The 249929-nt window shown below is 49.8% G+C and overlaps 82 protein-coding genes across 82 annotated transcripts; 40 read left to right on the top strand and 42 right to left on the bottom strand.

Annotated features, from left to right (window-relative positions):
* Positions 1-3498: 3498 nt before the first annotated feature.
* Positions 3499-7293, bottom strand: N7496_007725 (DUF2461 domain-containing protein; the record flags this gene model as incomplete). The annotated part of the gene is made up of 9 exons (XM_056700644.1): positions 3499-3537; positions 3922-4062; positions 4976-5178; positions 5342-5412; positions 5473-5492; positions 5639-5692; positions 5760-5875; positions 5970-6543; positions 7276-7293. The coding sequence occupies 9 exons, from the start codon at positions 7291-7293 to the stop codon at positions 3499-3501; spliced, it is 1236 nt and encodes a 411-aa protein (XP_056552707.1).
* Positions 7294-8232: 939 nt separating this feature from the next.
* On the bottom strand, positions 8233-10694 carry N7496_007724 (uncharacterized protein; the record flags this gene model as incomplete). The annotated part of the gene is made up of 6 exons (XM_056700643.1): positions 8233-8817; positions 8884-9195; positions 9281-9343; positions 9408-9821; positions 9890-10440; positions 10550-10694. 6 exons carry the CDS (start codon positions 10692-10694, stop codon positions 8233-8235), a joined length of 2070 nt encoding a protein of 689 aa, XP_056552706.1.
* Positions 10695-11652: 958 nt separating this feature from the next.
* N7496_007723 (actin-related protein 2/3 complex subunit 4 family protein) lies at positions 11653-12805 on the bottom strand (the record flags this gene model as incomplete). Its single annotated transcript, XM_056700642.1, has 11 exons — positions 11653-11661; positions 11715-11759; positions 11820-11839; positions 11904-11926; positions 11993-12075; positions 12204-12245; positions 12301-12392; positions 12451-12548; positions 12607-12640; positions 12693-12753; positions 12803-12805. The coding sequence occupies 11 exons, from the start codon at positions 12803-12805 to the stop codon at positions 11653-11655; spliced, it is 510 nt and encodes a 169-aa protein (XP_056552705.1).
* Positions 12806-13142: 337 nt separating this feature from the next.
* N7496_007722 (ubiquitin-specific protease UBP6) lies at positions 13143-15015 on the top strand (the record flags this gene model as incomplete). The annotated part of the gene is given in 4 exon segments (XM_056700641.1): positions 13143-13158; positions 13218-13743; positions 13758-14890; positions 14951-15015. 4 exon segments carry the CDS (start codon positions 13143-13145, stop codon positions 15013-15015), a joined length of 1740 nt encoding a protein of 579 aa, XP_056552704.1.
* A 346-nt stretch (positions 15016-15361) lies between these two features.
* N7496_007721 (PaaI family thioesterase) lies at positions 15362-16332 on the top strand (the record flags this gene model as incomplete). The annotated part of the gene is made up of 2 exons (XM_056700640.1): positions 15362-15799; positions 15955-16332. 2 exons carry the CDS (start codon positions 15362-15364, stop codon positions 16330-16332), a joined length of 816 nt encoding a protein of 271 aa, XP_056552703.1.
* Positions 16333-17521: 1189 nt separating this feature from the next.
* On the top strand, positions 17522-19593 carry N7496_007720 (putative MFS drug efflux pump; the record flags this gene model as incomplete). The annotated part of the gene is made up of 7 exons (XM_056700639.1): positions 17522-17662; positions 17723-17801; positions 17858-17916; positions 17975-18131; positions 18186-18565; positions 18623-18995; positions 19052-19593. 7 exons carry the CDS (start codon positions 17522-17524, stop codon positions 19591-19593), a joined length of 1731 nt encoding a protein of 576 aa, XP_056552702.1.
* Positions 19594-19908: 315 nt separating this feature from the next.
* N7496_007719 (ribonuclease P/MRP protein subunit POP1) lies at positions 19909-22580 on the top strand (the record flags this gene model as incomplete). The annotated part of the gene is made up of 2 exons (XM_056700638.1): positions 19909-20244; positions 20310-22580. The coding sequence occupies 2 exons, from the start codon at positions 19909-19911 to the stop codon at positions 22578-22580; spliced, it is 2607 nt and encodes an 868-aa protein (XP_056552701.1).
* Positions 22581-22855: 275 nt separating this feature from the next.
* Positions 22856-23783, bottom strand: N7496_007718 (Mic19 family protein; the record flags this gene model as incomplete). Its single annotated transcript, XM_056700637.1, has 3 exons — positions 22856-23401; positions 23480-23537; positions 23725-23783. The coding sequence occupies 3 exons, from the start codon at positions 23781-23783 to the stop codon at positions 22856-22858; spliced, it is 663 nt and encodes a 220-aa protein (XP_056552700.1).
* Positions 23784-24461: 678 nt separating this feature from the next.
* On the bottom strand, positions 24462-25346 carry N7496_007717 (uncharacterized protein; the record flags this gene model as incomplete). Its single annotated transcript, XM_056700636.1, has 3 exons — positions 24462-24603; positions 24657-24734; positions 24790-25346. The coding sequence occupies 3 exons, from the start codon at positions 25344-25346 to the stop codon at positions 24462-24464; spliced, it is 777 nt and encodes a 258-aa protein (XP_056552699.1).
* An 880-nt stretch (positions 25347-26226) lies between these two features.
* N7496_007716 (putative dynamin GTPase) lies at positions 26227-28553 on the top strand (the record flags this gene model as incomplete). Its single annotated transcript, XM_056700635.1, has 3 exons — positions 26227-27708; positions 27754-28281; positions 28332-28553. The coding sequence occupies 3 exons, from the start codon at positions 26227-26229 to the stop codon at positions 28551-28553; spliced, it is 2232 nt and encodes a 743-aa protein (XP_056552698.1).
* A 1644-nt stretch (positions 28554-30197) lies between these two features.
* glkA (glucokinase glkA) lies at positions 30198-31760 on the top strand (the record flags this gene model as incomplete). The annotated part of the gene is made up of 2 exons (XM_056700634.1): positions 30198-30380; positions 30450-31760. The coding sequence occupies 2 exons, from the start codon at positions 30198-30200 to the stop codon at positions 31758-31760; spliced, it is 1494 nt and encodes a 497-aa protein (XP_056552697.1).
* Positions 31761-32433: 673 nt separating this feature from the next.
* N7496_007714 (putative aryl-alcohol dehydrogenase Aad14) lies at positions 32434-33596 on the bottom strand (the record flags this gene model as incomplete). Its single annotated transcript, XM_056700633.1, is given in 2 exon segments — positions 32434-33498; positions 33513-33596. 2 exon segments carry the CDS (start codon positions 33594-33596, stop codon positions 32434-32436), a joined length of 1149 nt encoding a protein of 382 aa, XP_056552696.1.
* Positions 33597-35535: 1939 nt separating this feature from the next.
* N7496_007713 (MDR family MFS transporter) lies at positions 35536-37677 on the top strand (the record flags this gene model as incomplete). The annotated part of the gene is made up of 4 exons (XM_056700632.1): positions 35536-36009; positions 36079-36458; positions 36547-36973; positions 37030-37677. The coding sequence occupies 4 exons, from the start codon at positions 35536-35538 to the stop codon at positions 37675-37677; spliced, it is 1929 nt and encodes a 642-aa protein (XP_056552695.1).
* Positions 37678-38335: 658 nt separating this feature from the next.
* N7496_007712 (Mpv17/PMP22 family protein) lies at positions 38336-39219 on the bottom strand (the record flags this gene model as incomplete). Its single annotated transcript, XM_056700631.1, has 4 exons — positions 38336-38488; positions 38581-38691; positions 38745-39032; positions 39124-39219. The coding sequence occupies 4 exons, from the start codon at positions 39217-39219 to the stop codon at positions 38336-38338; spliced, it is 648 nt and encodes a 215-aa protein (XP_056552694.1).
* Positions 39220-39546: 327 nt separating this feature from the next.
* Positions 39547-41284, bottom strand: N7496_007711 (cytochrome P450; the record flags this gene model as incomplete). Its single annotated transcript, XM_056700630.1, has 4 exons — positions 39547-40446; positions 40513-40633; positions 40735-41120; positions 41207-41284. 4 exons carry the CDS (start codon positions 41282-41284, stop codon positions 39547-39549), a joined length of 1485 nt encoding a protein of 494 aa, XP_056552693.1.
* A 997-nt stretch (positions 41285-42281) lies between these two features.
* N7496_007710 (C2HC5-type zinc finger protein) lies at positions 42282-43796 on the bottom strand (the record flags this gene model as incomplete). The annotated part of the gene is made up of 1 exon (XM_056700629.1): positions 42282-43796. One exon carries the CDS (start codon positions 43794-43796, stop codon positions 42282-42284), a length of 1515 nt encoding a protein of 504 aa, XP_056552692.1.
* A 1173-nt stretch (positions 43797-44969) lies between these two features.
* Positions 44970-45940, bottom strand: N7496_007709 (uncharacterized protein; the record flags this gene model as incomplete). Its single annotated transcript, XM_056700628.1, has 2 exons — positions 44970-45806; positions 45878-45940. 2 exons carry the CDS (start codon positions 45938-45940, stop codon positions 44970-44972), a joined length of 900 nt encoding a protein of 299 aa, XP_056552691.1.
* A 606-nt stretch (positions 45941-46546) lies between these two features.
* On the top strand, positions 46547-47581 carry N7496_007708 (GNAT family N-acetyltransferase; the record flags this gene model as incomplete). Its single annotated transcript, XM_056700627.1, has 1 exon — positions 46547-47581. One exon carries the CDS (start codon positions 46547-46549, stop codon positions 47579-47581), a length of 1035 nt encoding a protein of 344 aa, XP_056552690.1.
* Positions 47582-49352: 1771 nt separating this feature from the next.
* Positions 49353-50258, bottom strand: N7496_007707 (EGFR-like transmembrane domain-containing protein; the record flags this gene model as incomplete). The annotated part of the gene is given in 5 exon segments (XM_056700626.1): positions 49353-49623; positions 49643-49687; positions 49724-49879; positions 50031-50096; positions 50146-50258. The coding sequence occupies 5 exon segments, from the start codon at positions 50256-50258 to the stop codon at positions 49353-49355; spliced, it is 651 nt and encodes a 216-aa protein (XP_056552689.1).
* A 1203-nt stretch (positions 50259-51461) lies between these two features.
* On the top strand, positions 51462-52788 carry N7496_007706 (NAD(P)/FAD-dependent oxidoreductase; the record flags this gene model as incomplete). Its single annotated transcript, XM_056700625.1, has 2 exons — positions 51462-52549; positions 52605-52788. 2 exons carry the CDS (start codon positions 51462-51464, stop codon positions 52786-52788), a joined length of 1272 nt encoding a protein of 423 aa, XP_056552688.1.
* Positions 52789-53461: 673 nt separating this feature from the next.
* Positions 53462-55147, bottom strand: N7496_007705 (uncharacterized protein; the record flags this gene model as incomplete). The annotated part of the gene is made up of 4 exons (XM_056700624.1): positions 53462-53551; positions 53599-54676; positions 54715-54849; positions 54948-55147. The coding sequence occupies 4 exons, from the start codon at positions 55145-55147 to the stop codon at positions 53462-53464; spliced, it is 1503 nt and encodes a 500-aa protein (XP_056552687.1).
* Positions 55148-56658: 1511 nt separating this feature from the next.
* Positions 56659-57221, top strand: N7496_007704 (uncharacterized protein; the record flags this gene model as incomplete). Its single annotated transcript, XM_056700623.1, has 3 exons — positions 56659-56818; positions 56880-57124; positions 57159-57221. The coding sequence occupies 3 exons, from the start codon at positions 56659-56661 to the stop codon at positions 57219-57221; spliced, it is 468 nt and encodes a 155-aa protein (XP_056552686.1).
* A 33-nt stretch (positions 57222-57254) lies between these two features.
* Positions 57255-59492, bottom strand: N7496_007703 (putative metalloreductase transmembrane component; the record flags this gene model as incomplete). Its single annotated transcript, XM_056700622.1, has 1 exon — positions 57255-59492. The coding sequence occupies one exon, from the start codon at positions 59490-59492 to the stop codon at positions 57255-57257; it is 2238 nt and encodes a 745-aa protein (XP_056552685.1).
* Positions 59493-59634: 142 nt separating this feature from the next.
* Positions 59635-59907, bottom strand: N7496_007702 (uncharacterized protein; the record flags this gene model as incomplete). The annotated part of the gene is made up of 1 exon (XM_056700621.1): positions 59635-59907. The coding sequence occupies one exon, from the start codon at positions 59905-59907 to the stop codon at positions 59635-59637; it is 273 nt and encodes a 90-aa protein (XP_056552684.1).
* A 1418-nt stretch (positions 59908-61325) lies between these two features.
* Positions 61326-62534, top strand: N7496_007701 (3' exoribonuclease family protein; the record flags this gene model as incomplete). Its single annotated transcript, XM_056700620.1, has 1 exon — positions 61326-62534. One exon carries the CDS (start codon positions 61326-61328, stop codon positions 62532-62534), a length of 1209 nt encoding a protein of 402 aa, XP_056552683.1.
* A 162-nt stretch (positions 62535-62696) lies between these two features.
* On the bottom strand, positions 62697-64601 carry N7496_007700 (aspartic endopeptidase; the record flags this gene model as incomplete). Its single annotated transcript, XM_056700619.1, has 1 exon — positions 62697-64601. One exon carries the CDS (start codon positions 64599-64601, stop codon positions 62697-62699), a length of 1905 nt encoding a protein of 634 aa, XP_056552682.1.
* Positions 64602-64904: 303 nt separating this feature from the next.
* Positions 64905-65505, top strand: cyp1 (putative peptidyl prolyl cis-trans isomerase (CypC); the record flags this gene model as incomplete). Its single annotated transcript, XM_056700618.1, has 3 exons — positions 64905-64937; positions 64992-65033; positions 65092-65505. 3 exons carry the CDS (start codon positions 64905-64907, stop codon positions 65503-65505), a joined length of 489 nt encoding a protein of 162 aa, XP_056552681.1.
* An 808-nt stretch (positions 65506-66313) lies between these two features.
* Positions 66314-66991, top strand: N7496_007698 (uncharacterized protein; the record flags this gene model as incomplete). Its single annotated transcript, XM_056700617.1, has 1 exon — positions 66314-66991. The coding sequence occupies one exon, from the start codon at positions 66314-66316 to the stop codon at positions 66989-66991; it is 678 nt and encodes a 225-aa protein (XP_056552680.1).
* Positions 66992-67669: 678 nt separating this feature from the next.
* On the top strand, positions 67670-69586 carry N7496_007697 (putative Rab geranylgeranyl transferase escort protein; the record flags this gene model as incomplete). Its single annotated transcript, XM_056700616.1, has 4 exons — positions 67670-67743; positions 67802-67920; positions 67982-69055; positions 69249-69586. 4 exons carry the CDS (start codon positions 67670-67672, stop codon positions 69584-69586), a joined length of 1605 nt encoding a protein of 534 aa, XP_056552679.1.
* Positions 69587-69933: 347 nt separating this feature from the next.
* Positions 69934-71621, bottom strand: N7496_007696 (Aldehyde dehydrogenase NAD(P)-dependent; the record flags this gene model as incomplete). The annotated part of the gene is made up of 3 exons (XM_056700615.1): positions 69934-70737; positions 70819-71529; positions 71589-71621. 3 exons carry the CDS (start codon positions 71619-71621, stop codon positions 69934-69936), a joined length of 1548 nt encoding a protein of 515 aa, XP_056552678.1.
* A 6165-nt stretch (positions 71622-77786) lies between these two features.
* Positions 77787-79373, top strand: gfsA (glycosyltransferase family 31 protein; the record flags this gene model as incomplete). The annotated part of the gene is made up of 1 exon (XM_056700614.1): positions 77787-79373. The coding sequence occupies one exon, from the start codon at positions 77787-77789 to the stop codon at positions 79371-79373; it is 1587 nt and encodes a 528-aa protein (XP_056552677.1).
* A 2753-nt stretch (positions 79374-82126) lies between these two features.
* Positions 82127-83066, top strand: N7496_007694 (Transcription factor of morphogenesis MCM1; the record flags this gene model as incomplete). The annotated part of the gene is made up of 3 exons (XM_056700613.1): positions 82127-82366; positions 82587-82721; positions 82794-83066. The coding sequence occupies 3 exons, from the start codon at positions 82127-82129 to the stop codon at positions 83064-83066; spliced, it is 648 nt and encodes a 215-aa protein (XP_056552676.1).
* A 1964-nt stretch (positions 83067-85030) lies between these two features.
* Positions 85031-87062, bottom strand: N7496_007693 (uncharacterized protein; the record flags this gene model as incomplete). Its single annotated transcript, XM_056700612.1, has 3 exons — positions 85031-86647; positions 86731-86961; positions 87021-87062. 3 exons carry the CDS (start codon positions 87060-87062, stop codon positions 85031-85033), a joined length of 1890 nt encoding a protein of 629 aa, XP_056552675.1.
* A 380-nt stretch (positions 87063-87442) lies between these two features.
* Positions 87443-88296, top strand: N7496_007692 (H(+)-transporting V1 sector ATPase subunit E; the record flags this gene model as incomplete). The annotated part of the gene is made up of 3 exons (XM_056700611.1): positions 87443-87475; positions 87569-88080; positions 88146-88296. 3 exons carry the CDS (start codon positions 87443-87445, stop codon positions 88294-88296), a joined length of 696 nt encoding a protein of 231 aa, XP_056552674.1.
* A 377-nt stretch (positions 88297-88673) lies between these two features.
* Positions 88674-91039, bottom strand: N7496_007691 (uncharacterized protein; the record flags this gene model as incomplete). Its single annotated transcript, XM_056700610.1, has 7 exons — positions 88674-89348; positions 89404-89548; positions 89605-89689; positions 89741-89867; positions 89921-89973; positions 90032-90133; positions 90190-91039. 7 exons carry the CDS (start codon positions 91037-91039, stop codon positions 88674-88676), a joined length of 2037 nt encoding a protein of 678 aa, XP_056552673.1.
* A 2938-nt stretch (positions 91040-93977) lies between these two features.
* On the top strand, positions 93978-98669 carry N7496_007690 (Phospholipid-transporting ATPase DNF1; the record flags this gene model as incomplete). The annotated part of the gene is made up of 3 exons (XM_056700609.1): positions 93978-94445; positions 94543-97715; positions 97772-98669. The coding sequence occupies 3 exons, from the start codon at positions 93978-93980 to the stop codon at positions 98667-98669; spliced, it is 4539 nt and encodes a 1512-aa protein (XP_056552672.1).
* Positions 98670-100214: 1545 nt separating this feature from the next.
* N7496_007689 (putative tRNA-splicing endonuclease) lies at positions 100215-106833 on the top strand (the record flags this gene model as incomplete). The annotated part of the gene is made up of 4 exons (XM_056700608.1): positions 100215-100237; positions 100299-106467; positions 106539-106661; positions 106735-106833. 4 exons carry the CDS (start codon positions 100215-100217, stop codon positions 106831-106833), a joined length of 6414 nt encoding a protein of 2137 aa, XP_056552671.1.
* A 2505-nt stretch (positions 106834-109338) lies between these two features.
* N7496_007688 (uncharacterized protein) lies at positions 109339-112239 on the top strand (the record flags this gene model as incomplete). Its single annotated transcript, XM_056700607.1, has 1 exon — positions 109339-112239. One exon carries the CDS (start codon positions 109339-109341, stop codon positions 112237-112239), a length of 2901 nt encoding a protein of 966 aa, XP_056552670.1.
* A 688-nt stretch (positions 112240-112927) lies between these two features.
* N7496_007687 (uncharacterized protein) lies at positions 112928-113446 on the top strand (the record flags this gene model as incomplete). The annotated part of the gene is made up of 1 exon (XM_056700606.1): positions 112928-113446. One exon carries the CDS (start codon positions 112928-112930, stop codon positions 113444-113446), a length of 519 nt encoding a protein of 172 aa, XP_056552669.1.
* An 810-nt stretch (positions 113447-114256) lies between these two features.
* On the top strand, positions 114257-115974 carry N7496_007686 (putative aminotransferase; the record flags this gene model as incomplete). The annotated part of the gene is made up of 7 exons (XM_056700605.1): positions 114257-114338; positions 114405-114435; positions 114499-114628; positions 114696-115016; positions 115102-115179; positions 115274-115781; positions 115919-115974. The coding sequence occupies 7 exons, from the start codon at positions 114257-114259 to the stop codon at positions 115972-115974; spliced, it is 1206 nt and encodes a 401-aa protein (XP_056552668.1).
* A 2647-nt stretch (positions 115975-118621) lies between these two features.
* Positions 118622-120755, top strand: N7496_007685 (putative G1/S-specific cyclin Pcl5; the record flags this gene model as incomplete). Its single annotated transcript, XM_056700604.1, has 2 exons — positions 118622-119042; positions 119149-120755. The coding sequence occupies 2 exons, from the start codon at positions 118622-118624 to the stop codon at positions 120753-120755; spliced, it is 2028 nt and encodes a 675-aa protein (XP_056552667.1).
* Positions 120756-123862: 3107 nt separating this feature from the next.
* N7496_007684 (uncharacterized protein) lies at positions 123863-124348 on the top strand (the record flags this gene model as incomplete). The annotated part of the gene is given in 2 exon segments (XM_056700603.1): positions 123863-124005; positions 124021-124348. Coding segments are annotated over 2 exon segments (471 nt in total), but the record flags the coding sequence as incomplete, so codon positions are not given.
* A 62-nt stretch (positions 124349-124410) lies between these two features.
* N7496_007683 (uncharacterized protein) lies at positions 124411-125035 on the top strand (the record flags this gene model as incomplete). Its single annotated transcript, XM_056700602.1, has 2 exons — positions 124411-124953; positions 125009-125035. Coding segments are annotated over 2 exons (570 nt in total), but the record flags the coding sequence as incomplete, so codon positions are not given.
* Positions 125036-125463: 428 nt separating this feature from the next.
* On the top strand, positions 125464-126306 carry N7496_007682 (uncharacterized protein; the record flags this gene model as incomplete). The annotated part of the gene is made up of 1 exon (XM_056700601.1): positions 125464-126306. One exon carries the CDS (start codon positions 125464-125466, stop codon positions 126304-126306), a length of 843 nt encoding a protein of 280 aa, XP_056552664.1.
* A 614-nt stretch (positions 126307-126920) lies between these two features.
* N7496_007681 (nucleobase cation symporter-1 family protein) lies at positions 126921-128730 on the top strand (the record flags this gene model as incomplete). Its single annotated transcript, XM_056700600.1, has 3 exons — positions 126921-127056; positions 127119-127759; positions 127834-128730. The coding sequence occupies 3 exons, from the start codon at positions 126921-126923 to the stop codon at positions 128728-128730; spliced, it is 1674 nt and encodes a 557-aa protein (XP_056552663.1).
* A 675-nt stretch (positions 128731-129405) lies between these two features.
* Positions 129406-130560, bottom strand: N7496_007680 (IPI1/TEX10 family protein; the record flags this gene model as incomplete). Its single annotated transcript, XM_056700599.1, has 3 exons — positions 129406-130319; positions 130388-130460; positions 130513-130560. 3 exons carry the CDS (start codon positions 130558-130560, stop codon positions 129406-129408), a joined length of 1035 nt encoding a protein of 344 aa, XP_056552662.1.
* Positions 130561-131231: 671 nt separating this feature from the next.
* N7496_007679 (uncharacterized protein) lies at positions 131232-131858 on the bottom strand (the record flags this gene model as incomplete). Its single annotated transcript, XM_056700598.1, has 5 exons — positions 131232-131242; positions 131305-131460; positions 131595-131705; positions 131777-131783; positions 131844-131858. The coding sequence occupies 5 exons, from the start codon at positions 131856-131858 to the stop codon at positions 131232-131234; spliced, it is 300 nt and encodes a 99-aa protein (XP_056552661.1).
* A 1234-nt stretch (positions 131859-133092) lies between these two features.
* Positions 133093-135847, bottom strand: N7496_007678 (Nitrogen regulatory protein nrfA; the record flags this gene model as incomplete). Its single annotated transcript, XM_056700597.1, has 2 exons — positions 133093-135334; positions 135438-135847. 2 exons carry the CDS (start codon positions 135845-135847, stop codon positions 133093-133095), a joined length of 2652 nt encoding a protein of 883 aa, XP_056552660.1.
* Positions 135848-142828: 6981 nt separating this feature from the next.
* On the bottom strand, positions 142829-144208 carry N7496_007677 (putative C6 finger domain protein; the record flags this gene model as incomplete). The annotated part of the gene is made up of 3 exons (XM_056700596.1): positions 142829-143469; positions 143558-143902; positions 144091-144208. 3 exons carry the CDS (start codon positions 144206-144208, stop codon positions 142829-142831), a joined length of 1104 nt encoding a protein of 367 aa, XP_056552659.1.
* A 7110-nt stretch (positions 144209-151318) lies between these two features.
* N7496_007676 (uncharacterized protein) lies at positions 151319-154478 on the bottom strand (the record flags this gene model as incomplete). Its single annotated transcript, XM_056700595.1, has 2 exons — positions 151319-154216; positions 154269-154478. 2 exons carry the CDS (start codon positions 154476-154478, stop codon positions 151319-151321), a joined length of 3108 nt encoding a protein of 1035 aa, XP_056552658.1.
* A 726-nt stretch (positions 154479-155204) lies between these two features.
* On the bottom strand, positions 155205-156117 carry N7496_007675 (dienelactone hydrolase family protein; the record flags this gene model as incomplete). The annotated part of the gene is made up of 3 exons (XM_056700594.1): positions 155205-155812; positions 155891-155938; positions 156018-156117. The coding sequence occupies 3 exons, from the start codon at positions 156115-156117 to the stop codon at positions 155205-155207; spliced, it is 756 nt and encodes a 251-aa protein (XP_056552657.1).
* Positions 156118-157531: 1414 nt separating this feature from the next.
* On the bottom strand, positions 157532-157750 carry N7496_007674 (uncharacterized protein; the record flags this gene model as incomplete). The annotated part of the gene is made up of 1 exon (XM_056700593.1): positions 157532-157750. The coding sequence occupies one exon, from the start codon at positions 157748-157750 to the stop codon at positions 157532-157534; it is 219 nt and encodes a 72-aa protein (XP_056552656.1).
* A 5571-nt stretch (positions 157751-163321) lies between these two features.
* N7496_007673 (putative C2H2 finger domain protein) lies at positions 163322-164679 on the top strand (the record flags this gene model as incomplete). Its single annotated transcript, XM_056700592.1, has 2 exons — positions 163322-164476; positions 164545-164679. The coding sequence occupies 2 exons, from the start codon at positions 163322-163324 to the stop codon at positions 164677-164679; spliced, it is 1290 nt and encodes a 429-aa protein (XP_056552655.1).
* Positions 164680-165848: 1169 nt separating this feature from the next.
* On the top strand, positions 165849-167265 carry N7496_007672 (uncharacterized protein; the record flags this gene model as incomplete). The annotated part of the gene is made up of 3 exons (XM_056700591.1): positions 165849-166478; positions 166548-166712; positions 166771-167265. The coding sequence occupies 3 exons, from the start codon at positions 165849-165851 to the stop codon at positions 167263-167265; spliced, it is 1290 nt and encodes a 429-aa protein (XP_056552654.1).
* A 433-nt stretch (positions 167266-167698) lies between these two features.
* On the bottom strand, positions 167699-169569 carry N7496_007671 (uncharacterized protein; the record flags this gene model as incomplete). The annotated part of the gene is made up of 2 exons (XM_056700590.1): positions 167699-169431; positions 169536-169569. 2 exons carry the CDS (start codon positions 169567-169569, stop codon positions 167699-167701), a joined length of 1767 nt encoding a protein of 588 aa, XP_056552653.1.
* A 3927-nt stretch (positions 169570-173496) lies between these two features.
* N7496_007670 (uncharacterized protein) lies at positions 173497-174968 on the top strand (the record flags this gene model as incomplete). The annotated part of the gene is made up of 6 exons (XM_056700589.1): positions 173497-173634; positions 173690-173916; positions 174011-174150; positions 174219-174313; positions 174374-174487; positions 174543-174968. 6 exons carry the CDS (start codon positions 173497-173499, stop codon positions 174966-174968), a joined length of 1140 nt encoding a protein of 379 aa, XP_056552652.1.
* A 690-nt stretch (positions 174969-175658) lies between these two features.
* N7496_007669 (uncharacterized protein) lies at positions 175659-177093 on the top strand (the record flags this gene model as incomplete). The annotated part of the gene is made up of 2 exons (XM_056700588.1): positions 175659-176221; positions 176286-177093. The coding sequence occupies 2 exons, from the start codon at positions 175659-175661 to the stop codon at positions 177091-177093; spliced, it is 1371 nt and encodes a 456-aa protein (XP_056552651.1).
* Positions 177094-177805: 712 nt separating this feature from the next.
* Positions 177806-180221, top strand: N7496_007668 (fungal specific transcription factor domain-containing protein; the record flags this gene model as incomplete). The annotated part of the gene is made up of 2 exons (XM_056700587.1): positions 177806-179131; positions 179223-180221. The coding sequence occupies 2 exons, from the start codon at positions 177806-177808 to the stop codon at positions 180219-180221; spliced, it is 2325 nt and encodes a 774-aa protein (XP_056552650.1).
* A 224-nt stretch (positions 180222-180445) lies between these two features.
* On the bottom strand, positions 180446-182121 carry N7496_007667 (MFS transporter; the record flags this gene model as incomplete). Its single annotated transcript, XM_056700586.1, has 4 exons — positions 180446-181097; positions 181159-181429; positions 181495-181877; positions 181949-182121. 4 exons carry the CDS (start codon positions 182119-182121, stop codon positions 180446-180448), a joined length of 1479 nt encoding a protein of 492 aa, XP_056552649.1.
* Positions 182122-182588: 467 nt separating this feature from the next.
* Positions 182589-184405, bottom strand: N7496_007666 (putative MFS transporter; the record flags this gene model as incomplete). The annotated part of the gene is made up of 6 exons (XM_056700585.1): positions 182589-182748; positions 182801-183268; positions 183348-183762; positions 183812-184097; positions 184155-184180; positions 184240-184405. The coding sequence occupies 6 exons, from the start codon at positions 184403-184405 to the stop codon at positions 182589-182591; spliced, it is 1521 nt and encodes a 506-aa protein (XP_056552648.1).
* Positions 184406-185452: 1047 nt separating this feature from the next.
* N7496_007665 (NAD(P)-dependent alcohol dehydrogenase) lies at positions 185453-186454 on the top strand (the record flags this gene model as incomplete). Its single annotated transcript, XM_056700584.1, has 1 exon — positions 185453-186454. The coding sequence occupies one exon, from the start codon at positions 185453-185455 to the stop codon at positions 186452-186454; it is 1002 nt and encodes a 333-aa protein (XP_056552647.1).
* A 390-nt stretch (positions 186455-186844) lies between these two features.
* Positions 186845-188592, bottom strand: N7496_007664 (uncharacterized protein; the record flags this gene model as incomplete). Its single annotated transcript, XM_056700583.1, has 6 exons — positions 186845-187106; positions 187168-187479; positions 187531-187654; positions 187711-188169; positions 188225-188382; positions 188441-188592. 6 exons carry the CDS (start codon positions 188590-188592, stop codon positions 186845-186847), a joined length of 1467 nt encoding a protein of 488 aa, XP_056552646.1.
* Positions 188593-189189: 597 nt separating this feature from the next.
* On the bottom strand, positions 189190-190320 carry N7496_007663 (sugar phosphate isomerase/epimerase family protein; the record flags this gene model as incomplete). Its single annotated transcript, XM_056700582.1, has 1 exon — positions 189190-190320. The coding sequence occupies one exon, from the start codon at positions 190318-190320 to the stop codon at positions 189190-189192; it is 1131 nt and encodes a 376-aa protein (XP_056552645.1).
* Positions 190321-191033: 713 nt separating this feature from the next.
* On the top strand, positions 191034-191838 carry N7496_007662 (peroxiredoxin family protein; the record flags this gene model as incomplete). The annotated part of the gene is made up of 5 exons (XM_056700581.1): positions 191034-191083; positions 191174-191286; positions 191375-191538; positions 191603-191749; positions 191803-191838. 5 exons carry the CDS (start codon positions 191034-191036, stop codon positions 191836-191838), a joined length of 510 nt encoding a protein of 169 aa, XP_056552644.1.
* A 310-nt stretch (positions 191839-192148) lies between these two features.
* Positions 192149-193576, bottom strand: N7496_007661 (uncharacterized protein; the record flags this gene model as incomplete). The annotated part of the gene is made up of 1 exon (XM_056700580.1): positions 192149-193576. One exon carries the CDS (start codon positions 193574-193576, stop codon positions 192149-192151), a length of 1428 nt encoding a protein of 475 aa, XP_056552643.1.
* A 1316-nt stretch (positions 193577-194892) lies between these two features.
* Positions 194893-196800, bottom strand: N7496_007660 (uncharacterized protein; the record flags this gene model as incomplete). The annotated part of the gene is made up of 5 exons (XM_056700579.1): positions 194893-195177; positions 195246-195385; positions 195472-195537; positions 195591-196556; positions 196620-196800. The coding sequence occupies 5 exons, from the start codon at positions 196798-196800 to the stop codon at positions 194893-194895; spliced, it is 1638 nt and encodes a 545-aa protein (XP_056552642.1).
* Positions 196801-197909: 1109 nt separating this feature from the next.
* Positions 197910-198731, bottom strand: N7496_007659 (uncharacterized protein; the record flags this gene model as incomplete). Its single annotated transcript, XM_056700578.1, has 1 exon — positions 197910-198731. One exon carries the CDS (start codon positions 198729-198731, stop codon positions 197910-197912), a length of 822 nt encoding a protein of 273 aa, XP_056552641.1.
* A 4563-nt stretch (positions 198732-203294) lies between these two features.
* N7496_007658 (sugar porter family MFS transporter) lies at positions 203295-205019 on the top strand (the record flags this gene model as incomplete). The annotated part of the gene is made up of 2 exons (XM_056700577.1): positions 203295-203389; positions 203498-205019. The coding sequence occupies 2 exons, from the start codon at positions 203295-203297 to the stop codon at positions 205017-205019; spliced, it is 1617 nt and encodes a 538-aa protein (XP_056552640.1).
* A 716-nt stretch (positions 205020-205735) lies between these two features.
* Positions 205736-207109, bottom strand: N7496_007657 (uncharacterized protein; the record flags this gene model as incomplete). Its single annotated transcript, XM_056700576.1, has 1 exon — positions 205736-207109. One exon carries the CDS (start codon positions 207107-207109, stop codon positions 205736-205738), a length of 1374 nt encoding a protein of 457 aa, XP_056552639.1.
* Positions 207110-208711: 1602 nt separating this feature from the next.
* Positions 208712-209323, top strand: N7496_007656 (GNAT family N-acetyltransferase; the record flags this gene model as incomplete). The annotated part of the gene is made up of 1 exon (XM_056700575.1): positions 208712-209323. The coding sequence occupies one exon, from the start codon at positions 208712-208714 to the stop codon at positions 209321-209323; it is 612 nt and encodes a 203-aa protein (XP_056552638.1).
* A 938-nt stretch (positions 209324-210261) lies between these two features.
* On the top strand, positions 210262-211101 carry N7496_007655 (uncharacterized protein; the record flags this gene model as incomplete). The annotated part of the gene is made up of 4 exons (XM_056700574.1): positions 210262-210336; positions 210529-210617; positions 210685-210791; positions 211013-211101. The coding sequence occupies 4 exons, from the start codon at positions 210262-210264 to the stop codon at positions 211099-211101; spliced, it is 360 nt and encodes a 119-aa protein (XP_056552637.1).
* Positions 211102-211634: 533 nt separating this feature from the next.
* Positions 211635-212900, bottom strand: N7496_007654 (NAD(P)/FAD-dependent oxidoreductase; the record flags this gene model as incomplete). The annotated part of the gene is made up of 1 exon (XM_056700573.1): positions 211635-212900. The coding sequence occupies one exon, from the start codon at positions 212898-212900 to the stop codon at positions 211635-211637; it is 1266 nt and encodes a 421-aa protein (XP_056552636.1).
* Positions 212901-213604: 704 nt separating this feature from the next.
* On the top strand, positions 213605-215864 carry N7496_007653 (uncharacterized protein; the record flags this gene model as incomplete). The annotated part of the gene is made up of 2 exons (XM_056700572.1): positions 213605-213686; positions 213751-215864. The coding sequence occupies 2 exons, from the start codon at positions 213605-213607 to the stop codon at positions 215862-215864; spliced, it is 2196 nt and encodes a 731-aa protein (XP_056552635.1).
* Positions 215865-218242: 2378 nt separating this feature from the next.
* Positions 218243-219293, top strand: N7496_007652 (SDR family NAD(P)-dependent oxidoreductase; the record flags this gene model as incomplete). The annotated part of the gene is made up of 4 exons (XM_056700571.1): positions 218243-218318; positions 218376-218479; positions 218548-219019; positions 219076-219293. The coding sequence occupies 4 exons, from the start codon at positions 218243-218245 to the stop codon at positions 219291-219293; spliced, it is 870 nt and encodes a 289-aa protein (XP_056552634.1).
* Positions 219294-221993: 2700 nt separating this feature from the next.
* N7496_007651 (uncharacterized protein) lies at positions 221994-222914 on the bottom strand (the record flags this gene model as incomplete). Its single annotated transcript, XM_056700570.1, has 2 exons — positions 221994-222279; positions 222349-222914. 2 exons carry the CDS (start codon positions 222912-222914, stop codon positions 221994-221996), a joined length of 852 nt encoding a protein of 283 aa, XP_056552633.1.
* A 1110-nt stretch (positions 222915-224024) lies between these two features.
* N7496_007650 (alpha/beta hydrolase) lies at positions 224025-224825 on the bottom strand (the record flags this gene model as incomplete). Its single annotated transcript, XM_056700569.1, has 2 exons — positions 224025-224278; positions 224468-224825. The coding sequence occupies 2 exons, from the start codon at positions 224823-224825 to the stop codon at positions 224025-224027; spliced, it is 612 nt and encodes a 203-aa protein (XP_056552632.1).
* A 1156-nt stretch (positions 224826-225981) lies between these two features.
* Positions 225982-226601, bottom strand: N7496_007649 (C6 zinc finger domain protein; the record flags this gene model as incomplete). The annotated part of the gene is made up of 3 exons (XM_056700568.1): positions 225982-226286; positions 226365-226485; positions 226560-226601. 3 exons carry the CDS (start codon positions 226599-226601, stop codon positions 225982-225984), a joined length of 468 nt encoding a protein of 155 aa, XP_056552631.1.
* A 1176-nt stretch (positions 226602-227777) lies between these two features.
* Positions 227778-228827, bottom strand: N7496_007648 (uncharacterized protein; the record flags this gene model as incomplete). The annotated part of the gene is made up of 1 exon (XM_056700567.1): positions 227778-228827. One exon carries the CDS (start codon positions 228825-228827, stop codon positions 227778-227780), a length of 1050 nt encoding a protein of 349 aa, XP_056552630.1.
* Positions 228828-230577: 1750 nt separating this feature from the next.
* N7496_007647 (uncharacterized protein) lies at positions 230578-230787 on the bottom strand (the record flags this gene model as incomplete). The annotated part of the gene is made up of 1 exon (XM_056700566.1): positions 230578-230787. The coding sequence occupies one exon, from the start codon at positions 230785-230787 to the stop codon at positions 230578-230580; it is 210 nt and encodes a 69-aa protein (XP_056552629.1).
* Positions 230788-232326: 1539 nt separating this feature from the next.
* N7496_007646 (Pro-apoptotic serine protease) lies at positions 232327-235516 on the bottom strand (the record flags this gene model as incomplete). The annotated part of the gene is made up of 4 exons (XM_056700565.1): positions 232327-232470; positions 232537-232734; positions 232821-235088; positions 235154-235516. Coding segments are annotated over 4 exons (2973 nt in total), but the record flags the coding sequence as incomplete, so codon positions are not given.
* Positions 235517-237476: 1960 nt separating this feature from the next.
* N7496_007645 (uncharacterized protein) lies at positions 237477-238040 on the bottom strand (the record flags this gene model as incomplete). The annotated part of the gene is made up of 2 exons (XM_056700564.1): positions 237477-237749; positions 237816-238040. The coding sequence occupies 2 exons, from the start codon at positions 238038-238040 to the stop codon at positions 237477-237479; spliced, it is 498 nt and encodes a 165-aa protein (XP_056552627.1).
* A 4962-nt stretch (positions 238041-243002) lies between these two features.
* Positions 243003-243750, top strand: N7496_007644 (DUF2841 domain-containing protein; the record flags this gene model as incomplete). The annotated part of the gene is made up of 2 exons (XM_056700563.1): positions 243003-243498; positions 243545-243750. 2 exons carry the CDS (start codon positions 243003-243005, stop codon positions 243748-243750), a joined length of 702 nt encoding a protein of 233 aa, XP_056552626.1.
* Between the last annotated feature and the right edge of the window lie 6179 nt (positions 243751-249929).

The raw sequence follows: 249929 nt of genomic DNA, 5'->3' as shown, positions 1-249929 counted from the left end.
ACCCACACGGGAGCGCGTCTATCAACAGGGATGGAGCCCGTCGGGCACTAATAGACGCTGCCATGCACTACCCGCATGGCTGAACGGTCACGGGAACACAATCAGGCCTATGAGAAGGCAGAACGGGTCCTGTTTGTCCTCGGAGGATCTGACGTGGCCGGAAACGCAAGGCGTACAGAGGGCCCTGTACGGGAAGTAGACAGGGTTGTAAAAGTGTGGTAGGTTTGTCCTGCCTGAGGGCAGTGCTGAAGCATGTCGTGTGATGGTGGCCTTATCCTCGAGGCCAGTCCTCTCTTCCATCGACTGGCGGTGACACATCGTTACGATTCCAGCTTTGTTCGGAGTGAAAGACTGGCTTGTGTTGTACAGAAGCGGGACGATCACGTTGCTTTTTTTATTTCTTGCTGCTGGTTGCCGGCGCACGAGTGATCTCTTTGCCTGGGCATCCATGCTCGTTGCGATGCCTCGTTCCGTAGCGTGCATCGTGGGGTTTGACGGGAGGTGACATCAGAGCGGGACTAGGATCTGAACTCGAAGGAATGGAAGGAATGTGACTGGAGTGCATTATGCAGTCGACGCGCAGAAGATCCGAGTCAGGAGATGTGTGATGGTGAGATCGAGGTTATAGAGGATGCGCTGTCATCGTCGACCCGTCATTGTCGACACCATTCCAGCACGTGGTGCTCTAAATAGGCAGGGACGACCAACAACCAAAATGCCCAAGATTTTCCAAGATTTTACAAAAACTTGGGCCGCAACAAAGTAGACTCAATTCATTGACATCAATATTCCTTTCTGTTACCCGGCACTGTCATCTGACTGCATTGTGACCAGATCCAATGTATCGACGGACACGACACGACTCCAAGGTCGCACAAAAGTGCGACCAAGTCATATCTAGATCACTGCCAATTCAGTATCACGACTCGATCATTGTTCTTTTTATCCCTGGCCTTGGTATAGGCTAGATATCCGCCAATAGAATATGGCTTTGCTGCCAGAGGATGTTCAGAGGTACGGAGCTCTATGCCTACGTATGTCCACTTATGGCGCACTCTATTCTGTTCCATTGTTGGAATTTTGTTCCTACAATCCTCAATAGACACATATAGCTGACATGTCTTGATAGGAATTGTTCCGGCTCCCACTGCCTAGGCCTACTATCACTTGAGGATAGCATATTGATACCTGACCCAGCTTTACATGGTCGACAATGCCGAGATTCGCTACAAGCGGCCGGTATTGCCCTTAGAAGGGATATGCCCAGGCACCTCGATTAGAAGGCCTGCTTGCTACTCAGCCAACGCAGAGATGGCCATGTGCACAACAACCCACTCTGTGGTTCAAGGACCACCTAGGAGGTCACTCCTCTAGGAACATCTCTACGCCTGCACTAAACTAACCGAAGCGAGTATATGCCCACTATCGCTACAGTAACCGAGTACCCAGAGCGGGATGTAGCGATAATCTAACCACACCATTTACCATTTCCAGTCTGCAGAGTCCCGGTCCACAATTTCACCACGTTTTTTTCGGAAAAGCCACTAATTGTGACCCTGGACAATTAATCAAAGCTTAATATAACTCGTGAAATGAATGTCAATGAGCAAATCCTCGGACTGTTTCCTTCTTTCTCGATAATCCCGTTTAGCCGCTCGAAGATACAATTCGTCGCTTGTCCCACTGCTAATAATGAGCCCGAGTACAGTACGAGAAGAAGTATCGTCCATCCTCTCGGGGGCACAATCACCACAATAACAGCCACCGTGCCGTAGATCAGCCCGCCCAACCACACGCTCAACCTTTTGTCTCGGACGACTTCCATAAACAACCACACAAACAATGGAAACGACATGACGAGGACCCTAGGGCAAGGTCTATCTTAGTGCTAGTCTATTAATCTCCTAGTTTCCGCCCTGCCATGCGCCCTCGCCCAAACAATGGGGTACACTTCAGTTCAATCCTCGACCCGTCCGGATCACAGAAAAGCGCTGAACCAAACGCGCTCTCCGTTTGGAACGCTGGACCCGAACCCGCTCCTTTCCAGAGCAGGAAGGTGCTTGGACCCGGGGGTTTTGTTTGGAATCCATTTCTAGCGTACCATAGAAGATGGACAAGTACGAAAAATGTATTGTACTGCTTCATCCTCGTTTCAGTAGGATCACACCGGAACCGCAAACCAAGGTCTCGATTGAGCCACAGAACCCGGAAATTCAAATGGAAAAGAGGACTCTGTAGAGCTGCTAGAAACTTGGGACAGGAGGCGGAGTCCCGCCCCGACCCAATCCAATCCACAATCGAGCTTCAATCCACTTGTTGGCTGATGGAGGCGCCCAAGGTTTTGCCCAGCGGGCGAGCCCGACAACGGGCCGAACGCGGCCGTTGCGGGCACTTGAGGTGGCGATTCATACTGAAGCACGGGAGTTATGGAGGGTATTATGTTTGGAAATAGTGTGTGATATGGATAGTTGTGTGTGTAGGGTGTATGGTATCTGAGTTTCATGAAAGTATAAAGAAATGCAATTGCATGCTGTACTGTCTGTGTATGGGGCTTATGGTTGCATCTACGGGTTTAACTCTATGGAGTACAGGTCTGCATGCATGATGGCTGAGCTCGATGGATGCCGTGAGAAATTTTTACTTTCTTTCTATCCACTTTCTCTTACTTTTCTTATTTCATTTCTGGGTGGGCTGCAGAATTGTGGTCCTGGGAATGGGTCTGTTTCTGGGTCTGGGTTTCTCGTTTTTGCTCTGGCCCCGGACAGACGGAGCACCCGGCATTGTAGTTACTAACTATACGATTTCGTCAATACAATATTTTGCTCTATTCTTGTTATAAAAAACACTTTCTTCTTATAAGATATCCAAGTATAAACTGTGATCGGTCGTAAGGAAAGTTCCAATCCCTGCGCCGCTACACTGCGGTATCACGTTAGGCCCGATCCGAAAGGGTATGGCTGCGGATGCGGATGATGTGAAGGGTGCATGAATGTAGAGTTAGAGCGAGTTGGTGCGGGCAAGGGCTCGGACTCGGACAAACATGAACTGATCGGGGGATTTATCCGAATGACGGGCCTTGATTTGGTTCCATTTGACCTCGCTGACCATGCAGCTAGGATGCAATGGACATGCAGCGCAGTGACACTTCATTGATTCTTTGTCTAGGTTGTCAGACAATATTCCTAGAGTGGCCGAGTGCAGGGTTGGGGCTGCGAGACGTCGTGGGGATGTTTTGTAGCGGTGGGACTTCTAGCCGGGGGCTTTACGTAGATGTGGAGGCTTTGATGAAGAGAAATGGAGATGATGATTACGAGAGTCCAGCAGAGATGAAAATAATAGTGTGTTCGAATCAATATCAAACATTGAAATGTGCAGAGACAAAATCAGATAGCATACATCAGTTCAAAGACCCCACCCATCGATCTTCCCGTGCCAAATGCTGAAAAAATGGCCCGACAATTAGCTTTGATCATCAAAGGAAAACTGATCAAAAGCACGCTACTGATCGGGCATCACCACGCTGTTGAGATACGTCACCTATGTCGAGCGAGAAGCGGTCAGTAAGGAAACACAAGACACCAGAAAGCTGCAGTGACTCCTCCCTCTCGCACAGTAAAAGTGTGACGGCTGTATTGCCCGTCGCCCACTTTACGCCGCTGATTCGACGGTGGGCGAACAGGGACGGCCAACCGGGTGCAAGTGGCTAGCTCAGAAGGGAAACGGGCTAGTCGAATGGGGGGCAAAATCGGCCGGGGAGAGTGGACAAGGAATGGCTAGGCGCCAGGGCAAGGCACAGGCCAGACGAGCCGAAGCAGATCAATCACTCTCTAGTCCTCTTTGTACAAAGTTCAAGAGAGGGGGTGAAAGAGGGGGTTTTTGGTGTGATTGTGATCGAATTGAGTTGGGGCGTAGACTACTTACAAAAGGCTCCATGACTTCGATGAGCGCGACGATCCGGTCCTGCGCATCCGCAGCCAGCATTTCTTCGTCCGAGACGGGCCGTCCGAGAGTGAAGCTCCGTAGACGGAGCAATTGAATGTTCTCGTTGTCTGCATTGTAGCCCTAGAAGTGATATCATGTTGTGTTAGGTGTATATATTCACGAAGTAATAATTCTGTTCCTCGTGGGTTTGAGGGGTCAAGGTTGATCCAAAATGGGTTGAGGCCCGTGGAGCCCCCGTAGTGAACCATGGAACCAGACGAGACGGCGCGAAAAAGCACCAACACGATTTCTGACCGAAAAAGATGAGCCATCAAATGGTGAATGCTCAATGCTGGACCATAGCCACACCCCTGGTCGGGCTTGGTCGGGCCTGGCTCTCGGAGAAATTGGTGACGTTCTTAGTTCCCAGATCTCATAGCTCATCGCCAGATTGAACCAAAACACGGGTTGCGTATCCCGCGCAGACACCCGTGCGCTTGGGGTCTCGTGTTTCCTGCCACTGCGCAATCCAGCCAGAAGGGCGATCATCATGAGCAATAGATTCTCAATTCGCTAAGCTCGTCCATCATGGTTGCTGGTTCCTGCTTGCTGGGCTGACCGGGCAGATTGTGATTCGTCCAGTCCCATATGGTACCGTATGAGCGGCCATCTAGCCTGGGACGCGTCGACCGCAAACTGGCCAGGCGCCTCTTCAACGGGCCTGCAGTGGTTCCCTCAACCTCCAGTTGATGCAATTGAAGCATTATAGCTTCGTTTGGAAACTGCTCTCTCCAGTTTGCAATGAATTGCAGAACAAATTGGATTCCCCAATGCCGGTCGGGGGATGGATGAAGCCCTCGATCGCACGGCGACCTCCCAACCACCCTCCCGAGCCTCCCTCCTCCCTCGGCGTCCTCCATTGAATAGAAACCCGAGATCATCGAAGTCCAATACGAATAAAGATGCCGGTGATAACACCAAGCATCTTTATAATGATGTTTCCACAGCTGGGAGGAGGACTAAAACAAGAAACAGAAAGAACTCTAATGCATACCTTAGGTTTAGTCTTCAGGGCCGATTCCCTGTTGGCATGAGCAAAAGCTTTTACGACCGCATCGTCGTCATCGGACGCTCCTTTCAGAAACTCGCGGCGCAGGGCCGGCGCCCGAAGAACTGCCTTCCAGCGATCTGCATTCACGTCGATGTCCTCTCGAAGTGTCCCCAATGGGTCAGCCTCTGGGTGCCAAAGGCCGCAGCCTATACGTTACAACGTGGAATGAGTCAGGATGGGCTGCACCAGTGGCTATAAAAGGAGGAGTAGCAGGGACAGAGCAGCAGGATTGCCTTGGAAGAAGCACAAAGGACGGAGCAAAAGGCCCTGAGAAGAAGGGAGGGATGTGCGTGATGATAAAGAACTCACCGACAAAACAAGCGCCAGGCTGGAAATGGACATAGTATGCTGCATAGGGGCCTTTCTTGCCCGTCCGAGACCTTTGTATTGATCAGTGGTTCATTTCCACCTTTCCACTCCTGGGAGTCGAGGGCACTTACCACGCAGCCGAGAAATGAATCTATTCGTCCGTCAGCAGGGGCACACGCACGCCGCTAATGAGCATCACAGTAACACAAGCATCTCCCCTGTCACGTCACCCGCGTCACCTGCCTTACCAGGGGTGATTTGGCGGAAGGAGATCCGATCCTGCAGGAGAAAACATACCTTGTACGGAAGTGGATTTTTGCTGAAGCGGATGTCGCGGTGAATGCGGAATACCTGGGCGATATTGGTCAGAGACAAGAAGAGGAAGTGAAACAGATCTCCTATGATTTGCTGGACGTACCAGATCTTTCACCGGCAGTTCAGGAATAGTGCCGTCCTTCTCTGTGATCTTGGTGGTCAAGGTCTCAACGAAGGTCTCAAAATCCTTCTTTGCCGCGCGGTAATCAGGGTCATGCGCTATGAGTGGAACTGTCAGCTTGTTCTTGCCTGCTAATCACTCTCAAACAAGCTCGCAGTGCGCAATGCAACCGCGATTACCGATCTAGCTTACCTTTGAGCCATTCGCGATCGTTATTCTTCGCCAGATCCTGCAGGAACAGCTTGGTGTTGGGGTGCAACACCTCATCCTGGTATGGCACGTTGCCGGGGTCTCGCGCCTTGGGCTTGGGGATAAACACCTCCTTTCCGGGTCCCAACCCAGTTCGCACGCCCTCGCGCCAGAGCTCTTTGCCCTTGAGAAGATCCTCGTCCGTGGCAGTGCTACGAGCCCGCTTCCCTTTCGGATGAGACTTTTTCGAGTCCTCTTCGCTGTCGCTGGCCTCTTCCGGCACCGAGTCGTCCTCGGACAACGCATCGGAGGCCTTGTCTTCTTCATAAGCAGAGTCCGACTCATCTCCACCGGATTCGCTGGACGGTGACTCTTCTTCCTCGGAGTTCCCGGTTTCAAAGTACTTGCTCTTCTTCGTCGTGGACTTGACGGGTTTCCCCGGCAAGGAGGCATTAGACTTGACCCTCTTGATCTCGGCCTGCGAAGCGAGACAACCTGGCTGAGGCGCGTCGCTTTGGCGCCGCCCCAGGCGCTTGCGGCGAGGCCGGAGCGGCCCGCGACGATCGGCGTGGCATAACTGGGGTCCAATAGAATATAATCAATAGAATTGACAAGATTGATCTGGTACAATCTGATTCTTGGTCGTAATGTGCTGGCTTCGTTGTTGGTTTGTCGTATGGAGCGGTAGAATAGTGGCCCAAGTAGGTATTTGTTGCTTTGTTTGTGACTCCCGCCGTATCTTCGAATGGCTCTTTGCAAACCAGCTCAAGCTGCGAAAACCAGCCTGCGCCTCGGCAGACACTCGATTGCGAATGAACTGTGGGGAGACTGCAAGATTGTAGATTCAATTCTTAGCGCCCGTGCAGAACCTCCGGCTTGAGAAAAAGAAAAACGCAACTCGACAAGCAAAGGGGCCGCTTGCCTATTAAAACCGGCTTTCGTTGTTTGTTACTGCGTAATACGAGCCGCGTGGTAGGTAAACTAAATGAGCAGTTAGTATTGTATTTAGCCTCTTTTAGTAATGTAAATTTGCTCCGCTTTCGCGGTTCCAAACCCTCTTTTTTTCCTTCTTCTTTTCTGCCCGCCTTATTCGCTGATAATCGAATTTTGACGATCGGCGATATCGAACCCTGCCTGACGCAATCCCGTCAGCCATAGTCCCCATAAAGTCCCCATTCCGTGTCTGCACCTCGCTAGGGGCATTCCAATATGCCTTTTAGACTCTTTATCTTTCCAGAAGAAAAGCTGCAGAGGCTTTGTATCCAAAAATGCTCGAGTCCTCCCAATCGCCTTAATACCTGACACGTACAGCATCGTCGCAGAGCATTGCAATGGAGAGGGGTCTGTCTGTCTCGAGCTTCTTAGCATAACCTCTAATATCTATACGCCGCCATATCTTGTAATCTGGAGCAGTCAGACATACCACAGTTCTCAAATACACAGTATGACATCCGTACCGCAACAGCCACGAGAGTCGTAGATACACCTTGTACCAACAGGGAAACTGAATCCATGGGATGACCGAATATTGGATGATCGCTTGTTGAATCCTGCTACGATCGTTTGAACCTGGAAATGCGATGGCTAGTCAGTCAATGGTAGAAGTCTCGATCGGGCGCGCTATGTAGTCAGTAGAATAGTTACTCTCATGGGGATACTGTGGGAGATATATGCCTTCAATGACCAACACCCTTGATCCCGCTCCACGGTCCAAGTTCTCTTGAAGTGGGTCATTCACAAATTTCTCATGCAATATGAAACAGAAGAGGAAGCTGGGTTCATATCAAAAGAAAAGATGCAATCTGTTTGGTTGAGATTGCTGTAGGAAAAAGGTTGGACAAGGGAATCAACATAGGGCTGAAGAAAGGCTAATGCAGTCGCGTTTGATGCATATCTGGCTACTAATTTAAGCATAAAACTACAGCACTTGCATGCAGGTCAAAGACAAGATACATCTTGTAAACACCCTACACATTTAGAAAGGAACATAAGTAGCAATGATGATGGTTAATTGGTGGTAATGGACTGGCTAGCTGACTAGGTTGCCCCTTCCCCCAAAGTAGGGGAAGTTTCCAACTGCCCGCGTATCCTAACCACTAATAACCAAAAAGAAAAGCAATCACAACGTAAGATCGTAAAAGCAAAAAACAAAGCAAAGCCGGAGACCACCATAAGAATATCCAGAAAAGCACCGGGTGGAAACCGCAAAGAACGCCATGTCAGATCAACGCTAGTAGATCAGGTCATTAAGGTCGTGAAAAATTCGTCACATCATCGCCATATCGGCCGCTAGATCATCTTCCACGAGATCCCAAAGGATAGGATCTTTCTCGTTGATCATGAGACTCAGGTGATGCCGAAGCATCCCTGGTCTCCTTCTCCCCGTGGGAGGCCCTACTGCGCGCGGCGGCCACCTCCAGAGGAGGAGCCACCACGCCAGTTGCCAGGGCCGTAAGGGCCACGGGAGGGAAGAGTACCGGGAGGACCCGGGGGACGGCGAGGGCCAGTGCCAGACGCAGGGGGAGGGCCGCGAGGCGGGGCGGGAGTAGGGGTCGCCGGGGCGGGGGCGCGGGCCGAAGGCCAGGAAGGGGTCCAGGTCGGACCAGCAGGGGGGGTTGGAGGGCCCCGGGGTCGTGCCATGCACGGCAGCAAAACCAGAGGTGAGCAGGCTTCGCAGGAGCTGCTTCTCCTCAGCGGCGGCCACAGAGAACAGCTTGTTGGCAGCTGGTTCGCTGAGCCACTCGAACCAGAAGTTGCCGAAGAGCTTTGGGACATCGTCCTCAAAGCAGAGACGCTTCATCCCCTCTGGGATTCTGTCGGGCTGGCCCCTTGCAATGAGCCCTGCGTAAAACTGATCATAACACATTAGTGATTTCTCACAGAAATGAAAGAAGGTTGTGAAAGCAGTGAGACTTACCTCCAACTTGATGGGGTTGTTGGGTGGCAACCACGTCAGAGTGTCGAAGGGGAACAATTGCAGCCACTGCATGTGCATCCGGCGAAGAATCCCCTGGTCTTCGCTGGCCTCTGCAAGCACGAACTTCATGCGGGGGTTGAATGCAGGGCATTCAAGACCGGCACGAAGCAGCTCGGTCACCAGGCGACCATCCAGTCCCATCGTCTGCGTGGCCTCCAGACGCTCCACGAGGACCTCGATCATGCTCTTCAGGGTGTAGAAGAGCTTGTTGCGAGCGTGGACGGTGTACATGTGCTTCACGTACCACGGGAACTAGAAGACCCAATGTTAGCACACAAGGAACAACGTGCAAGGCTCACCAGACCAAACATTGAAGAGGCAAATATGGCTTTCTTACCTTCCAGACGGTGCTGATAATCGACTCATAGGTGCGCTGGGGAACCTTGGTCGCATAGGCACTCTAAAAGAAAGTTGTGGTCAGTCTTGGGGTTTGTAAAACAACCATGGGGAGGGGAAGCACATACTCGATTCGGCTCGCGAGCATGGCGGGCCACACAGAACAGCTCTTCAGCGGTCAAAAATCCAGTAAATCCAGGTGCACCCTCGTCGTCTGCAGGCGGGGGAACTTGCACGGGACGACCGCTCACCCAGTCAATGCAGTTGGCTCGGGGGAACAAAGCCTTCATGAGGGCATTTTGACTGCTGACCACGACATCAACATAACGATTGCCCATCCGGGGACCCTGGTTAGAGTCGTGCTTTTGCTTGATGCGGTCCACAGCTCGCTGAGCATCGACAGGGTGGGCAAACTCCACATAGCAGGCCATGGTCTTGCCAGTGGACCGCTCCATGATGATATGGACAGGCCAGCCCGGAGCGAGGTTGGCATCACGCCCAAAGAACTGAACCACCTCCTGCCGGGTGACCGTGTAAGGAATCTGTATCAGAGAAGGGCCGTCAGAGGGAGAACGCGTCAAATGAAGGGTGAGATGTGAGGTAAACTTACGTTCTCGATGAGAACAACCGCGTTGTAAGGGCGAGCACGGAGATCAGCCTCGCTGCCAATCGGGCACTCACTTGGATCCAGCAGCCGTTGAAGCGGACGGGAGTGGTAATCCGCCATGTGCTGGTGGTACTGGGCGTAGAGTGCAGGGTTCGTCGGGAAGTGATACATGTTGAACGGTGTATCAAAGGGGATAGACTCTGGTCTTATGGAGGGGGTGTCGTGATGAATTTCGAAGGTTGAGGGTAAACGGCAGAGGTGGTAGGTGACAAGATATGAAGTGTGGGTAGCGCGAACCTGACGGTTGATTCTTCTCAGGCGAACGAGGAATTTCAAATTGTGGAATTCACGAAGAGAGGTGGGGGAGAGAGGACGAGGGGGAGAATCGAGAAGAGGGCAGGAAGCTGAGCGACGGAGGTTGCCGGTTGAGGATGAAGTCCAAAAATCAATCTCACTGTCTGCCTGGTCCTCGTGCATGTAGAGGGAAATCAGCGAGAGCTCTGCGTCCCCACCATCCCCATCGGCTGTTTTCTGAGGATTAGCCCTAGTTTGCTCTTCCGGAGAAGAACCAGATTGGTGATCTGTTTGTTGTAGGCACCGTCAATATCATCTGATAGTGGAGGGGTTTGGGCCAATGACTGGAATATTCAGGAGTCTTCTTACCAGCATCTTCTTGGTCACCAGGCAAACCCGTAGGCTGCAGAGGTCGCTCTTCGCTAGGGCCATCAACTTGATCACGATTCATACTTCTGATCGGGGCACGGACCATGCCAGTAAGGTCCACGGACTTGGCACGTGTGTGAACCATGTTGCATAGGGAGAGTGCGTGTCAAGAAGATGAATAAGTGCGTGCGAATAAGCGCAGTATGGAAAAAGAAAGATCATGCATCCGAAGCAGGTAGTTGAGGGGGTGAAGTTGGGGGGATCTGATAGTTTGTTGGGGGGGGGGAACAGATCGGCGTGCAGGGAAGAATAGTGAAGAAGATATGTTTTGGGGATCCTAGAGTTCGTGGAAAAAGGGGATCGGTCGTGTAGAGCAGGGAGTATTAGGGTCGTGGGGAAATATGGATCGGGTGTACGGTAAGAAGTGAAGTTTGGGTCTGATAGTTCGTGGTTGAAAAAAGAGCCGTCCTGTGGGATAATAGTTCGTGGAAGAGGGGGACCGGGGTGTGCAAAGAATGGAGTCGAAGACAGATGTAGTTCCAATGCCAAAGGGGCTTATTGAGACCAAGTGTGCGTCTAGAGAGCGTGCTCATTGACTCCAAAAGCGTGCCAGTAAGGGACTCGAGGTTGTCGTGATGATAACAGTCAAAATAGACCATCAGTGTACTTTCCCCAAAGAGAATGTAAACGAGACTCCCAATTTTGACCATACAATGCCCACGGAACTACCCCCACAGGATGCTAACATTGACGAATTTGGATGTGCCTAGCATCAGGTGGTCCTTCAAATCCATCATTGGAAGAAAACATAGCCATGAGCAGATGTGTAGAGATTTGAGCCACTCTATATTGTCGAGCTCTCGGCTGTTGCGGAAATCGTTCGAGTCTATGTGTATACATTCGGGTTGCCATCGTTATCGAGTCAATGAGTACCAAGCTAGATGAGAGGATAGATTATAGTGGAGTTGCTAAAGATGGAGAATGAATTGGACTCTTTGCATTGCGAGACAGTGCGGCCTGAATAACACAGGAATGGTGAAAGCACAGGGTCATATATCATGGAGTTGCTCTGCAACTATGGGATCGGGGAAAACGCTAGCAATTTAATCGAACTGTACGAATGTAAGCACAAATTCCCCAGGGGGATATTCAACGGGGTCCATACCGGAGTCAAGAAGGATTCGGCGACGAAACGAGCACGTGCATTCAGCTGGAAACAAATTAGTGAACAATGATAGGGATGACAATGATACAAGATCAGATAACTTACGAATAGTTTCATCTCCGAAACTTTTTGTAGAATCGAGTGTTAGGACTTTCTCGAGAAATCTGGATGGCGAGCATGAGTACTTACTTTCCTTATCAACTTCCTCCATACTATTTCCTCTGTTAGCACGCAAGTCTTCTCTTGGCGATGGGCCAGTGAATACGGCATGAACTCACAATTGAATAACAAAGTCGACAAGTTTATGCTTCAACATCGCTTCGGTGTGTGCATTGGTGATCAGGAACGAGATGTCATAGCCCTAGCAAATGTCAGAGTCATGGTGTGGTTGAAATGGCAACGAGGGTCGTGTCGAGGACAACGGAGCGCGTTCGCGGCAATGAGAACGGCATAAGTAGCTGAAAGGAATGAATTATGGAGGGTGCGTACCGGCATGGGCTTTCTTCGGAGGATAAAGAATGACTCCGCGCGCTAGTCGATTATGGTAAGTAAAGATCGAGGAGAACGGGACGTGTTGAACTCGTACCTGCGTGAGGAATCGTGTGAACTTGTGGACAAGGATGTGTTCAATTTCATCTGCCTGCTTGATCCGGATCGAGAAGCGGACAGAGTTGACACCTAGCTTTGGATTAGCATGTTAAGCCAAGGGTGTATTGGGGACCATGGATTCACTAACTGGGTTCAATAAGGACCTTCTCATGCTCATTACGGCTGATTGTGACCGGGTTCAAGATGAGCTCTGGAGAGCTTCCCGCTTCCACTTCTGGGACGTTGCTAGAAGGCCAATCAGTTCCTGTGTATGCCCTCGTGCTCGGACTCGATGTAATCATACTGGCGCTCGCTGGTTTGGGACGCGAAATTCGAGACTAATTGCATTAGCTTGAGTCCTGATGTGTCTGTATATAAGTGAAATCTTACCTGCCAAAGCAGCCGTGAGACTCACACGGACACACTGCAAATAGGGGCGGAGACTTTGCGACTAGTCGAGGTTCAGTACTTGGAACTGGGGCGCTGCGGATCACACGTACCATGCTGGGCGAACAGAGGTGTTTTTGCCTATTCAATAAGAGATGCGAGGAGAATTGACTGGTTTAGAAGCGTCTCCGGTCTTTGCAAAGACCGTGGTTCTTGGAAGACGTTGTTAAACAGTTGACAAACGTCAAGCTAGGCGACAGGAGATGGAGGGGGCCGTGGCGGAGGTTCCGCGCAACAGGCCGCAAGGCGGGAAGGCGGTGACGTAGCGTTTGTTTTCTGCCCCACGGCCCTTCGAGCACCTTCCCCGGAGCTCCAAGCTGTTAAACCCTCACCAACCATCTCATCACTCGTTGCGGCTTCAGTATCTGTCTCCATTCGGGCGAATCAAACAATATGTCGCTTATACCAAGTGAGTGTTAAAAAATGATACCTCGAGTCCTCTATTGCCATGACTAATCACTCTTCCAGTCATCGTGAAGCATGCGGGCAAACGCCACGAAGTCGAGCTCGATCCCGAAGCCAACGGCGAAACGTTGAAATATCAGCTATTCTCTCTGACTGGCGTTGAACCTGACCGGCAAAAGGTGTTGGTGAAAGGTGGCCAGCTCAAGGATGATACTCCCTTGTCCTCCCTCAAGGCCAAGCCAGGGCAGACATTCATGATGATGGGCACGCCATCCGGAGCTCAAGGTGCCGCCGATCTCGGTCGACCTAAAGAAGTCGTAAAGTTTTTGGAGGATATGACGGAGGCCGAAGTCGCACAGCAAGAGGGAGCGACTCCTGCTGGTCTACAAAACCTGGGAAACACCTGCTATCTGAACTCTACTCTACAAACCCTTCGAAGTGTCCCGGAGCTGCAGGAAGAGCTTCAGCGGTATCAATCAAGTGGCATTTCTGGCCGGCCCGGTCTTGCGGACCCTAGCATCTTTGGTCTGAGTGGCTTGGGTGGCTCAAATGATGTGACTGGTTCTCTTCGGGATCTGTTCAAGCAGATGTCTGAAACCCAAGAGGGCATCCCCCTTTTAAGTTTCTCAATGCCCTCCGAACCGCCTTCCCCCAGTTCGCTCAACAGGATCGCAATGGACAGGGCTACGCACAGCAGGATGCCGAAGAAGCATGGTCGCAGATTGTGAACCAGCTGCGCAACAAGCTGACTATCACTGACGGAAACGGAGATTCTACATCAAGTGTCTCTTTTGTCGACAAGTATATGGCCGGCAAATTCGACTCCGTTACCGAATGCGACGACCCCGCTGCTAAGGAAGTCGGCGAGGAACCTACCAAGTCCTCGGATGTTTTCTTCAAGTTGGATTGCCACATTGGAAAGGAAACCAACCACCTTCAAGATGGTATCCTGGCAGGCTTGGAAGAGCAGATCGAGAAGCAGTCCCCAACACTCGACCGCAACGCTCTGTATACGAAGCGATCGCGCATCTCTCGCTTGCCGAGATACCTCGCTGTGCATTTTGTGCGTTTCTTCTGGAAGCGCGAGACTCAGAAGAAGGCCAAGATCATGCGTAAGGTGACATTCCCAGCCGAGCTTGATATTGTGGAATTCTGTACCGAGGAGCTTAGGGAGCAACTGGTGCCTGTCCGCGACAAGGTTCGGGAGATCCGCAAGGACGAATTGGACGTCGAGCGGTCTCGTAAGCGCCAGAAGCTGAATAATAAGCGGGAGGGTGATCAGAAGGAGGAAGAGACTGGGCCCCAAGTTATCAAAGAGCCTGTGCAGAAGAAGAAGGAGGCTGCGGAGACCAAGGGCAAGGCGAACGACAAGGACGGTGATACCGCCATGGAAGAGACCTTCAAGACCGACGCCGAGTATGAGGCCGAAAAGATGGAAGAGATCAAGGCTGCCAAGAAAGAGCTCTATGACTTGATCAATCAGCACTCCTCTGCAGACAGCGGAAACAACCAGTCTGGTCTGTATGAGCTTCGTGGTGTGATCACCCACCAGGGTGCCAGTGCCGATAGTGGTCACTACACCGCGTACGTGAAAAAGCAGCCACGCAAATCGAATGGCTCCCAGCCCGGCGACAAGCGCCGTGAGGATGAGGAGGCCGACGGCAAGTGGTGGTGGTTCAACGATGACAAGGTGACCGAGGTGGAGGCTGAGAAGATCGAGACTCTCTCCGGCGGTGGTAAGTCTATACTCTACAGACGGTTGATGGTTAATCAATATCGCTAATACATTATTCTAGGCGAGTCCCACTCGGCTCTCATTCTTCTCTATCGGGCTATTGAACTTCCCACGTTGGAGCAGTGATCAACAAGACCAGTTATCTGGACGCTACGCTACATATTGATTGTATCTCCTTGTCTGCAACCAAGAGGGAAAGCCCTGATTTAGATGCATAGAAACGATGACCATGAGTCGATGCTGGTAGTTATTTTGGAATTATGGATTTGGATATCTAATGAAACATCTTGTTTCAACTAGTAGCTTCCACTCCGTTTTTAAATAATCCTTCTCGAGTAGTCAGTACTCCATTGCCTCCTCTGAATGGGTTGTCCCAGTATATCTAATCACGTGATACGGGCCTCGGCCATCTCACCCACTCCTATCCACTTTAGCTTCATCTCCTCTCCGGTGCGCTGGCAATGTGAGCGCAATGCATTCTCGCGGAATTCTCCAGCTACCACTCCGGGCGCATGCACCACGAGTGCATGTTACCCCCAGATTCCCTCTCGCGTCAAGGGTCTCCCTCCGAAACATCAGCAACACTGCCGCATCCCAGAACACCTCGGCCCAACCGTCGCGCTGGACGCGCCGATTAGTTTACGCTACAATCTTCGGAGCTCTCGGGGTCAGTGTTGGCAAATGGATGGACAAGAAGGTCGCTGCGCCACCAATTCCTGGGACACCAGAGGATAAGTTGCAGCTACAGGACATCCAGCAGGTCTTCGACACTGGGCTCCCGATAGTCCAAAGGCTACGTGGGAATCCCGACTTTGTGGAAATGGGCGTCTACGAGAACTATTCGGAAGAGAGCAAGACACATCGACTGACTTCGGGTGCTCTGGGTGGGAGCAGGGGCATTGCATTACAGGTGAGTGGCTACGACCTGTTCTCGGCTTGCATCTCTCGGCGGGCGCATTGAGCTCTCTGTCGCAGTTTTGTGCAGGGATTGACCAGCAAGTGCCGAGTGATGCAATTGCCGAACCTCGGGATCCCGCTTTCTGACCGAGATTCATATTCGAATAGAGGGCATTTTGGAATGAAAAGGAGCACCAGCTGATTAGCGTGGTGTTTATGGGATCTGGCATCGAAGGATGGCCAACCATGGTGCATGGCGGCGCTCTTGGCACTATAATTGACGAGAATCTCGGCCGTGCCGCCGTTCGACATTTCCCTGCACGGACGGGGATGACTGCCAACCTCAATATTAACTATCGTGCACCGGTGTACTCGGACAACTTCTACTCGATCCACTCGACCTTGGATCCGAAGCAGAGCACAGACCGCAAGGCGTATGTCAAGTGTGAGGTACGCGATATGACAGGACGAGTCTGTGTCGAGGCAACCGGTCTCTTTGTTGTCCCCAAAAAGCTAAAGCTCGTGAGACTGGGCGACACTTTCTGAAGCCCAACTTTTTGGAATCACGAACCCATGGGAGTGTGAAGCTCCCGGAAGTCTGGTGGCTCGACGAGTCAGTTCGTCTAATCTGGCCAGTCTGTCTAGTCCATCTAGTGGAGACAGCTCCAAAGTAGGATGGGCGTGCTTGACTCGTCAGCCACTTGGACCTGCTTACGTTTAGGGCCCCTCTGCGCCTACCCACCTACCAGAGACGAAGTAGCTATCGAGCCTTCAGGGGGAGGGGAAAGGGCTGGGGCCTTGAGAAATCCACTATGTACTATAGAGTTACAACTTTCTTTGTCTACTCCCGCTAAGGCCAGCTGCAGGATTCAGATATCGAACTACCAACGGAACTATTTTTTTTTGTTTTTTTACATGTACAAAAGTTGTTTCCACAATTAATTCTGGCACTCGTTTCTCATTTCCCAAAAAGGGGACTAGTCTAGACTGTAGTCTCCCTAGCTAACAGCAAGTGGGCAACCAACCAGCACAGACCGCGGCCGAGTGACCACTCGGTTAGTTCAGTTCTTGGAGAAAAGTCCTCGAGGGTTACAAGTTAACAGGTTAGCTATTGCCAGTTACAGTTTCGGGGCTGGATCCCATTGCGGCACTGCGCCCGCACTGGCGGGGATCGAGACCCGCAAGTCAATCAAGTCGATGATGGCAAGTCCACCTTCTCCACGTTTTCCCCCGCATTTTCCCTCCCGCCCACGGCCCAATTCGCCCCCCAAAGACGCCCAGGAAACTTCATTCCCTCCCAAGACCCCCCAAGAAACGCCTAAGCAATGCTAAGCGTACCTCGGTATTTTCTGGATTTTGAGCTCGCGACCCCGGCTATCGCTTATACTCTCTCCAACTTAATTGTGTCCGCCCTTTGATACATCCACCCTCCCTCGACTGATTGGCTAGTTGCCTTACGGACTGCTCCGACAAAAGATAGTAGTGGACCCCCTACTATTCCGGCGCGACGCGGTGCGATCTCACCGTTTCATGACTGCATGACTGGACTTGTCGCCGTTGACAAGATATATCTGCTCGTCTTCCCCACTCAAGTGGAGGGAGTCCTCAGACCGTGTTGTGTTGGGAATTGGCATCTCCCTTGCTAAAAGGTCCCTTTTTCTTTGTCTTCTTGCCCCGCGCGGCATTTTCTTTTCAACCCAAGCATCGTACTGCTGCTGTACATTACTTGCCCACTATGACTGGGTCTATTGACGTCCAGACTCCGCCGCAGACCGAGGAGAAGGGCGTTATGCAGCACCAGGAGAATATTCACAGGGGAGACGCTGATGGTAGCTCCAATGAAGCTGGGCTTCACGAGTCCGAGAAGGACATTCCCGTACGAGCTTCAATGTCTATGGTGTCAACCTTCAAAATTCATACTCATTACGATATCTAGATGACCTTCCGTCGATTCATGGGATTCACGGCCATGGCCTTCCTGTGGACTGGCAGTCAAATTCCTGTTTATCTGTTTGGTACAACACAGCCCCTGGCTCCTCGTTTCGGGTCAGTCACTGACATTTTAAACCAGGCGGTATTCCCCCTTATATCTATGGGTCGATTGGTGGAGCGGACCGTTGGATCTGGTTTGTAAGTAAATCGACCAGCCAGACCGCCAATTCATACACTAATTCTGGCGGTGCAACAGGTTCTTGGAAATCTGCTCGCTCTTGCGGGTGTTTGCCCATTCGTTGGATCTCTGTCGGACTTGATCGGTCGTCGCTATGTCGCCATTCTTGGTGCCTCTCTCATCTGCCTCGGTATGATCGTGAGTAGCACGGCGAATACGATGAACACCTTTATTGGTTAGTGTACTCCAGCCAACTGACCGTGCTTCGTATATTGATTGAATTCTCCAGCTGGTATGGCCATCGCCGGTGCTGGCGCTGGTGTCAATGAACTGACTGCGCTGGCCGCAACCTCGGAGATGGCCCCAACCCGCAAGCGTGGTGTCTACGTTGCCGTCCTCATCTTCACCATCGTACCTTTCTGCCCGTCCGTTCTGTGGGCTCAGCTTATCGCTGCACACAGTAACTGGCGCTACGTTGGTGCATTCTGCGGTGCCTGGAATGGCTTCGGTCTTTTGATCACTATTCTCTTCTACAAGCCTCCTCCTCGAGTCAACTCCCTCGGTATGAGTCGGAAGGAAGTCATCGGCCGAATCGACTTCGTCGGTGGCTTCTTGAGTATCACCGGTCTGATTCTGTTTATGGCTGGTATGCAATGGGGTGGTTATATGGTATGTGTAGGTCCCATGCTACTGCTCGTGGTCACTCTAACGCATCTCTCACTGTAGTACCCCTGGGGCTCTGCTCACGTCCTCGCTCCACTTATCCTCGGCTTCGTGATGCTGATTGCCTTTGCTTTCTGGGAGATCTACGGTGCTAAATACCCCATCTTCCCCACGCGTCTGAAGCAGGAGCCTCGCACCCTGGGCCTGACCCTGGTCATCACCTTCATCTCTGGCGCCAACTTCTTCTCTGTGCTCATGTTCTGGCCCACCGAGTCTTTTAATGTATACGGACATGATCCCGTTGATGTCGGCGTTCGCAGTCTTCCTGTTGGTTTTGGCATTCTAGCCGGTGCCTGTATCGTGCTGGTCCTCCTTAGTGTGTTCCGCGGACATAACAAGGAGCTCCTGATTGTGAGCAGTATTCTCATGACAGCTGGTAAGTAGCCTTGTGTACATCTGCAAGAAATCGAAAATGCTAACCAGTTCTGACAGGCTGTGGTGCTCTCGCGATCGGTCGCGTCGACAACATGTATCAGCTGTGGGGACTCCTCGTCCTTGCCGGTCTTGGAATTGGTGGAATCGTCGTTCCCGCATCGATCATCACCACCATTATTTGTCCCGATGATCTGATCGCCACTATCTCCGCTCTCACTCTCTCTATTCGTGTGGTGGGTGGCAGTGTCGGCTACACCATCTACTACAACGTCTTCATCTCCAAGTTTGTTCCGGCAGCAAAATATTATATCGGAGGTGTGATGATGACCGAGCTGAACATCACCAGCGTCGAGGCTATCACTGAAGCCATCGAGCTTACCGGTGCTTCTCTGTTGACTGAGATGAAGCAGATTCCCGGTATTGCTGGTAACGAGACCGCTTATGAGATGGTAGTTGCAGCGGGCCAGCTCGCGTATGCCGAGTCTTATAAGTGGGTGTACTATGTTAGTATTGCGTTTGGTGTTGTTTCGATCATCGCTGCTTGCTTCTTAGGCGATATCACCAAGTACATGGATGACCATGTTGCGGTCGTGATGTAAGTGGACCAGGTATATATCTTTCGGTATTGTGTATAACGTAGTTCAATGACGGTACTGGGATGCTCTTACTATAATTTGATAATTCTGATACGATGAATGAATTACTTATGCCTTTTATCTTGATTCCCTGGCTTGAAGCATACCAAGTTAAATTCAAAATTCTTCTAAGATAGGTAGTATTTACTGGACTGCCAGACGGAAGTAAATAAAGTGGAATGTCGTGGGGCCGCCGATCACCTGTAATGACGCGCCAAGCCCCGGCAACTTTTTTATCGCTCGACATTGCTCAACTCGACAACCCCGACAGCTGCCACCATGGCCTCCAATCCCGCCAAAAGGAAGCCATTCGGCGCATCCGGGCCTCATGGTGCGACCGGAGCCGCGAGGAAGCGTGCGAAAACCTTTGACGCACGTACGCTGGCCGTGCAGTCCACCGATGCTGCCCTCTCCGCAACAGGCGAGCTCGATGTCGCCGCATACGCTGCTGCCCGGGCATTCGAAATTCAAGCATTGGAGGAGGGCATGCAGCGCTCGAAAAATGCGCTGACGACACGTGCGTTTCAAAAGGTGCCTCGCTCGCTGCGACGTCGGACGGCGAGCCATAATGTGAAACGAGTTCCACGGAGGTTGCGGGCGCGGGCACAGCGAGAGGTAAGTTCTTCTGCACTGGTGGAGTTACGACTGAAATTATAGTAGCTGATGAACGAAAATGGTAGATGGTTGAGGACAATACTCCTACGGTCACCGCACGGCGTCGCAAACCAAGCCAGATAATGCGCATCCGCCTCGAAGCCGCTCGACGTCTCCAAAATCTCAATGCCAAATCTAAGAATCGACGGTTAGCAGCACGCACCAAACGAGACAAAGAGAACGAAACTACCGCCAAGGAAGAAGGAAGCCATACTTTCAACATTGCGCCTCGAGTGCCGAAGATCAAAAAGGGCAAGCTGTCACGCCCGCCACCCGCAGATGCGAAGTACCGCAAGCGCCAGCGATGCAAGACTTGGCTGCCGACGCACATGTTTCATGCGAAGCGTGCTCATATGGCTACCACCAAGGATCCGATCTGGCGGTTCGCTATTCCTATCTCGCCTACGGAGAAGAGTTATCGACCTACGCATCGAGCTCGCGGTGCCCGTGGTGCTGTGGCGTGGGATATGAGCTATATGTCTACCGTGCAGCTAGAAGGGACGGAGACTTGCATTGAAGCTGTCTTGCGAGCAGTTGGTGTCAATGGTGATGAGGCGTGGGGTACGAAGGGCAAGAAGTGGAGGGCTGGAACGAGGTCTTTGCAAGCTTGGGCATTTGAGAAAGAACAGCCAACCAGACCAATTGCACCCATCACGCTGATCTGGTGTGTGCAGCCCAAGGTTGAGGATGTTGAAATGATTGATGCGGACAAAGCTTCTACCACCGTGAAGATAAAGATACCACGGAGAAAGCTCTTTATCCGCGTCCACCCATCTGCATTCTTGCAGCTGTGGACCGATTTGCTTGAGATTTCCAAGCGACAGAACCCGCCCGTCATGGTCGAGGACTTGAGATTTGAGATTGGTAGCATCGAGATCACCGGTCCAGGATCTGCCGAGGCACTGTTGGCTACATTGCAGCCTGTCTTAGGCGCAGAAGGTCTCACGGCACAGAGTCCAGAAGCGACCTGGCTATCTTTACTCGGCGTATCAAACCCGTCATCACTGCCTCAGAATGCTCTTCTGTCTTTCCCTGTTTCTGATCCTCGCCTCCAATTTCCACCGCGCAGTCTCAAACTCCCGGACAACGAATCTCACATGAATGACCTGGCTGTCTTGCTCTCTACATGGTCACCCGACCAAACCCAGGGTCCATCCACGCTTTTTGACCGCCCAAGTCGCCTTGCTGCTATTCGACAGCTTCCAAGTCAAAAGGCTATTAACCGTCGTCGTGCTCTCGTCGGCCCTGGCAAATATCCTGCTGCACAAGCCACTGACCCACAAATTCCTGTTATGATAACAGCCAATCGTCCACAGACTCGGTCAAAACGGAATACTGCTCCAGGCTCCTGGACCGTACTTTTACCGTGGAAATGCGTGGCTCCAGTATGGTACTCGCTCATGTTCTACCCTCTATCAAGCGGTGGAAATCCACGTTTCGGTGGCTTGAAGGAGCAGCAGCAGCTTGCTTTTGAGGCGGGCGAGGGATGGTTCCCGGGCGATTTCCCTGGTACCCGAGCTGGCTGGGAGTGGAGCCAACGCGAGGCCGAGAAGTCTCGACGTCAATGGGAGCGACGACCTAAGGGACGCCGGGTTGAGTTTGACAGTCTCGTCCTGGGCGATGGCCATCCCAAGGGAGAGATTGGCCACGGCTGGACCTGTGACTGGCAGAGGCTCGTTGAAGGTCCGTCGAAGGATCAAGCCAGCCATGATACTGCTGAAAAGGACAATAACACAACTGATCCCAACATTCCACCCTCCAACATCCACAGCGTCCGCTATCCACCCAGTGAGACAAATCTTCTTCTGGACAAACTCAGCAAATCTCCCGTTGACTCTTCGGCTCTCGCTACAATCCATCTTACCCTCTCCAATCGCGGCACTCCCACATCCTGTGCCCGCGTCTATCGCCTTCCAACAAATCCAGTCCTGCGGCAAAAATGGCTTGATCTTGCTTCTCCATCAAATAAAAAGACCAATGAGCGGAAACACCCCCGTAAAACAAAATCCACTCCCTCCAGCGAAGAAGCCCAGCGCCAACTCGCTGAAGCATTGGCCACCACTGCGATCCCCGAAGATCCCGGATCTGAACACTTGCAAGTCCCTACTGAGGAAGACCTGATAGGCTTTGTGACCGCAGGAAACTTCAATCTCTCCGAGGGCAAGGGAACGGGTGTTGGATCGATTCTACTGTCGAAGGTTTTACTACCCGGTGTGAAACCATCTGAGAGGAAGATGTGCATTGTTAGGACTGCAGGAGAGAAGATAGGACGATTGGGAGTGTGGGAGCTCGTGTGATGGCATTATTGGTGTTTTGATACCCTATAACGTGGTTCTACTTGATACTTGATGAAATATGAATTGCCCATAGATGAGCCCATCCTCTTACATATCATGCGTAGTAGAACGTTCATGTAGGATCAATTCCATCCCATGCAGAATCATGGCAACTAAAAAATGAAGAGGAGGTAAAAAAAATAGCACAATCTATACATACAGTACAGCATCCCACGGTCAAGACATTAGAAACAAGGGGACTTTCATATCAAGCCGTGGTATAACCTCCCGCTAATCTAACCCACAATGCGATCCACAAAGGCAGCCTCCATCTTCGCAACCTCCTTCTTAAACGCATCAACCTCCTTCCAGCAATCCAATGGCCGTCGGTCATTCAACCGCAGACATCCAACAACGTCCGCCTTGGCCTTTTCAACACCCTCATCCAGCTCAACCAACTTTCTCCGCCCATCCAGACGGCTACGCAGCACGTCAATCTCGCTCATGACCGAGTCCCGCGAGATCTCGCGGTTGGCCACGGGCTGCTGCTGTGCGACGGGTTCCTGGGGCGCGGCGAAGACGGGCGCGGGATCGAACTCGCGGCCGGCGAAGGGGACGCGGGGAGCGTCCAGGTTCAAAGATCCGACGGGGTAGCCGGAGGGAGAGGCGGCGACGGGTGCGGTTGCAGCGCTCACGGGGATGGAGCCGGTGTCCTTGACTTCGGCGAGGCGCTTCTCGATCTCGGCGAGGGTTTGCTGCTCGCGCTCGCGGAGGCGCTGGAGTTCTTGGGCGACGCGGTTTTGGATCTCGAGCTCGAGGGCCTTGGCGCGGGAGGAATCCGTCTGTAGTTTTGGTGTGAGTTATGAGTTGCGTATCTTTTTGAGGGTTGTATAATGTTTGCCGTGAGGGATTCAACTGACCTCGGAGGTGGACTGGAGGGCCTCAACTAGGTTGGAGGAGAATTGGACGGGAGAGTTGCTGCGCGAGGAGATACGTTAGCAAACCCTGTCATATAGCCCATATCCAGTTAGACCGTGCTCGGTCAATGCCAATTGCTCAGTATCGCATCAATTGCGCTTGATCGATCGGGTCTCGTGGTTCCGGTTCCCGCCATGGAACGTCGGGTTTGTCGAGTTGGTGGATCAACATCGGGGAGTCAATTTACCTTGAAAAGACATGTTGGGAGTTACCCCCAGCCTCGGGCTTGGAACTGCCAGCGCCCATTGTTCCGATTGGAAGGTGTATATGCCGTCAAGTCAGTCAAACAGAAGGGCGGTTGTGAGAGACGCCCCAGTCCACCCGAAGCTCCGATACTTCGGTCACGTGGGGCTTGGTTAGTCAGCTCACCAGTTCGCTGACGTGTGTCCGCCTACAGGGCTGCGATCATTGTGCGTTACTAAACTTCATCTTCTACGAATGAAACTACGAATTGAGCCTTGTATCCTCATGACTCTAGTTCTTTGAAGTTGGAGCTTTTCTGATCACCATTAACAAAGTACCCACGGCACACCATCTAAGGCTATCATCATCTTCAGCCGTTGTCAGAGGACTACTGTCGGTCCCGAGTTTATCTTGATCATTACCTTGGCTCCTTGACAACTGCGTAGTAACCTGCTCACCGGCTAAATTTCCGAAGAATCTAGTTGAGGATCATTCAAAAGACAGCCTGAGAAATGATTATTAATGAAGAAGGTCTAAAACGCCTTGAAAAAAGTTCTCTAAAAAAAGCGGCAGTCACAGCGTATCTAGCTAGGTTCCTCTTTTCTAGTCGCTAGATTCGGACTTCAAGACGGAGAGGAAACCCAATCGAGTTGGATTTAGTTCGTCGTGGCAGTTACCAGATCCTCTATTTTATTGACTGATATTTCCGTCCAGTGATCCATTTCTGTGTTATTTCTCCGTTCACCAAGTCCATCCTGCGGGATCATTCTCACAGTCCATCGTCTTCGGAGATGGTTTGGCCAAACCAAACTGAACGTAGTACTTGTCATGCCACTCTTCACTTTTGTCAGTACGGCCTGCTCGTGCAAATCCTGAAAGATGCCTGTTTGTTGTCAGCGTATAGTGTTCACAACTCAACAGCAGATGGGAGCATACATATTCCCAGTGGCATTGTCGTAGATGATCTTCGACATAGTTGACCTGCGTGGCAGGTAGCCACACTTCTTCACCTTCCTGATTGGCATTGTCAATGGAGAGTACACCAGGCAGAGAGGCTCTGTAGACTTACGGAAAGACTTCGCGAAATCTTTCGCGGATCGCTTGGCGGGACTTCAGATCTAAAGCCCAGAATGCGTCTGCACTTAGAGGCTCCCCGGGAACTTTATCCCAGACCACAAAAGTGATATAACCGCACGGAATTATACAATCTTCACCTTGCTGTCCCTCTTGGTAGCCAAGAAGGTCAGGGACGACATCGCATCCTGATGTCTTGAGGGCTTTCAAGGTCGTCAACTCCATGTGCGGCTGTGGCTTAGCAGCCTGGTCTCGTCGAACCTGGTGGCTTTGGTATTGAGTACCGAGGATCGGAATCTGAAGATAAATCCGCATAAAGGCGTTCTTGCCAGGATTTCCCTTCCGATGGCAGAGGAACTTGGCAGCTGCGTATGGAAGCCCAAGGCCCTCGGAAACGTCCTGCTGTGTCAAGCAATGGAGTCGTTCGGAGAGCTTCCTATCAATCACCCAGGTTTGGCGGGCCAGACCGAGAGGCGGCTCGGATGGGGGATCAAGAGTGACATCTGTGCCTTCGAGGCCACGTAGGAACTCGGGGCTTTCGGGACAGTTCATGCTGGCTTAAGAAGTAATGGAAAGCCTGCGAAAGCTGGCGGTTGGATGGGGGTACGAGCTATTGTGGGAAAGATGATCGGTGGATAACGGAATTCCAATGCGTTGACCTCATAGAGAGGTAAGAGACATACATCTATTGAGCAAAATTATGAAAATTTTATGCTCTGGTTTCCTGGTAACGTATCAAAAATCAATGTTGGAGTCCAAGGATTGGCTCACCCAAATGAAGTTTATTTATCGGTTCAATGACTTTTGTTCTGTCATCATTCCTCATGAATTGCTTACTTAAGGGTTAGGTGGAATAATGTATTAGGTAGATTTCCATGTATCTCCTGCTTGGCTGCTACGGTTAATACACCTCCATAGTTTTCTAAATCAGCAGGGGAAATTGGGTGGCGATGCAGGACCACAGGCCGAAGAACCATGGTAGAGTGAGCTAGGTATAGCTAGGGGTAATAATGACCTGATTCGGTTTGTATACATGTAAGTAATCGGCTTCAATTCAACTTCTAAGAGACCCAGGGGGCTTTGATTGGTTAGAAGCCTTCAATATAGGACATCGCACTTACCTATTAGGTATGACCAAAAAGGATACCTGCCCATATGAATTAAGGCTCTACAGGCTTCATTATCTCAGTTGTTGAATATTATAAACGATAACAAAGGGCAACTTCCAGTAGACGCGTTGGACAAGAAATATGGAACTTACCCGAAATGGAAAGTACCATTGTTGGTTCGTTTGCTGGACCTTGCCAGAGCCCATAAAGCAAAGAAGGAAGGCACGCATTGAGAGATTCTTATTCCAAAATACAATCCTCCTCTTGACACCTCACCTTCTCGCAAATCTCCTCCTGACTCTCCCACTCTCCCCCGAGACACCATGGGGCTCTCAACTTTGCCCCACGAGGGCAAGGACAATTCCGATGACCTCCCCATCGACAAGATCAGCCGCGGATTGTCTTCTCTCAAAACCTCTCACCGACTCAACCAAATTGACCGGGTACGAGCCCTGGGGGTTGGCGATCACATTGCGCTGCCGCAACTCGTGGTATGTGGTGACCGGTCTGCAGGCAAGAGCTCCGTTCTCGAAGGAATTAGCGGATGCCCATTCCCACGTCAAGATGGCCTCTGCACTCGCTTCCCCAACGAGATCGTGCTTCGACACAACACCGCCATCAGCAGAAAGGCAGCCAGCCTCATACCCTCTCCCTCGCGTACTTCTCAAGAAAAAGACCTATTTGCTGCCTTTAGCCGCGAGTTTGAAGACTTCGACGAGTTGCCCGGTATTATTCAGGAAGCCTCTCGTTTGATGGGTGTCCGATGTAGTGAATTCTCAGATGCCCCCGCCTTTGCTACGGACGTCCTTCGACTGGAAGTGGTGGGAAATACCGGGCTACATCTGACATTGGTCGATCTTCCGGGGTTGATCTCCGTCTCGGAAAATCCCCAAGACATTGATATGGTGCGGAGGCTGGTCGACTCTTATCTTGAGAGCTCGCGTACCATTATTCTCGCCGTCATACCAGCTACCAGCGATGCTGAGACACAGACCATCATACAACGGGCGCGACACTTTGACAAGGATGGTATCAGGACCATTGGCGTTATTACAAAGCCTGACCTGATCAATAAAGGTACCGAGGAACGTGTTGCACGTCTAGCAAAGAATTTGGACCGCACCAAGCTACATCATGGGTTCTTTCTCATGAAGAATCCATCTCCAACAGAGTTGGAGATGGGTGTCACTTTCCAGCAACGTGCTCAAGCCGAGTTGGACTTTTTCTCAAGCGCATCTTGGAAGGCTCAAGGTCTCGATGGAACAAGAGTCGGCATTGAAAACCTTCGTCGATTCTTGCAAGAAATCTTGGACAGTCACATTGAGCGAGAGCTTCCAAAGGTGCGAGAAGAAGTGCATCTTCTTCTCAAAGGGCTTCGTAAAGAAATCGCCCATCTAGGACCCGAGAGATCCCAGCCAACTCAAATTCGCATGTTCCTTACTCGGGTCAGTACCGAGTTCCAATCGGTTGTGAAGAATGGTCTCGAGGGAAATTACGACGCCCGTGACGGAACATCCTCTCCAAAAGGCGATGTGAACACAGATTGCCATCTTCGTGCCGTAATCCACATCGCAAACGAAAATTTTGCCGACTTCATGAGGATGCATGGTCAGCAGCGCAAGGTTGTCCCCGACACGGACGAAGGCGACGATCCTTGTGACAAAGACTATGCAAGCGATGCTGCCAATGATTCCCCTAGCGATGTTGCTGAAGGTAATGGCGCTTCTCTTGGCAAAAAGGACGAAGCGACCCAAGGTGAAGAGGTGCTTGTGACAAAAAAGGAAATGTTGGCATGGGTGAAAAAAGTATGTCTCAACCCCACGTTCAAGATGCCACGCTAACTTCAACAGATGTACCTTGAAACCAGAGGCCGAGAGCTACCAGGCAACTACAACCATTCCCTATTGAAGGGATTGTTCCATGCCCAGTCTTATTCGTGGGGTAAAATTTCCCAATCCCACGTAGATAGCGTCGTGTTACTTGTGACTCAATACTTGAGCTCTGTGTTCAAGTCTGTCCTTGAGGACACCACAGTTCGTGAAAGGGTGTGGAAGAATGTGAAGATTGCCCTTGACAAGAATATTGAAGATTCTCATGAAGAACTCGGCAAACTCTTACAGGATGAGCAAGGGCATCCAATCACCTACAACCACTACTACACCGACAACATCCAGAAGGCGCGACATGAGAATACGAAAGAACATCTCGAAAGCGCGGTGAAAAATGCAATCCAGCCAACTTATCACGGCAGGTCAAATTCCGCTGGCACTCAAGTCGACATCAGCAGACTAGTTGATTCGCTACAAGCCCGGATTGAGGTCAACATGGTGGACCGGGCTTGCTCCGAGGCGCTGATAGATCTTGATGCCTACTACAAGGTATCTCCCCCACAACCGAAGATCTACAATTATACTGACATATCGCCTAGGTCGCCATGAAAACCTTTGTGGACAATGTATGCCGACAAGTGATTGAACGACACGTTCTCGCCCCCCTGCCAGGCGTGTTTGACCCGACTGTTGTCAGCGGCTACTCGGACGAAGACTTGTTGCGCTTGGCTGCAGAGTCACCGCAAACTAGTCATCGTCGTGTTGAGGCTATCAAATTGCAAAAGACTTTGAAGCAATGCCTCCAGGAGCTTTCGCTGTGAAGGGAATGGGATTGCACTGGATGGTTCTCTCAATGTAGCGTCTCTTCCAAGTCTTGCGGGACTTTTGAGGCGTGGACAAATGAGAAATGTTGTGATTTGCTGTTTGACTCTTGTCCTGAGGTATTGAATGCGGAAATGAACAATTTATGTGTTGGTTACGCCAAGAGTCGTATCTCAAGTTCTGTGTTAAAGTAACACTCCCGTTAACATATGGGCATAGTCTGACGTAATTTCACCTTGAAGAGCTATTTATGTATTCGCCTATTGTAGAGGATTGCGCACCCATGGATTGAATATATTCTAAGAACCTTCTAGTCAGAAAACCATTCTGAACAATTGGCTAAGAACTTCCTCTACTCCCCACTCTCCATAGTTATGGGACACGTTTAGTCATGGGAAATTGAATTGGGGATCGGGAATCCGAAGAATCGGGCCAGCCGAACTCCATTTTGTCTCGGGAGCCGAATTCTTAGTGGGAGAAGCCGATGGATCCCGAGAACTGAAACTTGCCCCAGGAACGCCCAACGTGGCATCTAGGAGGGATCGAGTTACTCGATGCATGGTGTATAGGATGTTATACTCAATATTCGATCTTTTGGGCAATATCAGGTCACTATTAAGAGTCTAAGATGCATGCTCTAGGAGCACTATACTCCGATGGTGCCCAATAGACTTAAGAATATGTCCATCGGATGCAATCTCCTTAATATCTCTCTTAGTCTCCCCGGCTGGGGTACTTTCCTTCCGTCTGTGCGCTGCATACGACGTTGTGTGTCTTGTGTCTCTTCCTTTTCTTCTCCCTATTTTCCCGTCCCCTGTTCCTTTCACGCCCCAACAACCCCGACTCCTCCGTCTCTCCGTGTGCGCCTAAGCCTCTGTTGCTCACCGGTGAAGTCGGGGGGCAAGACGTGTGCCATGGAGACACTGGAGAGAGCCCCAGCTATTGACCAGTCACAGCTGCTCCCCACAATTATCATCTCCGTAGTTTCAGGGAAAACATTCATGCCGTCATGACTGGGACAGGAAAAGTAGGCACAGTGTAATTTTGGTGGCTTGGGGTTTGTATTACTGTGGTGTAAGGGTGATGACGAAGTTTCCCCTTAGGGTGTACAGAGTTGGAATGCAGGGGGGTTCTTGTAGGGTGGCTGCATGCGGGTGTTCATGGGTTATGTAGAGTAACTACGGAGTCTTTAGACATCGAAGTAGTTCAAACAATGAATGAGATTGTCAATTCCTTCCCCATCGAAGACGAGATTCATACTTCCAACGAGTCCGGCTCCGGTGAAGCCGATACTTTTTCGAGTAATACAGGACCAATACTTGGCTTCATGTGTAGAAAAGTATGGATGGTGGAGATACCATACTTGTACCAAACGGGTACCATACCGTAATTCTGCCCGCGGACCTAAAAGAGGGAACTGACCTCATGGACCCCGCCGTCATCCCACTTGGCACGCGCTTTCTTTTTCTTCGTCTTTGCTCTGTCCGGACTTTCTTCATTCATTCCCTTCATCCTCTCCTCTCGCTCTTCCAATTTTTGGCCCTCCTTGACTTTCCGGCTGTAGTTCTATCCTCTTCCTGCGTTACGATCCCCTATACCAGCTCTCCGCAAACCGTCAATCTATCTTTACTACTAGCCCCACCATGTCGTCTGCGCTGCTGGACGAGGCCACGCGCATCGCGCGCGAGTTCGATTACCCTGCGGACCAGGTCCAGCGCGGTGTTGATGAGTATATCAAGCAATCAAATGAGGGTCTGGCAAAGGAAAACACCACATTGAGCCAAATTCCTACTTTCGTGACCGCGGTCCCCAATGGCACTGAAAAGGTACAGTCTTAGCCCCAATGACCCCGTCAGCAACGACATAGAACTCCTTTCGCTAACTATGAGAGATAGGGCCTTTACCTCGCAGTTGACCTGGGTGGTACCAACTTCCGTGTATGCTCCGTTCAGCTGCACGGCGACACCACCTTCTCCCTCACTCAGTCCAAGATCATGATCCCCCGGGAACTCATGGCCTCCGGTACCTCCAAGGATCTCTTCCTTTTCCTGGCCCGTCAAATTGAGGCCTTCCTGCGCATTCACCACAACGAGCACTTTGAGGCCCACCTGCGCCGGAGGCGCGATGGCAACCAGATGGAGGACCTCTTCGACTTGGGCTTCACCTTCAGTTTCCCCGTGCGCCAATTCGGTATTAACTCCGGAACTCTGATCCGTTGGACCAAGGGCTTCAACATCCCCGATGCCGTCGGTCACGACGTATGCGCTTTGCTTCAGTCTGCCATTGACGAGCTCCACCTGCCGGTCCGTGTGGCTGCGCTCGTCAACGATACCGTCGGCACCCTGATGGCTCGCTCGTACACTTCCCCCGGCGAGACTGGTACTCTGGTGGGTGCCATCTTTGGCACTGGAACAAACGGAGCCTACGTCGAGAAGCTCGACAAGGTGACCAAGCTGAAGGACATGAAGGACGCGAAATACGATACCTCCACGGGCGAGATGATTATCAACGCCGAGTGGGGCAGCTTCGACAACCATATGAGCGTGCTTCCAGACACCATCTACGACCAGCAGCTGGATGCTGACAGCAACAATCCCGGTGTGCAAATGTTCGAGAAGCGTGTCTCTGGTATGTTCCTGGGTGAGATCCTGCGCCGCGCTCTGCTGGCCATGCACAACAACCCCGACCTGGGGCTCTTCAAGGCCAGCAAGACCTCCAGCGTCTCCCTCCCCTCCGACTCTCTCTTCTACCGCCAATGGGGTTTGGACACCAGTCTGCTGAGCCAGGTCGAGGCCGATACCAGCAAGGACTTTGTCGAGGTGAAGGCTGCGCTCAAGGACCACCTGAAGATCGAGAACCCCAGCGATGCCGAGTGCGAGGCTGTCAAGATCGTCGTTCACGCCATCGGCAAGCGCGCCGCACGTCTCAGCGCTGTCCCCATGGCTGCCATTCTCATTCACACTGGCAAGCTCGAGACTGAGAGCATGGTCGATATCGGTGTCGATGGCAGCTTGGTGGAGTTCTACCCTAAGTTTGAGGAGTACATTCGTGAGGCTTTACGTGAGGTGCCCCAGGTTGGAGTTGCCGGTGACAAGAAGGTTCGCATCGGTATTTCCAAGGACGGTAGCGGCGTTGGTGCCGCTTTGATCGCTCTTGTGGCCAGCAAGGACGAGACTCTGAAGAGCCCCAACGCCAACGAGAAATGAATGTGAACCAGAGGTTTGTTTTCCACAGTTCACGAAAATTTTCACGTCTTATTACCCCCTTTTGGTCTTCCTTTCGCCGGGGCTGCTTGAAAGTACTGGCTGGGCCAGTATCTCGAAACTTGTTTGGTCTTGTCTGTTCTTTTTGGAATGCCATGGACAAGCACCCACTTAGCTTTCCACCCCGCTCTTCTTTTTGCATAGCCTGATCCCTTGGCCAAGGGTCGTTCGCTGAAACGAGAATTTCAAATGCGACGGACCTTGTCGGGAAATAAGCTAGAATTGCTTAGTTCTCAGGGCCCCACGACTCTCACGCGCCCGGGGTCACCATTTGGATGCTCTACTTTCATGATTCTGCGTCTGCCTGGTACACTCAGCAGGATGTATCATTAGATATATTTCTTTTCTTTGCTTATTGTTTGGTTATGGTCTCACGGAGTTGCACAGACATTGTCCTGGCGTGGAACGGTATCCATGGATCCGATATCCCTGCACATATTTGCATTTTGGCTTTGAATTCATCTGAATGAAATATCATTGAATATTTACTTTTATATTTGGTCTCGACTATTGCTTAAGTTGTTGCTTGCAAAGAAGATGATCTGATTCTGTTAAGAGTGGAATGATATACAGTGAACGATCAATACCTATCTACACGACTCATGACTTCCCCAGCTTAATGACCGGGCTCATATCCAATTGCCTTGGGAGCCATCACAAAGTCAATGTGACCACCAGTCTGGGCAAGCATGGCAGCCTTTCCAGTAGTAGTAGCCGGGTCCTGACCAATAAAGTTATTGGGGAACCCAACATCGAACACCGTCGCAGCCTCAAGGAACTGAATCTGCTTCTCCGTCAGACGGATCGACAGCGCCTGGATATTATCATGCAGATGCTCGATCTTGCGGCCGCCCACGATGGGGAAGACATTGGGACTTTTACACATCACATAAGCCAACGCAACAGCAGTGACGGACTCAATGCCATGCTCCGCAGCAACCGTCGCCAAGGCCTCTGAAATGCGTCGCTCATCCTCACTCTGCTCCGCGCCCATAACACTGCGCAGACCCTCGCCGCTTGCCTTGCGTGCCTCCAGTTGCTTGGCTGTCTGGAAATGTCCGCTGCCCAGGACATCCCACGGCGCCAACGCCATACCAAAGTGTCGCGCCATGGGGAGAATATCCCGCTCAAAGTCGCGGCGCATCACATTCCATCGACCCTGATACACGGAGAATGGCGTCTTGCCATGTGCGCGGGCATACGTGTTCGCCGCTGATACAACCCACGCGGGACTATCCGAGATACCGAGGTACATGACCTTGCCCTGCTCGACGAGGATATGCAACGAGTCCATAATCTCCTCGATGGAGGTAGTATGATCCCACCAATGCAGATACAACACATCGATATAATCGGTCTGCAGCTTGCGCAGCGAGTCGCGCACGCTGTTGAACATACTGCGCTTATGGTTTCCCACCGCGTTAGGCGCATTGCCCTTGCCCAATTCCCAGGTGCGATAGTCCGTGGTGAACTTTGTGGCCAGAACGATTTGATCGCGGTTCTTGCGGGCGGTCATCCATTCGCCGATCCAGGTCTCGGATTGCTCGTTTTGGTAGTTGTTGGCTGTGTCGATGAAGTTGCCGCCGGCGGCGACGAAGGCGTCCAGCAGTTTGAAGGATTGTTCTTTGTCCATGCTGCCCATGAATTGGGCCCAGGCGTCGCCGATGGACATGCCGCCTAGCTGGAGGGGGATACGCGGATACCCGCTGTGGAGGAGAGAACGCGGTAGCGGCCCAGAGCGGTGGCGGGTTCGGGGGGTGCTTTGAAGAGTTCGTCCATTGTGGTGGATGTTGTGATGATAGACGAGGAGACTGAGATGGTAAGGTCGATATGGTTGAGATGACTAGAGTCACTGATGATTTGAGTTGATGGATGAAATGTCAAGAATCAAGATATACCGTTCGTATTTATATTGCGTTTTTTGACGTCAACCTTGAGCGTTCCTTGGGCCACAAGCTGTCATCCGGAAATAAGAGTTGGATCCGATGGAGCAATTCCGTCGAATGGCTTGGCAAGTTGTATGACTGCTTGTTCATTATTGATGACTATGACTATGCAGTTTATGCTCTGTTTGATCAGCAAATATCCATTTATGTTATCATTTCGAATCCTGTTCAAGTTGTCGACGCTGTTGATCTATACTCGAATAATGATGTCACATAGTACACATAATCCGTTTTCACTACTATAATATCCTCGGAAACCCATTTCTGCTATAGAAACAAACCGGTAAATCAGTCCATAGATAAAGCACTTTCCAACTAATAATTATTGTATACATTTGCATTCTACTTTTCTCCCAGCTTCGAAGGATTCTTAGAGCCCCTACAAACAAACTTAACCCCAAAGTCCGCCGTTTGACGATATCCGTCCATATCCCCGGACCACGCTAAACCATTTTAGGACTTAGTGGCTGTCAGCAACGCTGAAGAATTTCAGGCTCCCAGGCATCAAGTCCCTCCTTGCGGGCGCTCGGACGATCTTCGTATCCGTCGGCGTTAGCCAGTCAGGCCAGTGAGTTTATCCCCTTAACTCCCTTAATTCCCGCAATGGTTCTTCGATCTGATCTCCCCGGATCACCCTGGCAAAGTCTCCGGTCGATCTGGGAATGTTAGGAGTCACGGATCCGTCGGGGACTGATTCTTCCCGTATCCGAGTCTGACTATCCGGACCGGTTGGTGACATTCGAGTATGAGTTCATATTTAGAGTAGGGATTAGCGATGGATTTATACTCTGAAAATCCCGTGGTTTGGCTTAGGTGTGCAGCTAGGGCTGAGAGAGGTATACATAACACATGTTCCCCAATATGAGGTCCTCTTTTCTCCCTTATTTCTCGTTCCTATACTCTCACACCTTTCTTCGCACATCCCTTTCTCTACTTATAATTATGTGCAACGATGCCTTCACCGTCATAACGGAGCAAGGGATCCTCACTATTTAATTGTTTACGTACAACAGTTTATTTCTCCAGCGGTGGCCAAGCGGGTCTCTCAAGGGCGCCAGGCCCAGACCTGCAGCCTCTAGCTCCGCGATCCTTGCGTGGTCTCCTAGGCCCCGGCCTGCGGCTGAGACGCGGTTTCACCTATGGCTGACGATTTGATACGCCAGTGTGTGCACTGCATGATCGACCCGATGATCGACTTGCTAGTGCCTTGACTAAAAGAAAGTTGGAAAACTTGAAGGAAATGCTGTCATCCTGCGAACTGCAAGCTTTGTACTCCATAGTCCGTATAGAGTGCCAAGTTCCAAGTCCAGACTGCAGACCGCTATATACCCCATGTATGTATCTGTCGAGTTCATGCAGAAACGCCATGGCCCCGGATTATTTCCACGTACCACATGGAAAATAAAGATTCAATAGTCACGGTGCGACCGGAGTCAAAGCCCCGGTCCTTGTTCTGATCCTTTTCTCCTGTACTCCAATTTCCCTTGGCCGAGTCCACAGTAGCACGGTCTGCCTGGCTGCATCGGCAAGGTCGCCCTGGTCTATGATGAGACCTGTACAAAGGGCCAGTTGAATTGTCAATGCCAATCCTGCGCTGCCTGCACACCTGCATGGATTGGATTTATTAGTCTCGTCTGCCCAACTGGTTTATTTTTCGTGTTCTATTCCTTCTTTTTTTTCTCCCTCTTCTTAATTTCCCCCTACAGTATCATACTCCCTAATACCCTGTTTGCTGGACGATGCTCTCCAGACTCCGTGCAAACGTGCCTATAATGTCTACATTCTTTAGTTCTTCCAGCTCGCCCAAAGACACAGGCACCGAATCGCCTGCTGATCTGAATAAGGGTGACACTACAACATCTGCCGCTCCTACGCTCGCTTCTCATAATGCCTTGCCATCCGATATGGAGGCCCAGTCCCAGAGAGAAAAGTCTCCCAAGCCATCCAGCGAGAAAGAGAGCACCCTCGTCAATGAGCCAATTCGGGATTCAGCCGTTTCTGAGGATACCAACAAAGAGACGACCCGAGACAATCAACCGCCAGAGGTAATTCCTAATGAGGACTCGAATAAAGAGCCTGTTGTGAAGAATGATACCGAGAAAGAGGCTGCCAAGGAAGAAGACAAGAATTCGAGTGATGACGATGCAGAGAATACAGCCAAAGAGCCTGAGCCAGAATACCCGACGGCATTCAAACTGCTCCTCATTACAATTGCCTTGTGTCTCTGCGTGTTTTGTGTGGCATTGGTATGTCGCCCATCACCAATCCGAAGATATCAGTCTTGACCCCGTTGCTTACAATCTTTCTCAATATAGGACAACACAATCATTGCAACAGCTATTCCAAAAATCACCGATCAATTCAACTCACTCGATGATGTTGGTTGGTATGGAAGTGCCTACTTGCTCACCACTTGCTCCGTCACCCTGATGTTTGGCAAATTCTACACCTTCTACTCCATCAAATGGATCTACTTAATCGCCCTTTCCATCTTCGAGATCGGCTCGCTGGTCTGCGCCGTCACCCCGAACTCGGTCGGTCTTATCTGCGGCCGTGCTATTGCTGGTCTGGGTGCTGCGGGTTTGTTCTCGGGTTCGATCTTGATTATCACTCAGAGTGTCCCGCTGGTTAAGAGACCTATGTATACGGGTCTTGTGGGTTCGATGTTTGGAATTGCTAGCGTTGCGGGCCCACTGTATGTTTTCATATACTTCCTACACTGTCCTTCATTTTCAATGATCGTTCGATCTATTTTTGAGAGGGGCCTTGCTAACATGTATCAGTATGGGAGGTGCTTTCACAGACAGACTCACCTGGCGTTGGTGCTTCTATATCAACCTGCCCATTGGCGCGGTTACTTTCTTTTTCATTCTATTCTTCTTTAAGAACCCCAAGTCGCTCAAGGATGCCAAGGGATGGAAGGAGCAGCTGGCTGAAATCGACCTCCTCGGCTCATTCTTCTTCTTGCCCGCCATCATCAGTCTGCTGCTTGCCCTGCAGTGGGGTGGTACCAAGTATCCCTGGAGCAGTGGACGCATCATTGCTCTGTTCGTGGTCTTTGGCGTATTGATTATCATTTTCATCGGTGTGCAATGGTGGGGTCAAGAACGTGCTACCGTTCCCCCGAGATTGATCAAGAACCGCAATGTCTGGGGTTCAGCCTGGTATGCGCTGGCTATTGGTGCGGCGTACTTTGTTTTGGTCTACTATGTCAGTTCACCCCCCTCCCACACACTGCATCTTGTTCAACTGCTAACGATGATCAGCTTCCCATCTGGTTCCAAGCTATCAAGGGCGCCTCGGCCGTGAAGTCGGGTATAATGAACCTCCCCATGATCATCACTGTCGTGCTCGTCTCAATTCTGGCTGGCGGTCTCGTCACGGCCTGCGGCTACTACACTCCTTTCATGATCGCCTCGTCCATCATCATGACCATTGGCGCTGGCCTGCTGTCCACCCTAGAGGTGGACTCGGGTCACCCAAAGTGGATCGGCTACCAGGCACTCTTCGGTATCGGCCTAGGCCTGGGCATGCAGCAACCCATGATCGTGGCACAGACTGCTCTCAGCGCCGGCGATGTCCCAAGTGGAACCGCCATCGTGATGTTCGCTCAAACTCTGGGTGGCTCGATCTTTATCTCCGTTGCCCAGAACATCTTCCAGAACCAGCTGGTCACAAACATTCGCGCCGACGCGCCAACTGCCAATGCCGCCGAGCTTGTGGCAGCTGGTGCGACGATGCTGCGGACTGTTGTTTCGGGACCCGTTCTGGAGCGTGTTTTGGTCGCTTACAATGATGCCATCACGCAGACGTTCTATGTGGCCGTCGCTATGGGTGCTTTGTCTCTCATTGGACCTATCTTTGTCGAGTGGCTCTCCGTTAAGGGGAAGAAGGTTGAGATGGCTGCGGTTTGAAGTAGTGGCATTTCTGAGACGCCAGGCAAAAGGTCTCTCTAACACAGAATGTCTTAATAAGTGAGGATGGGTTTACTTCGAAGTATAAATTCTGCTGAAAAGTTGAAAGTTCAAAAACTACAGCAACAGTTCTCTAGAGAAAATAATCTCCATCTCCATGAACGAACCCACGAGTTCTACGTCTCCATACAAACTCATTCCACGACATCCAAGACCTCATCATAATGCTTATACCCAACAAATTCCCCGTTTATCTATCCACCAGCGCCTTTAAATTTTAATTAAACGATACAAAATTATTCTCCTTATTCTTTTGGTTGCTCCTTATTCCCGCCGGGGCTCTAGACGTCTATTCCCTATCCGGTCATTCTCCATATATTTTCTCTTTGCTTCCAGCAGTCAGTCTGTAAGGTTGTGAACTCCGATATTCTAATTCACCGTGGCTCTAGGTTAATACTGTGGGGTAATGTAATTTAACGTGTATCTGGGGACGTAAATTTATCTTTTTGGTTGGTCATGCGGAAGAACACTGTGACAGAATGGGTATGCATGAATGCTTGCTCTATGCCCGCTAGATTAAATTTGGTAGAACAAGAGACGCCAGAATAGGACTCTATGAAAATTGCAAGGAAATGAAAGGAGAAAAACAAAATGCCAGTTATACCACGGCATACAGACTGAGATAAATGCCCCAGATCACCCCACAGGCGCTGCCAAAGACGACCCGCCTATCCATAGGGATGACGGTGTACATCAAAGTCGAGACCACGGGGCGATACTTCAAACGGGCGATCATGATGGGGCGGAAATCCTAGAAACATCAATAAGCACCATTCAAAAATTCCAATACTGGTGGGTAAACCCAGCAGCGTATGAATTAATGGTGGAGAAAACAAAACATACCACAAGAACCAACTCCCACACCTTCGCAAGACTCTCCCCCTTCAAAAAATTAATCAAAACAACAAACAGCACAATATTCATCGCCCCAGCCACAGTTAGATCAAACAAAAACTTCATTACAAAGCTATGCAATCCCGAACGCTGCGCCCTAGGCGCCCAGCGACCCCCGTCTCCTTCTGCTTCTCCTTTTCGCGATGCAGAGGCAGCGCAGTAGCATCGTCGTGAAGTCGCGGGGAAGCCTCGGATGAAATAGCAGAAGAGAAGAATGCCCGGAGAGCAGAGAATGAGAGAAGGGAGCGCCAGGAGCATAGGAGATTTGATATCTCGGCGCGTGAGGGAAAGCCTGGGTAACGCGCCTCCAGGGCGCGTTGCCAGTAGAAATTGATTGGCACGATTAGGATGCCATACGTGACGAATTGGAGGAGAGCGAGTGTGTTGAGTGTGAAAGGAGTCTAGTAGAATGTTAGTACTTGATAGTGATATTTTGTTTTATCTAGTTCTTGGGGTGGTCGTTTTTGATCAAGGGGTTCGTTCTGTGCTTACGGTGTTTTTGCGCTGGTCGATTAGCTGCGCCAGGAGGTTGGAAATGGCATTGAGGACGGTCGATTGCGCGAACGTCACAATTAAGGCGGAGGGCATAGCGGCATTGGGGCCATGAAGCGTCGAGAAATGCCAGAAATGTTGAATTGGACTTCTCGCGATACCTTTTGATATGTCCCCACTGGGTTTCTTTGGGGCTTGTGTTGAGGGGGGCGTTTTTTGGCGTTAAGGAGATTTGCCAAGAACGCGCAACCGTGTCCTATCGAGTCGAGACTCGAGCCTCAATTCAACACATACTTCGACTTTTAAATACTTCTACATTCAACAACATCCATTGAGAAAAGAAATAGATCTCATTCTATGTCATTATGGCTCATTCTGCTAATTGCTTGCATCTCATGTCATATCCATTGGAAAGTCCCTTTTTTATTTCACCGGCAACACTTTTTGAAACTCCACGTTAGGCCCATCCTTCGCGCTGGTAAAGTGGTCTACCAACGCCAAATGGCCATTTGCATCCTCGCCCTGGCGATCAGCTAGTGACATGTCAAAGAGGAAGATCAGTCGGGCTAGTGTCAGGCGCATCTCCATGAATGCCATGCTCTTGCCAATGCATCCACGGGGTCCGATGCTGAACGGGCAGAACGCCCGACGCGCCGTTTCAATGTCTTCTTTCGTGCTCGTCCAAGAGACGCCCGAAGCCTTGCATGTTGCGCCCTCGATCCAGCGCTCGGGGATATAAATCTCCGGTTCGCGGTAGTACTGTGCCTGTCGGTGGATTGAGTAGGTCGGTGTACCGCAGTCGGTGCCTGCGGGGAGGAAGACTCCATCCACGACAGCGCCACCCTGCATCACTTCGCGGGGAGGTGCGCCCGGTACGGCGGGAGCCAGACGGAGGGCCTCGTCGATGCAGGCCTTGAGGAAGGTGAGTTCGTTGAGATGGCTACCGCTGACGATGTCCTCGACGGCAGAGAAGGCGTCACGGACTTCCTTGGTCAGCTTGGCCAGGGTTTCCGGAGAGCGGACCAGGTAGAACAGTGTGGCGGCCAATGTGGTCGAGGTCGTGTCACTACCAGCAATCATGAGAACGTTGGCTTCTCCCCAGAGCTCGGGCGTGCTGAGACCCTTGCCGGTCTCGGGGTCCTTTGCGTTCAGCAGGTAGTAGAAGAAGTCCTTCTTGGCCTCACGGCCGGCCATGGCACGCTCCTGGGCGCGCTTATTGGCCTCCACACGCGAGTTCATGATAAAGTTCCAACGGTCCTGGGTAAGCTTGCGAATGAAGATCTGGTCAAGGTGCCAGCGGTCCAAAGGCATCCAAAGTCCACACTATAGACCATGTGTTAGAAAGACGCCAAAAGACACATGTCGTTTTCATGTCCAGCTCCAACTTACAACATAGTGTCGATTCGCAGCACGATCAACCAACCCGATCATATGCCTGCGACCCTCGGCAACGAGCATGTCAAAGCTCTTTCCAAAGCAGAGCTCACCCATCACATCATAGGAGAGATAACTAAACCAATTGCCCATATTCTTCACCACTCCCTTGCTATCCCCCTCTCATTGCCATTCGCGCCCGCCAGCACGGCGCAGAGCTGCCGCACGTGTAACAACATCACATCCTCCATGCCCTTGAGGGCAGCTTCTGAAAAGGCCTGGCTGAGCACACGTCTCTTGCGCCCATGCATAGTCTTATCGATCGCATTATGCGTGTTGTATACGCCCTTGATAGCGGGGAATGCGTTGTAGAAATCAGCCTTTTGGAGTCTCTTGCCATGGCCGTAGATATCGTGTAGACCGCGGTCGGTGTTTACGGAGACAAAATTCGGCGCCACACGGACGTGCGTGCCATACTGCTCGTGGAGTCGGTGTAGCCACAGATGGCGGTCACCTTTGAGGCCGTGGTAGAGTTGTACCCATGGTGTCACGGAGGCCCAGAAGGGGCCTGGGATACGGCGGAGTGGGTGGACGAGGCGGTTGTAGAGGACGTAGGCGACGGTCTGACCATGGTATTAGTGATGATTCATACAAATCTCACTTCTTCCTTTCGAGTGCTGCTTATCTGAAAGGGATAACAAAGACATACCAATACTCCCACCACGCCGAGTATATCCACAGTCACCCTCTGCAGGGTCATTTGCTTCAGCACCGGTTCAACGAACATCGTGAGAATTGGAGCTGGTCACAGCATGAAGTCAAATTTGGGCTGTACAATTGCTTTTAGCATTACTCACAATAATTCCCCAGCAGGTTTGGGTTATATACTTTCCGACATTCCCAAATGCGATTCCACCGAAGGTACCCGCGCCCAGCCGCGGCTACGACGAAACGATGACGAGAGATCCACCACAATCAGCGCCGGTCACCTGGTAAGCTTCGGTCTCGATCAATCGGAAGCACCTGATTAGGGAGTGGCGGCTACGTCCGGGTATTTGCAGCTGTTTGTGTGCCTGTTGAGATGGTGGTAATTGTATAATTCTTGTGACTTCATGTGGTGGAAGCTGAAAGCGGGAGTCTCCACGGGGCAAATTCTCGGAGACCCGGCCGAGTTATGCTTAATTGGAGGATTATGCGGGGGAGAATCAAAGTAACACGAGGGCACAGGGTACACTGGAAGAAATATTGAGCATTGAGAGATGGGGTTTCATGTCATGGTCATATATTTGTCTAAGGTCTATGGATTTTAGGGTCTAGCTGTAGGGCTTTAGGCTATACGAGCCATGCTATTACACCGCAAATGCACGTTTAAACCAGCCAAGAGCCTCCCTTGTTCAATCCACCTGGCCTTCGGTGGATCTTCGGTTTTAAATGGCTTCTTCTGGGGGCATACCCGCCAGTACCCGAAATCTTTCATATCTCATCGATTATCCGCCCCGCTGTGGAACGCGGCCGAGAGGAGGGGCAGCTGCAGCTGCAACTGCCTCGAAGGGTAATAATGATGGAGAAGTAGAGGACGGAATGTCTCTCAATAGGATAGTATGCCCGAAAGCAAATCCCCAAGCAGGAAGTTGTAATTGGGGTCATCCACCGTTGATATGATTCAAGTGCCCCAACCTAATATGGCCGAGGCCAGTAGTGCTTATCCAGCATATCCCGTAGTGCAACGCTCCTCCACGAATCAGAAAATGAACTCGGCGGCTTGTCGAACTGGACGTATCGGATCAAACCGTCTCATCATGTCCATGCAACCCACCATCTAAAATCCACTGCTCGTTATCGTCATTGTCATCCTGCACGCGACGCCACGTTTGTTTCCGCTCTGCCCGCTCTTCGGGGTTGGTCTCTTTGCCTTCGGGAGCGCGCCAGACTGGACGCATCAGTCCTCCCGCTGCAAGAAGGGGATTGTGACTGAACGCGTGCCCTCTCGATGATGTTCCTTCGGGCTCGACGACGTCGTCGGGCTCTGGCTCATTAACAACTGGGGTAGATTCAACGGCCGCGGATTGATACACTCTTCGGACCTTGCCACCCTTGATATCGAGGCTCATCACGGTCTTCTTCTTCTCCCATTCTGGACGAGCCTTCTCCTCTAATTCCCTTTGGATACGCTGCTGCTTTTTCAAGGCGAGCGCTCGCTGAGCGGGACTCATCCATAATGTGGACGCCACGTTTGGAGTCTCAAAGTCGGCAGCTTCGTCGACAACCTTGGTTCGACGGGCATTCTGTGCCTGGAACTGGAGCAGCTTATCCCGGTGAGCCCTTGCCGCATCCAACTTGCTTGGAGGGGCTGTTCCAGAGCCCGTTGGTCTTGGGCCACCTTCGTGGTGGACACTTTCATTATGAGCGCGCATCTTCTCTTGCCCACGCTCCACACGCAGTTCCTTGATCATACCCTGGATCTCCTCCGCTGAGAGAAGGGGTGTGCCACAGAACGAGCAGGGCTGGAGACCTTCCAGTGAACAGATAATTTTGCCGCAATTGACACAGTTGGGGGCCGGGTCAAATAGAGGGTGAATCGTAGCATAACAGTTGCATTTGCGCTTCTCTGAACCCAGAGTCGGGTTCGTCGAGACCTCCAGCATAGCAATCGCGGCCGTTAGATCCGAGATATTGTTGGTGGTCAGCGATCCACCTGACTTTGAAGAGCTTCCTGAATTACTCCCACCACCACCTCCTTGCCGACTCGGCTTGCTTGTTTTTGATCGCACATTTGGTAGCATATCCGACAGGACGGGGCCCGATGCTGATGGAGGCGGTTTCGAGGGTGCCGGGGGCTTTGGTGAATGAGCACGAGAAGAGGCGGAGGATCCGGGCGCAGACAGTACTGCTGCATGCGCTGTAGGTTTGCTGGCAGACATATAGTCCTCTCCCTGCTGGGACTTCATGTAGCCTCCACCCACATCACCATAGTTATCAGGGCGACGTGGGGGACCCGCACTGTGCAATGGCTTCTTCTCCTTTTTGCTTTTCCCCTTCGGTCGCTCTTGGGTATGTGTGGTTGCGGAAGTATAGCTCTGAGCGGGTGAGGCTGCGGGAGGTCCGTCGTTTCGACGCGCATTGAAGGAGGTGATAAATTCGAGAGCTGCGGGGGAGTCGCCGAGGAGGTTTTTCAGGTGATCGGCGCAAGCGTCTTTTGAGAGGGAGGCCGAATAGTCAACAATTTGCTTCAGCGACTCCTCATCGAGAGGAATCAGCTGGCTGAGCCGAGGGAGGGCCCAGGCTGAGAGGTCCGGCATGGCTATGGTGTTGTGAAGTTGGTGAGAAGCAAGAAGCAAGAAACAAGACGGTTCAGGTCAAGCAGCGGAAGTGGCGACGTGCCTGCGGAGCTCCCCACATTTGAACTATGCCCGATCTATACCCCGACAAGCTGACACAATTTAAGTCAGTAAAAAAGCAACTTGAGCTTTTGACCAATCATATGGTATTTACAACTCAGCGGAATCTATTACTTTTCTGTGCATCTTGTATGGTGACGTTCTATTGTTGGGAATGACAAACAAGTTCTCTACTAACCATCTCCGCGGCCTCAAGTGGAAGTTCGGGCCACTTTCAGCATAGCGAAGCCCAATATAGTTTAGTCAATCACCTACTTAAATCATTGGAAAGATTGATATAGCTCTTTCTCACTCTTTCTCGGTACTATGAGATATAGTGGACACTTGTGCTCTTCACTAACTATGATTTTGGCAAGTAAAGATCATAAGAGGTACATAAGTGCATTCAGAATAAGCACCTCAAACTAGAGTGCATACCTACAGTACACACTAATTTATATGAGCGCTTTCTCTCTGGCTTACTAGCAAAGGAGAACTTTGATCGAGAGATTAACCCTAGAACACAGATGTAGCCGGTTGAACGATACGTAAACACAAGGGTCTTAAAAAGCCCCGTCGTGATTTGCCAAGTTTAACCGTCTCGGTCATAGTCTAGAAACGTTCAAGTCCAATAGATACATAGTCTCCCTGACACACGCCTTGTAGGGGTGTTGTCACTTATACTTGTATGCAAGACTCGAATTTCATGGAGGCCCAAAAGGCAACCTCACTGTAAGCACATTTCCGGATACCTGCTCCGATGTCGGCTACGCGATATACAAAAGCGCTAGCACCATCATAAACCTCCGGGAAATCTCGGTGAATGATCACATTAAACCAGAAAGAAATGCCGTGCTAAGGCCCAGTGTATGGTATGAAGTAATGTACAATCCTATCCCACCCTCATCATCATCGTCATCTATGCAAATTCTTGTGTGGGTCAGACCAGACCCAGAGACGCCATAAGCACATTGAAACCATCAGTCAAACGCCGGGTACTCCCAGAAAGGAACAAAAAGCAACACGGAAAACGTGGAAACCACGAGAGGGAATATGGAAGGCCTCCAGGAGGGAAGCGTTCATCATAGGTCCCCTTCAGTCTGCGTTTTCACTCTTCACATCGTCGTCATTATCCTCCACCGTAAATGAGTTCTTAAGCTTGCTTGGCCCCGGCTTCGTACTTGAGGCCTTCTTGGACACGTTCAGCTTCTTCTTTTTGGTAGGACTGGGACTGCCCTCGTCTTCTTCATGTGGACGTTTGGGAGCAGATGAGGTCGGACTGCTAGCGCCACTAGCGCCGCTGTCGGTGGGTGTCTTATTACGGGTACTGCTGCCACGGCCGGAGATGTTCATGCAGCGATCCAAGTGCTGAGCTACTCGATTCATGACGAAATAGCGCGGGCAGATGGGGCACTTGCTGGTCGGAACTTCAGGGATAGTGCTGTCCTTGTCGGACTTTTTCTTTTTCGGGTTCGGCATCACGGCAAACATTTTCCCGTGAACGTCGTGGCCCGGCAGTGTAATCAATGGACCGTTCTGGCAGTATTCAGCGTTCGGATCGGGAGGAGGTCGGTAACCTGCACCGACTGGGGGATATGAGAGGCGTGGGAGACGGCAGTCAGGGCAGATGATTTCCTTGACGGTATGCATGGGATTCCCCTTCAGGAAGACTTTCCCATGGTCGAATGTAGCAGCATCGGTCTCGAGGTGTGTGCTTGCAAGTTTGGCCGCATCTATCACAACTTCTTTTGTTTTTCCATCGGCGGCGACTGACTTGCTGGGGGTTTCATCCGGGACGGTTGCCTCTTCCTCGGCTTTCTGGCGAGCGACGACCACCGCGGAGCGCATGCGCGCCACTTTTTCCTCGCGGTGGACCTTGGCGACGAGGTCATGGATGATGTTATGGAAGGTCTCATTCAAGATGTCGGTTGACTAGATTAATCCCGGGGTTAAGTAGAGTCCCAAATTCGAGGCCCAGCGTAGTGGTTGATCCGATGACATACCACTTTAGCAATTGTTCCGGCAGGGTAGGTCGGCCTGCGGCTCGCGGTGTTGGAGTCGGCCATGATTGAAGTCGTCCGGAGGTATCAACCCCCAATTGTATCCGTTCCTGGATGGCGGAAAGCTGAGAGCTGTATCTGCCGGCGACACAGTTCGGAACCCTTTTCGCGCCGCGGGTCACGATCTAGTTCTCCATGCGCCGGAAATCTATGCAGGAGATGCTAATCGAAGTAGAGAGGTCGGAGTCGGTCCGAGGTATCGCAGGGTATCAAGCATAAGTAGAGGGGAGCGAAGAGGTAAAACGAGTAGGTGAAAAAGAACGGCGTTGGATGTAATACCCTAGTGACTCGAAGACCCGGTTAGCTGAGGTTGAAAGAGCCTCGGGGTCCCGTGAATAATGGGCCGACCAACGTGATCGATTAGGGGGACATAGCAAGATGAATCAAGGCAGACAATAGATCCCTGCCTTGGACCGGATTCATCCAAGGCAACAAAGAGCAAGTAACTCACCGATTGAGGAGCCTACTGGCTGATCGTCGGAGGGAAGGAGATGAGGCGGACTGGCACGAATGAGGCTGGCAGGTTGTTCTCATCCGGGCTTATCTTATCGCCATCTCCGCATTCGCCCTCCCTCATCTTCTTGTTCCTGTCCCCTCGAGAGCCTCCTCCAAATGGCCTACCAATTCTTTGCCAAAAGCCCGGCGCGGTCCTCGAACCCGCCTGTATCTCCTCCTCCGGCTCGACAGGCTCAGCCGCCTATTCATCCGCTTCCACCTCAACCGCCGCGGTCCGCAGTCGCGAGCCCTCGACCGACCGCGAATGCCTCCAGCCAAGAGCCGTTTACGCCTTACCCGGGGGATCTCTCCGCGAGCCATGCAACCCCTCACTCGCATATCACGGTAGAAACGATTCGCACGGCTCATATTCCTTCCTTGACGAGGATAACGGGGTTACTGTTGCCTATCCGCTATCCAAGCTCGTTCTACACGACCACCATCACAGACCCCATCGTCGCGTCTCTATCACGCGTCGCGATCTACCATGACCACCCGGTTGCTGCTGCGCCGAACTTGAGCGCCTCGTCTGGATCAGATAAAGTGATTGGGGGTATTCGGTGTCGCCTGGAGAGACAAGATCCAGTTCAAGAAGTTCAAGGCCATGTTGCCACGAACCTCTATATCCAAACACTCCATCTGTTGTCACCTTACCGCGGCCATGGCGTGGCTGCCTCACTATTGAACTCCCTTCTTTATGCATCGCCACGAGATCCCAAGGATAAACTTCGATTATCCGATATCGTGAAGCACTACAATATCCGCTTCGTGACCGCGCATGTCCACGAAGCTAACGAGGATGGCTTGAGATGGTATATCGCTCGTGGATTCAAGGTGCAGGACGGTGTTGTGGAGGGATACTATCGTCGATTACAGCCTTCAGGAGCCAGAGTCGTGCGGTTAGACATACAATGGGACGAAGAGGACAATGGTCCAAGTCCAATCACTGAGAAGAAGGATGCCTCACAGAGTACAGTTCGAAGTGACCCCGACGATGAAGGGTGGGAGAAACTCGATGTTGAAGATAGCGAAGAGGATGATCACGGCGTGCAACTATTGGGCGAATCTCAAGTCCTGGAAAAGGATGAAATGACGCCCTCGAGGAAGCGCAAGGCAGAGGAGGAGAATGGAAATAAGCCTCAGCGGAGGTAGTCTGTGCATGTGTTGGAGCGACTTGCATGTTTGTTGTTAGATTTACTTTGGATACCCTATACATGATGACAAGTCTTTATCCAGTCACACAATGCTATTGCGCGGACATTTGTGATATATGAGATTCAACCTCGATACTTGGAAGAACTTTTCAATGATACTAGGTCGATGCACTTCTATGCGGTAAATGAAGGGGAAATACTCTAAACCAGTGATTCTTTCTCACATTATTAGGCGGAACATATGTTCATCCAACCCCTAAATTGAACCCGTAGGAAACCATCAACAGCATTAAAATTTTAATGCTCGGAGGAAATGTTGCTGCCCAAAAACCCCCATCTAGTTTAAATAATCATAGGGAACCAGACGACCGCTTCATCCAGCAGGACATCCCTAACAAAATGATTGATAACAATCTAAGATATTCGGAATTAGCATACGGTGGTAATGGGCGACTAGAGGTTGATTCTCAAAGTCTTACCCATCAATAACACTCAGTGCAAGATTAGCTACCCAAAAGGAGTGTGACCCCTTCACATAGCGCTTTTTATAGCAATGGTCACTTTTATAGCCCCCACAGCCACCTGAATGGCGATGGGCTAAGGTAGCTATTGTAGCAACCCAGAAAATGGCAGTAAAGGCATTTGCTGCAACGGAAATCCAAAATTTATAGGCATATTTGGCAATCAACGATCCGGTTGCGATGAAAACAGCAACAAAAATGGTAGCGACGGCCTATATGAAGTTAGGGATCCCACCAACTAAGTAGTTGAAGCAGCAAAAAGGATGCGAAGCCAGCTTACTGTGAAAATAGCTAGCCCATAGGCGCTAGATGCATACGACGACAGCTCTCCTGCAGAACAGCCGATCACCACGAGAGCGATTACAGACTGCAGAGCGTGAATAATGAGCTTCACAAGATTCGTAGTCTCCATATTTAGGCGATTCCGAAAACAAAAGTATCCTGTTGTTAAAGATATCTTTTCCCTCTCTCCCCAACAGCAATTGAGGAATATTGAACCTCTTTAAATAACTTCTCTATTTCAGACATCGACCGATGATCTACAGCGTGGCTACGCCACCCATTCCCACTTCTGAGGACTATCTAGCAACTTTTCCTTCCCATGTTATGTCAACGATCCACAAAAGCTCCAAAGGAACTAGGGTTCGGCTGGGAAAATGGCGGCTGCCTTCGGACCGTTCCCGCTCACGTGCGTTAGGTCCTCGGGTTGCCGACCACCGTATCGTTAACCGAAATGAAAGTCATAGCTGGGAATGGGAATGGTATGCCTGCTCTAGTGGTTCCGTGATTTTCACTTATACAAGGGTCGGAATCACCTACAGATTAGAAATAGACTATCTGGGTCGATTGTCTGTCCTCTTCAATCACGAAATATTCCAAACTTAGTTGAATATTGGACTTCACCAGAAATTGTCTGCCATTGGGATATAATCCCTGATAGGGATTTTAATCGACCTACTCGATGCGCCTCGTTTTCCTTACAAATTACTATCGAAGATGAATGGCCAATTAGTGCAACTCTATCAATAAATCACAATCTCAACTTCGTATCCCTATACAGAACTATACTTCGTCGGATAAAGTTAGCTAGAAATTGTCAATTTTTGAGAGTGGAATAGAGACAATTTCGTCAGGAAAAAAACGGTGAAATATAAGACACAGGAAGGTTTTTCTTTGCATCCGCGATATTGGGAAGTCCATATCTCTAATCCTCGATCTCATCTGCGATGGTTCCTCTTAAGAATCTAACTATGGCAATTCAAAGACAGCATTCGCCGCAGAAAGCTCCCCCGCAGGCTTTTTGGAAGAGGGGACAGTATCGGAAGGGGCCTCGAACACTTGGGCACCGTTGATCGGCAGTTCTGGCTTATCATGCCAAATTCCAGGCTGAGAGCCATTTTCATTATTTTTTGGTTGATACTTTCGTCGTCGATTATACCAGATCACGGCGAGCGCAATCAAGGTAATCGCAATCACGGCTCCAATAACAGGACCAGCAACCCATACTTTCGAAGATTGTCTATCTATCGGTGTGTTACCCTAATATGTGGCCGTGAGGCGATACCGTCGAGCTGACTCCTGTGCTAGTGGTGGTTCGCGTCGCAAAATCGGATGGTTACCAGCGAATGAAGATGGCCTTAGCATTAATGCCACCAGCGGTCCTCATACTAGATGTTATACCGGCTTTTGTGAATATCCATAGGTAGCTAGAGTCGCTATTATAGGAGGTGCACCGGTTCGCTGAGTACCAAACTATGCCATTTTCGGTTTGGGCGCTATAAACTCTAGTCACACAAATTATGGTCAATAACCAGTCAGAAGATATACACGGCTTGAGCTCACTTCGAACAGCAGGTTGCCCGAGTCTCGACATTACCGTTAATACAATCAACCGATTGGCTGGCTATCCAATAGCCTGATGGACACACGCCCGGCGAGAAGTAAGAGTTGGTGCTGGTCGCATATCCCGAGGGAAAAAGCAGCTGCTCTAGTCTGTAGGCCCCTGACTTAACCACCAACCAGAGTCGCTGGCATCGATTACGTGGTGTCGTAGTAATTAGTGCCAGACAGGTACTCAATGTACCAAGTGTCGGTAGTACATGCGGCCGGCAGCGAGAAGGTGGTGGTAAGTGGTACGGGTGTGGGGCTTGTCATGATGGTTGTTGAAGGTAGGATTATTGAAAACCCACGAGGAAAGGGGGCTCGCGATAGGCGACGGCCTTTTTTAAGACGGTTCGTCGTAAGTTTCATAGGCGAGACACTAGTGATAGCATGTCAACGCATCAAGTGGTATTTTACCACTAAGCCAGTGGTTGATTTCCCAGGGACCAAAATTTCTTTGTGTTTTGTATAGTAAACTGGTTCAATTAATAACCTTGGTGTAATTGTCTAGATTACAATTTGGATACATTCTTCCAACGAGAGGCACCTTTGAATGCTATACCGAAATTGGCCGTTGTGAACTTTATTCTGCTGCCTCGGTGGATGAAAAAAGTATCACCTTTCTCCAAAGTTGCGGTCTTCCCGGTCTCATCCTCGATTGTCAGTGTCCCTAGTGGTCGTATAAGCTTTTCAAGTTCGAGATTTTTAACACCCCGAGAGGATATGGATAGTATGTTACCTTTCAAAACTACACCGGTCTCATCGTAACTATAAGGCCGTAGCTCTTGACTATCGTCTGTGCTCTCGATATAGAATAACGACCCGGTTAATGGGTTTTGGGTCCCGGCAGCCAGGGGAGTTCCAAAGGTATCAACTGTTTCGAGTCAGGCTTATTTCCTTCACGAGCGACAATAGGTGGGACTTTTGACAAACCGAAATGTACATAAGATGGCGCCCCTTCCAGATGGGGGATTCGGTGGAGGCTTGAGCTGGACAAAGTCACGAAAGGCATAGCTGAAAAATATTGATTTGTTATTTCCAGGTCTTCGGATCCTCCACTTATCAAAAGGGAACATTTAATTAGTCAAATATATATGCATTGATAAAGAGATTATAGGGTGTAAATAACTCATATGACTAGATTAACACGGCCTTGCGTCCTTGAGGTAGGGACGGGGAGACTGCCATGGCCTTGGGGCGGCGCGCGGCAGTCCTCCGTCTCCACCGATTGAATCCCGGGCCTGTATCCGGGTGGCCCCGAGCGAGGACACGATTCGGCCATGCACTACTTCCCTTTTCGCGAGGAGGACCGTAAATCTGGGTTGATACTATAGTGATTTTAGTTATCAATACTGAGACTTATATTAATGAAGAGAACCCGCGTGGCACGACGAGAAGAATTTTCCCATTTAATTCCACATTTTCCTTGATACTTCAAATCCTTTCTCATTTCTAATCTACATCTGCACAGACAAAATGCCTACCCCTGTCATTTCAAAGTCCGAGCGTGTTACTATTGTTGGTGCTGGATTGTTTGGGCTGACGACAGCCTTGGAGCTTGCGCAACGGGGATACAACGTTTTGGTTCTGGATCGTGACCTTCCTCCTGTGCTTGATGGATCAAGCGTTGATATTTCAAGGGTCATTAGGCCTGACTATGCCGATGAATTCTACACCAAGATGGGATTGGAGGCTATGCAAGGATGGGAGGAGGAATTTGCTCCCTTTTTTCATCGAAGTGGTCTTCTTTGTGTCGCCCAGGATAATACCCACGCGTATCTCGAAGAATCTCGGGAGAATCTCGAGAAAATGGGGCTAAGGGTTGAGAGTTTGGAAGAAGAAGAAATTAAAAAGCGCTACCCCGCGGTGCAGGGGGATCTCAAGAGTATCAGAGGGTATATCAATCCCATTTCTGGCTGGGCGGACGCAAAGCAGAGCATCCAGGAAGTGGCCCGGAAATGCGTTTTGGCGGGAGTTTCTTTCGTTGTTGGAGCTGAAGGTACGGTTTCTTCTCTAATCAAAGATGGTGACAAAGTCATAGCTTTGAAAACCAGTACCGGAGCTTTTCTCAGGTCGCATGTTACCATCCTGGCTACAGGGGCGCGGACGCCTCATCTGATCGACATGGACAATGTCTCAATTTCAACCAGTCAACCGGTTGGGTTCATCCAATTGACAGAGAAAGAAGCCGAGGAACTGAAAAGCTGCCCGGTGATAATTAACCTTTCAACTGGATGGTTCATTTTCCCTCCAACCCCCAAAACCCATATTTTGAAAATGGCGCGACATGGCTACGGATATGAAGTATCTCAGCCATCGAGTTCGTTAAGACGACCGTTATCAGCACCGCGCTTGGGCCTCAGCAATATCAAATCCGCATTTCTCCCCGCAGATGCTGAACTAGCACTCAAGGACGGACTGTCTACTTTCTTCCCCCAGTTCAAAGATAAAGAGTTCTCAAATCGCCGGTTGTGTTGGTATTCAGACACCCCGAAGGGAGACTTTATTGTCGACTATCACTACGATTTCAAAAATCTCTTTATCGCGACTGGAGACAGCGGACAGTAAGCAAATTTGCTCCAAAACTCGCAAACGAAGTCAAACTAATGAGTACAACAGCGCGTTCAAGTTTCTTCCCGTGCTGGGTCGCTACGTGGCAGACAGCTTTGAAGGAAAGGCGTCTGAAACTCAGAAGAAAAAGTGGAAATTAGGACGATCATCGGCTCCTATTTCTCGTGGAGATGGTAGCAGAGGGGGTCCGCCTCGTCGAGCTTTGAATGCTGAGGAGCTGTCTAGGCTTTAGTGTCTTCATTTCGATTCAGAGGTGGACGTGGGATTCATATTTCAGGAGTTGCAAGTGTAAATTAAACCCTAATTGGAAAGTTTGAAAATTTCAGGCGACATGTTAAAATTCTTTTTACATCGTAATAACTGTAGCTTAATGTGAAGGACTCTGAATTAGAGGCGGCCCCAAGTTATGTGAACTAATGGTTCGCTGGACAATCTGCCTGGTGAATGAAAAGGCACGAATAGATGGGTGGTTTTGACTCTCAGTCAGTGAAAAAAGGAGAGAACTTGTACATCAAGCCACAGGGGCAATATCGGTGTTGTCTATGCTTAATTCTGTACAATGGCGAGGAAGTTGAATTCTACCCATGTTGGTGATTAGTATAGAGGTATGTAGGAGGGGATGGGTGATTTTCTTCACATTGGAGAACCGTTTTTATTGAAAGTTGGACCGGACCACCCTAGCCCTGGATGGGTAGGCAAAGTGGTCAGGGCCACTGGTAAGCTGATTCTCTGGTGATTCCAATCAAGATGATCATGGGAATGAAAGGGGTTAGGAGCAATGTCTAAACTGAAATGCCATCGTGTTTCCAGCAGTCTGCTCGAGTACTGTTTCCACAGAACAAAATTTCCAAGTCAGGAATAAGTAGTGCTCCCGTTAAATACACGTCAAACCGCCCCGGGAACTTTTATCTGTTGTCTGCACAAGAGAAGGCACCATGGGCATTCTTGGCGCTGATTGAAATTCCTTTCCCCGTTGCCCAAAGTCCCATCCCACACTGTTTCCGTCAGTCATCCGTATTAAAACTCAATAGATTCAACTTACCATTAAAACGCAAATAACAACAAGAAAAACGTTGAGAACCGCAAGAACAATCTTGCGCTTTGTGTCAAGCTTTCCTCGGTTCATATGCAGCCAAAACAAGCCCTCCAATCCAAATGAAAACCAGCTAGCAAATGCCGCGGCCAAAAGGCTCAGAAGATCATTGAAAACGGGGATAGCATTTGCGATGACCCAGGCAATCGTCCAGAGGAGTAAAACAATAAGCACCCAGGTGCCGTAAGACACCAAGGAACTTTCGTTCATTCTATTAGTGCCTCGAAACAATCGAACGTAAATTGTTTTGGCGCCGACATGGGCAATAATAACACCGGCAATAACGATCGTTCCGAGGGCAATTCCAAAGGCAACTTTCGCAACAGTAGTGCTGGTGCTGAGAAGCGCCGGACTTTTGACGTCCGCGCCAGCATAATAATAAATGACGACAGCTGCGACGAGGTATAGAGAAGTGTCAGTCACCTGAAGAGCAACTAATGCTTTCGTAAAGTCCCGAGGCTCTGCTAGCTCTGATTGGAAGCTAAAAAAGGCTAGATGGCCTGCAAAGGAGATGATGATATTAAGAGAAGCTGAGAAGCCAGAAAGCAGTGTTGGGTGGTTAACAGAATAGGCTTTGATATCGGGAGCTTCAATACCGACGGCAATGATGGTGACCGTAACAGAGATAAAAATGGATAATGAAGCTGGTATCTGGTCAGTCTGTGTATATAAGGAAGAACAAGAATCCCTTTTACATATGATCCCTAAATATGAAACGTCTTGTAGGCGCCTTGAAAGGGTCAGTACGAAGCAGATAATGGCTCCCACTAGACAAAATATTATCGTGCAAGCGCCATGATCGGTTAGAGTGTTCATCATGATTGAAAATGTCAATATATGAGCCCCCATCAAGAAGACGAAAAAGATGATCTGGGTCACAGTAACAATTTCGCGACCCCAGGTCCCGAACAGAATTTCCGCTGCGTCCGACATATTATGAATATGAGGATGGCGTAGTTTGAATTGCCCAAGCACATATCCGGTGTACGTTGTCAATGCCCCGATACCGAGAATTAGAATGCAGCCACTGAATATGGAGGCGTAAGTAAAAGGGCAAATATTTACGAGGTTTGCTTCAGGGTAGTTTTTTCAACATACGGAATAAAACCCAAGGTTGCCATTGACGATGGGAGAGAAAGAACTCCTAATGAAATTGACTGAGCGATCATCACTGAAATCTGCTTAGTGCCAAGTTCAGAGCTGTTGATATTTTCGTGAAAACCTACAAATGGCACAATGCCTTTCAAGGAGGTTAGGCGATATATTCATGCGTTCAACCGGGAAAGGAAGACACATACCACCACTTCATGATCCGATATTGTACTTGAGTGCCTTCTTCTCCCGAAAAAGGATCTTGCAAGATTGATGTTGGCATCTCGTCTTTGATGGGCTCCATGTCTTTTTGCTCCCGATGCTCGAGTTGGTATTGCGCCTGGGTAAGAATTGAAAAGTTCTCGGCAGTCTCGGACTGGTCAGCCTTTTTATCAGCTGTATCCATTTTCTCACGTGTGAGTTTGGAAGAAACGATAATTGGAAGAAAAGATAATTGCGAAGATAAGTGCAAAGATTGCAGTCAAAATAAGAGGGTACGCTGTTAATCAAAATGATAAGTGTGGAAACTCGTGCTGTATCTTGCAGGACTTGTGTAAGTGCTCTGCTATCATCTCAGTCACCGCAATATGAAATACTGATCTCTATTTATCTTATCCATTTTAAAGAGAGATTATGACCCCAGATTTGCTCCACTCTTCCCCGCAATCGCGTCCAGGTAAGATAAATACATCCATTCTGTGTGGTTCAGAGTGCTCCCTCAAGTGGGCACGGCGGGATACCGTCTCCGCATGCACCGCCTGGCTACCCAGCCGGTAAAAGCCGACTGAAACTACCACAGAAAGCAGTGTTAAAGACTAGAGTAACCTGGGCCGGCAGCCATACTCTGTGTAGGTGTTAAAAATTACCGTTCACGTGGGCGGATACGAGCCTACCTTCCACAACTAATAGTCATAGATTGCTGTTAGGTGCCCTTCAAGCTCGAGTGTCCGGCTCCGAATTTGACCTAAATCGGGAAGTCCCGATGATAAGAAGGACTGAGAGCTAACTCCCCTTTATCTGTGAGAATTACCAATTATTCGAGATAGACTATTCCTTGACTAGGGAATATAACAGTTGAAATAATACATGCAGTAACAACGCGAAGATATGTGAAACGCGATGCTATTACGATATGACTGGATTATAGGGATTGTATACTCTTCGCTAGGTCTGTGAGGAAGTTTCAACTAGTCATCTAGTAGATCAATCAATATCTCAAGCTTCTAATGGATGCTTCCAATATTATGTAATTGATTAATTAGTGGTATACCCGTGGTTTTGACCACCATCTCCCTTAGAATCAGCTGTCTAAGCTTTTAGTTTGAATAATGATCTATGCTCAAGCTCAACTTGATAGATGATATACCACGGCCATGCCCACATCGTGACAAAGGTAGGTTGCCTTCTGATATAACCGGGAAGTAGTCCATAATAATACCAAAGATTGTAGTGGAGAATCTCTAATTGTCTGAACTGCTGAATTCAACACGTAATTATTAGAATAGTGGTATCTTTTGTTCTCTCCACAATAGGCTGTAGACGATTTCACCATCGGGTGTGCTGATAGGCTCAGAGATCGCTATCACATCTTATGCACTTGATGTTGGTCTTGGTGAGCGAATGTCTTATGGGGTTCTCGTTTTCCTGAACCTTGGTGCAATATTTGGACGTTTCCTTCCCAGCCTGATTGCGGATCGCCTTGGTCGATTCAACGTAATGACGGTGAGCTGTTTGATGTGTTCCATCCTCACCCTCATTTTGTGACTTTCGGGTGATTTAGTCAATCCTCGAAATCTAGGAATAGTCATCAGTTATGCGGTAATTTTCGGATTCTTTTGCGGATCAGCAATTAGTATCGCGCCGGTCTGTATATCTCAGATCTGCGAAATAGAAGATTATGGGAAAAGAGTGGGAACTATGTGGACTTCGGTGAGCATCGGCACTCTCGTTGTCATTCCCATTGCAGGTGCTGCTCAGCAACTCAATGACGGGGCACACTTTGGATTGATTGTTTTTGGGGGAGCTCTTTATCCGTCCTCTACCATTGTTCTCGCTAGCTCCCGAGGAATCTGCAAAGGTTGGACGTTACGAACAAAGTTTTGACGATATCACATTCTTTTGTTTCCTATTTTAAATAGATTTCGGGCTAGTCGAGTTGATTCGATTGCCGATTTATGATGTAGTGAAAACGGTCGCTGAAGCCAGTCCCTGGGTGCAATCGTATTCACAATCAGACCAGCAGGGAGACGCTTCCACCAAGCTGGTAGAAATACGCATCCCCTTCAATAAGTTTTTGTCACTCGGTATCACCGAAAACGACGAGGGGTTTGATCATTCGAACGCCAAGGGACCGGTACCCAAATATTGCCAGAAAGAATCCAACGTATATATACTTTATTGAGATATACTAATTACAGGTAATGATCGAGCGTTCATTCGTCAAACAGGTGGTTTTGGCCAACTCCAAGGGTATCCAATGAACAAAGGCGCAGCAAACAAGGCAATGCACTAGATTAAATGTTATAGTTCTCCGCATGCAAGAAGATCTCATCTCTAGATGAATCTGTCATAACTTGCTGCTGGAGCTTGGCCACAGTATTGGCCACTTCCACACGCATGCTGGGCGGTCCACACACAAAGACACACGCTCGCCGTCCAAAGCTCTTCGAGAACTCTGTGAGCATCAGTGAGATGTCAGGACGGAAGTAATCTGTCCGCCAATTGTCTCGCCTCAATCCAGGTTGGAAGTAAGCATAGCGCGGTGTTGACGCCGGTTGTCTTTGTTGCATGGGTTGAGGACTGCCAAATCCAAAGTCGAACGGGACATTGTTATTCGACCCGTGTGGCCCAGCAGCAGCATACGGGTCCATTCCTGGCTGGTAATAGTGCCGGTTATTAGCGACGTGGGAAGCAGTGTACGCTCCAGGCAAAGCGGCGAGTCCGTCTTCGTTCTCGCGGCGTAGTTCCTTTTCTCTCTCGGCATCGCCTCCGGCTTCTTCGCGGATATATGCAGAGTTCCGCTTGTCAATGCCTTGTAGCATTCCGTAGATTTTCTCTTGCACGATATCTCGGTCCTTTTGCTCATCTTTGACGTCAGTCAAGAAGAAATGACAATGCAAAATACCAGCAGGTGCGTGGTCTTTGCAGATTCGAAGCTCTTCCTGGAACCACTCCATAGTCTCAGCGTTCTTTAGTGCCCATATGACCTTGACCGATTTAGTAATGGCTTTGCCATCTCGAATCTTCTTAATCAAGTCCAGAAGCTGACTGGCAATTGCGGTGATTCCACTACCACCAGCGAAGAAAATAACGTCGTCAAAGGCGGCCATCTCGCGCTGCATGCCACCATACGGTCCCTCCAAAAAGGCCGTGTACGTTCGGAAAGGACCATTCTCCAAAGCCTTGCGGAATACCTTTCGCGTAAATCCACGGGATGGCCGGAAGACAAGGGTACAGTCGCGGTACTCCTCGCCATATTCAGACGGGAAATCATCGCTGCACAAAGATGCAATAGTAAATGGGTGGCTCTCAAAGAAGGCGATACTCGGCATGCGTAAGTAGACGTACTGACCAGGGCGCCAACGCATTTGTGTTGGGACCGTCACTTTGATTGCGCCTTGGGGGAGGAGTGTCACTGCAGACTCTTCTCCTATCATGAAAGATGCTAAACGGAACGGATTCGTCCAGTTGAGATAGAACAACCGGATGACATATGTGACAATCCAGATCACAACGGTTGCCCAGAGATAACCCCATGATGAGAGGAAGTTCTTGGTATGCCAGAAAAGCATCGCTACGAATATCCAAGAAACGGGGATGTGGATGAAAACGAAGAGCTCGTACAGTTTATGCCGGAAGAAAGGGAGCGAGTGAACGCACAGGACGAATAGAGGGACGATGGCCGCGAGTCCATTACCGTACACGTACATATGGGGCAGTGTGATGAACTTGCGGTAGTTGATCATGGCTCCATCCTCCCAGATCGGAGTGATGTAGAAAGGTATCATGTGCACGAGGCTCAAGAATAGGCAAATGTAGGCGGACCACCGGTGCAGTCCATTCAAGCGTTCCGGGCCCAATCCTGTGAACATAGAGATGAAGTTGGCTTTCGTGCTAAGCGCCACAATCCACGGGACCATGGCGACTGAGAGCATGCCCGCTCGAATCGCCAAAGGTGGTGATCCGAGGGCAATCGTCCAGTAGTACAAGGGCTGGGGGAGGAAGCAGTACAGAGCCACAAAGATCAAGGCAGCCAACACGATGATCGTAACCGCTAGGGATGGGAAGACAAATTCCACACTTCCAATTCTGACCACCGGGATAGGTCGATAGAAGATCCAGCGCATCAATGCAATAACCCTCTGCAGCGGAATCATTCGTTGTACCAAGGATTCCCGACGCTTGATCTGAGGTATTTGGGTTGGCGCTGGGAAGAAATGCGCGCTCGAAGCATCCGTGCCAGCACTAGGGAGTTCGTACTCGTCGGGAGTCGAGACATTGTTCGGGGAGCTGCTGAAAATTGCTGATTGCTGCTCCTTGAACTTGGCAATGCGGATCTTGTCCCCCCATATATGATAGAATCGAATAAGAGATGTGGTGACCAGCAACACAACTGCAAAGTAGACGAAGCCGTAGCCATATTTGGCGGATTGCGACCACGGATCTCGATTCATTTCCGCCAACTCCTTCTGGGTCGTCGATGCCGACACGACGACATTGACGCGCTTTGCGAGGGACCTGAGGGAGTCCATATTGAGTTGTGTATAAGTAGGAGATTCGCTAGAGCCTGATCGCTATCGATCGCACCCTGTGCGACTAATCCTAATAGTAAGCCCCAGTGATTCTTCCATTTCGGCGAACGGCAGAGAAATCTTACCCTGGCTGTGTGAACTCTCAATGTATCTTGAGCAGGTAAAGACGCACCCTTCCAAAACCTATAGCTGCGCCTAGTTCATGACATCGCAGGTGGTCGGGTACGGAGGCATCAAACGGGTGGCAGGACGAAACGGCAACTTCGAGGGGCGATGTCAACTTGATGTATGGGAAGCACGAAGCGGGGGTTACACAAATAGCACTGCGCCGTCGCTCTTGTGACGAGAAGAAGTCCACTGCATCGACAAGTCCTGCAGGACTCGTCGCCGAGCCAATGGCAGGCGGCCGAGGCATGGCGAGTCATGGACCGAATAAACGGTGGCTCTCCGGGCGTCTCGCCAGAGTGCAGGTCTGCACATGGTGAGCTTTACTCCCAGTGAGATGTGATGGATTAGCGCTGTGATAGCCAATCAGGCTCGTTTAAAGGAGGTGATTCGAGTGATGGAAAGTGATCCGACCGCATTAGCGCGGCGGGGATGCCTCCAATCGGCAGCCGACTGAAGCTTGATGGTTTGTCGCTAACAGGGCAAACTGTTAACACTTGGGGATACTGCTATTATTATTATTATTATTATTATTATTATTATTTTAGTACGCCATTAGCTTAGCTTAATTTTGTTCTGTTATGAGCGCTTGGATTTCGTACCTAGCTCTCAATCGGCTATCTGAACCGAATCACTCCCAAGTGACGTGCATATCCGAGTAAAGCGACCGTGATAGATCTGAGAAAGTGTGATGAGATGCCATTTCTAAAAATAGGGAAATGACATACAGCTAGTATATAGGCTAAAGCGAAGAAAGTATATCTACAAATAGAACATCTAAAATTAAAAATCCCGTATAACAAGAGGAGAGAGGGAGAGAGGTGTTAAACATGTCATACCTCTAGTAGGTAACTATGGAGAAACCCCAGAAACATGCTTAGGGTAGGCAATATTTCGCGGCTGTTTCACAGTCTAAAGAGAACTCCTGCAGGGTATTGTAGCCAATTGTAGGGCTTTATGATTTTGGTCATCTTTAGGTGAACATTCGAGGTGCTAGTAGTTAGATTTGTACTAACTAGCCCTACATCATATATTCATACATTTTGATCTCACAGTCTAGTGAGAGATATCATTGACTTGTAGTATACAATTCATTGAGTGATCGACAACTTCTATCCTACAGCAAGCTTTTCAGGCTAATGCTCATGGAACACGGTCGTGCCTCAAGGAGGCCGTTTTGGGCCCTGGCTTCCTCTAGCTAAAATGCAGAGGAAGGAAACTCGAGCCCAAATTACACAAACCGAAAGATGGATAATTTTATTTCAGTATCCTAGATTGTATATGAATAATTGTCAAATATATAGTACACCGAAAAAGACTTCATTTTGTCCATGTTCGAGGTTCAAGTTAGCTTTCCATTACTACGATTTTAACAAGAGTAGGATCCAGGCATATTGCGGATGACAACCACCAATCTCTTCATCAAATAGACAATAAGAAGACTTAGACTTAACAACCTAAATTGACAGATTCCCTCAGTTTTCAACCATGTTTAACTGCGTAGAATAGTTGGTACTATGTAGTACAAGTTTTAGTTCCAGTTCATGCCTCAGGCTTAAGATGCACACCGCCTTTTATAGGAAAACATTCTGCCGCCCAGTGCTCGCTTTTTCGTCAAGTCTGTCGATCCGCAATCCTCTAGACATTTGGGTACCAAAGCTCTTTACCATGGCCGCCCCAGCAGCAACGGCTGCTCCTTCGGTTCCTCCATCACTCTCGCTCCCACCATCACAATTTGCCCGCATCCAGCCTCACGCCTACCTCCTTGCCCATCTTTCCCCTCCATCGGCGAGCAACCAACCTTCCATTCGCGCCAATGGCCGCGCTCCCTCGCAATTCCGAGTCACATCAGCCAACGCGGGCTCTCTGACCCATACAAATGGCAGCGCTGTAGTGCGCATCGGTGATACCGCAGCCGTATGCGGCGTCCGTGCAGAGCTCTTACACACCGAAGACATCGCCTCATGGAGCGTCTCGCAGGCCTCAAGTTCTAATAAGCGCCGGCGTCTCGCAGACCTTGGCGAGAAGCCAACCGAGGAAGACGAAGATGAAGATCCAGAGGATGACCGCGCCCATATTGAAGACCTCAACCTACTCGTTCCAAATATCTCCTTGAGCACCGGATGTGCGCCGGGCTTCATTCCGGGTGCGGCGCCGTCTGCGCTCGCCCAGTCACTCTCCCACCAAATCCTCTCTCTTCTACACAGCACACGACTAGTGCGCGCGGATGACCTGCGTGTCTGGTATCAACAGCCCAATCTTGGACCGGAGGAACCAGAACGACACAACGAGAATGAACAAATGGATGTGGATGCCGAGCAGAGTGCGACTATCGAGGACAAGCCCCGGGAAATTAAGGCTTTCTGGGTTCTTCACATTGATATCATGATAATCTCCCTCGCTGGTAACCCCTTCGACGCTGCTTGGGCTGCCGTGCTTGCCGCTCTTCGTGATACGAAGCTTCCTAAAGCTTGGTGGGATGTCGACAACGAGACTATCGTTTGCTCGGACAGCGTTTCAGATGCTCGCAAGCTTTCGCTGCGTGGTCTACCTGTGGCAAGCTCATTCGGTGTCTTTGAGGCGGATGCTGCGGCAGGATGGCGTGCAAACGTTATTCCTGATGCTACAGAGCAAACCCAAACGGGCAAGAAGGGCTCCCCGGAGAGGTGGATCCTTGCGGACCCAGATGGATATGAAGAGGGCTTGATTCAGGAGCGGGCTTGCATTGTTGTTGACAAGCAAAAAGATGGGAAGACGACCATTGTGAAGATGGAGAAGAATGGAGGCTGGACTGTGGACACCGAGGATCTTCGACAGCTGGTGGAGATCTCAGCCCAGAGATGGGATGAAATGAAACGGATACTAGACCAATGTTAATGGCCCAGAGATGAGCCTAAAAATCAAAAGATACCACTTTGAAGATCAATTGAAATAATAGATTCTGAATTCTAGAGCATAGGATATCATACATTGTATCGTTACACAAGTGAGCTTTCAATGTGAGAAAGCTTCGAATCATACCGGTTCAGTTGGTGGTAATCAATGCATCCCCGGCTTTCTGGGGGTTCCACGTCTCTTCTTCAGTGGAGGTTCATCATTCCAATCGCCAACATCGGGAATAGAGACCATGGAGTCTTCCGCAGCAGAGCGCCCTACAGAATCGGAGCTATTTTTGTTCCGAGTCTTTTCAGGGAAGGAGATCGAAAAGGAGATCAAGTCCAGGCTCCCTTCGCCCTTGGGGTCTTTGCCCGGCTTTTTCTTAGAATCAGATTCACTCGATTCCTTGCCCTCGGCAGCTCCTTCACGTTTATCCTCCTTGTCATCCTCACTCTGAGCTTTCTTCGGGGCAGATTCATTGGGGCTTGAAGTGAACACCTTGAGATCGCCGGAGAAGAGACGAGCGAAGAAGGTCTTCTGCTCCTTAGGGGCTGCATCGTCGCCCTTCTCATTCTCGGGGCGTTTCCCCTCGCTTTCGCCGTCACCCTCTTCATCCTCTTCCTCGGCATCAGAGAAATCCCACATGATGCTAGTCTCGCCACGGAAGAATGCTGTACCCCACAACGATATCAGGACACCAGGGACCAAATAGAGGAGTGCGGGCTGAGCATGGTTGGAGTATTGCATGGCGAGCAGGGTAGTGATCATTCCAACGACGTATCCAACAATGCTTGCTTTGAAGTACACCTTGGGGAAAGACCGCGCGTCCGAGTATGGTGGTTTGAACTCTGGCACTTGTGGTTTCACCGCCGGAGCCCAGAACCGCTCTCCCCATGCTCCAGTCGCCCGTTGATACTGAGGCTTGACATTTTGCTCGCTCAAGCCTTGCAGCTGTGCTTGTTGAATTCCCTTCCGGCGATAGTAAAGGAATAGGTCAAACCGTAGTGCTAGTCCGATCATCATGCCGGGAATAACAATATCTCCCAGGCCTAGCATGGCCAGTGACTGAACGTCTGGTTCTTCGCCAGGACTTGGTGGTCGAGGGAAAAGAAGTTTGATCGGAACATCCAGCTTGGTGGCAACGGTGACCATCAACGGGGTGAAGAAGACAAAGTAAATGTCATAAAAGAACAACGACCCTAAAATCAATGAACCCGTCCAGAAGGTGGAGGGTGACATGAACTGCAGCGCTCCATAGCTGAAGCTGAATCCCAAAAAGTTGGTCAGCCACCAAGGCTTTGTCACAAAGGCAAAGTACCCGACGGCAGCAAGAGCGAAGAGCCCACTGAGGAGATCGAGAAGGCCAACGAGGGGCTTGACGTCAAAAAGACCGCGAATATGGGCCCGTAGCCGTAAACGTTGATATAAAACGGTGCGAGAAGCCCACAGCAATGCAAGCACCGCTTTTGGGAGCGGGATTGCGCCGAATATTCCGGGAAGAGGTGAGTGTCGGGTATGTGTTGTGACTTCTGATTTGTTCACCGATTGAGCGACAAAGACACGCTCTGACTGTTTCGCATGCCATATCTTCCCACCAGAGAGATAGCGTCTCGGGAAAACGAACGACCGCACAATCAACAAGAAGTCCTTGAGAAACGCGATGGCGAAGAACACACCCATCCAAGAGAAGTAGAAGCTGAGAATCTTGTTGAGAACCGCGGGATCTTCCAGCCATTTGATGACCAGGTAGAGACCTCCTAGGGTAAGACCAGCAGTTAATGGGAACATGAGAGCATCGGATGGCTCAAGTCCCTCCATCTTCTGGACTGGACCCGCCTCATCGTCTGACTCGTCATTGTCGGTATCATTTCCATCCTTCTCGTCGGTTTTCTTGGGAGGTTTGGCGGCGGAGGATGGTCGAGAAAGGGAGGCGTGTGCGCCAATCCAGATAGGGAACAGGGATGCAACGAGCAAGTGTCCGTAGGTCGGTAGAAGAGGTTTGAGGCGTTCGAAATGGTAGATTGCGAGTCCAAGCAGCTCCGCAACGGGGCTGATCTCTTCGGACATGGTGTTCGGTTGCTCGAGTAATCACTCAAGAGAATGAAAGATATGGCTTCCTGAAGCCAGAATAACAAACGCAGTGGATGTTAAAAGAGCGACTTATTCCATGGCGGCCACGAGGTGCAAAACGAGAGGATGTTGAACAGTTGGTGAATCGGAGGTTCTGTGAGATGCCGCGCCAAGCTCCACCTTACGGTCCCGCAGCTCTTTCCACTTTCCTTCTTCTCGACTCTCTCATCCAACTCGAGTGCTACATACCAGCCTATTATAGATCCCCTCCCCTGAAGATACACGTTTCCGAGTTCAATCATGGCGACAGATGTGGTATTCGATACCTCAATGGTAATGATTGAAGGCCCTTACATTCTCCAGTACGAAAAACTAACACCTTGACAGGGCTCCTTCACCGTCGAGCTCTACAACACTCATGCGCCCAAGGTTGGTAAACCTCTAACTCATGCACAAGTGTATCTGGAACTGACATTCGAATGTCTAGACTTGCAAGAACTTCGCTACTCTTGCGCAGAGAGGCTACTACAACAACGTGATCTTCCACCGCATCATCCCCAACTTCATGGTTCAGACCGGCGATCCTACCGGCACCGGTCGAGGAGGTAGCTCGATCTACGGCGAGAAATTCGAGGACGAGATCCGTGATGACTTGAAGCATACCGGTGCAGGCATTTTGAGCATGGCGAACAGCGGGCCGAACACGAACGGTAGTCAGTTCTTTGTCACGCTTGCGCCGACGCCATGGTTGGATGGAAAGCACACTATCTTCGGCCGGGTCAAGAGCGGGATGCGGGTGATTCAACGCATGGGTTTGGTCAAGACAAAAGGCGAGGATCGGCCCATGGACGAAGTCAAGATCATTCGGGCTCACGTGGTGGAGGAAGGAGCTGAGGCGTGAAGAACGCAATCCAAGAGCATTACAGCCCCATTGCAGCTCAGCGCAGGGATATCTATCTCTGGGATACGGTTTTCCTTTTGGCAGCCACAAACACATGACCACCCTACATCGAGGACTGAGGCAGTCGCCCTTGGGCGCATGAGGTTCAACCTGCCTGGCAGCTCGAGCACCACCAGGCACGCGTTGAACTCGGAGATACTCTTGCTCGCGCCCATTGGGCATGGCATCGGGACTTGCGCCCATCTACGAAGCTACGAAATCCATCATATCGGAGGAGCCAACTCCTTCAACCCAATATAGTAGACGAATGAATGAATGTATCACTACAAAACGAACCGCTTCTGTCAAATGTCACCATCCAGAGCAGCAGATACAGAGTGAGAATCTTATCTGCCACCCCCACGACGAGCACCAGTGAAGGCATTCGTCATGAAGCCCGGGATTGTCATGTTATGGCAGCCGGGCTGTGCAAAGCACTGGGAGTGGCATGGGAGAAGAGAAGCTTCGGTAGCAGGAATTTTCATTTTAAGCGGGCGATCACGAGTGTGCTGAGTAATCATAGGTCACGTGTGGGTCTTGTATAGAGCAGCCTCGAGTTCAAAACAAATGCCAAAGTCAGTTACGAGTCGAGAAAGTCGTACTAATATGATGTTGTGTAGATACCCAGCACCAATGTGTTTTTCAGTCTGAAGGGGGTGGGTGACTGAAAAAAGTCGAGTCTAGTATGATCATAGTATTTTTGAAGGCTCAGCAGCTCCTGCTGTAGCACGCCTTTTCCAACCTACCCCACCATCGCAAGCAGGTTAACATGCCGATTACTACTCCAACGCCATCCACAGCTATCGCAAGCGCTATCGCTGAACGTCTCCCTGGTTTTACCTATACCCAAGGAGCCGATTTTATAATTCGTGATGCCCCACGGCTTGGTCAACCAGGCATCTATGAAGCGCGCAACGGCGAACTAGCACTGTCCACCGAAGGTACAACCCACGAGCAGCGCTCCTTTCTTGCAGACATTTTTCAAGGCCAATTTAGGCGATATACCGGACAACATGCTCTTTATTTCACAACACAATGTCCAACACTGCATATCCCAAGCTACCTCGCGACGTCCAGCGCAGTTGAGCATAAAGCTACATCGAAGCCATCCCTCGCCGATATTCCACGCCTTACCAGGCTGGCAGGGATAGTCCCAATACTCTCCCAGGGGAAGCCCTTTGCTACAGTGGAGTCATCAATTCTCCAAGCTATGGCCGGGTGGTGTAAACTTGGTTTCAACTGGGTCGCCTGGATCGAATCTGACGAAGCTACAAGACTTCGCGACCCTGATGGCCTAGATCAAGCCACTCCTGCACAGCTTGAAAAGCTCCTCACTGCCATGATACGATCAGACCGCTTCGCCGATGGCACCATTGAAGATGCTTACAGTTCCGGTTTAATCCGGCGTATTGCCCAACGAGCAGCGGCCATCGTTCAGCAATCATAGGATATGCCTCATGATCCCCGATGGAATGGCAACACTCCGAACAACTAGGATTTGACTCATCAGGGAATTGTGGTGTGGCTTTGTGTGGCCTTCTATTAATTAGTTTTCTCTAGGCTTAGCCTTTTTGTACTTCCATGTAGCTAACCGGGCAGTCTCAATGTATGGGGTTTTCCCTGCGGTGGCTTCGCTGCGGATATGGTTTCACTTTTATTCCACTTTGCTTCGATTTGCACACTCTGATGATATCGCAAAACAGTGACATCTCTGTCTATGAAGTATCCCTAATGGAACAAATCAAGGATCTGGAAACTAGACATGGCGTCCTTTAACCTTACCTTCCTTCTACATCACAATACAACAAATTGAACCTGAATAATGTATGGTCCATGGCCCCACTAAAGCCAACGCGGTATAGTTGGCAGTATAGCTCTGACCGCCTTCCCACACAAAAGCTCCGCGTGCCAAAAGTTTTTTTCTTCTCTTTCCCTTCTCTCTCTCCACTGGATACTCAAATCCATAGGCTAAACATTCTTGTTTCTAGCCTGTGGACTTCCAGAGATGCTCACATACTGTTTGAAGAGCCACCCAATGTGATGAGAGTTGGGCCTGCTTCTTGCTAAAGTACAACTCGTGCACTTACCTGCTACAGCTCAGACCTTGGCCCTGGTCGTTGCCAACATGGAGTCACTATCAGAGCATCCTTGGGATGTAATCATTGCAGGTACTGGGCTGGATCAATCTCTTCTGGCATTGTGAGTGTCTCTTGTGAAGCTGGGATCTCGTTCTCCCTCTAACCTCCTCCTTGTCCAGAGCTCTTTCGCGGTCGGGAAAGAAGGTGCTCCACCTAGATCAGAACTCATACTATGGTGGCTCAGAGGCCGCTTTCAGTCTGGACGAGGCTTCAGAGTGGATGAACAGTGTCAATCAACGTGGGTCGTCGCTGCGAGTGTCTTTCATCTCAGCTCATCGCTGATATGTCTCAACTGGCAGATCCAGGCCGGACTCCATTTGAAGATGCCAAGATTATCACCCACCAAGACTCATCAGAGTCTGCGCCCTCTAAAGCCGACTCCAACACTAGCGAGCGTACTCAGGGCACACCAGACGTCCGTCCGAAGCTAGCTGCCAGTCGCGCCTACACACTCTCTCTTTCCCCATACTTCCTCTACACCCGCTCAGAACTAATCTCCATCCTCATCTCTTCAAAGGTCTACCGCCAGCTAGAGTTCATGGCAGTCGGCAGTTGGTGGATCCACTCTCCGGAACACCCCAATGCTGATAGCCTTGAGCTTGGAGCTACGCGACTATTCCACCGTGTTCCTGGTAACCGGGAAGATGTCTTTGCCGATAGCAATATCAGCATGAAGTCCAAGAGGACGCTCATGCGATTCTTGCGACACATCAGCAAACCTCAGGATGGGGAAGAGCAGGACGAGGCAGAGGAAAATAAGGACCTGTCGATGCCCTTTGCGGACTATCTGTCCTCCAATTTCAGTGTCCCGCAGGATCTCCAAAATCCTCTGCTCTCGCTCTCTCTGTCACAGCTACCCCAGCGGGATACCTCTGCCAGCTATGCAGTCCCTCGCATCAAGAGACATCTGGCTTCCATCGGCGCCCTGGGACCCGGATTCGGGGCTGTCGTCTCCAAGTATGGTGGAGGCTCTGAGATCCTTCAGGTAGGATGCAGAGCTTCTGCTGTCGGAGGAGCTGTGTATGCCTTGGATACAGGTATTCAATCAATCACAGATGGCGAAGTCTCGGCAGAATCAGAACATCCTGTCGAGGTGTGTTTGTCGGACGGAGAGACCGTTCGGACTCGTGTCCTCATTGGTTCTGCCTGGGATCTTCCCAGTCTGGAGCAGCCACCTTGTACAAAGGTTGCAAGGTCGATTACTGTCGCTTCTTCAACCTTCACATCCCTCTTCCCCGTTACAGCTGAAGGTGCACCCGTGCCTGCCAGCACTGTTCTTATGTTCCCTGGCGAAACATTGGGCAGCCCTCAATCTCCGCCGGTGTACCTCCAAGTCCACTCGAGTGACACCGGCGATTGCCCACGACAGCAGAGTAAGTCCTTTCCACTCTATCAATTCCTTGCGCTATTCCCTCCTGCTCGTATGATGATTATCTTTTACTTATCTACATTGCCTGATTGCTTTGATGTAACCTAATCTATCAATACCTGATCACGAGCACCAACCCTCGATTGTGATTTCATTGGCATTATTCCAAATTCATGTGCTAATACGTGTCATCACAGGTATTATCTACGGAAGCGTCGCTCTCTCCGGTCCGGAAGGTCACACTCTCCTCGAGCGTGCCGTGGATCGACTCCTTCAGGCAGAAGGTCCCCAGGCCATTGCTCTGTGGTCCATGCGGTATAACCAGCTTGGCCGTCTTAGTAACAGCGGAACACCACCCACCATCCAGACCCATTCGCCTCATGTCTTCCGCTTCCCACCGCCTAGCCTTGATCTGGCGTTTGAGGATCAGACGGTCGATATGATCAAACAGGCGTGGGTCAACATCGTAGGAGATGAGGTGGCTCATGATGAGTTTATGATCTTTGAGGATCGCGAAGGCACCTCTGATGATTGATGTAGCATAGCTTCACGATTCATGCACCTGGTTAGCTAGACCGGTAGGTACTTGCACATAATATCAATACAACTGAACATACCCATGCACACCTATGATGCTAGAGTAGACTAGTACTTCTACACGGGAGGAGAGTCGAGCAGTGAAGTCAAGCCATTCAAACTGACTCAAGATAATGTGAATCAAATCGACTAACTTAAGTTTCAGTCACCAAGAGAACCAAATTTGTGTTCAATCCCATCTCCAGAAATCATTCCATTATCCCATATCCATCCTAATCAAATCGTTCAGATTCATAAAAGTCCAACAGAGACCTGATGTCCGACCTACCTACGCCTTCATTACCATTATTCCCGACTCACAAACCGCGCAACAAGCGCCTGAACCTGCTGTCGCGGCAACACAACAGCCACCGACAACACCAACGCCCCAAAACCAACAACCCACTTGGTCAACCCACGCGAAGTATCTCTTCCCTCACGGTCAAACGGCGCCTTCACAGCCGGCGCCATCTTATTTAATTTTTCGACCGAATACGGCGGATACCGCGCATCCATGAGCCACTCCATCCACGCCGGCATGGCATCCACATACGTCCTCAGATGAGAGAACTCACGCACACCGTACGGACCGTGATAATAGCCCTGACCGGAGTGACCGGTACCACCGAATGGTGCATCGCGCGCAGCGACATGCAGTGTGCAATCGTTAAAAGTCACGCCACCGGACTGAGTCTCGTCCAGGATGCGGGTTTTCTCAACCTGGCTGTCAGTGAAGGCGTAGATACCGAGGGGTCTATCACCGGCGCTGGTGTATTTAAGGGCAAAGTCGAAGTCTGCGTCCATGATTGGCAGGATTGGGCCAAAGAGTTCTTCGGAAAGAAGAATGTCATCTGGTTTTACGCCTGTGACGATGGTGGGCGCGAAGAAGCGGGTCTCGCGGTCGCGTTGGCCGCCGTAGACGATGTCACCGCGTGTTGAGACTAGGAGTCGGTCGAGTCGGTCGAAGTTGCGCTCGTTGATGATGTGTGTGTAGTACTCGGGTTTGGCGTCGCGGCCGCCCATGAAGGTGTCGAAGTGCTTGATCAGGCTGTTCACGAAGGCCTCGCGGATGTTGGGGTCGACTATGACGTGGTTGACATTAAGGCAGATCTGTATGAGGTTGGTTAGTGATCTCAAGCTCTTTGTTAAATACCCCGTCTAGGGGGCGCTAGTCAAGGAGGAAAGTCATACCTGGCCTGCATTAGCGAATTTGGTGGCAGCGATGTGCTTAGCTGACAAGTCGATATTGGCCTTCGAAGTGACAATAGCCGGAGCTTGCCCTCCCAACTCGAGTGTCACGGGAGTCATATGTTTGGCAGCCGCGGCATGCACGATTTTACCAATATTGCCTGATCCAGTGTAGAAGATATGATCGTAGCGTTGCTCGAGGATATGCGACATCTCATTTGGCCCAGCGCTGATGCAACGAATAGCACTGCGGTCCAGATACTGTGGGATGATCTCCATCAGGAGATCTTGTGCTGCGGGCGCCATATCGGATGGCTTCAGAATTATCGCGCAGCCCGCTGCAATCGCGGCAACCATTGGTTGAAGCAAGAGGAGGATGGGAAAGTTCCAGGCGCCGATGATGAGGGCAACGCCCTTGGGCTCCTTGCGCACTCGTGTGCCGCCCATAAAGTTCACCATATCCCATCGGGTGGGCTTCTCATCCTTGGTCCATTCATCCAGCTTCTCAAGTGTGCGTAGGGTGTCATTCTGCAGCATTGCAATGTCGCTCAGACCTGTTTCGTAGGTGTGTCGGTGGAGATCGGTGTAGAGGGCGGCGCAGATGCGATCCTTATTTTCCTCAATCATCCACCAAGTACGCTTGAGCTGCTGACGCCGCCATTCTTTGTTTTTGGTGACACCGGATCGGAACGCAACGTGTACATCGTGATAGGCCTGTCGGAGTCTAACGTTAGTGTTGTATATTTCGTGGCCCTAATCAACTATATGCGTACCTGGTCAAATTCGTCCACCGTGCTGAACACCATTTTGACCTTTGCGTCGTTGGATTCTGTAGAGACAAAAAAGAGATGATTATTTTTGCTCTCGGGTTACTGCGACGGCACCAAGGCCATAATGTAGCAAGGGATACTTCCAGAAGCCCCGCCCAGCTGGAGCATGCTGGCGAACTGCGCCGTGCGACCTTTCCACCTGGGGCAAATTGTGGGGAACAATAGGCCTCGGTAATCTGCGATCGAGCCAGATCCGTTCGGACCGAGCTCGAGTTCGTCATTAGCGCACGGTTTCAGCGCCCATATTGGCTCAAGCTTGGTCCTCGTGCAGGAAGACGAGTGTTAAACGAGGGGGGGGAACCGAGCGGATCGAGGAACTGATGCGAGTCAGCACGATGATGCGGTTTCAACAGATAGCAGTTCTCAGCTATTAGACCAGCTACCAGATGTCCTATAATCCGCTGCTCTGGAGGATCCAGCGCGACTGGCGAAAATGCTTTGGCCCTCACAATTTCCCACGCTTCGGTCCAAGTCTGGCAGTCTGGCGGCTTCAAGCGGGAACGGAGTGGGGACATGGAAGTCTTGGACGATGCGAGCTACAGATTGAGAAAAGGCGCTTGCCAATGTGAAGGGCGCCAGTCCGTCACCGGATTTAAATCACCCCCGTTCTCGATGCATTCGAGGGAACGTATCAGCGATGCTGATTTGCTGAGCTCGGTTGTTTCATCCCGTGCATGCAGCCAAAACTTTGATGCGAATAATCATAATGATGTCCGAGAGAGGGGCAGAAGACTAGGTACTTGCTGGTCCGAGTGTGCATCTTGCTTATACACAGTCTGCTAGAGTTTAGTTGTGTGCGATGAAAGATTATGGCCAAGGTCAAGGAGCTAATGATTGATGCTAGTGGTAATGGATGAGATATGCACTAATTATGCGTGGCCATGATCCCTGCCCCCTAATACTACCTACTTCTCGGACAGCCTGACTGATGCAGCAGTCCCTGCAGAATAAGCACCTTCCTGCGTTTTTTATGGTGGCCTGGAGAAGAACATTGTACTAAACTGAGCGCGCAGTCGTACTTGCTATTTACTGCACCAAGGAGCCCCGGTGGCCAGAATGCCAGATATAAGGTTGGACATGACAACTATGACCAGCATCCGTCGAACTTGACAGTATCATCTAACGATGCTCATTCCCACAGCTATCCCTTGTTGGAATACATATTTGAAAAGTGATCAATAAAAATTTAGAGATTATGCAGGAAATTACCCCATCATCCCCCGCTACGCATCCACACATGCACGCTGAGGCAATATGACATGGTGATGATACCCACGGAAAAGCTTCATCTCCGAACAGTTACACCTGTGGCCAGGTTTGAAAGGAAGATCCCCGTCGCCGACCGTGTGATACCCGGGTAACGTCAAGATATGAAGGATTAATTGGATATGTCACTTTTTGATCCTCGTGTGACTCCTGAAACCTTGGGGAAGGGTCCCAGAATGTAGATCTTGTTGTCGAAATGACTGTTAAAGAGATGATACATGACGACTTGCTCGTTTGCTACAGTATACTCGAGATGGGATAGGATCATGTACCGCCTGCGATTATCTGTCATAGAAGATATCTAGATCCTCCGCTGTACTGCTCCTGTATCGGGTCACTGCCTTCCGTGTTTCGTGTTTGTAGATCGCTTCATTGACAGCCAATCCTACCTCATTGGACCCCTGCTGAGATCCTGGGATGAGATGGGATTGTCATCCCGATAGTCCGCGACAACCACAGTATACATAGGCCAATCAGCTAAAGTGCGAGACTAGCAAGTCCAACGAGGGCAGGAGATCCACCAAGGCGTTTGAATACGAATACTGGAGTCCTTTGTCTGCAATTGATATATCGTATTAGATATAGGGATATATTTTATCACAGGACCCTGGCTGACGGTCCTTGATCAATCTCTTATTGCCGTATAGTACGGAGTAGACCATCACACAACTACCATAAGATTGAAGAAGCATTGGCACCTTCAGACTCTCATACTACTTGCGTCGTCATCCTTAACTCGCTAACATGGACACAAGCTTCTATACAGACGAATGGACGCACTATTTCGTCCATCGAGTAGAGGGCCCCATACCGACTTGAGGACATATGGGCAAACCCTTGGCATCACGCCCGGTCCACGATCCTGGGAATTTAATCCTTCTACTACTGTAGGTACAACTCAAGAGAACCTACCAGAGGCGAGCCGATGAGATATCCCACGAGCACCTGGCTGATAAAGTCATCGAAGCGGGCTAGCAGCCGAAAAGTGGACTATGCCAGAGCCTTTCAAGGTTGTTCGCTAATTAAGCACAGCCCGAATATACAGTACGATATTCCTTGCTCCACTGGAGTAGAGTGTGTTGTATTGTGATCCTCAAATCACGATGTCAGGAACATAGTTGAAGCAATCAGGATAGCTTGAGATAGATAGGACCAGGCTCGTTTGGGATAGGTGATTGGGACAAATAATGGTGATAGATTGCATCATTTGCCGGCCGCTGATCCACACTCGCTTTACATTGTACCACGGAGCACAAAGTTGGCCGTCAAACAAGCCCCCCCTTTTCCGCCGCCTCGAAAATAATAAAGCCCCTTACCCGTTTTCTCCCCTCTCCATCCAGATAACTGCCCACCTCTAGGCCTACCACAACCTTGATCATGTCTCTTGGCACACCCAATGATTACTTTCAATCCAGATTTTTTTTAACTACCGCAGTAAATGTCGAACGGAGGCTCCGAGCGTTCTCACCGGCCGTAAGGGGGGTTGGACTGGCGATCAGGGGCCCGGGCTCCACCGTGAACCTGACACGCTTTTTGAATTTTCAGGGTCCGTAAGATTACCGCGCCTGCGCCGCCCCCTTTTTATGGGCAATTTAACAATTTGCCCTCTGGTTTATCCTTTTTTTTCTCTTCTTTGGGCGCTGTGAAACCGATGCCAAGGCGGGCATTGACCCTTAGCGCAGGTTTGGGCCGAGTGTGCAGCTGTGCACGGATGGTGGTAACAGTTTTTGTTCTATGCGCCTTCGAGATGCGGACGCTAAAGTTGACCAGGATTTTGGTGATGATGCAAATGCTAATATGGAGTATATTTGACTAGTTAGTGGTAGACGTGGCTATTCATGGCTAGATTGGGAGATCTATAAAAGCGAAGATGAATAAGGTATTTAATGAGAATATCTCAACTTCAACTACCTTATTTAAACGTGCTAGCCTCTTGAAATCTATCATCGTTGTCAGGGAGTGTTAAGGTTAAAGTCGTGTCTAGCTGGCCTCGCTTCGACCCGCGGTCCCAGAAGAGAGTGCTAGTCAGAGTGGGTATACGGTTGATCGAAACTTGACACCGTTGCTAGCGCTAGGCAGTTCTTTTCTGCTTTTGATAACAGAGCAGACTCTATAGGGTGTATTGGAAGATGTACAGACTTTGCACAATAATGTCGAAGAATTTAAATGAATCCTCATCAAAGGAACCACGGGAGTAGTCCTTCCCACCCCCCACAGCGACAGCCCCAGTGACCCAGGCCATCGAGGCCACTGTGTGTGAAACCCGCCAACGGCTGACCTGTCGTGGATAAGATAATTACACATACTGTACTCCGTAAGTTAGTTACTCCGTAAGATGAATGCTTAATATAGATAGAACAAGCATGCGAAGCCCATGACGCAGCTGTCTCATCAACCATGATGACCAGCCACTGGAAAGAATTCTCGACTCTTACCAAATGATCATGAAATATCCGACCGATCAGCAAAAGCAGGGCGAAAGTCTGAATGGCTTTTCCAGGGTTGTCGATCTCGGCCCACTTGCTGTAGGCTGAACTTGAACGGGATGATTGCGAAAATGAGGCCTGTCGCCACTTTGCAACACCTACGATCTGCCGATAAGCTTTTCAGGGTCTGTTCACGAGTGAAAAGAGAATGGAAATACTTTATATCGCTAAATAATACTTGGTAGATATCTATCAAATTGAGGAGTCCATAATAATTCCCCCAAAGGCCAAATCTAGATCAGTCTCGACTCTCTATGTGGTGGTGGTGGTGTGGGCTGGGCCATGGGCGCTAGGCAGTTGCGTAGTTGCGTAGTTTAACCCGACGGCTGAACCTCAGTACAGATACTTTACTGGAGTCCTGCAGTCCTAGTTCAGCGGGAGGAGAAAGGACACGCGTCGGTGGGGGCCTCCAAGTGGCCACTCTTGCCCCCTCTGACGCTGACTGGGTCCTCCTCAACGGCCCTGACGGGTCTGTATTGCTTTTGACTGGTGGGCGCGGCTGGACGCCAGGGCGATCGACCTTCAGATCATTTCCTGATGTTTCTGCTCATGGAGACCGGACGATTTATTACAGACTCTAATAATAATGGCCAATATATCAGTTGATTCATTACATATTGTAGTTACTCTGTACTTACAATTGGTATATGTAGAACTACGGAGGGTGTCTTTTATGATTATTTACTGGTCATCTCATCTGGCACTAAACGGCTCTTCCGTCATACGGTACTTGATTGTTACCAAGTAGTATACTTCCATCAGGCTACACTTAACAAACCCATAGATTATCCAGGCTTTGGTCCGTTCTGTGTATTACATTTTTCCCCATCAATTCTATATATATTCAACAGATCTATATCCAATCTGCCCTAGCCTAGTCCCGTCTCAACGCTGATGCCCTATAGGTGACGTGATCTATACAAGATCATCTCAACACCCACGGCATCATCATGATGAGACCCCGGGGAATTTGATTGGAATGTTCCGGAAGTCTGACGGAATGTTTCTGATGCGGTCGCAATGACACCTTCGTACTGACCATCTATATGCCCATGAAGAGCAGGTGACAGTAAATACGGGGCGTTGTATAAGGAAGTTTGCAGAGTCGTATGCCGTTGATCCTGGGTAGGACCAACCGTCCGATTCACACCACCGGTGTTTCTTGAGATCCGGATCCTGCGATAGAAGTAACCTACCGGACGGTACTCCGACGGTCTTATAGATCTTGTCATTGAAAAATGTCAAACGATCTCCGATGGCAAGAATAAAAAGGGTCCCTTTTCTCGACCCGAATCCGGATCTGCTACGGAGCGATGATCTCGGAGGAGACCCTCTCTCGCCAATCCCCGAATCAGAATGGCTCAGTAGGCCAGGTAATGTGTAGACGAGGCCATGTTTGAGCGACATGAACGGACAGACCTAAGCGTGCCGATCACGTAGTCCCATGGGATACGATGGGGACGATCACTGCTGGCATTCTTGGACGAGAATCAACAAGACTCGAAGCGAGGAGCAGATGATCAGACAGATATAAATCGGAATGTTCAGAGGATTTTCCAAACAAAGGAAGATGCATGTTAAAACACGATTAAAAGAGATATATTGAAATATCGATAATTCTTCTCATCTATATAGAATACGCAAGAGTCGTCGATTATTTCTGCAAGTGGGAACCCGCCCAAAATTACGGTAATACGGTGACGCAGACATTCTCCCACGAGTCCAACCAACCAACCCCCCGATCCCCATCACCTGTCCTTGTCCCTTCTCACTCCACTACTTACTTCTACGCTCCTCCTCCCTTTTTTCCTCTTCACATCTTTCAACCTTTTACGATCTACTTCCTCCCTCCTCCTCCCTCCCTCCCCCAGCATCGATCTGCTTCTCGCTCCTGGACTCCTCTGTCCAGCCGCGTTGATCTCTCGTCTGCTTCCTCTTCCCTTTCCCCCCTCTCCCCTTCCTCCTGCAAAACGCCAAATCCACCACCCACGGCCAAACCAACCTCCGAAAAGACCGCCTCTCTTCTACACCCTTTGGACCGTGTCGCAGGTCCCGACGCTGCCAGCCTCTCGTTGATTTCGGCATTTGATCTGCCTGCCATTCCTTCACACCAGCCTCTGGTCACTTACATTCGCTTCGAGAATCTCCTTGTTCAGTGCTCTGCTCCTTTTGCCAGTTGCACGATTCTTCCCCGGGACCACGACATCCTCGTTTGATTCCAAACCCTACGCCAATCCAATCTGATAAGGGAAAGATTTTAATTCGACGAGAACGTGTCGCATTGTCAGGCACAAACATACCGCTCTCCCCCTCAAAATATCGCTTTTCCCCCCGATTCTCAAACTTGACGTACATGTTCGAAAAATCGACTCCCCACACTACCGTCAGGATGCCTCTTTTCCGGCTAAAGACGGTCTTTCCGTTGATCGCCCTGGTGTCGATCGGCATTTTCTTCTTCTGCATGGAACGCTATGATCGGTCGGCGTTCCTCCGCTTCAAGCACCCTATTGACCGTGTCAACATGGGTGGCAGCCAGACGTCATTAGGTAGCCCGGCTGAGGGATCTACCCCCTCGGCTAACACCTGTGAGGTTGACCCCAAGCTGGCTGCCCCTCTCCCCTTCTCCGAATGGCTCCCCCGCAAGAATTACACCCGTGCCTACTTCCGCCCTCGCATCGTCAGCCCCGACACCGAATTCCGCACTATGGAGGAGGTTGAGAAGCCCGTCCTCCCCCCCATGGTTCAGATGGAGCGTGGCATGGTTGTCTCTCCCAACAATGACGAGGAGAACTTTGTCTGCCCCGAGATCATCGATGTGGATGTGGCCGCCGATGACGATGTCGAGGAGACCTCCAAGCTCCTGTTCGGCCTGGCCACTACCGTCGACCGTCTCGACCGTCTCCTTCCCTCGCTCCTGTACACCTATGGTAACACCAAGGCTGGCCTGATTGTTCTGGTTCCCGAGTCCGATGACGATTTGGAGAAGCAGGAGACCTACTTCCGCAACCGCGGTTTGGATCTGACTCTCAAGGCCTCCCCCCTGGACTTCACTGCTCGTTACTTCGGTATGGTCGAGGCTTTCTCCGAGCACATCCGCAAGCACCGCCCTCACACCACCTGGGTTGGCTTCAGCGACGACGACACTTTCTTCCTGTCTCTGCCTACCATCGCCAAGGAATTGAAGTTGTTCGATGAGAAGAAGAAGCACTATATTGGATCTTTGTCCGAGGCCAGTTGGCAAGTCGAGACCTTTGGCCATATCGCTTTCGGTGGTGCCGGTGTCTTCGTCTCCAAGCCTCTGCTGGATGTGCTGATGAAGTACTATGATGAGTGCCAGTCCTGGGGTGAGCAGCCTGGTGACCAGAAGCTTGGCCAATGTATCCAGCGCTTCGGCGACACCGCTCTCACTCTCTGGCCCTCGCTTTACCAGATGGATATGACCGACCCTGTGGACGGTGTTTACGAATCTGGCCGCAGGATTGAATCTATGCACCACTGGAACTCCTGGTACACCAAGGACGTGGTGAAGATGACCACCGTGGCTGCGGCCGCCGGTCGGAAATCGGTTCTCCGCCGCTGGGTCTTCGACCAGGAGGAGACCATCAACAACGCAACTGGCGAGGCGGTCCGGCACTTCTGGGTCATGACCAACGGTTACTCCCTGGTCAAGTATACTTATGACTCCACCGTTGCCGATGATGCCATCAACTTTGATGCCGTTGAGAAGACCTGGCCCGAAGACCCCCGTGGTTTCGAGGAGCGTCTGGGTCCTCTTCGTCCTGCGGAGGACGAAGGTGTCACCAAGGACCGGTGGTTGTTGCACGATGCCTACGTCGTCGGTGATAATGTGCACCAGTTCTATGTGCGTGAGGAAGACGAGGGCCACAGTGTGATCGAGATCGTTTGGCTCGGTCCCAAGGGCGGCGGCGGCGGTGGTATCTCTGATCACTATATTCAGGGTACTTACCAGCAATGATTTCTCTTTTTTTCCCCCTTGCTCGTCACTGAAGAGGAAGAAAAAAAAATAAAGAACAACTCCGCAAGTGATTACAAGGCTGGTCCTTGAGGGTTTCCTATTCTTTTTTTTCTCTTTCCTTACTTCTCTCGGCCGTCGCACATCTTTACTTCACTGCACATGATTCATTCTCTCTTTATTCCTTTCGACTTCTCTTCCCACCCTTTTTTTTATTTTTCCATCATGACGCCAATCCCGTTTTGCATCAATACTTCTTCCGACCAACCTTTTTTATTTCCTTTGATCCCGGATGAGACTCGTGATCGTGACTTGAATACCGCGTCCTCCAGTTTCTCTGATTGTTCATTTTATCCGGCGTTAGCATTGGTGGAGTCCATTCCGGTGCAGGAACCAAAGGTGGTTTTATGTACTCCCTCTATATCCCGGCTGTTGATTGCCACACCACACTACACCCTCTACCCTTCTTAGCTGCCTACGGGACTGGGATTAAACCATCTTATCCCACCTCCAGTTCCCCTGGCTTGCTCTTTTGTCCTTGTTTTTTTTTGTCTTTCTCTCTTTCTTTTTCTTATTCGCTTCGTTATTTGGCTTTCTCTCATGAATCCCCCGTTGTGACTTGGTGGGAGTGAGAGAGGCAGAGGCTTCTGATCCATGCCCATGCATTGCTTTGTAAAAATAGACTTCAGAACCGAAGGCCGTGCTTGGGTCTCCGTTGGTGATTAGCGTTGAACTGTTCTTATGTGAAGAATATGATGAGTTCTGTCAACCTTCGTGTATAATTTTCTTAGATACCTGATAGTTCATACTTGATTCATTCAAACTGACGTGTACTTGGTACCACAAATGTTCCAACTATCAAACACGCTCGGACTCTGCTAGCCCGAGGTAGAGACTCTTTTTTGGAGGGATACCACTTGCCCATTGTATCAATCCCTCTCGGATCGGCCCGCCAACCAAGCATGATCGGATCTCGTGGATCTTCTGGGTTTAGGCTCAAGCATGATTCTGCCGGTACTTGGCAGGGATCGATGCATCGGTTCGGCAATTCGGATGTACCTTGTTGATCAGTAGTATGGTAGATTGGGGTTGTGTATTGGGCAGATGGACGAGAGATTGGAGACGAGGACCAGAACACCGCAGTTGCCTTGACTTTATGCATTTGGCTATAGACTACGCCCTTTTCCTAGAAAGCCTAGGCCTACCTGCCGGACGCCTGTGTACTATAATGTGATATAGTTAGATAAAGGAAAGGAGCAGAGAACCTGGAATGAGATCTGATTCAAATCGTGTCCGAATAGGGTTTGTGGGTAGTAGATAACCCCATTCTGTGGCGCATGCCTTAGTCTTTATGTTGAATGTGATGGTGATCTGGAGGCGGGTCTCGTCATCGGAGAGCAGGGGTTACCGAAAACAGACTCTTCAGCAGGTTTGTTGCAGAACGAGCAATTTTAGATGGGCTATCCAGTCAACCCTATTTTCACCAATTGAGGGAGAGGGCGGTGCTAGTACACCGCAGGTTTCCTTGTACGACTCCGTGTCTCCATTCCCCCCCCCCCGCGATCGCAGCGGAGCAAGGCTTATGTACCGTACTTTTGTCGTTATGGGTACAATACGGAGTACCATGGGTCCCACGGCCGAATGTGGCCAGCAGAAGAACGAGCTAGGAGGACGGGAGCTTACATTTTAATCTAGTAGCCATATCTACTTTCGTGGCTAGTCAATAATAATAATAGGAATCTATTTAGTGTGGGAAGATGAAAGATGAACAGGGGAAAAGGCGAGAATATTTCCACAGGAGTGGTCGATAGTACCAAGTTTGCTTATTTGTCTTAGAATTTCCCCGATCCAGAGCTGAGATCGGCAATCGTGTTTCACTGGGGGCCAAAAAGGTGCCAAACCCGTGAGCGGACCGGTATGTGGAATGCAGGAGCTGGAAAAGGTGTCGGGCTAAGTATAGAAACTCCACTGATGGAAGGTGAATTGTTACAGGGTAGTACGAAGGAGTAATAGGTATAGTGGTATACGACTATAGGATGGGATATAAGAGAATTTCCTTTTTGATCGTTGAAGAAGATAAAGTATGATTATGCATAAACGAGGGAAAAGGTGGGCGATGCTTTTCCCGTCCCCCTCCCTGCGACCAGCTATCTTCGAGTCCAGACCACCAGTGAAATTGGGTTTACGCTTTGCCTCGAAGCGGATGCAAGCGGAGGTCGTGGGGCGTTCAGTTCAGCGCGGTGAGTTGGCCCTCCCTTGAGGAGCCACCAATCAGAGGGAAGGAAACCGAGAGGGGGCAGGGTGATACCGTAATGAAACGAGGCGATATCGCCCCTGGGAAAGAGGGGGATACTTGGAGAGGTACATATCGAATACATAGTAGATACATATAAAATGTATGTAAAATGTATGTGTATTCCATGTATACTGTATTGTAAATATAAGTATCTCTCCCCCCAAATCAGACTCGCACTTAGCCCCACTTTCCGTATTGCCCGTCCGATACGGTACTCCACACGTGACTGACCGCCTGCCCCTTCGTCCGTCGCACTTTGCCTTCTTCGACTTCCCCCCTTCCTTTCCTTCTCCAACCCTGCGATCCCAAAACGCGTTACTCGATTGGGTATTCTTCAATTCCCTTCCCCTTTGGGCCATCCTTTTACTCTCCTCTATTGAAACCCTCTTCTCTACAACCTCTACCCCCCTCCCCACCTTCCCTTTTCTTCCAACCCTCTTATCTCTCCCTTTCCTCCATCATGGCCGACATGGCTGCCGTCGACGAGAAGCTCTCCCCGGGCCAGCACGATGACCTGCAACAGCCTGGTAACGGCGCCGACGCCCGTGGCACCAAGCGCAACCGCATGAGCGCCGAGGACGACGATGATGATGACGACAAGCCCGGCCGTGAGCGCCGCAAGATCGAGATCAAGTTTATCCAGGATAAGTCGCGTCGCCACATCACCTTCTCCAAGCGGAAGGCTGGTATCATGAAGAAGGTACGCGCTTCCCGTCGCGACACAACCCAACTCTACACTTTCCCTCCCACGTTCACCAACCCTCCCCTCTTCCATCGATGCACCCTCCTTCTCATTCATGTCGGAGACAAAAATATTAAACGCGTCGAAATCGCGATTCTGACACCGGTCGCTTGCAACGAAATCAAAACATTCACCCCATTTTATATACTTCGTATTGGCTAACTCGATCGGTTCATAGGCTTATGAGCTTTCCGTCCTCACCGGCACCCAAGTGCTGTTGCTCGTTGTCTCCGAGACCGGTCTCGTCTACACCTTCACCACCCCCAAGCTGCAGCCTCTCGTCACCAAGGCCGAGGGTAAGAACCTCATCCAGGTATGTCGACGCCAATCCAACTTTGTTACTGCCATCGCCACAGCAAATTTACTAACTATACACCCCGTCTAGGCCTGCTTGAACGCACCTGACCCTACCACCAACGAGAATGGCGTCGATGCTCCCGATGTCCCGGCCGAGACCCCCGAGGATGTCGGCCACAATGTCAATGCACCGCAGTCCAACATGCCTCGTCCTGGCATGCACCCCGGCTACATGACCAATGAGCAGCAGCAGCAGATGGCCTACTATCAGAACCTCCAGCAGCAACAGCAAGCAGGTGGCCAGTACCCCGGTATGCCTGTGGGCAACCGCATGCCCCCGCAGCACCAACCCACGGCGTAAATTAAACTCGATTCCTTATGTTTTCACGCGCCGCTGCGGACGGGGTCCTAAATATTGCGTCTTCCCTTCTGTTTTCTTCCCCTGCGCACCCAACTCTCTCGCGTTCATTTGATACCCGTCCATCCGTGCTGATCCCTCGTCCTTCCCCCCTCTCTTCCCTCTCTCTACCTCTCCCTCCGTCGTGGAGAATGGCACTATCGTTATGCTACCTTTGCCACTCCAACCTGTGAAGTGTACATGGTCAAACACTCTTACTGGATATAATTTCCAGTCTGTCTTTGATAACCGTAATCCGGTCTGTTATGGTACTATCTTGGAATTCCCTTGCAACAAGCCTGTTATCACACTCCTCCTTCGGGCGAAACTTGGCTTTTTTTTGAGCCATGACAAGAAAACATTGCGAAACGATCTTTCCGCAACAAAAAAAAAAGAAAAGAAAAAGAAGCGCAAGCACGTGAATCTGGACTTTTGAACGCTATCCTGGCTGGTTTCTGATTTTTCCCCTTGCCCCCTCTAGACCAAATGGCGGAGGCTGGTGGTGTTCGTGGTGCATTGATTTTTCGTCGGCGATGTGGAATTCTTTCCCCCTTGTCTTGTCTGTTTGCTACTTTCTCATACGACCATTATTGAATCTGCTATTTTTCCAAGTTCTCGTCTTATCTCCCTGTCCCTTTGGCTTTCCGAGTGTCTAATTTCAACACCCCGTGTTCTACCTCTCAATACTGGTGATCTCTACTTGCCCGCTCCACCTTCCACAAGCCTACAACCGGGTTTGTGGAGAAATGGTGTCTTGCTTGCACTCACGTATCGGAAATGGCTATGCCCTGATTGTCTTGCTCTGGTTTGGGCTCTTAGCACAAAGTCCTTGCGACTAGTATCTTTGTATCTCTCTCTTGTATCTGGTATGGTGATGATGTCTGGACGATTGTTCTTTTTGCCGTGGTGCCATCACTGGAGATTAAGCTGTACGGGATTAATGCTACTGTTTATGATCTGATTGTTTATCTTGTAGTCTGAGTCAAGTAAGTAGGAACTATGTAGTCTAGATTTTACTATCCGTGGTTGAAACCTCGGATTAGCTCCTATCATGATAGACTTGCCTTCAGGGATACAAATAAACCTAGTACTTGAAAAGTATAAGCTTCTGTACGAATCTTCCTTTTCATCCTTTTCAATCCTTTCAGTTGTGCATTACTCTTATTTTTATGCTTATTGCCAAATCTATAGACGTACATCACATCCCTGCACGGCCCCTTTCTTGTCCACGCCACCTGGGGGCCCCATGGCAAAGCTTGGCCCGCCATTGTGGGTATATTCCCCTTTTGGGAGATTGGGCTGTTGGAATGACTAATGCTGCTGTTTGTAGGTAACTAAGTAAACTAACCTTAGTAAAGTAACTGGACGGTTGGTTACGTTCATGTCCATGTTTCGGTGTTAGATTCTATCGAGGTCTATTCGGTGAATGGGCAGTACTCGGCATATATCTTCATAGCTTTCAGTTCTGTACCTACTCAAGTAAGAAAACGAGCAGACTTTTGGTACCAACCAGGAGGTACACCCTTGGACAAGCATTGTCTAGAAACCCACTGATTTACTAGTGGAGACTTCGAAAAACAGCGGGTGTAAGGCTTTGTATTTCCTATATATAGGCAGGCCCATGTTGCGCATTCACTGTTCATTGTTCATTCAAAGGTATATCAAGAAAACAAAAAAGGAAACAGAAAAGTGGTATCGTATCGTAGTATCTTGGACGGCTAATAACACACTAGGAAAAGCAGCAAGAGCATCTTCTCTAGTCCTTGTTGGTTGGTGGGGAGGCCATTGCTGGGTGAACATGCGTCCCTACTGTACAGGGTCGAAGATAGGACAAAAAACAGAAACAGAGGTCTTCCGGGTATATATCAAGAGCTGCAAAGGTGCAGAGCAACGGGATGTACAAGCAAGGGAAAATCGAGATCGAGTCTTTACAGGGATGACGGTGTGCCGGCTATTTGCTTGGGATGATGGTCGTCTATATCTCCAGCTTGTGGAATGCCGACTTCGGATCGTGGGAGTAATGGAGATGAAGCCCCGTCTCGGGCACCAGCACCAACACTGGGGTGGTGCTCTTGACTACCCGCCCGCGGGTTCGTCCATCGAGAGAGATATTGCCGTCCGGTTCGCCATGCACCCACCAGCGTCCTTCTCGAGCCTGCGAGAAGATTGAATGTTGATCTGGGCTGCGGTGTAGGTGATTCATCTCGACCGTGAAGCATATCATCATCTTCTTGTATGGTGCCGTAACCGGGGACTCCTTGCGATATTGGCGAGGCAGTTACAGGGCCCCAGGTACCGCGCCACCGGCGTGTTGTACCCATTAATCCTGCCAATGGAGCAGATGAGCGTCGTTGCCCGCCTTGTATTGACAGATTAGGCCGACGAGGTCCCCACGGGCGGTGATGCGGTATCGGGCCGATGGTCGAGTGTCGTGAGAGACCGCGTATAGAACTATTCAGGGCTGCACTGCCGCTGGAGCTTCGAGGCCGGTCAATAGAAGAGCGCCATTTGGGACCTGCAGTGTCATAATCCGAATCATCGAGTTCAGCCCAAATGGATGCGGCGTTGAGATCTGCAGCTTCGTGCCGATCCATAGGTGGTATGAGCGGGAGACTGGGCGCCCGGGCCCGTTGGTAGGATGAAAGGTGTCGTGGGCGAGAGGTCCCATGGAGTAAAGGCTCTCGTTCTCCAATATGTGATTCCTCGTCCTCCAGACGATCCAGCAGCCCGGATGAAAAAGTGTCATGTTCCTCAACAACTGCCATGCCTGGGCCGATGCCAGTTTGCGTCGGCCCGGCGACCGTGATAGCGGCATTGCTGTCAACATCTTCCAGCCGCCATGATAGGCACAGCACACCTCCAAGAAGAATGACCGTACCCAATGCGATCAGGCCGGCATGGAAACCGGCCAGTTGAGACGCCTGCCGGAAGTAGATCAGGCCATCGAGAATAGCGATAATGTTGTAGATGCAAAACACAAAAGGGTATAGCACACTAGTACTGCAGAGCTTCAAACCTCGATGCAAGTAGAAGAGTTGTGTAAGAGCCAGGGCGATCATCCCCAGTAGGATCACCCACGACTGCCAGCGGTTGAACTGGTTCACACGGTCGACCACGGTGCGAACCAGCAGCTCCACTGCAGACTTGGCCAGCAGCAGCGAATGGGCCGACAAAATTCCACTGACAGCACCATAGCACATACCCCGGAAGAGCTTCACCCGGCCCTGAACACGTTGTACATGCGGTGTGATTATCCCCGACGCCGTAGGTTTCGCCCGCGACCCCGGTATGCAGTATCTCGACAATTTCGAACCAACAAGAATAAGTCCTACAACGACCAAGGTCATGCCCATCCATATGAGGAAAGGACGTCGCATGAGAAGCTTTAACAACTGATTCAAGGTATGCGCCGGTTCCCCGATGGCGCCAAAGGTTGCAATCAATATGGCGCCAATGCAGACGAGAGCGGTACCGGCAAACGAATAGCGGGTGAAGGGCTCGCCGAGGATAAGAGTCGCAAAGATCGTGTTGAAAACTAGGCCGGACTGTTTTTCACACATTCTGGCTGTTAGCCAACCTGGATTCCTTGGGAAAATGGCAACCACTAAAGGCGATGACGATGACTGACCGCTTGAAGTGTAGAGAGAACTGGTAGTGGCAACGTGGTGATCTGGATCGTGCTTCCTACAATATTGGAGATCACAAACATGCCCATGCCCAACTGCCATCGCCGGCGCTTGTAGGGAGGTCGGCGGCCCTCATAAGGCGGTTTCTCATCTTCGAGAAGGTGGGACTTGCGCTGGAGTGTCAATCCGATGGCTTGTAGGCTGGTCGAGACGAGGCCCACGATCACTCCGACCTAAATGTATAAGAAATCAGCTAGCTAATCCTGCATAGCTTCGGTATATGCGTGCTCACCGCGATACTGCCCTGCGGCGACAAATCCCCGAGGTTGCCCATCGTCGTTTGTATCGTATGTCGGCCGCGGAACGGGGGTTCGCGTAGGAGCGCAAGAGCTGGGCCACTACCGAAGTGCAGATGCCATGATGTGAGGAGCGAGGACTCGAAGGGAGCGTTCGGGAAAGACGAGCGCCACAAGAAAAAGGAAAGGGTTGCAGGGCGAGAACACAAGGGACAAGGAGACCAGGAGAGAGTGCGGAGGCCTCTGGATGCGGATGGGACGCCAAGGCAAAAGCAGCTGGAGAGAAGCAGCGGCTCCCGAGCTTAGTTGGACACAACTCCCTTCCACCTCCCCACGTCATTCAACATTCCCCAAACTCCATCCACCAGACCACCCACCACGTCTCTTCCTCCTCATCTTCCTCTGAAACATCGCCATCATGTCGCAAAGTCATGCCCTCTCCGATGATCAGGTAAACTCGTCCTCCCGCCCCATTGAAACCCAACCCTGTACAACCCCCCTCTGCAGTCGACCCCCGGTGACTGACCATGTCCGATGCGAGTAGGTCGCGGGCGAGCTCCGCAAGATGACCGCGTTCATCCGGCAGGAGGCCCTCGAGAAAGCCCGTGAGATCCAGCTCAAGGCCGACGAGGAGTTCGCGATCGAGAAGTCCAAGCTTGTCCGCCAAGAGACTGCCGCCATCGACACCCTCTACGAGAAGAAGTTCAAGCAGGCCGCCATGTCCCAGCAGATCACCCGCTCGACTCTCGCCAACCGGACTCGTCTCCGTGTGCTCGGCGGTCGTCAAGAGCTCTTGGATGAGCTCTTCGAGAAAGCTCGGAAGAAGGTCTCGACCGTGGCTGCGGATGATAATAAGAAGTATCAGACCATGTTGGAGGGTCTGATCCTCGAGGGCTTTTACTACCTGAACGAGGAGAAGGTTGAGATTCGTGCGCGGAAGAAGGATGTCGATGCCGCGAAGAAGGCTATTGAGGAGGCCGCGAAGGAGTTCAAGAAGAACGTCGGCAAGGAGGTGACCGCGACTGTGGACGAGTCCGAGCCGCTGCCCGAGGGATCGTAAGTTGCTGCCATCTTCCCCTGAGTATTTTCGAGCTTTGGTACTAACAAGACTGCTTCTACAGTGCCGGTGGTGTGGTCATTGTTGGCGGCAAGGGCAAGATCGAGATCAACAACACCTTCGAGGAGCGTCTACGCCTCCTGGAGATTGACGCTCTCCCCGCCGTGCGAGAGACGTTGTTCGGCAAGAACGTCAACCGGCGCTTCTATGACTAGACAATATCTGCTCTGGGTTATTTCTGTATTTCTCCGCTGGTTACTTTGCCCCAAGTCCTGTCGGGTGTTTTCGTGTTTTATAGTTCGGGCTTCTAGCTATGCCTCATTTTGACCGTCTCCACATGCCCATAGAGAGGAGGGGGGCTTCCGTGTTCCTTTTCTTATTTTTTTTGCACATCCCATGTCTGACCTAGCATATGGTCTGTCTTTCCTGAGCGTTTGTCTAATTTTTCATCTACGATTTGCAGAAAGGTTCGGAAACAATGCATGTAAAAATGCCTCGCTCAATTGATACTCATCAATGCCGTCACGGTCGTAAATTATGTATACATATCACTAATACGGGAGACCCGCACCCACTCAACAGACTAAAATTGCTAATCATGTCGTCGAATGGGCATTGCCATGCCACCGGCACTTTCGGTATCTGCAGTATCGGTTGCTCCATCGGTGGTGTCTGTCGCAGTGTTCCCTCTCATGAACATATCTTTGAGGTTGTGATTTGTTTCCCTCCTGAAGTTTTTAAACAATGTCTTCTTGGGAGGAGCCTTGGAGCGAACCGAGTAAATCATCCGATAGTGCAGTGTCTCTAGTGCGTCCTTTGCCAGCATGCGCTGGAGATGGGATGCGCCGGTATCTTCAATGGAGGTGAAGATTTTCTTGATCTGCGCAGCCAGCTGGTCGATCGCTTTATTGAACTTTACCTCCGTGTCTGCCTGCCGATACTTTAAGTCGAAGAGGGCCGAGTTGATGCACACCTCGAGTTGCAAGGCGATAGCAATTAAATCACCGTAGTCGTAGTCGCTATTACCTCGGTGTTTCTTTACTTGGAATCGTTCGTCACGCACCAAGAGATCAGTGATACGCCGCAGACCAAGTACCACCTCTGGGGGCTCGGTTAAGGGGCTTGGGTCCTGCAGTAGAAATGAAACGGCGAGTCGATATCGGAGCAAGGACACCCATGTTGACGTTGGGAGAATTTGTTGTAATAGCCGGCTCTGAAACTGCGGATCTTTGATCGTTTCAAAAACGCTGGTGCAAATTTGATATTCCTGTCAGAGTCAGCGCCTGCTCATTGACCCCCAGAACACATTGACCAAAACATACAATTCTCTGCCTCGGCCCGAATTCCAGAAGGGAAGTCAACGTTCCCTGAAGTTCAGCACGTATGGCGCAGTCTGTAGTTAATGCTGTATCCAGCGACATTCGAAGTAGAATCTGAATCGCGTGCACCTGGGTATCATCGTCAAACCTGGAGAGATGTCAGCCTTCTCGGATTGGGATTATCTGTAAAGGGTTAGGACTAACAGCTCCGCTGCCGCGGTGTCTCGAATCAGATTTAAGACGGAAACCAAGGCCGGTCGCTCTCTAGTAGGTGGTGCGTGTAACGATGCTGCAAAGAGCAGTTAGAAAAGTTCAGAGAGTACTCGAGCGAAGAACTCACGTTCAGGAGGATCTGCGATAACTGGTTCACATAGAATCAACGCGTGTGGCCTAGCCCCCAGTTGACGGAAGAGTCCGTCTATAGTATCTTGGCGCATCAATGATCCCGTTTGCTCTTTAGGTGTTTGCTATGTATATACTCAGCGAGAGTGTCGTAGTGGAGGAGGTCTTTGAACCTTACCGTGAAAATCCGACAATAAGCCTTCCTCAACTCTTCTCGAGGTTCAAGGGGAACTTTATGACAAAGTTTTAGTGCGAAGAAGAGCAAATCCATGGAAGAAGATCAACATACTAGACCGGATGATCCACAAGAGGAAATCATCTGGCAAACGCTGCATTGACGCAGCGTACTCTAAAATACCGGACTGGAGGAGCCGGGCGCGAGAGTCAGGTTCTACCAAAAATAATCAGTGAATGTCTCATAAGCCTGCTGGGCGTGGTGCGAACAACCTCTCAGTCCTGCCAGAGGCGATTCTGGTGGGAACAATTCAATAGGAAAGTTTGGCGTGGCAGGTGGCAACTGGCTCTGATCGAAGAACCGCCAGTTACGACTTTGTTCGAGGGCCTCGGTTCTTCGAACGGCGTCCATGAGACGTTGGAGACCCGGCCCTTCATCGGAATCGCCGCCCAGAGCGGATGCCAACACGCCCTCGTTCAGTCCTTTCTTTGATCCCCCAGCACCATCTTGGACTCCATTTTGTTGTAATCGTGCCCTAGCCTTGGCGACGTTGGCTTCTATCTCATCATCATCTACCGCATCATGCACGAGAGAATCGAGGTTGAACCTGTACTTCTTTGGCGCAGAGAGCTGAGCAAGTAAGGCTTTGTTCGGTTGATATGGGTTTGGCGGGGGCGGGGCATCATTCTTGGGTTTGTTCATCGGGGCAAAGAGGACATCTGGATCTTCCAAAGAGGATATTGAGTCTGTATCATCCCCGTCGGAACTGATAACCACCTCTTTACCATCTTTGAGGATGCGTTGCGATGGATTGAAGCTGCTATTCAGTGACGAGGGCAGCGGGGTTGATCCAGTGAAGCTCTGATCTGGCGCAGATTGTTCCGGTCTCTTATCGGTGGTTGGTCGTGATTGCGATATATCAAGCTGAGCTGCTGTAGGGCTATCTTCCTCTATCTGCGCATTGTCATCCTGGGTGAGGTCTATCGTTATTGAAGATCGCGGGGCCTCTGAGGGTGGAGATGAAGCCGGCGCTTCATCCAAATTTTGAGCCTTGGTGCGGGTAGGTTGCGAAGGTATACTTGGATCAGGTACCCGGATGAAAAAGTCTCGGAGGGTGCGCATCGTGAGCGTTGTGATGTGCGCTGAACTGAGGTCAAAGAAGTGTCCCGCTATCGAGTCCGCGTCGCGTCGGCAGAGGCGCGGGATCACGTGATCAATTATTTCCCGATTGGGTAATTGGAGGTAGACCCCGTTTCTTCCTCGAGTTCCTTTGTCTGTACATGTTCAAAGGCCGAATCGGTGTCTTCTCGTTCTTTGCATTGAGATGATAGCTATTCATATTGATGATTGTAGAGACTGTTTACATCCCTCTCCACTCGGCTCATTTGATACGAGGCTAACGAACTCTCTGACCAGCCACTGTCGCAATGGCGCGGATCAGTGATGATCCCAACCTCGCGTTTGATCTACATGGTTTTACCAACCGCTGTCCACGCCAAGAGAGGAATGCTTGGCCTGTCAGGAGACACTAAACGCAACACTGGGAGTCAGGGGTCACGGAGTGTTTAACTTGTTAAGCGCAGTCCCATCAGTCTCAGACGCAGCCCGCAGATCCGATTTAGGTTTACGAATCTGGCTGGCAGTGCATCGTCCATCTCCACCGTGGTTCGTCGTCGATCGCGCGGGCTGACGACGCGCTGTCATGTTTTGATTGTGTCAGGCTGGATACCTGCTGCATTATGGATATATATTGTTCTGGGCGGTCTCCTGCAATCTCTCATACCCAAGCGACAGCGGACCCGCCATGGACGTTCGGTTCAAGGTGTCATAACCTCGCAGGAGATGGGACTAGGCAGCATTGACCGAAGACTGCACAGAAAAGCCAAAGAAGGTCTGGAGCCATCGGCAATTCCACTATGATCGTCCACGGGGTCCCGCCCAGAAGGGCCACTGGACGTATAGTGCGCTCTCCTGAAAGCCAAGAGTCTATCTTACCGCGGGCATCCGCGAAGAATGGAAAAAAAGGGGGTGGACAGATGATGCCAACAGTAATTGAGAAAGTGCTAGGCAAAAGGTCCTCTTTCGAAGGGCTTCATGGTGCTGCACGAGTTAGCCTGAGCAGTTAATCAATTTCTCTCCTGCGAGGCCTCTGGAGGAACGGAGTCCGCAGTGTATGGATTCTCGAATCATTTGAAGGATTTCAATCATCCGTGGAACCGACTGGAGCCCCCAGAAGCTGACTAAACGCCTGGGTGGAGACCGGACGCCCGTGCCGTGTCGCTGGTGGTTTCAGGCTCGATGCTCCGACCCCGAGATGGTTTTATTCCCTTTGGTTACAAACTTACAGTAATATACTACACTGCAACTTGGTAGTGCACCAAGCCACTAGTTCGCTATATACGCTGTGATCGGTCGCGAAAATCTCCGTCCTTACTCCGTACTCCGTCTCCACCGGACGGAGAAGATGATATTGAATACAGTAGTACGGAGTTAGAGCACTATAAAGGTACTATAGCCAGGTGGCCTCTGCGCCAGGAACTGAGGTCATCGTCAGCCCCCACGGAGACCGGCATCTTGAGGGGCCGTTTACACTAATTCGAGGACCCAGCATAAGGAGGAGTGCACTCGTTGTGCATGATTAATGCACCGAATCGAGTCTTTGCACTCCGAAGCCTTCTTAATTAGGTCTGAATGTAGCATGTGGAAGAGCCTTCTAGTGCCTTGGCTGTCTGTCTCTTTAGCTCCGCATAGTTCGGACATTATTGGAAATTGAACAAGCCACCTTTGATCAAAATGCATTGGAGGATTAGGCTATACGGTAGAACGATATCGGAGACATAACTCGAGGCATGGGGTATTATTATTGTATGGAAATCCAGTATGTTCATAGTCAATGTGTGGGGTATCGTGATATAGAATGAATTCCTTCATACTGGCGCCTATCCAATACAAAGAAAGGCTGTGTCGCTGCAGCACGAGGCCATGAGGGCTGGGGCCATAACTATTCCTGGAATAGACCTCGATAGTTCCCTCCAACGGCCGTACTCCAGAGTTGGTCAGAACTTAGGACATATCGAGTATAATGTTCCGACCGGGCGATGAACCATCAGCATGAATCAGAATCCATCAGAATTTATCATCAGTGCCAAAGGACCTGATTGCCACCATCAGAAATTTAGGTGAACCAAACAATGGGTTGGAAAGGGCGAGATGAGGCTGGGATGTATCGTGGTTTCAATACCGGACGTAAGATTTCTGTCCGAGCTGATGTACGAAGTATTCTTCGTATCTGTGTTGCTGCATTAGTCTGAAGTATGAGAGTAGTGAGCGGGATTGAGCCATCATGGAGGGTTGAAATGCATGATAGAAAGGTAGACTAATTTTCTCTCTAGAAATTGTCAAAATTAGAAGCCTCTCAAGATCAAAGCGTAAATAAACGACACGAAATTCTCTTCATCTACACTGCCAAGTAAACCCGCTGACCAAGCCGGCATGTAAGCAATCCAGTAAAGTCCACATAAGCAGGGCCGTACATCCGTGACCCGTAATTACGGACCTCCCTCCCGAGTCAATAGTCCCGTCCCCAAAGCTGTCCTCTCCAAGCGCATCTCATCTCTTCACCCTCGAAAAAAAAATACCCTTTGACTTACCTTCTCTTACCCCTTCCATCCGTTCTTCTCTTCCTTCCCCTCCCACCTTCCTCTCCCCCCCCAATCTTGCATGGCCCCTCGTGGGTGATACCGTGTCCTCGATTAACTCACCTCCCTCTCCCGGATAATACGACCCTTGTCTCCCCTCCGACCGTCAATACTGGGTCTCCCTCGATCCCGTCGTCATCCGCGCGCGCCGGCCTCGTCGCTGAGAATCGCAACTTCGAGTTTCCGCGCCTGATGAAACTGCGCTTAGTGATCTGTTCAAGTCCCCTGTGATCCCCGAATCATCACTTTTAAATCGCCACGCAAGGCGAATTCGGCTTGGACAACCTGGATGCTTGGTCGCCCTTATTTGCAACAGGTCCTCATTTCAGTTTTATGCCCTACTGGGCGCAACAGTAGCCTAGATGGCTTCCGTGCAATTTTCCGGAGACGATAATAATGAGGGTGGTCATGAGAACAACGAAGTTCAGGCGGTTAGCAGCAACATCTCCAAACCGACCAAACGCCAAAGATGGGCCACCACGCGCCATGCGGGCTCCGGTGGCGTGCGGAAACGTGTCTCCATCATCGATCGGTTTCACAAGCGCTCGGAAATGAGGGATGAGAAGCGCAGGTCTGCAACTCCGAGCACTCCGGCCGACACCGCGTCCACCAACGGCGACAGCCAGGCTTCGGGTATCAATCGAACGATCTATTTCAACATTCCAATCCCGGAAACCGAACGAGACGAGGATGGTCACCTTCTTCATACTTATCCTCGAAACAAGATTCGTACCGCCAAGTATACAGCGTTGACATTCGTCCCCAAGAACATTTGGCTACAGTTTCACAACATTGCGAACATTTACTTCTTGTTCGTCATTATTCTTAATGTATGCGCCACTCCCGAGACCTTGGTGGAGACCAGGAAGCGACCAGAATAACGAGACTTGAATTGAGCTCTTTCTAACCTCTCATCTCTCTCTTTAGTTTTTCTCGATTTTCGGTGCCAACAACCCCGGTTTGAACGCCGTTCCCCTGATCGTCATTATCGTTGTGACCGCAATCAAGGACGCTATCGAAGATTGGGGCCGAACTGTATCGGATAACCAAGTAAACAATTCCCCGGTTTATCGCCTTGTCGAATGGAATAATGTGAATTCGACCGAAGATAATATCTCATTATGGCGTCGGTTCAAGAAAGCGTGCACGCGGGGCGCCATTTCCACATACCACTGGGGCAAGAATGTTTTCACCAAGAAGAAGGACCAGGAGGGCGATCTCGACGACGGAGAACGACGTGACTCTTTCCTCACGACAGCGACCCCGCGGGCTTCGGTATATTCGCACCGCGACTCTCTTGCCGTCGATGCTGCTATTCCGATGACCGAGGTTCCTTCGCCTCAAGCTGAAGTCCGAGAAGACTGGCCTATCCAGAGCGTTCCCGAGAACAAGTACCTTTCCCCGAACAGCGCTCTTCGAGAAAGTGTCATGTCGCCCACTTCGCTTGACAAGAAAACCGGAAGCGTGTTAGACAAGACGAAGCAGACACCCGGAACCGCTCGATTCAAGCGGGACTATTGGAAGAGTATCCAGGTCGGTGACTTTGTCCGTCTCTACAACGAAGACCCAATTCCGGCCGATGTCGTGATTTTGTCCACCTCTGACCCCGATGGCGCCTGTTACGTTGAGACGAAGGGTCTGGACGGCGAGACCAACTTGAAGGTCCGTCAGGCGCTTCACTGCGGTCGCCAAGTTCGACATGCTCGCGACTGTGAGAAGGCTGAATTCACGATCGAAAGCGAAGCTCCTCACCCTAACCTGTATGCTTACAACGGTGCAATCCGTTGGGAACAGCGCGACCCGAACTTCCCGGATGCTCCCCGCAAGGAGATGGTCGAGCCCGTGACAATTAACAACATGCTGCTTCGTGGCTGTTCCCTGCGCAGTACCGAGTGGGTTCTTGGTGTCGTCGTCTTCACTGGTGGTGAGAGTAAGATTATGCTCAACTCTGGTGCAACTCCCGCCAAGCGCGCTCGCCTGGCCAAGGACTTGAACTGGAACGTCATCTACAACTTCATCATCCTGTTCATCATGTGCCTTGTTGCAGGTATCGTGAACGGTGTCGCATGGGGTTCTTCAGATAAATCATTGAACTTCTTCGACTATGGGTCTTACGGTGGCACGCCCCCCGTGACGGGTATTGTCACCTTCTGGACAGCTCTGATTCTGTTCCAGAACTTGGTTCCAATTTCACTCTACATCTCCCTGGAAATTGTCCGCACTATTCAGGCCGTCTTTATCCACAGCGATCTTTACATGTACTACGAAAAGCTTGGACTCTACTGTGTGCCCAAGTCGTGGAACATTTCAGATGACGTGGGACAGGTCGAGTACATCTTCTCTGACAAGACCGGTACTCTTACGCAGAACGTTATGGAATTCAAGAAAGCCACCATCAATGGCGTGGCCTACGGCGAGGCATACACCGAAGCTCAAATTGGCATGAGACGCCGTGAAGGCGCTAATGCTGATGAAGAAGCTGCCGTGGCTCGTGCACAGATTGCAGCGGATGGGAAAAAGATGCTGGAAATGCTGCGTCGTATCCATGACAACCCTTATCTGAAAGATGAGAACTTGACTTTCATTGCTCCCAATTTTGTCGCGGACGTCGAAGGGCAATCCGGTCAAACCCAAAAAGCAGCTGTGGAACATTTCATGCTCGCCCTGGCTCTGTGCCACTCTGTTATCACCGAACACACTCCGGGTGACCCTCCTCAGATTGAGTTCAAGGCGCAATCGCCCGATGAAGCTGCGTTGGTTAGCACTGCCCGTGACTGTGGCTTTACCGTCCTTGGTCGTGCCGGTGATGATCTTTTGTTGAACGTCATGGGCGAGGAACGCACTTATACTGTCTTGAACACCCTTGAATTCAACTCCTCGCGAAAGCGTATGAGTGCCATTATTCGCATGCCGGATGGCACTATCCGTCTCTTCTGCAAGGGTGCCGACAGTATCATCTACTCGCGCCTGGCCCGTGGCAAGCAGCAGGAGCTCCGACGCCAGACTGCCGAGCACCTCGAGGAATTCGCCAAAGAAGGACTACGAACTCTGTGCGTTGCTGACCGTCTTCTTAGCGAAGAGGAATACCAAACTTGGAACCGTGAACATGACATTGCCGCTGCTGCAATCACGGAGCGCGAAGAGAAAATGGAAGAGGTTGCAAGCAAGATTGAGCAGGAGTTGATGCTCATTGGTGGAACTGCCATTGAGGATCGTCTGCAAGATGGCGTGCCAGACACCATTCAACTGCTCGCAGATGCTGGTATCAAGCTGTGGGTTCTGACTGGCGACAAGGTCGAGACTGCAATCAACATTGGTTTCTCGTGCAATCTGCTCAACAACAATATGGATCTGATCGTCCTCAACGTCCCCGAGGGTCAGCATGAGCAAGCGGCTAAAGAGCTTGACAAGAATCTTCAAACTTTCGGCTTGACTGGTTCCGACGAAGAGCTTATCGCTGCTCGTGAGGATCACACCCCGCCGGAGCCCACCCACGCCGTTATTGTCGATGGTGAAACACTCAAGATGATGCTTGACGACGAGCTCAAGCAGAAGTTCCTCCTGCTTTGCAAGCAATGCAAGGCTGTTCTTTGCTGCCGTGTTAGTCCTTCCCAGAAGGCCGCCGTTGTGAACATGGTCCGCCACGGTCTGAACATCATGGGCCTGGCCATCGGTGATGGTGCCAACGACGTCGCCATGATCCAAGAGGCCGATGTTGGTGTCGGTATCGCCGGTGAGGAGGGTCGGCAAGCTGTCATGTCCTCGGACTATGCTATTGGACAGTTCCGCTTCCTCCAGCGCTTGCTCCTTGTTCACGGAAGATGGTCCTATCGTCGTTTAGGAGAGTGTACTGCCAACTTCTTCTACAAGAACTTGGTCTGGACCTTCGCTCTCTTCTGGTACTGTTGCTTCAACAACTTCGACGGCTCCTATCTCTTCGACTACACCTATATTGTCCTGGTCAACTTGGCCTTCACTTCGCTGCCGGTTATTTTCATGGGTATCTTTGACCAAGACGTCGACGACCGGGTCTCTCTTGCCGTGCCTCAACTGTATATGCGCGGTATTGAGCGCAAGGAGTGGTCACAGTTCAAGTTTTGGTTCGTTCCCTCTAATCCTTCTCTTATAAGTTTCTTTCGCTAACGAGAATTTCCAGGATGTACATGTTCGATGGCTTGTATCAGTCCGTGATCTGTTTCTTCATGCCCTATATGCTATACCAGGCAGCCAACTTTGCTACTGAGAATGGCCGAGACATTGCTGATCGAACCCGTATGGGTGTCCTGGTCGCCACTTGCGCCGTCATCGCCAGCAACGTCTACATCATGATGAATACTTACCGCTGGGACTGGTTCACCTGCCTGATCAATGCGATCAGCTCGCTCCTGATCTTCTTCTGGACTGGAATTTACTCGTCCTTCACAGCAGCTGGTCAGTTCTACGACGCGGCTGCTGAGGTCTATGGTGCTCTCACCTTCTGGATTGTGCTACTTGTGACCATCATGATTGCCTTGCTTCCCCGCTTCATGTACAACGCGATCCAGAAGGTGTTCTTCCCCCGGGATGTGGATATCATTCGTGAGCAGGTTACTCTCGGCAAGTTCAAGCACCTGGAACAGTTCGAAGATTACGTTCCTCCAAATGTGGGTGCCGCCGCGATCGTTGGCTCTGGTGATGCGTCCGCGACCTCCTCGGAGCTTGCTAAGCCGATTCAAACAACAGTGAAGCAGGACCAACCCGATCCCGAGGGAGCTCAACGCTACTACACACCCTCCCAGCACACCAACGGCCACAACCCTCGCAGCCAAAATGGTAGCAACGGCACCAACTACACGGAGAGCTTGGATCAATGTCCACGACCTCAGTCGGTAGACTATGTCCGTCGTTCCCACGACCGAACGAGGCACTCCTTTGAACGGATTCGGCACAGCTTTGAGCAGAGCAACGATTTCACCTCGGCAGCTCGGCTTCAACGGATGGAATCAAGCCATACGCAGGGTTCCAACCAAGATCCGTTCCGCTCTCCAGGCGAGCCCCCTGCACATATGATTTGAGGGTTTCCCCCAATGGCCTTGCATAAACTTAGCGTTGACGACCCGTCATTGACGACTTTCTCTCTCCCCTTTTCACTGGGCTAGTGCCACCTGCCCTGTGGATCTCTTTTTTTATTGCCCTCTACCCTTCCCATCTTCATGAGCAATATGTTGCGGTGTTTTTTTTTGTTGACTTGTCTCTTTTCTTTACATCTCTTCCCAGCCTTGATATTCCCCCTGATAGAAAGCAGGCGTTCGGTATACTACACTCGGTCGGAGGCTCGGCGCATTTCCTTACCCCCTTTTCTAACCCAAGCCTCGTTCTCTTTATACTACATGGGAGTCCCTCGGCAGCTGCCGTTCTCCTATCTGTTCACATGTTTCATAGTGTCTACTGGCCCTTTGTACAAAAGCGTTCCTTGTCTCCTTGCAATTATGCATGACAATTCGCATTTGATGGCTTCCCCGCTCTCTCTATTGTTTCCGTGATTCCCGCTTGCTGGGGTTATATTCCCGTTGGGATTTTTTTTTCCTTTACTCTTTTTTTCTTTTCTTTCCTAGTCCATGGTGTTTTATCTTGTTGCTTTTGCTGGGGCTGAGCAGGCATGGCCCGGGGATGATATTCATGTATTGTATTCCACGGCCTCCATGAAGGAAAGTTACTTAATGCGAATATTACATGAATGCCTTTCTTGCGCCTACTCCTCGTACTCCTGGAGCATTCAAACTCATAGATAGGCGAAGTACTTGTCTATAACTAGATGACCTCGTGATTGGTCATATTAACTAGAGCAGTAGTCGTCTTACACAATTTTGTAGGTCAAGGTGTCTACATGTGGGATAATCAGATAGTTCGAAAGTAAATGCTATTGAGTTACTTCTTTGTCTCTTAGATTTTCGAAGATAATGTCTCTAAATACTCCATAGGCAAACAATTGTATGTAGATTGTCATTTCAACCCACTTGGGTAAAAGTGAAGCGCGTCCAACGCGTTTGGGGTAGCCCACCGCCCTCGAGTTCTGCCAATCTCCGTCATTCTGCCGCGTTTTGTTTCTGGTGATTTTCCTTTCATTCAAGTTGAAGAGGCGCTTCGAGCGACAGACACCTCTCGGAGGCTGTTACATTTAGCTATTTCTATTAGCTCTTTCTCGGTAGATTGATTTGCCAAGGAAGCTATCCTCACTTGACCTTCCCCTCCTCCACATTGCCCATAGGTATGCCGGAAGTTGCCTTCCTCTCACTCAAGCTCGCATCGCCTTGAGTATTGCTGCGCTCTTACTTTTGAAACGAATCTGATGATTTGCCCCATAGTGCCGACTAGAAGTTTGCCTATCAGAGCACTTTCCCCCTCCACCTACGAAAAGGAACCCCCCGCCTAAAGCATCGTTGTCACCTCGCCCAGCTCCACCTTGAATCGGACATTCCCGTTCTCCGCAAACCTGCCGCCAAAGTCGCCCAAAGTCACTGGAAGGCAATGTGCTAGGTGAAATATTCTGGTGGAACAGGATATGCGCGGGGGATTTTGGGTTCAATCTTCAATATCCGTAATCCGTGAGATCTTGAATCATGGAATTTGTGGACGCGATTGGGTAAGTCGAACATGTCTCTCATCGATGGTTTACGGTTACTGACCAAAGTCCGTTCTGATAGGGAGCTGAAGGCCCTCCCCGAAGGCACCCACCTACTTTGCCCGAGACACAGTGAAGATGACTATGGACGCTATGACGACCCAAATCAAGTGAACGAACAAGGAAAGAGCACCAAGGACATCGTGGCAGAGGCCAAGGAGCGCAAGGAAAAGTTCCTCTTATCCATGCGTATTCTCGCCTACAATGCCGATGGTGTAGAGGAGCTACAGACTTGGGTCTTGAGCAGACTGGACGAGTCTTTGGAAAAATGCGACCTCTGCATCAAGCAATACTACACCGGCAAGGTCTGGCTTATGGACCAGCTCAAGGAGTCGTACCAAGATGAAGACATTGAGGAATTTTCCCAGCGAATGGATGAATGGGACATTAAGCGCATCACGAGAAATCTGGCTACAGCATCCGCACAGCTCAAAAATGTCCCTCCGCAAGAGATCAATCTAAGTGTCTTGGACCGTGCTGCATTGCTCTCCATTTTCGAGACGCTAAGCTGCGAGGCGATGCTGCGAAATGATCAACTTCTCCAGGAGCATTTTGATGAGCCATTCAAACTCATTCAATCAAAAAGGTCTTTGAAGATCTCTGATTATGTCCCTGCCGTTACTCGCTTCCTCTTTGACTCGAACCAAGCTCGCAGTTTCTGGGCTATTTCGACATGGACGCGATACGTTCGACCCCCAACTAGTGAGGAATTTGAATGGGCAATTCGAGATGGTCTTCTCAGTGCTTTGCAGGCTGGCTCACAAGCTGCTAATCAAGTACAACCACAGCTTGCAGTCATCCAGCGCCTGTGGCGGGGGATGCAGCTTATTGTGCGGAAGCTAGACAAAGATCAAATCACACATAACCTTCGTGCTTTAGATATTGATCCTTGCCGCTTGTCTGTGGACCATCTACACCTACAAACCCCGGGACTCCGATTCCTCTTGAATACTATTCAGATCCTGCTTGAGAAAGCTCCAGTTGACTTCTGGGACGCCATGCAAACTATTTCTCCTCAGGCCATCGTCGAACAGATCTTCGCCAACTACCAATTCAAGGCCTTCCTCATGCAGACCACCGAAGGTGAGGCGTATGAGAAGTCTGCCGTGAAAGATATGCTATCCTGGATCAGTCCATTCCTGGCATCACTCAAAGGCCACCATCAACCCTCTGCATGTCGGTACTTGTCCACGCAACTGCTACAGCATCTCCAAGATGGCCAATACCCTAACCTCGCTCGATATCACTGCTTTCACGTTGGCCTGAACAGCCTGCTCACTACACTCCGCCGGTTTACGGACCATGAAGCTTCAAGAAGCTCGGTTGACAGCGTGGTGCTCAAAGAGACCATGGACGTGGTGGCTGCTACGATAAACGTCATTCTCAGCCCACCAGTATTCAATATTGAGCAGGGTCGCCAAGAGGAGATCAAGTCTCTATGCATGGATGTCGTTCGCAACACTCTAGCTCTCGAGTGTCAGTCGTTGAAGAGTGACTACGAGATCATTCTAAAGCACGACACTCTTTCACATGGCGTCTCTACCTATTCTGCTCCCGTCTGGGAGGCAGTGATCAAGCGTCTTCGTCAAGATAACCTTGCACTGTCGACAGCTGCTCTGCTGGGTGTCCTGCCTCTCGTTGGTCTCGAAAAGTTCCCCACCAAGGGCGATGGTACCAAAGAGAAGACGCATTTCAACATGATCTATGGCCATCTCACCCGCCTTTCCTGTCAGATGATCGAACGTTTGGCAGACTTCCCACCCGAACACCTGAAACCTCTTTTCCAGAGCCAGGATACCAGTAGTGCGCTTATCTCGACCCTCTTCGCTGCGGATTTGAACACCTACCAAGCTGCCGTTGATCTCATCAAGAACGTCAGCGGTCAATTCGCACGTCGAGATGCAATCTCCTACCTCCTCGAGTCATTCTTCACAACATCCATGTATGGCATGAGTTGGTCCTTCCGACGGATTTCCAACATGAAGACCTTCGCACCTGCTCCAAGAATGTTGCATACGGGAACTGATATCGTAGAGATTCTGTGTAATAGCCAGACGGGTATGCTGCGTACGCGAAATTTCGTGGACCGGCGGGAGATCCTGTCGCTTCAGAAACTGTGGGAATTCCTGTGGCAATCATTAACCACCATCTTTGACGAGACGGAGGCCTGGCATATGCGTGGTAATGACAAGGAAGTCATGCTTGATTTCTGTCGTGATACCATTCAATTTGCCAATTTCCTCTTCGACCAATATGGTGTCTTTCTGGGTGCCGTGGGGGGAGCAGATACTGCGCAAAAGGCAGTTTCGGAGAACTTCATTAAATCGCCTACGACCACGATGAGTGCCATGGTGAAGTGGTTGCGTCTAAAGGATGAATATCTGGCCACGTCCTTGGTCGCGCTTGTCTCGAAAATCTTGAGGCGATTGGGTAGCCTGGACGTGACGACTGTGAAGGCAGACGCGTTGAGCTTCATTGAAGGCACCGCCGTTCATGGGACAATCAAAACAATCCTCACCAGTCGCGACAAGGCAGAACTTGTGCGCTCACTTGAAGCCTACACGAAAAAGCCTGTCGTTACTGCTTCCACGGCCTCCCTGAAGAAACAATCTTCCATCACTTCGTTTGCCCGCCGCCCCAACGACCTTTCTTCCCCGTCTTCTCCTTCCTCTCGCGTCCCCAGTGATGACGACTTTGACGAAATCTCTGACCAAACTTTCCTGGACCTTTCTCGCTCTGTTGAACTCAACAAAAATCGCGTCGCCCTTGCTGCCAAGCAGAAGGCTCAATCCTCTCTCGGGATGGCCGCCTCAACTGCACTTCAGACACGGCCTGGGTTGCCCAAGGGCCCCATTGCTCAACGTCTGAAGAATGATGCGACCAGCGTCCTGTCCTTCCGCGAAAAACGCGAGCGCGAGAAAGAGGCCAAGAGAAAACGAGATATGGCAGAGTTGGCGAAACTCAAGAGGAACGTGCCTGCACGTGGGGTTGCGGAACAAACGGCCGAGCAGGGCTCTGGCCTTAAAGGTATTGGTGTGAAGGGTATAGATCATTCAATTCCCCTGGATAGTATGATGGTTTCGTCTGGCTCGGACAGCGATACTGAAAGTGAGGATGAACTAGATCAAGAGTTGTTCGGCGCGAAGCCCAAGAAGTCCGATGCCACGGACGCCTCCGAGCAGCAGAAGAAGACCCCCCAGCAGATGCCCATAAGGAAGGTAAAGCGTCACCGTTCCATGAAGGATATGCGTGCCCGTCTGTCCCCGGATCTTTCGTCCTTGCACCACAAGATTCTTTCCTGGAATTATTTTGCAACTGGCGATCTCCCATCTACCTCGGAGCGCACAGACTATACCCTTGTCTCGAATTCGTTCCGTTCTCCCATGGAATACAAGAACACATTCGAGCCCCTGTTGATTCTCGAAGCCTGGCAAGGTTTCCAGTCAGCCAAGGAAGAAGGCGCCTCCTCCTTCCGGCCCTTTGAGGTCAAGGTTATGACCCGCTTGACCGTGGATTCGTGGATTGAAGTCAGTACCTTGCCTCTCGGTCTACCTTCCAAGGACTTCTTTATCAGCGAAGGCGATCTTGTTCTGTTCTCCAACGCTGCAAAGCCGCATGAGACCGAGAGCGCTCCACATATCCTTGCTCGAGTTGCCCATGTCAATCGTAAAGGTGGAAAGATGGAGGTTACCTACCGTATGAACCCGGGACCCAACAAGTTCCTTCAATCCTTCACTGTTGGTTCAACAGCGTTTGGTGTCAAGGTTACCTCGTTGACCCCCGTAGAGCGTGAATACGGTGCTCTGATGGCCTTGGAATACTATGATCTTTGTGAAGAGATTGTGCTTGCCAAGCCGTCACCACTCCTCGCATACGGAGATTCCACTTTGCAGCCTTACATGGACAACTACGAGATCAATCGTGCCCAGGCCAAGGCTATCAAGTCAGCCATGGATAATGATGCTTTTACCCTTATTCAGGGTCCCCCCGGTTCCGGAAAGACCAAAACTATCACCGCTCTCGTTGGCAGTCTCTTGACCAATGTCCTCAGCAAGGTTGCAGTCTCCATTGGCAACTCCCGACCTGCGACTTCCCGGAAAGTGCTGGTGTGCGCACCCAGTAACGCCGCTGTCGACGAACTGGTCATGCGAATGAAGGACGGCGTCAAGACTCGTCATGGTCGCGTAGAAAAGATCTCGGTCGTTCGTTTGGGCCGAAGCGATGCCATCAATGCCAAAGTTCTTGATGTGACCCTTGACGAGATGGTCAATGCCCGCATCAGTCAAAGCCCTTCTGCATCAAACAACGTGGATATGCAGAAACTTTATGACGAGCACAAGAAGACTGACACTCAGTTCAAGGAGCTCCGATCTAGTCTTGATGATTGCCGAGCCAAGGGAATCCAAGCACCCGAAGAGTTGGAGCGCGAGTTTGAGTTGATGAAGAAAAAGCGAACTCAACTGAGTGCAGACATTGACAAGGCCCGCGACCAAGTCTCCACTCTGGCCCGCAATGCGGACATGCAGAAGCGACGCATTCAGCAGGAGGTTATCGACGGTGCTCATGTCATTTGCACCACGCTCAGCGGTTCGGGACACGAGATCTTCCTGGGCATGAACGTTGAGTTTGAAACTGTCATTATTGACGAGGCGGCTCAATGTATCGAGCTGAGCGCCCTCATCCCGCTCAAGTACGGTTGCTCTAAGTGTATCCTTGTCGGTGACCCTAAACAGTTGCCGCCTACCGTCCTGTCGAAGATGGCATCGAAGTTCCAGTACGAACAAAGTTTGTTCGTGCGCATGCAGAAGAATTACCCGAAGGATGTGCATCTGCTGGACGTCCAGTACCGTATGCATCCAGACATCAGTGCCTTCCCCAGCCTCACCTTCTACGATGGCAAGCTTCAGGATGGTCCCGATATGGACAAGCTGCGTGTTCGCCCGTGGCACCAGAGCGAACTACTCAGTCCGTACCGATTTTTCGATGTCCAGGGTATGCACCATAGTGCGCCCAAAGGTCGCTCTCTTATCAACTACGCGGAGGTTCAGGTTGCCATGCAACTGTATGACCGTCTGGTCACGGATGTCAAGGACTACGACTTTGTAAACAAGATTGGTATTATCACTCCATACAAGGGCCAGTTACGTGAGTTGAGAAACCAGTTTGCATCTACATACGGTGAGGATATCTTGAAAAAGGTCGACTTCAACACCACCGATGCCTTCCAGGGTCGAGAGAGTGAGGTCATCATCTTCTCCTGTGTGCGTGCCTCCAACAACGGTATCGGTTTCTTGTCCGATATCCGTCGTATGAACGTCGGTCTCACCCGTGCCAAATCCTCTCTCTGGGTGTTAGGTAACTCTAGCGCCCTAATGCAGGGTCAATACTGGCGAGGTCTCATCACAAACGCACGAGAGCGTAAGCTCTACACCGAAGGCAATATTCCAAAGCTTCTCCAGCGACCTCAATTTACTGGTTACAAGGAGGTTGAAATGGTTGATGTTGACGCGGCTACTCCTCCTACAACCACGGCAGCCCCAGCTGCGCCGACTGCCGCTCCCATCAACCCGCCAGTCAATAATGTGTCGGTTTCTCAAACTTCCTCGGGACAGGCTGGCCCTGGGCCCCGGCCAGTTGTGGCCACCGTACCAGTCTCTATTCCTACGCCTCGCCCTGATGGTCCCTCTGGTGGTGCCGTTGGTCTGGACGAGACCAAGATGTGTGGCATTTGCGGCAGCAACGAGCACTTCACTCACAACTGTGATAACGACGACGCCAAGGAGGTTGCCCGCGGCCAGTGTTACCGATGCCGCGAGTTTGGTCACAACAAGTTCAACTGCCCTGCCATCCGCTGCCTAGAGTGTGGTCAGATAGGTCATGCTGCTATCAAATGCGTGGCCAAGCCGCTTCCCAAGCATGAGAAGAGCCGTATCGCCAATGAAGAGCGTCGTCGTCTTGATTATCAAAAGCAAAATGCCGAGCGTCAGCGTCAACGCCAGATGGGTGGCCATGATCCCAAGATTCCCACTATCGCCGTGTCCAGCAGCTCGTCTTCGGCTCCCAATGAGAACACTGGCAACAAGCGAAAGCGAAATGAGCAGCCCCCCGATGGACCGAAGGCGTCACGGCCGCGTACCGGTCCATCGGGTCCACCACCGAATGCGCCTAGGGGACCGCGAGCCTTGCCACCTGTAAGTTTAATCTCAATCCTTGCCATATCTGATCTATAACAAAATTTGTCCATGCTGACACTTAATTTTAGGGCCTTGCTAGTAATCCTGCTCGCAGCGGCCCCGCTCCGCTATCGGGCACAAAGAAACCGTCGGCGAGTGGTGGTGGTGGTGGTGGTGGTGGTCCTTCTGCACCTGGCTCAAATGCTACAGAGGTAAGAAACGAAGTCGTCTGGCTCTAAAGATTGTTAGATAGGTTTGCTCACGTCTTTTTTTTCTCACGTTTAGGCTCCTCATCCTGCTCAGCCCAAGCCGCGTCCCCCAATCATACGCAAAAAGAAAGAAGTAGACCCGTTCATTCGGCGACCCAAGCCGAAACAAAAGTAGAGCGCCACCGTGTCTCACTCTTTCTCACGATGAATTGTGTTGATTTTCGCTTTCTCTCAACCTTGTTTTCTTCTTCGGATCCCTCCTTCCGTGTCCTTCTGCTCCACGATCTCCACCCCGATCTCCACCATCACATCTCTCCCTGTCACATTACAACCCGGCCACATAAACCAACCATTTGTTTCTATTATCTCTCTTGCAGCAGTGAATAGAGTCGAGCAGCCCATCTACCCGAGACTCGTCATGAAAATCGAGTCGATAAGGTTCTCGGCCCTGCTGCACAGCATTCGCAGGCGTTTTCAAGAATCCTCCCACGTTTGAGATTCGATCTTGTACCCATAGGCATATCCTTACAGCCAGCGAAGCATACATTATCACAATATCAATGGGTGGTAAACCGTCTTAGTACCACATCACATTGACTGCCATATGGATAGTGACCTCGTAGAGAGATGGCTCATTCTACTGTAAAACATCGACCTAATTCAACTCTGGTGATTTCTAGGATAAAGTTCTTCCGTTGCTTTCCTTGCGAAGGATTCCACCATGTTTGCTGTACGTTGGCCGTTTGCCTACTTATGCGAGTCTCCCATTTGACTCTACGGTGGCGCACGAGAGGCGTTATCGGCTCCGTTTTTGCGATCGCAAACCGGAAGACGATCCTCGGATACATAAGAATTGTTCAGATCCTGCAGATTGAACGGTGGGATGTGGCCGGAGAATAAAAGCGAGAGGACCGTACAGGGGCTGGTTGAAAGGGGAACAGGCTCAACTGTCATCATAAGTACTGTACTTAGTCCAAGGTGGATCTTTTGACTACTGCAAGGGTGGTGGAGAGTCGATATTCGATAGATCGATCGGCTACTTCGTAGACACAAAATTCATCCTTTTTGTAGGGTTTGTACAGTGTGCATTATTATTGCCGCTTTATTGAAACACTCCCACACAACAACTTCTTCCCCTTCCACCCTCCATCATTTCTCCTTCCACCATGTCTGCTTAGCAACCACGAAACAGAACTCCAGCTGCAACTCATTCAGAATGATCGTCTCTGTCCGTTCCCGCCCCGGGGATCCCTGAGCTTGGATCAACGGGATCGACTTGGATCGGCGCCCGCGTCAACTGCCCCCCTAGGAGTCTGATAGCTCACATCCTGACGTCGTTTATACTTTCTCTCGTACGCGGGGCCCAGCTCGTCCGGTTTATCGGGTCGGCAGGATCGACTGGTTTCTGATGAGAGAGAAAAAAAAGCTCCATCCCTTGCGCAGCATAATGAAGGAGGAAACTCCTCCTTCGTTTCTCGTGTCTTGTCTCTCCTGCGGGCTTCGATATGACGGTCGCCATGCGCCAGCTTGTGTTGCACAACAAGGACCAGAGAGCGATCAGAGTGCACAAATGAGAGCTGCAATCTGATCTTGTCGGGTCCCCACTGAGGACCCCAAACTAATCGCCTGCAGCTAGAAGACGGGCGAGGCCGAAATAGTTTGCCAACTCCACCAGCTGCTGTGTCATATTGCAAATCCATGCAGCACTGCCGCCCACCGTCAGACTCCTCGACGCGTTTACCATCGTACTGAAAGTACCCAGATGACCCGCTGCATCGGTTTGAATCTGACATCTTGCCCATGGCAAAAGTGATGAACCATCTATGGTTCTTCCCAGACAATCGGGCTCGGTTCAAAGGTTCCTCGGAGAACGAACCCCTTCAATGAGCCTGCATTTGCCAATATTGTCCCCTTTCCAACCCCTCTCTCCCGCCCTAGAAACCAATGATTTTAACTTCAACCGTATCGGTGGCCCTTTCCAGGCTATCCGCTCGCCGAGGGCGGGCCCCAAAACTACAGTATTCCTGCATCTGGATCGACGAACCCAGGATGGCGGTGCGTTGGCTGCACCCCCCTCTCTCTCTACCCTAGATGCGACAGCTCAACTGCTCCTGACCGAGCTACTGTACCTATATCCTTAAAAACTAGCAATTCCCTCCTTTGCCACTTGTCGGGTTCTTGACTTTTTTCTGGTTGCCTCGTTTCAGCTGGGTTTTTCCAGTCCACTCTTTCCCCCCCTACTGCGCTCATTTGCTCCGAAAGACTTGCCACACCATTCACCTTGTACATAGTGGCTCGTCTTCGTAAATACTTGTCTCTCAGTTCGCCCCAGTCTCCGTTCCTCGTCTTGATACCCCCAGATTTGCTCTCGTGCCTACTGTTTTGGGCTTTTCCTCCTTGAATTGGTGAGTTATGGAGAATATAATGTTCGATATGACTCTTCTAACACGCGACAGTGTCTACTCCTTTTGAGCCATTGAACACAAACCATCAAGGAAAGCCGAACAACCAACTAAAGAACTCCTTATGAATACGAACGGTTCGATTGGAAAGTCAACCAGTTGATGCCCCTATGCATCATCGGGACACTGTACATGATAGTGCCGTTGCACCGAGTCCAATAGTCCCGACCTGGCGGCCTGATCCACTCCCATCCAAATCCAAACGTAGGCAATCAATTATGCCTTCTTCGGTCTCTGGATCTACGGTATCCACCCCTCCTCGAGGGGGTATGATCCCAAGGGCACAGGTGTCTCCTCCTCGGCCACAGGCCCGCTCAGCGGGCATGGCTGAGAGACCGTCCCGAAATGAAAATCTGTCAGATCTCGTTCGCTTCTTTCAGACCGCCCAGAGTACGCCTACACCGGGTCCTTCGTCTGTGCAGGCACCTACGTCGCCGGATAGTACTACGGCGTTGCCTGTGGTCACTGAATCCGTGGAGCCAAAAGGAAAGCAATTGGAAATGGCAAAGGAAGTAAAGCCATTACATCGTCGTCTACTTCAATTCACGCAGCGTCAGAAAAAGGATTTATTCCCAAAATCCAAGCTCGATGACAATCAACGCCAGATCGAGGCACTCCAAAGGGAGGGATACCTCCTTCCGGCTCCCAAGCCAAGAAGCAACCATTCGGCCAAGACCAGCATCAGTTCGAAGAATAGCCTGGAGCGCACATTCTCAAAGTCCAAGAAGCAGGATGTCGAGACCATCGGACAGCCATGGCTGGACAATGATACCAAGAAGGGACCTTCCGATTTCAAACGTCGCTTGGCCTCTCTGGATCTCAGTGATTTCGGCTCAATGGTCGACGTGGCCGTGTCCTTGTCACAACAGTTCGACGATTCATCGCCTCCGCCGTACCAGTCGCTCTCTTCAAGTGGTGCCGCATCTCGGGGTGAACAAAATAGTGCATCTCAGTCGTCGCCGACACTCCCACTTTCAAGCTCTATTTACTCTCGCTCAAACAGCGATCGACCGATGTCCCCACCCACATCTACAGCGGGAACATTGGGAAGTGTCTCCCAGGATGACCCTGGGCGGCAATATTCCAGTGCAAGTGGTTCAAACATGCGTACTGTGGACCCTGACACCAAACCTACGACTCAAGGTCTCAACATCAAGCCTGTCGGTGAGGATACACCGGCATTGTCACGTCCATCTGTTTCGAGCGAGTCAAAGCCTGACCAATCCATTGGGCCTGCTGAGACGGCTACCCAGACTTCGGACAAATCCACTTCAAGCTCGTCCGGAAGTCCCCCTTCACAGCCATCGTTGAAGCTCTTCCCTGACGTTGCACCTCCACGCATGTCTAGCAAAAACGCATGGAGGATTTCATCGGTGCCTCAGTACCAACGGCCTCCCAATCCGCCTTCATCGGCAGGTACAGAGTCTCCGCCTGGGGCATCTGAGCTTAAGCCAGGGAAGTCAACTCCATCTGATATTTCGTCGAGGAGATCAAAAGACGAAGGGGCTCGACGTTGCTCTGGGGTTACCACGACATCTGCAGTTTCCACAGAGTCTGCCACGGCTGAAATCAACAATTCTCAGCCAAGCACACAATCCAAGACCAAGGCTCGTCCACCGTCGTTGGCCATGGGCACCCTCCAGGCTTTCCCTCTTCCAGCACCCACGAGGCCTTTACCATCGATCCCACAACCTGGGCGTGCACCGCCAGCTGTTCCGGATGCCAAAACTACTACCACTGTTCGCACAGTTCGGTCTACTCTGAAAGCTCCGGATGTTGAGCCCTCACATCCTTCGCCCATCGCAGAGCACCCATGTGAACCGGGCCCTGACGAGACACAGGCTAATGAGCCACCTACCGATACTCGTGCTGCAACCGCACTTGGATACGCAGGTGAGGCAGATTCGGTGGCCGACCATGATAATGCCAAATCTATTCACACCCCCGAGCGGCCAAAGTCAACATCCCCAGAGCAGAGCACGCCTCGGCGACGTGCATCCAGCATTCGTATTCCACGCATGCAAGATTTACCTGAAAGCCCTGATCATGAGGAACAGGAGGGTCTACCGATTGCCGACTCTCCGCTTCTAGGACAAATGACTCCGACAAAAGTTCATGACAAGCGTGCTCCTCCTCCTCCTCTTCGAACACTCCGGATCGATCCTCGTCTGGATCGCAATAACCTCCCCTTCGGTTTGCCTTCGCCGCCACCTACCGCGGCTCTCCCCTCTGAACCTCCGACGCAACCTCTCCCTGAACGTCCTCAAGGGGGTCGGAATTACACTGCCCCCATCCCAGCGAGTCTGCACTCGTCCAAGGGCATGGACCTGCATTTCGCTGTGGGTCACCACAGGGCCTCTATGATCTCCCGCAGCAACAGCTCCCGCAGCAGCTTGCGCCACGAGAGTATTCCCGAGTCCTCTGAACCAAGTCGCTGCGAGTCTCCACTTCCATCCTCGGACGATGAGGGCTTCGGTCCTGGCGCAGACACCACACGCTCTCATCGCACGTCTGAGAAACATCCCACGCGTGCTCATCCCCTTCATCAGGGCTATGCCACCATGGATGCACGCCCCAGTCACGGCCGCCTACGCTACCCTCATCCCATCCGAACTCAAACACCTCAAGGCCGCTCCAGCCGTACTCTAGAAAAGAGTGCCATGTCTCCTCAATCAACATACTCTCAACCTACACGTCGGTCTCGTGAATCCCACAACACCCACCGCCCTCAACCAAACGCCAGCCAGATGACTCAGTACCTTGAGGACCGGGTCGCCAACCTGGAACGCCAGAACCAAATTCTTCAGGCCGCTCTGATGGCCGCTCTCAATGCCGGCGTCAAGAATCCCTTTGAAGGCCTAGGTGATTCTGCTCTCCCCCCCGGCTTTTCTCATCTAAGCCATCCGAGTCCGTATCAGAGTCGGTTCACGCCACGTCCGGAGAGCTGGGTCAGTTCATCACATAGCAGTGAGAATAGCGGGTTCGAGACGCCCGGGTCGTATCGTGAGGGGCGGCCTCATGTGCGACAATCGGATAACAGGATGGAGGATATTGAGAGTGGTGGGTGGATGTCGGATAAATCGAGTATGAGCGGTGCCCGGATGGCGAGAAGTCGCTAAGATGGTGATTCGTTTATGCTTGAGGTCGATTTATTATTGGTCTTGTTTTTCACATTCTTTGTCACTTCTTACTGATGATGTGATGCGATCTCTGAAAGCTTTGACGATCTTTGGTTTCTTATACTCTTTATTTGGTTGGGATGATATTCAATCGTGTTTATAACTTTTCTCGACGATACCATTTCATATTTACATTTATCATTGATTCAATCGGATTGCTGGACTTTGTTATCCCTAAGTTATTCGACCCTTTCGATCTGCACGAAAAGAAATGGTCTTTTCATACGTCTTATTGTAGATATAGAGAAGGCAACTCATGTAGCACTAGTTAGGTACTTTTGTACTCTCCAATGTCGATTCCCAAATAGGAAACCTTCCAGAAGGCAACCTTGGAACCCCCATGTGATCCGCTTAGTCATCTCTGTTTGGGTCCCGTCAGAGCTCCCGCTGGCTTTGGGCTCTCAGAGAGGTTTGTCTTTTGTTCTTTTGATCTACGAATTTAATTGATTCACTGTAACTGCCCGGCGCAGGTATCAGAAAGAAAATACCACCCATTGTCAAGGACTACAAGCCTCCTCGTATCTTGTTGACCCTCATAAACATACACCTCCCCTACACCGTCCGCCGCTCCCACCTCTTCACTCCCTCAACATTCCCCGCAGCCCAGCATGGCCAACCCACCACAGGTATGCCCAGTCCTATCCTTCCAATTACATCCTCAAACTTACCACCGAAGCAGCGCACACAACAGGTGCCCCAACATGTCACCGCGCTCCTATCACACCTCACCTCCCGCCCGGGGGTCCAATCCACCCTGATCCTCTCTCGCAAAGACGGCTCCATCATCCAAAGCACAGGGCAACTCGCCGCTCCAGAGAACACTTCTCCTCGCAGTACACCACCAACCTCATCAACCCCCGATCAAACTCCGACCGCACAATCCTCCGACTCGTCCCCTGCCTCCCCAACATCCCCGACACCAACGACGTATCAGCCCTCGCAGGCAGAGGCGCTGGCTGCGCATATCTTCAATTTTGTCTCCAGCGCCTCTGCGCTGGGAATCTCCCTGGCTCGACCTATTACCACGCAGTCTACTGCTAATGGACATTCGTCGAGCGGATTGGATGCGGAGTATGGGAGCTATGCGAATGGCACGGGTTCCACCACGCCTAGGGAAGAAGATCAGGATGGGCAGGGGGGATCGTGAGGAGGAGGATGAAATCAAGTTGTTGCGTATGCGTACAAGGAAACATGAGATTGTCGTCGTGCCGGATCGCAAGTATCTTCTTTGCGTGGTGCATGATGCCGCGCATGGAGGAGGTGGTCCTGGCGCGGCGGGTGCTCGTTCGTCGCGGTAGATAGATTTTATCTCAATGTTCTATTATTGTGTCTATTTTTTTTCCTTTTTTCTCAATCTGGGGCGATGTCGATTGATACCTTGGTGTCTTGTGGTTGCGGTTTTCGGGCTGTGTTTTTACTCGTGTTGATTGTTTTTCTTACGGGGGTTTCTTTTCTCATGGCATATACCCGATCGAAGCAAAATTCTTTAGCGTTGATAAGTCGATTTGCTTTGCTTGTATACCTTTTTATGCTACCTGTATTCCAGTATATAGTTTGTTCTTTGTGTATTTGCATTTCTGTGTTGAGGCTTTGGATATATATTTCCAGGCTTCCCGGAACACGGCCCGAACTATAATGGGTAAGTAGATTTCCCAGCTTCTCTGAATTCCCAGCAAGGGTACAGATTCCTCAGTAGTTGTAAATGAGGCTTCGATGAGCTATTGATCTAAGCTGATTCAATTCATCTAGCGATGTATTCGAAATTTCATCTCCATGGCGAGATTCAGGTCCAAAGCACGAACCCACCGGAACAAATCCGTTATCAAATGAGATCCACCTCACAACTACCCCTCACGGAGGTAACATCGACTCCTTAAATTCAGTTGTGCAACTTACATTAATCAATCTTCAGAGGTCCAGGACTAACTATATACCTATTTAAAACCAACATCTCAACATGGCGTCTGCTTTGGATGTGGCTGCTGCCCGAGCGGCATTCCCAGCTCTTGAAGGAGAGCAGATTTACATGGATAATGCAGGTAGGGAGTGACATCGGTATCAAGTCAAAGTATGTCATAGACTATGTTACTGATATCGTTTAGGAGGAAGTCAAGTTCTTGGCACCGTTGCGGATTCGTGAGTCTATTAGACAAGATAGTATATCGCCAAGGCACGATAGCTAATAGTTACAACGCGCAGTATTCACTCCTACTTGCTGAATACCAACGTCCAGCTTGGTGCTACCTACAAGACTTCTCAGACTTCAACTGCAGCTTATGAAAATGGATATAAGGCTGCGGCAGGCTTTATCAATGCGCAGCCAGAAGAGGTAAGTGTCCCAACACTAAGCTTGTCATATTAGCAGGAGGATCCATTCATCTGACACACTTTCACAGATCAGCCTTGGAGTATCAACCACCCAGTTACTACACAACCTCTCTACGGCACTCAAGTTCCAGCCTGGCGATGAGCTCATCGTGTCCAAGCTCAACCACGAGGCTAACAGTGCACCCTGGGCCCGCATCGCGGAGCGCCTCGGGTTAACCGTGAAGTGGTGGGCATCGTCCGACCCAAAGAATCCTACGTGTGATGTTGCAGATTTGAAAACCCTCTTGTCAGACAAGACTCGTCTGGTTGCATGTCCACATGCTTCGAATATCACTGGCACTATTAGTCCTATTCGGGAGATTGCCGATGCTGTCCATGCTCACCCGAGAGTGAGTAAATCTGGCATCTTACGATATCGCCAAACATATCCATTCCCAAAGAGGTATTTGCACTAACTCATGACCTTTCAACTAGGCACTCCTCTGCGTTGACGGTGTCGCCCTCGCACCCCATCGCCAAGTCGACGTTCAAGCCCTCGGTGTAGATTTCTACGTAAGTCTAGCCGTTCCCAATACGACAACTGACTCATACTCTGTGCTTATCGTGAGGCTCTCTTACTCACTCTTGGCCCGACCCCCAAAAACAGGCATTCTCGTGGTACAAGGTATACGGTCCCCACTTGGCACAACTCTACGCCTCCTCTCGCATCCATGATGAAATCAACTCGCTAGCACACTTCTTCAAACCCACCAACACGCTAGACCTAAAGCTCAACCTAGCCTCGGCCAACTACGAGCTCACCCAGAGTATCCCCGCCGTGGTGGCGTACTTTGGTGCTGATCCCGGCGCAACGTGGACGGCCATGGTCGCGCATGAGGAACGCCTGCAGGGCATCCTGTTGCGGTTCCTGGTTGCGCATGACCGGGTCACGATCATCGGTGAGCCATCGGCTAGTCAAGAGCTACGGGTGCCGGTAATTAGTTTCGTCGTGTCCGGGGTGCAGAGTCAGCGGTTGGTTGAGGCTGTTGAGGCGCGGTCTGCGTATGGGTTCCGGAGTGGCCATATGTATAGTCATCGGTTATTGAAGGATGTGTGTGGATTGGAGGATGTGGATGATGGGGTGGTGAGAGTGAGTTTGTTGCATTACAATACTGGTGAGTGCTTTCCCTTGCCTTGTAATGGCATTATGGCGTGCATGCGGTTTCAGCCTTTTCAGGGCACTGTGGACCTGAACATCGCATCACGTTACTCAAGTATATCGTCAAGTATGGGGCCGCTAATCAGGCAACAGAGGCGGAGGTGGCGGGGCTAGTGACCGTTCTCCAGGAGGCTCTGGCAGAGTTGTAGAATGATCACGGGAGTGGCATATCGGTGGGAGAATGAGTCATATTTGATGGACTATGGAAATGAGGAACCTGATGATATCGATTCGGTTCTTTGATAGCCATTTCCATGGTGCTCGGTCTACGGAGGACTGTCGTCCTCGTGACTTTATGTGGGGGCCGATGCCGGCGTTTTGCCGATATCGTCATTTTGGGTTGATTTCGTGACGATATGGAAGATAGAAAGCGCCGATAGTAGTGATACTGTGATAGAGAAACGAAACTTTGTCCTAAAGAGGGTAATAATTCATACTTTCCAGTCTTATTCTTAATTTTAAAATGTCATCATCATAATAAGCTTCCTGCCGGTCATAGAATCCGAGCTGGGCGTATGGAATACGAGATGATTTCAGCTCGCTGTCAGTGCTCCCCTTTTTGCCTTTCTGTCTAGCTGGTTGCTAATAATAATCGTAAGCGCCCGGGAAGTGAACAGGGATATAAATTAATTTGTAGTCGCTGTCATAGACTGTACATATTATTACATGCCAAGGGTCTTTTTTGCTTTAACAGTCATAGGCTGGCAGCCCAACCTCCAGTATAATCTCATGACATGAACTAGGACTGATTAGGAAGAGAAGGCTGGAGATGGAGTATATCAAGTTTACGGAGCTTAGTAGTTTCTCCGCATTGCGATAGCGGACGGCATTTGACTACGTAGTTGACGTGGTTAGTACTCCGTAGTTCATGCTGGTCTGCAGGTCTGCCCGGCTCCCCAACCTCTTTTTTCCTCTTTCTTGCAGCCCAGTGGTTCCGCTTGGATACCCGATAGGCCGCTTGCTTTCCTTTATTGCTGCGTACTTATTAAGTGTCTATTATTATTTTTTTTCACTCTCTGGCTTCATCCAAGTTGGTCAGACCATGGTGGCTCAGCGGGCTTGGATGGAGGCTTCCTTGTCCAAAGTCAGTCCAAGAATAGTGCCGATCGGAGGGCAGGGCCTAAGCCCTGCCCATCTTGCGACTGGCGTGGCTTTGACAAAGGCCCAACTGGCCAGAGGATTTGGGACGAATAGCCAATAAGAAGGAGGATAATGGTAGGGCCCGTGGGGCAAAAATCAGAACGATCGGGCGTGGATTGGCCGGGGGAAGAACAGCGTGGCAACGCTAAGGGGAGGGAATCCGTTATTATTCACCTTCATTATTAAACAGGGTAGAGTTATGACTCAAGAAAGGATAGACTGACGAATCAGGGAGGGAGTAGATGAGTACCCAAGTAAATTATGAAAGGACTACTACAGTAAGTACTAGAGTATGTAGAGGGATCGGGTACTTTAGGGTGTAGAGTATACTTGGGGATGAACAAAGTACGGAGAACATCGACCCGACAAGAATAGGGCTAGATTAGGAGAGAATATGATAGTAGAATCTGATAGTAGAATCACGATGATAGTAGTATTAACTACTATCATTATATGATAACTATTGTATTGTTCCTGATTATCGTGAGTATATTTGAGTCACCCGGCCGCATCCGGGTTGTCCAGAGTCTTCCCGCCACCTTCGCCACATCCCAACTCACTTGATTCTTCTTCTCTCTAAACTGACCGAACCGACCGAACTGACTCCCCCCGAACTCTGTCATTCTCCACTTTTCTCTTCCTCCCAACTTTCGCCTCTTGTCTCTCTCTCTCTCCTCCACTCCCCCCCTCTCCCCTCTTAGTCAACTTCGGAACCATCCATCCACCCACCCCAAGGAGTCATACCCGTGAGCCTAAAAAAACCTCTGCTCGCCCTCCTGACTCCTTCTCTTTTCCCCCCCCGATACCCGATTTCGACAAACTTCGCCTCCCTTTCTCATCCTCTCTCCCTCTCATCTCTTTTTCCTCCTCTCCTTCTCTAACTATCAACTGCCGCCTAACGCCTAACCGCGCCCCCTTCTCGCCCCCAATCCTGCCTGGTCCCTAAAGCCCTGAACGGTCACGACTGCCTGTTCATGGACTCTTAGGTGCCTTGGATCTCTTCCTTTAATCCTCTATTCGAGCCTCATCAAAATGTATACTGCCTCCTCCCACCCGATCGCCCGTGTTGCCGCTATCGATCTCGTCTCCGTCATCGCTGGTTCCGTCTCCATCTAAATTTGATTTCGAGTCATCAACCAGCTTTGCCACGGTCCTTCATAGCCGCAACACCAAGCGATCGGTCTCCTGTGACTCTCTATATTCCACTCTTGATTTATATTCTTCCCCTTTGTCTACTCTGATATCCCCCCACTTGTTCCTGCTTTCCGTTTACACTCTTGATCTCTTTAACCTTCCTCCTTCTTACTCTCTTCTTCTTCCCCAACCACCACAACACATCACTCCAGTTTACACACGCCACCTCCGTTGCCGACTCTCATCACACAGTCAGTCGCGTCGGTGGTCTCCCTTTCTTCTTTAATTATTCCTCGTCACCCTGGCGATCTTCACCTTTTAAAAGGCTTTGCCGTCGCCTCCCGCAAAAAGACGGCTTCTGTCTTCTCGGCCTTCGTTCCCGGTTCCTTGCTACACGGTATCTTGACAAACAAACTTACGGTTCCAAAAATCGGATCATCCTCTTCTTAACCTTTCGGTCGCTCCTGAGAAAAAAGTCCTTTGAGTCGTGACTGTTACCGCCACCGAATCAGTCATCACATCATGAACCCCTCTACGCTTCCGGATATGTCGGGGATGGACGTCTTGGGTTTACACATCTCTAACCCAAGCTCCAAAGCGCCTCACGCGCATCCTTACCCTTCCTCTATTGCCTCCTCCGCCTCTTCCTCTTCCTCCTCGGTCTTTTCGCTCGACGCCTCACAGAGTTCGGTTTCATCCACCGCGACCAACCCCGTCGACGTGATTTGGGAGAATGAGGGAGAGACACTCGGGAGACCTATGGCCACATGCCCTCGTGCTTTTACCAAGGGAGCTCCTCCTAAGCTCGATGGTGCTGTGCCTGCCGAGCTGCGTATGCATCCTCGGCGCACCAACGTTGCGACCAACGGTTCCGCCGCGCGGCCTCCGCCATGTCTGCTCCGGCAGTCCGAGCGGAAGGTGAATTTCGTCGATAACCTCGTCGGTAAGTCTTGATCGGGAGATCCTCTCCCCCTCCTTCCCCCCCCCCCCCCCCCCAATGTCCCCCCACATCCGGCTAAATCGGTTTCTCTTTGCTTCGTCTCGTGAAGATACGGCGTCGCAAATCGTCGAAAACATCTGGCCGTTGTCTGCCGCGGCATCCCGAAGTGATGCCGCGACGGGTTCCAAAGGAGTTCTTCCTCTGCGGACGTTTATCCAGGAAACCCTTCGTCGTTCACGTACTAGTTACTCCACCCTGCAGGTGGCTTTATATTATTTGATTAAGATTAAGTCCCATGTGCCCTCGCACGACTTTACCAAGGAGCAACCTCGGAATCAGTCGTGTATGCGGGCCATGCAGTGTGGTCGCCGCATGTTTTTGGCGGCTCTCATCCTGGCCTCTAAGTATCTCCAAGATCGCAACTACTCTGCCCGCGCGTGGAGTAAGATCTCGGGGCTGAACACACTGGAGATCAACCAGAATGAGTTGATGTTCCTCGAGGCTGTCGGATGGCGCCTGCACATCTCCGAAGCTACCTTCCAGCGCTGGACCGACCTCGTCTTGAAGTTGACCCCCGGTGCTGGTGGCCTCCCAGCTAGTGAGGGCCAGTGCTGGCGCACCGTCCTGCCTCGTCTTACTCCCGAGTTGGAGTCTCTCGACTTTGAGCCGATGACTCCCGTCTCGATGGGTAGTATGGATCTGGGCTTGGCCGACTCCCCCTCGCCACGCAGTGCTCCGAGCATCGAGTCGCTTCGCTCCATGTCGCGCGAACAGACTCCCACCTGCCCGCGCAGCCTGCCTCGGACGATGGAGCCCACGCCTCGCCTGGAGTACGCGCATCTGCCGATGCCGACCATCTCCCGCCCTCAGATGCTGCCCACGCCTCAGATGACCCCTCAGTCGCACGTTGCCTGCACTCCTGCTGCGAGTGTATGTGGCCCCCGCCGTCCTTCCATCGGTACTGCGATGTCCCAGGCTCAGAACTTGGGAATGGCGCGCTCGACTCTTGATCAGCGCCCGCCGCTCTCGTTCTGTTCCCGGGCTCCGTCGTATGATGGATATCCGGTTGCGGTTCGTCGGTCTTCTTTGGCTCGCTCGACCTCGTCGGCTTCATCGGCCTCGTCTCCAGACTCGATGGTCTCGGACGTGTCGACTTTGTCGTCGCGCTCTTCGCGATCTTCGTCGGTCTCTTCCAGCGCCTCAGGTGCCGGTTGCCCAGCTCCTTCTCGCCTGGCCGTGACGGCCACCTTGCGTTGCACCAACAACTCTCTCAAGGAGAGTCGCAAGACTCTGGCGATTGCGTCCCCGATCGACGAGACGACTTCTCTGGTGGATCTCTACAGTTCTTCTGACTACCCAGGTGCGATGGGCTCTGCGCCGGACTTGTCCTCGTTTACCCTGGACTCTAGTCTGAGCGAAGCTGCCCGGAGTCTCTGCGAGTTGTCGGGTGCTACTCCCGAGCGCCGCCAGTGTCGCAAACGCGGTCGTACTGGCTCCGACGATCTGCTCCTCCAGAACCACGTTCGCCATCTGATCGATGCGGGCGCATCTGGCGTTCCTGCATCCGTCCTTCCCGACGGGCAGCTGGCTAACTCGTTCCTGGTTTCGAACGGATCGTCGCTTTCAGGTCCCGCTGGCATGAAGCGGGCTTGCTGTGGCAGCGAGGCGCGCAAGATTGCTCTCAACCCGAGCATTCGCGCAGACTACCTGAACTAAACGGGACTGGTGCTTTTCTGGGATTTTTCCTTTGTTTTTTTGAGGATTAGAAAAAGCCCGTCTTTTTTATTTTCTTGATTGTTTCAACCAAAAGCCTCGTGGTTTTTTCGGATGATTCCCCAACCCCGTTTTCCCCTACTACCCTATACTTATCCCTCTCTCTTTTGGCAACTGAGTGCCGGGTTGAACCTCTCTTGTACATACTCCCCTCTCAACCCGGACTCCCCACTCAGTTGTCGCGCAAGTTACCACCAAAAATGGTCTTGCAAGTGTACGATGCACGTGGTTCCTTGCCCTCGTCATCCTCTTTTGTCATCCTTTTTTTCTACTTTGTTTCGTTGCACGGAGTGTGGTGGGCATGGGACGGTTCGTTACTCTTTTTTTTGGTTTCCCTCGCTTTTATCACTATTACCCATATCCCCTTCAACCTGGGGTTACTATTACTACTACTACTACCTCCTACCTATCTACCTTGACATCCCGCTGTTCTTCGGATGGAGCTGCAGTGCACAAGACCTGCGCTTTTGTTTCCTATCCTATCTACTTGGCGCTATGGGTTGCATGGCACCATGTGGGCATCATCGGGGGATTCGGCGTCTGGGCGGAAAGGGTTCGCATCTACGGATAGCCAATCGTACATTTACTTGATCGCAGTATTTCTGGTCCTTTCTTCTTCGTATCTCTCGTATTCTAGGCAGAGTTGTAGGCTGCGACCTGCGCTTGTGGTAGTGCGGCTCGGCATGGGCTGTCTCTAGGCTGTCGTACCATAGTGACTCATGTCTCCGATTTGCGCCGTGCTGCGTGCCGTGTTCCGATCTCGGCAGTGTGGCGCAGATGTAACTGTGGCTGTGGCTGTGGCACAGGTGTTCCCCGCTTCTGAGGATGCTGCATGATGCTGCCTTCGGGCTCTCCGCGTCTGCATTGATTGCTATGTTTAGCTTTATGGTTGACTTTAGGACCAGCTTAGAGATTATTGATGATTATTATATTCTTGTGGAACATATCGGAACAAGAAACAGTCCGTATAACTAAGAATGTTGCTCATGGTGCTATGTTGATCTAGTGATGTTATGCCCTATCTATGAATGACAGAACATGCGAGCCTAGCATAAAAGGAGGAATTCCTGGACAGTCGATATTGTAACTTCATTCCACGGCAAAACATGCTTCACAATAGGTTTCATTTTTTGCCTTTCATGCAGCAATTTCTCAGGATGCCTTTTAGATTACATAAAATCGAACCAGAAGTTGCAGAAGCTCTTCTTCAACGTCTTCCAGAGACACCTGACGGCCAACAACCATCGAGCATCCAACATTCTCATCCAGGTGTATCGCTGATAAGCTTCTCTCGTGTGTGCCTATGAAGAAACACCCACACAGACAGCATACCCTACCCACAAATTCTCACAATTCGATCCAATAGCTAGGTTCCACTCGTATAGCTCCGCAAACGTAATACTATACAAGCTCTCGATGTTCGCACACGAATCATCTTCCACAACTGTATAGTACGCATCATAATTAGACATAATACCAGTCTGTGTTGGGACAGCGCTTGCTGTCGTGGTTGCGGTGGTCGCTGGGCCCTTGACACAATATGCCTCGTTAAGCCAAAGATTGGTACAGTCACTCCCGACTATTTAGCCTTGGTTAGCATTTTTCTTATGTGTTCATTTCCTTTCCTTCTTTTCATGGTTGCTAGGTGTAGTTGATATAAGTTAAGGGGGAAAGAGAGACCTACTGCTTAGATTCTATGCGTAAAACTGTGCGAGAGTTATTCTAAATTCGGTCTCGATGCTTGAACTATCGTCTCCTTAGACAATAGCATAAAATTCCTGGCAGCCTGAAATAGTATCGGTTGGAGTTGGGGCTACGGAGGTGCTCGACGTCGTTGTAGTCGTTGCGTCAGTATCGACCCCAATACACACTGAGCGCGCATCATTTTCAGTAAGGTTCAAGAAGAGCTGAGTATTGCAATCGCCAGCCAGCCAAGGATTCCATATCAGCAAATCGGCTTCTGTTATCTCAACATCTTCTGCAAGTTCCGCACATGTAGTATCTAGAGTATACGTCAGTCGACCGACCACCTTCCTGTCGGGCGTATATTCATATGCTTTTTTTTTGGAAACCTCTTACCATCAACCATATATCCAAATACCTCAGTGAAACAGTTACAATTTGACACAGTAGTAGGCTCCGTGGCGCTATCAGCTACGCAGTAGCTACTATCATAGTCGTATGAGGTGGCTGTTACTTTGATAAGTTTTAACTAAGCACGACGTTAATAGGTTAAGACTTACCGGAGTTCGCGTCTTTCAGGACACAGTAGCTATATCTAGGCTATAGGGAGCAGGTGCTCGTGTCATTTAAAAGACTTAGATTCCACTCTATAAGCTAGGCAACCGTAACTTGATTTAACATCACGACCATAGAACAGCGGTTGAGAAGCGTGTAGTCGAAATCAAGCGTGGTGTTCCAAATTGAGGTGTCAAACATTAGAGACGCGGCGGCTGTGTAGTTCCGATATGTGTCACAGCCTGTGAGCGTGCCAGGCGCAATGGGGAGGTAGGTCGGAATATAAATGAACCCCGGATTACTGGTGGAGGTGGGAATTGACATATCAACGGAGGAGGTGGCCGTGGTTAGGAACGGAAACCCCAACTAAGACAGGCCAAGACGGCACCGACCGGAACTTAGTAGAGCTTAGCCTTTGCAGGCCGAATATCAAGGGTTCGAGTCGAACTAGCAAAACTAAGACTAGAATACGGCGGACTACAATGCAGCGGTGAAACAGACACTGGTGGTGTGGTAGTTTGCAGATCTAGGAATCAGTCGATTAAGTCCTCACCTCGCTACAGCAGCGTAAGTCTACAATGAACACCAGAAATGAGGCAACACGAGATTAGATAATGGCACAACCTTGTGATTATTCTCTCGTGATATGATAGTCCACTTTGACTTTATTCTGATGAAATTCTCACGGATAACAAGACATCCCTGGCGGACGGTGATACTCTACCTCCCAAACCCAATGAGGTCGCAAGTAACACCAAATCACAGGGATTGACTCTCAAATGGGACCTTCATCCAGCCTACATCTTCTAGAGTGCACCCTTCAATCGCCTCTTCCTCGTCCTCGAGCCTCTCTCCGTCCGCGTACGGACTATACTCTGGCCAACCCGCTTATACAATATACACAAACCCTATTTTCTCACGATGATCCGCAGGAACTGATTCTAACGCCTCCTACGTGACCTAGATGTAGAAAAGACCAGAAGTTGATTCCACTCTCTACTGCATCTACCGACAGCAACTCGGGTCGGCAGCTTGTCATCGACTATATTCCAGCGAGGGAGCAAGTTGACATCGATCAGACTGTAAAAGATGTCCGAAATTTGGCGCGCGTTCTCTCCAATGTTGACCCGGAGCTTTTTGGCTTTCTTCCCTGTCACAGTGCCATCCAATATCGTGACCCATGGACTCAAAAGATCACCGGTTTTAATAGGGATTCCCTATCCCGGAGAAGCTTACGCATGCACGACCTAGAAGCCTTCGTTATCTCCTTTCAATATCACCAACGTGCCATTCCCTGAACGAGCGCGTCAAATTAGCAGTATCACTTGCTCGGTAAATTGTATTCCTCCACTCGTCCTGTATGGTGCACAAGAACAATTTCCCCGAAAACATCCTCCTCCTTCAACAGCCCGCCGATGGCCTAGGAAAGCTGTCTCTGGTCGGGTTTGAGCGCTTCCGTTTGGCAGAAGGGCGGACATACATGTCGGGCGACAATACATGGGAAAGGAACCTATACCGACATCCTAAACGCCAGGACCTCCACCCAGAAGAGGAATACACAATGCAACGTGATATTTATAGTGTCGGAGTCTGCCTGCTGGAGATTGGTCTCTGGACTTCATTTGTCTGCTACTCGGAAGATCCAAAGTTCATTACTCCCAGCCCGGAGCTACCAATTAAGGGACGCATTGGAGCTAGGGACCAACAGAGGGCAGCTACCTTGATCAAGGATATCCTTGGCCGGGAGGCCCTAACGCGTCTGCCAGCGGTGATGGGCCAGATATGTAGTGACGTTGTTATCTCGTGTTTGACCTGCCTGGACAAAAACAATCAGAGATTCGGAGATGAAAGGGAGTTTGAAGATGAGGATGGCATATTGGTTGGAGTCCGCTACATTGAAAAGGTAAGCTGGTTAGCTAAAATATTGAGTTGTCGCATAACTAATCGTCAATGAACAGATATTGTCTGAGCTGGAGAAGATCATTGTGTGAGCTGACGCTAGTTTGTCAGACCACGCCAGTATATACCGCCACCTTGCACTGCCTTAGCCTCATCCATTATCCCAGCATTCACTCCGCGCTTACCCCAGGCGGTGGCTTACCGTCTAAAGTTATAGGTAGAAAGGTAGCCGTTTCTAGCGCCAGAGGCTATTATTTTCGGCGTCGATTTTATAGGTCCTTAGATTCTAGTTATAAACACTATAGTTATTACTATAGTTGTTACTATAGTTATGGTCAGATGAGAGTGCGGACTATCGGATCATCAGATAAGATCAGATGATGCAACTTCCGTTGTTCTCCGCACTTTCCCCTCTTCGCCCGCTTTACTTCTTTAACCGTTTGCACTCCAACTTCTCGCTCTCGCGGGACGCCTGATCGGCTTTGCTTAAGAACCGTTGGAACTTCCCTCAACTATGATTTTCAAAACTTGGACTACTGGGCTTCTCGCCCTCTGCTCTTCTACTTTAACCTCGGCCTCTGCCATCCCGTACGTCGACGATCAGGCCGTTTTGAAATATGCCGACCATGCAGCTTCCCCCCACGACGTTGACGCGGATACCTTCACCCGTCCATCCTGGTTTACATCTACTTTGATGGCCCGTCGTCTACTCGCACTCTCTCCCTCTGGTGTTATCTCCACCACCTTCCCCAGTCACATCCCCGCCTCGTCCCGCACACCTGCCGAGGTCGCCGGTTTTCCTATCGGTCTTCGCGAGTATATCGCTGACTGCGACGGGATTCTCCCCGAGAACCTCTCGCACGGAGATAACGGCGACCCGACTATCTTAGCTCTGCGCGTGGCAACGACATTCAGAAATATCGGCACCGGCTCGAACCTCAGTCTTGAAATCGACTGGTGGGATCATCTCTCTGATGCGGGCGCCGTCTATCCAGGCCTGCCTCCTAGTCCAGCTGCGTTGCCGCGTATCACTCTATTCGGGTATCTGGATACTCTCCCCGAATTATCGGTCGCTGCTGCTGCCAGCTTGGAGAAGTGCTTCCTCCAGTCCCATCCCGATGCGAAGTACTGGTTACCCGCTACCCCGGGATCCCCGCATGCGAGCTACTGGGCCCGACTGGTTGTCACGCATGTTTACTGGATCGGTGGGTTTGGCGACGTGCAGCAGATCGGGTGGATGAACGTTACCGAGTGGAAGGGGATCCGTCAGCATGGTAGTCTGCCGGGTGTGGGTGATGGACGTGGATGGGAGGATGTGCGATTGCCCGGGGAGAAGAAGGGCCATGGTGCTCTGTGATTTGTCCATGTCGATGATATCTCAGTTCTTTCTCTTGCTTCGGCCGTGTCCGGTCTTTACTTGTAGATACACAAGACGCCGACAGAGATAGTCGCTGATGAACGACGGAGTCCTCCGAGAGTCTTATGGAGTATGGATCGCGATTATGGAGGACCCTTCAGCCTTCGCTTAATCAGAATGAATCTTTTAAGTTACGCTTTGACAGCGCGTCCGAGCGAGTTAGTCTGTTTTAGTCTGTTTACCCCAATTTCTACCACGATGGACGCTGGGAGTGTGGCTTGTCATTTGCCAGTTGGGCTTATCAGTTGGAGAAACTGGACAGGGATGCTTATCACATTGTTCTCATCTTATCAGCTTATCTGGAGCTCGTCATCGAGAGATTACTCTGGACGACTCGACGACTGGACGAGATCCGAAGATCTACTCGTCCTTTCTTGTGGATGATAGTACTTGTGAGCTGCTTCTCCCTCGTTAATTTTGTTGTTTTCCTCTTTCCCCCCGCTCAAATGCCTTTGGGTTGCATTGGTGACACAAGCTCCATGCTTGCTTATTCCGCCTACTTTCTACTTCACCTTTCTTAACAAAGTAGCTTTCCACTCTCCCCATCTCCCATCATGCGCCTCTCCAGGCCTCGACTGAGGGTCTCCCAGCCTCAGTCGGCTTTTGCACAGGGTAATGCGCGATGGACAAATCTTGACTTGGACCCGATTCCTTTGCTGGGAAGGAAATGGGGTGTAATGAGTTTGATAGGTACTTGCGTTACGCCCAATCTACAACAAATGTGCATTCTTGTCTGACACCGTCATCCCTAGCATACTGGATCTCCGACGCGTTCAATGCAGCGACGTGGCAATTCGCTAGCAGTATCATCGCCGTCGGTCTCACCTATCGCGAGGCCATTGCTATCGTCGCCATATCCTTTTTCATTATTTCCTTCGTTATTGCTGGTAATGGTGCCGTGGGCGCCATCTACCACGTCCCTTTCCCTGTGATTGCACGTGCCAGCTGGGGGTTTTGGGGCTCATATATCGCCATTATCTCTCGAGTGATTCTGGCTGTATTCTGGTTCGCTATTCAGAATGTGAATGGTGGGAATTCGGTTCGCGTTATGATCGGGGCTATCTGGCCCAGTTACTTGAACCTTCATAATGATATCCCCGAGTCACAGGGTATCACGACTAATGGGATGGTTGCGTTTTTGATCTTCTGGATCTTCCAGTTCCCCTTCTTGTGCATGCATCCGAATAAGCTGCGCTGGTTGTTCACTATCAAAGCCATCGTCGTCCCGATTGCCTGGATTGCCATCTTGATCTGGGCTTTTGTCGCTGAGAAAGGTGGTGGTGGAATCTTTGATCAGCAGAAGGCGACTGTCTCGGGATCTAAGTATAGTTGGCTATTCCTGGCAAACATGACCTCCGTCCTGGGGAATTATGCTACTCTCAGCGTTAATCAGGTAAGCCTATACCTCGCATTCTGATACTATACAAGTACCAACCATCCAGTACTAACCTACTCCTCTCGTGGTAGTCCGACTTTTCTCGATATTCCCGCGTCAACCCCCGTTGGCAACTCCTCTACATCCCCATGCTCCCCATAATCTTCACCTTCATCTCCTTCATCGGCATTGCCGCTTCCTCCGCCGGCCAAGCCCACTACAACCTCGCCTCTATCCCTTGGGACCCTAACGAACTCATCAGCCACTGGCCCAACCGCGCCTGCCGCTTCTTCGGCGCAGCTTCATTCGCCATCGCCTCGCTGGGCGTCAATATCTCGGCCAATTCACTCTCCGCCGCGAACGACTTTACCGCCCTAGCACCGAAGTTTTTGAATATCCGTCGCGGCCAGATCTTATGTGCCCTGTTGTCGTGGGCACTGGTACCATGGAAGATCCTTGCGTCCGCGGATAACTTTTTGAGTTTTATGAGTGCTTACGCTATTTTCTTGGGCCCTATTGCTGCGATTATGTTGTTTGATTTTTGGATTGTTAATCGCGCGAAGTACGATTGTCTTGCCCTGTATCAGCCAATGAATCCGATTTATCGGTACGTGTGTACGGTGCCGTTCATGTCGGGGAAAACTATCTGGGGAGTGAATTGGCGTGCGGTGGTCTCGTTCCTTGTGGGTGTTGTCCCATCGCTCCCTGGTTTGATCAATACGGTGAATTCCAAGATTGATGTCGGGGTCGGTGTACATCCTTATCAGTTTGGCTGGTTATTGGGATTCTCTGGTACGGCGGTGGTTTATTTGGCTCTTTCGTGGTTGTTCCCTGTAACGGAGACGCAGATTCCACGTGCTGTGCTTCCGGATGAGATTTATGATGAGAGAACTGTTGTGGTGGAGGGCGTGGAGACGGATGGTTCGGAGCAAATGTCGGCTACTTCTCGTGGTGAAAAGATACCGACCGAGTCGGAGAAGACTGTCTAGAGCGTTCCAGCCTGTCATGATGAATATTCTTTTTGGGGAGGATGTCATGAGACTATCTTTACGCCTTGCCTTTTGTACGAGTAGTTGCGCAAAGCGCTTTGGGGCATATGAAGTTATGCTTTATATACATCAATGTTTTGATTCAGACTTAGGCATTCCAATTGAATGGGAAAACCCCATCTAGACCGATCGTGCCGAGTACTAAGTATAGTTACTAGGGGAAGGATCTAGCTCTAGATAATGTAAACTTTCTGTTCCTTGAATCTTTTAGATGTCTTCTTAGATGTCTTTTTGAATTGTCCCACGGAGGCAATTCAACGTATAACTAGTAAGATAACTTGAAAGGCCTAGTATTAACCGATCCGAAGTCGTGCCTTTCAGCCTTTTCTCCAAACCCGAGTGCACAGAGGGCCCATTTTGTCAGAATGAGAATCCTCTCTAGTGTGGGATCAAGTCTGTCATCCCGGACGGGGAGACTGGTCGTTGTAGGCTTTGGGCCTGCACCCAGGCTTCTCCGATGACAATTGGGAGTTATATCATGGGGTTCCGAAAGAGCAGGGAGCCACAAAGATAGAAGTACCATGCCATTTGAGCAGACAAGCACTTGGAAACATCTCGTTTTGATAGCGGTAACGAAATGCTGTATTATGATCATGTCATCGTAAAACTTCACTTTCAAGGTCCAGCCCCGTACGACAAGGCGTCTTTCAACACCTTGCTCACACTGGAAGACGCGCGACCCAACTCGCCACCTTCTTCCCTTGCACTCTTCAGACCGCGTTCAACAGCGGACAAGAACCGTGTCGAGAATACTCGGTACCGGTCCTCGCGGGTCTCGTACATTTCGCCTTCTTCATCGCGCGGTTGTCCAAATAGATTCAAGTAGGCATATGGCGCGGCCGATTCGGATATCATATGTTGGTTCGTCTGGCACAGTGGGAAAGGCCATGCTAAGGAGGAAGGGTCATCGGGTGACACTGTATCGTCGACCGAGGTACCCGGCGCACCGATTCCGGCATCCAAGAACCCCGCTAGTGCACCCAATACCTTGACCATAGGCTTACCTTGGCTCCCTGACTTTCCAAAGGAAGCCCGGTTCGACGACCATCGAGCTGACTCCTCGGTGTGCCAGCCCAGAACCGACAGAAAACAGTTGAAGGTCTTGATCCACCCACCCGCGCAAGAAACAACTGCTTCGCCGGCTGCATCGACCATCCAGGAGAGAATCTCGACAGCAGAGACACGAATGTCGGCTGCTAGGTGGGTCATTCCTGCGCGGACGTAGGGGAGTAGTTGCGCTACGTGGTCCTCTACGTCGTTGGACGGGAGTGTTTTGAGGAGTTTGAGAAGGGCTGTGCGCACATTGTTGTTTGCGTCGAGGATTAAGGGGAGCAAGGATGGGAGCATAACGCTGACTGGTTGTGGGAGAGGTGAATTGACCGGTCGCGAGGCGATTGAGGTGGTTAGGTGGGCTAGGGAATCGCGCCGTTGGCTGTCGGATTTGGAGGAGAGGAGGGAAAGGTGGTGAGAGAATTGGCTGCTGGAGGTTGGAGCGGCAAGTTGTAGAGATTGTTGGTTGAGGACGATTGCTGGGACAAATTAGTACATCGATTCTCGTCTAGAGTCGAATGTTCCATCGTGCAGAGCGATTGCGTACCTTTTGATCGGAAACTGGTGTCTGTAAAGTTCTCCGGCTTCGCCTTGGCCTTGCCGACCTTGAGCTTGGGTTTCTGCGGGAGTTAGTTTGTTGATTCGTTATCGTGAACACTCTGGGAATCTCACCTGGAAGTCCTTTTGCTTCTCCTTCTTTCGCTTAGCGCTGGAACCCATGGTTGCTGTTGTCGTTTGTAGATTGGAGAAAGCTGTCGCGGTGACTTTTTTTTGGGCTGGCTATCCCACGTGATACTGATAACCGCCTCAGGCAGACTCGGCCAAAATAGGAAGTATGAGATGCTTCTGAAGTTTAATGGCTATAATCACCTTGTTTCGGTCTTTTGAGGACCTAAAAGAACGAGAGACTGAGGTCGAAAGTAATAAGGATTTATGATCTGGTTTTGTTCGAAAATTGCGTTGATCCATCTTGTCTTCCCTCGGTTCGAGCCTAACGCGAACAGAAGAAAATAATGAAGCTTCCTCCATCAACGAGCTTGAACTTCATACAAGATCTGCGACATATTCAAATTTACAGTAGTTGAAAAAAGCGTACTCTGGACATTCGGAATTAATCCTCAAAAACTTCATCCAGGCTGCCCTTTCCCATATTGTTGCACTGATCGACTACACGTGTGGTGGATGTATCGATCCGTGTTTAGAACAATGAAGTTTATCTAATGGTCTGAACAGATCCATGGATATAGTTGTTTGCACTGATCACGGCAGTATCAAAATTGATCACCCTTTGCTGCGTTATCATCGAGACACCTATCCTCGAGGTTACCAAGGCGATTTAAGACAGGACAGAATCCAACTCATAGCCATTTCGCCCTCATGTAACTACTTCATCAACTAGAACCTACTTAAATTATCAGTATGTGATCAAAACACACTGTATCAACCGTATGAACCGCAACTCACCACGCGAACCCCCGCCCAACGCCTTGGCAACCATCTCATGTGCAGAATCCAACATTGACTTCCCTTCCTCGGCAGACTCCTCACTCGATTTCGTGAATTGATCTCGCATACTAGTCGGCGTATCTGACATTCGGCGAGTGGTGGTTTTCGTATCACCTGTACGTGGAGTTCTTAGCTCAGCTCTTAGTTCCTTTAGTACCTAACAATGACTCGAATACGCATGATCAGGAGAGATACGTTCCTCGGTACATGGCCATATTCATTGCGCCATAGCTGGTTGGACTACGTACCCGGTTCGAATGTCTCTGCGATCTTCTGTCGGGCGTTGCTCGCGGATTCTTTTGCTCGGATTGTGTAGTTGTCTGGTTTGCTTACGTCGACGATGATAGGCTCCGAGGCCTCTGGGGGAAGTTAGTGACTGCGAGTCAAGTGTCTTTAAAAAAGAGCAGGGACTTGCCATCTGTGCTGGCACTATCGTACTATCGCAAGAAGTCAGTATTAGATGGGGACGGTGGAGGTAATGGATACGGGTGTCATACTGCAGCGCCTGACATGCTGTTGGTATTCTTGAAACGCTGGGAATTCGAAATGTTTCCAATTCTAGGAATTCAAGGCATTAAAAAGTAGATGAATTCTAAAGAAATTATTGCTCAGAGACCAATAGGGGCAAGAGGCAAGGACGACTCGGCCATTCGTCGCCATGACGTCTATTCCGTCCGTCCAATCTTTATTGAGACATTTATGAAAATATGAACATCAAAGAATTCCATATAATCCAGCTATGAACTGCATAACATTTGCGCGAAGAATTATCTAAGTGACGTTGCCAGTCGAGTGATATCAAGTGAAGCTAGAACGGAGAAAGGACCGACGGTCGAAAGAAAGTACCTTCGGGTTTGTATGAACATGTGGACTATCAGGTGGGGATGTGGGGGGCTCTTGTCTTAAGCTTAGATCTTATCTGGATTGGGTTTTGCTTGTGGACCCAGTGATCTAGGAACTTGATTGTGATTTTCGAGTTGAAATGCTGTACACTACAACTTCGGCATTGCCGGTCTCGTCTTGTTCGTCACGATAGAGGCATTATACGATAGTAAGCACTTCTAGGACCGGAGTCGAATCTACTAAATAGGACCATTGAGTTGGGTAATAGATACCTGCTATCCAAATGTCCATGTGGATTCTACTGTAACAGCGAAATCGGGGTAATTTCTGTTACCAGGACATATACAACTCCATATCTACGTACCCAAACAAGCATATTAATGTCATAACAATCGTAGTCAAATTCAAGTCTAAATATTCGAAAGTCCCAATCATCACACCGGGCCTGCTCAGCAGCGCGTAATCAATATAGTGACGGGAAAAAAAGCATCAAAGAGGAATCACCAGAGAGAATAAAAGTAAACCAAAAAACCAAAAGACATGAGATGCGCACTTCTGCCCGGACCCAAGTTGCACATAAAAAAAAGCACGAAATCAGGACAAGAAGAAAAAGCAAACTTGGGCACCGGACAGACGCGATTGTATCAATCAAATCACACAGATCATCAAGCACACGTTAACGTATAAGAGACAGTGGGAGATAAAAAGGGGGAAGGGAGAAAAGGCATAAGAGCATGGGTTTCATAAATCCATGCGGTGACCACCAGCAAAGTGGAGCATTAGTCGTGTATAAATGGGATTAGAGAGGTGGTGGCAGTCCAGCCCCGTAACACCGAAAGACATCGACAGAAAGAAAGGGGGGAGGAAGTCATCGGCGGGATTTTCCAACGGTGAAAGAACCGTTTACAGACTCATGGTCAGCCATTCCCACTCTTGGCTTGCACCCTGACCACCAGCAATACTGTGGTTGGCTGGGTTGGCGGCTGCAGGCAGCATGGCGGGTGCCAAGGGTACCACCTTGGACCGACCAGCGGAGGTGTTGGCCCGAGGGCTGTCCTCAGGATCTGGATCAGATCCAGTCGGAGCCTTCTCCAGACGACGCTGGCGTCGAGGAGCAACTTGTACTCCAGCACGAGCTGAAGCTACACCGGCAGGGGGTCCAGCCTTGGGTGGAGCGGCGGCAATGGGGACCACACCTGGTTTGCCCATCGTGCTAGATCCAATCATGGCAGGAGGGGACTCGGAAGAGTTGCCATTCGGAGTGCGCGAGGCAACAAGACTGGAAGGCACCTGCGCCATGGAGTTCTTACGGGATGACTTTTTGGACGAGCGAGAAGTGCCGACAGCGAGACTGTTGGCGCTGCTGCGGTTGCGCTTCTTGATAACATCGGTCTTGAGCGACAGCGGGCGAACGACTCCATGAAGCTTCAGGAACAGGCCACAAGCATTGCACAGCGGCTGACCTTCGGGGTTACGGCGCCACAGGGGAGTGGTCTGGGTGAAGCAGTTGGTACAAGTGGTCGGGCCGGCATTGGGGTCACCGTTCTTGGATCCACCAGGACTGCCGGGACGTGATGGCACTGCGCTGCTAAGACCAGACTCGGGAGGCGTGTTGGGGGACGGGTGGTTGGTAGGCGGGCCACTGGTGATTCCGTTCATGCTCTGTCGGAGCAGTGCTGGAGCGTTCGGAGTCGAGGCAGTGCGAGCAATCTTCTGACGACGGGGGTCCTGCTCTCGGTTGCGAACATCGCTAACGGAGGCGGCCGAGCCGAGTCCACGGCCCAAGCTGCCAGCGTGCTGCCAATCAGAAGGACCATCCATCATATCAACGGATCCGATGGTGACATGCTTGCGGTGTGGGCCGTTGAAGCCTGGCAGTGACTGGACCGATCCAGCGAACCCAGAATCCCAGGTCAGGCCAGAGTTCATGTCACCGTCGTCCATGGAGGGGAAGTCATTCGGCATTGTAATTCCTCCACGTTCATACGTGGGACCATCGTCGTCTTCATTATCCGAGTCACCACCAAACGTAAACATGCTGGTTGTCGGGGCGGTCGAGGAAAACTCGCCGGAACCTAGAACTTGGGTGGGATCCACATGCTGGGGTGGTGGAACGGAGAACCCGGGTTGGTGCATGTTCGCAGGCGGACCTGTGACAGCAGTGGGGGCCGAAAACTCGCCGTTGGTCGTGTTGAACATGTGGCGTGGCTGCAGCGATGCCGACAGGTTGGACGTTCGTTGCTGGATGTAATTGGGGATGCGGCGCTGGGCTTGGGACTCTGCGGACGGCACATCGTTAAAGAACATGGACTGCTCTCCTTCATAAATGGGCTGAGGAGTCGACACGGTCGACTGATAGCCCGAGGGTGGCGGAGAGAAGAACTCTGTCGAATTGAGGGACGATGCCAATGGCGTCTGCGCATACAGGTTGGAGAACGGGTTGCCAGAAGTCATTGGGGACTCGGAGGGAGAAAAGGTAAAGTGTTGCTGATACGGCCCAGCCGAGTGAATGCCATGGTCTTCGCCGACACCGAAAGTGTCCAGACTGAAGGGAATGCTGGAGGTGTGGTGGTGCTGAGGACGACGCCCGCCTAGGGTGCCGTTTCCAGGCATGGCAAAGGCTGGGGGTGGATGGTCCAAGGAGTAGTCGGGAAGCGTGGAGGATAACTCGGAATGCTGCGCCAGCATCGTGTTCGAAACGGGGGGAACCTGGGGCGATGAATCGGCCGGTCGCTTGCGAGTGGGCACGGCCAGACCAGCGAAGAACTGACGCTCGTCGACACTGGTCTTGCGCACTCGACGGGTAACGTAGCCAAACTCGCTATTCTTGCGCTGATCGGACGGCGGGTGGGGGAATGACGCGGCAGCGGCCGAATCGTTCACGGGATGGTCCTTGCGCGCTTTGATGGGGATTGATGCAGTGGGAGTCGCATTAAAGTGTCGGTCGGCAGCGGGGTGGGAGGCATATTCTGCGGGAGAATCAAAGGGGACGATAAAATCGTCAATGTTCATCGGGTCGGGCGTCGCATCCATGTTCATGTCAGCATGATGATCGGGCGAATTATTGGTGGTTTGGTCCGATAGACGCAACTGGGCGATGCCGCTCGAGTTGGGACTAGTGGTATCCTTTTGGGCTTGCGATATCCTGCAGGGCCAAGAAAGTGAGCTGTCGGGTCGGAGGGAAAGGAAGGGAGCATAAAATAGAATGCAGATCTATTGATCGGGATGCATCTGATGGGGCGACCTACCGAGCTTGTTCTCGTTCCTTGCGTTTTAGACTCATGGCCATCATGCGCCACGTCAGATTCTCCATCCGCTCCTGGTTTGGTAGGGAAGTCTTTGTTCGAGTGTACAGTTTCCAGATCTGGGCAGCCAAGGGATCACTCTTCTGTAAGTCTTCGGGGTTGTCGCCACCCCGCGGGGCACCGGTCTTCCACTCCGGGAAGATGGCGTCCGAAAGCATACCGTCTTGAGCGTTGGAGTTGGACGTCGAGTTGGCCGGACTGAAGGCGGAGCCGAAGGTAAAGTCGTCGGACATCATATGTGAGTCGATGTCGATTCCTGGGAAGGCCAGCGCGGACGGCTGCGACGGTCGGACTCCTCCATGCCCATGTCCATAGCCATGCCCGTGCCCTTGCCCTCCATTCATTCCCTCCATGGTAACCAAAGGAGAGGGGAGGGGAGGGGAGGGAAGACGAGGAGAGGGGGAGAGGGGGGAAAAGGCAGATATAGACGTGGGGAGAGAGTAGTGGTGGGCTCAGAGAGAGAGAGAGAGAGAGTTTGAATTGAAATTCCCCCGTACCCGCCGTAAACGAGACCCTTGCCGGGGGGAAGAGAGATCGAAGGCAACCGAGCGAGGCGATTGGTAGGATGGCGCAGCCAACGACCGGGGTCAGCACCGACGTCAGTACCGTACGCGGCGAACAAGAGGGAGGAGGGGGGTACTTTACTCACGATGGGAGGAAAAGTACCACCACCCAGCCAGATCTCCGGTATGGTTCTTTTTTGTTTTTATTTTTTTTTCACTTTCTTGTTCGTTGGAGGGGGGGGCTAGACCCTCCAGACGCTCATGCCCCGATGTGAGATTGTGTAGGGAACGGAGGATTCGCACGGAGGAATTGTGCGAGGGTAGCGACGAGACTGACGGGTCTGGGAGAGGAGGATGGACCGGGCGAAATGAGATGATCGAATAGGGTGTGTATGTGGGGGGAGGTAGAATGAGGGAGAGAGAGAGAAAAAAAAAGAAGAGAGAGTCGAAGAGGACCGAAGAGAAGATGATATGGAAGGGGAAGAGATGGGATTCTCGGGGAAATCGACGAAGTTGCGCAGATGGAAATGGTAATGGTAATACGGGAGCGGTAAGTTACGCCGTTTTGGTTGGCCCGATTTACGGCGCTTGCCTCGACTACACTCTATACGTAGTGTACGGAGTAGTTAGTATGCAGTATTATAAGTACGAACGATATTAGAAAGTCATGTCAAAAGTACATATGCCGAGACTATTGAACTATCTATACCATATACTACTAGAAACAGTAGAGCTACATAGTTACATGAGCAATTGAATAATCGAGTACTGTAAGTCCATCATGATTCATGTTTTGTATGGGCGCCACTCCCGTGTTCACACAAAAGTCCGGACTCGGCTTCTTTTCTCTGGGTCTTTGCTTTAATTGCCATTTCCACGAATCGGTGCGCTCGGCGAGAAAAGACCTGTCCTGGCATCTCCCTTTCTCCATTGTTTCCCCTCCTCGTCCCGAGTATACTTACTAGACTACTAGTCTAGTGACTCCAGTCCCAGACGCCTCCGAGCGGAGTCGATGCAGTCGAAGAAGCAGCTATTAGATGCCGCACGAGCCACCCAAGGCTCACGGACTCGACGCGCCACGATGGATGTTTGTTCGCCCCCCATCTCCTGGCATCCTCGAATGACAAGTCCGGCACGGAGAGCCTCGACCACCTCCTTCTCGGCCCGAGTCCGAATGGGCAAATCACGGGAGAAAGAGGATCCTAAAGAATAGAACGTAGACCTGGAAACCGGAATCGAGACCCCTATGAGATGCAGGTACTTTGGTTTAAACCTGGGCAAAAGGGGGGGGGAAATAATAATAACAGAGCTGCAGACTTGGACGGGGCTCCCGAACGCATGGCATATCACGGAGGCACGTCCAGATAGGTGTGATCGAGTGGATCCGATTGCCTGTGGTGGAGTCTTCGTCCGAACCGGAGGAAGTTCAGCGGAATAGCAGGAGGGGAAGAGCTGTAAAATAGTACTGTAGCTATTACTGTAGGCATCGAAAGAGGAGAATTTGGTAAATCCAAATAGATGATTCGTCTCATTGGATTGAACATGGTATGGAATTGTGTTAGCGGAGGCGCCATGATGCGCGAGAGTACCCTTGGTCTAGGGTATGTTGTTAGAGCATCAAAGATGATAGTTCAATGGAACCATTCATAGCACGGATCAATGAACCATTGGCAAATGGAAATTGTCAGATCCCCAAATGACAGTCGGAACGACCCAGTCAGGTCAGCGGGGCCGGAGATAGGATGGCGCCCGAAGAGGGAGATAAGAAAACCGTTCGATGGGGCTGGCTCGCGAGAATCTCCGGTCAGGGACGGACTGTTTATTCTAGAAAAAGGTACCGTCTAGAATAGAGTATATTGGATATTGAATTTGAATTTGAATATTGGAACATCGACATATGCTCTAGTTGTAGAATACACGAATGTACGGAGTGTACAATTCCATACTTCCAACATGGATCCCTCTACAAGACCTACCAGAAATCTCCCGCGCATATATCAGATTTTGGCGACCGATTCTCTACAGGCATACTCTGGAACCAACAGAGTATACATCATATACATCACACTACGACCCAGCCGGTCGTAGTTGAGCGGGGACAACCTCCCAACTCATATGAAAGACGTGGGATGGAAGCGACTCACCGAGCGAGACAATCCCTACATTACCCGAGGTTGCGTATCGTATCGTATTGTATACCCAGTGGAACCATCGCCGTATTCAGCTTTCCACCCGTTTCGAGATCGAATTGAGCCCTTTCGAGTCGAAGCGGGTTGAATCTTCCGGTTCCTTCAGGTCCATTCAGCTCATCCCATTTCCAAAATGGAACCCAACCTCTCCTCCTCATTCAATCTGCGACATCTGAACGGTTTTGGCGGGGAGGCGCAAGCGGATGATTTCACATTCCACGGCTAAACTGCAAGCCCCTCCATCATCCACTTTTTTTGTCGTCGTGGCTGGCAAGGCACCCTGCACTCTTTTTGCCACCAGACGGGACGGTCCTCACCTCCGGCCCTCTCGCAGGATCATTGTCGAGGTCGATCATGTACCTTCATGTTAGATGTGTTCAAGAGATGACTGCTGCCGCTGCTGGTGTTAATTGTGTTGGGATTGTCACTGGTGATTTCCTTTATTGGCTGCATGAGCAGGCATTGGACGGATTGGAAATCATCCCCCATGGCGGCCGAGGTGGGGGGTGGATGAATGATGACCGGATCAGGTAATAAAGGAATAAGACGACTGCAGGCAAGCAGCAGGAGCATCAAAAGTCCTGGAAGTATTCTTGGAATGTGGCCTCTCTCCAGGTCGTCGATCCAAGGCTACACTCGGTTGGAGGGTCTGATGTTGGGTCAGGACAAGGCACGGGAGAGACATTCGATCATCATAGAACTCTTAGACTCAAGACTTCTCTTAGACTTAGAGTCTAAGGCTCTTGGCCCCACGAGGAGAGCTCCACCAAAAGGTCGGGGGAAATCCACGCATCGTCCCGATAGGCCCAACTGGAGATAGCTGGAGATAACGAGCCCTGATAAGCCAAGCGTAGTAATTAGCCGTGGTCAATTTGCTGATAGGCGCCGATTCGTTTCTCAGAGGGTCGGGAAGACAGTCAATACTCGCTTCGAAATCAAGAGGCTTGGTTGGTTTCGCAGGGAGTTAGCGGGATAATGGTATCGATGCCAGCTAATAATCCCCCGACTACCGGAAGACACTCAACCGGGCATGGCGCATGTGGATCCCCACGGCGAGATGGGAATCTTATCTCTCTCCTGGTCGCATGGTTTCTTGCTTTTTGGGGAGATCATACTTGGTCCTTGCTTTAATCGGATCCGAGGTTGGATGAATGTCTCAGGGGGTGAAAGTCATATTGTTCTTGTTGTTGCCCACCATGGGTCTGATTCTGATAACGGACAGGACGTAGACAAGTTTTCCATAGAGGGTATCCATTCTTGTTCCATGCTTTTCGTAACGTACTCCCCGTACGGATGTATAGTACGGAGCACACTGAATGGAGAACGGAGACGAGGAGGGATCCATACTGGGTGATGATCGGTCGGCCCTAATACTGCTCGGCAGCTGGGTAAGCTGGTAAAGCGGGACAGCTGAAGGACAAGTCGCCTCTTGACCATTCACAACCTTCGGTATGCATCGGGAGTCAGTATCGCCTCACAAGAGCTTTCAAGTGGGCCGTGGCGCTCCTGCAGTAAGCCCTCGGTTTGACGCCAATCATACCCAGAAAGGTAGTAGGTACTTTGGACCGGGACTGGGGTTGTTGTCCAGGCCCCCCGACCACAGTGAAGACCGGGGGGAAAGGGAAAAAAAAAGGGGGGGGGGATGTATCCAGGTCCTTTTTTTTCTGAGCGGCTTCAGCGGTTAAGAAAGAAATGGGCCAGGGAGAACGAGGACAAGGTCAGAAGTGCATATGAGAGAAGGAAGAACCCTCGACGGAGCGTGGAGGCAAAGAAAACCGACACTGCGCATAGGTAATATACGAGACTCCCATCTTCCGTGGTAAACCAAAAAAAAAAAGTTTCCTTCCCAGCAGGTTGGGATAGATGATATTAGGGCGTCAAAAAGAAAAAAAGAAGGTCAAACCAGAGAGGCAAAAAAAGGGAAGAAGAGAGGCAAAATACCCCTCTCCAAGCAAGACCAGATCGGACGAGCAGCGGTCATCCTACGGAGTATATATAAGTTGGCTCACAGTGCAGGACGTGTGGTTATCATCCAAATCGGTTTCGATAAGGCGTGACGCTACCCAAGCCCATCCCTGGCTGATACGACAATATCGTCGCCAAAGTGCAGGGACCACCACCACCACCACAGATAAGTCTGCATATCTCCAACCCTTTCGGTTTTTTCTCTATTTGGCTCACTCTCAAGAGATAAGACCGGCCCCCTGTTCAAGAAATTAAGAAATCCATGCACAAAATTGGGGACCTAAGTGACGCACACCATAACCTTGCTCCCCCTATCGTCCTATATCGGATCCCTCGGTCGGTTTCGTTGAGACCTATCATCGAACATCTCCCGATACTCTCGAGGATTCCGATCCTCTGATTGCTTAATTGATGGCCTGATAGATAATTCAGTGTTCACCGCTGGGATCCCTAAACGGAAGACATACAGATCCACCGTCCCACTCCGGTGTCCACTTCTTGCTATCTCATTCTCCAGATTTCTGACCCCAGAGTCCTTTTGGTCCGACGGATCTTCCGGGGAAAACTGGGACCTCAACGGAAGAAGCGTTGAACTACGAGTCAGCCAAGATCGACTCTTATCTTGTGTTCGTGGTGGTTCCTGCGCATCACCCCAAGATACGGCTGATAACTCCGTTTCGATGTGTCGACCACTTCAGTAGATATGACATGTGTATCAGGCATAAACTCAACCGTGTTCAACGAAGATAGGCTCAACATGCAAGGGCATCATCAGGGTTTGCATCTCCTAGCAACTGACACTGACAGGGTTCAGCCTCGGCTAAGGAGAGGGGGGCTAGACCAACATACAGACGTGCTTGACCCAGCTCCGAGGAGAAAGACACTTCAGTCCGGTAGTCTGATTATCAGGATCAGCCCTCCCCAGGAACCTATCAAAACGTCGCATCTCTCTGCAGCCCCTTGCGGGATAAGCATGGGCCGACCCGATCTATAAAATCAGTCTGTCTATTCCTAGAAGACTCGGTCTGTGACAGGCCAGTGTGTCCGACAGCACAGCCCTGGGACCTGGGATGTCAGTTGCCTCGTTCATGGGTTGGGCCGTTATCGGAGATACAGCTCAACCATTTATCCCAGAGCGACGCCGAGGGAGACCCTTGCGGCCTATCAATTGGCCTTCAATTCTTCTCACCAGAAGCACGGGGCTCTTTTGGGATTGTGTGGCTTTGCGGAGTAGAGTAGTGGCTGCGAGATAGCGACAAAATCTATGATGATTTCTAATTTTGAGATATTAAAGCTAAGGAAGTTGAGTAGTTGCCGTAGTGGTTCGGTGGGTGGAGGAACGATGTGATGACGACGATGACGGAGCTCATCATAGATATGGATATGGCGATATGTTGATCTCTAGATTTTTTATCACAATCCTCGGTCCGATTTCGGGATGCGGACCTCAACAGGGGGGATCCTACATGGCTATCAGCTGTGGTTAAAATATACTTTGTACCCAATCAATATCATGTGCATAACAATATAACAGGGGAAAAGGGTATCTCAATTCCAACCAACAGAAGTGATTGTGTTATCAAAGTAATATCTTGGATCCAGTTCCATATATAGAATGTAATATGTACAACATGCAATTCCTCTCAGAATCCGTGATAAACCCCAATCGATATCGTGACTTTGACTGGATATCTCGGTGAGTTGATAAAAGCCGGCGCTTCATTACGTTGGTGTAATCTCAACCCAGCATCCATTCTTATCGCCAGCGAGTGTTTCAGTGTTTGCCTGCGGAATTTGCCTTGCTGGGTCGCAATCGTGCACTTCCATGTTATATACTATGAGTATCCTTGTCGATTCTTCAACCGAGGTCCACCCCACTTGGTGCGAAACTTGGGCCCTGAACTAAATGAAAGAGAAATTTGATGGATACAATCAGATCACGCATAAAAGGAGGATAAAATGTGTGGGAATCTCGGTAGAAACTGGATCAACAGAAGAGAGATAAGACGAAAGATGCATGAAAAGAGGGTATTCGAGAAGAGAAGGGCTGAAAGAATATGAAGAGAAGAGAAAAAAAGGAATATATAATGGGAGGAAAAAGGAAAGTCTATATGATGCCAGAAAAAAGTCTTCCGAATGAAGAATGAAGGTTGGAGAAATCAAAGCTCCAAGTCAAGGAGAGCCAGCCAAGAGACGAACATGCAAGATCAAAAAATGGAACCTAACATGAATGACAAAGGGTAAGAGGAGAGAAGAGAAAAGAAGATGGTAGTCCTCGGGGCATAAAAAGCCCACACGGACGACCGAAAGAGGAAATAGAAAGGAAAAAAAGGTTGGGCCATGCCATGAGAGAATCAAACGGAAAATGCCACCCAAAAACCCTTTGCGCCCGCTAATGACCATCTGCAAAGCAGACCCGCCACGGTGTATGAGGATAAGGCGAAAGACAAAAGATAACAAAAGCCAACAAAATGTGTATCCCACGGGGTATTAGAAATGAAGCAAGCCGTCTAGGTATGTGCGTGGTATAACGTGACGAAACCACGGGCACGAATGAAAGTAGGTTTGAAAAAGATAAACCCAGTCCCAAAGTCGAGCCCGAAGAAATGCGAGAATTGGAAAATAGGAAAAATTGGGAATCGAGAACTGAATAGGGTGCGGGGAAAAGAGGTTGTTGTCAAGGCCCCGATCTTCCTGGCTGTCCTGGGTGGCCCATCGGAGCGTGAGCGTATTGTTGTTGTGAGACGTCGCCAGTATACATTGGGTACGGTACCACTCCCATCCCACTAGGCATGGCATTCATTTGAGGCCATTGTGTGAAGCCCATACCGGCCTGAGCCTGATAGGGGACCGCGCCTGGAGGCACTTGCACGTCCGATGTATGCCCAGCGGGAGCAAGGGAGGCGCTTGGATGGGCAGGTGTAGTCATCCTCCGTTTGAGGTCCGGGGCCATTTGCGGTTGAAAGTGACCGGAGTATGAAGGACCCATGTCTTGTCCTGGGTAACTCATTGCCCTTGATGGTTGTGGCGGTACTGGCCAGACTGATCCGTCAGGTTGCATCGCATAAGCTGGTCCGGGGTTCATCGGCTGCGCATGGCCAGTCATTGGTGATGCGCCGGACATGGGTGAACCGGGAGACATTGCAGCTGGTACTGCTGCGGTATTCCAGGCATTTGGTGTCAAATTCATCATCTGGCCTTTGTTTGCGGCCATCGTGGCCAACATTTGTGGGTCTGATATCGTGGTGAATTCATCCCATGCAACTCCGCCTTCCATCGTGGGCATTCCGGAAAATTCTCCCGGTGCCAGAGGTCGATCTAGTAAATGTCGAGTTAGTCTGGCTGATAAGTTGACTTGAGCAGTTGCTGCCCGGTAATAATCCACGTATATAAGGTGCAAACGTACCAGGTGTAAATCCTGGCATCTGAGTCGCCGCAAATGCGCCGGGGTTGAAAGCCGCCATATCTCCGGATGAAGCGTTCATAGGCACTTGAGCATATGGATAGAATGCTTCTACCGAGTCAGGGTTCAAGCTCGTGGGCGATGACGACAAGGACATTGGCGTTGTCACTGAAGGGTCTGCGGAACCGGCATCTAGCCTCGAACTGGGCCGCGACTTCTTCTCCACAGGAGGTTGTTGGTCGACAGGGAAAAATTGACATTCTTTGCGCAATCGAATACAATTTTCGCATCGCCCTTGAGCATCATCTGCTGCCACTAAACATCGGATCTTCCGGCGCCGGCAGTGTACTGTGAGAATGAATGAGCTTTAACTAGAACTAAATCGCATGGATAGCAGCATTCAATACAGCACTCTTGTTGTCCTCTATATTTGTCTGCACATTTGAGGCACGCGACAGTGCCTCGGGACATGTGAAGAGAGCCGGCAAGAGAGTACTATAAATGAATGCTGCCGTTGAGAGAAGCCGGGAACTCACCACAAGCGACAGATGTCCGATGATAACCCAACTTGTTGCGCTTTTTATCAGCCGCGCTTGCATCCATAGCAGCTTGTAAGTTTGATGTTGTATCCATCTCCTCGATGACCGCGGGCATAGCTCCCAGGAGCGAGCTCTTATCACCGCACCGGCCCGAAGCGCATCAATAGCGCTTCGCTTGCAAGAAAGGGTACCCTCTTTTTTGGGGAGGGGAGGGGTATTAGGCAGTTAGAGTGAAACTGCCTCTAAGCGTGATCCGGGGAAATTGCAGATTCAAGAGATGCCAGGTCATACAGGCACTCTTTGCGCGCGAGAGAGAAAAGAGACTGGGGGACCGAGAAAGGCTGCGTAGCCGAGGAGTCGCACCTTTCGGATGGTGACGATGGTCCGACAGGACACTCTAAAGTTGCTTAAGCCCTTAGGTCCACCTTGCGCCACACTGGACCAGGAAGGATATTGCGCGCGTTTCAGAGCGACGTTGTCGTACAGCGTCAAGAGGAGAGAGGGAGGGGGGAAGGAGGGGCCCGCAATCGTAACGTCACAAGTCGCAAAGTCGCCAGTCGCCGTTGGTAGTGACAGTCGTAGTCGGAGGTATGCGCGCTTGAGTATCAGGGTATGAGTATGAATGTGCGAGTTTCTGAGTGGTCGTAGTATGTTTCGTCGCCAGACGCACTGGTAGCGATAGAAGATGTGGATGGTCGAGGATAGATTGACTGCAGTTTGGGTCCACGAACCCCGGTTAAGCCCAGTAATTGCCAATTAATCAATGGTAATTATAGTAATTAGAGTGCTTGAGCCTTGATGAAAGGGGGGTGGGAGGAAGAGGGTTTTGGGTTTTGGGGGAGGGAGGCCAATAGACGTTTTAGGGTCTAAGATGGTATCTTGATGCAAGTATTGAGATCGGGCAAAAAGGGAACAGGTAAAACGAATAACACCCAGAAAAAGATTAGAAAAAAAAAAGAAGAAAAATGAAGTAGAATAAGCAAAAGAGAAATAAAAAAGACCAAAGGAGTGTATGAAGTGGACTGTGGAAGGAACAGAGAAGGGAGAAGGAAGGTCGAGGATATCCTATAGACATGAAGAGACAGGAAGCTAATCGCGGGGTGAAACGCCCAAAGGCTGGTTTTGGTTTTTTTTCCTCTTGATTTCTGATTTTTTTAATTTTTAATTTTTTATTTGATTTCACAATGTATATCCCACCGTACGTGGAACAAGGTGGCTCTGCATCATACCGACACTAGGACCAACACGGATGTATCGACTTAACCCAAATCAACTGCAGGTCATTGTCATGGACCACAACGATGATCTCAGACCCAACTCAGGGGCCCATCCGGGAAGAACTTCCTCACGAGGTTAACCTTTATACTTTGAAGGTAATTGGAGAATAGTTTCAAGCTATTATGGTTACGATGAAATGCGCCAGATCTTGCTTCCTTGCTAGGGATACGTTTTTTTTTTTCTCTTTTTTTTTCCTTCTCATATCTGGTTTCATAGATTTTCTACCCCATCCTAATTGTTTCTTTTTTTAAACACTCGGTACTACTTGGGAGGGGCATGCATATTTTGCATTATTCTGGCCAGAAGCCGATCGATTAGCTAAACCCCCAGAAGCCCCTGATTGCGTATGATAGACCCGACCCCCCTTCTCAGAGCCGGTTCATGGCAAATGAGGTAGAGTCGAAGAACCATGGTCTGGGAGCCCTGACACAGTGGGGTCAGAGTGGGTGTTCAAAGTGTTGGAAGTTGGGTCGCGCAGTTCCCACGTTGGGTTTAGAGCCAGGAGAGATACACCTGTCAATCCTTGATGAACTGGGGAATTCTTCCATCAAGCCCCCCCCCCCCCCCCCCGGCTAACTGATTGGCGATGAAAGCATAGGTCGGCAGCTGCGACCAATAAGCTTGTTGTTCCTCGGATCCATTCGACCCAAAGAAACCTTCCTGTCTCTGGTCGTTATTTCGGAGGTGATCGCTAGAAACCTTGATCGCTTCTCGAAGGGGTGCTTTGCAGCTAGCTCCCAGGATTTTAGCCTTGATTTGAGGGATTATAAGAGTAGAATTCAAATCTGGAAATGAGCTCATTCTATGCAAATAATAATAGTATAAATGAAAAAGCCGTTTGAATCCTGAGCCCTCGGAGTACGCCGCGCTGTCGACTGTTGTAATTGTTGGAGGAAATTTGCACGAATAAAACCTCATTGAATCGCCCAGGAACGAACCACAGATTGATTGGTACTAAAAACAGATTTCAGGGTCCACGGCTGATGTGTATCAGCTCATACGAGAACTGCACAAACACGCAATGGGTGATGGGACACTTGAGGGCTTTTCTTTTTTTTTGTATAATAATTCTAGATTTATTTCTCTCTATCTTGACTTCTTTTTCATTTCTTCTTTTACGCTTAGATCTTTTAATTTCTTTCTTTGTTGTGCGACCTAACCTCCTCCCCCCCCCTTTCTTTAAGCTTTTATTTTATTTTTCCACGTTAGTCTGCCTTCGAATCTCGGACACGTTCTGGGGCTTCCACTGTGCATAGCTTAATTTCCCTAGTGCTTGCCGATGACATCGAGCCCGCCACATTATTGCACCTTCGAGAACAATCGTTCTGGGGCTGTGAACCAAATTCGGTTTAATATTTTTTTTTTCCTTTTCCTTCCTTTTTCTGCGGAAATTTTCATTTACAATCCACGATCCATGGAGTGGAGGGCTCACCAATAAGAACTGGCGTAACTCCTTAGTCAACCGATCCAGTCAATCCGTACGAAGGGGAATACGCGGGCCTGTTCCTTGGACGAGTTGACCCCCCAGTAACCAGTCAATCCGGACAATCTCAATCATATCGGCTCCAGCGATCCTGGTCTGGACAAAAGACAGAGCCCATGGGGCGGCCATCCAAGGCTGAGACGGGGAAGAGAAGCGCGGTCGAAAAATCACGGAGTATACCGAGGGACTTATCATGACATAATTTGCCAATTACAGAACAAGGTGTAGGGATCCCTAGTTGGGATATCCGTCCGATAGGCTCAAGGGGAGATTGACTGAGTACTGAGTACTCTGCCATAGCCACCTTGGTCCTAACTTCTGCGACCCAACGCCCTGTGCTCATCGTGGACAGTGGATAACATGCAGAAGCGATCTTGCATTCTTCCATTCTGTAACAAGGTCCCACATTCTTTAATGTGGGGCCAGCGTCAAGGTTTGATTAAGGATCCTTGTAACGCCGTAGCGTGTTACAGGTTTGGCCTTGGCGCCCCCGTCGGAACGAGGGAGATTCTCAGATCGTTCTTCTTTTCTTCTTCGAAGCCTCAAGCGAGCTTCCATGGAGTCAGGAAATGGGGTTAGAAGGGGAAACTTCTACGAACTAAGTAGGCCTGGCCAGCCAACCAAGAGGGGAGTTCGACCTGTTGGTATGATTTTGGGGGGACCTTCCGACGAGATCAGCGATGGAGCCAGCATAACAGCATAACAGCATAACAGCCATAGGGAGACAGTCACGTCTGACGAGGCTCTCGGACTCGGTTTGCTGTTGTTAAACTTGCTCATTTGTTGCCTCCTTGGGGAACTAAACTTAAGCCGGAAAAAAATTTAAGTCGCTAAAAGAATAAGGAGTACTATATGTACTGTACATGATATGACGTCTATAGATTAGGCCCAAAAGGGGGTGGACGATGGCTACTTTTCCACCTCTTTGTTCATAGAAATGACTCCCCTCCATACCGGTTGCATTTATTGGTAGAAGTTGAAACGTGTCCCAGCCAGCGTGGCTTTTTATGAGTGTAATTTCACTCTTCTAATTTGCTTTTGACAATGGACTTGTGGACACGATCTTCATCGTACGGTGTGTAGCCCACCGCTACCTGCTACAAGAAGCCAATCATCACCATTCTCCTGCAGAACACACTTCTGCGGCGTTTTCTTCGTTGCGCCGTTGCCTGTGGTGTATATGGAGTTTAAGTGGAAATAATGACACCGTGGCTCGACCGTCTCTTTGAAGGGGGGGGAGAAGAGGGGGGCAAAGACGTATTAATTCCGACACTGAGGTACTCCGTACAGGCATGCCAATTAGCCCCGCAACGTCTCTCGCACTCGGCGTACTCGGCGCACTCAGGTAAAAGATCGACGAGCGCGGGCCTTGGGAAAGGACATTGTCGAGTCTCATTGGGCGCCAATAAACCCGAAATCCAAAGAGGTCGGGGTGCATTAGTTGAACTGCCAGTCAGGAGAAGCAAACACAAATGTTGACGCGGCGAGTATCGAGCACGCGATGCAAAATAAACCCAGCAGTACAGAGATAACCGTACATTGTAGGCCCCATGTAATTCACTTTCTCCGAATACGAACTTATCATGGAACAAACTCAAGGGCCTCTGCACTGAGATCAAAAGGATAGTGGATGAGAACGGACAATATCCGTATATACGGAAAGCACGCACATCTGATGTGAACATAGACTCACTTTGGTACTTTCAGTATATACTTCAACTTCCCTCTGACACCCTTTGCACTAACCATCATCATACAAGCGAACTGTACTTACACCAGTACTATCGTACCAGAAGAGAATGCTTCTCCGATTGTCCCACAGGAGGCCGGAAAAAGGAGGCGGGCCTCGGTTGGATAACATTGGACGAATCCACCCAACATCTGTCGATCGGAGTGATGAAACAAGGGTCCAACGCTGGCTCAGATCTTGGACGTTGGTGTTTCTGATTTGGAGACATGGCCAAGAAACAAATTTGAAGCATGGTAGTGGTACATAATGTGGTCTCAAAGTCGTTCGACAAACTTCATACAGTAGTATCCTCCTTCCTAGGGCGTTTTCGGCGGGTGCCGAGACCAAGAAAACCTATTCTTCTAGGCTTATCTTTGGGTCATGGAGTACGGAGTACACCCAACATTCTTCTCCGAGTGTAAAGAGTGACCTGTCTAACCGATGCCGGATGCTAGAGAACCCCATTTTCTCCCAGCAAATTTCCGGCGTCCAGTCTGACGTTAGATCACCTTACCCAGCTGCCAGCCAACGGTCAATAGCCCAAAAGTCAAACGCCAAACCCCCAGCATCGGCCTTGTTCTTGATTCTCTTCCCCCCCCCCCCCCCCCACTAAACTAGTCCGGGTCTAGCATGCAGCCATACTCCCAGCCTGCCAAAATCAAGTGCCGGCAGGGCTTCGCGGGATTTTGTGCATTCCTGCAACGCCAAGGGGCGACTTGAAGGACGCGACGGCGTTTTTCTGTTCTGGCCCTCGAGTTTACTACAGACGATGCTAGTTCGGTTGCAGGCTATCTAGTTGGGCTCTGCACTGTCATCCATATATGGAGTAGCTCGTAGAGAGTAGTCGGGCACTCTCCGTCCTCAATTGCGCATCCTTTCGGACCTCACCCTCTTTTGGATGATCGCGCCCGTTGGATATGCATCTTTCTGGCCTCGTCGAGGTTAGTCGTAGGTCTCAGTGTTCGGAGATGAGTTCGGCAATGCCATTTGGGAGACTCAACGATCAACTAAACATTAGCTGCGCAGCAGTAGGATTGGACTGTATCATCATAGCCTTATTTTGATCCTTGTCCGATCTTTCCGATATTTGATGGACACTTTCCACTCGTTTCGTGTTATATTTATCTTAAGCCTAGATGTATACGACGGAGTACGAACAAAGTCTAGAACTTCTTCGCAGGGGTGGTGGTATAGAAAAAAATCAATACTTTCAAACATGAGTGACCATTATCCGTCTGGTCCTTTTCCAATGGACTCGAAATTAAGCTTATGGCTATTGTCCACGATTGTTGAGCTATTGCTCGAGTCGTCCATGGTTCAGGATCTCATAGATATCATGGATCACTGTTAGTAGGTGGGGATTCTCGTATCGAGCACTATTATTAACTTCCTGTTGAGCATGTTGAGCATGTACATACTGTACACAATGGTCTACATTTTAAGGCTCCACTGGCACATTCACTGGACTCTATCAGTAGATAGATCGTGTGCCTTTCCGTGCAACTACTAAATACGGAGTCAATCTCAACCGTTCTCCGTATGGAGAAACACGATAAATTAAATTAAAATCGGAATTCCAGATCTCATGTCATCACGGAAAATCCGATCTCAGCCCTCTCCGGTGGGACATCCCTCCCCATTTTAGTTGTTTCACCATCTTCGGGCCCTTGACCTTATTCGGCCGTGCTCGGCTGCTTTGTATGGGTCCCTCCTTTTTAACTTGCAACCTGCCTTACGCGTCCTCCCAAAACTCACTGGAAAATTTCCCTCGCTCTCCCCTCATTGGCTCGCCTCGCTATCAAAATGGAGCCTACTGTGCTTTGACGTCTTGGGTGCTTTTTCTGGTTCATAGTGGCCGAAGCAGAAGGTGGTATTTCCGTGAGAAAAGCCTTTGGATCTTCGAGAAGCCTACTAAGCCCCCCCTCCCCACTCCTTCTCGAAGCATTTTCCACGAGTCCACGACCGATTTCGATGTTGGTCAAAACCCCCCGGCTAATTGTTAGCCGTTGGAAATTCCGAGTTCTAGTCTATTTTCTTTTTGATTATGTATTCACTGACGTCTTCTTTCCCACGCGAGTCAATACTAACCAAGCCCAGGGGGGCAGCTATAGAAGAACGAAATAAAAAAAAGCCGCAAAAACGCCGTTGCATTTCTGAAAAGGGGCATGACCCCGCTGAATGTGGTACTATGGCTTGCGCAGGGTTGCTCACCCGACGAATGAAGTCATCTAGCATGGATTCCTTCGAGAAGACCTGATGGACGGTGGAGATTGAGGCTGATGATAGCACCCTTCGCTTCAAGACAAAGTACTACTGTACACTTGTACAGTATTGGCATCCCCTTCTGCTAGGCGTGTCCCTTTCAACACTACATGGAAAAAAAACACTGAGAACATGAACAATATCCCCCTTTCGTATCATTTCATATCTTATGCGATACTCTTTTTTCTATACATTACTACATAAAAACAGAGAGTGCGCTATAAAAATTTGCGCATATCGTGAAAACCATGGCCTTAATTGTTGCTGTTGCTCATACTTCTCAGCCCCTGGCAATGTGTTTGCCACTGCGGAGAATGCGCACGAGATGGGGAATTGATCATCACTCATTACAGGCAGAAAACCACCTCCATTGGCCTCGATAGACCCAAAATGACGGTATTCAGCTGCCCTCAAACCACTCCACCAATATCCACCGATTGCAGGTCGCAGATGCTCGGTTCTCCTAGACCAGCTCACTCGCCCACTCGCACCACCACCGGTACATCGATTGCCCTTGCCTCCCTCACACAACAAGCCACGCACGTCCTCCCCACGCGACCGATCAGAGCATGGCAGCCAACGGAGGCGCACCATGCCCGTGCGAAAGTCTCGTTCACTCGGCATCCGCGCGCATCGATAACTAGAAACTCGGGATCTCCATCAAGTGCGGGGGTCGGTGCGGGGAGTTGTGGGAGAGCGTCAAGGGAAACATGTTGGTATCGGAATGACCGGTGTAGTGGGTGACCTGGTAGACGCTTGAACTGGTTCCAGTCAGGTGTCGCCGACTCCTCCTGCTGCTTGTCGTGAAGACCAGAACAGTCCTTGTGGCGGGCAGCAACACCCCGTGGTCGCCGACACTCGTGGGCGGAAATGAAGCGCACATTATAACTCAGTGCGAACGAGGCTGTAGTCGGGGATGATACGTCTGCGCTCTGGAGGGAGAAGGATAACGAAGCCTGATCGCTGACCGTGAGGCCTCGCTTGCATTGGGAGCGAACCGACAAGGTCAACTTGATCAGTTTCACCTCTGGCGTAGACGCAGATGCAGGTCGATCGACCGGCAGTGTAAACGAGTCTGCCGTAATGTCTCCCGTTCCGAGCGGCGTCGACTCCATTGCCAATTTCCCACCTTGCTTGATGCGCGACTTTCCAGGACCGCGAAGGGCTTTTTGCATAGGGACTTCGAGCCAACCGTCGGCCAGTGGCTCAAACGTCGTCTCGTCGCGGGGAAGAACATCGCTGCCCACCCAGCCCATACAAGTTCTGGCTCCATCTAGGCTAGATAGAACACGTCCCACAATACTGGCCTTGCTCCAATAACTGCGACTATCATAGACAAAGCCGCCGTAGAGATTTGCTGTAGGCCCCAGTCGTTCGATCGCATCGGCATCATTTTCCAAGAGCGTTCCAATCAGCAGATGGCAGATTGCCTCGCCAGGAATGACGAGACCTGAAAGCCAGCTTCGAGAGATCCAGCCAAGGACTTCAGATGCATGAGGGTCCTTGTCCTCGTCAGACAAACTCCGCAGCTTAACGCTGCGACGGCACCGACTGCGGGTGTACATATCGTTTTTCACCAGGGTAGTCTTGATAACGTCTTCAGATCTTGTCCCATGGCTGGACAGGTCATCTGTATTCACCACTGGAGTGAACACGTCCTTTCCACTTTGGCATATCTGTTCAAAGTGGGATCTGAGAGCTGCGACCTTCGGCCAACCAATGTTCTCCGCAAAGACATACAAGCCCTCCAGCTGTTGCCGCACATACGGGGAACTGATACGACACTCCCAAGCAGACCGCACGTCAGCCTCCTGCATAGACGAGATGCGACGAGTGATGGAATCGAAAAGAGAAAAGCGACGGGGTTTCGTAGGCAGCTTTTCGATCGTTGACGATGACGAGCTACCACCGGCTGGCGAGGATGGAGTCGAATCGCAAGTAATATCGAGATTGTCGAGGAAGCGGCGCACAAAGATGAGATCCCAGTTCACTTTTCCCTCTCGAAGTTGATCAAAATGATGGAGCTCTTGCGTCGTTATCAGGCCTCCATGGGGATCATGCAACATGCCTACGCGAACGAAAGCATCGAGACGGAACAGAAGCTCTGCAGCCAGGAGAATCTGAATGAGCAGCCACTTTCGCTCCATGCCAGCATTGACCCACGGTTGTTTAGTCGTCCCAGCAGAACAATCATTAGACTCCACGCAATCTCCATCTCCATGAGGAGGAGTCTCCCACAGGATTTGACCGGCGCGGAATCGCCACTCGGGCAGACTGAAATCAATCCAGGCCCCGGGGGTTGCTAGGACCGTTGCTAATGTTTTGATCTGAGATTTCAGGCTTTGTGGATGACCTGGCAGCACATCTGCGGGAGGTGGGTGAGGATGGAGGAAGTGTGTATGCAGGATGTTATGAAGTTCATGTGGCGACTCAACGTCTAGAATGGTGATAGTTGACCCTTGGCGGAGTACATCGAGGCGCAACTGTCGTAATTGGTCGAGACGCTGGACGAGATATCTGATATTGACATCTCGCACGCCAATGCGCTTCCATCCAGGGGGGCCGTCCTTGATGAGCTTGCGCCGGTCGAATACGGCGCCACTAAGACATTGGGAATATGGTTTGTTATACTGATCCATCAGCTCAAACGCTTCAGTGGCAGGAAGTGACGAGACCCGTTGCATATTGAAGGGCTCTCTGGGTAGTTCGGGCCCAGTGTATTTCAGCAGGTCCGCATTAGAAAGCTCCAGGAAATTGCGAAAGCCGATAGTGCCCGGCTCCTTGCCATTGTTTCCCAGCATATTCGGAACTTCAAAGACTCCAACGTCGAACGCAGCTCTTTTGAAAGCCCCCGACCGATGCCAGTCTTGCAGAGGGATAGGTACGCCCCCTTTCACGGCCCAGTCGTCGGGAACTGGTAGATGAGCATGTAACGTACACAGTGTGAACGATGCATGAGCGAGGGGCTTGCGGTCCAACATGCGTTGGATGGAAGGATTGTGGTCATCCCAGGGAAAGATGACTTGTGGGTACCAACGACCATGTTTGCCTCGCTCCAGCATGAAATGAGGTGCCCCGGAAAGAAGTGCTTTGACATCTTTCTTGGTTAGAACCGACCCATGCTCCGAGGAGACCTTGGGATCAGTACTGTCCTCCGGCAGACCCGCCTTTTCGAGTCGATAGTCCAGGTAGTCTTGAATGTTTCCCGGCTGTTTGGGTTCGCTATGCGCCGCTGCACAATGGGGGTCAGGGCTTCCTCTTCCTGATGAAGTACTGGGAGTAGAATCTCTAGATCCTCGCCGATTCGCATCGCGCCCTCTTTCCCGTACTGGAAGGTCCTTGGTATCTGGTTGCTGTCCTTTGTCTCGACTCTAGGAGCTTGATTAGTGATATATACTAACATGTTTCAGTGGAAGGGCTTGCCTGTTTCCGGGTATCCTTAGTCGAATCTAAAGACAGGGCGCTATCACTGCGCTTGCGAAATAAGCCATGAAGGATTCCCGAATCGGTCGCCTCGTCCCGATAAGCGCCCGAGGGTGAATGGCACTCTTGACTTGATCTTCTGAAGCCGGCATCAGCGTGGTCGGTGGCCGCGTCTGATTGCGACCGGCGACGTCCAAAAATGAATGACATCAGAGGATCCCTGCGATTGTCAGACCATCGGCGAAACCCAACTGGCCACTCTTACCCCCAAGCAGCTTTCAAATCACAATCGACACAGAGGTCTAAAACTGCGGGAGAAGGTCAGAAAGATTAGCACATTAAATATCGAGCAGTTCAAAATAAGGTAGGACTTCAAGGTTGCTGATCTTCGGCTCCCTCGGCACACGGCGGATCTTGAATCTGTTTTGGGGTTGGACGGTGGATGTGACGGCAACGCGGGAAAAGCGGAGTTTCCGAGTTTTGTCCGACTTCAACATACCGAGAGAGCAGATGTACGGAGTTTTATAGGTTTGAATGTTAGATTCCGTCAAGAAACACTATGTAAAAGACATCTAGGAGTATCTTCCCCCCCCAAAAGGGTGTATGTAGAAGCATATCACGTTGAATCGTCTCTCTACTTCCAGACTTGTGAACTGCCACTGTATGGTGTTCAACTAGATAGAACATTCTATAAGCACGCAATACTGTATGCTTTGATCGGTTAGTCAAAACAATCAAATCAATTAGGGAGTACAAGAATCGATACTGCTGCAATAATGTTTGCACTACCTAGGTGTAGATCGACGATCGGTTCAACATTCGCCTTCTGCAGGGCGAGTATATATCAAAACACCCATGTATAGCTGATACTCATATAGAACTAGGCATTTCATTTTCATTGAGGGCATTTCTTTCTACTTTTAACACCACTCACAATCAAGAGTGCTGGTGGAAGAACTCGAGCACCGTCTTGTAGCCACGCTCGTATTCCTTACGCACCTCAGGGTCCTCCAGGTCCGAGCGAGCAGCCATCCAGCCGTGGATCTGAGTCGAGAAGGTCTCGACGTGGTTGGGGACCTTCAGGTTAGCCTTGAACGCAGAGACATCGCTCGCAGGCTCATCCTTGGAGGCCAGCATCGCAAACGGCACGTTCACGCTCTTTGCGTCGTTAGGGTCGACCATCGCAGGGTGTGCTTGGGCGGCCGCCTTGAAGAGCTTGTTATCAGCACCCACCGACAGCGCAGCAATTTTACCACCCCAGCAGAAGCCTAGGATGGACCAGGAGGAGAAGGCACCGCCGGGTGCGAGCTTGTTGGCCTCGGCCACAATGTTGGGGATCTTGGACAAGGTCTTGGGCGGGGCAGCTTGGGTTGAGAAGAAGTTGCCGAGGAGCTTCTTGTGCTCGTCGGTGGTCGGGGGGTACCAGGAGATATCTGCGGGGCTGCCTTCAAAGAAATCAGGCATGAAGACGCGATATTTCTGCTCGTTCGAAGTAGCCAGGATATCGGCACCCTGAATGGTTTGGTCGAAGAACCCGAAGATATCTGGGCGTCAGAAATCAGGGACGGTGAGCCAATTGTGGATCCCAGATCTTGGAATTCTGTGAGAGAGATCACACTTACCGTATACCACCAGAATGGCCTTGGTGGCCGACTCGGGGCCAGTGACATCTGTGGAAGAGAATCAGCCCCAGACTGCTCTATTTCCAAACCCTCTCCTCCTCCAGCACATTATCTTCATCTCACTCACAGGTCTTCAGGCCATTGATGGTCTGGTAAGCACCCTTGGCCTGGTATCCCTTGGACACGACGGGGGGATTCTGTGACGGGTCAGCCAGGTTGCCCGCCATCCTGCAAAGGCGCGCATTGGGGAAACGAACGAGCAGCACGCTTTGCTGATTCCAGACATTTTTGCCGAGTATGTAATAAATGGGGGAGGGGGAGAAGGTATTTCGAAGCGAGCTACCGAGGGGTTCGGTTTGTTAGATATAGAGAGATTGACCGGGATCACTGGTGGTTGGATCACGTACCAATCGGGCAATTGAGGTGGTTAAAGAGCTGGAGGGAGGTGAAGCAGTCGTCTTGATATTTTGCGATCGAAGTGGAAGTCGGGGGGTTACCCCGCCAGTCGACGTCATCGGAGCGTCGGCAATCCCAACGGAAGAAACAGGATCCCCCGGAATCCTACCTAGTGCGACCATAAAGTTAGAATAGTGGCATGCCCTTGGTGATCTAGAATTTGAAATTTGCCATCGAGTAACACGTGGGATGTTTAAATTCAGTGGAGGTGGTAAACGGGCGGAATTGGACTTGTAAGAGGTGCACAGTGCAGGAATATATACTTCAGTCTACGAAGAATATATGCATCCTAATTTGAACAAAAAATGACTATCATTGATTGTCGCAAAGGCACTGTGAGTTTATTGTAATTGTACAATAGAGCTTGAACATTTTAAAAATAGCTACATCATTTATCTTTGGTAGAACTACAGAGGAGGAATAACCGAGAGTCTTCGAATCGATCAAAGGATATTTGTAGACTTATCCAGGACTACATGATCGAAAGTATGATTGTACGCGTATGAAATATACGGGACTATCCAGTATGTACTCAACACAGTGATCAATTATTGCGATCTATCGAAAAAGCTGGCCTCGCATCGGCGCATGGTTACACGACCGTCGGTCGTCCCACGCGCTTGTGCATCCGTGGAGAAGATCGAGAATGCAGAACTCGATGTTTCTGTCACCCTCATCTGCAGCTAACCGCCCATGTCTGCGAAGGAGTAGATCAATAGATCTCTCATCTCAATCCAGACAACTTGTGCGGCTCAGCTCCTGCAAGTCTGGCCGGCTGAGATGCCGTGCAGCATTGACCCGATCGGATCACAACACTACTACTGTACATACAGTATACATTTGTATCGAGCAAATCACATACAACTGAAACATGATTCAATTAAAAGACCCACCCAGCAGGAATCAATCAATTCCTCTCACCCTTGCTATTTGGCCCAGAAAAGGTCGGTATCTTTGCCCGTAATGGTTAGGAGTGGATATAGTAGATGTGTAGTATACTGTACATACTGTACCCCGTAGAGTGTACGGAGTAGACTGCACAGAGTAGTCTCGGCCCTCGCAACATTCCTATCAGCCCCGCAGACTTTATTCCTCATGAATGCAGATCTTCCGAGTTGACCTTTCCGACAGGGCTAGCTCGGTCAACTTCCGGTCCAAACACACCAGGAGGGCACTATTTCTCGATCAGCAGGCGTCTGGCGTGGGACGCCGTGAACGCCTACCCCGAAGCCACGTCGGCACGAACCGACCGACGACGATCGCATGGCTTGAGCCCAGCACTACATCCCCGTAGAGCGAACGAGCGACGAACAGGCGACCAACGACCAACGTACGACAGAGCCATTCCCGTCCTTGGATCCACTTGCGCGCTGTCACATTTGCACCACCAAAGCCGCCTTGCATGGAGGCTGGAGATCACCGGCAAATCGGCTGCGAACCATCGTCGTCCAGTGGTTCTTGTCCACCCCCTGAGCCCGGACGATCGATCTTGGGGTCAAGGCTGAGGCGGCCGTGATCGACGCCTCAGACTACTGGTGGTGGTGGTGGCGGCGACATGGAAGGGGCAGGATAAGAAGAGCTTATTTCGCCAGTTGATATCTTGAATCGTTGCGTTTGAAGGTCGGGAGGAGCTGATGCTATGATAGTGGTGATACGGAGTATGATTTTGGGCTTCATTTTTACTGGCTGGCTATTACTACTCGGTTTCCACCACTCGTTGTCTTGAATGCTTAGTACTCCGTGCTATCGACTAGGGACGGAGCATGGAATAGTATTCAGACCGAACGAAGTAACCCTTCATCTCATATCATTTCATGATTATGGATGCGGTCGACTACCGGCGGCTAGTGCTCCTACTGTAGTAGTGAATGTTCCTTGTCTCCGGTACTACTTCTCCGCACCCAATTTCGCTAGCTCATAATCGAAGGGGTCCGAATTGTAAGACAGCACTAGGCATGTGGAATTTTAAGAATGTGACCTTGGCACCTTTAATGAAGGGTTCCCTTAGTCGACTTTCGTATTTCTTCTCTGGCTTCTTATTCGTGGCCATTATTGGGTCATTTTACGGGGGAAGTACGAATTGACTTGATCCTCATTTCTTCTTGTTATTTACCACCTACTTAGCTGTTCCGAGGTAATTGATGACTGTTGGTTTATTGTAAGCTTGACCGGAGACGAAAGGGATTAGAGGCCAAAAAAAAGGAGACTGCAGCCCGATCGTGAACCCCCTTTTAGTCCACGCAGTACGTACGGCAATACGCACGGCAGTCCTTCTGTACTCCGCCCATGTGTTCTCCGCTATCCTGGAGTATATATCCGGAAGCGAAGCCTACAACGAACAGGCCAGATATTTCTCCCCCCCCCCCCCCCCAATCCTTCACCAATGAAGAGCGTTTGGAAACGAAGGGAGGGGATCTCGGTGAATGGGTCATTTCTTTCCCATTCTCGCTTTTCCCACTCTAAATTTCTGGCGCAGCTGACTCCCGTTCCCAATCCCTCATTGCCCAATTTAACTTTCTCCTTTTTTCTCTGTCTAGGGTGTTCAGAGAAGCGGTCTCGTTAGGCTCCACTTTAGGTATTACTGGGAGTCACTAGTCACGAAGTAAGTATTTGAAACGTATCCCGAGGTTTATGCGAATTAGCTATGTAATTTGTACGGAGTACTTTGAGACCCCATCAAGAAATCAAGAAAGAGACAAACTAGTTAAAAAAATATTGTACTCCATACTCCAACTCCATACTCCATACATAATTAAAGTCTGTCTGCATATCGATCGACAGGGCCTGGCCGTTAACCTTCCCCAGGCAACTCTTTTTAAACCCCTCCACACCTTCTTTTTCTCTCATTTTGCAACTGTCAAAAAGAGGAGAGTCCGTGCATATTCTCGGCAAGCCAATGTCATCGCCACCCGTCTATTGGCCGATAAGAGAAACGTCGCGACTGGTCCGTGGAAGCGACCAGGACATGCACGGGGACCGTGACTCGTGTGGAGGGAGCTTCGGACCCAGTTATTAAGGGGGGGAACGAGCCATTCCGCACGCCACCCCGATCGCACGCGCCGCGGCGACCAGACCGAGACCGGACCCAACCAGTTGGCGCGCATGGCGATTGGAGGGTATCATTGTTAGGTTGGATGGCACTGCCCAATGAGTGCCACGGTTGATGGGATCCTGGTGACTGGGACGGGGGGGGGGGGGACCCCAGAGGCGAAGTTCATGCGAGTATACTACTGTACAGTAGTTTAAGTTGTATAGAGGTGGATGGAAGTATGAGTAGAATATTATAAACAGGATAGTAAATATATTTACTGTGAATGATAATTTTGTGTTTAACCGTGTCGGCGACTCAACAGAATAAGGAAATAATGGTATGGCTGTACTCCGGACTCATTCTCCGTGGTTTGGACTGTACAGTATATTCCTTTTGAAAACCGTCTATCCAGAACGAACGAGCTGTCAACGTGGACAAGAACTCCCCTGAACGGAACCACTCGACCCAAAGAATAGTGGAAAACCGCTGGCAAAATTAGACTTATTCTCTACAAAAGAAGTTAAAAAAATTTAAGACCCTAGCACTGCCATATCACGGAGTTGTTGAATAGTACTCCGGACTCTGTGGTCATTTAAGGTGAAGGCATATCAGAACAACCTCCTCCATAGAGAAGGCAAAAACCTAGTTCACGGGATTCGAGGAGTTAAAAGGAGGCATTGGGGAACCCGGGGACCAATCAAGTAGGTCTCCTACCGAGTGATGTTTCTTTTCTCCATCGAGTTGATTTATTTGATTTTTCTTTTCGTCCCAGCCTATTATCTCAACATCTATGGAGTATTTCTTCTTCTTCTCTCTTCCAATCCCCCTTTCTCAACTACTCCGTACGCCGTATATCGCCTCCTCCCCCCTCCCTTTCCTCGGCTGTTGGGGGCGAAAAAAAGCTTTGCAGATGACCCGGCATGAAGGGAATTGAAAGACTGGCACTAAACTACATTTGCCATCGCGTGCGGGAGGCTAGTTTGAACGGACGAATGACGGGCCTCACAGCTCGCTTGTCTCTACCCTTTGCCAACAGCAGCTCCAGACTCTCCCATGGCTCGTATTCTGGCCATTCCGGCCCAGTCCGTGCGTCCTCTGACACGCGCTCGATTGGTGTTCCCATGGGATGATATGGGGAGAGAGACAGAATGGTTCAATTGGGCAGGAATCCCACTACGTGAATGTGACTGGCCACGAGTTCAGCTTTCTTCCCCCTCCCTTCGTCTAACTGTACTTCGGGACTGTGCTATTTGTCTTCCCCCATACGGAAGAGTATGTACATAGTCTTTTTCCCCCCCAATAGATTGGTTTAGTGCCAATTCACCAATAACTCCGGTAGACGGTGGATATAGACTGAAGAACTGCCAGAAGTAGAGTCTTTCCTGATCAATCTCCTCCGATCCCCGCTTACCCATCAAATTGCTGGTCCTAAGTCCTATCTTTTTTTTTAGTGCAGCAACTTGTACACTCTCGATGCCGGGCGAAAGCCGGAGAGTGGACCAGAATAGATTTTGTCTCCGGAAGTCCCTACGCTAGCGCCAACCATTTTTGGCTCCGAATTTCTTTTTTTTCTCTACTACTGTATTTTTCACGCGATCAGTCGGGACGCAAGGGGAGGAAATCAGAAAAAGGAAATAAACGAAAGATACTCAGAGCCTCCCTCTCGTTCTCTGCCTCTCACGCAGTCAGTCAGTTACCTGTCAACAACGAGCTTCTACTGGATATTCGGGATTATTGGCCCCGTCCACCTTTCTCATGATTCTTATATTATTACTTTTAAAATTATTCCTGATATAATCGTCAATATTACCGTATTAATATCTAAACCTTTTACTCAGGTTTCCAATCGCTTCCTTTCTCACTAAACAGAGACCCCCCCCCTTATCCCCCCCCTCCCAGGTTTAATTAAAAAAGTATGTACAAAATAGTCGAGCATGATTTAAGACTAAAAAAAGAAATAGAAGAGGTAAACCGGTGTTCCTTTTGTTCATTTTTTTTATTTGAAAGGGTGTTAGATAGAGAGAGAGATTTATCCCATACTCGATATCTACAAAGACAAGCAGTAGTCTCCCCACCTTTTTCCCTTCGTCCTCCAGTGGCGATCGCGATCGAGTGATACAGAGACGATCTCGATTCAGGTCGGAACGGCCAACCGGAGATGGTGCAGCGAGCTCTAGGACCGGTGCCAAGGGACTGCTTGGCCTCCTGGGAGGGGGGTCCAGAAGAATACGATACGAGGAGGTCATTGGATGGATGGAGATGGTGTCTGGGACCTCTTTTCTGGGTCTAATCACTGGGTCGCGGTAAGGTCTAGGGCCTGTCAACCACGTTGCCTTTTGCCCCTCTTTTCTGGTCCTTCTCGCCCCCCCCCCGGGTCTGTGAGTTCTAGGACCTTTTTCTGTCTGATCGTTATGCATATCCAATACTATACTACTATACAGCAGTATGCTACTAATGCTGCTTATGGACCCATCTGGTTTCTCCTTATTCGTGGGATAGATCTAGTGTTAGTCTTCCGATGCACATTCATTCTCCGGAGGTCCGCCATGGGTGATATCTGGAGTATTCAATAGTTCTACAGGGCATACGTATACTCCGTAGTTAATCAACCGACTTTTGATCTGCTATGTTTACTACGAATTAGATCATCGGACGAGACTATGGCAAGATGACAGGATGACACGACGATAACCTGGTTATTCTGGACCTGGAACAGAAGCATAATATCTCCCAATCTTCTCTATTTTATGCGAATAGTTCATTTTGAAGTATTCCTCTACTGTATTTCCTCCCCAAACTCCTCAATCAAAATCCCCACGCTGGCTAGACCATCGCCGACCGTGGCTCCATAATTTCTCTCCCAATTCCTCTTCCCATTCTTTCGGGTCCCCCGTTATTTACCCTTTTTTTTGTTTTTTACTTTTACGCTCTCGTGGACGTGGGCCCCCTCTGATTTTATTTTATTATTTGATTATCCTCTCTCTCTGCGTCTAATTCCTCTCTATACACTTCTTAGGGGGAAAAAAAAACCTACTCGTCTACTAGGCCTACTTTATTTGCCCTTAATCCGCCCGCCCTACCGGTCCGCTAGTCTTCTTCCTTTCTGCTCGCTTGTTCTCACCTTTTTTTTCCTTTTTTTTTTCTTCTCTCTTCTTCCTTTTTCTCGCGAAAACAAATCTGATCATCACCTCCTTCGAACTCTCCTCGGTCTTATATAATTACCCTTCCTCTTCCTCCCCGCGCTTCTGCGCCTCCCCAACGCCACGGCTTATCCTTTCTCTCCCCACTCGACTTTCTCTCCTACTTACTACTATCACTACTATCTCTCCTCCTTATTGCGACGCCTTTCCTCTACACCTTACCTCCCTCCTCCTCCAGCTTCGGCTTTTCTTCCTTATAGTTGAGCCGCGCGACTCTTCCTTCACCCTAGAGATCATGCACCACTTGCGCTATCCTCGACCGTGATCTCTTTCTCTTCCTCTTCCCGCTCTGCGCGGATCTCCCCGCGACTGACTTGACCTTTCTTACTCCCCCTCCTCTCTGTCGCAAACTCGGCAAAAGGTTATATACACAGCGCCCCAAATCTTCTCGAGCATCAAACATCAACTCGCAACAACATTTCTCAAAAATCCTCCTCCTCCCAAAACCTCGTCTTGTCGCCTATCTGCAACATTCTTGCCCGCCCCCCTCCTCCACCCTCTCCCCACCAACGCGGCTAGAGATCGACTAGAGTCTTTCCGACTCTTCTCTTCCGATCGCGACCCCCAGCGATCGACAGTTCGCCCCTCCTGGATCCTTCGAGCCCTTCGGGGGCCCTTCCTGGCGGTCGAGACTGGACGTTGAATCCGGTCAACTCATTTGCTGGGCCTTTGCCCCCCAATCTTCAATCTTCCTTGTCGGACGCCGACCTGTACGCGGGTGGTCCCCGAGATCCATCGGCCAACATGGCGGCTCTCACGGTTCCAGCAGTGCCTGCCCCCGGAATGGGTACTGCATTGGATGGTCTCGCTTCCCAGCCGATCAACTCTCGTCGCCCAGCGGCCCCGACGCTGCCCAGCTTTGAATTACCTCCCCCACCGTTCGGCTTGGCGGGTGCGGCGGCTCCTAAATATCAAACGCAGCACTCAAATCAACCGCCCCTGTCGCATCCCCCGGCGAACGTGAGTGTGGGAAACTTGTTGACGCCTCCCGCGACGAATCAGTCTGGGGAAACCGGGACCATTTCTCATTCGTTGCCCCCTTCTTCTGGTGTCTCTTCGGATATGCCCTCGGCATATTGGCCTGGTACTACTCCGTACGGAGCTCCAGGAGCTGGACCAGGCCAGTGGGCATCAGGACCCAATGCCGCTTATTCTGGACGCAGCTCTTTCTCTCCCTCTGGTCTGCATCGTTCAGGGCCAGTCACATCGCCCCCTACTACCGACGGGCTGTCTCAGCCGTTTGAGGCGCCTCCCATGGCGTCTTTCTCGCAAGCCCTACCCGCGCCTTCCACCACTCTTGCTCCCGGTCCTCATTCTGTCACCATGGGTCTCTATCACTCCGGTCACACTGCGTCAACTGCATCGCTGCCATCGAATGACCCATATAACCAGAAAATGCACTCTCTCTACGCCTCTCCCAGCCATCAGACCGGATTCTCTCCCATCTACACGGGCCCCAATCCCATTGGTGGCCACGGCGGCCTTGGAATTCACCCCGGATCGCGCATGCCTCTCCAAAGTCCCGGCGGCCAGCCTCCGTTGAGCTTCCCTCGCCAACCTTGGCCGTCTTATTCTCTCCCCGCAATGTCTGGCCCTATCATGACCAATGTTCACAGCCCGAATAGTCCCATGTCGATGATGGGAGGAATGCAATCGGGCATTCTGCCTGGTTTCAATAGTGGACACATCGCCAACACGCAGCATCTCTACGGAGCGCACCCGGCAGCCCATCATGGTATGCCTGGTCCAACCGCCGACCGACCGTTCAAATGTGATCAATGCCCCCAGAGCTTCAACCGGAATCATGATTTGAAGCGTCATAAACGAATTCACCTGGCCGTGAAGCCTTTCCCTTGCGCACACTGTGACAAGAGCTTCTCGCGCAAGGACGCATTGAAGGTACGTTTTGCGAAATTGCAATCCTCGCCCGGATCAGCGGTTCCATATATTAACTCGTTATCTTATAGCGACATATCCTGGTGAAAGGCTGCGGCAAAGATGGGGATTCGGATGCGCTCAGTAATCAGACTGGCACCGACGGGACGATTAAAGGCGAAGGCCGCAGTGAAGACGGCAGCCCCATGATGAATGGGCGCAACTAGGCGGATTCATCGACTACGCTTTGCATCCCTGTGGCATAATGGATACGATTCGACTCCTCATTTACATTTGAGGCCCCCTCCCCCCATCCCGTGTATGTATATCCTGGGGGCGAGGACGAAGGATCGTGTACCTACAGTGGTATCGGGAGTCGGAGGGTGTTTTTTTCTCTTTCTCTCTTCTTGATGGGATCTTTGATCTTGCCCGCTTGGGTATTTATTTTTCTCTATATTTTTTTTTGGATCACCGTGTTTATTCTTGACATGTTTCTCGGCGAAGGGTGTGTGATTTGGGCATCTTGGGATGGGTTGATATTGTCTTTTTTTGTTTGATTACTGTGTTTCTTAGCCTGACGTGTGACGTGTGTACTGATCGTTGTTTTTCTGTGATTTGAACCGAGCGAGCCCCTGATTTCACTGTTGACTTTACGGGAATGGACCGCGAGTCCACGGTGTTCGATGGTATATAGCAATCTCCGTGCATGAATCATTTGATCTTTCCAAGAGTTTCGGATATCAATCTGGTAGCTAATGTATACAATCAACCACAATCTGCTGAATATGCATACCATGTTGATCTAGGCCTCGAAAGCTACGAGCGTATCTTCGTAACGAATCGCCTTTTATGACACCCATTACCAGGGTAAATGCGAATGAATGGGCTAGAAATACCAAACAAATCTAGATCACCGGAAAGAGTTCCCTGACAGCCGCCTCCTTTCACGCTTGGGCCTTCGTCTGACCCAGTCTCACTCCATTGGACCCCCGATCAGGACGTGGCGCCGCGATCGATCCGAAATCCACGCGGTTTGCTGGCCACATGGCTTGCTTACTTTGAGTCAGGCTAGTGGCCTCCTTTCCTGGAGAGAGCATCTTATTGCATGGTCGTTCTCGAGTGGAGACCTATCGACGAATCATGTCTCGGGTAAGACCCCAACTATAGAGCTGCAGACATGCGAACACTTTTTCTGTCATGGGAGTATTTAGTAGCAGGCGTAGGAGAATACAAATTCACTTATACCACGTCTATTTTTCTTCTACTTATTTAATAGAGCATGCTTCTAGCCTCTTACTACATAATTTAACCTTTCGCTTATTTCATTGTTACAATATTCCCCTTCTAGCTTTCTCACCCTCCTCAACTCGGTTCTTTGTTACACATACATACCAACATGCACATTGAGGCGTCACTGAGTCGCGCCCTCTCCTCAGGGCTAATCATCTATACCATCCTCACGGGAAAGGCGTCTGCAATCCCTGCAAGAACGTGGAATACACGAGCCGATGTGCCTCTCGATTCGACTGCCGGCAGCTGGAACTACGCCATCTCAAGCCACGTTCAGAATAGACCTGCGCGTGCGCGATTCGACATTCCTACGACCGGGTCGAAACTAGATACCCAGGCACTCCTGACTCTCGACGCTCCTCAGCTCAGCGCTATCAATGAGTCTGTGTTTGACTGGTGGTACTTTGATGCCGTTTCTGCGAATGACTCGCGCGAGTCGTTGACTGTTACGTTCTTCACGTCGACTGCGACTGCGTTCCCGTGGCTTCCGAGCAACGAGTCTTCGGTTTTGATTGCATATGTCTGGGCCTCGTTTGCGAATGGGTCGGTCTTTGAAGAGTATGTGCCGGCGACCATTGCCAGGGTTGTAGGTGGCGAGGATGCAAACTCGCCTAATTCGGGGAATTGGTCGTCGACTGGGTTTAGTTGGGCTGCCCCGAAGGATGATTTGTCCCAGTATGAAGTAGTTATTTCTTCGGAAAAGCTTCAGATAGACGGGCGACTTGGGTTGACCTCGGTAAGTCTGGAGAGTTTGACCTTGGAAGCGGATTTTTCACAGTGTTTGGACGACTAATCGCGGTGATAGACACTGGCGCCTCATTTGCCTTGTGGAATTACATCCGAAACGACAACTTTGCAGATTGCTCCCCATATTGGATGGGTTGCATTGAAGCCTGACGCAGTAGGTCAAGTCGATATTAATGTGAAGGGCTCCCGTCTACAATTCCAAGGACCTGCCTATCATGACAAGGTAAGGATCGCCTGCCACATTGCATTAACTGGAAAATACCAGTGCTAAGTCTTAATAGAATTGGTCGGATAGACCATTTACAGACTCTGTTCAGAGCTGGTACTGGGGCCACGGCCAGATAGGACCTTATTCGGTGGTCTGGTTTAGTTATTTGGCACTTGATGACCCGTCTGCGACGACCTACGTGAGCAGCTATGTTGCACGCGATGGCGAAGTGCTCGTTTCGTCCTGCAACTCGAGTATCCTCACTGTTCGTCCTACTGGGGGCTCTGAAAATGGTGCACGATATCCACCACAGGCGGGTGATGTGCCAGACGGATTCTATCTCGAGTTTGACCTCGGCAATGAGGGTTGGTTGAAAGCTAACGTCTCTGGGACACGCATTGCAGGGGATGGAAAGTACTACTTCAGATGGGCGGGAGATATGACCGGTGAAGTCAGTCAGTCTGGCGCTGACCAGAACCATGATACAAATGCCGTAGGGGGCTCAGCAAAGACCAAGTCCTTGCTGGCTGGCAGTGCGATCTTTGAACAATTTGTCCTCGCGGAATAAACACTATCATACAGACAAGGTCGCTCGGGCTTGAGTTCGAAGACATGGAAAGACGTTTATTCACTTCAACAAGATTGGCAGAGGAGATACGATCTATTTGCCTTGATATCAGACATGGTCAGATATAGTTGCTCCGTCGAGAATATTAACTGATCCGATAGTGTGAAGGAGTATTGTCCGGGCACAGAGCAATTGTATCTATAGCAGAGCGATATAGTGTTTGAAGATCAAAAGCCAAGTATATTGGGATGGCAGAGGGCATGACCCATGGAATGAATTTTGAATAAGCCTAAATAAAGTAAGAGCTGCACAAACTACCAAGGAAATAGGAAATAAAGATGGGGTATATCGCGGGGAGCGCGAAGGTGGAAAAAAAACGTGCAGCGAAAGAAAGTGCAGGCCAGTGGTCATTAAATAAGATGAGAGGGTACGCTTATGGCTTCTTGGATGACTTTGCCTTCCACTCCTCCACTAATCCCGTATAATCCTCCGTGCCGTACGGGCTGAAGCACCGAGACAGCATCCCCTGCTTGCGCTCGGGCGACAGGCCCAGATCCCGCAGCATCAGATCGACGTAGGGAATGGCGTCGAAGACGAAATCAGGATTGCGGCGACCGAAACCTCCAGGATAGCGATACTTGCCAAACTCGGTGTGCAGCGCGGTCTCCCAGGCCAGGTTCAGCTCCGCATCATCCTCGACTTTAATATCGGAAGCCGCACGAACGGCCGCGGGGCAGTGTTCCACGGCTGTCGGGGTGAGCTGGTTGCCAAAGTATGCGGCGATCCAGAGGGCCTGGGTTTGAGCAATGATGGTGGTGTTGATGGTCATGGTGATACCCATGAAAGCGAGCGATCGGTCCTTGACCTGTGACAGAGGCACCATGAAGCGCGCCAAACGGAATGGGTGAGGGACCGCCGCCTCGGCCTCGTCATTCAGAGGCTTGTACTTGGGATTGGGAGTAGGCTGGTCGCGCAGGCGTGGGAATCGACGGAGGATCTCCTCGTCGGCTGCCTTTACCATCTCTTCATCCAGGGGGTCGGTACTCCAGGGGAAGCCCAGCTCGCGGTCAATGCCCTCTGGAAGGAACTTCAAGTTTGGAGTAGCGCGCCAGCCGGTCGAGCAGATCAGCGCGGTAGATTTCAGCTCCTCACCGGTAGACAGGTGCACCGTGTGATCAGAGAGGTGGTCGAGTTCGGTAATGTGTACCTTGATCGTGCCATCCTTGACGAGGTCGAAGAAGTCGGTTGGGTAGTTGAGGATACTGAGTGAGGAGGCAATCCAGAATGGGCTGATCCACGGCTGCAGCTTCTTGACTTCGGGGTGCTTGTTGAAGCCGTTGAGCTGCACGACGTCGTCGGCCAGCACGGCCCAGAAGGCATCCACGATTTTGCGACCCAGCCACGTTCCGTGCAGGAAGCTCCGCACGCGAGTGTATCCATCGGCATCTCCCCAGATGCAAGGGCTGAACCAGGTCAGGAGTCGGGTCGTCACCAGTTTCTCCAGCCACTTCTTCAGCGGCGTCACGTATGGTGGCGCCATCCAATTTGGCCCGTGACCGGACTCGCGAATAATCCAATCGACCTGCATTCCAGACGTCGCACATGCGTACGCCGCATCCCAGGCGGACTTGGTACCACCGAACACGGTGACTCGCTCGCCAGCCTTCAAGATTTCGGGCTCGTGTTGTTGCATGTCGCGGCAGTGGAAGATGGGGGCCCCGAAGGTGTCCTGCCCCTCAAAGTTGGGCAGATAGGCCTGCGACGTGATTCCCGTGGCTACGATCAACTTCTTCGTCTCGACCGTCGCCAGTTCCTCGCCGTGCGACACTTTCAATTGCCAAGTGCTGTCCAGATTGTGTTGCGCACTCTCGACACGGTGGCCGAGTCGGATGCGATCGGTGAAGCCAAAACGCTCGGCGTATGCCTCAAGATACTGTTGAACAGTCTCGCCTGGAATGTGTTCTCCAGGCTTGACTCCAAAGGTAGCCTCATCCATTGGGAAGTCACTGAATTCGTAGGTGCCCAGCATATTGTTGGACTTGAGGCCCTTGTACAGTCGGTGCTTGGCCCACACTCCACCGACGGAGTCGGCGGCCTCCAGAAGGAGCACATTGCTATCGGGATTCAGATCACGGTAGGTTTTGATGGCGGCAAGTCCACTCCATCCTGGTGAGAGTTGAAATTCAATTAGAATCCAGCCAATCGCATAAAAAATTGAAGCTTGTGTCGATTGGGCAAAACACCCTCAATTTTCGGGCAGCTCGACTCACCTGCGCCCACCACGACCAAGTCCACGTTCTCCATCTTTGAGGGGGACTGGAAAGACTGGGATGGGAATTGTTGAGTTTCGCGACGTGCTGATCGTAGGGGTTCGAATGAAAGAAAGCGACCGGGTGAACTGACTCGCTGGCGCGGAGACCCTAGATGGGAAGTTAGAAAGGAAAAAGAGTGTGCCCGCGCAGTCGTCCTTGTCGGACTACGAGTGCCGGTGGACTGGATTCTTATTAGTACAGTATGTGAGGGGAGTTAGAGCAGCCAACCAGCCATTCCAAAAAGACCCCGCTAGTTAATAAATTGTTTGTATTTGGCTTCTGCGGTTGGAGCACTCTTTAGTGGGCCTGGAGGACTAATTACCGGGGGGAAATGAAGCGCAACAACGGATTAGGGCTTGGGCCAAGTTAACTTAGCACTATGGAGCATTAGGTTAGTACAAGTCCATCCTAAACAGTACTAACTTTCAGTACTTTTGCATCCATCTCGGATTGACTCGGGAAATAGGCATCAAAGAATGTGGCTTCTATCGAACGCCACCACGGGGGGAACTTTGAGAAAGAAGTCAAATCAGGGTAAAGTTTGATACGGAATACAGTGATCAAACTACTCCGTCCATTTACGCCATCTCGATAGTAGTTAAACAGCCCATCACGAGGACATTACTGATTCGGCATTTACAGTAACTCAAATTCCCCACTAACCAGTCCAGTACAGTGCTATAACTAATCACATCCAGTAGCTCCCTAGCTATCTGGAAGCCCTCCAACCTGTCAAAGCAAAGTATTCATGAGCAAGCAATATTATGGTCAGGGGCATTCCTCGCAGCCGGCGACTTGGCATGCACCTGGTCCGAAACGGTTATGACTAGATGACTCGTCCATTAGACTATCGAAATACTGCACTTTGTACCCTGTTCTCTATACTTTATACATGCTATACTACTCTGTCTTATAGATTTACCTAGTCATAAACACCCGGAGCCTATTCAAGATCCGGTTTTTTTCCCGCATCAACTCATAATATTACTCCTGTCATTTTTCTTCTACGATGATCCTATCCTCCAGGCTCAAGATTAGAATTAGGATTCTTCAGGATGGTGGCGATTGCAATCTTGTCAAGCCCGACAGACTGGTGCCAAAAAGTTAAACTTGCCTCCGTCGTTTGACGTGCGCTAGGGGCTGCTGTCAAAGCGTGCGGTTCAGCGTGGGCCATGTCCCAGGCCGTGTCGACGATCACTAACCTTTCTGTTCCTCTCTTGGAGTTCTTTTCCTTCCTTCTAGAGCTCGAAAACTACGGAAGAAGATCCCGGCTGGATTGGTCCCTATGAATAGCCACATGAGTAATCCCGACAGCATGGGCTTTGGGCGTTGAGCTAGCAAGGTAGACTAAAGAAGCTCTCTCCACTAGCGAGCTACCTGGTGGTCCATGAGCGGGTGGAAAATACCAACAATCTTTCTCCCAGTGGAACAGCCCAAGCAACCGTCAGGCAGAACAATTTGGGTTATTATGGATTTATTCGTGAGGTGATTATGATGGATCTTTTGTAATTTATCCGTTAATAACCTTGAACTGACCCGGTCGAAGAATCAAGCATTATGCAGTTCGCCACCCTCGACCTTTTGACCCCCCCCGGATCTCTGCTTGTTCAGTGAAGAGAAATAGACTTGTTTTAAGAAGACCGACAGATCAAGTGGTCTCTACGACGTGCAGCGCTATGCCCGATCGGTTGGGTGCTGCCGTCAATAGTGCATCGCATCATCGCAAGATCTCCGGTGCATCGACCGTCTGGTAATCCGTTCCAGCCCATCCGACATAGGCGCGAACTACTCAACGAGGAGAGAGAGTATTAGGACTTCCCCGTTCGGCGGGGATCCGCGACAATTGAGGAATTTCTCAACGGGGAGGACCAAGAGTAGTGGGAAACGTGCAAGAACCGGATTGTGTTAAGTCTCCGTTTGCTCCATCGCGACCCGCTAAACTCCACTGGGTGCCGACCGAGCGGATTTACTGTATGTACTCCGTACTAGGGCGCATAGAGCGGCCATTATTAGTCGCCATTGTGACTACGCAGTACAAGCCCATAGCAGTTTTATTCTCGTACTTATGGTCTAGCGCGGCCCCTCCACCCGCGCTCTGAAACATGGAACTTAGCCGGGGCTGGTGGCGAGAAGCCCGAAGAATGGAGAAAGCTGCTAGAAACGGGTCGCCGAACCCTGGTTGCCGCCATGACAAGACCGAGGATCCTAATCCCTTAATTTGACAGGAGACTACAAAAATAGGACAGGGAAATCAGGGATATGGCAGTTGCGAAAAGTCATACTGGCTCTAGGAATCTGCCCCAGCTAATTTCGTCAATTTCCGATGTCGCATAATACTCCAGTCCTCTCTTTGATAAGGCAGCTGCACTTTTGGAGTTGGAAGGTGGGAATTCACAGTGCAAGCGAGAAAAAGCAAAAAAGAACTCGAACGTAAAATCGAGATAGAGACAATCAAAGATAGGCTAAGGCTTAAGCAAGTTGCAACAAATCAACTAACCAAGTTCTCAACTAACTCTCCGTGTCCACTACTGGTTCCCGATGCACGATATGGCCCAAGTGTTCGGCAGACTGCGATTAACCTTCTCCAGTATTAAATTATTCTGGACGTGCGTGCACGGCAAGACGCAATCTCCGACAGTCGGATCGGCAATGCTGACACCCCCTTGGAGAGTAAGTGTAGTCGACAACGCCCGTATCTGGACAGAATAATGAATGCAAGATTGGATTATTATTGATTACAGATCGACTAACTCGAGAGTAACTATTGTTGGTGGCCATCAAGGCAAATTGATATCATATTATGACTGGCCCGGCTATAGACAGCTCCCTTCACTGCAACCAGGCTTGTGACTGCGTCATTGCGTTCGCTGATTTGTGCGCTGGTCCTGGTGCCAGAACAAAGAAAATGACCCTCCGAGTCAGTGATCCCACCGAGTCATTCCCGGTCGGTGTAACCGAATCATGTAGAGGGGAACTGGTTGGAGTGTTGGACAGGGTCACTTCTTTGAGAAAAGGCACTTCTCCTTCTGACTCGACTCGCACCGAGCTAAGAGTAGAGAGCGGAATACTCGGTTGAGAGCACGGAGATGGAGAGTAGTGCCTGTGTATAGTTCTAATCAACTAGACTCTACTTGCATGGGGTTAGCCACTGCACTGCCGATCGTCTTTCCTGCATGAGGAAACTCCATAGTCGAACTTAGGGGAGTAGTGGAGCTTTTGGCGGCCCTTTTGCTTTTCCTAAAAACCCAACAACCCTCCAGCCAGAAGCAAAAGTAGGACGGAGTACAGATTGTGGTCTGGAACTTGAGAATCCTCCCCGGCCCGCGTTTGAAAGGTGGAGAATACATGTGTCAAAAGTCACAGCCGTCAGTGGTAGGACGAATGTCATGAACGGAACCGTTGCCGCTAGCCGGGTATCCATCGTTGTCTTTTTGGTCTATCGGCCTCTCAGAAGTCGAGTTCACGTCAGAGTTGCTCCATCGGGAGGGGACTTTTTGCATTCTGTGTACTCCGTAGTTTTCCCAGCTTTTTGGCTCCCTCTCCCGCCACTGGCGCCTTGGAGAAGGTGGACTCATCCACTCTTGGTATTTTTGGGCGATTTTTATTTTTCCCATTTTTTTGGCTTCTGGAGTTTATAAGTCGACCGTTTTGCGGGCGGGCTTCTTTGTCTGGCCTGGTTCCAATGACAAGCAGAGGGCCCCCGGGGGAGACCACACCTCGCTGAGATTGTCTCCTACTATTTGTCCGTCGTGTCTCCCACCCTGCTCTTGATTCACACACCCTGCCCTCGTTCCCTCCTTGGATGGTTTGGTGTCGTTGTCTTTCTTTTATCTGGATGAATACCCCCGGAGGCCGTCATTCTCCTTTTCTGTCCGGGCATCCAGCAAGCAAAATATAATCTGCAAAAACCGAATCCATCATGGGTGACTTTGTCACAGAGGCTTTCACACTCTTGGCTGTGGCCATTGTGATCATTGGTCTGCGTACTGTGGCTCGATGGATCATGGTAGGACCGAGGAATTTCCAAGCAGATGATTATCTGATGCTATTGGCTTGTGTATGTGGCATTCTGAGTACTGTTCACTATTTGACTGTCGTGCTGATTGATATAGGTGGTGTACGGGTTAGAAACTGGCGCTGCATACATGGTGGGCGCATGGTTCAAAGGCCTTGCCAACAATTCCATGACAGATGAACAACGTAAACAACTGTCGCCAGACTCCGAGGAATATCGTCTACGCGTCGGAGGCTCTAAGGTCCAGGTGACTGGCTGGTCTTTGTATACTCTCCTTCTATGGCTTTTGAAAACTTGCATGGCCATATTTTACTCTCGTTTGACGTGAGACCCCCAGATGATCAGACTACGTTCCGTAGTTGAGCAGGCAGGATTTGATACTTTTCTTCGTTCAATTTAATTGCTAACAATGGCTTAGAGCGGGCTTGATAAACATGCGAGTCCGAATCAATATCGCATACGGTTTGATTGCCGCCACTTACATTGCTACTATTTGCTCCATTCTCTTCGGTTGTCACCCAATGCACAAAAACTGGCAGATATATCCAAACCCCGGAAGTAAGTGGGAAGCAGAAACTTCATGCAAGACGGGATAATGCGTCTCTAATCGAGAAAACTTCGGTCAGATTACTGTCAACCTGCCGTCTCTAAGATCGACATCTACGTCACAGTTGTGCTGAACGTTGCGACCGATATCTACCTTATTAGTATCCCTGCTCCGGTATGCAAATCGATTCGTCAATTATTTACCGTAATTCAAAGCTCATGGATCGTTGGTTAGATGCTTTTCAAGGCTCGTCTCCACTGGCGGGAGAAACTGGAGCTTCTTGTTCTCTTCAGCGGCGGTCTCTTCGTCATGATGGCTGGTATTCTACGCTGCGTCTTGATTCTGACGGTAAGATCACACTCTCCTATGATTGTTGTGCCTTATCTGACACCATGATTTCCAGGCTGGTGCCAATGGTGCCCAGCAAGCCGGTAGCTGGGCTTGTCGCGAAACCTTCGTCGCGGTGGTCATTGGAAACGTGCCGATGATCTATCCACTTTTCCGCCGCATTGCTCGCCGTGCCGGCCTGTATATCACAACAAGAGGGGCTGGTTCTGAAAGTTACCCAGCCTACCAACTATCAGATGGCGATGCGAGTGGGTACGCGAGGCGCAAGAAGTTCCGTCACCCACTTTCTATTCCAGGCGACACTCAATGGAATACCATAAGTGATGAACAGATGATTCTGCCGACTTCACGCCAGCAACCACCTACATGCACCGCGGGTGACGGGGACTGGGACGCCACCAGCCACACCAGTCATGGTGGTGGGATCAAAGTGATCCATGAAACTATTGTCCACAGTGCCGAGAAAGGCTCTCGCATATAGATAAATAATGAATACGGGTATGCTATGGCTAGCTCTACTTCTTGTGTTAATCGAGGCGAGCGATGACTCCTTCAGTCTATGTAGTGCCCCCGAGGACTCTTCGACTACTCAGCAGCAATGCAAGCAGGCTCTACATAAATTCTGCCCTTGAGCTTTCCGTTGCACGATAAGACCCACGATTCCACAGGATGAACAGAGCCTTTGAGCGTTCATCAAGAAGCCGCGCTGCTCGTAGAAGACAGCGATGAGGGAAATTTTAAATGCCCAGAGAAATGATCAACTTCGGCAAGCATCTGCTATAGCCGCGTTGGCTATTCTCGATCCGCCGGAATAATGCTGGAACAGGAATAGGACCCTTGGAAAATTGGTGGCCCCCACCGGAGGACAGACTGTTATGACTAAATTAACGTTCTGCATGTAGTGCGCGAGGGGAAACGCCACATCTTCAGGGTTCTCAACACCCGTTTCTTAAACAAATAAGCTGCAAAATCCCCGGAGCTCCGCATTATCCCCCACAATTTTCCTCACCCACGGAAGAAATGGACTGCCTACCGCATGCACGATATATGGGAATTGCGGAGAAGATGTGGGATGTGGTAGGCTCAGGACTGGGATAAAAGGGAGTTCAAGCTGCACTCCACGCAGAGGAAAAAACAACAGCCTAGAAACATCAACAGAGCTTTCGACATCATGTTGTGGAGTATCTTCGCATCTCTTCTCGCGGCCGGCTTGGTGACCGCAGACAATATCACGGCCACCGTCAACCTCAGCGTTTCAAAGGGCAAGCCCGTTCACTGGGCTTCTGGTTTTATCTATGGCATCCCCGACACCCCAAATCAAATCCCCGATCATTGGTACACCGATATAGGTTTCCGTTATGGCCGTGCTGGAGGTGCACAGCTTGAGGCGCCCGCACGAGGTTGGATCTGGGGATTGTCAGAATACAAAGGCCGCCTTGAATCAACCTTGTCAAACTACCGAACTTGTCGCAAGTACGGTGCTGACTTTATTCTGCTACCACACGATGTATGGGGAACCGATCACGCCAATTCTTCGACAGTTTGGCCCGGTGATGGAGGCGACTGGTCAGATTATGACTTGTTCATCAAGACCTTGATGAAGGATCTCAAAGCAAACAATGCACTGAAGGGTCTGGTTTGGGATATTTGGAATGAACCAGACATTAGCATCTTCTGGGAACGCGATCAGCAGCAGTGGATTGACTTGTACATTCGTACACACAAGCTCCTTCGGTATGTGGCAACTTTGAATTCTTCTATTTGACCAAGTTCTAATATGGACGATCATGTCGTACAGAGAGGATCCAAGCTTCCACTCAGTTCAGATTTCGGGCCCATCGTTGGCCTATCGCCCAGTGTCTGGGAATACTTGGTGGAGCAACTGGCTGGCTCAGATTGCAGGCAACAAGACTATCCCTGAGCAATATTCCTATCATCTGGAAGGCGAAACGAGCGATTGGGACAATGATCTTCAAAACACGAACGGCACACTTGCGACGCTTTTGCAAAATTACGGTCTTCCTGATCGCCAGATCAACATTAACGAGTATGCAAATTATGGCGAGCAAGTCCCCGCTGGAGCCGCGTGGTGGATCTCGCGATTGGAAAGATACAATGCATTTGGACTGCGTGGGAATTGGCTTGGTGGATGGACATTGCACGACCTCATGGCTAATCTCCTTACCAAAAAGTCGGACCCAACTGATTATAATGCGACCGACTACGCCCCGGCTCCAGAGTTCCAGGTCTATAAATACTACAAGGGGAACATGACAGGACACCGTGTCGAAACTTCCGGCACTGGAGATCGCCTGTTCGACGTCTATGCTACGGTCGACTCGGACAAAGTTCGCATTCTTTCAGGAACACGCATCACAGCAGGAAATTGGCAGATCACCGTGACGGGGATGAGTGCCGTCGGACTCCCATCTGAAGGCACGGTTGATATTCAGACCTGGGGATTTGCGGGCACTTCTGTGTATGAAGAAGTGGATTCCCCGAGTGACCGCGGCATTGTCTCGCATACTTACTCCGGTGACGTGTTGACTTTCCCTATTTTCCAAACTGATGCTAGCACGGCGTGGGCATTTGAATTCAGCCGGTAGAGGATCTTACAGATCCAGAGTGTCTAGCAACGCGATAGATTCGAAGCTACCTATCATCGATGTCTAAAATGAATACATACTTCCTCGGTAAATGTTCGCTTACTACAACCTATTGTAATGTAATATTCCTCTTTGAGGCCCCCAAAAGTCAAAGATCCCGTTCGTTCCGAAAGACCCACCCGTAGGCTTTCCCTCTTCCCCACACTAATTCCGTCAGCAATCTCGTCGGAATTTACTTACTTTCTTTTATCATAGCTCAAGATGAGAGGTGCAATCTTCCAAGAGGCTTCGCGGGAATCCGAGAGTAATCGGAGACACCCATCTCAAAGTGAAAGCGAAGGCCGCTCCCACAATGACCTTCAGCCCTCGCCCAAGCGAGCGAAAAGAGGAAAATACGTTTCGAAGGCATGGTAAGCATCTTCCCGTTCTAAACTACGTGATATCTTCGAGATAACTGAGAATACGACTGTGGTAGTGCCCAGTGCCAGCGACGTAAAATAAAAGTATGTAAGAGCGGGTAGGCAAAAGGTTGTCAATTTGAACTCTCTGCTGATCTTTGTCGCGCTCTCTCTCTGGATAGTGCGATGGAAATGCTCCCTGTCGAGCCTGTACAGTCAAGGGACGAGACTGTCAACGCGTGGGTACAGATATGCGCGGAAGATGGCGAGCCAAAGAGCGTGCATCTACCGGATCCCAAGATTTGGCATCTCGAATGAGTAGAGTAGAGCGCCAGCTGGGCTTAGTGAACGGCCTCGAAAATGATGGATGTGCTGAATCTGAGAGGACTCCTGAGGCGCTTGGTAATGGCGAGTCCTCCCTCAGACAAGAGATAACCCCGGTGCAGGAATCAAGCGCTCGAGTTCGAAGTCCACGGCCGCAAGTCCCGACCTTCTCTGGAGAGACATCCATTGCCCATAGCCTCACGGTTGTCGAGGGACGACTGGAACAGATGGGCGTGCAATATAAAAGACTTCGCTCCGCATCGCCAAGCCAACAATTCACATCACAACTTACGCCTTCACCGAATGAACGACCAGAATATCTATCAGAGCGAAATACGAGCTTCATTCAAAGGGTTCTGGATATGCATCGCATCGTACCAGACCGTCGCCAATGGGATGGTCTTTTGCGCACTTTTTGTGACGAGGTGCATATTCTTGTGCCGTTCCTCCATCTTCATAGTTTGTGGCATCTTCATGATGAGTTCTGGAAGCGTGGCTGGAATGAAGGGTTCCAAGACCAACCAGAGAACGGCAGCTACCGAGTGCAAGCTGCCCAGGTTCTACTTGGTATCGCAAACGGAAGATGTGTTGAATCATCGCGATTGGAAGACGACGGAGGCCCTTATTCCGCTGGCTGGAGCCTTTACAGCGCTGCCAGGGATATATTTGGTGACCTCATTGACGGATTTCGACAGTCTGCGGACCAAGTCCTTGTCCTACAGACAGTTGTTTTGATGGTAGTTTACCTATTTCGTCTCGATGCGCACGGATCGGCTGAGAAAATACTGGCCCTTGCTATATCGCACGCGCATCATATTGGCCTTCATAGGGAGCGGGTTGTCAGTGCAATGTCTGCATTTCAGGGCGAAATGGCTCGCCGCTTGTGGTGGTGCATCTACCTGTTGGATCGAAGATTGGCCATCGAAACCGGCCGTCCATTCCTCATCCAGGACATAAATGTTGACGTGGGACTCCCCGGCAATGTTAGTGACGAATGGCTCACTACCAACAAGACAACCCAGCTTGCGATGAACGCCAATACGTCAACCAAGGAACAAATTCCCACTTCGGTCCCGTACCTCATTGCTATGGCTAGCTATTCCAAAGTCATTGGAAAGGTGTGGGAGGCTCTATACGGGGCTAACACATCTGAGTCAACCCCAAGCCCTTTGCTCAACGAGTATCTTGAGCATCTAACAACCCAGTCGCAGCGGGGTCTTCAAAAGGAGTTTACTCACGACCCATATCATGAAGATAAATATGACAGTGAAGGTTTGGCCTGGTGGCAAGTGAAGCAACATCTCATGATGCGCATAGTAAGTCCTTCATCCCGCCCCGATTCCGCTCTTATGCCTTTCCCTACATTCCCTCAGTTATGACTGTACCGAAGCTAATAAGTCATGGCAGCGATGGTGCTCACTCTATCTTTTGATTCGCAAGCCCATGCTTCGAAAAACGCGAAGTAACCACAATTTACCACCCGAGGCAATCAAGAACGAAGTCATCTGTATGCACCTGGCTCAGAGAATCATCGATGACTTTAGAAACGTACCAGAAGATCACCCTAAGTACACGTTTCCATTTTTGCATTACCTGACCAGTGCTACGATAATTGCACTTGGACTTATCATCAAACAACCTTCATTTAGAAGCTCCTATGGAGCTCTAACGCTCAGGGCCACCCAATCCCTCAAAGAACATTGTCGCAAGACATGGATGTCGGGTAAAATGGTGCAAACAGTATGGAAACTGAATCAAATTGCAGATGCAATCTTAAGTTCCAATGATCTACCGCTAGACCGCAGGTCTCACTTTGCAGATGGTGCAAGCGGCGTGTCTGCGAGCAAAGCTTTGGCCCAGCCAAATTCAAAGAACGAAAGACGTCCATCTAAACACTCCAAGATGGTAAATTTAATCAATCAACCGACAATGTCTTCTCCAGCACCTCCACTGGAACCTCAGAGTCACATCAACATCATTGCCAACCCCTATGTTCGGTCAGAGCCGGGCACCGGGTCGATTTCAGGAGTCAAGGAAACGCAGAATTACCAAAGGATTGACCCAACACGAGAAGGAGCCGGCGCTGTCTCATCGATGTTGAACTTTGGTGGTGACCGTCCTCCAACCTTGGAGGATGCCAGCTCTCGAGGACCACAGGACTTCCCATATCCCACAGCAGACATGCGTAATGAAACAGAATCCTATGTTAGAATGAGGGGCGAAGCGGATACTCAAAGCAGTCGTGATGATTATGGAGCTATTTCGTCACAAATGTACGAGTTTGTGCCGCCTGAAGGGGGGCTAGATGCTCCATTACCCGGAGAAATGATCAACGGTGGAATGGAATGGCTACAGTCTTTGTTTTCTAATGGCATCGATACACAGATTCTCCCTGTGTGGGATTGATCAATCTACCAGGGCAGAAGGGTTGTTTTTGATGAAAAACATTCTTCAAGAAAGAGGAGAAAAATGGAAATTATTCTATTTCTAATTCAGATCCGAGATAGCTGTAACCTCTATGGAATTTGAAGCCATATATACTGGATGGAACCGGTAAGAGATTTGCGAGCCCCAATATTGCGAGGCCCCAAAGGACTAGGTAGACTATAGCCATGTTTCGTCACCTTGAATCATTTGCCAGATGCCCCGTTTCCTATTTCACTCACAATCATAGGGCTACGAAGCCGAATTTTGTGGCCAAATTTGTAGAAGAAGAATGGGATGGGGATCAATACAACCTCAATGATGGCCAACATAGTCCCGGCCCAGTTAGGGCCCAGTGTGTGGTACATCTTGGAACCAGCAAGCGGGAGAACGCCGCCAAGGCCATATCGGACAACTGAATTTCCTGCCATGGCCGAGGCCGCGTAAACTGTGTAGCTTCCAGCAATGTAGTTTGTTGCGTAGATGAAAACCAGACCGTTGCCCAATCCAAATGGGAGACCCGCTAGGATCGGGAGTATCCAATGGACTGATGATTTAGCTGTCCACGCAAACCAGAACTCTCCTATTGGGATTAAGACACTTCCTAAACAAACTGCCCACACGGCAGCCTCAGGGGCTGGTCGACCCGTGCTTGGGTCTGAACGGTGTAAATTGATAACCTTTCGGATCAGAGGCTCTGAAACGACGGCAATGGCAGTTCCGATGCCGATACCACAGTAACCTAGCCCTGCAAGACTTGGAGACCAGCTCCGATGCTCTTGGAAGACTATGGGATAGGCAACGAAACATAGAAAAAGGACAGCATAAACTATTCCAATATATAAGTTCCAGAAGACACTACCGACGGGTTAGTATATCACTCATAATGCATGTGCCGGGCAAAACTAGATTCAATTACCAAATCGGCTCGAAGAAAATCATCCGAACGGGACGGATCAAGTTGGTTTTCAGAATTTGAAGCCCCGTGTGCTCATGGTCGAATCGACACCACCAGCGCATATCGCCTGTGTCTCTCTGCAATTTCTTGGTTCGTTGGCGAAGGAGGGCAGGTGCATATGTCTCTTTGACTAGAAACATCAAGATGAGAGAGACCCCGGTACAAATCAAGACGATCCAATTGATCCAACGCCATCCAAGATACTGAAAGATGAAACCCCCAATTATGGGACCTACGTGTCAAATAAATCGTGAGAAGGTAAGTCGGGATTAGACGAATCCGGAGTTCAGAGCATACCTAAGACAGGGCCATTCATTGTCCCAAGGCTCCAGCAGCTCAAAGCCAGAGCACGGTATTGATCATCAGTCACATCAGCAACGCTTCCTGGTCCACTCGAGATCGAAACTCCCCCAAAGAAACCACTGAGAAATCTGCTAATTAAGATTGATTCGATATTTTTTGCGAGCGCCACAGGTAGAACAAAAATGCCAAAGAGTAACACGGAGAGGATGTAAATAGGCCTTCGGCCGTAGATCTCAGACAGTGACGAAAGAACGGCTGATCCGATGCCGAGACCGAAAAGATTTGTAGTAAGACCCAGTAGTACCACGGTTTCTGAGGATTTGAATGCGTCCTGCATCCCTTCAAGACCCGAGGTATACATTGTGGTATACATGATCCTGAAAACCAACATCGCTGGATGTTATTGGTGCGATCTTGCTTATTCCACAAGAAAAAAAAAGAAACTTACACCGTTGTGGTCGAGAAGGACGTGGCAGCAACAACAAAGCATCTGTACCAGACTGGCCAGGTTCTTGGATTTCCCTTATCAGCAGCACCCCACGTTACCTCAAACCTGGAGTTACGACTGGTGACCAAGTCATCTGAGCAAATGCTGACTTCAGCCTTCTGTACCTCTGACATTGCAAAAAAGGTTGGATTTTATTGAACCACCGGGGTGATTTGGTTGATATAAGAGCGAAATCTTGCGGGGTAAAGGAATCCGGAATCTTGAAGATTCCGAGATGGATGACCTAGCTCACCGTGACGAATGCCCGCCACGGGGCCCGGAAAAAGATATTACGGGAGATGAGTGACTCGGGGAATGATTGATTTGGGAATACAAATGCGCTACCTACGGGATGGTCCAGTGTAATAAAGGTCATGCATGGATGACTCGTTTGTAAGTGGTTCCGCTGACAGCAGATGCCTCTACAAAAGAGAGGCCGGAAATTATGAACTAATATTAACTCTTAAAGAGTTCAATTATTGGTTTGATACGTAGATTCACGCATTCAATCAATTTTGAAACAAAGTCTGTCGTCCCAGGTTGAATGGGGCTTGGGTGCAGACTAGATCGTTGCTCGGACGGACTGTTTTCTCGAACGAATTTACAGAGCATACCGGAAGAATGGATTCTGCTTGTCAGTGAGATCGTCGAAGGCAATCTTGTCGCGTTGCACCTCGTCAAGTTCGATTGCCTCCCGAGCCTTGTTTTCTCTCCACAGGACAACATATAAGGCGACGGCGGCAGTGATAGTGATAGAATAACTATAGTCCGGTTAGTTGTAAGGTTGATTTCATGATGAACAGCAACACTGACCATATCACCATTCCGGTCCATAATTCCGGGTAATGCTGGGCCTTTGTATTGCTCTTGACAAGCTGTGGTCCAATAATGTTTCCGACTGTATAGGCAACGAAGACTGTGGCAGCCATGATTGTTTTCTTAGTAGCACCCGCGACATTAGTGGCGCCAAGTGTGATGATCAAACTGACCACCGGTCCGAAGAAACCAGTCAGCGCATAGCCAATGACCGGAACGGCAGGCTGATATCCCCAGTGAGATTTCCAAATCATCACACATCCGGCAATGACAGGGAGACAGCATGCAATGAGCATAGGGATGCGGGTATTGGGAACAACGGTAGAGATGTATCCACACAGCGGGATAAAGATAACGCAAACACCTCCCACGGGGAATTGGAACAAGATAGATTCCAGAGTGTTGTATCCAAATGTAGAAACAATCAAGGGCCCAAATCCAGAAATAGCGCCGTTGATCGTGTACCTAGTGATGTTATTAGCATGGAATGTGGAGGTTGCAAGTATATTCAGGTACACTGCAGACTGCTTCGAGGGAAACTCACGCTGCAGCCATCATAATAGCCACTAGGTAGATTTTGACATCGGCCAATGACTCTTTGATCTGATCAAACTTGATCTTCTGGCATCGGACACCGGTCTGGCCCTTTCGCAATCGCTCCACGGCTACCATCCGCTCCTCTGGAGTCAAGAACCAGGCCGACACGGGCGAGTTGGGAATGGTGCAGCACCAAAGGCCAAAAAGGAATGTCAAGGCCCCGGCAAGAATATATATATACTGCCACCTGGCTAAGGACCCAGAGGTAATCTGGCCAAAGCCATAGTTCAAGGCACCGCCAATGATAGTGAACCAGCCAGTACCTGAGAACCACCAAGCTTGCCGAAGAGCCTGCTCCTCCTGCGTATAGTAACCACTAACGATGGTCATGAAACTAGTTGGGATCACACTCTCGATGAAGCCTACTCAATGTTAGAGAGATGTAGCGCAAAGTAGAAGATGTATATGTACCAAGGAAGAACCGCTGTACGAAGAGTCCTTGCCAGGACGTGACACCAGCAGTGGCCGCGCAAACAATTGCCCATAGGAGAACGACAGGACCCAGGACGTGCCGAGTATTAAATCTTTGCGACACAAATGTCATTGGATAAAGCCCCGCCAACATTCCAAAATAGAAAATTGATGTAGCCCAACTAAGACGTGACGTATCAACTGTAGCTGGAGAGGTTGAATTGTCAACAACTTTCAATTGAAGGTCAGTAGTCATCCCAAACAGTGCTGCACTGCCCAGAATCGCCTGTTTGAATTGTCAACTTGTGTGTCGCAGATATGATGTTTGTCGAGCTTAGCTAACCTTGTCATAGTAGACCAAGCCGTAACCTGTGCCGAGAATTGATTAGAGATCGTGATGCATTCAACGAGGGAGGTTTTCAACTTACCAATCAGCATCGCTGGCATGAAGTACCGGTCGATCTTCCTCAACACTCGTTTTCCGACCACGGGGTCGATCTCCTGAGCCACATCGCTCACTACAGCTAACGCTTCATCCTTGTCGGAGAGATGCGCGGGGTCGTTGGCAGGGCCAACACCGGGTAGTTGAATCATTCCCTCACTCCGAATATTCCGGGTTACGCTTTCAATATTTTTTCACGCAAAGACTTAAGTTAAGTCTTAAAAAGTTGACGACTCGAAAACAACAAAAAAAAAACACAAAACTAACTTTTCGAGACTTTCCTGATTGGGACGGCCGATATCGCGAGATTCACCGCCTGATAGAATCAGGCAGAATCGGACTACTGTCCGCCGCTTTGCGGGCGGTGGAGAGGTCAAAAGGCTATTTTCGGAAAGCATCGGCTTCATTTAAAGAGGGCAGACCAAAGTCTTCACAGGCTGGATCGATCGGTTTTTCTCAATAAGACATCATTGTTCAAGAGGGTGTGCGAGGGATGGGCGGTCCCAAACCAGGATTTGTTTCGGATATTGCAGGTTTTGTCTCTACGAGAACATCACTGCTCAGTCAATAAGGATTTTTACTCACATCCTCCTCTCAAGGAATTATTGGGAACCATGATGATTTTTTAAAATACACTTGTCTAACGTCATTTAAGGGAGTCAGCATATACGTTGTCTGCCTTTGTGGTCTGCAGGAAAACTATTGAGTACCGGCACTCAAACTGTGCCTGATGCGGCAATGGATATATAGAGTCGAGTACGAATAGCGACAGGTCTAAAGTAAGTTCGTGGAACAAGCTCTAATGTCCATAATCCATCCCCATTTGAATACGAACTTCGTTATCTCCGTCTTTACTTGTTACCTATGAGTTTTCTTGGATAACCATAAATGGATACCTGGTCGAAAGCAAGATCCAACTGCGATGATATCAGCGGCCCGAACGGATCCGTACAGGATCCGTCCACGCCCACCAATTTGCATCAATTGCATCACATATCCTTTCACTCACAGCTCAAAACTCTATTTTCAGTAAGCTGACTCTAGGTCAAGACTAGGACTGCTACCGTATGTAGCAATTGAAATGGATGGTGACGTAGCGTTCAACGACTTCCAAGATCTTAAAAGCAGACCAGTAGCTCGCCAAAACCATGTTGCAGTCAGATTCTGCCGAAAAGATCTATTGCTCGAATTCTTCAACAATGCCGATCGAGTTCACTGTATTCAAAGGGTCGAAAGATGGAACCGTTGTGCAAGGGAAAACCAAACGACCCGACCTGAAGCGCGATGATGTACTCATTCGGATCACGCACTCGGGCGTCTGTTTCACTGATGTTCACTACCGAAACAACGATATGGCACTAGGCCATGAAGGGACCGGTGTCGTGGAAGAAACTGGACCTGATGCCCATATTCTGAAGAAAGGCGATCGTGTGGGTTGGGGATATGAGCATGATTGCTGCGGTCACTGTCGTCAATGCCTTACCGGATGGGAGACTCTATGTCGAGAGCGCAAGATGTATGCTTTCGCAGATCTTGACCAAGGCTCATTCGGCACCCACGCCGTATGGCGTGAAGCATTTTTGTTTAAAATTCCGGACAACATGAGTAACGAGGATGCTGGCCCTCTGATGTGTGGTGGATCGACTGTTTTTAATGCACTCGTCGTCGCCCAAGTCCGTCCCACGGCTCGAGTTGGTATTGTTGGCGTAGGAGGTCTGGGTCATCTGGCTATCCAATTTGCGGCAAAGATGGGTTGCCAAGTGGTTGTGTTCTCGGGCACCGACAGCAAGAAAGAAGAGGCATTGAAGTTGGGTGCAAAGGAGTTCTATGCAACCAAGGGGGTGAAGGGGTTGAAGTTGGATCAACCAATCGATAACCTGATCGTGACTACCAGCAGCCAACCAGACTGGGGGATGTATTTGAGTGTGATGGCTCCGAACGGCGTAATTTCACCCCTCTCTGTCGACTCGAACGACTTGAAGATCCCATACATGCCTGTGCTGCTGAACGGCCTCCGTATACAAGGAGGAATCGTTTCAGCAAGACAGGTTCACCGCGACATGCTTGATTTTGCCGCTGTGCATAATATCAAACCCATCAACATGACATTCCCAATGACACTTGAAGGAGTCAAGAAGAGCCTCAAGACTCTGGAGGAAGGCAAGATGCGGTACCGTGGCGTCCTTGTGGCAGAGAATTGAGGGCAGGACAAAAGGAAGTTGGACCTAAGGTATAATTAGCACGCTGTAAAGTATAACTGTTGCAATCTAGGGAAATCTTTAAAAACTTCTTTGAACTCTTGTCACTCTCGAATTGGGATGTGAATATTTCACAGTAAAAGCGAGCGTTTCTTTTATATTTAAACATAGGACATAAGTTTCGGAGGAATACTTCGGGGTGTCGGGCTTGAATAGTTGCCGCTCGAGGATCCCGTGCGACGAGGTAGAGATTTCATTATGCTGGACCATGCAAGAATCTACTCACTGTCAATTGCTAGCTACCGTTCATTCCCTTTATTATACGTTATTTCAAAATGGAAATTGAGTGCCTAATGCACTGAGCTCCCATCGCGAGAAAGGTATAATAAGTATCTATAGACGAGACTGAAGAGGCGCTGCGTCTCTTGCATCGGCAGATGGTAGAGAGGGCTCTGCCAACCCCAGTTCTCGTGCAACGGATCGGGCAGCCCATAACCCGGTCACAAAGGCAAGTGCAAGACCTCCAGCATAGCCCAGGTTGCTAAAACCTCCTCCGTCAACTCCCGCCACGAGCAATCCCGGAATTATGTTCTTGTCGCGTGTTAAAGCACGCCCTTGGGTATCAACTGAAATTCCTCCGTAGGTGAAGGTGATGCTAAGAATTGAACGTTAGACTCATTAGGTGCCTAGCAGGTACATGGATATTAGACACTTACGACGGTTGAACCTCCATGGCGTAGAACGGACCTTCTCCATCGACCAATGGTCTCGGAGGAGCTCCTACACCACCAGCCGGGGCATCAAGATCAACATTCCTCTGACCTTGACGGACAAATTGATCGTATCGCTCAATCGTGTTGCCTGCTTGAATGTGGTCCACTCCCCAGGCATGGAGAACCTCCAGGAGCTCATCAAGGGTGGATGCCTTTGCAACATGGCAGCCGTATTCGCGAGCTTTCTGCAATCGGTCAACATCCCCTGCGTTAGGGAAGAGTGCGCCCATGCAGTGCTGGAGGCGAGTTTTCTCACTAAAGACCAGTTTAGTTATAACACGAATATCTGATATCAAAGGTACTAACTCGAAGAGTAGGAAGCCACGGCGCTTTTCCTGCTTGGCCAAGTATTGGTTCACGATTTCATCGCCCATAGTCTCATCGGTAAACCGGCGTCCAGATTGATTGAGAAGCATACAGTATTTGCTCTCTGGGCTGCAGTTAGTAATAGGGCAATTATTGACCAAGGGGTGTAGGAGTACTAACGATACTGAGCCAAAGGGAGATAGTCCTGTGGACTTACATCCTCGGCTCGGACGGGTGCCGCCAACAAGTGGCCATAGAAAGTGTTCAAACCTGTGCTTGTTCCAGCTCCAGCTGCGATAGCTAAGCTGAGACCATCGCCCACAGAGCCCCGATTAGAACGCACGAAAATATTATCACCTCCTTGGCCGAGATACTTGGCTGTCATGCTGGGGGATCCCTGGAAACCGCCAGTAGCCAGAACAACCAGCTTGGCCTTGACCTGATAATAAACGGCGGGACACCCGGACTTTTGTTCGCATATGATGGCACCATTAACGCGAGATCCAGGTACCCCGGGGTCTTCGTGAGTGAGTTTGACTACTGATGTATTGGTGAGGATTCGAGAGCCATTATTGCTTGCAGTGATACGTTGTTGGTGAGACCTGTGGAGGTCGGGGATTTTGATTGGAAATCCAATTCCTAGGTCAATATCAGCATGCGTGACACGACTATCCACAGCCGATAGTCAACATACCAATTGTCATGATGCCATCGAATCGTTTCGCAGTGGGTATGCCATTATCGCGCATCCACTGAACTGCTGGAAGATATTCGTCCAACCATGCGCGCTGCAATGCGGGATCACCATCTGGAACCCAGGACCTCAGCTTGTCATATGTGTGTGGTGCCCAGCTGCGTGTTCAACTTGTCAACAACCTGTAACAGTCAAGTATCGGACGATGGAACTTACAACATGCCTGCGGAGAGACTTGAAGATCCGCCAATTTCCCCTTGCTTCTCTACCACCAGTGTTCGGGCTCCAGCCTCTGCGGCAAATGCAGCACACGCCATGCCAGACATGCCACCGCCGCAGACGAGAGTATCGACATCAAGAACCTCCATTATTTGGGAATCTTCTTTGGTTGAATCCTTGATCCATATTTGGAAAAGATAGGGTCCCTATTACTTATACAAAGTCGATGTTGCTCACAATGCACTTGATGTCTGGCCTCGGTACCGGCAGTCAAATTAAGTGGCCGGAGGGAATCGTCCCCACATATTGATCAATCAGGAATGATCTATTAGGGGGGCTCAACTTCTCCGCACCGACTAGTCTTCAGCAGAAATGGATAAATCAACAGCCGTCGTCAAGAGCTCGTGAGTTCCGTGTCTTCCTGAATTCCCGAAATCCGCCCATTCGGCGGAGTATTATTTTCTGGTTTATTCCGCACCACCTCAGTTCACGCACACATGTGGACGCGCCGAATACCCAGTTTACCGGGACAGAGAACAGAAGATGGGTCTTAAAACAGAATGTCGAAATTTATCACCTGAGACTGAGATCTACTGGCCGGACATCAATCTCTGATACAGAGGAAGTTGCCGATTTATAGTGAGAAATTTGGTCTACGCCTTGAAAGAACTTCGGAAGGGATTTTCTATCTGTCCAATAAGAATCACGGCAATATTTCATTATTTAACATACTTTGAACGATAAACCTATAGCCTCTGACTCGATGTTCGCAAGCGTCGGGCGACTGTGGATATCGCTTGGTGTTCATCGGCTTGACTCTCCCAGAAACGAGGTAACGATCTTGCAACCTCCATCATTCTTTGGAGACTGACGATGCCCCGAGAGGCATGGACTATTGGTACATCATTTCCAGGTTGGTTCAGAGAGGTGTTGAAGACCTCGAGGGACATTGGTCCTTTATACCCCGTCGCAAGCACAGCAGCGGCTACGAGCTCCACGGGCATATACCCCCCTAGTGATTGCTCTAAAGGGTACAGACGATGGTTTCTCGACCAGGGGAGAAGAGCTGGGGTGTCTGGGTCGGTCGGTGGATGGAATGTTGCTGGATTCACTAGCTCCGCGTCGCCGCACTGGAAAAAGAAGATTCGGTCTCCTGGAACGGTGCGCGCCAGAGATGCCATAGATCCGGCGAGGACATCAAGGGACTCCTCCAGAGTCGGATAGATGCGCCCATGTCCGGCTGGGTTGTAAGGGTCTGCAAACTCCACAGCTAGGACATTGAATGCATCGACGATCAGTCCAACATTTGGACGGTTGGCGAACCTCACCGCTTCCCACGAGGCTGACCATGTGTTTCTTGTCGCCCAGGACAGACCCTCATAGCCGATCTTGAGCATACGTCCTCCATCCTTCCTTGCATATGCAGCAGCCATGTCGCCCAGCTCTGCGAGATCTCGAGCCACGGTCTTCAGGTCAGATGTTACTCCTTCATCGGTGCGAATATTGGCGCACATGAACACGAGATCGGTGTCGAAGGCACGCATAAACGGGAACCGCTTGGCAACCAAGTCGAGGGTTGCTCGGCGTTCCTCGGGGTCTTTCACACCCTCGATCTTCCGCAGAGGCTGGGTACAAGCAATGCGCATTCCCAACGATTTCACAAGATCACCCAGCTTGCCTGCAACGCGGAGATTCTCAGGAGTTGGCTCCCATAGTTGATCGCCGGGAAGTCCGTGTTCCTCCAGATAGGCAGCCCAGCACTCGTCGAAGAGGTCAATCCATTGGTAACCGGCCTTGGCAGCTGCTTCGAGTCGGGGAGTGAGCCGGTGCTCTCTCCAATTTCCGAGAGACAAAGTGGCGATGCCAAACTCATTCATGCTTGCGGGAGGCCAGGTAGAGGATATTGTGTAGGACTTGAAGGATCAAGGATGATGAGGAGTCAGAGTCAGAGTAATCGCTTGATGGTTGCTAATTCCGTGATATTATTAAGTTGGATGGATGATCGAATATCCGTGGAGAGTCTGGAGACCCGCGCCACCAAACCCCACCCCCGCAGACCGGCATTTTAAAAAAAGATGCCGGGGTTTCGAGGAACGAGTTGATATAGTTTATAGAAGCATGTCGCATGCCAGGCATTGATATCGAGGCAGAACTTCCAGAATCAATGAGAAGAGTATGAAGAAAATAAGATTGATCATCCTCAATGCAGTCCACTCAACGGCCAAAAATAACGCATCGATGGCCCCGAAACGGAGGGTAGAGGTTGCAGCTTCGACGAGTGGAATATCCCGTCGAGATAGAGAATGGACATTGTGAGATCAGACCAAGGTCGCTTTCCTTTGTGGTTGAGGTTGAGAACTGGAGAATGGATGATTGTGTTGAAAGGGAAAACCTCGGAATATCGGCGGACTCCGGTCCCCGGACTGGCCAGTTGTCGGATGACTCAGCTTCCCCCGTCCCGAGGTGATTTCCAGTTGCCCCGCAGTCTCGCTGTCGTGCTCAATTGACTCCTCCTTCTTATTCTTTCCGTTCTTACTCTCATTCACAATCTCTCCCATCTTTCTCGATCATAATTCAGCATATACTCAAAATGGCTACCCTCAAGTCCGGTGACGCGTTCCCCAGTGACGTCGTCTTCAAGTGAGTGCCTCCACAGTGTCTCGGACCCTTGGAGCTATCCCCCACAGTACTGTACCTCCAGAAGCTCCGCTAACAACTCCCCGTCTGCAGATACATCCCCTGGTCGGAAGAGAGCGGTGATATTAAGGCCTGCGGTATCCCTATTAACTACAATGCCTCGAAGGAATGGGCGGGCAAGAAGGTTGTCCTGTTCTCCGTTCCCGGTGAGTCTCCAAATGTTTCCCCCCTCCCCCGTCTATCTGTTTTGGCCAATGGATCAAGGACTGACGATCAGGAATTTGAAACCTCTAGGTGCTTTCACCCCCACCTGCTCCGTGAACCACATGCCCGGATACATTAAGAACCTGCCCCAGCTCCGCGCAAAGGGTGTGGATATCGTTGCCGTCGTGGCTTTCAACGACCCCTTCGTCATGAGCGCCTGGGGCAAAGCCAACGAGGTTCGCAGAGATGAGATCGTGAGTATTACCCGCCTTATATGAGTACCTTGGTCAATCAGTAACAATTTTGGGGGGGGAATAGCTTTTCCTCTCTGATCCCGATGCTCAGTTCTCTAAGAGCATTGGCTGGGCTGATGAGGCATCCGGACGCACTAGTCGCTATGCTATTGTCATTGACCACGGCAAGGTCAGCTATGCGCAAATCGAGACCGAGAGGGGCGCCGTCAAGGTAGGAGCATCCCGTTCCCCACCCCCTCTGATAAAAGCTAATGGACTTTGTAGAAATCGGGTGCCGACGCTGTCCTGGCATCTCTGTGAACGGGACCCTAGAAAACGAGATTGATCTCGTTTGCAAGTATTAACCAGCGGCCAGCCATGCGTAATGCGTTCCTCGGTCGTTATCCATAATTGTCGCTCATTGAAAGAGTCCATAGATAGAATACCTAAGCATCGCAATAGACGATGTATGTCCATGAATTCAAGTATGCGCAAAGAAGCTTCCAGACCCTGCTGGAGTATATACATCACAGGGGTAAATCTATATGCAAGAACGTCAAATCATCACGTTTAAAACAAAAGGAGGCAGTGATTTTCCGAGAAGAGGAAAGGAGCTTCAAAGGGTATCTCGTCAATAACGCAAATCTTTGGAAAAGGCGCGGTCATGGACATGCAGTTCCAATCCAACCGAAGCACAATCCTCGTGCAATAACTCTGCAGCTTGCATAATCTTGGCCTTGATGGTGTGATCGGTGCGGCTAGACACCGGGACGCTCGTGTCACCAAGTTCATCGCCCGAGGCATTCTGGAATGCCCCCTCGACATCCAAGTATCGGAGGCGAGGGAATCGAGAGGGACGGTTCTTAACAACAGTCCGGAGTTGTGAGACTAGCATACCCATATGTCGCTCCTCACATCCTTCGATGTAAAGGGTCTCGAGTGATCCAGGTAAGCAATTCAGGAGAGGAGTCGTTGGTTCGTTTTGATATCGAATGTCGAGGAGATTGGGCAAGCGAACGCGAATCTCTCGAAGGGCGGAAAAATCAGCTAAAGATCCAAACCATTCATCGTGGGTCTGATTAAGTCCGGCAGATGTGAAAGGATAATGATCCCCGTAGTGGTCCAGCCACAATGTCTGGAGGGTCCGTTTGCTGCGAGTCAAAGAGTGATAGAAAGCACTCGGTAGATAGCCGTGAGAGGCAAGATGCGAATCCGAGTGCTGATATTTGAACGACTTCAGATCTGTACACGAGGATATCAAGGCTTCCATGCCATGGTTACCACTGCTATGACGCAGGTCTATCTCGGTGATCGAGGAAAGGCCCGAATGCGATTGCTCAGTTTCCTCTACATCAAAGTCTGACTCGTCCGAGGTCGGATCCACCACCGAGTTGGCAACCAGTGAGCGCATGGAAGATAACCGGAAGAATGACAATAGGAGAGCTGATGAAGTTTGATGATAGTCATTTCCTGCATCCTCTTGCGCTGCGGAATGATCAACGTCCTCTTGATGATGTAAAGAGACTTTGCGCAAGTGCTGAAAACCGGGCTGCGATTGGAACGGTCTCTCGCCATTGATTGCCCGCTGCATGATGTGGTTCAAGCAGATGGGATGCGTATAATAAACGATATGAAGCTGCCGAAGCTGGGTCAATAGTGGCAGCATTAATGCAATCCACGCATCACCCCGACCTGTGGCAAGATGCTCGTTCCATTGTGCCGTTTCGTCAGGGGAATATGAGGAGACTTCGACACAATCTTTTAATGTGGTGGACCTTTGCAGCGATTGCCAATCTTCTTGGGGGATTAGGTCCCTTTGCCAACCACTCAGGTCAAGCTCGCGTACTGCTCTTGTAAGTGGCGGGCGTTTGGTGATGGCGCAAAGGAACGAGTAAGCATCGCGCCAATTGTTTAGCCGAACCACCCGGTAGAGAAGGGAGACAAAGAGGTCATGGAAGTGACGGGAGACAAAAATAAGATTCCAGCGATCTGTATGGCTTTCCAGATGTTCACCAACTAAAAGCAGCACGTCGTTGGGTAGATGAAGTGAACGGGTCATCATGGAAGGATATACAGTGGACTCGAGAGTCATGTTTGTGGAATCTTCCACTGGAGATTCATGGTCTTCATAAACGGTCAACTTTTCAAAAGACCGGTCGCATCACTTCGGGGATATAAGGGTGATTTCGGAGAGGAAAAGATGAATTCTTTCGCGAAAGGCAAAAGTCAAAAAGTGTGAAGCATCCACTGATAAGCGGCTTATCAAGTGGGGAGACGAGGAATTGTTTGACTGGTTCAAATCTATGCAAAGACACGAAAGAGTGCCTTAGAGGAGAGTCACTCTGCCCTCGATTGGTCCACTTCTTTCCACTCTACGATTGTATTGGACCATAGTAACCCCGGTGGATGTATAAAGGTGGTATTTTGGAACACAACGGGGCGTTGGAATCGTCGGCAGCGGAGCCTTTGGTGGAATTGTGGATGAAATTTCTTTCCTACTCCACCATGCGGTCATCAAATTCGCCGCTGCGCAAATGTCACGAAACTAAATACGTCGTAATAGTAATAAACATGATCGTTTAGTACTAATTGATAAGGAATAATTCGAGATCAAAGTAGAGATATCCCTCCCTTCCCTCTTCGAGACTCATTTCTGCACAGAAGATATCGAGTTTTAACGAAAGTCGTTAGCATCTACTAGTGTGGGCGGGTTATCGCGTGTCTACAGAATCTCTGGTCTCATTGCAGTCACCGAGGTCCTTGATATGGCTGTAAATCGTACATCTTTTACGATTGCCGTTCTACAGTAGAGTGAATCACATCCTCTTTTGCTTTTCATGTTCCGCTAGTTCTTCCACCTTCGTCATGATCGCCCTCTACTGCTGCAAGTGCCCGTCGACTAGCCTTGGCGGCCGAAATAGTCAAGTCTGCCGAGAATTGGTCCGGAATGATGGTCGTGCTATGGTCACTGGTTGTCTTTGGATATTGATGGGTAAGACAAAAACTAGTCCCAATGCCATTTTTCTCACTTTCCAGAGCGAGCTCTAGAAGTCAGGTTTAAGACAGAAGGGTATTCTGTCGCAGCAAATACGGAGAGGAGAACCTATCCATTCTAAATACGCTCACGATCTTGTTCATGGCGTATTTACGTGGTGGTATGCCTAGGTGGGAAAAAAATCTCTTACGAGTAGATCTGTGTGTTTTTATTTGAAATTATTCTGGATACTCCATCGCCTGTGAATTTCAGACGAAGGATCAAAGTTCGTAGTAATACACTTGGAAAAATAAGGTCTGTCATGCCTAGAAGCACACCTTGAAGTATAAGAAAGACTCCAGTAACTATGCCGCAACTAAAGGAATAGAGTGAAGAGGGCCTCATCCATTTGATCGCTCAATATGGCGCTTTCTGTGGATATACGGATATGGACTCGATGCAGGGATAGATGAAATTGCGCTTGACGAAGAATAGGAATAGGTAGAGGTGGCAGTGGTTATTGTGGTGGGCTCAACAGTGGGCGGGGCGGTAGTAGGCGAATAAGTAGTATAGGGTCGTGGTAGAGGGGTGGACGTGACCTTGGTCGTCGTCTTTCTCGAGGAGCCTGCTGCGTTTGAAGGTGCACCAAAGCCAGTACACATGGAAGGAAGAGGCATAGTGAGAGACTGTAAGATGCCGGAAATGTTAGGGTTCTGCGTTTCTGTGTCGCAAATTTGACTGGGAATAGACATACAGCAATGGCTTTGCTCAAGAATGGCTCATTCTCATCGCCTGCTTGGGAGGCTTCGACGTTCAGATTCACTCCGGCGGACGGTGCAACCTTCACGCCGAAATGATGATTTTCGGGGTCGTCAGGGCACACTGCACCGGATGCTGTCGAGGAGGATAATTAGTTAGCGAGAAAAGTCTTTGCTATCTCCGCTGCATCAGGAAACCTATGCATTGAGATATTGACTTACAAGATGCCACAGTCAGTGTCGCTCCAGCCCAGGGCTCTAGATCCAAGCCAATCTCAAATCCAGTATCTATTCGCTTGTTAGAATCTTTCGTGTGAAATAGGCAAATGGTAGCTACTCACTCAAAGCTTCCAATGCCAGTTCCATAGCGGCCTTAGTGTTGACTTTGATTCCACCGCTGATGGAAGCGTCCACGGTGATCGGCTTCTTGGTAACCTTAGGAGTCCACCCACTCGCGGACAAATCTGGAGAGGTCAAGTCAATCTTCAATTCTGCCGAGTCCTCGAGGCCGATGGAGACGCCCGTTGACACACCCGCAGTGCCAATGATCGGACCCAGCGCATAACCCCAGCTAAACACAATCTCGGGCCCAAGATCTAAAATTCCTCCGGGAATGGTCAGTCCGTCGATGGGAATCTTACCGAGCTCCATTTCATCGGTCTTGGTACCAGTGAAATTGGCGCTTAGTCCCAAACGAGGATTGAAATTGGCAGAGACTCCCTGGGGGCTCAGGGTCATCGAAACTCCCGTGGGAATGAATAGCTCCGTCTTGAGTTCAAACTGAAACTCAAACTCGCCCTTGGTGCCACAATCATCACAGTCATATGTGAACTTGAAATCTCCCATTGAGAAGGACTTGCTGCTCAGGGGCAAAGCGTGATTGAAATCAAGAGAGAAGGTTTTATCAATATCACGCTTCTCGGACGAAGGGTGGCCACCAACGAACAACTCATACGTATGTGCAACGGTCTTCCAATCTGATACGTATCCAATAACACTGATCATATTCTTTGCATCGTTGAACAGTACGTTGGAAACGACAAAGGGCAACCGATGTTGATTCCAGCCACAATGGCCATTTCCGGCAACCAAAACAAACCTTCGTTCATCGGCATCGTTGACCCATTGCCAGAGGCGCTGACCATACTGATAAGATCTCTCATCCTTGAAATCCATGGTCATGCTCTTGTTGGTACACTCCGTGGACCGTAGTAAGGGTTGGAACTTCTCCATGGAAATGATGTTCTCTGCATCTCCTGGCATATGGACTGTCAGATTACCCAGCGCGGATCGGCCATTTTGAGATCCTGTATGAACACATCTTAGCGAGTTTTCACCTTATGAAGCCAACATTATATAGTGGCACATACCTCCCCAAAGAAAGGTTTCGCTGCTGAGAAGATCGAGAACGGAAAAGTCATCATCCCTGGTGGCGTGTCGTCCGGTTTCAATCAAAGACGACGCTATCGGCTGTAGCTCGAATGATAGAGCAATTTGATAGAAAGGAGATAACAAAAGGCCAGGGATAAGCCAGGAGAATGGTTTGGTCATGTTTCCTTTGGACAACCACATTTATAGACAGGCTAAGGTCAATGAAGAAATGAGCGACTTGATTAATGAGAGACTATGGATCGATGGCAGATGTCAGGAGAGATTTTCATTATATACACAGTTTTCCTGAGTTCAGAGTAAACGCATGCCGCACATTTGACAAGGGTTTCGATATACCTGAACAAGACTTCTTCGCCCGAGCGATGAAGATCCAAGTGGAGTCCATCGTGTTCTCCCGCGTTGCACAAGCCTCGTAGTGGCTGTCAACGGCCGCCCTCTCCCCACCTCGTGTTCCTGGACTTGGAACAGGGGACGATACCCTTCGCAGCTTTTTAGTATAGGATGGTCTGGAAGGAGCAAGCCATGGCAAGATCAAGCCCCGGTTTGGGATATAGAGCACAATACTGATGTCCTGTAGTTCAGAATCTCTTTCTGCAAAGGTTTGCAGACCACTGGCCCAGAGCAATCGACGGCGAGTTGTTCTAATTTGAGCCGTTGGTCATCGCACCTGAATATCCTAGTCGACTTGTCTGAGTATTGAAACGGCCCCAAAGATGACCACAATGGGCCCCATGATCGATCCAATGAAACGGCGTGGGAAGGAGGATGGTCGTATCTATTGTTATCTTTTCTCCTGTCGATCGTGTAGATCATCTCGTATAAGATACATGGAGATCAACTTGTACCATTCGTAAATGTCAATGCAAACTTTAAGATCGCATTTTGATGCTGTGTTTGGGTAAGCGTTTTCACAACGCTCATTAGTAGTTTAGGAACTATTTTTAGCGCATCCTTGCCCATTTCTCCGAAGATCAATATTACAAGTACAAGTCAAGTCGAAGATTTGCTAGGCTGGTTATCCAGTCATTCTCCACTATCTCTTGCCAAATGGCATGCCTGGTTATGCTTTATGATAGTGTTATTGAGTAGATCTCGTGGATTACTGCGGTATTTTGACTCATAAGCACTCAAGGTCTATGTCTGTTCAAGTTATTGAAAATTTGTGGTCGGGTGCATGTAGCCCCTTGAAATTGGTTAATAAACGATGGGAGTAAAAGACAATAATCAGCCACGCTCCAACGCCCAAATGCAACTCGTTCCTGAAGAACTCAACAAGCAGCGGCAGCCGTTGCACCTTGAAAGTCCAAATACCACAGATGCAAGGCCGATGTGACAGTCAGGATCTCCCAAACTTCGCCGAAAATGCCCGTGAGTCCAGTGCCCATGAAGGCAAACCGAAATCCCTTCGTCATACTCCATGAGGCATTGTGAGCGAGAAGTGCGACAATTTCCGTTCCATCGCTGGCAACGCCCATTTCTCGTTCGTTTCTACTCCCTCCGGCGCTGGTGACGAGCCCGGATAGCCACACCAGCTTCCAACCGTAGGAATGACCCGTAGCAAGCTCTTTGATCTCATTTCCTTGTGTCTTCCGCCATTCAAATCGTTCTCGCCCAGCTCCCTTCCCTGTCCCTTGGGTCTCGAAGGTGTACGTCGGGGAAACGTGTTTCGAAGGCGCAGGAACCATCTGCACGTCGATCGCATTCGTGTGATGGCCGTGTTGGCGAGGGGGCAGCGCGATGTCAACGGGCCTAATCCGACCCCATTTGTCGGACTTGAGCGTTGCCATGATGGGGTCTTCCTTGGTTGGGCCGTCATATAGAATCAGTGATGGCTTGTTCCCAAACACGGAAGCAGGGATTGTCACTGCGAACATTTTCTGTTCGGCGGTCGGGCCCAGATGAAAGGTGGAGGTCATTTTCCATTCAAAGTAGCCGTTCAATGTGGGCGGAAACTTGGCCATTGCATCTTGAAGAGTCTTGAAGTCTCCAGAGGATTGATTGTAGGTAGCCGCTTCGTACTGGGGGACTTGCTCTTCGCGGCTCTGGCCGTGTTGAACGTATTCTGTATAGGGAGGTGGTGAGGGGTCCATGGTCTCTTCGAGGATATTCACCCCGGGTCTATGCTGGCCGATCGCAACGGTGGTGATTAGTCGGTGGCCCACGGTGTCTGGGATTCGAGAAAGGATGTAAGGTGGTCTAGATGAGGGTTAGTGACAAGGGTGGGAACAGCTTTTATGTTCCTGAAGAAATCCATTTCAGCTGGGCAGGGCCAACACAGCCACATCATCATAAGTTGCCCTGCCCAGTATGTGGTTTTGGGAAGAAGTTCGTTGGAGCGAAGCAGAGAGGAAGTTGGGGGCCAAGAATCCGCTGGCGCTTGGAGTCGGATCTTCCAAAAAGGGTCGGATGGCCCGCCCCGCCCTGCAGACTTGAGATTCCATGGACTTATCCAGCCAAGTCAAGGGTAAGTTAAAAGTCTTCTTCTTCCCCCCCTTTTTTTTTCTATTCGACGTATACTCAATCTCGTTTCTTGCTCATCTTCCTCGTAATATTCCCCCAGGTAGCGACTGGTGGACGCTGGTTGCTTTCGCAGAACGAGATGGAATATGAAAAGGATGTTTATTGTCGAAAAAAAAGCTATCTACTCTAGTAGAATACCACCTACAACGGAGCCTTATCATTCTACCGGACTATGTAGCTGAGATGCTATAATTGAATTCTATTCTAAAGATGTTCCCGTCTGACGCCTGGTATTCCATTACATATATCGACCCACACTCCCGTCAGACGATATTTCTCTTTTATCGACAAGGTCCATCCCTCAACAACAGGTGATGATTCATGTCAAGTGACGTTGGGAGACACCTTAAATTCCTAGGCTATACGGCTTTCCGGTAGGCATTCAAAGCCTTTCTGCTCGAGCAGGAGGTTATTCGCACAAGCCCGTCTCTTGACACCATTGTGGATGTTTGTCACTACTGGCAATAGAAAAAGCCCAGATGTACCCGGGTTCCTAGGTAGGGAATCAATACATTGTAGGTAGAGGTAAGGATATCTGCGTAACAAATCTATATTTGCCTTGAGCCTATTATTCCTTGTTTGAAGTATCGCGAGTGCAATAGTACATCGTGTGTATTGACACGGGCGATATGCTTACCACTTCGCCTTCTACATCCATGTTAGCATCCATGATGCTTTACTGGAAGGTACAGGCTGGAAACAGCAATCTTCCACCTGACTTGCGGTCACCACACGTGCTACGATTAGAAATGTCACATTGTGGGCCGAGAATCATCCTACCGAGAGCACGGGCATTGCTGAAGTGTGGAGTGTACATACTCGAAGTGAACTTTGAGACGTGTGCCTCACCTTGAGGAAAACAGCTCAGATTCGGTATAACATGGATGCAGAGTAAGTTATATGCCTTGATTGTGGAAAAGAAATCGCCCTGGAGGACGTTGGCAGGCGGTTGGATCCCCAATGCTGTGGGCTCCTGTGTATACCTGCCAAAAATAATATCTAGACCGAAGCCCATGGGAAGAAGATTGTGAATGGCGAGAAAGAAGGGGGCTATTGAAGATTGAACGTTGATCATGAAATACAGTGATTAGTATATATGGGCATTAGCCTCACGGTACAACAACACACATAACCCCCTTACGCTTACTGGTTTAGAATCTGGCGTTTTATATTACCCTGCCTCTTCGGGTCCTTGCAGCCTTTTGTTCATAGGCCGTTATACCTGTAAGCTGGCAACTGATCAGACCGTACTCGACTTGGACATATGGAGTCTCTCTTTCCCCGGAAGGATATGAGTGACGGATGGTTAGTAGTACGGTTAGAGAGCAGCATTGCCGGCGCCCAGGGACCACGGAAAAGGAGATCTTGCATTGGACATATATAAGCACAGTCAAGAGGGTATTTTGGAAGGCTACAACTTCAGCGGGAGATTGGGCTTGTTTCCGAGCAGGTGCTCCTTTATTTCCCAGGCATCTTGAGTATTGGCTGCGTGCTCTAGACCAGCCAGGGCCCATGGGTAATGATAAAGAGACTGGGATGCCAATCAGACAGATCAGCTCATCTCAGCTTTGTCTAAGTCTCGACTTTGGCTGTGTTGGAAAGATGAGGTTGCACCGGCCAATTGGAAATACGAGCCTCCAATGGAAAAATAATCACCAATCAAAAGAACGGCAATCAAACCGAGTCTTTCCAAGCTCGAGAATAGACACAACCGGGGAATGGGAAAATAAATTGAAAGCTAGAAGGTCAATACGAGGTGGGACAGAGTGAAGCTTTCCCGTGGCGTCTTCGGAGACAGTACCGATGGCACCCACAAGAGCCACCCGCCGGGCGGGCGCTCCATGGCGTCTTTTTCCCTTGTAAAGGGCGTTCCACTCGGGTATGGCGTACGAGAGTGGGACCCCCGGATGGTTGAGGCTGAAGGTAGACTTGGAGATGCCGTTGGGTCAAGGCAACTCCTAAGGATTCCCGAAGGTGGATATTCCCCGAGGAACTTGTTGACACGTTACGGTCGGAAAGACGTAATTTCCGTCCGTTCGGGTTGCGTGACGGGAGTCGTACAACGTGCGAAAATGCCAGGGACAGACATCCCGACCGGTTGATTGTGTAGATCGTATACCGATTGAGAGACGGTCCTTGCGCCAGAATGGGAGAAAGGACCGAGCGGGTGAGTCGTGATCAGGGAAATAGAAATACTACAGTAGTAGTCAGAGTAATGCTCCATCGTTGACGAGGCAGAACCCATCTCAACCAGGGAAACTCATCTCGGACTCTCGGTAGGCTGACAGGACTCCTGCCCCGCTCTTCTGGGGTTGCCCATCTGGGGGAGAGAGAGAGAGCGGGGACGGTATGCCTGAATGAATGGCCAATCATGGTGATAGATCGGATACCGGGTAGGTCTTTTGAGTTTTGTCTGCGTTGGCGTGAGAAGGGATGAACGAGACAGAGGGAGATGGTGATGGCCAGTTAAAGGGGGTGGTGGTAGTCCCGTTGTAGAGTAAGTCGAGCACTCGTGACCATCACCTGCAATCAGCATGAGAGTTGGCCCTCATGAGGGAAGAAGTATGGAGTACTCCGTATACTCCGGAAGACTTCATCGACAGCAACAGCAAGCAATGGCCAAGGTCAGCCACTTCCCCGCCCTAGGCTAGCTAGCTCAGCCCATCCAGCCCCCTTGTGATGCCATTTTCGACGCCATCCCGCGCCATCCAAGTCTGATGATGATAATCATAATCATCGTCCTGCCTCCTAGATCTCTCTCTCTGGACCAACAAACCAACTCTAGGCGTCTCCGCAGTAAATTCCTAAAGACCGAGACCCGATCAGGCAATTTTTCAGTGATTGGCCGACGCGATGAAACCATGTGGCTTGCCAGACGACCTTTGAAGTTGCATTGGACGAGGACGGTTTCTCGATCCTCCAGAGAGCAGTCCGAGGGTCTTAATTAGCCTGACGGTTGGGCCTCTCGCGACGGGCTGACGAGGCGCCGACTCTGGTAGTTGATTGGAGGCCCGATGCAGTTGACCAAGGAGCTTTAGCTTCTTAGCGTCGAGCTGGAGTCGTTTACCCTGCAGATCATCTGCCGTTCGGGAATGTTGTGTGATACCTCATAGTAAATTATGATTAGGTATAATATGTACAGAGTTTCTGTATTTAGTACGGAGAGTAGGGATAGGAGTTGTATATTGTTATTTCCATTTGTATACGATCGGAGAATATCAAGATTACAAGAATACTAGAGGACTATGGATTATGGATCCTTCCATGAATGCTTCTACTCATCGTTGGATCCCCCCGCTAATTCCCCGTTAGGAGCCATGCTTTGCTCCTCATTTAACGGACCAGTCATGATCCCCATGGTTGACATATGATCATTCCATTCTTGATTGACATGACACTCCAACACATGGACTTCCCCGCATCTCCGCAAACGGCAACGATGGGTCCTGACTCGAGACTCTTTCATGCTCACACGTATTGCCGACGTATTTTCCATGGTTTGGAACAAAGCAGCCCGAGCACTATCCCGATAGGGAGCGTAGATGGATGCATTTCAAAGAATAATACTACTTGCTCTTTTTGAGAACTAGTCCTAGGCACAATATAAATTCTAAGCAGTAGCAGAATGTGGAGCGAAACTTTTATTACCGTTTCTCTCGAGGGTACAGGGAATTTATGATGATAAGAAGTAGAATAAGAAGAACAATACTCTAGAGACTGATATGTATGTATAGTCCTGTATTAAAATGACTGGATACGGGACGCCGTATCAAACTCTCGTTTATGATTCGACCAGTCTTCCAAGGAGTCTGTACTATTTGCCTAATTCAATTATTTTCATTGTTTGGATTTATGATTTCTTTTTTTTATCTCTCAACCCCAGTCCATCAGCTAATAATCCTTGCCGACAGCCGATCCCCCCCCCATTCTCCGTGAATTATAATATTGTAACCTTAACTATTGCAACTGCTATATAACCCTTTTCTTCCTTCCCCCTCGTCCCTTCCTGCCTTCCTTGCTTGTTCCCTCTTCCTTCCTTTAACCTCAACTCTCCCTTGGACTTTTCAAGGCTTCCTGTATTGACATCCTCAACCCTTCCTGTGTACCTTCCCTCCCCCCACACTCAGTCCATCATGGGCTACGTGATCGGCAATATCTATGTCATCACCACGGTGGCCGTCATTGGCGGTGCACTGTTTGGTTTTGATATTGCTTCCATGTCTGCCATGTGAGTTTCTTCTAACCCCCTTTCCTCAAATTTATACCCCCTGAAGCTTTTTCGCAAGTTTCAACATATATCACAAAGTTACTGACCGAAATCCCCGTTCTCCCACAGTCTTGGCACTCAACAGTACAAATGTTTCTTCAACCAAACTGGCCATGGCGATGATGGCTCCTGCGGTGGTCCTACCTCTTCCACTCAGGGTGGTATCTCGGCTGCCATGCCTGGTGGTTCCTTCGTGGGCGCTCTCATCTCCGGTATCGTGACTGATTGGCTGGGTCGTCGCATGGCTATTCAGACTGGCTCTGTCATCTGGTGCATCGGTAGTGCCATCGTGTGTTCCTCTTTCAGCATTGCTCAGCTCGTCGTTGGCCGTTTCATCAACGGTCTGTCCGTTGGTATTCTCAGTGCACAGGTCCCCGTTTACGTTGCAGAGCTGGCACAGCCCAGTCGACGTGGTCAGGTCGTGGGTGCACAGCAGTGGGCGATTACTTGGGGTATCTTGATCATGTTCTACATTTCCTACGGTAGCAGCTTCCTCGCTGGCAACGCGGCCTGGCGTCTGCCCTGGGGCCTGCAGATGATCCCCGCCGTCTTCCTCTTCGGCATGGTCTTCCTGCTACCCGAAAGCCCTCGTTGGTTGGCTAAGCACGATCGCTGGGAGGAAGCCCATGAGGTTTTGGCCTTGGTCCATTCCAAGGGTGATAAGAACGCTCCCTTCGTGCAGACCGAGTTGCAGGAGATTCGGGACATGGTCGAGTTTGAGCGAGCTAATTCCGATGCCTCCTACTTGGATCTCTTCAAGGGCAACATGATCTACCGCACCCACATTGGTATGTTCACCCAGATCTGGTCGCAGCTGACCGGTATGAACGTGATGATGCTCTACATCACCTACGTCTTCGGTATGGCCGGCCTCTCTGGCAACGCCAACCTCGTTGCCTCGTCCATTCAGTATGTCATCAACGTCGTAATGACCATCTTTGCTCTGCTGTTCATCGACCGCTGGGGCCGACGTACACCCTTGCTCGTTGGCTCGACTTTGATGATGACTTTCATGTTTGCCAACGGTGGTATCATGGCCAGCTACGGAAAGCCCGCGCCCCCGGGTGGTCTCAACCATGTCCCCGAAGAATCTTGGGATCTGAGTGATGCACCCTCCGCTGCCAAGGGTGTCATTGCTTGTACCTATCTTTTCGTTGCTAGCTTTGCCCCTACCTGGGGACCAGTCAGTTGGATCTACCCCCCTGAGCTGTACCCATTGCGTCTGCGTGGTAAGGCCGTGGCCGTATCGACCGCATCTAACTGGGTCTTCAATTTCGCTCTATCCTACTTCGTTCCCCCGGCGTTTGAGAATATCAAGTGGAAGACCTACTTGGTATTTGGTGTGTTCTGCTTTGCCATGACCGTTCACGTCTTCTTCGCCTTCCCCGAGACCGCTGGTAAGACACTGGAAGATGTGGAGACCATGTTCAACACCCCCGGAATGAAGCCATGGAAGACCAAGGTCCAGTACCACCACGTCCGCCAGCTCGAGACTGGTGCTCTCCAGTCCGAGAAGATGGCCGATCTGCAGGCCGAGGCTGGCACTCGGGCCCCCGACAAGGAGGCCGGTGCTGCAACCCACACAGAGTAGATCCCCAAGCTTGTTCCTGGATCTCTGACCGGTTCGCTCATCTCCTAAATTGGAGAGCGCGATTCTGGATTTTGGACTTTTTGTGATACCTTTACTCATAATTTGGGTTCCCCTGGCTACGGCCTTTTACGCCTAATGGTGCAGTGACTTGGGATTGCACATTTTGGTCATGGTTTGGGATTGCTTGTTGGAGCATCACCAGCGGTATGATTTTAATTCCAGTCAACTCTTGATACCAATGAAACTTCGTTTCTCAACTTGGAGCCTCTGCCTCCACTTTCGTAATTTAAAATTTTCATCCATTGTCTAGTATATAGCTGCCCAAGTACCTTATATGATCTAACTTGAGCAATCTCATTAAGCAAACAGAGCATACTGACTTTAGTAAATGTGAGTCATACCATAGGCCATAAATATAGGGCACTGGAGCACCGTAGCAAAGTCAGGAGAAGTGCTGCTAAACGATGTATCATTGCTAGATGATTCAACCCAGATGGTGATGTATATAGTCGCCAGCGATACATAACATAAGCAACTACTCCGTAGACATCAAACAGGAAGGGACCGAATGGCGGAACTGTCTCAAAGTAAAATGATTTTCTGTGTGACTCTCCAACCGGCTCCCAAAGTCCTCCCAAGTCGTCGTCCTGCAGTAACCACGGTAGGTTCTATTTACAGTCCAACCTAGTCCCTTGCGTGCGCGAGACAAACAAGAATCAATGAGATCCTCGTAGTTGTGACTTGCTCGCGGGTTTCAAGTACCCTCCACCATGCATCTTCTGGGTATTGCCCTTCAGCCAACTATTGTGAGCGCTACTAGAGTCATAGTAGAGGTTGTATCCCGCACTATGAACGTTGCTCAAAGTGGTATCTGCATCGGTAAAGTTTGTCAAGACGGTGTGTCCCGTCATGATCCAGGATGAACTAGCGTCAAGCGAAACCGAGAACGATGCATTCCCATATCCAGAGTATGCTTTGCCAGTCCACGTTGAATAATTGCCCAAGCTCCAGTTGATTGAGCTTCCATTGTAAGCGACTAAGTCCCCAGCAAGCGCCGACTCGGAGACTGTGATCGTAGCTTCAGCAGCGGCAGTAGATTCGGCAAAGTAGTTAAAGTCCTGGGTGACTTGGGAGTAATTTGCGATGGCCAAGATGCCCGAAGTAGTATTGATTTGGGACCGCACTAGGCTGGCACTTGCTATCACATTGCCGAACCACAGCCCAGCTGCCTCATCAGGAAGCACAGTCAGGCGTGAATTGGTGAAACTGATCTCTGACCCAGACTGGCGAGTCCCAGATGAGAAGGTGACAACACCCGCGAGTAGTCCGGCAGTCAAATCCGATTCGTGGATATCGATTTGCGAGCCATCTAGAAAGGCGATGGGAGCCTGTTGCGCATGACCAATTATATTCTCTGCATACACGGTACCTTGCCCGTAGAAAATCGCACTTCCAATGCCTGCAGTGTGGGCAATGGAGTCGTAGACGTAGACGTATCCCTTGGGGCTGTCACCGGCAAATGAGGATGATCGGTATGCTCCTGAATAATGGCGAAGATTCTTGCCAACCACAGTACCGTAGCCAGCAGCGTATAATCCATGAGACACTGGTCCCGAACTGTATAGCGACGAATCTGAAACATATGCGTATGAATTGTTCCCATAAACGTAGACGTTGGCGGCTCCATTGTGAACCGTCACATTGACATTGTCTAGATAGGCAACGGAGGCATTTGCTATATTGACCGCAGCATTCAGTCCATAAAAGCTCGATTGGTACAAGTCAGTCGAGTAGCCGTGCTTTATCACAGTAGACTGAGAGATATTGACTTGCGAGTCCTCCGTGATCACGACAACGCTGGTGTCGTTTGCGGCAACTGTAAGTGTCTTGTGGGAGACTTCTTTGGAGGTGTCGTTATAGACGTAGGGCCCAGTGATTGAGTATGCCTGATAGGAAAGTGGAGCGTAATCCCAATCCGCAGTGAGCGCATTATCGGCAGCATCAGCTGCTAAGTCTGCAAAGTCACTGGGATCGAGAATTGTAACCGTGGCCTTGCTCAAAGCCGCTAGTAGAAGAATGGATACGAGCATCATTGTCATATCTAGGCTACTGTAAAATTCCTCGTTTGATTGTGAAGCCTCAAACCCCCAGAGTGAGCTGATAATTAGTGAGCGGAAGCAGCTCCGAATATATACCTCTCAAATATTGAGAGAGGATTTCGTCACTGACTCGGTACAAAGGTTGTCCACCACAACCAAAAGTTATGACTGAATTGCGATCGGCGTTCTCTCAAACACCCAAATCAATCAGAAGAGCTATTTGCTTAGACACTGAGATGTGCAGAATTCACTGTTCGGCTGATGCTCATTCCTGACTGCCGGAATTCATGCGAGTGTGAACAGATGTGGAGCCGATGAGTGCTCAGCTTTGTAATTGGCTTAAGAACCCGAGTATCCAATTGAGATTGGAGGCGTGAAATTAGAGTGAATAGTCTCGGTCCTTGGTTTGTAGCTCTTGAAGGTCAACTTACGCGTTCTGCGGGGTAGAACCGAGCTAGGCATTAAGCAACAAGAGGGGGGGGGGGGGGGGGCGCTTGGTGATTGAACTCGTTTGAGCTCGGAGGTAGTGGAGGCCGTTTTGGAGGTGCTTTCAAGCATAATCTATGAAATCGGCTCCACATCTAGATATCAAACGTCTCTACTTTTACCTTGAATAGGACTAAGTAAGCTCTGGACTTCTGAGGAGCCGAATCAATATCGATTCAGAAAGACACAAGTTCGTTCTTATTGCTTTGATCTTCCAACGATAGGTAATTAATCCCTACCGACCCTCCGATATTAAAGAAAGAGCAAGCAAGTCATCTTTAGGTCATAGTTCAGGCGTTCGAAAGTTATCTGGTGGGGCCGACGGGGATGTGGACTCAAAGGGTCTCGACCCCGAGCGTATACATACATGGTGGAGTATGCCATTCTCCGTTGTCAACATAGAATGTGTAGAACATATCTCAAGTTATGCAGCCAAAATGCAATCCTGTGAAGCCTTGGCTTGCGGCTAGTGGTCGATTCCAAAAAAGGCCTGTTATATGCATAGTTAATTCTAAATGTGCGAGGACTAGTTATCAGTGGCTGTATTCTAGGGATTGTACAATTCAGTCACGGTATACGCAAAAGTTCTTGTAGGATGAGCCATACCGTACTTCGGGTCTGCCAAGAATAGATTCAGAAATCTAAGCGAACAAGCATCTAAAGCCAGCACCAGAAAGTGGAAGCCTAGTGGCAATGAAATGTTGGGCGGGATGAAATTGACTCGTATAGCTCAAATAGATTATCAGGGTATCTTGTTCATAAACGTAATAATAGTGAAACTTTTGTTGTGGTTCTCTTCTTTTCTGCGATGTTGAAGGGGCTTGGTGAGCGCCACAAGTTCCCTGACTTCCAGAAACGGACCCCGACCGGACGTAATTTGATTCCCGCTTGTCATTGCTTTCTGGTGCATTGCTTTCTGGTGCACAGAAGGGTTTAAATAGGGAGTTCTCCGAAAAAAGAAAGGTCCTCTTTGGGCGAAATTCTTACTCTTTGCCGCCGCAGATCATTCTCTGAAGAAGCTATTACGATACTCATACCATTCGGATCAAGACACAATTCTTTTCAGTCGACTCTCCCTGCTGCCATACAGCCATCTTCGGCCAATCCATGCCAACCAAGTCAATGGCGCAGACCCCCCGCCTGCAACTGGTTCGTCTGGCAGCGCATCATGCGCCTGGTTACGACGCCATTTGGTCAGATCCCATCGCGACCCGGTGGAGCCCTCACGGTCGCTGCAAAACCCTGGAGGCTAGCGAGAAATGGATGGCAGAGCTACTGCCCGACGTGAACCCCCTTGGAGAAAATTACGCGGTGATACTTCGATCTGATGTCAATCCGAGCAATGACCAACGAGAAGACCCCGAAACTGAGACGGTGCTTCGGCCAGGTGGATTTCTTGGGTGGGTAGGGACTTGGAAGTCAGAACCGATCCCAGAAGTTGGCTTCATTTTCCATCGATCGACATGGGGCTTTGGTTTTGCCACAGAAGCGTTGAATGCTTTTATCCAGTTATACTGGCAAGCTAGGCCACAATTTGATGTCTTGGAGGCATACTGCGACGCCGAGAATGAGGCATCCGTCAACGTTTTGCGGAAATGCGGCTTCACATTCGAGGAACGTATCGAGGGGGATTACGTTCTGCCTTGGATGGAGCCCTCTCTTCGAAGCAGCCTGCGATTCCAAGCAACTAGGCCTCTCATTGAAACTCCTGTACCTTGAATCCACAAACCCCTCTAGGGAAGGTGGATAACCCAAAACTTTCTCGTCTCATGCCCTCGCTCACGATTCGTTGACCCCGTCAGTCAAGGCACCAGGACCTCCTGCGGGATTCTATCGGCCCTGAGAGCTTTGAGTGGCATCGGCGATGTTGCTTTCACGTCTCAAGGTGACATGATTGCATTATTACCATGCCCATGGGAAGGGGTCTGACGATATAGGCTAGGGACGGATGAGACTTTTTATGGCAGAGTAACGACGGCTGCGAGTGAGCCGATCGATCTCCGTCTTCATATCGAACTTCAATCGTATGAAAGGCAGATGTGCCTAACTAGCATGTTTTGACAAATGAGTCTGAAGATATTATGGAAATTTCGACGGGTGTATTATACTTGGTGCATTGCTTGTTGGAAGAATTGACATTTTCTTGTCTTATCCAAGTCCCGTATCAAGGGCGTACTGTATATTCAATTGAACCAAACCCCAGTTCCTATTGGCCCCTTAAAAGATAAGTGGGATATCATACCGCTTTCAATATGCCGGCAGTATCCAGTTCCCCGTACCTAAAAGCGGAGAGTAGAGTATAGCCGCCGGTAAAATCAAGTCGCCTCGGTTAAACCTGTTAAACCATGAACTGTATACCCCACCACAAAGTCGCCACTCAACTTTTTGGGGAAGTGACGCTGGGGATTAGCTTGCAGACTTTACGCGGTTAATCTCCTTTCAGGCTGGGGGGACCAGGTGATCCGGATAACGTGGACAATCATGGATCCGCATCCTTCCATAGAGCGTTCAACAGAACGAAGTGGCCCATACTTAAGATCGGAACAGTGACAAGCGCCTCAGAATCCCAAACCATCCTCAAAAAATCGATCTGATAACAGAGTCCGTTGTTCCTATATCGATACATTCTGTTTTCCTTTTTTTATTTTCTATACATCATGTCGGCTACCGAAGTCACTTCAAAGACGGTGACAACGTTCTCACTGGAATCCATTCATGGAGCTGGCCAGGATGTATGTTGAATGGCTCCACGCTTGAGATCACTCAAAGTACTGTCAAAGATGTCTGTTAAAATATACTGACCGGGTGCACAGGTTCCGCAGTGGATGACCGAGCTTCATACTAAGGGTTAGACCATTGTGCCCGAGACCATCCCGAAAGAAAAGGCCCTTGAATATGCTGACAGAGCGTACTGATGGCTGGAGGGCTGGAATTTTGGTTATAATCGAAACGATCCATCGACACGGAAGGCGGCTAACTTGCCTTTTACCCATCGTGGGGGCATCTTCGCTCGGTAAGTGAAGTCTAGCCCGTTAATACTCAGTGTTTCGCTTATTTGACTTACACCTACCTGCCTTCAGTTATGGCATTGCCCATGAGCATTTTGTCTGGGATTTGAAATCAGAGCCACAGTTGATTGGAAAATTTGCAAAGATATGGGGCACCGACGAATTGTACGTGTCTTTCGGTAAGTGAATTGCCCCCCACAGACCTTCCCTCCCTGTACAACACTTTCTGTTGAAGGTGCTAACTGAGTTGGATAGATGGTATCGATCTTTTCGGGAATTCTTTTTCGACAAGACCAAGCAGCTATTCGAGATTCCCATCATGAATTAGCCGCAGTGGTTCTCATCAAAGACTGTTACAGTGAAACCATTGACAAACCTTAGGAAGATAGCCAGTTTCCAGTGACGGACCGTTTGTCGCAAGGGCCGAATACCAACCAAATTGCGGACAAGGAAAAGTTAAAGTTGTTCCTCGAGGAGAAGAGAGGTTAAGGAAGGCCCTGGTCAAGGTACTTCAAGACATGATCGTATAGGAAATTGCCGAATTGTTGTTAATTCTCCTTTGTTACTTCAATTTACATCAAATGTGATGGTGTCATCGACACCAGCGCAAGGAAGCAGGAAAAGGAGATCTGAATCGATTGTCTCTATCTAGACATGATGATGAAGATGGATCTAGAGAAGAAGAAGGAAAGGGAAAAGAGAAAGACCTAAATAGGTCTACAAGACAAAGAAGCGCTGGTCCTGGAAAGAACCATCAAACCTGCAGAGCAATCTATGCAGGTGTAAACGGGAGGACGCATGACCAAACGACCGAGTAGTCGAGGTCAATAGGGTCGAGTCATCAAAATGGAACAATGGTCTAGATGCTGATGATGATGTGGATGCTGACAATGAATTCATACACGATTCTATCAGGTAGTAGCCTGATTTACTGCAGACGATGGCTAGGCGGTAACAGTAGATTACCTAAAAAGAAATCCCTTCTAATACAAACCAAAGCTGAAAAACAGCAGACTTGACTCCTATGACCAGTGTTTCCCACTCCAGATGGACCCTGTGGTCCACATCCAATAGTCTCGCCCCTTGACCAACCACACCAGGAAGCTGGGTAGAGAGTATCCCATCGCCGTACCTACCCCCTTACTTCTTCCGATGGGTACCATTTGGTTAGCGTGGGAGTCCTCCACGAACAGTTGGTCCTCGGCCGCGGACACTCCAGCATCTGTCAAAAGATCCCGCTTCATATTGGCGCAGAGGATGGGGATGGCCTTGAGTATAACATGGACCGCGGGCTGCTTTATACTGGATGCCACATCCCCGACAGCGTAGACGCGAGACCCCGCTTCATCGACCCGGAAGCCCCGGCTGCATTTGACACGACCGTCCGCTGTAAGGAGATCTTTAGGTATAAAGCCAGTATTGGGCATTGTGCCGGTCGCAGGGATATAAAGATCGGCATTCATTGTCTCTCCAGACTCCATCGTCAAGGTCACTTTATCCGCCACATGGTCTGTTCCTGTCCCCAGTGGTGATACCACTGTGATTTTGGTGTTTTTCAGGATAGTCACTCCGACATCAGCGAGCATTTTCTCGGCTTTCTTCACAGCAGAAGCTGCAAGTAGTGGGAGAATCCTTGATCCTGTCGTTACTAACATGATTTGCACCTTGGGGCCCGGGGCTATCGGGTTAAACCAGCCGGCACGGCCGTTGAGGAATTCACCAAGCTCGCCAGCGGTTTCGACACCCGAAGGTCCTCCTCCAGAAATGATGATACTTTTCGCGTGCGGCAGTGCTGCCCTGAATGTGGCCCAGTTCTGTCGTAAAGCATGTTCATCCTGGTTTAGACCGAGGAGAGGAGAAGGCGTTGAGGCTCCAGTCGCAATAACGAGAGCATAGAAGTCGACCCTCGTAGTCGTACTGACACCATCCTTTAAAGCGATGGAGATATTTCGGTTGACCGGGTCAAATTCCGTGGCCGCGCCGTGTATGAAGCGGAAGCAGCCCTTGGGGTATTGGTTGAATAGTCCGGAAATACCCACAAATAGTTTCTCCTGTGGGAACATGGTGTCCGAGAGCAGAGCTCGAGGGCAAGCCTGTCGGCACATAGCCTGCGAGGAGGGACTGACAAGGACAACGCGATAGGAATTTTTATCCGGTAGAACAGGGATAACGTGCTTGAGGAGATAGTGAGCGGTGGATATGCCGCCATAAGAGCCACCGAGAATGACCACGTTCTTCTCCATTTGCGCACTTGGTCCTGTAGGCGTCTCAGCACCCGCGTATAACATCGCTGGTGCACAGAAGTCGATCTCGGTAATAATGGACGGTAATGTATTCTCACTGATGACCCACAGTAGACTAACCCTACCTTATATATCTCGCAGTCTCTCTTACGCAGGCCTCCGGACGGACCAACCATCAGACAATTGTTCTGTCGGGCACCGAGCGGACGAACCGGAATCGTAATAAATTATATGCCTATCCTCGGATGAATAATGTACGACAGGTGAGTCAATTGAAATTAAATTATTGTTCCATGTATAGGGTGATTCTACTCTTAAGAAATTGAGCGCTAGCTCTATTAATCCCATATTTTGTGAATGTAGGAGATGGAGAGGGCCAGTGAATGAGCACCCTTCTCCGACATCAGCTTCCCAAAATATATTAGCTTCTATGATAATGTCTTCCAGCGTGAAGTAAGTAGAAGAGGATCTAACCACACATATCCAATGAGGCGTTTATTTCTCACGATCTGGCTCGCTTTAATCATGCACTATTCACCACGTGTATTCGACGAGTGGTAAGCGGTCCTGGCGGAGCACATTCACACACGCAAACGGTGTGGATACCACCGAATGGAGGCCGAAGCGCACGGATATTCGGTTCGTCCGTCTCGGAGGCCGAGCGGAGATAAGGCGATAGTCAAGCCAGATATTTGGGTGGAGACTTCCTTCGTTCACAAGCAGATCGGATCATTCAACATAATGAAGCAATGCCTTCCCAGCCCCTGTCAACACCTGAATCTACTATCGGCCAGAGAAGGTTGCGGAAAGGCACGCACAGTTGCTGGGAATGTGAGTTCTTGACCCGGATACTAATACCGAAAAAGAACAACCGACTAACTAATCAATTCGCTAGGCCGTCGACGAAAGATCCGCTGCCAATTTCCATCTACAAATGCCGCTGTTTGCGTTCAGTGCAGCCTTCGAGGCAGTGTCTGCCGAAGGCAAGACTCTGGTGATTTGGAGCAGCCGTCTCGGCGCAACCCATCTCATGGACAGCGTTTGGATCAACTCGAGCAGCTGATGCAGAGGCTTGTGGATCGTATCATACCGGATGAGAATTTCGTAAGAAGTGATGCAAGTGAGAGGCAACAGACCATATCTACATCCAAAGATGGGAATGACCTTTTACCGCACAATACCGATACTCCAGGTACCCGCTCGGATGAAACACCGGTCAGTTCCCTGCTAGGTCCGAGCGGCTCCGACTACACATCTCCTTCCTTCCTCATGACGGGGTCGAGTGACCGTTCCGGCCCCTCTTCCGGCGCGTGTGGAGAGGCCAAAGGGAAGGCGATCTCGAGTGCTCTGCATGCACTCTTTCCACCACAACATGCCATTGATACAATTGTCCAATGCAGCCCTGGAGCTTTATTCTTGACGAAGTTTTTCCTTTCGAGCGCTGACCTCATTGCGGGGAAGACGGTGCCCCCTGCAAGTATCACTATTATCCCGCAAATTGATGATCACCCGTCCTTGCTGGCCAGGAGACTTCTTCAACTCGCTGTTTGTATGCAACAACTTAGCCCGTCATTTGACGAGAGGATCCTTGGATTAAGATCACCCATCGTACAAACGATGGTCAACATCTTGTCGTTGGTCTCAGACCTCGTTACTTGCAATGATGATCTTGCGGGAACGCCCGAAGGCCTTGAATGCCTTATCTTGCAAGGTATCTGGCATGCGAATGCAGGAAACTTGCGAAAGTCCTGGCTCACTTTCCGGAGAGCATTGAGTCTTGCGCAGCTGATGTGTATTGATTCTGGATCGTTCCCCCTTGTTGGTATGGATAGCTCTTGCACTGTCGAACTCCAGACGTCCGCATCTCTTGACCGAATGTGGTATATTATCATAGCATACGACCGATCACTATCACTCTTGCTTGGTCTTCAGATTGGATCACTGGATAATAGCTTTGCATCGGATGAAGCCATGAAAATGGATAGCCCGGAAGACAGACTCCAGAAACTGCATACAGTTATTTCGGCGCGCATTGTACAGAGGAATTTATCAAAGACAGCTCAAACATATGTCACAACCCAGGCGATTGACTGTGACCTGGATACTTACGCGAGATCTATGGGCCAGGATTGGTGGGTAACTCCCATCACAACAGCTTCCGAAACGTCTCAGCAGGTGTGGGAACAGACGAAGCGCCTGATGATTCAAATCGATCACCATAGCTTGCTGGTGATGCTGCACCTACCATACCTTCTGCGCGAACCTACAGAAGATCGATATATCTACAGCAAGTTGACCTGCATTCGTTCAAGCCGAGAGATTCTTCACCGATTCATTATTCTAAGAAACGACATCGAGTCTCCTAACTCCTGTCGCCATATCGACTATTCATGCTCTATAGCTGCCATGACGCTCCTGCTCAGCTACCTAGTCAACAGAGATACCCCTACAGGCGCAACCAAACCGACTGTCGATCAGCGAGAAGAGGACAGCGCGCTAGTTCTCCGAGTTAAACACAGGCTAGAGGAAATCGTGCTCCTCAATCAGGACGGTGTATCACGGGAATCAGCACATATCATATCCCAGCTTCTTCCTGTCCTGGAAATCACCAAACCTACAAGCAGGATGTCTCTGGCAACCGGAAAAGGCAACGAAGGGACCGTTCGGCTCAACGTTCCTTATCTCGGCATCGTCAACATCGCGATCCCTACGCAAGGGAATGCGACGCATCATGGTAACGTTGCTGAAACTATAGCCGAACCTATTAGTCGGTGCTTGCCCACGCTATCCATTACCTCTACATATTCCTCGGGAACAGGCTCGGAACTTGGAGATCTAGGTGCTTCCTCCCACGAAAATTGTGAAGCAAACCTGTTCCTACAAGTAGATCCTCCAGGACCAGAGGATGATTTCGATTTTGATCTAACAGCGGAAGCTGACTACTGGCCCTTCCAAGGCGTTGAAACAAACTTCTGGTCTCTTATAAATGGCGGCATGCCAAGACCCTGAATATTGCTATTAGATGTCATTGCGACGTGATTTTCTTTCACTTCGTCTAGTCACGATTGGACATTCAATACGTATGACTGCAATAAAAATCCATAGTATGCAATTAAAGATTTCAGTAAGGCCTAATTATTAACGAGGAGGGTGCACTAACGGCCGTCTGATTGGAACAGACAGGCCGAGACACGACGAAGTATATAAGCCATGTAATCTTTAATATCCAAGCTTACATAGCGGCCGCCATCGTGGACACCGCGAGCACCATCCACCAGGGGGGATACCGGAAATAAGACCACTTAGGCCCATAGACACCGGCGCCGGGGCAAACAATGTCAACATCGCCAAACTCTTCAATAAAGGCAGAGAACATGGCTTCTAAGTCCGTCTAAGAGGTAACGTCCGTCTTCTGAAAAATTACCTTCGGCTTATCGGGGTATTCCTCAACCAATTTTTAAGCATCAGGACGGAGACTAAGATCTACAATCAGAACAAGACAGTTTCGACTCAGCAGTGGCGTCGCAAAGCAAAGGTTAATCCCTATTGTGCACCTCGGTGTTCAGGTTACCTGTGATAAATTTCTGTGAGACATATCGAAAGCAGCGCCTGTGATAATGGCAGATTTATCTTCCGGGGTAGGGCCATGGGTTATAAGCCAGTGTAAATATAACGAGCTTTGAGTATTTGTGTAAAATTAGTCAAATAACTACATATGAAGGTATATAGGACACTTGTATAATGGTTATTCAGTAGCTTGGTTGGCTATCTATTTAATTATTCTGAACTAAACCGAACGTAATCTCTGGTGCGTGAGCCTCGGAGGTGGCTTCCTCTTCTAGTTCGCCCCACATTAGGGGGTTTCGCTGCCGTTTAGGACATAAGAGTTTGATGGCAAATTTCGTCTAGGAAGTAGTTCCGTTAAGTGCTAAGCGTACCCACTCTGGAGGAACTTTCGCATCGCCATTAATATTAGTTCGGAGAGTGCGAGTTTCTGAAGGATACCACCGGCGGTAATGGTAACGATGGTAAACCCCATGCCGAGCGTTTGGTAGGATGAGTAGTTATCCCGGCGAAGACGGGATAAGACTAGACAAAGTTCACACCATAGATTGACTATATGGTTAATGTTTTAAGGCTATGGAAACATCGAATTGAACACACTCCTTTGTTAAAGCTGACTTAATGACACTGTTTGATAGATAGCCTAGCGTATCCTGTATTTCGATCATAAGGTGCTAATTCACTAGGATCGAGTATTTTGCCGGGGTGGCCTACCAATCCCAGTCTTGCTTTCTTTCCTTTCTCCATAGTTCACCCTATCAATCCAATCGTCAGAAACATCAGCTTTTCCATCACTATCTTTGATTTCGGTAGGATATATCCCTTTTGGGTAGGTGGTGATCTTTTTGCTATTAGGGGTGGGAAGCGCCACAGATTAGATAGTGCTACTACCGATAATTACGTTTACGAAGCATCTATGTGCGCATCCTCTTCAATCAACCATCTCCGACTCGAGAGATCAATAATATCCCAATTAGATTCTTGAGTATGCCTTTGTGTAGGGGATCCGTGTGCCCGGGGATACAAGGAGCAGGGCATCGCGATTTTGAGGGTACGTAAACGAGGTGAGAGACTGATATCTAATCTTAGCTTGTATCACCTCTCCATGTAGGTTATGTAACATATCCTCTGTCGGATTATACCAGAACCTGGACCATTTTGGCGAGAAAACAGAAGCTCCTGCGTAGACGAGGTCGATTCTGTGGAGATCAACATAGCTATAGCAGTGTAGCTTACACCATATATATGATAAAAACCACATACTAGGCCTGGGACTATAGCTATCATGCCACTGACAGGAAATTCGCCCAGAGTGGATATCTTGAATAAGCAGGCTTTTCAAAATTTGATGTGGGGGAGCGTATATACTAAGTGGAAGACAAGAATGAAGGCTAAATAATTATTTGAGAATTCTCGACAGCAGATAACAGGATTCTAGCTAAGACCTCGTATACTCGGAATCACAGAATAATTTACCCCTTTCTAAACATTATTCCGGATTGGTATCACACGTCACCTAATCACAGTTTTGGGTTTGACCCAGTTCTGGTTGGCTTCCTCGAAAATAATTTGGATATTTTTAATTTCGGATGACACTGAGGTTGGCAAGTGTTTCCGCCAGAGCGCATACTTCCCCCCAATAAAACCCCATTTGGAATCTGATAGGGAATCCTCGCCGCCAAGTCTCACCGCTTAGACAGACAAAATCTCTATTATTTCTAATGAAATCCAAGGCCGTGTAGTATTAATATTCTGCCAGGCCCCACTGGATCCTAATTCTTTTGTTCTTTCGCTCCAGTCGTTCTTTAGCCCACTATCCCATCATGACTGCATATAGTTCAGCAATCAACCTCTTCGATGTCACGGGTATTGTCGCAGTGGTAACCGGGGGTGGAAGTGGTATGCGAAGCAAGACAATGCAATGCTCATTACTGAAAGTTAACAAAATTTGAATAGGGCTCGGCCTATTCATGACACGGGCATTGGCGACTAACGGAGCAAAGAAGGTTTACATTCTTGGAAGAAGGAAACATGTCCTTGAGCAAGCGGTGGCCGAAATTGTTCGTCTCTGAATCTCCCAATGTTCAACGACTTATGAAAAAAAACACTCCTTTCTGACCGGTACCAGGGCCAGGATAACGTCGTTCCACTGCAATGCGACGTGACTAATCAAGAGGCATTAAAATCGGCCGTAGCATTCATTGAAGAGGATATTGGATATATCAATCTCCTCATTGCTAACTCCGGCATTGCTGGCCCATCAGGAAGCGTGCCTCCTGGATCAAGCATTACACACGTGCAAGAGGCACTCTTCGAAATTTCCATGCAGGATTTTACGAACACATTTCATGTCAATTGTACCGCAGTGTTCTACACCACTATTGCATTTCTGGGACTGCTAGATAAAGGAAACAACAATCAGAGCTACCGCAATGGCAGGAGTCAGGTTATCGCGACCAGCAGCATCGGAAGCTTTAATCGACGCATCACTGCGGGGTTTGCATACGGGGCAAGCAAGGCGGCCACAACTATGCTGTTGAAGGTCCTAGCGACTTACTTGGTGCCTTATCGTATCAGAGCCAACATTCTTTGTCCTGGACGTAAGAAAGATCGAGGGTGGTCCACAGTGAAGGCAAGGATGCTGACACATAACTAGTATTTCCAACCGACTTGACAACTGATCTGATTCATGGCAAGGATCCAACTGAAGAGGGGGCGTTCCCTCTAGACCAAATTCCTGCCGAGCGTGCAGGGACCCCAGAAGATATCATGGGCCCACTATTGTATTTGGCATCGCGCGCAGGGGCATACTGTAATGGAAACTGTGTGCTTACAGATGGAGGCCGTCTAAGTGTCACTCCTGCTACGTATTAGAATGCAAATCTGAATAGTCAGCGTCCTTCTAACGGGAGATAAGTTCAAGGCTCCATCTCTCTAAACCCCCTAGCCATCTCATTAAGTTTATCTGACGCAAAGCCTAAGGCATGATGATGATGTTATACACGGATCTGCCCGGCGGTATTACTAGATCATGATAATAAGTCCCTTTAAATCCCCTAACCCTTTTGTCTCTCTGCTTCCCCCCATTAAATCCTTGAACTCATTAAACTACCTAATACAGTAGGTATGAAATTAGATCTAGAACGTAGAGATATATAGTAGATTATGTTGCTCTCTTCAACGGGTCATTACTTCGGTGCCTGGCTGTTCATCAAACGGTGGATATTTCGCTCTTAATAATTTTGGCTATACTCTTTCCAGATGAAGATGCAGAAATGAATTGTTCTCCCTCTTATCATTTAAGTTAAGCGTTAGCGTATAAACACGGAATCACAAGACTGAGTAATTTTCACCAAGAGAGTCCATCTGGCCATACGTCACTAGGCGGGTCATCCCCGGACCGATACCTTCAAATCCGATTCGTCATGAATAGCCTGAGGAAAAGCCAAAAATTGGAATGGAAACTCAAAGTGTATATCTGAGGGCCCGTGATAGGTCTCCTATGAGGTGTGGATCGAGAGCATATTCTGACGGTTCTAGTCGATCACCGTTGCGACTGATGCACTGGTAATTGAAACGCAGGAAGAAAACAGTCCCGACGCCCATGAATATAAACCCAAGTGTGGAGGAACGAACAAGAGCGAAATTCGGAGCATATTGCGCCTCGTAAAACTTTGAGGCCATGGCTAAAGGGATTTGTCAAACGTTGATCCCTCTCAATAGATGATGAACGCTTCACGACAGGTTGAGACTCACCGCCTGAAATATTACCAATGCCAATGAGCATGGCCATCCCTGCAGCACGCTTGTACTGTCTGGCTACGTTGACACTCTGCCAGGTGATGTTTCAAGGGCAGGGAGGGTAGACACCTGTGGTAGTAGATGTAGAGCCATATTCACCATAATTTTGAAATCTGCGAGTCAGCCTGAAACTTAACACAAACTGGGACAAGCACACCGAAACAAACAGCGCCGGGAATGTCACGACCGGTACATGCCAGACATCTAATAAAAGCTAAGTGCGATCATTGCCATAAAAAGCAAAATGACGGGGGACCGTTGCGTATGACAGTCCCGAAGCAGAGCTGGAAAAGCAAATGATGGTGTCATCGACACCAGCGCAAGGAAGCAGGAAAAGGAGATCTGAATCGATTGTCTCTATCTAGACATGATGATGAAGATGGATCTAGAGAAGAAGAAGGAAAGGGAAAAGAGAAAGACCTAAATAGGTCTACAAGACAAAGAAGCGCTGGTCCTGGAAAGAACCATCAAACCTGCAGAGCAATCCATGCAGGTGTAAACGGGAGGACGCATGACCAAACGACCGAGTAGTCGAGGTCAATAGGGTCGAGTCATCAGCAAAGATAACGACAGTTACCAGTTAAATTGATACCCGGAAAACAGAAGAGTTAAAATCTGGGTTTCAAGGTAATAGTAAATCAGGACGCGCGAGGAAACTCGACATACAGTCGATACTTGGGCGATAGAGGAGGTGAATCGCGTACGGACTGGACGCTAGTTCTACTATCGCGGCTAATTCCCAGGCTTCCACTGAGCGAGTCCTCGAATTCGGGAATGACGTGTGCTTCGCCGTTGCGGCACGTATGGTTTCTAGCGGGATTAGAGGCTTTTATACACCACTTCAATTGCCCTAATCCGTGGCACGAAGCATGGAAGGGTCATGCAATATATACTCCAGACCATGCATTCTTGCCGCTCGACTATAATCCGTACCTATCGACGGGCCAAGGACAGGCTGCAGAGCAGTTTGCTAAGAATTTTATTGCGTTTGTGTAAGGGGGCGAGCCCTGGGCTGTGTATCGGAATGGGACCCAAGAGGGATCGACGGTGTATGATGCCCCTACAGAGGTCGACCTAGACAAATCAGAGTATATGGAGTTTGAGACACCCTAAAGAACTGGGAGACATAATTTGATGCACGGGATTAAGGTACCGGGGGTATTACACAAAATGATGAACAGCTAGCAGATTTTTATGGCGGAAAGGTGAGCGTACATTAGGGCTGTCAGGGGCGCGTATACCCCATTCTGTGTCCTCCATTGGTCTGGCGTGCGTGCATGGACGAGGCCTCAGCTCTTTTGAGGCCGCTCTTCTATTCGACAGAATGATCTATAAATCGGTTGCATCACTGGCCTTACGGCCCTGGGTAACTGCCTCTTATCGAATATCCCTGTGTGGGTATATTTATACTATGAAAGCCTTCCCTAAAACCGACGTGCTGTCTTAGAATGCTTAAAATTGCTACATTGAATGTCCATTCTGCGATGAAGTTGATCACCACGCCATAAATTAGAAGACACAGAAGTTTGGATCTTGTATGGAAAATTAACCACGCTGCTTCCTCTTGAAAGATCAACGTGACGCTGCGTATGAAATCTGTGGGGTACGAGGACGATATACAATATGGTATTATCAAAGCCGATGGATCGATTCTGGACATGTGTTGTTTTTGTGAGTGTCTAAGTGCACTCCAGGGGGCGCACTGCGTTCATATAGGTTATACGTATCTTCCAGTCATGCTCGTGATTAAAGGCAAAAGGGACGATGAAGAAGTTATTCTTCATCCAACATGACCCTTCTTTGTCTCTTGTTTTCATGCAGCAAATATAGCTCGGACCGGTATTGCTCAAGGGCTCGGTTGGCCCCAGACCGTCGGAGGTGCGAGAAATCCTCCATATCTGCCTGACAGAGATCCTCGAGCTTTTGAATGTCGGTCTCTCTCTGCCCCTTCATTCTCAGTTCAGCCCGTATGTATTCTCGCCCGTTCTCGAACTGGATCAGAAAGTTGCAAATGTCGGAGTCAATCCAGCCCAAATCGTGGAAGCTATCGGTATATCCTCTGTTGGAAAGAAGTCAAGTTGGAAAGATATGCGATGTATTCAGGGGATGCTTCGCTAGAACCAGTCACATCATCAGGAGGGCGTCTGCCTTCCCGATCCAGTTCTTCTTGGGAGGTAAATATGAGTTTGAGGTGACCGCCTCTGAGATTGGGGGCCTTAGTTCCTTCATCTGTCTCCCTTGGCTGAGTGTTGGAGGGATCCAAATGGAATCTTTGAAGGCTAAACCGTTGAGTTGGGGGGTCTGACTAGGAACTCCCCATGTCACTGCTTGCCTGAGAAACCGTTGAAAGAGATGTAGGAGTTGCTCAGCCACCTCAAAATCAACGATCAGTTTTCGTCCTATACCGAGACCTGTCGCCGCAGGTTCGGAGAAATAACAGCATCGACGGGAATCCAAAAAGGAGACCTGCTCTAGCCCCCCATATATCGTCGCTTCGGATCCGAGGGTGATACAGTAACTGTTGTTGAAATAGTCGTCTGTTGAAGGATCGCCATTCCACGGCTCTTGTGCAGAAAGTTGCCGCTGGAACGTTATCACGAAGCCCGAACCATCGGCACCTTGAGCACAAAATGCCTCCAGAACATCGTAATACTCGTCAACTTCGCCGCCAGCAGCTTTTGCAAGGATATACATTGAAGTCAAGCTCCTGTATGCTGAAATTATGATTCTTAACTTTCTTGCCGGTTTTGAAGAAAGATAGACCAGTAATTCTGAAAAGCTAGGAGATTATTAGGAACATTCGATCCTGAGTTTTGCTTCAAACAGATGAGCTCAGTCCAACTTTTTCCATGACACGTGGTGATTCGGATTTAGTTAACAGCGCCATTGGGAGAACCTTCTCCTGGGGGCCATTTTAATTTGCGGATTCTACACTCGCTCGTATTTCATTGTGCTAGCCTGGTGCACCCGAGCAGCTGGATGGGATGATTGGTGGTATGGAAGGTAATTTTGCGGGCCATTGAAGTAAGAGTGGGGCATATTCCGTTGTGTTGCACTTGATCATTATCGTTATTTTCTGTACGGAGTACATACAGTCAGGTTCCATAAGTTTTTAACACCTGGCCCCACTTTTGAGATTATCTAATATTTTGCCGGCTATATCCCGACAGAGATGGCTAGGTTTACCAACTCCCACTGACTATAGTCGTTGCTAAGGACGAGGATATGGCTCGACCTTATCGAGGGAATTCAGTACGTAAAAAATCTCGTGGATTCGAGCGAGATAATAGAGTGATCCGTATACGCCGTGCATAAATCTAGTAGGCGGTGATGGCGGTGAGCTATCTGGGTCTAGGGGGTGTTAAAAACTTATGGAACGCCACTGTACTGCGACCGGGGATTGATTGGCTCTTGGTTGCTCCGCGATTGGTTGCGGCCCTCGCACCTTTGAGGTTCATAACATCAGTGCCTTTCTTCTACCTAGTCAATTGATGGGCTCTCTACTCTGTAAGTAGATAACCCCGTCATAGTTCTACGACTCAATTGGGCTACCTTCTGATAGATCTACGTATAAATCAATTATCATCATAGAAATATTTCATACGCAAAGGATATTCTAGGTTTGGGATTTAGATCGGCAAAGAGAACTTTCATTGGGCTGGCTAGGGGGCTAATGAAATTTGGAAACAGTTGGTTTTTAGAAAGCAAATAGACTGCCATCTTGGCGTGAGGGAGATATCTAGCAGAATTGCCCTTGATTTATACTATGTTTCTGCATCTTAATAAGTGTTAAACATTATTGCTTCAAGCTTCAACGGCCATGAGTATCGTGTCAACGACATCATCTGGCATTGTTACCATTGGACTATGCCCAGCCTTGCAGATCCGGGTAGTGATTTTCCCCTCCGCGTAACTCACAAAGAGTTCCTGAAGCCCAATCGGGAGCGACATGTCTTCCTCACAGAGCAAATATATAGCTGGAATATCCCTATGCGCAGCATAGGTAAGAGCGCCAGAGAAAGATGCCGCAGATTGTGGCTCCATTTTCATAGCCCATGCTGTTGGAGATTCTTCTTTGGGAAAATCATTGTAGAGCCTTTCGACAGCGGTTGATTTGTCGTAAAAGATTTTTCCATCCTAAGCCTGTTAGCTTGGATATATCCACGTTTTAAACACTGACTGAGAGAGTAGGGGGAAGCGGACCTGTTTGGTCAAGAAAGCTGGCCATTCTACTCCACTTGCCACACTTTCCACGCTCATCCCTTCTTTGATAAGATAGGCGGTGACGTAAACAAGGGCAATGATTCCACCTGGTTCACCTTTTGCCAGGCGTAGTTCCCGAGACAGTCCTTTAGCGCTCTCCGTACCAGGAATCCCACCATACGAATGCATGACTAGGATAATCTCTTGACCATCATACACCAGCTTTGAGGTTACCTCCTGAATAGCCAAAGCATCATCTGCCATGGACGAGATACCCCCAACGGATGGTAGGTTGACCGTTACGGTAGGGAACCCCTTTGCCATGAGGATGGAAATAACCTGCTTGTAATAGTCGCAGGTATGCCATGCACCTGGAACAAACACGATGGTCGGTAAGGCCATTGTCGGAAATAGACGCAACTAAGCAAGATATGCGAGCCTTACCGCAGTTGGTTTCATCTTAATCGGATGATCTCGGGTTTTATACCTCGAGAACAAGTCGTAGTATTTTGCTGATACATATTTGCCGTGGGGCGGTGCTCTAAGTGAGCTAGCTACATCGGGCAGTTGCAAGTTCAGCTTGTGGCAATTCAAATACTATACTGGTCAAAACTGCGTTACCCCGCTAGTCCGCCCCCGCTGCCACCATCATCTTTTTCTTGCGTCTCTGATTCGCCCAATCATAAACACACCAACTCTGCAACATGACTGACGCCCCTTTATTCTCGATACAAACCACCGGCTGACCATGCCGAAGACTGAACCAGACACGATCATTTAACTTCAATGAGGCCGCTGTTCCAAGCAAACATACCCAAGTGTGTGCTTCCGGGGCGGTTCTCACCCACGTATCCATGCTCCCGCAGGATATCGCATAACGCAATTTCCCAACAAGAAATTGCAAATAATCCGTGGAAAATGAAGCAAGATACTCATGGTCTTCAAGAAGCAATAGCCAGAACATCAAGACTGCTGTGTGACAAGCCTGGGTTATTGCCTCGATGTCCGACTCAATAGAAAGATCATTGGTATGATGCCTGCCATTCTGGTGGCCTGGGGACAAGAACAAGAGATCTTCTACTTTGCTTGCCCATTTTGCTCGGATTCTAATGGCAGAAGGGTCATCTGGCCAAAGATGGGCGACAGATTCAATATCTTCAAACAGCTCGATTGTACGGGGTGAAAGGTTATAGTAGCCTCCTTTTTTGCCGGCTGCTCGACGGAGAATGGCGGAGATGAAATAGTTGGGAGGGGTCAGAGGAGTGGGAGGGATGTCTAGGAAGGGTATGTCGAGTGTGGAGTCCATGATGATGGCCTCGGTGAGAACGCATCTGCAACCAGCAAACAATATGAGACAGCGCTAAACGTCGTTAGGAATGAAGAAATACGCACACAGTGATAAGCTCTGACAGGAACCTGCCAAGAGCGAGATTCCCGAGGCCGCCTTTTGCTTTGATCATCCTCATCAATGCCGTTTTGTGGATAGTGGATGATACTTTGTCGCCAAAGAGGGCCTGAGATGGTCAGATCTTGCCCTTAGACTGAGTGCTCAGGGGAACTAAAGCAGCCGACGTACCGAGAAAAAGACCAATGGTGCAACACAAGCCATGAAAGCCTCTCTGTATACTGCATCTGGATCGTTCATTTTCTCCTTGAGCAACCGCAGTGCAATTGTATAGTGATATAATGTCATATTGCTATTTTTGGCACCTCGGAATGCGTCCAAATGGGCTGACGCGGCATAAAGGGTGGTGTGCAGTGCACAAGGATCAGCAAGCGCTTGTTGGATCCACGTCGTCTTGAGAAGAAATGCGAGGCTACCACTGTCAACAGGGAGCGGGTCCATCCCAAAGGTCTCAATGACTATCAAAGCTACTAGTCAGTACACACTTTGCCCAGAGCTTTTCAATTCGCATTGGTGCTATATAATTGTCTACTTACACGAGTGAATGAGCATAGGCATGTGGGGTTGCGACTCTACTGGTAACGGTACTGCGGCGTTCAGCCGGTCGATGTCCAGCGAACGAAGAAAAGAGGCACCGGGACCATCCACCACGAGAGCCTGTTTAGTATACTCGCAGTGGTTAGATTGTCTGCCGGCCATCATCAGTCGTCTAAACATGTTGTTAGGCTTACTATTGGCGGTGGTACCTTGAGCATCGGCCGCAAGTCGGCCATATCTTGTCACATTTTCGTTTCCCTGTGCGGCACTGGAGACATGCCCTGATAGCCCTCACAGCATCCGAGGTCAGGAGGAGAATCGCTGCTTGACTGCCACTTCTTCGGGGGTACAAAGATGATTCTGGGCGTGGATCTGTCGGGAGCATTGGTTCGGTGTGAGAGTACAGGCTTCTTTGATCATTTACGTTCTCCTGAGCCGGCACACTAGCATGCGCTTTGTACCAGCACTGTCGCCCTTGTCTGTCCAGGTTAGCCTAAACATTGCGCAAGTGGATCAAGAACGCTCACTTGAGACACTCTGAGCACGAGGGCAACAGGCGATCACACTTCCTCTTCTTTTGGGCGCAGGATAAGCAAGCATGATAGGCACGCGGGTCCATCCTCGGCATGACAGAGGCGGATCAGATTCGGGACTGGGGCTGATCTCGGAAAGCAAGACGTATATGGACTGGCATACAATATGCACCGAGCCTTTCGACGTTGGACGGGTCTATATCAGCAAGGTAAACGCGGCACTCCAACTCCCCATGGGGCGCTCTTCAAAGGGAGTTCACTCTCTTCTCAGCTTCAGTCGGTAATCTTGGACCCTATTCCTCCGGCCAACGTCACCACTAACGACCGTCGTTAAAAAATGGCAAATTCTATGCATGAATGTCAGACTCACCAGGTAACCGGGCAAGCACCTTTTTAACTTTTTAGGCATAGGGGGCTCAGGCTTTGCTGGAGTTGCCCACCCTCAAGAGTTTGACAGCAGACAAACCTCGCTGTTGGCTGATCTCTTGATATTCACCAGCGTCTCATTTTTTTCTCGTCTTTCCAAGGATATAAAGCAAAAGCACCTCGATCGTATCTCAATCGAGGGGCACGTCAGTTTCTGCCGTTCAGTCACGTGTCGAGACTTGAAGCCCCGGGTAACCGTGTGATCTGATTGGTTCATTCCATACCCATTACAGTTCGACTCGCTTTCACGGAATAACTGAAGGTACTGGGAGCGTAGAACGATGGTAGCTTGTCGATAGTTAGTAGGAGGGATTTTGCGCCGCCGGTTATGCTTAGTTCGATGGAGGTGAAGAAGTTGCCGTAAGGCGCTCTTGTTATTCTACTGAATTCCTTGTCGTGATATATTTCGGGTATTTTCACTGCTCAAGCGCTCCTTGCTATCTACATCTGGGATTACACAGGCGCTGAGACCTCCCTTGAGATACTCAAGATCGAATCTAGCTCATTAGTAGGCGTCCTCCCCAGCCCACACTCCGTCGCAACCCCAAATCCCCTTACAGTGGACAGCGCCGCCTCAATCCTCCTCCTCGTCCCTTCCTCATCATTCGCATGGACAAGACCCAGATACAACTTCGTCTCAGCCAGCGTACCGACCCCCAAAATCAATTTCCTCAACGGCTCAAAGTAACCCTTATCAGCCCGATCCTTCGGCACAGGAAGATGCATCCAGGCAATCCTCCTCCTCAGCCTTTCCCGATTAGCGTTCGCAAACCCCACGGCGACTCCCAAATCCTCCGGCTCAACATAATGCCTATGATCGCGATCTCCATAACAAAAGTGCAAACCGAGATCAACATCCTCTGGGATAAGCGATGCAAAGCGCTGAATGCGATGCAACACCCCCTCGAGAATCCCCTCCACACCCGCAAAGTGCGGCCGAAACTCTTCACCCAGCCGACCACGCTCATACTCTAACGCCAGCATCTCGCGCGCGAGGTCAAGTTGGATCGCTAGGTCGCCGGCGGGGATATTGTCAAGAATGATGCGAACCGCATCCTCCATCCGCCTCGTATACAGCGGCTCCATCATTGCGTGGAATTCCGGCCGCACGTGCCCCGCGATAACCGCCCAGGGCAATGGGAGCGAGACCTGGAACCGTACACCGGTTGGGATCACACCGCGTTCTCGATATTCACAGAAGAACCGCCACGATTCCACCGCAGCCGCGCCGTAATCTGTTGGGCTGACGTCGTCCTGCGTGAAAACGCCCGAGTGGCCGTCGGGGAGGTTGATTCCACCGTTGGTGTACTTGAGGGTTTCTGGGGGAAAACGCGAGCGTTCCCAGAGGATGAAGTCTTGGCGCGATCCCGGTTCGCCGTCTGGGAGTGATGCGAGGCGCTGCGGGAGGGTGGAGGTGAGCTTGTTGAATACTTCGCTTGTTGAGGGGAGCGGGACGCTGCCGATGAGGAGGACCCCGGATACGGAGGGGAGCGAAGGAGGCATTTCGGTTACAAATGGATTGAGAAGAAAGAATGAATCATAAAGATGGCGGATGCAGGTTGAAACGCGTATTTATAGATCTATGGTGCAGGAGAGCGGTCTGGATGAAGAGGCACTACCAGATGGATGATGCTGGTAAGCTGACACCCGCACTGTCCGTACCTTGAATGACTCGAATGGGACCGCATTTCTCAATACTAGTACTCTCGCTAGACTCTGTGCTGCGTAAGATTTCCGCATTGCCGAGAGGCGAACATGTCAATAGCGGCAAACAGTTCATTGTGATTTACACATGCTTAACACCATTTTGCAATCCATAGTTGTTGCTCCCTAAATTAATTGAATCCAAAATGGGACTCGCCAGACTTTCCTAAGGGTAATATCAAGTGGATGCCAGGAGCTAAACGTAGACAATTCACAAGCAGATTCGACTTTTTGGTCTTTCCAACACTCAGGCCATGAAGATTCAGGTTTCCCTTACCGCTGGGTAGCCCTGGTCTACATCTTTATTTATTGTTTAATAGCACTTCGCATTATTATAAGCGTGGAAGTTCCTACAGGGCTTCTTCTCATTTGCGGAAATCGGCGTCAACTACGACACATTGCGCACTATAGGTAAACGTTAAAATATGCCCTGCAGTAGCTAATGATAAAACCATATCTATGAAATTTCTAGCAGTATTAGCTTTCGGGGAACACGTGTTTCTTTTGCTGGTCGCGACCTTGGTGGTATAAATTTCTAGGGTTGAGCGCCTAGAAGAAACCCGTTGATGTTTTCCATCATTAATGCCTTATAAGACCAGGCTGAAACTCTTAAAAGAAGACCAAGAAACACCCTACCCGTTTCTAGTTGTTTCTTTCAAGGCAAAATGACCAACGTAACAGACATGTTTTGGACTTTCGCAATCAAGGCACTTGAAAAGTAAGTGGGCGGAATCAGCCACTTACCCTCTGCTGCTGCAGTTGCGGACTAGCGGAGGTCTTTCTCCACCTGAAACGTCTGTTAATATGAGAACATCAATTTTCTGCCACACGTGGCTCTGTATAAGCTTAGGCCTTATCAGGCTACATTACGTGTCGAAGCCGCTGCATCCCCGTTAAATTTGCCGTAATAGGCAGCAGTAGAGCAAGCGAAATTATGCTATCTTGGTTCGGTTATAAGAACGATGGCATTCAAGGACTCATCCTCATATTACTTAACATACCCTTTATTCTACATACAAAGCCCATCACTTTTTTAAAAAAAAGAATTTTGCGATCTAAGTGGGCAGGCTGCCAGGCAATGCAATTTATCGAAATTACTGGTAGCCTACAAACTGGTTATTAGGGTTTATAAAGAACTATGTGGGAAGGTGCAAGAAACAGAAGTCGTGAAAGCACTAGTGTGGACTTCAAATATCAGATCGATCGAGGATAATCAGTAATAGATTCTAGATACAGTTAGAATAACAGTGCTTAGCCCCTGATCATGCATCCAACCAATTATGTTAAAGTGCAATCAGATCCTTGTATCACACATCAAACTTCCGTCTCCGTAACGAGAATTCTCATCTAAGCACTAAAGTCACATGGAAGCGAACCACAGCAATACCCATGGCCAGCATCCAGAGCGCCTTGGAAATCGATATTATGACATCCATCATTGGTTCTCCACATGGAGGCCGTGAATTTGTAGAATCCATCAGTGTCTTCCCCAAAGCTTTTTTTGCCCTAGTCAGCTTGTGTCATTTTAAACTATGGGCAGAACCATGGCCTACGTGATTGCGCAGTGTGAAGCCACACAACCGTTGAATCCGCCGGGCAAAGATCCCGTGTAGATAGACCCGGTGTAGTAGTCGGTCAGAGTGATAATCTGGTATGTCGTTCCTTCGTATTGTTGATAGTTACCAGCGGCCATTTGACCCCAAAACGCGGAGGCATAGCCTGCAAGAGAGACGGCGCCTAGAAGGATGGAGAACTTCATCTTCGTTTTGAATCTGCGAGGATTCAGAGTGGGCTGAGGTGGATTGGTGATCTCGTAGGGGGGTCGGGTGGGGTATTTATGTTCCTTGGAGTCGAATAATATAAATTCTCTACTTATGTGTTGTCAGTTCAACTTTCGCCTCATTGTATAATGCTACCTGGTGGTGGCGGTTGATAAATGGGCATTAGGTGTGACGGAGCCAGCGGACTTCAGCCGCGCAGTAGTGAGATCTCTTGGCCAGTAATCCTCAGCTGAGCAACAACCCAAATTATGGATAACTACCTTGGTGTTATTTACGTCAAAGATTCATGTCGTGGAAAAGTGGAGAGTTTCATTACAGTGACCTAGGATTGGTCCATTTCCCTCCCAGATTTTGTATGTGTTTGTATGTAATATGCGGGTAACCTTTCGACATCGGTATGGTCACTCGAATACCTGGTTACACCGCCATGGGACAGCTCAACCTGCCCCTTTTCCATTCGTTCGAGTCCTTTCCTTTCTTCAATCAATCAACCTTGTCTGTATGATTCCGATAGTTCTCATTCGCCCATATGCATACTAGCCTATACCAATTCCACCGGTTTTGATAATTCATTACTAGTCTTTTTCCCGTGTTCTAAAGGGGTATTTGCTTCACAGATCTAGTCAGCCTATAGGAGCCTCTATTACTACGCACTAATTATCATTTAAGAGACAATCTCCCTTCTCTGCTGTCTTGTCCACTCTAAGAATGTTTACATATAGGGGATTGGTATAGTGACCCCCACCCCCCTGTCTGAAGATGCCTGAATCTTCAGGTTTTGATTTTTATTTCGATAACGCGAATCAATAATGCACCGCCTCGGTCTGACAGATAGAATGAATTGGGGGGTCATGGCGAAGAGATTGTGTGAATTCTGAAACAAGCCAGGTTAACCTTAATATGTTTGATAATGCCTGTCTGGTTTATATCTATACGTGGGGACTATCCAACAAATACGGCAATATGATGGCCACCAGGGACACCCAAAGCATTAGAATAAATATTTCTTTTCAGCTCCCTCTTAGTAGCAATGAGAATTCAGATTTGTGATAACCAAGATAACTTGAATCCAGTATTAACCAGACAAGGCCTATTTGACAGCTGTGTATCAAAAATCCATACCTAACTATAAACTGTGAATGTTTGAAAATCAAGTTATGTAACATCCTTTTCATTGCCGCCTTCTGGGTGTTTGGCTCAGCGGAGGACTACGTTTGCTGATTATATAAACTAGCAACATCATAATAATTCGTCAAACTCTCCCATCGTGACTTATCTGCTGCTTTAGGACGGGTGGTCGGAACATGGTAAATCCTACTTTTCTGGCATCCATCTTACCTGTTAGAGTACTTCCGAGAGTGACAAGAATCAGAATTTCTGCAGCGGCATGTATCTGCAGTATGAAGTGAGTGACTTATGTTTCATTATGAACAATCAACTTCTCGACACGCTACTGAAATGTCTCCTGGTATAGTGTAAATGCTGGATTCGTACGCTGTCATTAGTTAATGGCTCATTTAATCCATATCCCCACTGCCAGCATAGATATCATCAGTTACTGCATCTGACGAGATCTCGGCTTCGTCGTCAATATTGTCATAAGAGACGATTCGCCAGCCGTCCAAAACAGAGGAGTCCCTCACGTACTCTTGCATGGGAGACTAGATACGGCATCATTGTTAGCGTTCCCGTATTCTAGGGTGATGGTGAATTCAACAGCGGCTTACGTAGTGGTCATTCTTCTTCATAGTAACCACCGATGGTCTGCCATCCAGTTGTACAGTTCGCAGTCGAAAGTAGGTGTTGTCGGGTATTTTCCTTACCACCTTGACGAATTCATCAAGAGTGGGGGTCGAAATCCCATTGGCACTAGTGATGAAGATCGCATCTGAAAGACCATATAGACTAGCAGGAGAACCATCGTACTATGAATAATGTTAGTCATGACTAACCGTAGTCCATGAGGCTCAATGACTATTGGGCTTCCGGGGAGGCTGAGAGTCGAACTCACGTAGTCACTCACATAGACCTCGCTGTGAAGCTTAGAGATCTGCTGACGCACAGCGGTATGAGGCTTCTGGAGGATAGCACCACAAAAGAAAACCACACGATCGGTCTCCAAATGTTCTATCGCAACAGTTGCAACTCGAACATGCATCAGTTGACGGTTGCGTACAATCAATGCATCAAAGGACTCCTCCTCGCTCATCTTGTTTAGTTCTGAAACACGGGTTATAGGTTGGCTATCCAGAGAGAGAACAATATCAGCCTCCAGAAAGCCGTCAGTCGGCACATCAGAGACATGTTTCCCTGGATGACATCCAACCCGTCGGATTATGAACAGCTGATGACGCAAAGAGCTCATCTGCATGACCTTCTGAATCCAATCTTCTGGAACGCCCATGATCCGTGCTTGGTCTATTTGCACAACATCACACTCTATATTGAGAATTCGTAACTTCAGAGCCGTGCCGTCTTCGATATTGGAAATGTTGGGAAGAAGAAACGGTATCGTCAACCCGTAACAACGGGTATAGTCAGCACCGTCAAAGTCCATCCATAGAGCTTGCACTATGCCGTCCTCGCTCACTAATATACCACCTTCGCAGCTGTGGCTTAACTGTGTATCCACTTGGATTGTATCGAGATTAATAGCTCGGGGCTTAGGGGAATAAACCGAGGCAGGTATTGAGGTAGGCTTGATCTCAGTAACGGTAGTCTTGGCCACGAGGATATTGGAATATTGGTTGAGGGCGACGAAAAAGGTTTCCTGTCCTAGCTTGAGGTGCTCACTGCTAAGGCGCGCGCTTTGTAAAGGGGCTTGTACAAGGCTGGGATCGTACCGGATGATAGCATAGTTCTGCAACGGATGTAGGAAGACGACTTGGGCGTTGATGGTTATTGAGTCAGCGACGGTGACATTGATGTCAGATAGCCCATGGGGCACAATAGCCCTTGAAACAACGGCTAACCCTTTTTCGGCATCGATCACTAGGCCAAAGCCGGCCTTTGTCTTCATCGGGTAATTATCAAGCCGAAAGGGTGCAGTATATTTCACACTGATGATGCTGTGCATAGTTTCAAAGACACCGCAAGAAACGTTCTGCAACGAAATAAAATCGGCCCGATAAGGAATGGGGACATGAGGAGAGATTGCTTCAGCGATGTCTGAAAAGTCCCAGATACCAGTCTCATCATTGCGAACTGCTAATCGCATTTTCGGGTGCCAGTGGCGATCCACATCAATCACGCTGGTTATTTTAGTTTGTAGATCGTGTAATTCACGATACGCGATCACCACACGAGCCCGGTCCGGTATGGTTGTCATCACCTGAATAAACTCATCTAGGTTCGGCGTTGGCAAATGATCAACCATGTCGATAATCACACTCGAACTCCCGTTCAATTGAAACGAGCCACTTGGTTCATGAAGGTATACCCCACGAATCGGAATCTCATGCTGGCTGGCAACTTGGTACGATATGTCGTGGAAAGTCGCACCAGCAACCTGGGCGAATCGAGCCGGTACAATATCGTGGAGGTCACCAACTTTGCATTCTACCTCGAGGTCTTGCCCTCCTCGCTGCACCAGCAGCTTGACTGGGTTACCGCCAACACTCGAATCGAGTATCTCACTAAGGTGGATAAATTGCGTCAGAAGTTCATTATTCACCTTTAGTAATATATCCCCTTCCTGCAGTTTCTCATCCCCTGGTCCTCCGGGAACAATGATATAGACGACCAGCATCTTGTTTTGGGCGGGAGCAGTTTTCCGGACTTCGTCCTCCCATTCAGGCGTTAATCCAAGGCGGCGACATTCATCCAAGGGTTTGAGACGCCACACCGTCTGTAGTGTCCCTCTGGTGATCGGTTTGCCTTGGCGGATACATTCAAGCGCCCTGAGGGGTCGATCTAGAGGTAAGAAAAAATTCGTTGCCGCGTCAGTTCGACCGGCCGCTTGTAGAGCGATCGCGTGGCCGTGGATATTGACGACCGGACTCCCGGAACTGCCCCCGCTCGACGAAGTTGCCGCCTGAATATAGTTTGTATTGAAATCGCCACACTGGGGCGCATTCCGGTCCAACAGACTGATTACGCCGGGTTGGACACTTAGCTTCTCCCCAGCATCGTTGCCAATCAGTCGAATTTCTGTGCCTACTCGAGCTTCGTTCGGACGTAGTTTGAGCTCTGTCACTTCCATATAGCGAACAGCCTTCGGATCGAATTGAAGGATGCCAAAATCATGAACTGGGTCTCGATATACGGCCCGGACGTCACACTAAGAATTTCGATATTAAATAAGACTAGATCATTTGGAATACTGTCAACTAGGTGTGTGCTTACCTCTTCATGGTTGTTGAAGATACAGTATCCATAGAATGGACCGGCCGAGACCACATGGCGATTAGTCAAGATATATCCGCATGTCGCATCAACAACAAAGCCGGTGGCCTGTGATGAATAGGCTCTGTTGCCGTCAAAAGGATGCGCATGGCAAAAATGGAGGGCCACGACACTTTTGACCACCGTCTCCACGGCGTCCTCCCACACTGCCGAGTTGTTTGGCACCGGGCGTGGAAGAAGTGTGTGGGGGATAGCATCACTCGGTATGATCTTATGGGCAGTTCCGTTGCCCGAAAGAGAGATGTTATCGGGGAGGTGCTCTGCAGGCGACTCTGCTCTCAGCTTCATAGCGGGACGCTTATGCTCTTTGTCCTATCACTTAGTCCTCCGGGACACGAGGTAGATTTCCAAATCGGTTGCGACTAGGGGCTGGAGATATCAATTTCGAAGCTAGCCGCCGTTGACCAAAGTGGGTAATCAGAGCGTTGGTTCCGAGGCGGGCGAAGAAGTGTGACCAAGACACCGCCTTCTGTACAGTGGCGTTCCATAAGTCTTTGCTTCTGCTTGCATCCACACACCATCTCGGGACAAAAGTACCAAAAAACAATACCTCCAAAAGCCCCCCATTGTTACGCCCACAACAACGCCCAAGGCCGACATACAGTGACGTGTCTGCTCTCCGCCAATCACATAGTCTAAGCTCGTATGTACTTACCATGGGCCAATCAAATTGTCAACGGCCATGTTGGTGTGGTGTGCTATGTCCAATCTCAGGTCGTGTCGTCCATACGTTTCTTACACCTATGGCGTATTTAAAAAGCAAAACCATGTAGGGTGGACAGCAGGGACCTGTCCCGCCATTACACGCAAATTGTCCGTGCGTTGTCGTTGTCAACTAACCAATTAATTTCATTGTCCATATTTTACGATTCGATTTTGCTTGTCTTTTTTGGAACTAGACGCGGGAGGATGGCCAAGACTAACCTGAAACAAGCTGCTATTAGGACGTGTCCACATAGCCACTGCATTGAGTTTTTCGTCAACCAGTTATTCTTCCATTTCTAGTATCTAGCACCTTCCAGACCATTGCCACAGAACCATTTCACCAGCTCGCTGAGCAGAGGCTGAATATAGGGAATCCCGGAAACCGTCATATAACTACAAACTAAGCTTATGACAGATCACTGACCCAGCCTTTCAGGGTTGACTACCCATACTCTCCAATCATAGGTCGGTTTCAGTAATACATGAGTGGTACTTCTTCTAGCTTATCTTTTGCTCAACTCAGCTTTCTTCCACAAGAACTTAGGGTTTTGTGTTAGAATGAATCTGCAAAGAAGCCCTGGGAACTTTGATATCGAGGCTCTACGCGATCTATGTTCAGTAGAGTAATTGAATCTTCTCAATTAAATTGAAACCCTTCTCGCGTAGGGCATTAGCTACTATATCTCCCTGCCGCCGATATTAGTCTGTGGTGACCAATCCCCTGGGGAGAGCTCCATTTTTGAGCGATTACCGGTGTTGTATGCCTAGGTATCTCAGAAAATCCTCATATACCCCTCTCATTACAATAAACCTTCAAATTTCATCTCCTTTTCAGCGACTACATAATAAACCAAATTAATAAACTGCCCGAGCAAGTTGAGATAGTATAAAATAGCGATCTTCTCTGGCAAGTACGCAATAATCTGAGGGGTGGCGGAAGCCAATCTTGGATGAGAAGTTGGGTGGAGGAAAGAACGAAACTCATCTTGCCTCTACCTAGATCGGAAGTTGAGTTATTCAAGGCTTAGTCAACTCGAAACACATGCTATAGCCGTAGATTAACGAACACATAGAAGCATATCTATAAATAAAATTCCTCGATATGCCACGAGCCTTCGCCGTTTAACTCAACTCAACTGTACCTCGTGACCGGTGCCGGCTGTCAAGCCCAGACAAGAACAAAACACGGCTCATCCGCATCCACAACCGTCTGGAGCGATCCTGCGTAGGTCGAACGTGCTGTTGCAAATTCTGGTGTCACTGATTAGAGCGATTGAGCAGTGGGTGCTGACCAAAGCAAGTAGTTGGCCTTGGCGGCGGAAGCACAAAGTCAATCCAAAGTCCACCTACAGAATTTCCGACAAGTGCGGTATGGAGATAAAACAAGACGGACTCCGGAGGTATTAAATAATTTTATAGGGCCTTTGCATTCGCAGACAGTATGGGGAAAACCTAAGCTACTCAAGGGAAAAACCCATATTAAGGCTCTTGATAACATATTATCCTGAAATGAAGGACTGGAATCTCCCTCATCTCAAGATCATGTAGATAAACAGCATCAAAATTTGCCGTCGTAAACCTCACGGTTCGACCATGCCTCTTGGCCTAAAGTCACCCAAGCAACATTTAAAGTTTCATCTTCATCAAGATAGAAAACGTTGAGGTGCTTCTGCTGCTCTGCGACAACAGCACTGATCCGAGAATCCTTGGAAATATAGTGTTTCTTATGATTGAGAGCCCCATCAAACCATGGACCGTTATCAGTCTGGCAAAGCTCCTTGAGTTGGAATTTGTTGCCCTTGTCGCTGTAACCAATGTAGTAGATACGGACCTATTGCCAGTGGGAATTAGTAAACAAATTATCAATGATTCAGAAAGCGAGAAAATTTTAACCCACCTGCTTCCCGCCCTGAGTATATGCAACAGTGCTGATATGTGGAATCGCTGTATCCACGACCTCGCTCTTCAGTTCAATTCTTTCCACCTTATACTTCGGGTTTTTAGGGTCTTCTGGACCGGCTTTTTGAGCGACAAGTCTCGCTAGGGTGCCATTACGCCTAGCATAATATAGCGCGTTCAACTCGCCGCTTTCAATGCCAGAAATCGAGGTTGGAAGACTCATGTTGGGTAATTTGTAAAGTGTCCTGTGAGAGTTTCTTTATGGAAGCCAATAAAGTAAGAAAGTAGCTGTGTGTCCAGAGTGTTCTCTAATGACTGATCAGACGAAAAGTAGTTGGATAATCGGAGGGTGGTTGCCGAGTTTATATCTTCTGTATGTGCTGTTTAAGAGCATGAAAGCGCGACTTGTAGACGTCAGTATAGATGACCCGATGTGACAGTTACATGAAGAGATTCTACCTACTAACTTGTTCTCACTTTCTTCTAGTTTTGCAATCAAGTTTTCTCTATTGAAAAGCCATGGAACACAAGGAACCTGAGCGACCTATGGTTATGCTGACTATGGAATCCAGACGAAGAATCACGCCGCCTTGCCCAAGCTCAAGCTTTAAAAACATTGAAAGAATGCAAAATCCTTCCTAGCTATGTCTGCGCATCTCATATTTACCTCAGATATAGGTTCGTGGCTTCCTCGAACACTTTCTTACATGCGTAATTTAGTACTATTTCGCCACTTTTCGCAAACGGCGACCCATGTTAGTGGATTCGCGACGAATATGAATGAATATATTTATTTTCAAATATGCTCTCCCAGATTGCCCGCATACCCATATGCTGAAATTAATTGAGTTCAAGCTGCAAAATAATTTCAATATAATATGGTATGAGCAAACTCAACTTGCAAGAATTTAACACATTGATTTAACAAAGGAGTACACTTTGGAAGCTATAGCCATCATGAGGTCGCTCTCATTCTTACATGTCCTCTGTAGACTGGGTGGACCTCAACCTAGTATCCATAGGAATGAGGGTAATGTGCGACCATGATTAAGGTTCCAATATATTCGGTTAACCGCTGAAGCCCTTGGGGTAGAGACTGCGCACAAAGGACGTTAGTCTGGCCCGGTGTTGACTGATTAAGGCCTTCACACAGGTCTAGGCACAGGTCTATGAAATAAGTGTCAATATATCGAAATAGTCCATTGGTGGAGCTGAATTCCGGGTGGGTCGAAGCCGTTGGCGGACCGGTCCTGTTCCCGCACGTAGCTTGGAATTCACGGAATTGTACGAAGCTGAATTCAGTCCCGACTTGCTGACAATCAGACGTCACTTTAGTGATGCAACACAGTAAATGAAACCATAAATTCATACATTCACTTTTCAAGGCTGCATGGTAACTGTTTAGTTTCTGTCCAGAAGTCTTCTGAGGACTTGCGGCTCCATTCGGCGGGTATCACCCTGACAATATACAAGTACGCGTTACATCAATTGGTCACACGTGAGCTACAAAAAGACAATTTCAATAGATCAATTCAAAATACCTACCGCGATATGACGCAGCTGACCCAGGGCTGAGTTTGTCAGCCAATAACACGCGCTAATAGGCATGCATCAGGGTGAGAAAAATCTAGGTCGTCTTGAATGACCTTGAAAGGAGCTTGCTAATGCGTAAGTAATGTTTCCCATAGAAATAAGCTGTTGTTGTAAAGGAGCTACTCGAATTTCAGCCGGAAAATATGGTACGTCGCTCATCCTTATGCAAAAATAAAGATAATTATGTGAGTCACATTGACGTAAAAAAAAATGGCATGTGGTTTTATTTGAAGAATTGCCCAGTGATATATAGTCAGCTAAGCACCGTAGGCGAACCATTGCAGAGGATCAAAGTAGCCGATGTGCGGAATAATTTGAGACCCAGTCGATCAGATATCGAATATAAGCTAACTTCGGTCGGCGTACAAGAAATTCTCTGCAAACCTCCACCTGGCAGCACTTGATTTGATTTAATCTCCATTCTACGGTACTTGAATCTTCTAGGCTTACAATAACGGAGTGAAAAACTCAACTTCACTATCTAGAATTGTTCAGCCAGAACGCTTCAGCGTTTCTTTTGGAAGATTTAAGCGCGATGCTTCTCAGACACCGGAGTCTAAGTAACGCCTAAGCAACGCCTAAGTGTCCGCCATGTCTGCTAGGTGAATCCCATTCCATAGTAGCCAGATGTATAGTATTCTAATTTTCTGCACTGTCATTTGCCCCTAGTGTTCTGTGCGCCCCCTTAACCTCGCGTCAGAAACTCCAAATCATGGCCTTCGGACCGTGGAGAGTTCGCCCGCAGAGCATATTTCTGGTCTCATTGCCAGGAAAATGCGAGGATCAGGAGATCGCGGTAAGACACAAAACCATAATGATCTGTCGGCGTTATTTTACTGATTGTTGTAAAGATCCCAAAATCTTCTCGCTAGAGAGCGAAGACTCATTTCACCTGTCATCTGGGGAAGGAATGTACACATAGAATCATGTGCCAAAAGCCGCAGAGGAGGCGCCGTTTATGCGTGAACTAAAGCAACATTCCACGGTGACTGAACGGGCCACACCTTCCTTACATGGCTCGTGCCTCCGAGAAAGTATAATGGAATGTCTTACGGTAAGATACACAAGTACCGTGGTAATTTGGGAATGAGAACTGCTCATGGTACCGACTTCTGTTTCCACGATAATCCACTAAATTGCCTATCCTGCTTTTGTTGGGCACCGTGAGGGCTATGAGGCGGAATCGGCAATCATCTTTTTCTTGAGCACCTGACAGGACCTGTGTTAAAAGTTGGAATACGGTGCCGACCGCTAGAGAATTTCCACGAGATCGACAAGGCATGGGCTTGGCCTAGGCAAGATGTAAGTGTAAGTCATAGTTCAAGTTAGCAGAGCAGAAGCATGACTCCCGGGGCAACGGCACGATCGCCGGGTGCCTATATCGACACCAGCTAACTGGGTCCAACTTCAAACAGGAGACTGATTTAGCCCAAGGCAAGTGGTCGAAAATGGTGGACAGCTGGAGGTTTTAAGACAATGTGGATGAAAGCATCCGCAATTGAAGCCAGGTAGGTGCATTATACATTTTTCAAAAGAAAAGCAGATTAAAGAATGAATGCACCTAGTCCTGTAGTAGGCCATGACGTATATATCCCAAGGAAGACGGACACGGAAGTATAGCCAACATCGAATTAAACAAAGCTGCAGACTATTCAGGAGGCGATGGAATGTCATCAGTGCGTACACCTAAGTGATCGAACAGGGTTCGTGCAGATTGGGACTGCTCCGAGTCTGTTTGAGTCGAACCGGATCACTAGCGAAAGCGGTCGGTGCAACTGAAGGGCGTGGATACTTTGCCCTACAACAGTGTTTGCTCTGTGGTACGACCCACAATCAAGGAGCCGCCAGATGAGGCGCGCTCAGCGAAGTCTAGAACGGATCTACAAGGAAGTGGCGCATTGACCTCACGATCAGTACGCGTGGCCAAAGCTCACAAGTAAACCTATGGTGGCATCATGGTTCATGTCATCTGTCTCCTTTATGCGCTTGTGTAAAATAAGAAGTAAGCTGGACGTTGAAAAAATAAAGGAAGAGAATACATGAACTGCATCGAAGTAGGGTTACTGTGAGATGCAAGCTCTCAGCATGAACGGTTAGCCCACCATTTAATTCTGGACCGTGCCCATTCAAAGAAAGCTAACGATGTATAACAAGAAGCGCCTATGCCGCTGTGTGATTGCTAATTCTAGCACTAAACCGAGTGAATCGGAGTGCGCCTGAAACCAATCTACTAATGGAAAACTTATTTAGAATTACTCTCCTGCTGTCCTGGATTTTATGCCTCTATCTCTCGTCGGTGGCATGGAGAGTTTACGTGACTGAGAGGAGATGAGGGTCTTGTTCTTCGGGCGAAAAAACGAGCCGGGTAGAAACTCGTAAGGAAATCAAGGAGCTGCGATTGCCTGTGCTGACTGGATTTGCTCCTTGCATCATTCGATGCCCGATTGTCTTGGCGTGATCTTCCATTGATAAACTAGGTAGTAGGTCATCACAAAAAACGGTTAAATGAAGCGATAACAGAGAGTCCTGACTACAGATAGCCCTGTAGTGAAGCACGGTGGCGGCCGCCACTAGTTGCCTTCCCTTAACAAAGGTACGCGAACCAAGCTCCATTCTTCCGACATGCTCTGATCCTGGTCTAAGATTCTCAGGATGCTTAAACCACTTATGAGGTCCATGTTGCTGATCTGTCTTTATGAGTGAACTGACTACTTACCGCATACACCGCTCACTTCTGTGGTGCATGTAGCCGTCCGTTGACAGCCTGGCATATGCGTTCGCGCTGAGAGATCCCTGTCGGATAGTGGGGAACCTTGTCCAACGGGATTTACTGCAAGGCAGTCCGTCAACTTGTCCCTGCGAGTTCTGCGTGCGGCTCTGTCATTGCGGACATTGGACCCGGCCACTAGCTTTATTCCTTGATTTGCTCCCACTACCCTATTCACCCTACTTTGTTAAGCACTGGTGATTTACTTTTACCACGCAGAGATCATAGAGTGAACACCTGCATACCATTTCATATTTCGTACGTAGAGCTACCCTCTTTGTTGTATGTACATGAACGCAGGGCGCTTGATTTGGAAATGAAGATGCGTCGATGATACTGGATCAAACTACAAGAAGCGCATGCTTTGTGACACAATTAGAGGCTAGAATACAGAGCAAATATATATCTTGCTTTGGCAATCTCCTATGGACTTCTTCATTTCCGGAGTACCTGCGATACTTTTGTTCCATTTTGCTGAATTCCGGACACTCAGGTTCTTGTATTCATTTGTATGCTTAGAGTACTCGCTGCATTTTCTTCAGCTCAATGGACTGACTCCACGTGTTCGACGAAGGACTACTACGATATCGAAGCCCAGTTACGTCTTCTCGTTCTAAACATTAGTCAGTTCCCTGAATCAGTCTCAGCACGCAATCGGACTGTTTCCAGACAAAGAGCAAAGCGCAGACGTTGATGACAGTCTGAATGTTCAGCTACGTCTGCTTTGGAAAGTCACTATAGTAAGCACGTGCTTATTAAATTTTACCCGAGTGCACGAGCGGGGGACTGATAATATTGTCACTATTCCGCACAGTCTCCAAGACAATGTACCGCTTGATGTCGCAGCAACGGTCCTCTAAATACGGAGATTTGGAAGCCTACGCACTATTGAGGTCCCGGAGGACGAGAGTGGCAACACAGCCCGGGCAAAGATTGCCAATTCGAAAGCAGACGAAGGATTTGTATTATTGGCAACCTCAGTCCTTTCAAGCTCACTATCCCGACCTTGAACTGCTCGACACAAGCTTGAATGCTCTCCCGAAACGTCTTACCTGCGATGAAGACTCGTTACCAATGCAAGATCCAGCAGCCATGGTCCATGTCTATGAGAGAGCTTTCGAGAATCTTCAGCAGGCCAACTGCCGTGTCCTTGCCAAGGCGTATATCAAGATGCTTGAGCCAAGAAAGCAAGTGAACTACCCGTACAATGGACGGAGGTCAGTCGGAGGAAGAAAAGTGCAATTTGATCCAGAGGTGACAAAACCGCCCTGGTGGCCTTCCCAAGTGCGCCACCACGAGCCAGATCATCTCAAGAAAGCTGGTATGAGGGCGTCAAATTGGATTCACTTTTGGAGCTAACCGCATAGAGCGTATCCGACTTCTTATCCACATTGTCCGCGAGCTGCACACGAGCCATGGGATAACCGTGGATACACTCAAAGCCGCAGATCGATCTATTCGAGATAAAATTCGACCAAGAAGTAGACTCCAATTTCTCGAGGAAATGTACAGTATAAGAGAAGTGGAAGAACGATTGATCAGTAGGCAGACCGGTAACACCTTTACAACATAATTATCAATATTGAGACTAATTTTTTCTACGCAGACAAGCGGACGCTCAAACAGCCTTCATGTCTAGATGTTTTTGACCAAGAGAAAAAGGCCAGTAGTTCTGGACCCATCGGATGTGCTGCTATTGACCAAAATAGCACCCACTCCGTTGGTCCTTCCACCAACGACTGGATATATGCTCCAAATGTGAACAGTTCTCTTACGTCTCTCACATATTTTGGTAGCGTCACCTCGCACCAAGGTGGAAATTGCCAAGACCACAGGCAATTAATCTCCTACTCTGGTCAACATGCTATTCCTTTCCATGTCAAACACTCGCAGTGGGAGCCTGGCCCCCTCGAGACGTCGTCGTTCATGGGAAATACCGATTGCATTTCTCAATTCACGTATTGGTCTGAAGGTGCCAATGCTCTCACCCAGACGGAACAGTACAAAACCGCGAACCTTGTCTCGGTTTCCAGACCACCAGAACGCACTACGGCGGGAATAGGACGACTACCCCAAAGCCATAGCGTATAACCGAATTGAATGCATGGTATTACGATATGAGAAAGTGGAGGAAGCTTTGGTGAGACAATATGTTTTTGGTCTTATGAGCTGAATTGCTTAGGGCACGAACACTCAGGAGTGCAGATAATAGATTCCATACATGTCAAAACCATGTTTAGCCCGGGATACAATGCAAGCACATATATAGGGTTTTCTATAACCTGTAACGTGGGACAGAGAAAGATGCCAAGACTCATCGAACCTCTTTTGAGTTACGCTCACTGGTTCTGTCGCCACGCAGTTTTTTATGAAAGTAGAACCAGACTGCCTCAAAATTAATGCGTCCTTCCATTCCGTCTATCTCGATGGGCTCTTCCAAAGACTAGTAGCTGCGTACAGCCGGTACTGCGGTAGTCCCACGTTATCCTCGCATCAAATTACATTGAAGACCGGCTCCTTGTTATGACAGCTAACCATAGCCTTTTGGCTTTTGCACTCCTCGGCTGATCTCCCACCGATAGATCTAGAAGCGACATGGTATTTAAAGAGCATGTTTGAAGAAATAAACGACAAGAAAACTCTAGAAGGCGAATCGAGCCCGAAACCAGTTCGTTAGATCAACATAAAAATAACATCATTCGATAGAGATAATCTTCAGGATTCTTATGGTACTATTATCTTTCCAATCGAAGCTTTGTAGATGACGTGGGAGCTGTCTAAAGTTGGCAAAATCGAGCTTGCCGTTGGACTCCCGTGGGGACGGCAGAATATATATCTCTTCCGTTACATTTTCTGGCCTAATCGGGATAACAGTCACAACTCCCCCTTTTCTCGACAACCACGTCGTAAAGTGCTATATAAATTTCAAATCTGTATCATAGAGCGAGTAAGTACCTTGTGTCAAATTTTTGTTAAATAATAATTCTTCATTGTGGAAATGTACGGTCGCCCTAGCCGCAGAACCACTCCCGTTACAATTTCTGGCCTAATCGGGAAGCTAATCCCAAACCCCTTTTTTCTCACTAAATATATGTTGGGAGGCTCTGAAACTTCTCATTCATAATAACAGATACAGGCAGCACTTAGTAATAAGTTTTAGTACAGAAATACTTATTTTTTGTGGAGATACAAGGGGCTTAAAAAACGCCCCCTAGCCCTACTCGCGATCTAGGGTTTAGGTTTTCTCTACCGCCTTAGCTAAGGGACAGGCGCGGGTATATACTCTATGCCATTCAACTTAATTTCGACCCACTCGATCTAGTCAAGCCCCACAGGGCCTACCCTCCCGCGTAATAAGTCTCCAGGATCTCCATTCATCCTTTATCGCTAAGCCAGCGCCCTTACAACCGACTCAATCCGATCTCGGCCGAGCGTAATCTAGCCGAACTCTATTAGGAGTTAGATTCTATGTCTATGCCTCGATTAGTGTCGGCCACGAATACTAGCCGCGGAATAAACGTACCGTAGTATATATTACTTAATGTTCCGCACTTTGTCTTTTAGGTCTACCTAGGTACGGAGCTACAACACAGGTCTTATAGCATTCTCATCCTCTACCTTAATCCACGCCTAGGAATTTCCGTGGACGCACCATAGCCGTATTAGGGCCGCAATCTCCTCACGGGACCATAGCACCCGCTCCCGTCATCGCTTCTTTGGATCCGGCGGCTTTAGGCGACTATTAGATAGTTATCGGACACACTCGTCGATTAGCTTATCCTCTCTCTTAAGATTCGCCTACAAGACCGGTGCCGTAAACCTTACATAGGGCTACGGCCGTCGGCTAGTTAGCGCTTTATCCCTTAATAGCTCCCTATATCGTGTCCTTAAGCTATCTACGTCGAATCCGGGGATTATAGATCGGACGCTTAGCTACGTTATATTAGTTAGTACTAGTGAAGCCCGCTCGGATTCTCTCGACGGTCTACTTATTATCGATAATCCCTTATCTATCACCGAGGCCCAGTCTACACTACGCTCTAGCCGGGCGGCGGTAGTCAGATCGGCTAGGACGCTAGATCTCTATCGGGGCCGACTACTACTTATCGTCGACCTATCATTAGGGCGCCCGCGAGATTCTCTCGGCGTCCTCTCAGTAAGATACACAAATCGAGGATCTATTAATATAAGCGATAAAGATCTCCTTAACCCTTTATACGATCGTAAGACAGGTGCCTAACTTAGGTGGGCTACTTCAGCCGTCGCGATCCATTCCTACATACGTGTATATCTATCCGCAGTAAGCATATCCCCCTTATCGTATAACGCCCTAAAATTAGCTATCGACCTTAGGGCCGGGCTTTCTAACTACATAAGCCTCTCGACTAGATAAGGAGGGGGAGACATTCATCCCACGTTCGTGAGATCTACTACCTCGATCTAGTTTACCTTAGCGGGTAAGCTTTTACTAGAGACATTATCCGTAGGGTTTCCTTCATCCGCTATATTCACTCCTGACCGAGTACTAGCCTTTAGACCGATTAGACTATATCGCGGCGTACGACTAATCGGGGTAGGCGCTATAGGCGTAGACGCAGCAGGACTATCGTCTTCGTCGGATTCTAAGGTTTCCGCGCCTCGGAGCTACAGCGGAACGTTACTATCTTCGCTACTTTTATCGGTCGGATCTAGTATCCGGTAACGTATTAGACCTAATTATCTCGCTAAAGGAGTTAAACCTACCAGGCGAGCGAGTACGCTTCTCCCCGCGCCGCTCCACAGTGCTAAGTACCCGTGAGATCGGTGCTGTTACTTCTAGTAAACTAATACTATCGGAAGCGCTCTCAGCAACAGTTAACACACTAGCGGTAAATCTCCTCGGGTTCGACATCGGTTCTCGATTATAATATTAACGAACTATCGGGTTAGAAAACGATATAGAAGCGAGTCGACGCTATCCATCCAACCGCTAAGCCCTAACAGTCCTTAAGGTCAAACCCCGCTACTTTAGGGGCTTTCCTACACGAGGGCGCTCTAGCGCTACTCTGACTTACTCGTGAGCCGTCGAGGGGTCCACATCCAAATGCGATATATCGCATTTAAAGAGGCACCCGTCTATTCCGCACAATAGCGGTAATTGCTCTCGCCTAGACTTCTATCTGTTACTGGTTACTTTCTATTATTATACAATAGCAGTTCCTATTAGTTTAGGCTTCCAAAATAGCCCGGCCTGACCGATCTACTAAGTATACCACTCAACGAGTAGCCACACGAGCACGGGTAGCTCGGCTTCGGAGTCGTAGGCGCTAGGCAGAGGCCACCGAGACCCCAGACACGTTCTTGAACATCTTTCTCAACCACGATCCCCAGGCGATACCAGCGCCTCCACTCGAGAACTATAGTGTAGCCACTCAATTAGACGACCTATATAATACCCTTTACGCTATCCCTCCGGTATATAACGAGAAACCTAATCGGTCCGAGGGTCTCGGTAGCGCTACTTCGATAGGGGTATCCGGGGGGCCTCTGGACCTAGATCCTACTAGTTAGTAATTAACGATAGAAGGACGTCTATCACTCCGTAGAACTATTCACTAACGACTATATTCTCCACTAGAGCCGGAGTTTTTCGTCCCCGAACCTAGCCCATTAAACGACGACGAACCACCTAGAGATTCCCAGGAGCCTACAGCAAATCCTACTCCTAGTCCTACGGCAGATTACCCTGACTTTGCTACCGCGCCGGTCGCATCAGGAAGCCTCCTACTAGACACCTTGGCTACCGCTCTTATCGATCAACTCGTGACGCATCATAGCTACGATACTAGCTCGCATTAGACATTAACCCCTATAGGTCCAACCCAAACAGTCAGCCTATCAACTATAACTAGCTAGGCGGCTCCAGACTTACTCTAGCCGCCTACGAATAGACAGATTACTTAGTATCCGACTGTATAGGACTCTCTTTTCCCCCAGCCGAGCGTCGTAAGATCTTTACTGACTTACGTTCCGTTAGAGAGGAGCAAGCCCTCTAGCCGCCTACTATCGACCTAGAATCGGATACGGTCCCCGACGATGGGAGTCTTCGTGTTACGCTTAATATCGACAGTACTAGCGGGTTTACGTCGAGCTTAGCAGTCGCGCGCGAAGGCCTTCACTAGAAAGCCGCCCGTCCCTAAGTAAGCAACCTCTAAAGCTCCCTCCACGTAGACCCGATTCGGGTACAGTGGTTCGCGGCGAACGGCCGGCTTCGGCGTTAGCAACAGCCTCTCCATCGCGTCCCCTATCTTCCACTCGGTCGTCTTACGGGTTTCTCGGACGTTAAAGTCTATCTCCTCTTCCCCCGCCTCTTTCATCCTAACCTCGACCATTTCGTGATCCCTAAGGCAGACTGGCAGGTTTGGACGGACGAGATCTTCTTACCCGCTATCCATACGGTCTATCCCTCGTCGGCCACGCAGCACTTCCCGTCTAGTGCCGAGCATATTAAGCGAACCGCCCTCGCTCGTAGCCGAGAAACTCGCACAGGCGCTACGTCCGGGCCGTCTTATATATAGGACTTACATTACCGGCTTTAGCCTAGTGGTCTAGCTACGTTGTGGACCGAGATCTAACGTCGGGTCTCCCACGATAACTATTCGCATTTTCTAGATACTTAGATCATCCTAACAGCCAAAAATCTTAAGACCGCCACCCAGCGGTCCACTTGGGCCGGTGCCCGGGATACATTCCTCCGTGATTAGACTCGGGGCGTCGACCCAGCGTATCTCCAGCAGGACTTTTACGATCTTGCTAAAGAGGTCATCTCCCACCGTAGCTCCTTCTACTCTTATCCCTCTAATAATCTCCCTCTGACCCTATGCTAGCGCCGGTACTACCTCGATCGATTTTCTTAGTGGGTTACTACTAGTAACGCGGCTATCCCACCACCTCACGACGCACTAACCTCCGAGGATGACTCGGGTAAGAGCTCATCTAGGGACTCTACTTCCTCCGCCGAACGACCCCCTATAGTACCTTCCTGCCGTCCTCTACCCGGGTGGTATATCGAGCACTACCCCCAGTCCCTCGTGCGGGATCACGATTCTCTTACCATCGCACCCGCTAAGTCTAGTCCGATCTAGAAGCGCGGCCTTCGATATATCTAGTTCTATAACACGTCAAAGGAGATCTTCGCCGCTAGGAACCACTACCCGTTTACCTACTAAGGCTTAGACACCCTTACCCTCGATCCGGGTATAGTACGGTCCTAGTAGCATATTAGCGGGGCCGTCAGCCACTCTCCACTAATGGTACTCCGGGCTTACCTCTATACGAAGCTCCGGTGCCATGCCGCTCTCGAAGGCTATCGGTTCCGGTCCTACGGGACCCGCGAGGAATACAGAGTGACCGGGGCCGTTTTCAAAGCTATAGACGCTATCTAGCGTGTACGCGGAACGGCCGATATACCGCTTATCCTGCCTGGTACCTCCCGGCCCTTCTTTATATATCCGACGCCCGTAATGATAGACTGGTGGCGCTGGAATATTAATAAGCTCTGTCTAGGATTTAAGTTAATATATAGTATATAGCCGCGGAACTTTATCTATTAGGAGCATAGCCGGGTGATAATAATATTCCTCCGGTGTCTCTCCTATACGTACGGCGGCTAGGGCGCCTATCTTCGCCGTAGTATAGGACTCTAGATCGATCAGGGTTTAGGGTTTTAGGGTATTAGGGTTTAGGGTTAGGGTTTAGGGTTTAGGGTTTTAG

The sequence above is a fragment of the Penicillium cataractarum genome (genome assembly GCF_028827025.1).
Source record: "Penicillium cataractarum strain IBT 29864 chromosome Unknown utg000007l, whole genome shotgun sequence".
Lineage (NCBI taxonomy): Eukaryota > Fungi > Ascomycota > Eurotiomycetes > Eurotiales > Aspergillaceae > Penicillium > Penicillium cataractarum.
The sequence above is the reverse complement of the archived record's forward strand: the minus strand, read 5'-3'. Positions and strand labels throughout refer to the sequence as shown.